The sequence below is a fragment of the Sitophilus oryzae genome, unplaced genomic scaffold (assembly GCF_002938485.1).
Source record: "Sitophilus oryzae breed Bouriz unplaced genomic scaffold, Soryzae_2.0 scaffold_1184_pilon_pilon, whole genome shotgun sequence".
NCBI lineage: Eukaryota > Metazoa > Arthropoda > Insecta > Coleoptera > Curculionidae > Sitophilus > Sitophilus oryzae.
Window position 1 is genome coordinate 2588016 of NW_022145820.1, and position 254236 is coordinate 2842251.

The 254236-nt window shown below is 31.3% G+C and overlaps 17 protein-coding genes and 2 long non-coding RNA genes across 27 annotated transcripts; 11 read left to right on the forward strand and 8 right to left on the reverse strand.

Annotated features, from left to right (window-relative positions):
- Positions 1-12939: 12939 nt before the first annotated feature.
- LOC115891531 (E3 ubiquitin-protein ligase PPP1R11-like) lies at positions 12940-22177 on the forward strand. Of its 2 annotated transcripts, XM_030912014.1 has the most exons (4): positions 12940-13198; positions 16034-16148; positions 16236-16457; positions 22042-22177. In XM_030912014.1, the coding sequence occupies exons 1-3, from the start codon at positions 13118-13120 to the stop codon at positions 16445-16447; spliced, it is 408 nt and encodes a 135-aa protein (XP_030767874.1). In that variant the 5' UTR covers positions 12940-13117; the 3' UTR covers positions 16448-16457; positions 22042-22177. The 2 variants fall into 2 exon arrangements, with proteins under 2 accessions (XP_030767874.1, XP_030767873.1); XM_030912013.1 differs by lacking the exon at positions 22042-22177 and having other exon boundaries at positions 16236-16588.
- Positions 13205-14819, forward strand: LOC115891529 (succinate--hydroxymethylglutarate CoA-transferase). Its single transcript, XM_030912012.1, has 2 exons — positions 13205-13901; positions 13959-14819. Exons 1-2 carry the CDS (start codon positions 13277-13279, stop codon positions 14633-14635), a joined length of 1302 nt encoding a protein of 433 aa, XP_030767872.1. The 5' UTR covers positions 13205-13276; the 3' UTR covers positions 14636-14819.
- On the reverse strand, positions 21368-26128 carry LOC115891528 (F-box/WD repeat-containing protein 5). Its single transcript, XM_030912011.1, has 9 exons — positions 25805-26128; positions 25596-25750; positions 25270-25444; positions 25039-25205; positions 24770-24983; positions 24440-24709; positions 24156-24381; positions 23721-23933; positions 21368-22202 (listed from the first exon to the last, which is right to left on the reverse strand). The coding sequence occupies exons 1-9, from the start codon at positions 26004-26006 to the stop codon at positions 21908-21910; spliced, it is 1917 nt and encodes a 638-aa protein (XP_030767871.1). The 5' UTR covers positions 26007-26128; the 3' UTR covers positions 21368-21907.
- A 297-nt stretch (positions 26129-26425) lies between these two features.
- LOC115891532 (major facilitator superfamily domain-containing protein 1-like) lies at positions 26426-29236 on the forward strand. Its single transcript, XM_030912015.1, has 7 exons — positions 26426-26847; positions 27101-27251; positions 27312-27437; positions 27493-27701; positions 27765-27975; positions 28871-29084; positions 29135-29236. Exons 1-7 carry the CDS (start codon positions 26709-26711, stop codon positions 29234-29236), a joined length of 1152 nt encoding a protein of 383 aa, XP_030767875.1. The 5' UTR covers positions 26426-26708.
- Positions 29237-31550: 2314 nt separating this feature from the next.
- Positions 31551-32735, forward strand: LOC115891537. The gene is made up of 2 exons (XR_004051874.1): positions 31551-32303; positions 32358-32735. It is a non-coding gene; the product is annotated as an uncharacterized LOC115891537 (long non-coding RNA).
- Positions 32736-32738: 3 nt separating this feature from the next.
- On the reverse strand, positions 32739-34174 carry LOC115891534 (peptide chain release factor 1-like, mitochondrial). The gene is made up of 3 exons (XM_030912018.1): positions 33323-34174; positions 33016-33274; positions 32739-32959 (listed from the first exon to the last, which is right to left on the reverse strand). The coding sequence occupies exons 1-3, from the start codon at positions 34123-34125 to the stop codon at positions 32810-32812; spliced, it is 1212 nt and encodes a 403-aa protein (XP_030767878.1). The 5' UTR covers positions 34126-34174; the 3' UTR covers positions 32739-32809.
- A 374-nt stretch (positions 34175-34548) lies between these two features.
- Positions 34549-37546, reverse strand: LOC115891533 (regulator of chromosome condensation). The gene is made up of 2 exons (XM_030912017.1): positions 37312-37546; positions 34549-37235 (listed from the first exon to the last, which is right to left on the reverse strand). The coding sequence occupies exon 2, from the start codon at positions 37204-37206 to the stop codon at positions 35902-35904; it is 1305 nt and encodes a 434-aa protein (XP_030767877.1). The 5' UTR covers positions 37207-37235; positions 37312-37546; the 3' UTR covers positions 34549-35901.
- A 182-nt stretch (positions 37547-37728) lies between these two features.
- LOC115891535 (beta-1,3-galactosyltransferase brn) lies at positions 37729-39236 on the forward strand. 2 transcript variants are annotated; one of them, XM_030912020.1, is made up of 3 exons: positions 37729-38809; positions 38866-38958; positions 39021-39159. In XM_030912020.1, the coding sequence occupies exons 1-3, from the start codon at positions 38028-38030 to the stop codon at positions 39025-39027; spliced, it is 882 nt and encodes a 293-aa protein (XP_030767880.1). In that variant the 5' UTR covers positions 37729-38027; the 3' UTR covers positions 39028-39159. The 2 variants fall into 2 exon arrangements, with proteins under 2 accessions (XP_030767880.1, XP_030767879.1); XM_030912019.1 differs by having other exon boundaries at positions 38866-39236.
- LOC115891536 (13 kDa deflagellation-inducible protein-like) lies at positions 39175-40025 on the reverse strand. The gene is made up of 3 exons (XM_030912021.1): positions 39888-40025; positions 39615-39814; positions 39175-39553 (listed from the first exon to the last, which is right to left on the reverse strand). Exons 1-3 carry the CDS (start codon positions 39967-39969, stop codon positions 39440-39442), a joined length of 396 nt encoding a protein of 131 aa, XP_030767881.1. The 5' UTR covers positions 39970-40025; the 3' UTR covers positions 39175-39439.
- Positions 40026-41701: 1676 nt separating this feature from the next.
- On the reverse strand, positions 41702-48380 carry LOC115891539 (serine/threonine-protein phosphatase 6 regulatory ankyrin repeat subunit B-like). Of its 2 annotated transcripts, none has more exons than XM_030912023.1 (4): positions 48183-48380; positions 45392-45639; positions 43547-43756; positions 41702-42508 (listed from the first exon to the last, which is right to left on the reverse strand). In XM_030912023.1, the coding sequence occupies exons 1-4, from the start codon at positions 48227-48229 to the stop codon at positions 41859-41861; spliced, it is 1155 nt and encodes a 384-aa protein (XP_030767883.1). In that variant the 5' UTR covers positions 48230-48380; the 3' UTR covers positions 41702-41858. The 2 variants fall into 2 exon arrangements, with proteins under 2 accessions (XP_030767883.1, XP_030767885.1); XM_030912025.1 differs by having other exon boundaries at positions 45392-45636; positions 48183-48378.
- Positions 48381-60106: 11726 nt separating this feature from the next.
- Positions 60107-86607, forward strand: LOC115891538 (transforming growth factor-beta-induced protein ig-h3). The gene is made up of 13 exons (XM_030912022.1): positions 60107-60264; positions 66079-66269; positions 66336-66585; positions 75160-75330; positions 79587-79683; positions 79756-79923; positions 80042-80169; positions 81473-81684; positions 81745-81882; positions 81944-82159; positions 84042-84352; positions 84408-84753; positions 86110-86607. The coding sequence occupies exons 1-13, from the start codon at positions 60200-60202 to the stop codon at positions 86352-86354; spliced, it is 2538 nt and encodes an 845-aa protein (XP_030767882.1). The 5' UTR covers positions 60107-60199; the 3' UTR covers positions 86355-86607.
- Positions 86608-88142: 1535 nt separating this feature from the next.
- LOC115891541 (amino acid transporter AVT1I) lies at positions 88143-91575 on the forward strand. The gene is made up of 6 exons (XM_030912026.1): positions 88143-88287; positions 88346-88579; positions 88633-88765; positions 88822-89072; positions 89128-89334; positions 91058-91575. The coding sequence occupies exons 1-6, from the start codon at positions 88143-88145 to the stop codon at positions 91573-91575; spliced, it is 1488 nt and encodes a 495-aa protein (XP_030767886.1).
- Positions 91576-93273: 1698 nt separating this feature from the next.
- On the reverse strand, positions 93274-113481 carry LOC115891542 (mitochondrial glutamate carrier 1-like). 3 transcript variants are annotated; one of them, XM_030912027.1, is made up of 11 exons: positions 113369-113481; positions 112983-113048; positions 110231-110488; positions 103864-104358; positions 103736-103777; positions 100692-100826; positions 99765-99914; positions 99570-99706; positions 97773-97970; positions 96321-96480; positions 93274-93450 (listed from the first exon to the last, which is right to left on the reverse strand). In XM_030912027.1, the coding sequence occupies exons 5-11, from the start codon at positions 103759-103761 to the stop codon at positions 93288-93290; spliced, it is 969 nt and encodes a 322-aa protein (XP_030767887.1). In that variant the 5' UTR covers positions 103762-103777; positions 103864-104358; positions 110231-110488; positions 112983-113048; positions 113369-113481; the 3' UTR covers positions 93274-93287. The 3 variants fall into 3 exon arrangements, with proteins under 3 accessions (XP_030767887.1, XP_030767888.1, XP_030767890.1); XM_030912028.1 differs by lacking the exon at positions 113369-113481 and adding an exon at positions 113176-113194; XM_030912030.1 differs by lacking the exons at positions 103864-104358; positions 110231-110488; positions 112983-113048; positions 113369-113481 and having other exon boundaries at positions 103671-103745.
- Positions 113482-120490: 7009 nt separating this feature from the next.
- LOC115891543 (sodium-coupled monocarboxylate transporter 1-like) lies at positions 120491-126317 on the forward strand. The gene is made up of 12 exons (XM_030912031.1): positions 120491-120647; positions 121247-121312; positions 121378-121429; positions 121482-121549; positions 123135-123289; positions 123346-123486; positions 123540-123648; positions 125257-125366; positions 125465-125648; positions 125715-125801; positions 125860-126072; positions 126244-126317. Exons 1-11 carry the CDS (start codon positions 120579-120581, stop codon positions 126070-126072), a joined length of 1254 nt encoding a protein of 417 aa, XP_030767891.1. The 5' UTR covers positions 120491-120578; the 3' UTR covers positions 126244-126317.
- A 3833-nt stretch (positions 126318-130150) lies between these two features.
- Positions 130151-151263, forward strand: LOC115891544 (mitochondrial glutamate carrier 1-like). 3 transcript variants are annotated; one of them, XM_030912033.1, is made up of 8 exons: positions 130151-130334; positions 131205-131243; positions 137402-137536; positions 139085-139234; positions 139288-139421; positions 143833-144018; positions 146193-146349; positions 150798-151263. In XM_030912033.1, exons 2-8 carry the CDS (start codon positions 131218-131220, stop codon positions 150940-150942), a joined length of 933 nt encoding a protein of 310 aa, XP_030767893.1. In that variant the 5' UTR covers positions 130151-130334; positions 131205-131217; the 3' UTR covers positions 150943-151263. The 3 variants fall into 3 exon arrangements, with proteins under 3 accessions (XP_030767893.1, XP_030767894.1, XP_030767892.1); XM_030912034.1 differs by lacking the exon at positions 130151-130334 and adding an exon at positions 130340-130449; XM_030912032.1 differs by lacking the exon at positions 130151-130334 and adding an exon at positions 130344-130508.
- A 2195-nt stretch (positions 151264-153458) lies between these two features.
- On the forward strand, positions 153459-158060 carry LOC115891545. The gene is made up of 4 exons (XM_030912035.1): positions 153459-153612; positions 153673-153735; positions 156253-156519; positions 157598-158060. Exons 1-4 carry the CDS (start codon positions 153607-153609, stop codon positions 157673-157675), a joined length of 414 nt encoding a protein of 137 aa, XP_030767895.1. The 5' UTR covers positions 153459-153606; the 3' UTR covers positions 157676-158060.
- A 1141-nt stretch (positions 158061-159201) lies between these two features.
- Positions 159202-159726, forward strand: LOC115891546. Its single transcript, XR_004051875.1, has 2 exons — positions 159202-159575; positions 159627-159726. It is a non-coding gene; the product is annotated as an uncharacterized LOC115891546 (long non-coding RNA).
- Positions 159727-161576: 1850 nt separating this feature from the next.
- LOC115891547 lies at positions 161577-233058 on the reverse strand. Of its 2 annotated transcripts, none has more exons than XM_030912037.1 (16): positions 232893-233058; positions 217725-217832; positions 193098-193330; positions 190635-190988; positions 179475-179715; positions 176143-176360; positions 175813-175927; positions 170855-171088; positions 170586-170784; positions 168829-169012; positions 168558-168775; positions 167736-167870; positions 167411-167676; positions 167171-167339; positions 165306-165505; positions 161577-165083 (listed from the first exon to the last, which is right to left on the reverse strand). In XM_030912037.1, exons 1-16 carry the CDS (start codon positions 232975-232977, stop codon positions 164980-164982), a joined length of 3063 nt encoding a protein of 1020 aa, XP_030767897.1. In that variant the 5' UTR covers positions 232978-233058; the 3' UTR covers positions 161577-164979. The 2 variants fall into 2 exon arrangements, with proteins under 2 accessions (XP_030767897.1, XP_030767896.1); XM_030912036.1 differs by having other exon boundaries at positions 167736-167903.
- Positions 233059-244829: 11771 nt separating this feature from the next.
- LOC115891558 lies at positions 244830-245297 on the reverse strand. Its single transcript, XM_030912046.1, has one exon. It carries the CDS (start codon positions 245295-245297, stop codon positions 244830-244832), a length of 468 nt encoding a protein of 155 aa, XP_030767906.1.
- Positions 245298-254236: the final 8939 nt, after the last annotated feature.

A 254236-nucleotide genomic window follows, 5' to 3' on the forward strand; every position in this document is an offset into this window, starting at 1 on the left:
GTTTTCCGAAAAGACTAACCGTTTTTTAAATAACAAATATTGTAATATTTGAGGGGCGTTTTCACCCTCTTGGAATTTGAGATCCGAGAAACCCCTCCTTATCGAACCTCTACACCCCACAGTCAATCCGTTTGCCAAAAATCAGCTTTAAACGCTAAGCAGTTTAAGCAGAATCGTGAATGGTCATATTTTATGAAACACCCTGTATAAATTCATAAAAAATCTTAAAATATGTAAAACAACAAAATAAAATATACGTGTTTAAGAGTTTTTCCGAAAAACTCACCGGTTTTTAAATAAAAAATATTTTAATATTTGAGGGATAGTTTCACTCCCTTAGAATTCGAGTTTCGAAAAAGTCCCTTCTTATCGAACCTCTACACCCTAAAGTCAATCTGTTTTCCAAAATCAGCTTTTTACGTCAAGCGCTTTTGAGCAGGATCGTGATTAATCAATGACCAGATTTTTCGAAACACCCTGTATACATTTTTAAAAAATCTTAAATTATGTAAAAAAACAAAATAAAATATACGTGTTTATGCGTTTTTTTGGAAACTTGACCGTTTTTTAAATAAAAAAATATTGTAATATTTGAGGGGTGGTTTCGCCCTCTTGGAACTGGAATTTCGAAAAATCCCTTCTTATCGAACCTCTACACCCTAGAATCAAAATTGTATTCTGTATGCCAAAATTGAGCTTCTTACGTTGAGTGGTTTGAGCAGGATCGTGATTAATTAGTATGTCAGTCACTTAAGGATTTTATACATATATTAGTATAGAATAAAAACAGAATATAATGAATAACACAATATATTATAAAATTATTATAAAATACGAAAACTCGAAACATTTTAACACAACCAAAATACAAATGTAAGATATCTTATAAGATTTTAATCACCTAGTAGTAATCTTTGTCAAGACATTGTATAAAGTCTTTTTCAATCTGATTTATAATATTCTCTGTAATATGATCATCGCAGTTTAATAATTTTTTGCTTTGTATGAGAGGTGTAAATAATATGATGTAAATGGGGTTATATTTAAAGCCATATTTCTTCTGCTTTCTCAAATGCATTATGTGTTTTCTAGAGGTTCAACTTATTATAACTTCACCTCAAACATGCCTCAAACCTTTGATATTTCGGATATTTGAAAGTTACGTACATAGGTTGCATAAACTACACCCTCTACATAAACTATATTAACTACATGTAAAGTAGTTTATGTAGTTTTTAAGAGTAACATATCGTTTTCCGAACCATGAGAATAATGGAGCGCACTGAATCGACTCGGCCCGTTCGACTCCACTAAAAGATATCGGCAAGTTTCGGTATACATAGAAATAAATGTAATCATCACATCAAAATTCTGTGCATGTCGCAGGTCCTTCTTAACTCTGAAGTTTTTGTGTACCATTTTCAAGTCAATCACTAATCGTTTGTCAAACAAATAGAATTAATGACAGAATGATAAAACTTAAATTAGTTATCTTCTCAAAAATAGATTTTAAATTTGATGAGTTACGTGCACATGTGCATTAATGGAGGTACCGCCACTGCCACATTTTTGCTGTAAAATTCCAAATTGAAAACGCAAATATTGTGAAAAATGCAGTGTTATTTAACGGACTAATGAGCCAGCTTACGTTTTTCCAATTGACTATGCATATTTTCGTTTAGAGCACCACTCACGCCATTTAAAATATTTTCCATCTGTACGCTGCTCTCCTCTCCTAACAAATATAAAATCGGGATAATGTTTCTGGATGGCGTAGAGAACGACTGGAATAAAGTCCATTGAAGTACGCGATTAAACGTGAATTTAAATCTCTCCGGCCGATATTGTTCGGCAAAATGTTCAGCCGCTCTGCGCACACGGACTTTATTTCAGCATTTTACATTCGGATTAACGTTGGCTCTATTATTATCATAGAGAACTGATGCGTTTCACTTAAAAGTAATTATCGTAATATACAGGCTGGTCAGAACTGCATTCCGGACACTTCGGCAGGATATTCTGCAGAAAAAAATAAGTAAAAAAGTTCGTATAAATGTATGTCCTAACATACTTAGTTTCGGAGATAGAGGGTTCAGGAGTTTTATTTTTATTTGGATTTTTTCCAAATAATTTCTGAAGTAACGTGAATATTTGGATGAAAATTGGTGTCAGGGAGTTTTTTGATATGAGAAATTTGATTTTGATGTCAATATAACTCCTATTTGTAGGAGGCGTCACCTACATGTGTTTTAACTGTTTTGAAGAGTAATAACTTTTTGTCCGTACCTATATAAAACTATTGAGTTAAAAAATATACATTTTCGTGATTTTTTACGTAAGAAATGTCTCTTTGTAAAAATGTCTCTTTGTAAAAATTGACAAAAAATAAATATGTCGAGTAGGTAGTTATTTGACTGAAATGATAAATTTGGGAACTTTTTATTGTTTTTAGACGATAAAGCAGTTTCTGTTGAACATTTGGCACAAAAACATTTCAAATTTATGTTTTCAGTCTAATAACTATTTAGTCAACATATTTAATTTATGTCAATAATGAAGGAGGAGGTATTGATAATTTCGACTCCAAATAATATCTCGAGAAGTATTACTCGTAGAGATTTTTATAAAGAGACCTTTTCTACGTAGAAAATGTCGCAAATGTATATTTTTTTACTCAGTAGTTTTATACATGTACGAACGAAAAGTTATTACTATTCAATCCAATTAAAAAATATGTAATAATATCTAGGTGACGCCCTCTACGAGTAGGAGTCATATTGACATCTAATTCAAATTTTTCATGTCAATAAACTACCAGACGCCAATTTTCATTCAAATATCAACGTTACTTCAGAAATTATTTGGAAAAAATCGAAATAAAAATGAAACATCTACAATCTGTATCTCCGAAGCTAAGCATTTTAGGACATATTTATACGAACTTTTTACTTATTTTTATCTGCAGAATATGCTGCTGAAGTTTCCGGAATACAGTTTGGACCACTCTGTATAAAGGATGATTCAATAACCGAGGATGTCGGCTGTAGCTCGAAAACTGTTAATAATAGTACTTGAAGCAAAATAAAACATAGGTAACCACAAGACACCAAAACACTATATTTTTAACACCAGACGTGCGGTTCGTTAGCCATTTTAGCACATTGGTGGAACTATGCAGACCTCTGATGTTATACCAGGGCAAAATAAATCAAAATAACTAACTAAATTTTCTAGAAAATACGAAAAATCTTCAAAATATGTGTATACAGATATGTCATTCTTGAGACTAGTTCGTATTGTCTGTCAAGAGATATATGACAGTAGCAATTATATCTGTCATTTTAATTGAGAAATACATTCTATTCTCTGTCATTTCTGGACATTATCTGTAGAAATCTTTCCCGATTCACTGGACAGACTTTAAGCTCAATAATCTCAGAAAGTATCATAGATAGTACAGTTTAAGGACTGATTATAAATGAATAAAAATAAAAATGTTTAAAATGGAGTAACTAAAAATAAAAATTATAAAAATAAAGTAATTATCTACTAAACAACAAAAAATAATCTAAAATACAGAAAGAATATAGAAATTTGGTTTATTCGTTCTTGACACCCTCGTACTTAAAATTTAAAATACTCTTGCGAGCAACAAGTGACAAGACGACAGGAAAAAGAAACATAAGATCATGGGGAGAGTCTCTTCTGACTGGAATTCCCAGGGTATGCGTCTATATGATCGGAGCGTTTAGGTTTATATTATTTACTGGATATAAGTATGCGTGTAAACTTCGCCAAAAGAGTGACAGCTATAGGTACTTAAATCCCTCTTTTGTTGATATTCGCCTCCTTCTGTATTATTTTTGCAGGAATACAAAAACCCAGAAATTATTCATATTTTTTAAATCGTTTTATATTATTTGCAATGTTTGAAATTGTTTAAAAATTTATTTGTGACGTTCGAAAAAAATAGCATGTTCTATTCGGAGGTCAAATGACATTTTGTGCTTCGCCTGTAATGCCAAACGTACAGCTTCGCCACAAAAAGTATCATTTTTAAATAATTTAATAAAATAATACCGGGTGCGCCTCAAAAGTGGCTCACCTCCTATAATGTTTTTATATTTTCAGATAGAAAATCGTGAGACGACATAACTTCAGTTAGGCCGAAAAACCGATCTCGTTTTTCTTGAAAGGTTTCTAACAGGAATCACATATCGTGATTTAATTCTTGAGCCTGTCGTTTTACCATATGCCAATGATTTTGGGAGAAACAGCCAGAGTGGTAAGTGAGTTTATTAATGCTCATCAATTAAACATCTTACCCTGGCCGGCACAATCTCCTGACCTCAACCCCATCGAGCACGTATGGGACGCGGTCCAAAGAAGAATTTTGAGAATGGGTATGCCTCGTGAAACTCGTAGGGATCTGGTTCGGGCTGTGAATGCAGCGTGGCATGCTGAGACCAAGAAGAGATCGACAACCTGATCAGTTTCATGGAGAGACGATGTAGGGCTGTAACGAACAGTAGAGGAGGCCATACCCTTTATTAAGTAAAAATGGTTTTATCTTTTTTTTTTAATTCACAGTTTAGAATAAAAAAAATGTGTGTATTTTTTTGAGTTCAATAAAAATAAGGTAAATTTGAAAAATTCGGTAATTTAGTAAACTATTTGTTTATTTTAATTTTATTATATCAGAAATGCAAATAATAAAATTACTGACGATGGCTGGATAAAATTGTAATATCCCTAGACTTTTCCGATGTGTGTAGTTATAAAGGTGAGCCACTTTTGAGACGCACCCGATATACTATTTTATTTTTTAGATTTTTGTCTTAATGGCCAAATATCGACTCTTTTTTGCATCTATCAATACATTCATTCCTATTAATATTATTTTTAACTTGTATTAGTTTTAACATGCACGTTCACATTCTATTTACTATATTGTGAAAAAAACCTTGATATAAATTAAGAGTAGGTAACTAAAAAAGATCCAATTATACTAAAATTGCACAAAAAATATTAAGGCAAACAATTATATAGAACTTCAATTATTTCCATCCGGGCTCTTGATATTTGTTCTGCTATTTTCAATTTACGAGCAAAAATATACGCGGCACATAAATTTCATAAATTTTAAATTAATATGTTTAATTTAATAATTAAAAATATAGCAATAATGAAATTAACATGCTGTGGGGCAGTCGAGATGTTTGTTCATTGGCCGAAGTTTGCCTACGCATATATTTTTAACCGGTCCTACTAATTTAATAAATAATAAAAATACTGTAAAATATGAGTTATACATTTTAAAATGGGATCATATATAATTACTGAAATAACATTAAAACGTTGCGTTAATGTAATTATACTAGATTTTATATTTAAACATTTTTTTCTATCAATTTTAATATATCGAAATATAGAGTAATTGAAAACATTAGTTTATAAAGATTTAGAAACATGGTTTAAAATTTAAAGAAGTGGTTTTACCAGAAAACGTAGTCCCGACAAAAAGGGTACCACGTAAAGTGCTAAAAAAATAAGTATTCTGGAATTTTATTAAAGTACCATTGTTAATCTTTCTAAATAGATTCAAAAGTAAGTAAAAGTGCTTTACTTTTATGCTTTTTCAATCATACATTTTTATTAAAAAATGTTTTTTTTATTTATTCAATATTAGTTAGTCTTTTTTTAAATTTTTACTACTCCAAAATGGTGTTACGTCAGCCGCATTGGCTGCCGACGAGTCTCAATAAACTATCTTTCTCGCGCTTATAGATACTCATAAGACTTTCTTATCGCGCTCATTTAAAATCTTTATTCGCGTCACGCAAGTATTAAATCCCATTGAATTCGTCTGGCAATTAACACATATTTTTTAGTATCATCTAATAAACACGCTGTAAGAATTTTAGAATGCCTAAAGTATGTTTTCCAGGTATAATAATTAAACATATTTGGAATGGTCGGGTTACACTTTAAACCCGAAAAAAAAGTCTGTCATACTTATTTCTAGGTTAAATAGATGCTAAAATTTAAGAATAAACAAATTTCAAGTTGCCTAAAGAATGTTTTTTGGATTTATTTTTTTGCAAATGTTATGGGTTGCGCAGTAGCGAAATACCCCTAACTCCCCAGCCAGACTTAGGATTCTGGGTTCATCAGTTAATAAACTATACACTTTTAGTTATTCTAGCTAGCCTAAAATATGTTCTCTAAATATGTCGTCAGCTCTTAGGCTATTACATGATACTGTTTATAGTATTTTACATAATTATATAGAAAATGCGTATCGTGAACACATATGTTATGTCGAGTGCAAATACATCCCAAGTAGCATTTTTGGACACATTTTAAGTAACGTTTCTGGTGTTTTTAGACATTGTGAACGATTGTAATCTAAAAAGTATAAAGTGTAATGGAAACCAGTGATTTATTCCATTAATTGCGAGGTTCTGCATGAAGCTTTAATCACAATGTCTCTTGACGGATGATAATCAAAAGCCAAAATGACATTCCTCGCAAATTTTGAAGTATAGTTAGTGGAAAAGTTAAAAGTTTGTTAACTTTTTCTACTAATTGAAAATGACTACCACTAATTTTGACGTTCTGAATGCTTACATTGAAATTAAAGGAACACACTTCTACGCTAATTGAAACCACTAATTTATTCCACCAATTGCAACGTTCTGAATTAACCTTAATTGGCATCAATAATTTATTTTATTAATATCAAGATACCCCTGATTGCTCTTTCTACAAATAGAATTATTCTTTAATTATATAAAAAGCTTATGCATTACACGTTTCTATCAAAATTAACATTTTTATTTATAGGATGTTTTTTTTATCATAATATCAATACGTAGTTTATTAACGTAGTTTTCATGTAGTTAATGAACGGAAAAAGACGTAGTTTTTAACATCCCACTGATATTCAATGTATAAAGCTGGCCAGTGTCCAACATGTAATCCGTGCACTTGCGACTCGCTATTGGAATAGGTATTGGAATTATCAGCGTTGTATTGCGCCTTTTGATTTTACGAACTGTAATAATGACATTAGAGTGCAATACTTAAAGACATCGCTAATCGCATCGAAGCGTTTGATTTGTGGACTCTCCGCAGTCTATTATTTAAGATCTCATATATCGATCACATTTCAAGCGAAGAGACAACCTCTTAATATAGTAAAGACCCGGAAAATGTCATATTTGGGGCATCCAATAATTTACACACAACACAAAAATACACTGAAAAATGCCAGTATACTTTTAGTTGAGTTTACAGTTTTGGTAAGTAGCTTTCTACTTCATCTCAAATAAAATAAACATAAAAAAATTGTTTATAACATGATCCTCTTTATAGTTCAATATGATTGCTTTGAATACTCAAGACAATTAAAAACCACTATCTATAAGACTCTAGTAATAGCATTAAAAATTTACTGTTCATCAGTCTTTGGTTTTAAATTTTAGCTATAAAATGGTTGTTCGTATGAAGTTCTAGTAGGTATTATAATAATAAACAGCAGTAGTGATACCCTGTATCTATAATTCTTAAGGCTTTAACAGGCTATAGATTATGAACTGTGAACATAAATTTGCAGTTAGTAACATCAATATTTTCCAAAAACAGTGAATCTTTATTAGTTTTTTTAACTCAACAGATAACTAAAAAATTAAACTAGAACTCTAAAGAAACTCGAAAAACGCCAGTGTTCAATTAATGGACATAAACGTTGAAAACCCTGATAATCTTTGCTATATCTACTCGAACTTGTTAATATAAAGTTTGTTGAAATAAATCTCTAAATGCAAAACACCCGAAAAATCCTCTTCTATAAGCACAGCATTCCAAATCTCCAACAAACAATGCCAGCGGAGATTTAAATTGGCATTTAACAACGGGCGCAGTCCGATAGGTTTTGTTCCCGCCATTCCCAACGCAATTCAGAAATATTATCCGGGCTTTATTCCCGTTGCATAATAAAATATTTTAAATATTATAAGTGCCACTTGGAACGAAAATATGTATGTTTGTTTCGGAAAATCGAAACTTGCCGTGTTTAGTCGAAAATTCCGCGCTTTTTGCGCTAACCAGTTTCGAGATTTCGGTTTCGGATTTGTTGGCGTTATTGTGAAGAGGATTTAAAATAAATTTTTGCTTTGTCCAGTTCAACAGAACGTAGTGTTTCAAATATATAAATTTGCAAAACGAAACTAAATATAACAAATACGTTCCCCGATGCCTGTTGTCTATTCTGTGGCGACCAGACCGTCCGATCCGTGTAAAATAACACTAAATATTTATCAGAAAACTTACTGTATAAATGTTATGTCGTTTAATATATGTCCTAATAGCAGTAGCGCGAATATATAAGTACTCGACGGTTAACTAAAACCGAATAGCGCTCATTCGAAAGCCGCTTAGACCCAGCTGACAGTTTCCCTGTCAACAATTCATCGTTTTCAATAGCTCCCGACGTAATCCTGTTTGTCGTACATCTTTTATCAGGACTCTAGTCTTCCGTTCGCCGCAAATTCCATATTTCTCTTAAATCAACCTCGAACGCGGCATCGCTCGAGTGGAAATTAAATATAACGTAATTTTCCTTAATATATAATTCAGTGGTATGTCTTCGACGAAATGTTTGCCTTTAGTTGGGAAATGAAGCGAAAAGCATTTAAAAACACCGGGAAATGTCGAAGAAAAATCAGCTGGGATAATAAGTGAGATAGAAAAAGGAAGTGAGAATTACAAGTAAATATTAAATATCTACCGTATGATCGAAAAAAAACGGCGTCCCGTATCCCGTTGGCTTGGAGATGAACGCCGATAACATCAGTGGCGGATTAAGACATATTTGCGCCCTAGGCTAATAAAAATTTGGCGCCTATATTTTTATTCTTAAACAATTTATTATTATTGAGGAGTAGCTACAAAAAGAATATTTCATTTTTCACTAATAAGTAGTGAAAATTTAAATATTATATTTGCTACTGTAAATGTCCGAAATGCGGTAAAACCTAGGATAAGCGCGCTAAACCTAGGATTTACCAAACGCATTAACTAATTAGGTTAGCCTGGTTATTTGGAGGGTGTTAATGCATTGGTTAGCCTGGTTATTTGAGGGGTGTTAATGCATTGGTTAGGTGGTTATTTGGTGGGGTTGGTTGGTTTTTACTACCACTTGCTTTTGGTAAATCCTAGGTTTTACCGCATTTCAGACATTTACAGTAACATATCGAATAAATATCGCTATAAGCTACCCCTATAGAAATGATAATTATTTTTTTATATTTTAGAAGTTGATAAATAACCTAACCGGTCTCGCCAGGGCCAAAACTTTAAATGTGAGGTTGCACGGAGCTCCACATAAAGTCCGCGAGGAGTTTTGCCAAACCGACTGCACAAAGACGCCGCACCGGCGCCGGCGGTCTTTTTCGTTTGCGGCACTTTGTCGATAAATATCAAAGGATTATCGCGACAATGGCAATTTTTGATCCAATTATTTATGTGTTTTGTTTGTAAAGAAATATCCGCCAAAAATTTTGAATGTCCAGTTTGGTGTAGCAAAGCACCTACAAACCAGGGATAATTATGCCGTCACCGTGGCGCCTATTTTTCTTCGGCGCCCTAGGTTATAGCCTAGTTAGCCTATTGGGTAATCCGCCTCTAGATATCATTCCCCATATAATTTTACATATAAAATTCCAACAACGATTTTTATTTCGTAGCCATCGCTGACGCCGTTTTTTTTTTCATCATATTGCACTTTGGAGTAAATGTTCAATATGATGAAAAAAAAACAAAAACCAAACCAAACTGAACACGACAAAGATTCTCACCACTAGCACAGAATATCTTTGGTGTAGCTAGATGAGGGAGTAGACTTTCTAGATGCATTTTGTCCAATTTTTTTCGAAGTTTGGCAAACAAAGAATAACTGCCACGCTCTTTTCAAGAAACTTACGAAAAAACTAGTATACTTGAAAAATGGATAAAAAATCATAAAAATATACGAGATGTGAAAAATCTCGATTTGATAATCTCTGAAAAAAATTAAAAAAAAACTGTTGACTTGACAGTCCTTTAGACGTGAAATTTCTTTTTATTTTTCTGCTACCATGGTCCGCATCCCCAACTACGTCGTAGTTCCGTTCATTATTTTAAGTAGTATTATTCAAAAGAATTTAGTACTACAAAAAAATTGAATTTACTACAATCAATTGCATCGTTTGTAGTTTGTATACAACTAAAGACATTAGGTCAAACTATGTTAATTTCCAAATTTTACTATAATTCACTAATTCCAAGAAACTTTCGTTGATTTTTTTGCTACTATATAATACTACAAACGATTTTGAAAATTTTTAGACATTATTTGTTAATTTTTTTTTCTTTATTACATTGCGCTCCATTGTTTACTTTTTCTGTTAGTAGTTTTTCTAGTTAGTTCAGTTTTATTGCTACTACATAAAACTACAAACGATTTTGAAGATTTTTAAACATTTGTTAAATCAATATTTTTTCTCTTTATTACATTGCGCTCAATTGTTTACTTTTTCTGACTAATTATTCTTACTACAAAAATTTACTACAATCAATTGCATCGTTTGTAGGTTGTATACAACTAAAGAACATTATGTCAAACTATGTTAATTTCCAAATTTTACTATAATTCACCAATTCCAAGAAACTTTCGTTGATTTTTTTGCTACTATATAATACTACAAACGATTTTGAAGATTTTTAGACATTCATTGTTAATTTTTTTTTCTTTACATTGCGCTCAATTGTTTACTTTTTCTGACTAATTATTAATACTAAAAAATATTGAATTTACTACAATCAATTGCATCGTTTGTAGTTGATAATAAGCCAAAAAACGAAATGTTTACTTTACAGCGCTTTCAGATGGAACGGACCGTCCGCGACTTCTAGCAAGTGGTACCATGAGTTTATATGAACAATTTCACATGAGCGCGTATAAGGAATGCAATCCCGCAAATGCTGGAACCCGCAAATGCGGGATCCCTCTGAGATTCCGCGGGATCAAAGTTACTGGATTTACCGTGCGGGATTGTGCGGGATCTGCGGGAATCCCTACATTACTACTGGGTAACCGAATCGATCTCGATCAAGGTCAAACCGCTTCGTTCTGGGCCGATGCGTCGACGCTCGGAACCCCGGGGATTCCCCTTACGGCTTCCCAAACAGGTTAGTTGTTAGATTTCTTTCTGGCGTATGTGCGTAAGTGAAGCAAAGCGTTTAACTAGTATTTGTAGACAATTTCTTCAAATAAACTGCCGGACATAATCATTGGGACAAGCAAAATTTTAGTGCAAATTTAAAGAATATCTCTTGAACTAAAAAATATTTTGGGATGCGGTTTGGACCAGGAATTCCCGTATACGAGAATTCGCTAAATATATTTTAGAAAACCACATAGCATCTTAATCACAATAGATGCGTCTAAAACCTGGTCCAAACCGCATCCCAAAATCTTTTTTAGTTCAAGAGATATTCAACTTTAAATTTACCCTAAAATTTTGCTTGTCCCGATAATTATGTCCGGCAGTTTAGTTAAATAGATTACTTGTATTACGTCGAATGTAAACTAAACCACTTAATTACTAAAATGAGTGTCAGTGTAGTTTACAAAGAGAATAAAGGCTCAAGATTAGTTTGGGATTATTCTTTACAATCCCGCAATTTTGCGGATCCGCGGGATTGATTGCTTTAATCCCTCATGTTTGTGGGATTAAGATTTTGGTGCGGGATTGCACTCCCTAAGCGCGTATGCTCCGCCCGACGCGACGGAGTGCGTCCGACGGTTATCTTGAAAAAACTCGACGGACCGGACGGTCCGCTCCTTTGGTCCCTGTATTTGGTCCGCTCCATCTGTAAGCGCTGTTAAAGCGGGTTCCAACGTGACTGAGCTAAAATTTAACTCTATACAAAAGTGCTTCGTTTGACCGTTAGAGGGCATCAATCAAAAATAAATCCAATAAATCCTAAAATCCAAACGTTAATTAAATTAAAATTTATTTATTTTTTAAGCTTTTTATGAACCTTATTCTCAAATATAATTTGTGATACTAACATAAAATTCCATATTTTCAGCGACTAGATTATTAGCGCATAATAGATTTTGTGCGCCTGCATATAGCTTGATGTGTCAGGAAACATTTTTTGGAAGTCAGCTTCGGATTTTTTTTTTCTCAAAAATTATGCGCGGAGGCGTTGTTTTACAAGAGAGAAAAAATGTAGTAAACACTACAAGGACCGTTTTACAAAAAAAAAGAGTCGTCGGTAGGGAGTTTAAAAATAATTCTACTAAAAATTATTTGGAGGTAGAGGTAATTTTCACCCTTCACGCGTATACATATTTTCTTGATTTTTGTAAAAGTCAAATGTTATTACCGTACTTAGCAAAACATAGACACCCAAAATCTCATTGAAATCGGAATAAGGGTTTTTAAAATATCTTAAATTAATAATGTGTATGTGTATATTTATTTAAAGTTGTTATTAGATGTCATCTAATGCACAAACAAAGCACTTTTATATAGGGGTAAATTTAAATTGTGTCCAATGAACTTCTTCTGATTCCAAAAATACGTAGTAGTTCTGTCCACGGAATATTGGGACACCCTGTAGGTATATGAATTTATCCCTCAAAATACCATATTTATTACGTTACCGTATTTACTTAAGGTTACGAGAACTCTCTATAACCGTACGTTTTATTTGCGTTTTTATGAAGCGTAAAAAACATGTAAAATACTATGTTTTGAAATTTAAAAAATAGTTTTTTTCTGCAGTTTTTTACACGCCCATTCCTGAACCTAGGGTATAGAAAACTAACAATACAGGATATAAGTAAGTGTGTCTATGCCTACACCAAACGTAAAAGAAGAATTGGATCATATGTTTTGTGTCAGTGTCACTTTCTTAAATGTCAATAAACGTTTGTTTTGAACGTTTTGAACCTAAAAATCAGTATTAAAAATTACATATCTAATATAACTAGGAAGATAAATAAATTACTTAAAATCTAAATTATTAATTTTATATAAGCTAAAAAAATACTTTAAACATTATGTCTGACTCAGTACCATCTCCACAACACCCAGAAACTTCTACTTCGACTGTGACCTTGGTTGAAACCGCTGATGAACAGGTAAACTTGTTATCGTTAATTTATTTTTGTTATCTAATATTTAATTTTAAATTTCTTTACTATATCTAAGCGTTAACAATGTTTTGTCGTACTTTATTAACTTGTTTTTATCCAAAAGGTGGATATAATATTAACAAAAATACTTCTTTTAAACTCTTACATAAAAGTAACAAATGTACAACAAAATCTCCATTAGAAGGAATTAGAGTATTAGATCTAACAAGAATTGTAGCAGGTCCCTATTGCACTATGGTGTTGGGTGATTTAGGTGCAGAAGTTATAAAGATTGAAAAACCTGGCACTGGAGATGAATCAAGATTATGGGGTCCACCTTTCATTGGTGAAACGAAAGAGTCCTGTTACTTTGTTTGTTTTAACCGCAATAAGAAAAGCGTTTGTGTTAATATACAGACAGAAAAAGGCAGAGATATAATTTATTCTCTTGCTAAAGTATCAGATGTTCTAGTTGAAAATTATGTTCCCGGAAAACTGGATTCATTAAAATTAGGGTACGAGCATATTAAAAATATAGCTCCACATTTGATATATTGTTCAATAACTGGTTTTGGACCAGATGGTCCATATAGCAAGAGGCCTGGTTATGATGTAATAGCTGCTTCATTGGGTGGATTGTTACATATAACCGGACCAAGGGATGGGGAACCGTGTAAAGTTGGGGTAGCTTTGGTTGATGTTGCCACAGGTATATTATATAAAAAAATACCAAATTTAAAATATATTTAATAATATTATTTGATAGGATTGTATGCTCATGGAGCTATATTGGCTGCTCTTCTGAAGAGGCTAAAAACGGGTCAAGGACAGAAAATTGATTGTGATCTGCTCTCCACGCAGTTGTCAACTTTGATTAACATAGGCTCTAATTATCTTAATGCAGGGAAAGAGGCATCGAGATGGGGTACAGCTCATCAAAGTATTGTTCCTTACCAGGCTTTTTCTACTAAAGATGGATATTATACCATTGGCACTGGCTCAGACAAACAATTTGTAGAATTGTGCAATTTATTAGGATTAGATAATTTATCTAAAAATCCAAAATTCGAAACAAATAAAACAAGAGTTGAAAATCGAGACGAACTGATAAATATTTTAAGTCAAAAATTATCATCAAAAACCAATGATAAATGGAAAGAAATATTTAGTCAATCTTCGTTCCCTAACGGCCCTGTAAATAATCTGACAGCTGTATTTAATGATCCCCATGTAAAATATACTGACATAGTGAAAACTTTAGACCATCCTGTGGCAGGTAAAGTTAAGGTTGTAGGGCCTCCTGTTAGGTACAGTGATGGTGGAAATGAAATTCGTAGTGCGCCACCTATACTGGGACAACATACTGCAGACATACTAAGAGATATATTAGAGTATGGTGAACAAGAAATTAATGACCTCAAAAATAGCAATATAATTTCTTAAAAAAATCGTTTATGGTGTTCTTGTTATTGTATTTTACTCTTTTTTTACTATTTTATATATTTTATCCCTTGTTAGGTACTTATACTAATACCTAACATGATAAAGGTGTTTAGCTTTTATTCTACTTATTTGTGTAATTTAATGAATTGTGTAAATATAATTTGTGATAAATTGTTATACATAATACCTGTTGTTTAATTTGTACAACCTTAAACAATAAGAACTAACCAAAAACTACAAAATAAACACCACATAAACCAAAATCAGTGGTCTATATTTCAAACCTTTGACAAGGAAAAAGAGGTCTCTTTCCCTCTCAAGTTTCAAACGGTAAGGCAATGGTAGAGATACCCTATATACAGGGTGTCAATGACAAATTAGGATTGATTAATGCATTCAATTGTTTTTGGTCACTTCCTGTTTTACCGGAAATGACTACAACTTTTGATTTTTAAATGGCACCCTCGGTATTTTTTTACCTTATTCGATAAAAAATAACATTCTGAATAGAATGACAGATCATATGTCAAATTTTGACATTCTCGCTTAATTAAAAATGGTATTTTAAAATTCAATCTAGAGTGTCATGGCTATGTTAAAAACAGTAATTCTTAATCAAGGAGCCTTGGAAAAATAGATTTGATCCTCTAATGTTTTTAGTGTCTTGTCCTGACCAGTTAGAAAATGCACAAATCGTATTTTTGCTTTGGCTTGTGGCTCAATAGCATATTCCGAAAAAGCATTTTTTTACGAATAATTTGATACCACACACTTGGTATTTCGAGTCAAATTTTCGTTACGAACCGCAAGTTATAATTTCAAATAAACCATATGCGAAAATGTCAAAAATTGACATATGATATGTCATTCTATTCAGATAATCTAGCTAATAAAGTAAAAAAATACCGAAGGTGCCATTTAAAAATCAAAAGTTGTGGTTATTTCCGGTGAAACAGGAAGTAACCGAAAATAATTGAACACCTCAATCAATCCTAATTTATGTCATATATTAAAATACGAAATCTCGTTTTTTTAACTGGAAAAATAAAAAAGTTACAGGTTTGAGTCACATTTGAGACGCACCCTGTATATATTTACAATGTTCTTAAAAATAAACAAAATATATTATTTTTATTTACGTTTTCGAGAGCTGTAACTTCTTAGGAAAGCATTTTAGGGCACATGTTCATAGGAACTTTTTGTTTTATTTTTACCTGTAGAATAACTCAACGAATACACGATTATATGACACCCTGTATACTATTTAAAACTTAAGAATGATTATCTTTGTCTTACTAATAAAAATATAGATCTGATTTAGAATGACCAAATTTTCAATAGTGACATTTGACATTCATAAATGACTGATCTACACTTTTAAAAAATATTATTTTTCAGGATCATTCTGTTCCACGAGTTACAGTGAAATTAAAAAAACCCAAAGTAAATAGAAAAGTACAGTGGAGTACAGAAACAGTAGATAATGAAAATTTAGGAAAGAAAAAATCGAAATGTAAGTAAAATTCAGCTACTACTAATATATTTTAATATATCAGGATGATTGAGTAAATTTTTACATATAAGATCGGTTTGTTTTCAGGTTGTTGCATTTACAAGAAACCGCTGAAATTTGGTGAAAGCTCATCTTCGGACTCCTCAGATGACGAGTGTGAACATTGTCAAGGCCACGTCGAAAAGAAAAAAAGTGACAGTACAACAACCAAGCATGAAGATTCCAGTGTGACAGAAACTGTTAGTAGGGATTTACCAGTTCCATGTTCAGGAGAGCCAGGACAGGCTTCAATAGAGTAGATATCACAAGGTGTTTAAATATACTATTTTGTTTTAAGATATTTTCATTAAATCATTCCTTTTACGGTTCTTTAAATGTAATTTTGTTGCTAATGTTCAATTTCATATTTTATCGATATTAACTAAAATGACTGAAATTACCACGACTCTTTAATTTTTCCTTCTTTTCCACTTATTTGTTATACAAATGATTTTAGATTACAGTTGCATACAAGAGTAAACTACCTATCAGTAGGTACTTTGAGATTCATTAAATGAAGCTGACGTGATTTTATCAGTTAAGTAAAGATAAAAGAAGTGCGACAGAAGAACTTTGAATGCAAATAAATATTACAAATGAGTGGGGCGCACACTATATTGTAAGTTCTGATAAATTCATAAGAATTTGTACAATTTTTAATTAATTGGTTATTACCTATTAATATACAGGGTCCGGCAATAGTGCGTCGGGCATCTGTAGCTGCTAGAATAAAAAACTTGAGAATATTGTTTAAGTGTAAGCCTGAAGTATAGGTTGTTAACTGGACAGTTACTTATAGGGGAACAGAATGGCAACACTGCCTATTGAGAACGCATGCACTTATAGGGTTTTCTGCCGACTCGTCCCGTCGCGCGTCGCGTCGTCTATCGAAGAGCGGGCCGAGGTTGCCATATTTCAACCATAAAGCTCTTGCCGCGAGTAATAAACCAATTAACAACCTGTATACTAGGATGTATTTCAGGAAAATATTTTAACTTCTACAGAGTAGCTCAAAAAAGTGTGAGTGGATCAGGATGATTTATTTAAATGGAACACCCTGTATATAATTGCATTTTTGGCTTCTAAGATGTGAGTAAATATATTTCAGTACTTTCAGATATATTAATAAATAAATAAAAATATATATTTTTCAGCCTTTCTTAAAAAAACATATTAAAAATACAAGAATAACTGTCCTGAAATCAAAACTATATTAAGTATTTATTTTAGATGGACTGTACTTACTTTACTATAAATGGCATAATCTTAAATTATACAGAGTGTTCAAAATTCTACGCCAAATTTTCTAAAATATAAAATAATTTTTCTTTTTTTTAAATGGAACACCCTGTAGATTATTTTCTATTAGATGGGGAATTAAAAAATGAACATTTTTTGTATTTATAGTATTTCAAAAATTTGAACAGTTTCGCAGATACTCGCGATTCGCGATATTATTTCATATGGCTCTTTCAACGGTAAAATCCTGAGAGAAAAATCTTCAGGAAAAATCATTGGGTGGCTTTGATAAACATTTCCTGTGTTAATGTTTTTTAATTCTCCGTCTATTAACCAAATCATATACATTTAAAAAGAAATGAAGAAAAGTTATTTTGTATTTTAGAAAGTTTGGAGTAGAATTTTGAACGCCCTGTATGATTTAAGATTTTGATGTTTACAGCGAAGTTAAGTGCAGACCATCTAAAATAAATACCTAATATAGTGTTGATTTTTAACTTTTTAAGAAATACTGCAAAATAATATATTTTTTATTTTTATTTATTAATATCTCTGAAGCTACTGAAATATATTTACTAATATCTTAGGATTATGTAAAGTGGTCAGAAAGGAAGCCAAAAATGCCCTAAAATAATACACCTACAGGGTGTTCCATTTAAAAAAAAAATCATCCCGATCCACTCACACTTTTTTGAGCCACCCTATAGAAATTAAAATATTTCCCTGAAATACATCCTGGTACATACTTTGGGTTTGCACTTAAACAAAATTCTTAAGTTTTTTATTCTAGGAGCTACAGGCTACAGATACCCGACGCACTATTGCCGGACCCTGTATTGCTACTCTTCTGCCAATAATATGTTGTGAATTACACACTAACGGAGTAATGGATTTGTGATAAGATGTGATAAGAAATAACCAAAAAAACATTACCTTACTAGTTTCTCAAAAAAGGGTATTCCAAAAATCAAATTAAAACCACACTAAAATTTATTTACGAAAATTGCTTACAATAGTTCAGAATACACAAGTCAAGAACATACAAGTAACTTGAAATTCATATGATTTAATATTTTATACTATTTCTGTAAATACTTTATTTTAAAAAGTTGTGTCTTTGTAAAATATTCAAATAAATATACAGATATGATAGATATTGTTAGCAAATAAATTAATCCTTCATTATGTATAAAAAACAAAATATAAGAGAAATATTACAGTATAGGTCTACCAATCAAAAAGTTTTAGAAACAAGTGATCTTTGTCTTTGACAGTTAAAGAAATTGTAATGTATAATTTTTCACACAATGTTTATCTGTCATTATCTACTGCATGCTTGATCATAAAACTTCTTGAACACGTTTTGTACCCTGTGATATTAAATACACAGAGAGATTCAAATCGATATCCAATAAGTCTAACCAAAATTCAATATTTGTTTATCATCTATTAAAAATCAATATAAAACCTACTAATGTTTTAATGCATTATGAGTAGGGCTTCCAAACCTGGATCCTGGTGTATGTTTATCCCCGAAATCCCGATATTAAATCCCGGGATCCCTAAAATCTAAAATGCTTCGATTTTATGCACTTTAGTCTTTCAAAGACCATACTTTATTTATACTAAGCAGAACATCAATATCTAAAAGTTACATTTCCGTGTTTGCTATATTTCATTTTTTATTGCAACAAGAATAGTATTTTTTTACTTACTAAATATGAATGTTACTTTGACTTATCTATTTTAATAAAGCCCTTTTCTCATTTTCTTTTTGATAATATTATGTAGCTGCATTTTTGTTACGTATTTCTTTAGATTTAAAAAAATATAATTCTGATAATCAATCCCTGTGGATCCCGGGATTATAAGTTCTTATCACGGGATTTCAAAATGGGATCCCGATCCCGAAAATTGGAAACCCTAAATTCACAATTTTGCTTGTCTCTGGATTATTTTTAAAATAATGTTGATATTTATGTTGAAACAATATCATTTAATAGATATCTCACTCAATGATTGTTATACTAAACTTAATTTAGAAACTCCATCTCAAATATGCACAGCATTATTTATAAAGTTGATATTATAAAGTATAAAGAATATATTATAAATGTATAAATCTAGTATAAATTATTCTGATATAATTTCCAAAATCTAGTAAGTATAAGTAATTGCACAGGTGTTTTGGAAACAATAACTCCTCAACACTGTTGAGTTTATACTTAGAGTCTATATTAAAAATTAATTTTATACAGGGTGCGCCATAAAGTTCCCAACAAAGGGTAAAAATTATTTTACTGAAAAAAGTTTACATGACATTATTTCAGTGTGTCCAAAAATAAAATTTTCTAGCATATGTCATGAAACAAGTGTTATGGTGCCAAATTACAAAAATTTCCAATAAAATTCTAGTTAAAAACATATGATTTTTTGAAAATCTTCCGAAAAATATCCAAAATTGATAATTTTTAAAAAGGCAGTATATTTATAAAACTGCATATAATTAATCGTCTAATCAAACACATAAAAACCCTTTATCTTTAACTTTCACCATGACAGTTGCTGAGATAGTGAAATAATTCCGCCCTAAACTTTTTTCAATAACTCAAATAATAAAAATGTCCCTATTCGTTGCATATTTTAGGGCACACCCTGTAGAATAAGCAAAAAATAAATTAACGTTTTTAAATACACAAACTTTATACCGGCATAGCTAAAGCAATATTGTGAATGAATAGAAATAAATAATAGCCTGCTGAATTCCAAAAAATATATACAAATATTAGACATTAAGAAATGTCAAAATGACACCATTTTACTTGGGGCTTCTTATTCATTTTCAAATGTACAACGAATTTTAATTCATAACAATATTGTACACATTATTTGATTGCAACCAATATAACATGATAAACTACTAAAATTAAATAACAAATTTTCATAAGGTTTCGTTCATATTAGCCATCAATAAAAATCGGTATCAATAAATAAAAAAATGGCGTAAGGGTTTGCTCGGAAATGAAGATGACTAGTCATTTTATGTTAAATTATATGGTGAATGTCCTCGATCATAATTTTCTAGACAATTTGACGCCGTTTTTTCGATTATTCGGTAAATAACTTTTTTAATAAAATCCTAAAAAAACTAGATACTTATATACACAAAAATAAACATAAATTTCTTTAACATTGAGATAGTAAATTTACTAGGTTGCGGAGCTTCAATATTAAGTGACATGTATGTTTCCTTAACCAAGATTTATGTTATTTTATGAAAGAAAAAAATAATAGATATTTAATAACTAGATTCAGTATTTTTTATAATTTGTACAGAGCGCAGGATTGAAAAAATTGTTGCCAACAAACTTACTATCAACATATTAACATAAAGGTTATGCAATAAAATTGAAAAACTTTTATGTCTATAGATTTCAAAAATCTTCTTTGCACATGCAAAAAGTAAGGTAGGTGATAAAATAGCGAAAAAAAAGTCAATAAAAAAATGCTCAAAACTTTATTTTACGTTCATGTACCCAATTCCATAGATTCATAGGGACTTAAGCTTCATTCAGAACCTCCCAATTAGTGGAACAAATTAGTGGTTTTAATTACACTTTATACTTTTTAGTTTACGATCATTCACAATTTTTACAAAACACAATTAAAATTAATAGAATATCCTAGCAACAGCTTGCGTTAGTCAGTTGTATCTACAGAGAAAGCCTAATATTTAGCTTATAAAACAATCAACTTTTGATTTCTAACCATAATTTCTCATGACGGAAGATAATCAAAGACCAAAATGACATTTCTCGCAAATTTTGAATTATAATTAGTGGAAAAGTTAAAATTTTGATAACTACTCGTATTTCTACTAATTGAAAATGTCTACCACTAATTTTGACGTTCTGAATTCTTACATTGAAATTAAAGGAACAAACTTCTACGCTAATTGAAACCACTAATTTATTCTACTAATTGCGAGGTTCAGAATGAAGCTTTAAGAATATTAATTTGTCAATAATTTTTCGTAAAATAAATAAAAACCAGTATTTTTTCTTACCAAGGGAGTAAGAACGCTCGCACACACACCGGCAAAATCGGTGCACATTAACACCCCACTATTTTTTTACACCTAAACCCATTATTTGCATATGCAAAGAATATTTTGAACATAAATATACCAAAATTATTTTTTGTTAATGGACACTGTGAAGTAACTCCGCTCACCCTGTATATCTATTATTACATTGCATGACAGATATGGATTCACTTCGACGTGGTTGTAAAACGTTAATATGGACAGAGCTACAGATTTTAAATAATTTTACTCTCTAAGCACTGGATATTTTTCTAATTAATTTTAAACGGATAAAAATGATTGCTAAAGCGTCCAAAAAATTGGTGTCATTTTTTTATATATTAGATTATCTACTTAAATTGTATATATGTCTATATAAAGCTTTATAGCGAACCTATTACCTAGATCTGTGCTGTGAAAACGGTACGACTTCACTCTTATAACTTTTCCTCTTTTTAGCTTCCTTCCTTAGTTCAACTCCGACCTCAAAATTGTTAATATCTAAACCTAATTCTTTAACTTTGAACCTAGATCGCCAAATTTTTATGTGAAAATCGTCAGATGTGGTGACCAGCATTTCCGGATCTTTGGGATTGAACGCGACGGAATTTACGACGTCTTGATGGGGGAACTTGGCTAAACAAACTCCATAATGGCGGTCCCAGAGATAGCCGTGATTGTCTTCGGCACCACTGAAAATCGTAACAGTTTTCGGTTAAGGATATACAGGATTCTGTAACACTGCGTTGGGTATATCCCACTTCTATATTACTAATTGTAAGAGATGTTTCAGGAAAATATAAAACAAAAAACATTAGATGGCTATGATACAAACTAACTGTTAAAACGGCCATATAATGTAATAATACCTCTCGAATATTCCATTAAAAAATCACCGTTTTTCACTCACATTTTTGCAAATAACGTTCAAATATATTATTTAAACGTATTTGCTTTTCTGAGACACGATATGACATTTCATTCAGTAAAGTAGGACATAGACCCACGCCCGACGTACTGTTTCAGGACCCTGTAACCCAAGCAGGCAAAAGTTATATATAATAATGTATATCATTGACAGATACGTTTATGTAAAATAGGAATAATTGAACTCGTTTGGGACACTTAATTTGTTTATACAGACGAGACGATGCCAGTATAATTAAGACAGTATCGGGGTATATAACAGCCCCAAACCAGTCCAGTGGACTTACACATAGACAATGGAACAAAATATAGTTTATCTGAAGTCAGTTGGAATGGATTGGAACATTTAATTTCTTAATTATTTCGCTGTATGAACCCACTACTAATGTGGTGAATTGCTCCTTCTTATTTTTAATGATATTTTTCATTGATTTTGTATTGATTTTGATGGCAAGAGGTAATAATAATATTCTTTGAAGCACTTATGGTTTTTGTTAGAAAAAAATATGTTTATAATTGCTGTCCTCCATTCACGCAGTTGTGCAGCTCTGAACTGTTCGAGAACGCGATACTCTCACTCCATTCATAAACTCAAGTTCAGAGTTCAGAACTGTTCCGCGCCATATGAAGGCACCAGGCTATCGCGCACAGCTCCTTTTAGAACCGTTCTCGAGTAACCCAGGGCGTAAAGCACTGGAACTTGAAGTTCGCGACGCGAATGGAGGAAATGAGATATTGGTCTCTTTACAATTTTAACCCAGAGGTGCAACTGATATTGGCTATATGTATAATATAATTCTTTAAAATAAATAAAATCCAACCAGATGCAAGGAAAATGTATTTTTACTACTTAATTTACTATTATAAAATTAGCAGGTTCAAAAAATATGTTTATGGCCTGCATTTTGTAAATTTAAATAAAAATTTCAAATATCTTCTTTGAAAAAACGTAAAAAACGTTAGTTAATTTTACTGTTTATAAATGGAACTAAATTTTAACTCCGATCTAGCTTTACTGATAGTACTTATAATAACACATACTTGAATCACTCTTTACTAAAAATTGATTTCTAAGAATTGCTGGACACCATGTATAAGAAAATCTGCTATAAAATGTTCTCTTTTTTCACCAAATGTAAATGCATGCATATAAAACGTGTTGTATCTGTGATTCATCATAAAATTAAAATATTATGAAAACTATATTGGTAGTCTTATTGAATATACTGTATTTAATATCTCATATGGCCTAGTATTTACTGTTTTAATAACGTGTTACATACCTGGCTACATATTCATTGCACACATCCAAAAAGATAAAAAAGCACTCATTGTTTGGTGTATAAGCTTTATGAGCCCTTAGCATTGTACCAACTTGTTTGAACGTCACCAAATCGATGACATGAATGTCAATTTCTTGAGCTATTGGTGGGGGGTCTAAGGGATTGGTGATGACATAATTTTCCGGCCAGGATCTACTGTTTACATATAGATATCTAAAAAATATTTATTTTTTCTTATACCTCTTTGTGACATGACTTTGAAATTCAATAAAACTTAAAAATGCATGTAAACATACAAATTGAAATAAAATATAAACAACCATTATCTTTCAAAAATAATAAATTAAATAATTTCTTAATAAAGTTACAATGTTACACTTTTCTCTGAACAGCCAGTGTTTGTAAACTTCTGTAAATTACTTAGTTTTGACTTGCCTATGGTCTGGACTAAGTCCCATTCCAACAATATGTCCATGCAAATCAATAAGATGATCAGGTTTATCAAATTTTTCAGCAAATTTCTCAAACCAGGCAGAATCTTGTGGAGGACTTCCTGACCTCTTTTGTTCCTTACGCTGCTCCAATAACACCAATCTTTCTTTTAGAGATGGACCTGGATCCATTTTCTTAGGAAATACAAATGGTTTTATCCTCTTAAATCCTGGAAAGTGTTTTATAGTTACCAACACTTAAAATTACTAAAAATAATAAAAAACTACCTATTTGATGAGGGGTATATGTTTTGTTTCCTGTAGTAAATATCAAATATTTATCATTCAAAGAATCAGTTTCATCACTGGACGTAGAATGGTCATCATCATCAAAGCCTTCATCTTTATTATCATCTTGATCCATTTCATAATCACTATCATCACAAGCTTGTTCGCTTTGTTCAAATTCAACTTTACGATACTCTGAGTTATACCAAATTGGATTGGCAAAGTCATTGTTGGCTCTCATTGCATTTACAATTGGGATTTCATCAAAAACTGCAAAATGGTATTTTAGTTGTAAATATCTATGTAATAAAATCCATCTTTATATTTTACCTGATTTGCTGCATGTTGGAACATTGTTCATATCTCTATGACTCACTGGGTTTCCATGTTCGAATATAACCCCCTGGTCCACAGGAACTCCAGCATATTCATTTTCATCTAAACTTACATTTTCTGCATTTGATAAACAATTGGCTACCATAATTGCTCTTATAGAACTTGCATTTCTATTGTAAAATCGAAACAAGCAATGTGTTATAGGCGTCTAAAAATTATTTTTTTATTTAATAAACAACAAATAACAGAAAATATGCATATACCAGCTCAGAATCTGTCTCTTGAGATGCTCTAGTTAGCCATAAGTGGGATGTGCTAACTAAATGAGCCAACCAGTGTAAATCTCCCGACAAAAGGTATTGGTCACTGTACCAGGTACCAAAAATGTCGTAAGGCTTATTAACAACTCTACATTGAAGCTCAAAGCCATCTAGAAACAAAAATTTTAGAATTGCCATTAGTACCAAGTAGCATTTTAAATTAAGTATTTTTACCTAAACTAAAAACTGCAATTTCTCCAGATGTACTATGTGTTGTGCCAAAATGAACTCCTGATACAAGAAGCAAAGTATCAGTTTCATTAAATTGAGAGTACTGAGTATATTTCCATTTAAAATGTTTCATATTTTTGCTATATTTTACAGTAGCTGGATAATTTGAATGCCAGACCTACAATCATACAGTTTTGTCAATGCATTGTATTAATTTGGTACAATCCTTGTTTGTAAATTGAGAATATACAACAGAATCATTAACCAACTATTTTCTTTTGTTTAAAGCAGTTTAAAGTGAATAAAACCTTGACTACATAATTACTTACAGTCACGTAACCATCTTTGGAACAAGTAGCAAAATACCGTCCATTATGAGAAAAACTAACATGTAACACTTGATGACTATGTTCTGTTAACGTTTCTGTCTGAACAACTGGTACTTTATAACAAAGGCGTTTAAATTCTTCGTACCAACTTTTCCCTAGATAAAATAAATTATGTTATACAATAATTAATAAAAATATTAAATTCGTACCTGCAACGACTGGAACTGATCTATCCACCAAAAAATTTTTGTAGAATAAATCTCTCCATAGCAGATCATTTCTACTTGCTTCGAACCAAAGTTTACAAACTTCACCAGCAGACAGCAAGTCCTTGTATGTAAGATGCTGGAATATTTTATATAAAGCAGGATATGGTAGATAACACCACAAACTCCCTTCCAGTTCGTTCATTTTTCAGTTAGTCTTAAAATGGTCTTAAATTAATTCTTTTTATATCCATTAACTGGCTATTCCATAATAACAATAACAATTGTCAAGATCAAAACAGAAATCAGCTGAAAATGACAAATTATGAAATGAAGTTAGCAATGAAAATGATAAAAGTGTAGATATCAAGGATGGGCGTGTAAAAAACCTTATTTTTAATAAAAAAAATGAAAACGAAAAAGTAAGTAAATCAAAACCACCCAAAATTCTATATTTCTAAAATACTACGTTTACACTGTTTACAGGATAGTACAGCATCTTTAACTACGTATATTGTCGACAATCTACAAAGCTTATCGATACCCTTGATCGCTACCTATGAAATTCCCAGCCCTATTTGACAGAAAGGGAAATCACCAGTCGGAATGTCACTGTCACTAGTGTCGGTTGTCATTTGTCACTGTATTTTCAAACGTGTTTTCGAAACATTAGGAGTGATTTATTAAAAACAAAAGCTTTGTATTATCAATTCTATTATTAAAGTTCATTTTTTATATTATTGCTGTGGTTTATATCTTAAATATTTAAATGTTTAAATCAAAGCTACATAACCGTGTTAGTCATAACCTTTGTTGTGTAAACTAGGTTATCAGATAATTTTATTGTAAATTGTCCAATTAAAGTTCAGTATCTTGGAGACAGTCATTGGATTTGATTTAATTTACAATGGAGGGTGGACCAAACATTCAAGTATCTGTAAGGGACGATGAAACAATATGTGATAAATGTTACTTTACATGTTGCCATCCAAATGGCAAGGGCCATCGATTTATTGCACTTGTATTCATGTGCTTCCTAGGATTTGGTAAGTTATGTTTGAAATCCATTTTCAAATTTAATAAATGTTTATATACGAAAACTTCTATTTACACCCTTATATTATTGACTCTTGATGTCCCAGAATATTATTGCTTGTGAATAAGGATTCTTTTATGCCACATTTTAGGTATACAGTTGTTACCGTTACTTAACAGTACCTAATTATATTAGTTTTGCATGAACACATAAAGGAATGAATATCTAATGTCTACTTAGTAAATAAATAAATCATATTTTAGGATCGTATTTTTGTTATGACAATCCAAGTGCTCTTCAGGGACATGTTAAATCAGATCTCAATATAACAGAAAAAGAATATACAGCTCTTTACTCTGTTTATTCATGGCCAAATGTTATAATGTGTTTTATCGGAGGATTTCTTTTAGACAGGTTTAATAATATACAGCGTAATTTATTACTTTTTTATTATAAGTATTATATCAATTCCAGAATTTTTGGAATAAGAGCTGGAACAAACATATTCATGGGCTTGACATTTTTGGGCCAAATTATGTTTGCATTTGGAACCCTTTGGAAGCAATTATGGTTTATGTTAATAGGAAGATTTGTTTTTGGGTATAATTTATATGCATTAATATATTATTTAAATATATCTATTTGTCCTTTATAGCATTGGAGCAGAATCTTTAGCTGTGGCTCAAAATAATTATGCAGTGTTATGGTTTAAAGGGAAAGAATTAAACATGGTTTTTGGTCTACAGTTGAGTTTTGCTAGAGTGGGAAGTACGGTAAACTTTTGGGTTATGGAGCCTATTTACAAATGGATAAATCAAGGAGTTAGCGATATAGTACATGTATTAGGATATGCTTTATTTATAGGTTGTCTATAACTGCAACAATACAGCCAAGGGATTATTAATATCTTTTATATTTTTATTTTAGCTTCAGCAACATGTTTACTTTCAATGTTGTGTTCATTAATACTAGGTGTAATGGACAAACGAGCAGAGAGATTAACAAGAAGGGCTGAAGTTCAGAATAGTGAAATAGTGAAAATAACAGATGTAAAGGACTTCAAACTGACCTTTTGGCTAGTTACCTTAGTATGTGTAACTTATTATGTTGCCATTTTTCCATTTATAACAGTAGGACAGTAAGTATTATGAAAATAGGTATAAATATAGCATTACTATATTTTGGGTACATCTAGATTGACTATTTTACATAAATAAATTTATCCAAAAATCTCTAAAGATATACATATAGAGAAGGAAGGATTTTGTATAAGCCGTATCAGCTGCTAAACTATTTAGCAGCATAGATATATAAAGAAATTTCCTACTAATAAATAGATATTAAAAATCTTTAGTACAGTATTGGGGCAAGATTTTTTTGAGTCCGGTATCCACTTTTATATTAAATTTACAATTCTGTCCCTGTTCTAACAGATCTTTAATTAAAAAGGATTGCGAATACTGTTCAAATTTATTAAAGATCTGTTAGAACAGGGACAGAATTGTAAATTTAATATAAAAGGGGATACTGGACTCTATGCTAAACATTTCTGAAAAAATCTTGCCCCAATACTGTACTAAAGATTTTCAATATCTATTAGTAGGAAATTTGAAATTTCTTTATATATCTATGCTGCTAAATAGTTTAGCAGCTGATATGGCTTATATCTTTATACACAACTTCTGTCCCTCTCCCATCAATTTTAAGATTTTTAAGAATAAACCACCTTCTATTATCAATACAATTTCTGTCCCTCATCCAACAGATTTTTAAGAAATTGTGGAACAGTTCACAGTCCTTTTTAATTATCTTTAATACATATATAACTTCTGTCCCTTCTCCCAACGAAAAAAAGAAGTGACACAGTTCACGACCTACCTATTTTGATTATTTACTTCTATTAAACTTCTATCCGTGTTCCAACAAATTTTTAAGAGATTTACTACCCTTTCTTTATTAAGATTGTATAAGAAACGAGTATAGCATTAATCAAAATTGAGTTACTCTTAAATCTGATAAGGAAATATTTTCAGAGAGTTTTTTAAAGACCGTTTTAACATGAACGACGAGAATGCCGATCGGATAAGCAGCTTAATATACTTAATATCTGGAGTTGGTTCACCTCTTACAGGCTTATTGATTGATAAAACTGGTTTAAATGTTTTTTGGATCCTTGTCTCTGTAGTCCTTACTGTTATATCACATGTTCTGTTGGGTTTTACATATGTAAATCCTTTTGTTGGAGTAGTAAGTTTAATTTGTTGTCTTTTTTAACAATTTATTTAGAAAAAAAATAGTCTCTTTTAGGTATTGCATACTCCGGCTTAGCAAGCGGACTGTGGCCATTGGTAGCTTTAATCATACCAGAGTATCAACTTGGAACTGCCTATGGAGTGTAAGAATTATAATTTAGCTTATATATTTACCTTTTTTCTAGATTTCTCAAACCTGTTAGGTTTTAAATTTAAACACAAATGTTTCAAAAAAATTTGTAGATGATTTTATGTGTTGTTTGAGTAGTTTAATAATTTACTTGCCAATAGATCTTTAGCCCATTTTCAAGATATATGTAGGTACTTTATTAGCTTTCTATGATTTCTAAGTTTACTTTTAATGAATAATTTATAATCTACCTCCTTATTTTCATATTCTGAGTTTATCATTTATTAAAAAAAAATGGAGATGGGAACGCCCGTTACGACAGAGACAACCTATCTATCGCTCGTGTCGCACTCGTTATAACCTAAAACAATAACACAACAATAACAAGATATTGTCTGACCGCATGTTCCAGCTATTTATGAATGAGATGCTCAGTCTATATTTTATTTTAAGTCTATGGGAAGACCATATACTAACGTATGAAATATCGTTTCCTTATCTGGAAAAATAAAAAATTTAAAGGGGTGAGCCACTTTTAAGAAACACCCGGTATATTAAGAGCAGTTTTTTATTAATTCCTTTGTTATCTGGTATGTTGAATTTATTCCCTAGGAACTTTTTTTTTCTCCCAACAGTATTTTTCCCTGTTGTTTCAAAGTTTTTATCCACACCCCACACCCTGTATTCGTTCTATAATATATGGATACCGCTCAAAGTATAAATCAGCTGCCATTTGCTTCTGTTTGTTAGATTCAATATAACATTCTAACATATTTCTCAAAATTTTCAAATTTACTAATTTTTTTTCATCAAAGGTATGTCCCGATCACCATGACAACCGTTTATTTTGTTACTCGGCGCGGCCTACTATCTACTTAATGGATATTTTAAGAAAATTTTGAAATGTTGAGGTTAATAGTGAAAATAAATATAGAGTGTGATATATTTTCGAGAAGCTTATGCCAATCTGAATAAGAAAATTTAAAAATATACAGGGGGTTCTATTTAAAAAAACAAAAGTATAGTTAATATCTCAAAAAATATTTTTTTTTGAAAAAAGTCTGACTACGCCACTGCATTCTACACAGAAAAGTGCCTTTAGAATGTATAATTCATTTTTCCGTGGTTGCCGAAATAAACGAACTATCGAACATCTTTAAAAAGGACTAAATTTGAGAATCCCCCTGTAGCTTCGAAACCGATCAAGATAGCCACGATCCGTTTGCGCCATTGTAATTTTTTCAAAAAAAGAACCCGAGACTGCAGTATCAAAATTTGAGTATTTCTCACGGTTTCCTAGATACCCTATAGAAACAACCAAAATGGTCCACCCTGTACAGTTCTAATATACTTTCTGTTTCGATTCTAATCTAGTTATATAAAAAAAGAAACAAAACATAATAAATATCCTTATTTTCAAACAGAAATTTAATTTTAAATTATTTTGCTGCTAAATTAATTTAATGATTTTACGATGATAGATAATTTTACGATGATAGACAATTTTCTGTCAGTTGCTACATCATTAACGATTTTTTTCTCTTAAGTAGGTTGTTATACCTCAATTACTTCTAAGTATAATTTTGCAACAGCATGTTTTATTGTTCAGGTAATAAGTTTATCTGTGTTTGAATCTGTCTATTAAAATTTCGAAATGATACACTACAATTAATTAGATTGGAAGCAAATTTCAAGATAATTTGATAATAAAATTAGAAACAAAGTAAAGACGTTCTTAGCCAATTAGTTCTTGACTGCGGCAAGTTTAGGGTCAATATTAATACTTAATTTATTTATAAAATAATTATCCGTTTTTCATTATGTCGTCAGTAGTTGTATTGATTATTTATTTTTATTTATATTTTATATATTTGTGGCTGTGTTATATTGACTGGTGAACAATAATTAATATTTTATGTGGTTTCCAATGTTCGTTGCATATGTGTATTTGTCATATTTGTTATAGGGATACAGGATGGTCCAAATAGTAATCGGGAAACTTCGGCATCATATTCTGCAGATAAAAATAAGTAAAAAAGTTCGTATAAAATCATGTCTTAAAATGTTTCGTTTAAGAGATACAGGGTGGAGAAGTTTTATTTCTTTTTTTTTCAAGTAATTTCTGAACTAACTTCCATATTTCGATAAAAATAGGTGTCTGAGCGTTTTTTGACATGAAAAATTCGATTTCGATGCCAGTATGACTCCTACTTGTAAGGGACCCCACCTGCATATTTTTTCACTGTTTTGAGAAGTAATAACTTTTCGTCGTTACCTGTATAAAACTGAACTTTTTTACTTATTTTCATCTGCAGTATATGCTGCCGAAGGTTCCCGAATACAATTCGGGCTACCCTGTATAAAAAAATTTGGCGTCCAAGGTTAAATTGGCTATCCCAAATAGTTGTTTAATTTATGTTATATGTTTTGTGCATGGATATAATTTCCTAAAAATATATTTGTGTGGTGTCTTCTTTCAATAATTCATCAACTAACTGAATGTGCATTAAATTCGTTTACAGCGCTATAGTAGCACATGCTCATGAAGAACCTACTGTCAAATCTGACTGAAGGATAGATGGAGATATTAAATTAATATGAACAAAAGGCGACGCTAATATAAGCCAAAATAAAAATTATTTATTTTCTGTGTTTTATTCTTCTTCAACAATGGCAAAAAGCCATCAAATATGTTTAATATATGATTATCCCTATTTAAAAAAAAATCTCAAGTGGTCCTTTATATCAGTATAAATTCGCTCTACAATTACATTTTTATTAATTTGTTAAAATGATTGAGATAATTACAAGTCATATAATTCTAATTATTTTCGACGTTTCCAAAAAATTATCTTAAGTATTTTAGGAATATTAATGTAAATTGAATTTCTTACCATTTAATTAATTTTTATCAATTATTTTAAAAGGGCTCAGTTAATCGAAAGACAAAGACTTCTTGCTGCAGAAGAAGCCCAGTCAGTGAGCGAAATCAGCTCTTTAGAAGGGAGTTTAAATGCCTCAGAGTCAATTAATGCTGAAGATATGCGATATAGAAATAGATATTTAAATAAAATTGGAGCCGAGGTATGGTAAATTACGGTTTGACTTGAAAAAATTGTTCAGTACTTTTTATTTTAGTTACCTCCTTCATAACAACAATGGAAGTTAAGGTTTCAGACTATACACATAGCATGAATTGTGATATTTTAGGAAAATTTGATCTTTGTTTATGTAAGATACAAATTTGTATATCTCAAATAATGAAAAGTTAATTTTGTCAATTATGTATCCTATATATTTGTTGATCGATCTTTAGGACCAATATGCATACAAGTATGCAATTTGTTATGATCTTTCGAGAGACAATAACACATTTTTGACAAATATAAAATGTAAGATTTGATGACAATTTAGTTTTAAAATTTATTTTTATAAGCAATAATTATACATATAGGTGTGCTATATTTATGTTAAGTTGTAAATATATTTATAAGTTAATAAAAATCAAATCATGTATGTCTTTGTTTTTCTTTAATAATTATTAGTTAATGTTAGTTTATAATTTTTTGCCTAATTCTTAAATAACTCGATTATCTATTTCTAATTAATTTTAATAAACTATCTATTTTTGACTGTCTATTTACTTGTTGAATCATATCTTCTAAATCATTACCACCTTGCAAAAAAACTTTTAAATTATGAAAATGGACTCCTTCTAATCTGTGATCTGTTATTCTATCCTAAAAAGTAATGCAGGTATTATTAAATAATTACATATCAAAAACTTCTCCCAAACCTGACTGTAATTATAGGTACGGATTTTTTCATTACGATTACTTGATCTAACTTGACTTTTTCTCGTTGCTTCGGTTTGAGCCAATTGTTCATCCAGTTCTTTTTGGTAAAGAAGTACTCTCAACTTTGCCATTGCAAGTTTCCTATTCTTTATTTGCGAGCGATCTACTTGACATTCTACCACAAGGTTTGTTGGCAAATGAGTAATTCTTACTGCACTATCTGTTGTGTTAACATGTTGACCACCTGCACCTGATGATCTAGAAATACAGAGTGCCTAATCTCTTTTAAAAGTATTCTGATATTACCTTTTTGTTTCAATTCTTAAATCTTTCTGTTCTATAGTAATATCTATTTCGCTCGGTTGGGGTAGAGCTACTACAGATACAGTGCTGGTATGAACTCTCCCAGCTTTTTCTGTGGCTGGTATACGTTGTACTCTATGAACACCAGCCTCATATTTGAAATATTGAAAAGCCATAGGGCCATCGACCAAAACTGAAGCATGACGTAGACCTCCTATATCAGTTTTCAAATAATCTATGATTTCATAGTGCCAACCCTTATATTCAATAAATCCCAAATACATATCATACATTTCTTGTGCAAAAAGCATAGCTTCTTGTCCACCGACACCAGCTTGAACTTCCAACAAAATTGAATCAAACAGATCTTCCTTGTTATGTGGTAAGATTGCTTCAATTAAATTATTTTCCAATTCTTCTAATTTATCTCCAAGTTGCCTTTTTTCGTCTTTTGCCATGTTAGAAACATCTTGATCACCTGACTCTATAAGTTCTCTTAAACTTGAAATATTACCTAACACTGTATGTCTCTCTTCAAGTATAGTAATTATTGGTTTCAGTTCGTGATATCTGGATGCTGTAAGATAACTGTCGCTTTTTGATATCTCAACATACTCTTGTTGAATTCGTGAAATGTACTCATCTAAGCTAACATCATTTATACATAAAGAAGTTTTTGAGTTACATGCTGTTGAATGAGACAACCACACATTTCTATAAACGGAGTGAAATAAGTTACGCGTCTTTTTTATCTCCGAATATCTAATTTTATGTAGCCTTCTTAAATAAATTAACACTGGAAACATTTTTTACAAAACTAAAATCTTTGGCTATAGAAAATAACCTACCTTTGGCCTTTCTTTGGGGGGGGGGTATTGCAAAAAAAAAAAAAAGAATAGTCGTCTTTTTATTTTAAAGGCCTAGACTGCTAGGACTCTCCGGCCTTTTGACAAGAGCTTTTTTCGGATCCTTGTTATTACCGATTCTGAACCGTCCTAGAACTCTGCAGCGCATACGCAAATGAAATAATATCCACACCATTACCGAAAAAATAATATACTGGGTGTTTCATTTAAAAAAATACGAAGAAAAATTATATAGCCATCGCTGACGCCGTTTTTTTTTCGATCATACGGTATCCGTGTACGGTATGTATCAAACACAGTATCAAAGGCTATTCTCTGATCAAAGGGTAAATAGGTATGTACCTATATAAAAAAAAGTTAAAATGTTAATTAACTTTTATTTTCAAATCCAATAATATAGCTTAGCAGGAAATTACAAATCTCAAATAACAAGTAAGGTACCACATAACTCAGTTCATAACAGACTTCATAAAGTTACGTCTAATAAAATTAATACTAAATACAATACAAAGGAGATGACAGTGAGTGATATTAAACATTTAACGATTAAAATCTAAAAAATATGTAATGATTAAGAAGTTATTAATATATCAAATTTACTTGAAAAAATATGTTACTATATAGTCTGTCCAACAAGAACATTATGTGATAGTTGCATTTGTCATTTTAATGCACACATACATATATTTCCTGTTGTCTATCGAAATCTTCCCTGACTTGTTGGACATACTTTACATCAGATATAACAGGTAATTTTTTTTATAAAGAATTAGCCAATATAAAAATATTTCAAATCTAATTTTACTTCTCACATAATTATCCAAGAATGTACAATATTTACCATTGCAGGTATTAAAGTCCAACAAAAATATCAACAAAAACAAATTGATTTATTTCTGTTATTTACATATAAGCGCACATTTTAAGGTGGTAATGATAATAAAGTAATTCTTGGATAACATTTTCATTTTTTAATATATATAAACTTTGACATTTCACAAATATGGACATTATATCTGGTAACCAGAAAAATGTGTCTAGACAAAATTGATACAAATGTGTTTTGTAACGATGCACCTAAAATGATGGTTTGTATGAAGAATATTTTGATTTTAAGATTCATTAATATTTTATTATTTAATCTACTTCAAACTTTATTTAACTCTCCTGCTGTACCACTATATTTTAGTAAATACACTTTAGCAGCATTTAAAAGATCAACAGAAATATGCAATAATCAAATAATTTTAATTAATTTTCTATTAATTGTACCTATTACAATTAATTATACTATTACAATAAGAAAGTATCTTAGTAAATTGGTTAGGCTACTAGTACACTATCAAATTTCTTTGTCAAAGATTTTATTTAAGAGATATTTTATGAATAATTTGACAGTGTAATATGTGTGATTTTATAAAGTATTATATATTAACATTGTCAAATTTTTCATCAATATCTTTTATAAAAGATCTTTGACAAAGAAATTTGATAGTGTAATAGTGGCCTTACATACCGTAATGGTTTAGAAGAAACAAAATGATGAACATAAAAACAATTATATTCTGTGCGTTCCTTGTTATAAAGCTTGTAAAATTTAAGTAAATTAAATAAACCATCCTTTTATATACCTACTTATGAGAATACATACTACTCTTACATGAAAATGATAGTATTGTACTGCATTGTCAGCTTAAACTAGAACTGGAAAAGCCATTATTTCCCATTTGTTAGTCCGTTTTTGTTGTTACTGTCAGACTCACAAAGAATCACTGTGTGCTGCCCACCACTAGACACTCTAATCACTTTCCTATCTTTTAATTGTTTGCTTTGAATGAGAGTAGGTTCAAAACAGTCTTCTTCTTCTCCAAGACCAAGTTGGCCATTTGAACCCATGCCCCAACCAAACAACTGACCTTCCTCTGTAACGGCAAAGGAAGTACAAGATCCACATGCAATATTTGTGACCTTCTTGTCTGATAAACCTTTTACTTCTGTTAACACCTTTGCATCTTCACAATCTTTCCCTAATCCGAGACGCCCATATTCCTTTCTCCCTAATGTAAAAACTTTACCAGCGTTAGTCAAGCCTATAGTATGATGTTGACCACTGGAAATAACTTGCCATGTATATTTAGAAAACTCCAATGATTTCTTTGGAAAAAATTCTGGTGCTTGTATATCCAAACCAATTTGATTAAAATTATTTAAGCCAAATACATAAATATCATTGCCATCAGCAACTTTTACAAACGTACAATATATTCCTGCCCATATGTTGTCAAAATGAAGTTTTAAGCTGAGTTTTACATTTATAGGAGCTGGTTTAACTAACTTTGCTATGTTTCCTTTATCAATACCATTCCTAGCATTTCGACTGCTACCTCTAACAGAAGTGCGCCCTAGCTGACCCTGCTCTGCGCATCCACATGTCCACACTTCACCTTGAATGGTCAAAAATACGATATGATCAGCACCAGATGCTATTTTAACTATGTGCTGATTTTTTATTATCTCATATGGTAATGGTTCGTTGCCATTTACCGTCATACCCATATTACCATGAGAATCTCTGAAAGTGCCCCAAGCAAATACTCGCCCATCATCTAACAAGGCGACAGTATGGGAGTCTCCTGTAGAAATTTGAACAACTTTTCCTGGTAGTGCTACTTCACCAGGTATAAACTCTGCATCTTCTTGTCCATCGGTAATTCTACCCAGTGCACCTTCGTCATTACATCCAAAAGTCAAAACCTTTCCATCTTTTGTCAAACATGCAGTATGCATTCCTCCAGCACATATATCTGTGATTTCAGAAGTCAGGTTAACTAGTGCAGGTCTTGATTTTTCTAAGACGTCAGGACCTAAGCCCAACTGTCCTACATCACCTGCCCCTGTTACTAAAATTACACCTTTGATAGTGTTTCTTGGAAATTTTGTTTGATCTAGTGTAAATTTGGTTCTTTTTGGTTTGGCAACTTCATTTAAATGGGATTCTATATTTTTTCTTTTAGGTGCCATTATGTTTGTAATCAATCCACCCAATCAAACTTAAATAGATAAATATATTGAAGAAATAAGACCACAAGACTATCGAAAAAGTGTGAGAACTTAAAATGAACTTACTTAAAGCAACAAATCACAAGCAAAAACCGCTTATGAGCTGTCAAAAATTAAGGTTAAGATGTGGTTAAGATTATGGAGATTAGTACAGATTAAGTAATATTGACAGGCAATGTCGCCAACAGTTATTGTCAGCAAACCGCCAAATACCTAGTTAAAATCCTTAAATTTAAAATGAAAAACTTATTAATTAATGTTTATTTGTGTACAGGCAGCTTTTATAGACAAATACAATCTTTTTATTCAGGCCAAAATGTGAATAAGCCAACGGGTAGATCCACAAGGATGTAACTACGCAGCCCTGATTTTGTTGCCATCTTCATGATATGGATTACATAATCTTTAGCAAATATGAATCTATACCTATTTTATATTTTAATTATTCTGTGGTTATATCTTGACATCTGTATGCATTTGTGTCATTTGTCATTATCATTAACCTAGTTTTAGTTTTTTTTTCTATAAAAACTAAAAATTTGTATTTTTCCCTTTTTGGTTTTGTCAAAAGGATTAAAATTTAATTCATAGATATGATTTTGAGAAAAGGATCATGAAAACATTCAAAAATAGAAATGGTTATAATTTACTCATATAAATGTATTATATTCATAAATGCATCTTGTGTAATTTAGTTTATATGTATTCCCATCTTATCTATTTTTGAATACATATAACTGCAGGGCAGACAGCTTATTTAATTAAGTCTAAAATATGAAGCCATGTGTCTAAGGCGTCGATCTAAATTGAAGAAGTTATACATAGTTTTTGGCTTTGTTTTGTGTTTTAGTGTACTGTCAATTTTTGGGGTTTTTCATCATGCATTTGAAATTGATTTTTATTCTGGGTTTCATTACCCCTATGACGGGGATATTGAACCATTAATTAACCAATTAAGACATAATGAAACTCCCAGTGTTCCACCAATTAATGAATATAATTTTATTTATTATAAGAACTGTGATAGAAAATGTAAAGATATTACAGACCTACGACTGATATACATTGTTAAATCAGCTGCAAGTAATTTCCAACAGAGACTGGCTATAAGAAGTTCCTGGGGGTTCGAGAGAAGATTTTCTGATGTTGGAATCCGTACTGTGTTTCTTATTGGCAACATAAAAGATGTTCACTTACAAAAATTTATTACAGAAGAATCTCATAAATTTAATGATATAGTTCAGGCAAATTTTACAGATGTATATTTCAATAATACTTATAAGTTAATGTCTGGTCTGTATTGGGCTTTTAAATATTGTGAAAAAGCTAAATTCTACATGTTTGTTGATGATGATTATTATGTATCAACTAAAAATGTGTTGAGATTCATAAAATTTCCAACCAAATATCCAGAGTATCTGAAAGAACCCTTTGCAAATATACAAGCACATTTAGGCCAAAGAAAAGCATTAGATTTGCTAGATTTTGAGTTAGATAATGACGTTAGATTATATGCTGGCTATGGTTTTCATTCTGTCCCTTTTAGGCATTATTTCAGTAAATGGTAAGTTTTCAGAAATGCATATTATAATGGTAAACAATATTTTTGTTGTTTTTTAGGTATGTACCATTGAGCGAATATCCATACCATAAATGGCCTCCTTATATATCGGGTGGAGCAATCATTTTATCTAATTCGGCTCTGAGAGATATGTATTATGCCAGTTTTTATACTAAACATTTTAGATTTGATGACATTTATGTTGCAATTTTAGCTTATAAAGTTGATATTGAACCATTTCATTCAGATGATTTTCATTTTTATAAAAATCCATATTATAGAGTGAACTATCAGTATACAATTGCTTCACATGGTTATAATGATCCACAAGAACTTCTTAAAGTGTGGAACGAACAAAAGATATTAGGAAATGCTTGAATATTTTATTTAGTATGACATTCTCTCGAATATTAACAAAAGTTTTTGTTATATTAAACACTCTTGTGATATATTTATAAACAACCTTGTAAACCTTTTATTAAATAAATATTCTCATTATGTTTAATTTTAATTTAATAAAAAGCCGTCCAATTTAAAGTAGGTATCATTTTTAAAAATAGTTATGAATAATTAATTGTACTTATAGCGAATACTTAAAAATAAAATACTTAAAATTACAAATACTGTAAAAAATTAATAATCTTCTTTTACGTGCTGTAGAAAACCAGTGACAGTATCGTACCCTGTTACTAATTTACTAGTTTCATTTTGTGCCGATCGTAAAAGGGCTAGACTACTTTCTAATATCTATAAGCGAAACAAATCAAACACCCAATAGGTAAATTGCTATTTTACATTTTATATGTACCTTCTTATATCCCATGTCTGTCTCACTAATTGTTTTATCATAATTATCACACATTTTTTTATGATGCTGCAATCTGTCTTGGAGGTTACAAAGTTTGTCTTCTAAAATGCGAATATTTTTTTCTAGAACCATTTTTTCTGCCTCTTCTCGACGAATTACTTCTACTAACTCATTTCTTTCTAACTTTAAGTGTTCGAGGCCTAAAATAAAATTTTGCTTAATGGGAATATCACCAATTATTTTATTAGTAGGAAAGACAATCAATTAACTCACATTTAACTAATTCTTGATTATAAGTTTGCAAAGCTGATCCATGTTCCGACATCTTTGCATTTCTTAAAATGTTTTTGTACATAAAAAATAAACATATTAATTTTAAATTACCATCATAAACCGCTTTTTTACTTTATCTCAGTGTTGCCGGTTGCCATACATTTTCTAGCCGAATTTCTTCAAGGGAACCTTAAAAAACCCAGAAAAAACCTTATTCATATTCCTTACTTCACAAAATTCCATGCCAACAAATTCTTGTGAAAAATCACCACTTTTCATGTACAATATGATCGAAAAAAAACGGCGTCAGCGATGGCTATGAAATAAATATTGCTGTCATTTTATAATATGTAAAATTATAATTATATCTCATATAAATTATATGAGGAGTGTCATCGATATTCATTTCCAAGCCAACTGGACGCCGTTTTATTGGATTATACGGTATATTTTCACAGGTATTTTGCCTATCTACATATGTAAAATGATAATGTTTATCTGTGCCGTCTCTACTGAAGTAACGATTTGCTCTAGAAAGTTGCTTTTTTTACTAAAAGATAGCTAATTGGCTCTTCTAATAACTCGTCGCCTGATTTTTTGTTTTTCGTTTAATTAAAAATAAAAATAAAAAGTACTTTTTTTCTTGATGTCGTGGCGGATGCGCCAGGCTTCAACATAGTATTTTATAATAATTGTAAAAGCTTTTAAAAGCTTTTATCTTTCTGGTAATTTTTGGACACCAATAATGTATTTATATAAACTTTCTATTAAAAAAATATCATGGTCAAAAATTCTGTGATATTATGCAAAAATACTTTTAATTTATTTTTTAAAAATAATTATACCGTATGATCGCAAAAAAACGGCGTCAGCGATGGCTATATGAAACGAAGATCGCTGTCATATGTAAAATTATATGAGAAATGTCATCGATCGTCATTTCCAAGCTATCTGGACACCATTTTTTTTTGATCATACGGTATATTTAAAAAAATAACGGACTTGTGATGTGTTTTGATTGTAAAGAATTTAGAGAGATTGTAAAGAATTTAGAGAAGGAGATATAAGGTTCTTTCCAACCGGACCGAAAACCGATCCTGGGACGGTAATTTCTATTATAGTTGCCCACTTATTGTTATAAATTTGATCGTTTGTGAAGAGGCAACAAAGCAATGAGATTTTTGAATGTCCGGAGTGCGGTAGGCAGATAACATCACGTATCGGGCTTTTCAGTCACAGAAAAGCTCATGAAAGAAAACGCCTTGCGTGACCATTTTCTTTATGTGTGTCGAATACTCGTCAGCGAGTAACGGCTGTATGTATGTATGTATGTATGTTCTAGGACGGTTCATCTCGATATCTCGTCTGGTTGGAACAAACATATATTTATGTCTATAGGATTCACCATTCATGTTCAAGAACCTTATTCATTTTGCTATAGGTATATAGTATACCGGCTATGTCTCAAAAGTGTCTCTAAAAAGTATAAACAAACATTCTTAAAAATGACCACAGTTGTATTTTGAGTTATTTTAGTTTGCAATTATACAATTTAAAATATAACTGTAATAAATTAAAGCATTTTGTGTCAAGTCTTCTTCTCTAGCTTGTTTTATTTTAATTAAGTAACATTAAAAAACTGTAACTCCCATTTTCTCCATAATTATCTTCTAGGACTTGATCCAGTTCACTTCTGAACCCCTGATATGTCTATAGGATTCACCATTCACGTTCAAGAACCTTCATATTGGTATAGGTAAAATAATAGATCAGGCTACATTCGTTAATTTTTCAACACAAAAAAACACATATAATAAAATGTTAAGAAATTTATAATTGTCATAATAAAGGATAATATATTTATCAGAGAAAAAATAGTCAGCATAATTACAATAAACAATATAAAAGCAACAAATACATAAACATAGGTTCACATTCTCATCAAAAGTTAACAAAATAAAATATCGAAAATTACATTCTTGGTGACAAAAAACTGAAAACCGTCGGCGAGTAAATCATTCCCGTCGAAGAATTAATTCTAGAATTTAACAAATCATTATTAAAAACGTCCACAGACGATCCTTGGTAGGCTATTCCGCATGGCGAAAACTCAGGTGGAAAAAATACCTGTCTTGTTGGAAAAGCAAACGTCATCGGAGTTATCGGAGTGACAGGAGGAGGTGGAGGTACGTCCATAGGACTTACGTTCGAAGACTTCCTCATTGCCATAGGTAAATTCGGTGAGGCTACGTATGTCATCGGGCTATTAAACATTTCAGGAGTAAGCATAATAACAGGCACTTGATTTACCGAAGCCGAGGGTTGTAACATGACCTGCTTCTTCAATCCCTTTCCTTGCAACATGTCTTTGAGGTTCTGGTTTTGAGTTTCGGTCTGTTGCTGCTGTCTGCTCTGTTGTTGTTGCTGTTGTTCGATTTGCGCAGCGCTCATCACAAATTTGTGGTCGGGATTGATGAACTTTAACTGTTGTCGAATAATTGCGATGTCAACGGCTGTGTGGCCTAGGTAGTTCTTGGTTTTTGTGTCCGCCTTGTTCTGGAGGAGGAGGGAGATTGCGGGCGAGTTGTCTATTGCTTGAGCGAACATCAGCGGCGTAATCTCTAAAAATTGAATCAAATTTTAATACGACCTTTGCAACCTTTGGTTGTAAACTAATAATAATTATTGTTATGATTCTTATACAGGATGAGTCTTAAATAAGTGCAAATATTTTTAGGGGTAGTATATATTAATTCCGACTCTAGTAACAGGATTGATTTTTCTTAACGAAATTTTTTTTTGGAAAATTGGAATTTTTTGAAAAAAATTTTAGATTTCTTTTTAGTTAAAAAAACATAATTTCTTAATGCTAGTAGATTAAATTTACATGAAAGAAAACTCAGAAAAGATCCAGTGGTTCTAAAAATTTAAGCAACTTATTTCAAAAACGGTAGAGAGAAAATATGTTTCTTTTATCGAGATCTGCTACCACCAAAAACATTTGTATTTATTTATGACTCATCCTGTATAGTGTCCAGTGTTCGCAAATATGTTTTTATTATAGGTGGATTATCGTAAAACTGTAGGTAGTACAAAATTATAAAATATATGATAAAAAATATGAAAATGGTCACTTCTCGACATAATATTTGTAAAAGGAAAAGTCTATTCGATCTATTCGAGCAATAATTATGCTAGAAGCACTATACAGGGTGTCCTAGAAATAAGTGCAAGTATTTTAAGGGGTGGTAGCTCTCGATAAAAGAAACATATTTTCTCTTTAACGTTTTTCACGTTTTACTTGAAAAAAAAAATTTTTAATTTCCAAAAAAAAATATTTTTTGCTAAAATTTTCAGAACCACTCGATCTTTTCTGGATTATCTTTCTTGTCAATTTAATTTACTACCTATGTTGCCATATTATCAAGAAATTATTTTTTTAAAATAAAAACTAAAATAATTTCCAAAAAAATTTTCAAAAATTCCGAATTTTCAATTCGCGAAAAAACCTCATGCGTGTTTCTGGGGTTGAACTATACTATCAGTTAAAATACTTATTTTATTCTTTTATTTCTGGGACACCCTGTATATTTGTAATAATTTAAATAATTTTGTTCACACTGTTTTAATTTTTTTATTACGAACAGTATTTTCCTTACTTGTAATTTCTGTGGGAAGATCGATCACAAATTCTTTCTTCATTAAAAATTCTAAAATGCTATGATGCTGAAATAATATTGCCAATGAAATCGTTGAAAAATTTCGTTCCAAAATTCTTCTAGATATTCCTCCAGTTAGAAGATGTTCCAGCATCAACTCGACAAGTTTCAAATTTCCACTGGCTATGCAGAGATGTAGCACGTTCATGTCTGAATAAAGAGAGACAATAAAAATATTTAAAATTTATACATTACTTTTAACACTAGAATCGCATTTCGCTAACCATATATTATACCGTATGATAAAAAAAACGGTGTCAGCGATGACTATGAAATGAAGATCGCTGTCATTTTATATGTAAAATTATATGGGGAATGTCATCGATGTTCACTTCCAAGCCAACCGGACGCCATTTTTTTTCGATAATACGGTAGTACCTAAGGGAGCACAAGATTAGTAGGATTATAAAAGACTTATTATATTGTATTAAATAAGTGTAAATATTTTCAGGGCTGGTAGATCTCGATAAAACAAACACATTTTCTCTTTGCCATTTTTCAAATATGTCCAAAATAAACGAGTTATTTTACTTTCAAAATTTCCAAAAAAAAATTTTTGCTTAAATTTTGAGAAAGAAAAGATCCATCCAGTGGTTTTTTCTGGGTTTTATTTCTTCTAAATTTAATCTACTTCTTGTAAATTTAATCTATTCCCTATGTTGCCATATTATCAAGAAATTATGTTTTTTAACTAAAAAAAATTCCAAATTTTCTAAAAATTTTTTTCGCGAAAAAAAACTCATAATCGTGTTTCTGAAGTCGAATTATACTACCCCTAAAAATATTTGCACTTATTTAAGACTCACCCTGTAAAAGGCCTACTTTTAATGCTCTTATATTGCAGTAAATTAACTGTCCGCTCCAAAAGCAAATATCTCCAATAAAAATAAATCTGTACGATAGGGTACGATAGAGTAAAGTCCATTATCTGATTTGTTTGGAGATGTACAAAAAATGTTAAACAGAAAAGTTATAGGGAAGGTTAATGTGCACATTTTAAAATTATTGCAGAGTATACAGGGTGCTTTAAAACAGCGTGGCGGATATAACATAATGTTTTTTTAAATGGAACATCCTATTTTTTATTTTCACTTCCTGTTTCATCGGAAATTAGTACAACTTTTGATTTTTAAATGGCCTCCTCGGTATATTTCTACTTTATTCGATAGAAAATGACACTCTGAACATGTCATATGTCAACTTTTGACATTTTTACATATGGTTTATTTGAAATTGTAACATGCAGTTCATAACGACCATTTGACTCGAAATACCAAGCGTGTGGTGCCAAATTATTCTTAAAAAAATGCTTTTTTCAAATATGGTATTGAGCCACCGCATTGTTCCATTTGAAAAAATTGAGACATGATTACAAATACGATTTGGGCATCTTTTAACCGGCCAGGATAAGATACTAAAAACATTAGACGATAAAATCTATTTTTCCAAGGCTGCTTTATTAAAAATTAGTGTTTATAGCAGAGCCATTTTAGATTGAAATTTAAAATATAATTTTTTTAAACGAGAATGTCAAAAGTTGACATATGTTATGTCATTCTATTCAGAGTGTCATTTTCTCTCGAATAAAGTACAAAAATACCAAAGGTGCCGTTTAAAAATTACAAGTTGTAATAATTTTTACCAACATACCACATACCAAATCTGGTTTTTTATCTAAAAAAAAATAAAAAAGTTATAGGGATGAACCATTTTTGAGACGCACCCGGTATATAAAAATTAATATAAAACTAGTCTAAATGGATACTTAAACAAAACAACGTTTACCATATTTATTATATAAAGTTGCGTTGGCTCTGTAATCAAGAAGAATTTTGACGGTGGATAGATGTCCCCTTCTGCAGGCCATCATTAGCGGAGTCCATCCCAGGTAATTTTCTGGGTCGACAGTTGTAGAGTTTTTCTCCAGGTATTCAACCACCGATTCGTCATCTCCCCTGGCTGCTGCGTAGTGAAGTGCGGTATTTCTGTCATTGTCCAATATCTTTGGATGGAAGAAAGTGGGTTTTGGTCTGCTAGTAAAGTAAAACATTGCTTTAAATAGTATTTTTAAGGTTGCGTACAATAAGTTTGTTCCAACATAGCAGAAAACTGTTCTTGGTTACACTTAGGCGCACTAAAAAAAATGTGTTCCATCAAGCACAGACTGACCTGCGTAATAAGACCGGGTGTCAACTGATTATTGTTTTTCTTTTATTTCTTTGGCTATTTTCTGGCTTCAATTTGCTGATTCCTCAAGTTTTATTTGATATTTATCGTTTTTATAGACTCAAATGCAAAAAAAGGCAACAGAGAAATTTTTGGTCAAGTTTAAAATGTTATATACAGGGTGGCCCGAACTGTATTTCGGAAACTTCGGCAGCATATTCTGCAGATAAAAATAAGTAAAAAAGTTCGTATAAATGTATGTCCTAAAATGCTTAGTTTTTGAGATACAGGGTGTAGAAGTTTCATTTTTATTTCGATTTTTTCCAAATAATTTTTGAAGTAAGGTCATTATTTGGATGAAAATTGGTGCCTGGGAGTTTTTTGACATGAGAAATTTGATTTTGATGTCAATATGACTCCTACTTGAAGAGTAGGCCACCTACATATTTTTTAACTCGGTTGAAGTGTAATAACTTTTTGTCTGTACCTGTATAAAACTACCGAGTACCATAAATTTACAACGTTTTTTACGCAAAAAAGTCTCTTGGTAAAAATCGCTAAGAGTTCTCGAGATATTTAGAATCGAAATTATCAATACCCGTCATCTTTGACATAAATTAAACATGTTGACTAAATAGTTATTACGCTGAAATCATAAATTTGAAATGTTTTTGTACCAAAAGTTCAACAGAAACTGTTTTATCATCATTTTTTCGAAGGAAAATAAAAAGTTCCCAAATATACCACTTCAGTCAAATAACTATATCTACTCAACATGTTTATTTTTAGTCAATAATGACATGTATTGACTATTTCCATTCTAAATATCTTTAGAACGGTTGCTCGTAGCGATTTTTATCAAGAGACGTTTTTTACATAAAAAATCACGAAATGTATATTTTTTCACTTAGTAGTTTTATACAGGTACGGACGAAAAGTTATCACTCTCCATAACAGTTCAAATACATGTAAGTGGCGCCCCCTACAAATTAGAGTCATGATGACATCAAAATCAAATTTATCATATCAAGAACTTCCAGACACCAATTTTCATCCAAATATTGACGTTACTTTAGAAATTATTCGAAAAAATCGAATTAAAAATGAAACTTCTACAACCTGTATCTCCAAAACTAAGCATTTTCGGGCATACATTTATACGAAATGATTTACTTATTTTTATCTGCAGAATATGTTGCCGAAGTTTCCGGAAAACAGTTCGGACCACCCTGTATACAGGGTGTCCCAGAAATAAGTGCAAGTATTTTAATTGGGAGTATAGTTCAACCCCAGAAACACGCCTATGAGGTTTTTTCCGCGAAAAACAAAATTTTTGAAAATTCGGGATATTTTGAAAAAAAAATTGAATTTTTTTTTTAGTTTTTAGTTGAAAAACATAATTTCTTGACAATATGGCAACATAGGTAGTAGATTAAATTTACAAGAAAGAAAATCCAGAAAAGATCCAGTGGCTCTCAACATTTCAGCAAAAACTATATATTATCTTTGAAATTTTCAATGCAGAATAACTCCGTTATTTTTGACTTATTTGGAAAACGACAAAGAAAATATATGTTTCTTTTATCGAGATCTACCACCCCTTAAAATACTTGCACTTATTTCTGGGACACCCTGTATATATTTTTATTTTTAGCCCTATTTCCTTGATTTTTTTAACAAACTGTATATAAATGTATCAACTTTAAATTCGTAAACTCAATTTATTATAAATTTTAGTATTTGACTTATTATATAGGGTTAATCGAAGAATTGTTTTTTACTGTATCTTTAAAACACCCTGTACAATAATTTCATGAGCAAATTTTTCTAAAACATCAGGTTCGTTCCAACCGGACCGAGAACCGATCCTGGGACGGTAATTTCTATTCGCCCACTTATTGTTTGAAAAGTTTGATCGTTTGTCAAGATTAACAAATGAATTGACTGATAGGAAATTACCGTTCTAGGACGGTTCTCTCGTCCGGTTGGAACAAACATATTATTTTCGGTCAGAACCATGTCTCCTGAATATTTTATTTTTTGACTCATGTCAACAAATGCCTTGGCTAATTTTTAAGAGCAAAATAAACTTGCCACAAACATTTAACATTTTTTTCGATTATCGTTAATTTTAGGGTTCCGTACCCAAAGGGTAAAAACCTATTACTAAGACTTCGCTATCCGTCCGTCTGTCACAAAGGTCTATCTTATGAACCGTTATAGCTAGACAGTTGAAATTTTCACTCCTTTACGAAAAAAACTTGAAATTTTGTTTTACTTACTTTGTTTTAAAGTATTATAAATTAATTTAAACAAAAAAATGTGTTCAACATTATGAAATTCCAAAAGAAAAAATACTTGGACTTAACAACTTATCTGAAACCAAATAAAACTATCAAAATTATGTAACCTGAACTCCAGACAGGGACTGTCTTTTCCAGAATCACTTTCACTCATTTTTCTTCCTAATTTTTTAACAAAACACTTTTGATTTTACATGTATGAATATAACGGCTTTACACGTTTCAACACTATTCTACGAAATGTGATCGATTTTGTGCGTATATAGTCATTTTTTTGATGAACGTTTTTTGTGCGTTCACTTCTTTTAGCACACCGAAGTAAAATCTATAAAAATTTATTAAGCATAGCCAAAATTCTGACTAGTTTTTTTCTATTTGATGATGTTAGTTTGGAATAAAGTTTAATATTTATAGCCAAAATTAGAACGTATGTACCGGGTGAGGTAATTTTTAGGGCTGGTATATTTCAAAAAGGAAAATGTTGAAAATTTTTATTTATTTTTTATTTTTGAGTTAAAAAATATAGGTATTGATAATATGGCAACACAGGTAGTAGATTAAAAAAGTCAAATTCAATATTTCTCTCACAAAAAAATTCAATATTTCTCACAAATTTAAGCACAAAATATTGTTTCTTTAATTCCCAATGTAAAATAACTTAGCTATTTTGGACTTATTTAAAAAATGGTAAAGAGAAAATGTTCCTTTAATCGAGATATACCAGCCCTGAAAATATTGTCCCGTACTTAAGACTCACCCTGTATAATTTGACAAGGTGTCTCAATAATCCGTGGACATAAAACTATTCTGTAGAAACGTATTTTTGGAAACAAAATACGCTTTTAAGTTTAAGAGGCTCAGGATGCTGTTCCATTTTACTTGACTTGGTGATCTCTTACTATATCCGAGAAAATTAGTAGAAGATGCATGACATTCTTGACAAAAGTTGTTGACTGAATGTTGATGCATCATAGACCCATTGACACATCTTTGTAGTTTATATTAACAATAATTATTCAAAATTAATGAGATTTCTAATAATATTAAGTTTAATGTCATATAAGAACAAAATTAATAAAAACTTAGGCTTAACTGGGAAAAGCTATTTAAAATTACACATTAAAAAATTATTTTTAAATTTGAATACCCTGTATATCGAAAATTAAATTGAATAAGAAAAAAATATATTACCAGTTTTCTTTCTAATAATAATAATATATAGTAATAGCTCCCGTATATAGCGTTTAACGCCTTTTGCGTAGCAAGGTACAGCTTGCCATGCTAGAGCCGTTCGGTATACAACGAAGGTAATGAAACTAGAATTGTCATGAGGGAAAACAGTTTAAAACATTGTATTTTTTCAGAGTACCATCAGTTTTTAGCTAATTTATCACCAACGTTAAATGCACTAATTTTATTTAATCAAAATTCAATCAAAATAGTTTAGCTTCAGCTAATAATTTTATATGCTCGAACATTTCTTATCAGGGATTAATAACGGCCCCGTTTTTATTCAAAAATCTTCACGATTCTGAAAATATGGACTATTAGAAAGTATATGAGTGAAATTATAATTAAAAAAATACTTCTGATATTTTGATTTTTTGCCGCTATTGGGAACTTCTGCATCAATGTGCGGCGTCATCGATGGCTGTCAAATGAATATTGCTGTCATTTTCTATGGGAAATGACATTGATTGTAATTTCTCAGTTAGATTGTCATATCCCAGCTAACTGGGTGCCGTTTTTTTCGTTCATACGGTATTAGTTTATTAAAACGTACTCAGTATCAGAGTCAGTATGTAAGGAATATAGATATGCTAAGCCATCATATTATAATCATGTGTTTGAAGAGTTCTTGAGATTACTGTTAAATATTTACATTTTTTTCTTTAAATTACATGTTACTATTTACTAAAAGATTCGTTATTTTTTTAGATATGAATTTTTTCAAGTAATTTTCTTAAGTAATTAAATACTTATTTATAATTTTTATAAAAATGTGCATTATTGTTCATTCAATATTGCATTATTCTCTGCTTTATCTCTCTTTGCTGTCTCTATATTTTTGAACTGTTTTATTATATTGAGAAGATTATTATAAAAGATGATATTGATAAAAGATCTATCTCTCAACACGGTTTGGCCGAATTTTTAATGGTTTATTCCATAGTACCTTCTATTGGCTTTAATTTCTTTTATTCCCATAAAATTTGATTTTCTATGTACAAAAATAAGGAATTAATTAATATTCGCGATAACAGCAGCAATGGAAAGATCTATTTTTAAAGAACAACAAAAGCTGGCTTCACGGTCACCACACTATTTCTAGAATATCCCCCTACTTATCGCAGCACCAACAAACTGTGATAAATGTTTTAAATTAAATAATAACAACGCATTTGTTGTTTTATTTTAATGGACGATTACTTCTGGACTGTATAATGTGTAATCGCCTTCTAGAAATTCTATTCTAAAATTTTTATAGTCAGCCCTGTTGTTGTGCATTTAATTTTCTTATTTGTCATGAAAAATACCGCAAAACGAATTAACGGCTTTCTTATCGCATCTGTGGACGACGCGACGACGGTGAAAATATGGAAAATATCCGATAAAGGAAAATAAGCTATTTAAAAATTATTGTTCATTGAAAGTGCCTGAGTCAAAATAATGGATGACAAATTCTGCTTGCAGTGCTGACCTTGAATATCATTGTTTTGCATTATTTTTTTCTAGAATTATAAGGACTAATATAAATTATCGGCAATTTTATTAGGGTAGCTTAAAATACAAATCTCTATATCCTGTATGAAACAACCATCACCCATGGCTCTACTGTTCAACAGTTCTCCTTCCCTCGTCCTGAGCGGTCTTTTCCCAATTGATCCCCAGAGTTCAGGCAAATGTCGTCACGTCATCGAAGTTGTGGGTGCCAAAGTGGTCATAACTCATCATACAATCTAAGTGCGTTGACAAAAGCCAGTTGAGACGGTTTTACTCCCGGTTAGTTCTCTATCTCTGATATCAGTCATACCTAGTGATGTAAAAGGTAATATTACCGGAAATTTTGATAATATTACGTAATATTACCGCAAGATCGGTAACATTGGAAATATTGTTCTTTTCCCGCTCTACTCTTTTCTTTTTTTTACTGCTTTGTTTATTGTCTAAACAGCTTTTTGGACACTAAACACTCATTAAAAAGCTTATGAACTGATAATAGCCCATGTATTTCTGATGTTCTTACACCATACACAGTAAGCCTTCTGAAACGAATTTTGGCTACAAACACAAGCAGTTTATGATTTGTTTAAGCCAATCTCTAAGTGGTTAACAATTTTTGAAGCTAACGGGTCAACAATCTCAACAATTTTTACCTGCTTTTTTGAAATAAGGTCTATATTATGTAGGAAAGTATCAGATTTATCCGTTGCTAGGTCGGAAAATGTTTAAGATCTGCTCATTTTTCTGCCTACCTATTATAACCAAACATACGCGGCGAAAATTTAACTTAAGCTGAAAATTTAATTGCAACGGAGTTCATCTATGAAACTGCAAAGGCATCATCCAAAGTATTTTTCACTAGTAGATCTCATTATTGTAGCACCAACTGGTACAATACAAAATTAGAGGTAATATTTTTGCTAAAGAAATCGCTTGAACTTGTCTGGTTGGTAGGAATTTGCTTCAGCTTTAAAATGAATATGTTGGCTGTAAACGTTTTAAATTTACCATCGTCAACAGCCGCAACCGAAAGAATCTTTAGTACTACCTAATGGATTTGTTCATCGGCCAAGAAGAAACAGAGCCGGAAAACTTACTTACATTGCCTATAATTATAATTTACTAAATGGAAGAACATCCAAGAATGGGAGAGGCTGCTGAGAAAGAAATGGAAGAAGTTATCAATTTCGAAGTAATAGACTTGACTGAATTAACGAAAGAGAAAGAAGAACCATATGACCAGATTGCGGATGATTTAGCATTATTCACTTTATTATGCACTATAACATAAACCACTCTGACTAGCTTAAAAAACATTCTTGTCTTTTTTTGTAATGTTTTACAGTTTTGAAATAACGAAATAATATAATTTAAAAAGCTGTTTTTTATAAATTACCAATGTTACTCAATTTTGTTGCTCAATACTACAGTGAGTTGTGTCTCAAACATAGATACCAAGAATGTTTGAGACACAACTCACAAGTATTGAGTCAACTCACAACTTGAGAGGAGTGGAGTTTTCCTTTTGAGGGTGTTCCAAGCTTGTTAGGGGCTTTTTCTCAGACCATTTTGACTAATATTAAGTCATGTACCAGCTATCTTATTTTGTTTGATTTGATTTCTTGAACTATACTTGGTTTATTATAATATCATTCGTTGTTCGTGCATACCCTGGACTTCAATACTTGTTTGTGCCAGAATACAAGTATTTCATAAGGATCTTCCTTTCAAATCGATGGAGTAGTAGTCTTGTGCCGCCATGGTCCATATTTCGCTATCATATGTTTCAACTGGTCTTTTTATTTATGTTTATTTTTGTTTGCCTCCAATTAAACTGACTCAGACATTTCTAAATTATTTTTCTAAGGATCTAGTATCTGTGTATTCTACATATATAATCAACCAGTAATTAAACAGTAAATGTACCATTAGTTGTCACAGTTTAAAATTAACATCTAATTTCTGTAACTGTAAAATAATTGGTGATATAAACAGTTATTAAAGAACATTTAGCATACTAGGGTTAAACATATTTGTTTTGTGGACATTTTTAAACAAATTAAAATTTTAACTCGAATAGAAAAGCATGCATGTTTGTTGGTATTTATTTCTGTCATTATCATATTAAAACTAAATAGTCTACTTGTAAGTAATTGATGATAATAAGAGTAGGTTTCAAAAATACAGTTTACGTTTGTGTCACTTAACCAAAATATTACAGTACGTAACTCCTACTATATATGCAGCTGTGAATAATAGGTAACTATCCTACGTTTCTTTTTTATTTTGACATAAGGATATAATACTCAAATTGAACAAATGAGTTTTTATTGCTTACTTGAAAGCTTCATGACAATGTTAGGTCTTAAAAACGTTTTATACAGGCTCCCCCCTCAAAAATAAAATGGTATTTTTTATTAATCATCTTTAAAATACATTTTTTTATGCCTAGATCGGCGATGCAACACTCCACATGATATGTATACTTATTAATTTATAATATCACGTTGTACATTTTACATTTTGTATATAAACCATCATGAAATATATAAATAAATAAAATCTACACCACGAGTTTCTCCTTTTCGCAAATTCGATCATCGATGGAAGAAACCCTGCAATCGTAGTTTTCTCCAAATCCATCTTGATACCATAATCTAAATATACAGTGTCGGCAAAAAAGTTTGCATCAAATGAGAAAATATGTTATTATTGAGTTATTGAATTTTGAATGTGGAGATTGTGGAATTAATTTGAAATGTGCCATAAAAGTACGTTGATACGTTATAGTAATGGTAATGTGGTAATTTACAAAGATTATTACTTTAGTTTCTTTAAAATTATTTTACAAGACATGTGGAAAATTATCTTAGAGAAAAATTTAAGTACAATCGAATTCTGAGCAAATGGAATACGATTTTACAGGAATTTTTCAAGAACTACATAAGAAATTTTAAAGAACATAATTTTTTCAAATATATAAAAAAAATCTTCGCGGTATATGTAAGAACTCATATACTTTCTCTAAAACTATGTTTTTATAGAATATTTTTTCTATAGGTACTGTACCAGTTCCGTAACTATTCGCAAAAAGTAAACATTTTATTTTTTATAAGATTTTCCCAGTGCCCGGTGGCGTAGAAGTACAGCTCTCGTCTACCAATCGAAAGGTTGTGGGTTCGAGTCCCACAGCCGGCATTTCATCAGCGGACTATTTTTAATAAATAAAAATAGTTTGGGTACCTAGGTCGACACAGCCTTAAATGAGTACTTGGGATTCACAATCCTGAGGTAATAATAGGCGGTTGAAGCGTAATGCTAGCCATATTACCTTCCTTGTATACCGAACGGCTCTAGCATGGCAAGCTGTACCTTGCCTACTCCCAAGGCGTTAAACGCTATATACAGGAGCTATTATTATATTTTATAAGATTTTCAATTTGCTGCAATGTCACATAGAAAAGAAAACTTTATTTATAAAGATTTTAAATCAATTTGATTGTGCTAGTATATATTTTGGTTCTCTAAAATGCCTTTTGAGCCAAAGTTGGGATACTGATAATATTTAAATTTATTGCGAGACAATGAGTGAAAATCTTAGCGTTACGAAAAATGCATATAACTATCAGTAAAGATTTTTTTCTCGTTATTGACACGGCGCTAACCGTCCAGTCTAGTCTACGACCTAACCGTCCAGAGCCCCCAAAAAATTGATAATGAAGTCTGTCTAAAATAGTTTCTATTACTAAACAAGAACTTTGTTTACAGCTGGACTAGTCGATCAGTTGAGTAATCTCTTGACAGTATCTATCGAACTAGGCCACACAATTGGGCTCTGTAAATTTCACGGTGCTGCGCATCAGTCTTAAGCCCGCTACTGAAAATTCGTTCGATTTGATGCGTTGATGTACGAATCTTTGCGCAGTGCGTCGGTGCTATGCGGTGTGCGGCTATTCTGCTCGAAATCGGTACTTATTTGGACGGATCATCAAAGGAAAAATTAAACCGACGCCGACGAATCGATCTCGGACCACATTTACAAAAAAAACAATATTGTTCTTACATTAGTGTATGTCTGTGTCAAAAATACAATTAGATACATGTTTATGGAACTCGGAGTGACAAAAAGAAAAAAAAATAATCAAGGCGCATGATGCGTTCAAAAGTATTGCTGAAGAAATGGGGATTGATAACATCGGCGATCTAAAAAAAGAAATCTCTTCCATACTTATCGAAACTACAGGAGAATGGTATTTTGTAGTCAAAAGCAAAAGTAGGTCTTCTGAATCCATTTAGTACTGACTGAGGTTTTGTGTGAGTACCTAGTGAGGCAAGGGGATTCCATATCTCCCAAGTAATTTACCCTGGCACTGGAAAATGCTTTTAAGAAACTAGAATGGGAAAATAGAGGTCAACATTGATGGAGTACAGGAGTACACCTTAGCCATCATATATTCGCAGTCGATATAGTCTTGCTGAACATTGACATTCAAGAACTGATCACCATGCTAGAGGAGCTAAATGATTATCCCGAAAAATAGGCATTTATAGGCATTATTAAAATGAACTTGAAAGACCAAGATAATGAGCAACAATAGCTACAACATTACCATAGACAATGTTTTCATTGAAAACGTAGACTATTATACAGGGTGAAATTACAGCTCTCGAAAGGTAAAAAATATATTTTGTTTATTCTTAAGAACATTGGTAACCGATCTTTTTGAAATTTGGTACTCTTACACAAATTTTAGTGCCAAAGACGATCGTGTAAAATTCCGTAACAGCCCTGAAAATGTACTTTCTATTAGGGTAGAGAGTACTACTAGTGCTACTTCTTTTATCCTTATAGATACAGTAATACAAGCCAAACGGCGGCCATCTTGGATTTTGGTTGCCTAGTTTTTCTACTACAATATCTATTATTATTGAAAATTCTGGTATAATGAGAGGAAAACCACCACCAATGGACATTTTGTATTGATGCTGCATAAACTTTCTTTAAAAAACTCCATAATTTTTCTTTCCTATTTGTTGGGAACTTTTTGACGGTCACTGTACAATACAAGGAAGCTCCTAAAAATACTCGTGCGATCTCTCGCTCGAAGAGATGGTACGCGGTGCCGTAGAACGGGTACTTTCACGATGCGATGCTGTGCTACTAACCGGACAGGTGTGACGTGGTGGCGAGCGAGCGCACCACGGCCTGGTACCATCGATGAACTTAAGATTGTTACTCTGGAGGTGATAAAAGCAAAAGATAAGTGTAAACAAAACGAAAAAGTCCGGTTAACGGTGACCATTGATGGCGGCCAGTGGTGTGGTACAGAGAGGAAATCGTATACAATCGTTTACGGCACGTTTGACATATATATTGAGAGGAAAATATAAAGAAGAATGAAAAAAATATTCCACTAATTATTTAATTCAACAAGAAAATAAGTATAAAACTGTATACTTACTCTATTCTAATAGAGAATGATATTAGGAAATTAGCAGGGATAACTTGGGCCCGCATAGCCAACAATAGACAACAATGATCTCAACTACAAATAGAGTATCTAGATATGTGAGGAAGGCTAAATCATAATTGGAAATGGTTGAATAAGCCGAAAATGATGATGCTGATGTTGAGATAGCGTGAAAAGTTAGAGAAGAGTATTCTAAACCTTACTACGTTACACAAAAGCTAAAATAAATATCAAATTTTTTGGACTGGGTGTTTGGGATTATTGCAAATATTTAGTTTGATCTCTTGTTCTTCTTTCTCAACCTTGTTCCATTCATTGTTGGATATAGACCTCTTCTAGATGTCTCCATGTTATGCGATCTCTAGCCAATTTCATCCATTGTTTTCCTGCCATTATTCTAACTTCATCGACCCATCTCTTTTTTGGTCGACGTACACTTCTTGTAGTTCCTCTTGGTCTCCATAGTATGACTTTTTGTTTTGGTTTGGTTTGATTTCGATCCATTACCACTTCAGGCCTTCTTTTAACTTCTCTTTTAAAAGATGTTGTTAAAAGAAATGTCTTCTACATCTTATATATTTTTTCAGATTTTTATTATTTTAACATCTACCTTTGATAGCTCTATCATAAGATTCCTTTATTAAACCTGCTACTTTCCTTAATCGTACTAGTACAAATTAAGCAACTATAGAGAGGTACGGTTTAAGCAAAATAACAATATAAATTATTTAGGTATTTTTTAAGAATTAAGATGGTATTGAACCTGTTGAACTATGTGAAACGTAAGGTAATATTTTCTAGCTTGAGAAAAAATACACTTCTTTAGTTACATTCCCAGTCATTCAAAATCACTTAGTATAAATCATAGAGCACAGATACAAAGAATGTTTTATTTCTATTATTGCTTCAAGCGCTCTTTCTACTTGAAAAATATATTAGATATTGCTGGACGTGTTGTTGGGCTTACTAAATATACTACAAGGTGTCTCGCCAATGTAATTATAAACCAGATATAAAGAGGTACAATTTAAGAGCCGGTACAGTAGAGGCGACTTTTCTCTACTTAATGCAGAGCCATGCAACAGATGCAACTAGATGCAACAGCTACAAGGTATACCTAGCTGTAACAACAAATTTAACATAACCATACTAGGAATAGAAGATTGAAGAAATGATGTACCCAATCAAGCTGAGGCAACCTGGTATATAAACGTTGAACGTTGGAAGGCGTAGGAGCTGGAATAGTAGGGCCGAAACAAGGAATATATTTCTATGTAAACCTATCTGAGGTTGTCCCAATTTTCCAGGCAGAAATAATGACAGTGTAATAGAAGAAATAATTAGGCAGCAGAACACATCGTTTAGTGGCCATCTTCACCGACAGCCAAGCAGCGTTAAAAGCACTCGGTTCCACGGAGGTTAATTCTATATTTCTGAGATTGTGTGCGTGTTCTAAATACTTTGGTGAGCTTAGCAATGTCCCGTTAGTCTGGGTACCAGGCACGAGGGTCACAGGGGTAACGAAAAGGCAGATGAAATGGCCAAGAAAGGCATAGCAATGTCATTCGTAGACTCAGAACTCTTCTGCGGCATTGCAAAGGCAATCACGAGAATGACCACGGAACGATGGGTGGCCAACAAATCTCTAGATCGGTGGAGAAACTAACCAGGGCAGAGACAGGCGAAGCCATAGTAGAACATTCGCTAAAATCCACGGCAGACCTGATAAGTAAAGAAAGAAAGACAGTCAAAGCTGTAGTGGGTTTACTAACCGGGCATTGTAAGCTGAATAAGCATTTAAAGCTAATAGGATTGACGGAGGCAGCCATGTGCAGGTTCTGTCAATCTGAAGAAAAACGACAGAACACTTTTTTATGTCTGTGTGACAGCTTGTCAAATGTGCGGTTCTCGGTAATAGGTAATGGTAGGCCATGGCCAGCGAGCTACATGGATGGTTCAGTCTCCAAGTTACTAGACTGCGTGAAAGGATAGGACTGCGGAATGTAATCTAAGTATCAGAGGACTACAATAGATCAGGAAAGGTCGCAGTGGATCAGGCTGATAGCCTTGCTCACAAACTTGAAGAATCTAATTTAATCCAATCTACTGCACAACCAGAATACACTGGGTGGTCTATATATAAATCACTAGAATAACGAGGAAGCAAAACAATTCTTAGGAGAATACTCACCAAAATTTATGTCAGACCAAAGGAAGATGGGTAGTGTCAATAATACCAAATATGTATTTCATCTTAAAATAAATTAATAAATAACGTGAATTTATTTGTATGGAGTAACATTAAATACTTATTGTATAATCCAATAAAAACGTCATAGCAGGCAGAAAATACCAGTAATTTGCATACCTGTCTAAATTAACTTTGAAATCGAAATATGCTGTACTAAAAATAGTAGTTATATACTAGTAGGACAAAAAGGTATATAAAAACTTACAAAAATATAATTATTGTATTGTTTACATCTGCATCATATTGTATTGCATACATAAGTATACAAATTCAAATTTAAGAACCGCAAAATATAGTGGATGTAATAAATAATGTTTATTGTAAATATTTGGAAGCACCTACTCCTATGATACATTTTCAGATCTGTAAATATATATGTGTTATACCTGGAAATTGAGGGTTACATAAATTGAGGTTATACATAAATAAATTATATACGGGACATTATGAACCATAATATTCTTTAGCAAGGGTGCTGCCAAGTGGAGGCACTGAGGGGCAGTTGCCCCTCTCTAAAGATTCAAAAATTGAGTCAAAGTCCAAATATTCGAGAAATTTACAAAAAATTCAAGAAAATATTTTTTTTCTGAACCTATATTAGATATTTATTCTATTTTTTAATAGGTATCAATAATTTAAGTAAATTATTTTATTGTATTAATTTAATTTAATTACATTTACAAATTGTGTTTGTCATATCCTCAATTTATACTTTCTCCACCTATCAATTATATCAACTTGCTCCCTCTAGGCCATCAGCTGGCGGCGATTAAAAATTACCCAAAAGTACTTAAAAAATAATATTTTGTATGCATTACAGGCACTAGTATAATAATATAATGCCCATATACTATTGGTCTACAATAATGTAAGAGATATTGTAGATATGGATTATGATTTTACTTATACATACCTGGTGCAGCAATAACTACAAGAAAATAAATGTCGAAATGTAAGGAAATAATGGTAAATAAATGAATAAGTAAATTTTAAAGAAGCTGTAAGTAATATTATAAAATGCTCGAGAATTTAATTTAGGAAAATGTTCCCCGATAACAAACGAGAATGGACGTATAAAAACGAGCAAATCTCGAGAACTGTTTATTAGCGAAAAAAGAAAATGGTTTGGAAAATCAGTTAGAAAAAGATTTTTTGTATAAATAACTATTTTTCTGACAAAGAGGTAAGCAAATCATTGAAAGATGCGTCTGGCTTCGCAAAGAAATATAAAAAAGAATTTTCCAATAAATGCTTTGTATCATTGTGCGGTCGAAAACTTTTTAGAGTACCCTCGTATAACTAAGTAGATTGACTTACTTTTAAAAAGAACACTTTGTCTAGTGATTGGTATCTTCTTAGAATATATTACACTGAGTGTATCTTTGTATGAGTAATAAAACTATCGCATATATTTTCTTATACAGTGATAAAACTAAGTGCAACAAATACACATAAATCTTTCTACATAGTCGTAAATCTTGTTTTGTTATTTATAGGCTTTACACTTCTAGTAATAGACTCCGCACGGCACTGATTAAACGCCCCTACTCGGCGCCCAGTGCCGTGCATTTATAAATAGGGGACCGGCACAGAAACGCTTCTAGAACAGATTCAACCAACCGTGCGTGAATTGTGTCGATAAACGAAGAAGCTATTTTTCATCAAGTTACAGTCGGAAATGTTTCGACAAACATTTTTGCTGGGGATTCTCGTCGTTTGGGGTGTCCATGGAGACTTTTTCAAGTAAGTTTGTGAAAAGTTTTATTTATACCGTGTGTTTTTTTTGGTACTGTCGGCCTGGGCATAGGGAATCACCCTTAAAATTTAAACCATGGTGAAGAAAAAACTGTTAACTAAAAGAAGAATTGCTGGAAACTATTGAAAATAAACAATTTGTGAATAGTGTTGAAGTGTAAAAAATGATTAATAACTTTTATTCATCATTTTTTACAACTTACATAAAGCTTTTCTATGTTAAGGTCCGCGATGTTACACACGGTATATTTTTCACTAAAAGGCTTCTCATTCATTTATCACTTTTAGACTTAGAATATTTGCATGATATAAGAATTTTCTAGAATTCATTTTAGCCTTTATTATTTTTCATAATATATGTTTTCAAAACATTATTTTTACTACAAATAGTTGATTCTACGAAACTTTTTTTTGAAATTTTTCTGTTTCTCCGTTAATTCAATTATTTTGTTTAAATTTTGTGCATAGTTTGTGTTATAAAATATAATATTTTAGATTATATCCGAATTATACTTATATCGAAATAGATTCTTTATTTTAAACGAATATAGTATTGAAAGATTAGTATTTTGAAGCAACAATTCTCCATTGGATATCAGAATAATATACTGGGTGTTCCATTTAAAATAAAAGAGTAATTTGGTTTTAAATGTGACCAGTGCCAGTTCAATATTCTTTTTATCTCGCCCTGTATAACTACTAGGGTTAAATTTTATTTTGGTTTAACTACATATCAGGCTACATGGTAAATTACATTTTAGATAGGTTTTACTGAAATTTAAAAATCTTAATTTCTAAGAAATGTTAAATATGTGGAAAACCCTACATTTTAGTCATGTTTCTACAAGAAAAGTCACCCCTATTTTATTTTTCTAGAATCTAAAAATCAATTAATATATAGGGTGTTACAGACACAACTTTAATGTGTAATTTTTTGGGGGGACACCCTGTATAACTCTATATATTTTTAAAAATACTAAAATTAACCTATACATATGCTCCCAAAAAAATGTTGTTCCTCTTGGAGCTTCCGTGGTGTACGGAGACGCTACTCTGTATACTCTATACAGGGTGAGTCTTAAATAAGTGCAAATATTTTTGAGGATAGTAGTAGTAATTCTTTAAGTTTTTAAGTTTCACTTTAATTGGTTTTCTTTTTAAATAACTATATATTTGAAGACATGCATATGAGATTTTTTTCGGGAATGTTTGTTTTGCAAATTTGGAATTTTTTGAAAAAACGTAATTAATAAAGTAAAGTAGTAAATAAAAGATTAAGACTCACCCTGTATATCAATATAAACACCCTCAACAAAAAGTGTACCTTTTTCATCATTGAATATTTTAATTTTATTATAAAAGCTCTTTTTTCATTTTAAAACCTGCTATTTTACATATATAATAAGAATAAGTGTTTTATGAAAGAATCCAGTTTGAAAGTTTAAAGTCTTTTAAAAATACTTCTGTTAAACCAATTAATATGAAACTTTATTTTGAAGTTTTATCTGTGGAGGCTCCAGGTCTGTTGTTAATTCAACCTTTTCTATCATTTAAAATCCGCCCCAGAAGTTTTTTTTTCTTTTATTGGATATACGTTATCAGAGCACCAAAATGTGTTAGATCTTGATTTTTTGTTCATATGTTTTAGAGGCTTGTTCTTACAAAATTGGTTTTATTTTTAAACAACTATATATTTGCGAAGTATCTGTTTTTACTCACTTAATGCCAAAGGAAATTAATATCCGTTATTTACAAATTCAATTCTTTTTAAAAGAAGCAAACTGTCAAAGCATGTAGATTTTACGCTAGAATAAAAAAAGTATCTACTAGATTGGTGTCAAAGACAAGCTTCCCTCAACGTCACACTCCAATAAAAATCGGTTGAATGACAACCTTAATTGTTTTACCAATAAAAAATCGGAATTATCTGTAAGACCGTCCTTCAACTCTGGATAGAAAAATATAAATAAACAAATGACAGAATTTGTATAAATTGAAAGAATCGAACTTGAACTGCGGTCCAGCATTCCGTTGATGACTGCACCAGGCTGATGGAAAATAAAAGCAATTTTACAAACCACTGGCTGCATAATCAGTTTTTTTATAATAATAAACCGTGCCTTATTTGAGTTTGTTGGATTTTTATGTAAATTTATTATTAAATACTATTGTTTTGTTATAAACGTCGAAGTATTATTTGAGGCGTAATCTACCGGGTGTTTTTCAAAAGTTTGCATCTACAGAGTCTTAAATAAGCGCAAATATTTTCAGGGGTGATATATTTCGACCCCAGGAACACGTCTATGAGGTTTTTTTCGCAAAAAAAAGATGTTGAAAACCGTGCATTTTCTTTTAAATTTCCCTGTATATTCTTCGAAAACTTTTTAGAACTGCCTGTTCACCGCAAATACAGAAAAAACTTAAATAACTCGGTTATTTTGGATTTATTTGAAAAATGGTAAAGAGAAAAACGAAAAGAGATCTACCAGCCCTGAAAATATTTGCACTTATTTAAGACTCATAGCCCGCTATAACTATTTTATTTTTTCAGATAAAAAACTAGATTTGGTATTAGCTATGACATACAACTGGAAATATAACTATAATGTGACCGAAACTAATTGAATATATATACTGACATATTCAATTAGTTTCGGTCACTTCCTGTTTCACCCCACCTTTTTTATAATTAATTTGATAGAAAATAACGTTGGCTGATATATCATATGTCAACTTTGAGATTTTAAAACATTACATTAAACATTAAAAACTACTAATTTTTAATCAATGAGCCTTCGAAAAATATATTTGATCCTCTAATGTTTTTCGTGACTTAAGTCCGTGCCGGTTAAAAGATGCCCAAATCGGTATGATCTTAACTGATATACAGGGTGAGTCTTAAATAAGTGCAAATATTTTAGGGGTAGTATAGTTGATCCCAGATACACGTCCATGGGGTTTATTTCGCGAAAAAAGAATTGAAAATTTGGAATTTTTTGAAAAACTTTTTTGAAATGTTTTTAATTTTTAGTTAAAAAAACATAATATCTTCATAATATGGCAACATATATAGTAGATTAAAATTACAAGAAAGAAATCCCAGAAAAGATCCAGTGGTCCTCAAATTTAGGGGAAAAAATATTTTTTTAAATTTTCAAAAAAATTTTCTGAAAATATTTGCACTTATTTAAGACTTACCCTGTATAAATATAATTAAATCATAACTCATTTTTATCAAATGGAACAAGGTTGGCTCGTTAGCATATTTGGATAGAGCATTTTCTTCGGACTAATTTAGTCCACATACTTGGTGTTTTGAGTCAAATTGTCGTTATGAATGCAGCTCGGCACTCATGGCACTCTAGATTGAAATTTAAAATACTTTTTTTAAGCGAAAATATCAAAAATCGATATGAGATGTCATTCTATTCAGAATTTTATTCAGATTCTCTATCCAATAAATTGTAAAAAATACCGAGGGTATCATTTTAAAATCAAAAGTTGTTATAATTTCCGGTGATACAGGAAGTGACCGGAAATAACTGAAAACGTCAGTCAATCCTGATTTATGTCATATACTAACATACCAAATCTCGTTTTTTGTCTGAATATCAAAGTTTTGAAAAACACCCGGTATACAAGTCGAAAAAGTAGATTTTTGTCGTAAAAAATCTCTTGAAATTATTTCGTGATCTTGAATTAAATGTAAGTAGGAAGAATAATTGAAAGATATCTACTTGTATAAAAGTCTTCATTATCTAAATTTTTTGACAATATTGTAACTGAAATCGACATTGCAAAAACCCGTTTTGCATATTTATTTTTTACGCAAAAAGCTCGACAAAGAGCATTTTTTTTTTGTTAAAAGTCTATGAGGTCCTTTCTCCATTGCCAATCTCAATTTGCACAAACATGTTCACCAAGCAATGAATGTAATGCTATACCGTATGATCGAGGATAATGCACGCTTTTTGATGATACAAAATATGTGTGGTAATATATGTTGATCTAATTGGATACTGAATTTTACTCTTTCTTTTTGTAAACTGCTCTGATTATGAAAAATATAAGTTGAGACAAAAAAGTTTCTAAATTGACTGTAATACGCTAAGAAATATTTTTTTAACATATTCTATCTATATGCTATATGACACACTCAGTTACGTATACTACTGCTGCAATACAATAATAATAAGATCGAAAAAAAATGGTCTCAGAGGTGGCTTGAAAGTAAAGATCGCGGTTATTATTTTGATTTTGATACGTCTAAATATTTATAACATTCAAATAAAAGTTTCTACATGTTAAATTCAAGGTCACAGTGACAAAAAGTGACCGAATAATCCTTGACCTCCGAAATCCTCATCATCATAACTATCTCGTTATTCTGTATATTTCGATCAGAGTAAGATCAAGATCAAGAACGTACCTGTTTAGCATACAAAACAAGTATATTTTATATGCTGAAAGGAAGGACAAAGTGACAGAGTGTTCTGTTTTTTAATCGTTTGAATTTGAAATTGAATGACTAAAATATATTTATTAGAATCATCAAATATACTGTATATTAATTTCGTTTCAAGAAGTGATGATTAAAGTTGTTTGATAGCTTCAATCATCAGTAGATATTTATTTATGTTTTTTAGTTCTTTTTAATTTCATAAATAAAGAATACCAATACATTCAGGGGGTTAATTTTTTAAAAGTCTTTCCTAATTTATTTATAATAAGTTTCTACATTCTATTGTATCTGTACTGTTCTATTGTATCTGTATTGTGAATGTAAATATGAAGATACTTTTAAGTTACAAATTATTATTGAATTACATACAAAGGACTCTGTTAATTAGTTTAACTATACAGGGTGACTCTTAAATAAGTACAAAGTACAAATATTTTTAGGGGTACTATATTATTTCGACCCCAGAAATACGTCTCCGATGTTTTTTTCGGGAAAAAAGTTAAAAAACATAATATCCTCATAATATGGCATCATAGATAGTAGATTAAATTTACAAGAAAGAAAACCCAAAAAAGATCCAGTGGTTCTCAAAATTTAAGCGAACAATGTATTTTTTTGAAATTTTTAAAGTAAAATATCTCGGTTATTTTGATTTTATTTGAAAAACGGTAAAGATAAAATATTACTACGTGCCAGACTACGTGTATATTGGCTAGATTCAATCCGATTGAGCAGATCGGACTCACTTCAATCCATCAAAAATAATGATATGCCCGTGGATGCAAAGATTATATCATTTGATATACAGAGGATAGGATCGACTTAGAATGACATTTAGAAACCATTCTAACCTTAATTTCATTGTAGTTTGTTTTGATTTATATGTTGACCACAAATCTAGTTTTATTTTGTCATTTTCTTATTTACAATGGACCACAGTCACACTCATACCTATATCAAAAAATACTAAAAATCTCCTTATCTGATCCTTATCTGATATTTAAAAATTGAAAGAACAAACCTTAAGATGTACTAGAAAAATGGCGATAGACACGGAATTGAACAAAAAGTGTTTCAAGCCAATCGACTGAATCGGATTACAAGCCACATTACAGCCCAAATATTTGCACTAATTTAAGACATTCTGTATAATCTAAAATTCTAAATTCCTTGCATACTACATAAAAGTAATATTAAATAAAGAGGAAATACTATTTTAGATCATACAAACAGGGAATTATATTTTTGATTATTTAAAGTATAATTTGATCTATTAAATATCAATAAATCAGAGTTATCAATAAATCAGAGTTATGAGCCATTTCTTTTTCTTTTCTCAGCGACTTAACTCTATTCCATAATTTGGAACCTCCACTGCAACCATTCCCCTGGGAAAGACCTGCAGTAGGAATAGTGGTTGGAAAACAACGCAGCGTAGAATCATCACCCCTTGAAAAAGATCGTGAACCTCTTGGTCCAGATTACAGAGATCCTGTCGCAGCCGGTTCAGAAGATAAACCTGTTGTCACAGGTAAAATAATTCAACTTTTCTTTTTTTTCTTCCAAGGTCGCTGTTTAAACGTTCTTCACGTTACAGATGGATCAAAGACCAACAAAGACACACCGGTCTTGAATCCCAAGAAAGAAAATCAAGGTCCAAAACATCCAATAAACCCAATACTTCCTGGCGGAGTTATTGATGTCCAGGCTGGAAGCTTCCCATCGTTTTCCAGTCCATTCGGGCCTGAGTTTGATTTTCCCGCTTTGCCAGGTTTGGAAAAACCCGGTAGCGGATTTGGTTTTGGAGGATTGTTTGGAATCGGTGATGGACAAAGATGGTGGAAAGGGTAAGACTACATTTTACTACTTTTTTCTCTACTTTTTAAGCCGGGTTGTCACTGCGCGAAACTGTTTCGCGAAAAAATGTTTCGCGGGTGTGTTTCGGACAACGAATATACGTTTCATGCTCCAAGCAGAAACAAGTGGTGAGCCGCCAGTTTGCGCGAGACAATGATACTTGGTCCATTTCTGGCGCGAAACACACGATGCACGTTTACACTCTGAGCAACACGGAAGACGAATCTCTTTTGATGCGAAAACGAAAACCGACTGACGCTAGCTCGCTTCGAAACATATTCGCGAAACGAGTTTCGGGGTGAGCACGAAGTATACACGAATCGAGGCTAGTTTCGCGAAACCGTTTCGCGAAACAGTTTCGCGCAGTGACAACCCGGCTTTAGGCTCGTAAAATAGAGAAAGATATTCAATAGTTTGTACCATTTATATTATTAGCTATGACAAGTTACGTCAAAATAAGATTAAACTTATCAAAAAGCAAAAGCCGATTCTTATACATTTAATGCGGGTTCGGTTGAAGTTAGTTTTTTCTAAATATTTTATTTTTGAAATATTGGCAAATTTTAAGTTCTTTTTTAAATGGGACGTCCTGTATATTTGCCAAGATATTAGTTTGTCTTCTTACAAGGTTCTCAAAAATACCGTATGATCGAAAAAAACGTTCGTTGACATTCCCCATATAATTTTACATATAAAAAATGCCAGCGATCTTCATTTCATAGCCACCGCTGACGCTGTTTTTTTTTTGATCATACGGTATACCGGGTGCGTCTCAAAAGTGGCTCACCCCTATAGCTTTTTATACTTTTTCAGATAAAAATAGGAGATTTGGTATGTTAGTATATGACATAAATTAGGATTGATTGACGTATTCAATCGGAAATGGCAACTTTTTCATCGAAAATGGCAACGTTATTTTTTTACTTTATTGGATAGAAAATGACACTCTGAATATAATGGTGTATTATATGTCAAGTTTTGACATTTTCGCATATGGTTTATATTTAAAATTATAATATACTGTCCATAACTACAAATTATTCGTAATTTTTTTTTTACTAAATATGCTAATGAGACACCCTTGTTTCATTTGAAAAAATTGAGATATCATTAAGAATACGATTTGGGCATCTTTTAACCGACCAGGAAAAGACAGTAAAAACATTAGACGATCAAATATATTTTTTCAAGGCTTCTGGATTAAAAATTGGTGTTTTAAATACAGCCATGGCACACTAGATTGAAATTTAAAATATTAGTTTTTTAAGCGAAAATGTCAAAAGTTGACATTTGATATGTCATTCTATTCAGAGAGTGTCGTTTTCTATCGAATAAAGTAAAAAAATATCGAGAGTGCCATTTAAAAATCAAAAGTTGTAGTCATTTCAACAGGAAGAGACCGAAAACAATTGAATACGTCAATCAATCCTAATTTATGTCATGCACTAACATACAAAATCTCGTTTTTTTATCTAAAAAAATAAGAAAGTTATAGGGGTGAGCCACTTTTGAGACGCACTCGGTATAACAGTATGGATCTATTTTAATAAAAACGACAAAAACATAATTTTCATATTACACCTCTAAAATTATTCAGTATTCCATAAAAAAAATATTTTTTTCGAAAAAGTTCTACCTAGGAATCTACTATTGCCTCTTAGATAAGTTGTTAGACTACTAAGACACGAGAATGAATTATTAACAGGCAGCTGAGATACGAACTGAAATTAACATGAATTAAACGTTTTTACCAAAAATAAGCATGTTTCATGGAAAGTAAAGAAACTATAACAATTTTAAAAAGTTTCCTATTAGATTCCTGAAAATTGCAATGGTCTATCTTTATGAATAAGCGAGATTATCCTCATTGGTAACTAAAATCCAAAATGGGACACTCTGTAATATCTGCACCCTCTATAATTGCCGTTCCACTATTATTGATCATCGAATATAATATTATATTTATTTAGCCAAAGGCAAAATTAAACAGACTCTCCTTTTTCAAAATTATATAGGAAACTTCCCACGTGCAAAAGTCAAACTTTCACCAGTTTCTAAAAAGAAAAACGACATTTTGCTCGTCCTGTTATAATAAACAATTAGAGAAATAAACAATAATAAATGGAAAAGTAGGTCCCTTGGGTCTTTGAACTTGAATTTCACAAACCTGATTAATATGTAGACTGAACTTTGGTCTTGAATGGTTTCTGTGGTTTGCGATTAATTCTTATGCAGTTCCATTGAATGGAAAAACTCATTGAGATTATATGGAAGTTTTTTTTTGATTTTATTACGTTCCAATAGGCTTAAGGTTGTTTAGTTAGGTTAGGTTAGGTATTTGTTTAGAATTAGAATATTTTTTTAGAAAAAAAATGGTTATTATTTTGGAACACCCTGTATAAAGTAACATAAAATTAATTTTACATTAATGCTAGGAATTATGAACAATGCTTGTTGACTTTCGTAAAGAAAATTTAATGTCAACAATTTTTAATTTTTTATTTTGATGCACGAATTTCCTTCTTATTTGATTAATTCTAATGTTTAAAAATAGCTATTAAATATTTTTTTACCGCCAATTTCGATTTCTATCTCATTTACTTCCAAAATAAATGCTAGTGTCTTAATATTTTAATTAATCAGTTAATTTGCTTCTCAAGCTAGTTAACGAAAAGTGTTATGTTAAAATTAAAGACAATTAAGAAATAATATTACACTATTTAGGCTTTGTTCCACAAAACGTGAAACTTACAAAAACATTGATTTTGAATTTTTTGTTCCTATCGTTTCATACCATTCTAGCCTCGGAATTTCGGTAGGCTTTACATAATTGGATGAATTGAGGCATGAAGTATTCTTTTACACATGCATTTTTTATAGAAAATCATTTTTATTGAAATTTTTGAAAAAAAATTGTAACTATTAACATTATCTAATAAGACAAATATTATATTGAAAAGTATTGTAGATTCCCTGTAATATGGATCATATATTTAATGTATATGGGGCATAGCCAATAATACCGAAATAATAATGAAATAAAAAATAAAATTGTTAGTATAGTAGACTTTCCTGGTATATCATTTTTAAATGTATGTTGTAAATTATTTTTCAAACAAAGAAGAACCTTTAACTAAGAATGGAATATTTTGGTTGATATTTACCTGGAACTGACCTTCGCCAATATAAATTTAGAACTCACTAATGGGATTAGAAATATATATGAAAAAAACTTTCTATACATATCTAATTTTGTGCTATAATACCTTAACGTCTAAAAATACCATTTCCTATAATGGTATTTTAGAAATTGATTTTTCTCTATGACGTACATTTTTATACATCCAAATATAGGTGCAAAATATAGGTAACCAATATAATATAGGTACTCAATGTATTAGAGACAATAAATGTAGGTGACTTCAAAAATACAGAAACCCCAGAGGAGAACTGTAAATAGTGCTTTTTCTAAGTTCATTAACCGGAAACATTGTCGTTCGTCACTTCTAACTGTGCTAATCGTGTTTCACACATTTCGAATTGACTGCAAATCATTGTGTGACACCAATAAACGGACGCTTCTTGCACATTCATGTTTGTTTATATACTTTATACATTGCCTATAATTATATAGTGTAGTTAAATATTGTCTTTAGATTATCTAAACAATTGGAAATCCTCGAACGTAGTATATACAGTGTGATAATTATGTTAAGATAAGTAGACAAAAAAGTTTATATGAAATAGCCAAAAATTAAAATCAAGGGGTACCTACTTCATGATATATCTAAACTAAACATTAATGTAATATCCTAAAAAGCACACCCTATATATAATTCATAATTCCAGTTAAAATTCTAAATAAACTTTTTATGAGTATTTTATTGTATACCGAGTGCGTCTCAAAAGTGGTTCACCCCTATAACTTTTTTATTTTTTTAGATAATAAAACGAGATTTGGTATGTTAGTATATGTCAAAAATTAGAATTGATTGACGTATTAAATTGTTTTTGGTCACTTCCTGTTTCACCGGAAATGACTAGAACTTATTCCTATTTTTAAATGGCAACCGGTATTTTGTTACTTTATTCGTTAGAAAATGACACTCTGAATAGAATGACATATCATATGTCAAGTTTTGATCTCTCCAAAAAAAGGTATAGACATTTTTTTTCAAGTTTTGATATTTTCGCAAATGGTATATTTGAAATTGTAACATGCGGTTCATAACGACAATTTGAATTGAAATACCAAGTGTGTGGTACCGACTTATTCGTAAAAAAATGTTTTTTCAAATATGCTAATGAGTCACCCTTGTTCCATTTGAAAAAATTAAATATGATTAAAAATACGATTTGGGCATCTTTTAACCGGCCAGAACAAGAGAAGAAAACCATTAGACGATCAAATATATTTTTTCCAAGGCTCCTTAATTAAAAATTAGTGTTTTTAACACAGCCATGGCACTCTGTATTGGAATTTAAAAAACGATTTTTTTAAGCAAAAATGTCAAAAGTTGACATATGATGTTGTTCTATTCAGTATGTCATTTTCTATCGAATAAAGTAAAAATATACCGAGCGTGCCATTTAAAAATCAAAAGTTGTAGTCATTTAGGCCGGTAAAACCGGACGTGACCGAAAACAAATTAATGCGCCAATCAATCCTAATTTATGTCATATACTAACATACCAAATTTCGATTTTTTATCTCGAAAAATAAAAAGTTATAGGGGTGAGCTATTTTTGAGATGCACCCGGTATAGGGAATGGTTATAAAAGTGGTCAGTAGAAAACTAAGACATATTTAGAATCATTTTATTTTTTAAAAGTTATGTTTTTCTGTTCTACTAAAACAAAATATTTGTTTGTGCAACATTTTGTTTTCTATGCGTTAAAACAATATTTGTTACTGGTAATTAACATATGTATTTCATTATTTATAATTTGTAGGAGAACAATAAACATTATTGCATTTTTTGTTAGGATCGCTTTGTTTTTTGTTTTATTATTAATTAATTATTATATTTTTATTAAATCTTCTCGTTAATAGGACAAAAAAAACGGTTTCTAAAAAATCCGCATTCAAAACACAGGAAATTTGCAGTAGTGCTGCGATTTGTGCTCTGTGCGTCTTGCAAAAGAAAGTTGTGAGCTAAACAGGACTCCCAGACCCTTCAGGCTGTTAGAAGGTTAGGTATTTTTATAATGAACTTTTTGGTTGTTTTAAGTTAAAGAAAATAACATTTAAAGAAAGTTTATCGAATACTTAAATAATTATTACAGTTAAGGGTTGCAACCTTTGGTGTTACAACAGCAAAATCGAACACTAATCCACCACTACCAGTGCAAAGGTTAAGTGTTTTGGTGTTTTGTGATGGAATACTGTTTTATTTTGCTTCTCTTGTATAATTTTCTTGTAATATCTATTTATTTTAATCCGTTGTTATTCATATACGATTAAGTTTACGTTGTTGATATAAATAGACGGAATTATTAAATCGTTAAGGAAAATCTTCCAATTATAAATGCGGTTTCTTAATCATTAAATACGGCTGATGTTTGCAATTTACAATTATAATGTTACGAAGTAAAAATACATAAAGAATAAATAATTATTAACACCATCAGATGTCCTACTACTAACAAGTGGCCAGCGATTATCAGGCTTTATAATTAAGGTCGTAGGTAATAAGGTGTAATTAGTATTGTTAATTCGAAACATTTTATAGCAATGTAAAATAAATTGGATTAAATTGTGGATGGAACAATGGTCACCTGACAAAGAACATTTTATTGACATTAGTTTTGAATACGATATATCTGTAATTTTTTAGCTCTGTACTGGAAAATCTGGGTATGTCGCTGTGACAAACCTTTCAAGATTTGCCCCTTATAAGAATAGCATTATCTTTTTATAAATTTAATTTATAGAAAATGTCTAGAGGGACCGGCAATAGTGCGTCGGACATCTGTAGCTCCTAGAATAAAAAATTGGGAATTTTGTTTAAGTACAAACCTAAAGTATGTACTAGGATGTATTGCAGGAAAATATTTTAACTTCTTTAGGATGGCCCAAAAAAGTGTGAGTGAATGTGGATGATTTTTTTAAATGAAACACCCTGTATATTATTGCATTTTTGGCTTCCTTTCAGATCTCTTTACATAATCCTAAGATATGAGTTCATCTATTTCGGTAGTTTCAGAGATATTAAAAAATAAATCAAAAATATATATTTTTCAACCCTTCTTAAAAGAAATATTAAAAATACAAGAACTGTTCTGAAACCTAAACATACATTTTATATTTTTTTTGTTGTCGAGTGTTATTCTATTTTTTTCCTTATTTAAGTGTATTTATGTGTGTTTTATATTAAGTCTTAAGTTTTGTTTTTTTGCTATTTTTACAATGTTCCATGCCTGCGGGCACTTATTGTAACTTTTGTTAATCGGAACAAATAAATGAATATCTATCTATCTATCTATCTATAAATATGGTAATCGTAAATCATACAGGATGTTCAATATTTTACGCCAAACTTTCAAAAATATAAAATAATTTTTCTTCGTTTTTTTTAAATAGAACACTCTGTATATTATTATTTTATTAGATGAAGAATTAAAAAATGAACATTTTTTGTATTTAAAATTATTTATTTTTGAATTAAAAAATGTTAATTTTTTAATTCTCCATCTATTGAAAAAATAATATGCAGGGTGTTCCATTTAAAAAAACGAAGAAAAATTATTTTATATTTTAGAAAGTTTGGCGTAGAATTTTGAACATCCTGTATGATTTACGATTTCCATATTTATAGCAAAGTAAGTACATATCATCTAAAGTAAATATCTAATATAGTTTTGACTTCAGGACAGTTCTTGTATTATTAATATTTTTTAAGAAAGGCTGGAAAATATACAGGGTGGCCCATCGAAAACGTTCCGCAAGGCATAACGGCCAGGATATTTTTTTTTTCAAAAAATCCAGAAACACGTCAATTTTGTTTGTGAGGGGGACAACTTTTGCCCCAAAAATGATTGCAGAATCTTCAACCCTCTAAGCGGGGGTGTCATCCCCCAACTTTTTTCAAATGGGAAGGGTGTCATGTGGTACCGCAATGAAAAGGGCTTTTTATTCTCTATACTTTCCCGCTTTGTTTTTGAAAATCGGTCGAGTCATTGAGAAAATATGAAGGATTGAAATTTGAAAAGTTTATTTAAACATTTATCAGAGTAAATAATAAGGATAAATTCCTTCGACCAATTTGCTGTTTTTTCTTATTATTTCTAGATGTTTACGCATTTTTTCACTTGCCACAAGGTTGAACGATCAGGTTCAAAACCTAACACTACGTTCAAAACCTTATTATTATTATTTTTATGGTGAAATATAGAGTAAGAAACGCTCTTTTAAACGAGCCCTCGTTTGTTGGATTCTGATCATCCAGTCCGGAGTTATTAACATTTATATAAAGATAGATCTAACCTTCCCCCACCACTTTTTTTAGCAGATAGGGGAAAATGGTTCTAAAAAAGAAAATCCAAAATTTACTGAAGATTATGAAGCTATTATTTATAGTACCCATCATCTAGGCAAAATTCTGTAAAAATTCTATTTTCTTATTTTCCATCGCAGTTGCGTCCCCTAGCGGCCGTTTTACAAACTCTCATAGCCCCTTTAGTTATAAATATTTTTTTCCGTAAGCCCTACGGCTAATACTTTCCGAGATACAGCCGATAGCTATTCTTAGTGGGACACCCGGTACATAATTTAGGTTTGCACTTAAACAAAATTTCCAAGTTTGTTATTCTAGGAGTTACAGATGCCCGACGCACTATTGCCACTATTGCTACATTTTCTATAACTACATATATAACTACTATAAAATAATCTAAAAATAATGTCAAATAAGGATCACAGTCTTAGGAGTACTTAGAGGAGATAATTTGAGTCAATTGCCCACGTATTCTTTAAAATTAAGTATGATAATTGAATGTATTCATTCTTTTCTACGAGTATAGCATGCTGATTTAACTAAGAAATTAGACCTATAGATAGATATTTGATTATCCTCTCCCACACAGCTTGTAATAGATATGGATCAATATTATACCAAGATTATACCTATACATTGAATTTTTATTTTTAAAATTTATGCGAAATGTAGATTTTTAATACATAATCATCAATTATTATATTTATGTAATTTTTTATTAAGATAAAATTTTATCGAGGAACAAATGACGCAAATAGCTTTAAGTCAGGTATAAATAATTTTCAGTTTGTTGTTGAAATCTTACACTAATTAGCAAATGAATAGTAATCATGATCTCATCTTTATGCATATAGGTGTAATTTACGCTCTTCTCATATTTATTCAAATATACAATGGAAGATTTTTTAATTGATATCTTTATATTCCAGAAACGTAGTCATTATTATAATATCGTTAAAATAAAAACAATTAGCATTAAAACTTGATCATCAATTAAATGATTCGATCTTTGTTTACTTAGGTTTATCACAGTAATAAATACTTAGATTAAATCTTATTTTTTTACAGAAAAAATGTATGCATTGAACGCGAGGAGAGTACCGACGATGACGATGACCAAGAGGACGACTTAGAAAAGAAGAATAAAACAGAAAAAGTTGAAGAACCGAACATTTTCTCTACTTCGATTCGTTTGTCCAACTGTTTCGAGACAGAGAATAAATACGAATGCATCACCAAGTAAGCAAAAACATTTTTGAATAAAGTAGGAATAGTATTTATTTTTTCCGAAAACATGAATACATTAACAGAAAAATGTGAAATTTCTGACAGTATTCAATATTAGAAATTGCCGTTTCTTTGGTATTATTTAAGTCATTTCATTATCCTCAATAATACTTGAATTATTTCAACCTTCAGAGAAGAATAAGACTGTTTAGTTTATATATAGACTATAGAAGATCGTGCATGTTATTTCCCATAGTTACCTATTAAAAAGTCTCGTTTCAATTGAGCGATAAAAAGGGCTTCAATTTCTGTTAGAAATGACTATATAGATGACAAATATATCTATTTTCCTATAAAATATCATAGATTGCCATTAGATTATAGATCTACTGTGGCCCTCTTCTGATCTGTATAGGTTACATTTTTAAAAACTTGTAGTTCTTAACATCTAAATCAAGTTTAGCCACTTACTTACTTACTTACTGCCATTACTCGCTGACGAGTATTTGACACGCATCAGAAGATGGTTACGCAAGGCATTTCCTGTCATGAGCTTTTCTGTGACTGAAAAGCCCGATACGTAATGTTATCTCTCTTCCGCACTCCGAACATTCAAAAATCTCATTACTTTTGTTGCCTCTTTACTTTTTGGTTATCGTTATTAACAGAATTTACAATTCTCCTCCATTTCATTCTATTGTGCGCTGCTTCCTCCCACTTATGCTGCATACTTATCCCCTTTAAGGTTTCATGAAAAACATCGTTGTATCTTATGAGTTGTCCAAGTTTAACCAGAAACTTCCTGTATATGATATTTTTTATCCAGTCGCTTATCATCATCATCATTATCATTATTTTCAGCTTAACAACCATTTCGAATTACGATGTAACATCTCTCTTTGTAGTTGGGCCCATTGTTGTCTATTGTTGGCTATGCGGGCCCAAGGGTTCGGTCCCATCTCAGGTTCGGTCTTCTTCTAGGTCTCTTAATTCCTCGTGGGTACCATGTTGTGATTTTTGTTGCCCATGTCTGTTCTTCTTGCCAGGTGTCCTGCCCATTGCTATTTGAGGGGTTTGACTCTGTAGATGACCTGTATTACCTGGGTCATTTGTCGTATCCACTCTATTCTTTTACGGTCTCTCTTGGTTATTCCCAGCATATTTCGTTCCATTGAGCGTTGTGCGATCTGCAGTTTCCTTATGATCTCCGTTTTAAGTGCTGCCAATTGCCAGTTTTGCCAGTCGCTTATACAGATTAACAAATAACTTAAAACAATTATCATAACGATAACATCTTAAAAAATGAAATGCTTTAAAATATTCGAACTTCAAATTATTTTCTTCTTCTTCTTCTTATCACGCCCTCTCCTGCCGAAGGTTGGCGATCCAAATGGCATTTGTGGCTCTGGAAACTGCAGCCCGGAAGATTTCCGCAGACGAGCGTTCAAACCATCTCCTCAAATCTTTTAGCCATGAGTTCTGGCGTCTTCCTACTGATCTTTTTCCTTGCACTTTGCCCTCTATTATGAGGGCGCAGTATTTCGTATCTACCACCTCTCATCACATGACCCAGGTATTGCATTTTTCTTTCCTTGATGGTGTTCAGTATCTCTTTTTGTTTCTGCATGCGCTGGAGTACTTCATTGTTGGTGATCCTTTGTACCCATGAGATTCGCAGCATCCGTCTGTATATATACATTTCGAAGGCTTCTATTCTCTTCTCGGTCTGTGAATCCAGTGTCCAGCTCTCACATCCATAGAGTAACACAGAGAAGACGTAGCATCTGGCCATTCGAGTTCTGAGATCCGCACTGAGGTCTCTTCTTGTAAAAAATTATTTCATTCTCACGAAGATTTTTCTCGCTTGCTCAATTCTTGAAAATATTTCTCTTTTCGGGTCGCACTGACTATTGACTAAATACTTTATTGAGGTCACTTGTTCGATTGTTTGTCCCTTGACACGCAGGTGTGCATTTATTGGAGTCTTAGAAAAGACCAATAGTTTGGTCTTGGAGACATTGAGATGCAGTTCAAACATCTCACTATAGTGGACTACGGAATCTATAATGCTTTGCAGTTCTTGTATATCGTTGGCTATTATAACCGTATCATCGGCATATCTGATATTGTTTATTGGAATTCCATTGAACTTGATTCCGCCCTGAATTCGATCCAGTGCTTCTCTAAATATAGTCTCCGAGTACAGGTTAAACAGGAGCGGAGACAAGACGCAACCCTGCCGAACACCCCGTCTAATTTGTATATCTTTCGATGTTGACTGCTTCATCTCAACTACCGCCGTTTGATGCCAATAAAGTTCTGATATGAAACGTAGGTCTTGTTCGACAACTCCGATTGTTCTTAGAATTTTGATCATCTTCTGATGATTAACACAGTCGAACGCCTTACGATAGTCTATGAAGCATGCAAATACATTCACATTCATGTCTCTACACCTCTGTGTCATTACATTTAGGGAGAAGAGTGCTTCACGCGTTCCGAGTCCTTTTCTGAAGCCAAACTGGGTGTTATCCATCTGATTTTCGCACTTCTTGTCAAATTATTTAAGCCTGCATAATTATTTAATAAAATATTTGCGTATTATTCTTATTTGTCAAGCAACTTTTTTGACTTTAAATCAAATTTTTACACTTACTTTTTATTTGGCTTTGGCAAAACGAGATTTATAACAAATTTTAAATTACATTATCGATGAAAGCAAAAAAGAAAAGTATTAGTCAATGTAATCACAAAAAATTGCTTGTAATAATTCGCAAATAAAAATGGATAAATAGACACAATAATTTAGGTCATCACAAAGGCTATCCGTTAATCTACTTAAAAATAGTAAATTATAAATTATTAATGTCAATTTTCTAAAAATAATAGCTGATTTGATAAAATTTCTAATTCAAGAATATTTTATTTTCTACTTGATGGCATGGCCTACTTGAATAGTTTTTGTTAACTTGCAGTTTTGTTTGTACAATAGTATTAAAAAAATGATGACGAGTTTAATTGCCCAATACAGTTATTCTGTACCTACTTTTCTAGTTTCAAAATATTATTAATTACACATTCTCTTTGTTGTTATATGAAATAAAAATGACTTTATGAATACAGGATGTTCTATATACAGGGTGGTCCGAACTGTATTCCGGAAACATCGGCAGCATATTCTGCAGATAAAAATAAGTAAAAAAGTTCGTATAAATAATGTCCTAAAATGCATTGTTTCGGAGATAGAAGGTGTAGAATTTTCATTTTTATTTCGATTTTTTCCAAATAACTTCTGAAGTAACGTCAATATTTGGATGCAAATTTGTGTCTGGAAGTTTTTTGACATGAGAAATTTGATTTTTATGTCAATATGACTCTTATTTGTAGAGGGCGCCACCTACATGTGTTTTAACTGTTTTTAAGAGTAAAAACTTTTCGTCCGTACCTGTATAAAACTACTGGGTGAAAAGATATACATTTCCGTAATTTTTTACGTAAAAAATATATCTTGGTAAAAATGGCTACGAGCAACCGTTCTCGAGATATTTAGAATGGAAATAGTTAACACATGTCATTATTGACAAAAAATAAACATATGTGCGTTGAGCAGATAGCTATTTGACTGAAAGAGTAAGTTTGGAACTTTTTATTTTTTTAAATTAATCATAAATTTTTCTTTGAAAAAGTGATGATAAAAAAGTTTCTGTTGAACTTTTGACACAAAACCATTTCAAATTTATGATTTCAGTTTAATAACTATTTAGTCAGATGTTTAATTTATGTCAATGACGACAGGTATTGATAATTTCGATTCAAAATATCTCGAGAACCATTACTCGTATAGATTTTTACCAAGAGATCTTTTTTACGTAAAAAACGTCGTAATTGTATATTTTTTACTCAGAATATGCTGCCAACGTTTCCGGAATACAGTTTGGACCACCCTGTAGATACACGACATACCTACATACATCTGATGACTCTATTGTCCAGTGGTTAATAAAGTCTCTGTGTTTGGTTCATCTAATGTATGAATAATTGCACAAAATAAATTGAAAAAAAAATGATTTTAATGCAAATAAAATATTAGAATTTTTGAAACTAATTAATCAAATACTGTACCAATGCGCTAGTTTTCTACCTTATCATCGTGTTATACCGAAAACAACATTATTGTCCGCAGTAATTTTAGTAATTAGAAAATTATTAAAGCAATTAAATGCATTTTATAGCGTAGCCTCAGCATTTTAACCTCTCTTATCTTGCAGGATCAACAACCACGGCGTGGTGAAGACCTTCACGGTACGCTACAAGTGCTGCTACGGCTACAAAAGGACACCACAATCTGGCGGATGCGTAAAACAAGTAAAAATAACGTTCAAACTAACTAAGAGAATTAATTAATTTAACCTTTCTTTTTTTAAATATCTCCTTCAGGGTGAACTAAAACCCATTTTGCAAACCTTAGATGACCTTAAATTGGGCGAGTTTAGGACTCTGATCAAGTCCAGTGGATTGGATGATACTGTTAAGGATGGAAACTATACCTTGTTTGTACCTTCGGATGATGCTATTCATGATTACAACGATAAAATCAATGATATGGTAAGAAAAGAATATTTAATAACTGTGATATATAATGAAGGTTTTCTGGTATTGAAATATTTCATAGTTTTAACTAAATATAATATCTATATGTACTTATTTTTCTATTTTTTGATAGAATAAAGTGGACCTGGCGAGAAGAAGACGTGCTGTCAGTCCATTAAGCTCAAAAGATTTTGTTTTAAGTCATTTAACAGATGGCTTTGTTGAATTGGGAGATCTTCAGAATGAAGCAAAGTTGCCTAGGTTAGTAGTTTGACTATTAAATCTTGAAATCCACTATTTTTGTTTAGAATTGTATATTTAGTATACTGAAGCGTAAAAAGGTCCTAACCTCTACAAGTGTGCTAATTTACGTTTACGCTAATTACGTAGGTGAAGCAAGCTTGGATTATACAGGGTTGCTGACATGTACGGGAACGGTTGATTATTTGGTAAAACCTATGAGGTACCGCAAATAAGTTAAATATAAAAGTTATAGGGTTTTGATATATCTATTAGTAAGTAATAAATTTAAATATACAAGGTTAGTCATAAAGTCGTAGCACATCAAAGTTTCATTTTTTAAATGGAACCCCCTGTATATTATTGCATATTTCAATTCTCCTCTCAATTCTAAGCTGAAATTGAAATACACACAATGTACCTCAAACCAACTATTTCCGAGTTATTGACTTTTGAAAATATCATTTAAACAATTTGATTTAATTCATTTTGATGTGATCGGTTTCATTTAACGATGCCATTCTGCAGAAACTGTGATGCTTAATCATATTTGACATTAGTTTTCAGGTTAGCATTTATAGATGTATAAAATAAGATTATATCAGGTCTGGAAATTGCAAAATTTTTGTATAACATTTCAAAATCATAACTTCATAATTCAGAAATGGTTGAATTTAGGTACATTATGTGTATTACCATTAATGCTTAAAATTTAAGAAAGAATTTAAATATGCAATAATATACAGGGGGTTGCATATAATAAAAATAAATTTTAATGTGCCGCAAGTTTATGGCGACTCTGTATACTTAAATTTACTACTAGCTAATAGACATTTAAAAACTACTAACTAATAGACATTTTTTTCCGGTGAAACAGGAAGTGACCAAAAACAATTGAATACACCAATCAATCCTAATTTATGTCATATACTAACATACCAAATCTCGTTTTTTTATCTGAAAAAATAAAAAAGTTATAGGGATGAGCCACTTTTGAGACGCACCCGGTATATCATCGACCCTGTATATTTGATTACTAAAATATTAATAAGTTTAAATCTGATTAATGAGAACCAATGTCAAACCACTATAAATTGTTTATTAGTGACCGGTTTCGGCTATTCAGCCACCATCACTAATAAACAATTTATAGTGATTTGAGATTGGTTTTCATTAATCACATTTAATTTTTGATCACGAGCCACCACTTTGAGAAAATGAAGAGACTCTATATCTTATTAATAGCCTTGTTCATATGATTATGGCATTCTCTTAACATTTTTTTAAATTTCTATTATGTTTTAATATTAAAAATTATTTTTAGTGAGGATGACAAGAAATCACCAATTAGGATCAACATCTATCCAACTCACACTTATGAAAAGATGCTCACGGCCAATTGCGCCAGAGTTAAGAAAGGCAATATTCTAGCAGATAACGGCATAGTCCATATCTTGGACAAAGTGGTAACTCCAGCTACCGACTCCATTCAACAAATTATTGACAATCATCCCAAACTAACCACATTTAAAAGAGGTTTGTTTATTGTTAATTTAAAACATTATTATCTAAATTAATATAAATATTACATTTTAGTGGTAGGAAATACGGATATTCCTAAACATTTCAAACCTGAAGGCCACTACACCATTTTTGCTCCTACCGATGAGGCTTTCAATAAACTTGACGAAATCCAAAGACAGAAACTTTTAAATGGTGGAGGATGTGCATCAAGTAAGATGTTGAATACAGAATAATGCAAATTAGTTTTTCTATAAATGTTTGTTTAATATAGATATCCTGAAGCACCATATTGTGGCTCACACCGTATGCTCATCAGCGATTATCGGAAATGCTACTACACATAATGTTGAAGGAATCAATCTGAATATGGAAAGAACATTGGATGATGAACTGATCTTTGAAGAAAAAGCTAAGATTGTTGAATCCGATGTTATTGGAACTAACGGCGTTATCCATTTGATCGACACTTTGATTATTCCTGATTCAGGTAAAAGAATATATTGAATATATTATTTTTTAGATATATATTGTTATTCACCACATACTATGCGATACGGAGTAGTGTAGCTAAACGATTAAAAAATACATTATTATTAAATAAACACTTTTTTACAAATTATAAGTTTTGGATTCGTTGAAGGACTATTAGAGCTACAATTTAAAAACATGTTTACAAGATACAGTTGCAGTGTCCCAAATAAATAAAAAATAATAAAGTTGTATTTTTTTAAACGGAACACACTGTATATTATTACATTTTGTTTCTAAGATTTAAAAAAGATACATTTTTTAAGGTTTACCGCATTTTAATCTTACTGTTTTTGAAATATTTACGTTTTTGTCAAAATACAGCAACAATTTTAATGCTTCATTTCTCTAGGCGTATTTACGTTTATAAAACCAAATATTGTACTGAGGTTTTTCTATTTACTAAATTTTGTATTGCAGTAATAAAAATAATACTACCTTATACAGAGTGTCTAAAAAGTTATATTAAATATTAATTACTAGCTTGAAACGGCAATTACTGGTTTAATTAAAATGGAACACCCTGTATATTTTACGAGGATCAGATGCACAATTTAATTGTGTATCAAATTGTATCATACCATTTTTTACCTATCTCTTCAAGTTTTCGTACAAAATGCATTTTCTTATAATTTAGACTTCATTTATGAATATACCCATGGAATATTGACATTTTAGATTATTTTTAAAGATGTAACAAATTGTTAAAGAGTACAGATATTAATATTGTCGATATAATTCGCTTTTTTATTAAAAAATAAAAAAAAACTGTTTTAATATTTGTTAACGAGGAATTAATATGATTCGAGTATTCAAACAACATTAATTTTGACTGTTTGCGTTGATTAATAATAATTTCTCCAAATACTAAATACCTGAATTTTGTATATGTATTAGACAGTGTGGTAAAAAGTAACACCTTATAAATTTTTTGAAATAAAATGCTTATTATTTATAAAAACAGAGACGTTCATTTTCATAACTTATTATTATATTGATTTCTGGTTCAAATCCACATTTATTCAGAATATTAAATATATTTTTTTTGTAAACAAATGGGCTTGAATTATTATCGTTTTTAGCACCTGTACATTTTTTACGTTTGTTGGTTTAAAAAAATCTAAAATGTTAATATTCCATGGGTATATTGATAAATGAGATCTAAGTTTCGTAGAAAATGCATTTTCTTATGAAAACTTGAAGAGATTGGTAAAAAATGTTTTGGATACAATTTGATAGACAATTAAATTGTGTATCTGATTCTCGTAAAATATACAGGATGTTCCATTTAAATTAAATAAGTAATTGCTGTTTAAAGCTAGTCATTTATATATTTAAAGTGTTATTTTTAGACTCTCTTTATAAAGTTGTATTATTTTTATTATTGCAACACAATATCCGATCAAAAAAACTTCAGAAAATATTTAGCATCAAACACCATTTTATACCATTGGAGAAATGAAGTATTAAAATTTTTATTACAATTTCACAAAATGGAATATACTTCAAAAACGGTAGGGTTTAAGCTGTGGTTTAAGTGTGATAAACCAAATAATCAAATTTATCTTTATTTCAATCGTAGAATCTAAAAATAACATAAAATACAGGGTGTTCTATTTAAAAAATTACAACTATAACATTTATTATTTAGATACATACTTTGTTTTGTAGCTCTAATAGTCCTTCAACGAATCCAAAACTTAAAGCTACAATACTCCGTGTCGTATGTGGTGAATAATTCTGTAAATGTGATGTCATTGAAAACGTATATTTTTAAATAATTTTTAGAATATTAAAGCTCAAAAACTCTGTGTTATACAATGTTATATCTTAATTTCTAGGTCAATACATTGGTAATGTATTAAAATCACACCACTTCGACAAATTTCAAGAACTGGTTGAGAAAGCTGGAATGACCAGCGAATTGAACAACTTCGACAATGCTACTGTCTTTGTTCCCACTGACAAAGCATTCGAAAATCCCCACGCTCAGAAATACTTGGAAAAGATTGGAGACGACAAGGAAAAACTTAAGGAATTAATAAAATATCACATAATCGATGGAGAAATTGAATCGAACGATATGAGCAACAACATGAAAATCGCTACCAAAGATGAAGGAAAGGAACTTAGAGTTAATTTGTATTCAACTGTAAGAAAAACAATTTTGTTGTGTGTTTTGAGAATTTTAATTTATATTTTTACAGCTTCCATTATTTACCAACGTTATAAACAGAGCTACGATCAACTGCGCAAGACTAATTGGTTTTGATGAGAAGACTTGTGGATCTGTCGTACACGAAGTCAATAGACTTCTAGTACCGCCAACTAAAACGATTTTGGACCTGATTAACGAAGACGAACGTTACTCGACTTTGAAGCAACTGCTTAAAGATACCGAAGTTGAAAAGGTGTTGCAGGAAAATAACAGATCGATCACATTCCTAGCTCCTACTGACGAAACTTTTGCCACCTTGGAAGAGGTCGACAGAAAAATGCTTTTGGAAAACAAAGAAAAAGCTGAGGAAGTGTTGAAAATGCATGTCTTAACAGGTAACGAAATATGTTTCTTTTTTTTCTTTCGTTTATAGAATTTGTTGGAAAGAATATATCGAAACACTCTTTAATAATGACAGACCTTGCTTCATAGACTATCGTAAGGCGTTCGACTGTATTAATCATCAAAAGATGATCAAACTTCTAAGAACAACCGAAGTTGACGAACAAGACCTACGTTTCATATCAGAACTTTATTGGCATCATACGGCGGTAGTTGAGACGAAGCAGTGAACATCGGAAGATATACAAATCAGACGGGGTGTTCGGCAGGGTTGCGTCTTGTTTCCGCTCCTGTTTAATCTGTACTCGGAGACTATATTTAGAGAAGCACTGGATCGAATCCAGGTCGGAATCAAGTTTAATGGAATCCCAATAAACAATATCAGATATGCCGATGATACGGTTATAATAGCCAACGATACACAAGAACTGCAAAGCATTATAGATTCCGTAGTCCACTATAGTGAGATGTTTGGACTGCATCTCACTATCTCCAAGAACAAACTATTGGTCTTTTCTAAGACTCCAATAAATGCACACCTGCGTGTCAAGGGACAAACAATCGAACAAGTGACCTAAATAAAGTATTTAGGAGCTAACATCAATAGTCAGTGCGACCCGAAAAGAGAAATATTTTCAAGAATTGAGCAAGCGAGAAAAATCTTCGTGAGTATAAAATCATTTTTTACAATACGAGACCTCAGTGCGGAACTCAGAGCTCGAATGGCCAGATGCTACGTCTTCTCTGTGTTACTCTATGGATGTGAGAGCTGGACACTGGATTCACAGACCGAAAAGAGAATAGAAGCCTTTGAAATGTATGTGTACAGACGGATGCTGCGAATCTCATGGGTATAAAGGATCACCAACGATGAAGTACTCCAGCGCATGCAGAAACAAAAAGAGATATTGAACATTATCAATGAAAGAAAAATGCAATACCTGGGTCATGTGATGAGAGGTGGTAGTTACGAAATACTGCGTCTCATAATAGAGGGCAAAGTGCAAGGGAAAAGACCAGTAGAAAAAAAATCAAAAGAAGCAAAAGTTTGATACTTTATTACAGTTGGGGGTTGGAACCTTGGTTTTACAACAGCAAGATAAAACACTAATTCAACACAACATACCGAAACACTTTTTTTTTCAGCAGCCATCAGCAGATGATTAAAACTTTATCACTTTATTGTGTTTTAATCATCTGCTGATGATACTAACATAGTTATAGCAAAACGCGCGTCTAGTGCAAAAGTAAAGTGTTTTGGTGTATTGTGGTGAATTAGTGTTTTATTGTGATGATATCTTATTTTATTGAGTTTCTTCTATATTTTAAGATTTGTATTGCTTTTACAGAGGTGTTATGCTGTTCTGGAGTTGGTCCACATACATGGGGCTTCAACAGCTTCGTTCCAACCTTAGGCAGTCAGCGTGTTGAAGTTGGCAGAACCGGAAGTCAAGTCAGAGTAAACAGGGCTGTGGTGACCAGCTGCGACAATCTAGCAACCAACGGCGTTTTGCACACTATTAACAAAGTTCTAGCACCCAAGAAACCAGCCGTTGCTACCATCGGCGGTGGATTCTTCTTGTTTGATTTGTAAAAAAGTGATTTTTGAAGTATACATGTAATAATGATCGAACTAAAAGAATCTAATCAGGACTGAAAAGATGAGAATGATCATGATGGTCAGTGATATATTTTATAGCTTTCGTGACTGAATTGTTGTACTTTTTTATTGTGTTTGTTACAAATGCTAGAGGTATTTTTAATTTAAGATATTATTAATAATAATCTATAATATTTATTTTATTTTTATGAGTTTTAGGTTTTACTAAATAAATTTAATTAAGATATGTTTGTGTTTTATTTTCCACTAACAGTTATTCTAAAATTATTATGTCTGTTGTAAAAATAACCACTGCGCGGCCGCGACATACCTGTCCGAGATTTAGTATAGCTCTGCGCTGCTGCGCGTTGATAGCCGTTTACAGCGCAGCGGGTAAATAATAACGAAATAATGTACCGCAGTTCTGCTTTCAGTCGACAGAGTGGGTGGTTGCCGGAGGCAGTGTTGCTAGAACTACGGATTAATCTATAGATTTACGGATTTTCTATCATTAAACAATAATTAAATATAATATTATATGATTAAACTAAGAAAGGCGTCAGAGTTGGCTTGGAAATGAAGATCGCTGTTATTTCATACGTAAAATATTATGGCAAATGTCAATAGTCGTCATTTCCAAGCCAACTGAACGAGTTTTTTCAATTATACAGTTATTCAGTGCATATAAAAGCAATTTTATTTTTTATTGTTTATTTTGTGTTTAACACGAATAAATTTTCAATACATAAACGCGGATTTTACATCCAAAAATAGTTTCGTCAAACATATTACAGATAATTACACATTCATATGGCAACATTGTCACTTTCAGTTCCACACCGTCTTGGATATGCCTTCGCTAGCCGAATTAGAGAAAACGAGTATTTTATGTTTTGGCCTCAGAACGAGTAGAGGCTCCACCGTACAGCAATTCAGACGTAAGGGGAAATAAAATCAGCCTTGTTCACGAATTTTTCCATTAAGTTCCGTATCTTCCCAATTCTTTCAATCAACGGTAACAGAAAGGTTTCAATCAAGACGATAAAATGGTATTTATTCACGAGCGATGAAATCGCGAGTGATTTCGGGAGACGATAATGCAATTTTATCGTCGTGCATAAAATTATATTTTTTGCATAGCTATTTACGTTTTAAAAAATATACAGAAATTATTATTTCAAGGAATTTATTACGAGTAGAAAAAATATTGTGCTGGGTTGGCGTTGGTTTCTATGTAATTTGACAAATAAATAAAGCTGTCTCTTTAGTTGTCAGTTTTGAGTCAATATTTTTTAATTCTCTTTTTGTCGATTGTTGATTGAATTGGAGCCAGAAATGGCTCAAAACGAAATAAGTAAATCACCAACAGATATTTAGGCTGAGGCGACAAACGCCATATCCAAACTACTTCCATTTAAATCCCGAATAACTTATGAAAAGGAATAAACATTTTTCAAAAATGGGAGCAATTAAAAAACGTGCGAGGAGAAATAAAGTTTTTAACCTATCCTCGCGGTTAAAGTATCATTTAATCTACCCTTGCGGTTAAAGTACTATTTTATCTACTATTTTAGATAGATTTAAGGCAATTTTAACAGTTGCTATGGAAAAAAATATATTTTGTAACAAACGAGCCTTTAAACTACTTTTAACATACCCTTTGTAATGTTAAACTTGATCTGTTACTCAATATCTGAAACAAAATACCAAGAAACCATTCAACAGATTCAAATACTATGCGTCATTTACATATTATATTTTGTTTTATATTTATTCTACACAATGGAATTTAGTGAAAGAACACTTTTATTACAAAGCAATAATAATTCATCAAATAAATTGTCTGTATTTTTCGCTATAATATGTATTGTTGATATATTTGGAGTCTTTCCCATAGTCGCTTTACCTAAGGCAATTATTGACTGCGGTAAGTAAAGTCTATCTTGCATTATATCTAAATTTATATATAATCGAAAATATTTAAGGATATTATGGAATTGCAACAATTCTACTTATTTGTACTGTTCAAATTTACACAGCCTCCCTGTTAGGCCGTTCCTGGAATATAGCTCAAGAAATCAATCCAAACATAAAATTGAAAAGCCGATATCCTTATTCTGCTTTAGCAGAAATTACTTATGGAAAGTATCTATCTCGTTTTGTTAACTTTTTGGTTGACTTGACTGTTTTTAGTGGTGGAATTCCAAACCTAATTGTTGGTATGATTAACAAACTAAAATAATTCATAAATATTTATATTTAATACTTACAGCATCACAGAACTTGGAACTTTTGGGTTTGAGAATAAGCAATCAAAATACAGACATATCCTTCTGCTATTGGATAATAATTTTAGGAGTATTACTATGTCCTATGTTATGGTTGGGAAGTCCAAAAGATATGAAGTAATCATTTATTTTTTAATAAAAAGCAGTAGGTATTAAAAATATATTACTTGTAGGATCTTGTGCAGCATCTCAGTAGTTTTAGTAATTTTAGTATTTCTCTTAATATGCTGGTGTATACTGTTTGGAACTACACCAGAAAGTTCAACTGTCACAGACAATTCTACCGTTGAAATTTGGAAATATATTATGACTGCTTATGGAATAATTGCGTTTCAATTTGATGTCCATCCAGTAGTGTTAACAATACAAATGGATATGAAGAAAAAATCTAAATTACCTTTGGCAGTACTTTGTGGATTTTTTGGTATAATTCTTTAAGACTATTAAGAAAATTTGTTAAATTAAAACTTATTTTTTAGTTTCTCTGTTAATGTTTGCCGTTATAACTATTATAAGTGCATACAAATATGGAACTTTTATTCGTCCAAGCTTACTGGAAACATTGCCAACTTCAATTCCACTACATTTTGCAGCTGTTTTAGTAGCATTGCAGTTGTGTCTAACTTCAGTAGTTAGCAATAATGCTCTCTATCAGCATATGGAGAATTGTTTAAATATATCTAGAGGTATTGAAATAATGCATTTTTAGCTTATACTAATATACAACTATACACACACGGCCAAAATTATTGCCATATAATGATATTTTTATTTTATTTTAGACCTAATATGATTCTTTTTATATTTTTGGACATATTGGCTTACTACACGACTAACTAATATAAAATTAAAAATCTAAGTGCAACTAGGCTGTTATTATAATTTTATTTCATAATGAGTAGAAATCAACAAAAAGAAATTTCATTTTAAACAGAAAATATTGAAAACAATTTTAATTATTTCTCACAACTAATAGTCTGTATTGCCTCTTCGAGCCTCAATGTAAGCTGTGAGACGACGTGGCATGCTCTCAATTAAGTTGTCCAGAAGATGTTGAGGAATGGCTTCCCATGTTTCGCGCGCAGAAATTTTCAATTCATTTAAGGTCCGGGGGGGATCATTCCCTTTGGCAATATGGCGTTTTGGCATGTCCCAAGTATGCTCGATCACATTCATATCTGGAGATATCGGTGGCCACCACAGTTTTCTTATACCCTGTTCCTCACAAAATTCGCGAACCGCTAAAGTGCAATAGGGAGGAGCATTATCGTCCATGTAAACAAATTCATCCCTCACTGCCTCTCGAAATGGACGCACAATAGGCTCTAAAACGTCTCTAAGATATGAGGCACCTGTCATTGTGCCATTAATAAAAACAAAAGAAGTTCGAGCTCCGTGCCTTATACCTGCCCATACCATAATGCTTCCCCCTTGAAACGGGACACGGGGTTGAGCTGCATTCAAGCGTGCTCGTCTTCCAGATGCTTTCAGACCATAGTTATTATTCTTGTTTCATCACTAAACATGACGAAATTCCAATTAGGTCCATTTGCTCTCATATCCTCAGCCCATTGTATAGTCCCGTAATTTTGTGCTGTAAATTCAGCTTCCGAACACGTAGAGGCCTCCTTAAATGTAATCTTCTATCATGGAGTCTTCTTGCTCTGGTCTTTCTTGAAACATTTACTTCTTCAAGGCGAGCTAACTCATTTTTATTAGCAGTACTAGACAGCAAGGGATTGCGTCGTGCAATTAGGGATATTTGACGGTCTTGCACAGCAGTAGTAACTCTCTTTCTACCACTTCCAGGAGCATTATCGTCCTGGTAGCCCAATTGAGACAGTGCTATTATTCTGAATCTATTAAACTGTGAAATAATGTTCCTAGGTATTTTAAGGCCAAATCAATGGTCAAATTTCTTCTGAAACTGAAACCCAAGAGACCACAAATCGAAATGTGCAAGAATTTGTAATAATATTGGGTCTGCACGATAAACATTGTTTACCATATCCATTTTAACAAAAAAAATGTTTATTACAGATTATTAAAGTTATGTAAAAATCTTTAAATTCCTATCCGTATATTTTTAAACGATATATGCAATAATTTTGGTCATGTTGGCCATTAGTTAATATAGGAAAGTAATTTATTTATCTACAGGGTGGGTCAACAACAACAGGGTAAAGTTTATTCTCGCCAATTATGAAAAAAGTTAAACACAATAGTTTTACGAGATATTAAGGAATTTTAATATATTATTTTCTTATAATTAAACATAATTAAATAATGTTTACGTATATAAGGAGCTTAAAAATAATGTGTACTCTTTTTTATAATAATTTTAAATTCTTCTTTTATTATTAAATTTATTAATATAATATGTTTTAACGCATTTTTATATTGTTTTAGATTTTAACTGCAAAAGATGCATTTTACGAACTATTCTCACTATATTGGCGATAGTATTGGCCGAATCTGTTCCTAGATTTGATCTAGTTATGTCTCTCATAGGAGGTAGCCTCACTGCACCTCTAGTGTTTATATTACCACCCCTTTTTTACATGAAACTACAGTCCTTGCAAAAAAAGCACATTGAGCAACTGCAAGAAGAATCAATTACAAATATCCTAATGCCCAGGGCCGGGCCATCGAGTGAATTTTCCGAAGAGTACTCGGCAGATCTGTCAAAATATTACGAGACGAAATTTAAGGAAGAATTCAAAGCTTATGCCGGAAAATGCGACAAGTTTTTTGAATGTGTTTTTAACAGAAAGCTTGAAATTGTAATATGCTGTATTATAATAATAGCATCCGTGTGTGCCACTTGCGTAACCTCATATTTAAACATACGAAGTTCTGCTTTGTCGTACGTTAATTTCAGTAAACCTTGTATTTATAATATATCTCGAACATTGTTATATTTATAAGTTTAATTTTTTAATAAAAGTAAAACATTATTAAGTAAAATTTAGTTTTTAATAAAATAAACTTCTTGAGTAATAATATTACTTTATTTTACATGTTTTTTTTTATTTATTGCAATCTATCCGATCTAATAGGATTATTCCCACTAAGAAACATTGTCAATTGAATACAAATACCTTCTTTTTCTTCTTGTAATAGGACGAGGTCCCGCCAATTCTATCAACATGCAACTGCCTTTTTGTGACGCTGATGCCCAGCTGTCATACCAGTGTTTCAGGGCCTACCAACTACATCTTTACCAACGATAGTAGGAAATGTGCGGCCGCCTTTAAGGTCTACGTTTGATAAACACACGTGCCGAATTTGAACCACAAGCCGATTTTGAGTAATTTAAAAAAAATTGAAACGATTTTTAAATTACAACTGAATCGGTAACAATCAAATACCAGTCAAAAACCGACATACCTTAAGTTCTCAACATCATTTTCAAACGTATCTTAATTTTAATAAAATTTTTAATATTCAGTACTAGTAATAATTTATTGTTATACACATAAAGAAAAAGTGAGCATGATAAAATGATACTACGCAGGAAATAGCTTAGTCTGCGTCGTGTTTCGGTTTGTTTCTCCCGAATATTAAATTACTTTTGACAATAACAAAATCATAGTTTGCAAACCTAAGGTATGTCAGATTTTGACTGGTGTTTTTTACCTGTTGGATTTTAATTTAAAAATAGATGCGATCTTTTTTAAATTACTCAAAATCATAAACCTTTAAAAAATGTATTTACGACTTTGCTGTAAAATCAATAGGGGAGCCAATATTTGAACAGTTCAAAATTTGCATGGGATTTCTTATGTTTCCACCCGGTATACAAAGAAGCCAAAGCAAGAGTAATGATATACAAAACAACCCCAGAGTTCCCAACTGGCAAAGGAGTGCGACAGGAAGACGCGATATCCCCAAAGCTGTTTAGAGCAACTGGATTGGACCAACAAAGGATTAAAAATAGATCAGGATCTATACTACCAGAAATCAACAGAAGAATTAAGTTGGCATGGAGTACTTATGGAAGACACTCAATCATATTCAAATCTAGAATACCACTTTCTCTAAAGAAGAGAACATTCGACCAATGTGTACTACCTGTCATCACCTATGCATGCGAAACCTGGACACTTAAAACGGACATCACAACGAAACTGCAAGTCGCACAACGCTCAATGGAACAAAATATGCTGGGAATAACCAAGAGAGACCGTAAAAGAATAGAGTGTAATAAATGTCAAATCCCTCAAGTGCCAATGGACAGGACACCTGGCAAGAAGGACGGACAATAGATGGACCACAAACGTTACATTGGCACCCACGAGAAATTAAGAGGCATAGAAGAAGACAGAACCTGAGATGGGACCATGATATTAGTAAACAGGCAGGGATATCTTGGGCCCACATAGCCAACAATAGACAACAATGGGCCCAACTACAAAGAGAGTATCTAATTATGTGAGGGAGACTACACCATAATTCGAAATGGTTGAATAAGCTGGAAATGATGATGATGATGATGATGATTTATTAAATCTTGTTCCGTCGCCATAAGCAAAAACATGAAAAGAAAAAAAACACACCATAATTTAAATGTTAAACATAAATATTTTGAGCACACTTAACATTTTCGAAAAAAAAACTACAAAATAATTTAATATCTTTATTTTTTTATGTGTTTTACATCCTTTTCGATGCCGAGTAATTTTTCTGCAACACCCAAGTAGTATACCCCTTGGACAATGGCATAAAGTGGTGCTATAACGGTCATTCTACATATGCCTCCTTTAAAGAATGCCGTTGGTCCCTCTGTTTGCAGGATATCTCTAGACAAATAAGAATACTTAAATAATATCAACAACATAATAAGAATACTTAAATAATACCAATAATATAATGGTATCGTTTCCAGTAATTAATAGAAAAATTCGTGGGTATTGGGGAAAAGGCTCAAAATAAACAATTATTATAGTCCAGTAAATAAGGACACGAAAAGTCTCGGCGAAATACGTCAATCTTAACTTTTTAGGCGGATTGTGTACTTTTTGAAATTGTACCACCGTGATCGATCCGCTTAAATATTAGAATTAAAAAACATAAAGATTATTTATGAAAGGGAGGTTTTGACAAATCTAAGATTTGTCAGCATTCATGGGACGCAGGGTACAGAATAAATTTTAATGACGCCAAAATTATAATGAAAGAAGCGATAGCCTCTAAAAGGAAAATAAAAGAGGTTTTTTTAATACAATCTAATAAAAATAAATGTATTGCTCATGCATCTGTAGATGTTAGTAATGTATGGCAATCGCTTCTTTGATTTGGTGTATTTTATTACTCCTTTTCCCCAGAAGATGGTAGGTCTGAGGGTTGTATAAGGTTATACCGCCTATACTCGGACGTCAGAGCCTCGTTTGTGTAAACAGGGTGCACCACGTGAAGGTGAGGTTGACTTTTGGGTAAGCTAGGCTATATGTATCGCTTCAATACCCCTTGCACCCCTTAACTTGATATAATGTCATTTCAACAGAACGTGAAAGGTTCTTGCAGACGTATATGTTTTAAAAAAGTAAAGTGTTCTCGAATAGTTGAATTTAAATATTTTAAATAGTTTTTTTCTTTATTCTTTGTATTTTTTTTGCTTCCGACGACGGAAAGAGGTAAACTTTCCGAAACGTTAAGCATTTTTTTTTCTTTGTTAGGCAAATTTGTATAACTGTAAACCAACTTCTGACAAGTAGTTTCCGTTTGGGTTTAACGCAGAAGTGTTTACAAAAAATAACTGTATTATTTTGTAGATTTTCTTGCAGTGGCGAAATACCCATATAAGGATTTTTTGGAGAGATAAATCCGCCACATAGGTATAGACATTTTCTTCATTTACTGGACTATTATACATCTTTGTGCGACTTTATTGTCGCTTTTACAGGCACTAAATATAAAACTAACTGTTTTTTTTTATTTTTTAATTAAATGTTTAGTGTCTGGAGAAGCAGCAATAAAGTCGAGAAACGTCGCACAAAATATAATTGTTTCTTTTGAGCCTTCCTAATACCCACGAATTTTTCTAAATATCAATAACTTTGTGGCAAGGTAATTACTAAAAATATCAAGGTATTAATCAAAAATTCATAAAATAAATATTTAATAATAAAAATATACACTTAGATGCAAAAAAAACGCAAGATATTTTCCGTCAAATTTAGTGTTAATTTTTTTTATTTTTAGTCCCATTTTCATAAATTTTATAGCAAACTGTATGCAGGTTGTTAACTGGACAGTTACTTATAGGGGAACAGAATGGCAACATTGCCTATTGAGAACGCATGCACTTATAGGGTTTTCTGCCGACTCGTCCCGTCGCCGCGCCGTCGCGTCGGCGTCGTCTATCGACGAGCGGGCCGAGGTTGCCATATTTCAACCATAAAGCTCTTGCCGCAAGTAATAAACAAATTAACAACCTGTATAAATCTATCAACTTTAATTCGTAAACTCAGCTTTTTTATAAACTCTAGTATTTGGCTTATTCTATAAGGTTAATTGAGGTTGTATTTTACGCTAACTTTAAAACACCCTGTGCAATAATTTCGTTGGAAAATTTTCCTAAAACATTATTTTTCGGTCAGAATATCTCTGAAAGATTGCTGAAAGTCTCCTGAATATTTTGTTTTTCGACTCATGTCAACACATGCTTTGGTTAGTTTTTAAGAGAAAAATGAACTTGCCACAAACATTTTGCAACATTTTCAATTATCGTTACTTTTTGATGTTATTCTTCATAATGACGAGGTGGTTTTTGGTGATTATTTTTATGTACAATTGAATATGGCTCTTAGTGTTGAAGATTGTGCAAAAGTCATTCATCTTGTTGAAGATGGTCGAAGTTGTGAATATTCGTAAAAAAACAAGTCTTCGATTAACCCTGTATAATAAGTCAAATATTTAAATTTATAATAAACTAAGTTTAGGAATTAAAGTTGATATATTAATATGCAGTTTGGTAAAAGTTGGTAAAAAATTCAAGGAAATAGGGCTAAAAATAAAAAATATAACATTTTAAACTAGACCAAAAATCCAAAAATTCCTCCGTTGTGTTTTTTTTGCATCTAAAAACGTCCAAAAACAATTTATGAATTTAATCACCCTGTATTTGAAAAACAAGGGATAAACGATATACCGGGTGTGTCTCAAAAGTGGCTCACCCCTGTAACTTTTTTTATTCTTCCAGATAAAGATTTGGTATGTTAGTATATGACATAAATAAGGATTAATTGACATATTCAATTGTTTGTGGTCACTTCCTGTTTCACCGGAAATGGCTACAACTTTTGATTTTTAAATGGCACCCTCGGAATTTTTTTACTTTATTCGATAGAAAATGACATTCTGAGTAGAATATGACATATCATATGTCAACTTTTGACATTCTCGTTTAATAAAAAATAGTATTTTAAAATTCAATCTAGAGTGCCACGGCTATGTTAAAAACACTAATTCTTAATCAAGGAGCCTTGGAAAAATAGATTTGATCATCTAATGTTTTTAGTGTCTTGTCTTGGCCAGTTAGACAATGCTCAAATCGTTTTTTAATCATATCTCAAGAGGGGGGATCCCTGCTTATTCAGATTATCTCCCCCTCTTATTCATTATATCTGTGTACCATCAGTATTAAAAATATAATATATGTACGACTTACAAAAATGCAGATTTGATGCTTGTATAACTTTTATCTCCTGCGGCTGATTTTGTAACCGTCTGTATCCTAGTTTTCATGACGTCAAAAGGAGTAACTACTAAAGCGCTAAACGATCCCGACATGAGGCCACAAATGAACGACCAATAAAATACAGCGTCACCTGAAAGAAAATACAAGAAATGTTTACACCAGCGTTGTTGCAAGTTTAGTGGAGTGAAATCAAATACGTTTAAATTACCTATACGGAGGGTACCGCTTAAATTCCTGTCCCGATGTTAAAGGATGGCTATAGAATTTCAATGCATTTCCTACATAAGTCTATCCTTGTGCGGTAGGAGGTTTGACTAAACAAGGATGAACCTATGTCTTGAAACCATTCGACTCGATTTTCTGTCCTCCTTCAATACTGGGACATAAATTCTCTCATTGCTCTTATGGGGAGGCCGCGGTATAGGTAATTTAAACGTATTTGAGTGAAATCATAGTAGAAGGAAAACAGTAGTTGCACTCTCCCAAATATTTTCTGCCAGTATTTACCATCTGTCGAATATCGGCAGATTGCAGAGCGTTTCAGTTGAGTTCCGTCCGTCGACCTGCGAGGTTCGAGCGTTGCGTCCCAGCACAGAAACGGATTGACAAAAAATAAGTGCCAAACTGCGGCTGCTATTGGTTGTAGTAATAATTCAAAAAATTGTGCTTTGAGTTTTTTGTGATCATGTTTGTGGATCATGATCAAGCTATGGAGCCACAGGTGCTCTTGCAAAATGCTTATAGCCAGGCATTACTTTCCGCCGACATGAACGACGTCACAATATCTATTAACGGCATTTTAGTAGGCTACCGTTTAACGGCTGTTTAAGTACACCGATTAAAATATCTAGAAACATTTTTATCTGAGCGGTAAGCAACCTTGATATTATTTTGAAGATATATGAACAACGGAATAATATACTGGGTGTTCCATTTAAAATAAAGGAGTAACTTCCTTTTAAAGGTGACGAATATTTCATATTAATTTGGTCTCACCGTTGTATAACTTTTCTGGCCAAATTTAATTTGGTTTAACATACAATACTTATTGCAATTAAATATCAGACTATAGAGGGTAAATTAAAATATAAGCAGCTATTATTGAAATTTAAAATTTTCTCTTCATTTTCGCAAAATCTGAAATATGTCAAAATCCTTACAATTTCGGCATATGCTTCTTTAATAAAACACACGTGTATTTTTTTTCCTATAATCCGAAAATCATTTAATATATTGGGTGTTCCATTACAAAAAACACAACTTTGATGTGTAACTTTTTTGGGGACGCCCTGTATAACTCCATATATTTTTGTAAAATGCTTTCAATTAACCTACATATGCTCTCAAACTTCATTTCGATATAAACTACCGTGCTCCTTGGAGCCTCCGCGTCGTATGAGGGGCGCCACCCTGTATACCTACCTGATCCGTCTAATTTTCTTGGTCCAAACTTATCCAAATATGCAAAAAGAGGAAAGTAAACTACGCAAAAGGGGACATCTCTTGCCATTGTTGCAAATAGTCCTTTGTATAATCCAAGAAACCCCCTGTCCTGAACAAGATCTTTGGCTACGGCTCTGGCTGAAATTTTGGGTAGTATTGATTTACCCGTTACAGGATCTAAAATAAATAGTGAAAATCATTAATAAGTACAAGATAAAAGAAAATAATTATGAGGGATATCCCATATAACACAACACAATCCTATATATTATATTTTGAGGATATCCACCAAGGATATAGTAAATATCTTAGAGATATCCTTGTATAGGTTAGTATATATTAGAAAAATTTTGAGATATGGACGTAGTTTAGAAAAATATAATAATATACCGGGTGTTCCATTTAAAATAACAAAGATGCTACCGCTTTTAGTATGAAGCGGCAAAACTGTAAAGCTGAAAGTAATTTAGACAGATGGAGCAGGTACCTTTATGCAAAAATCCAAATTTTCCAAAAAATCCTATTACCGGTTCTCCATAAACGTCTAACGTGCCATGGCCGTGAATCACCCTGTATAGTAATGATTTGCCAAAAAATCTTACTTCGAGTATGTTTATAAAAAAAACTACCGTGTACCCGCGACTTCGTTCGCGTCGAATTAATCATTTGTATTGGTGATGATAAAGCAAAGCAAGAATTTCCATTAACATACAAACTGGATAAAATTTCCTCATATTTATGTCAGCATGAGAAAAAACAATATGGCGATATTATTAGATAACTTGGTAACATTTGAGGGGTAGTTTCATCTCGTTAGAATTTGACTTTCGAAAAATCCGTTTGCCAAAAATAAGCTTTTACGTCAAGCAGTATAAGCAGAATCGGGGTTAATCAATTACAAAACTTTTTGGAACACCATGTATGATTTTTTAAAAAATTTCAAAATATGTAAAAAAAGTAAATAAATTATGCGTGTCCAAGCGTTTTCCCGAAAAACTAACCGTTTTTTAAATAACAAATATTGTAATATTTGAGGGGCGTTTTCACCCTCTCGGAATTTGAGATTCGAGAAACCCCTCCTTAGTCAATCCGTTTGCCAAAAATCAGCTTCAAATGTCAAGCAGTTTAAGCAGAATCGTGATTACTCAATGGTCATATTTTATGAAACACCCCATATTAAAAAATCTTAAAATATGTAAAACAACAAAATAAAATATACGTGTTTCCGAGTTTTTCCAAACCGGTTTTTAAATAAAAAATATTCTAATATTTGAGGGGTGGTTTCACCCCCTTAGAATTCGAGTTTCAAAAAATCCCTTCTTATCGTAATCTATCCTCTACACCCTAAAGTCAATCCGTTTTCCAAAAATCAGCTTTTTACGTCAAGCGCATTAAAGCAGGATCGTGATTAATCAATGACCAGATTTTTCGAAACACCCTGTATACATTTTAAAAAAATCTTAAAATATGTAAAAAAAAAACAAAATGAAATATACGTGTTTAAGCGTTTTTTTGAAAATTTGACCGTTTTTTAAATAAAAAATATTGTAATATTTGAGGGGTGGTTTCACCCCCTTGGAACTGGAATTTCGAAAAATCCCTTCTTATCGAATCTCTACACCCTAGAATCAACCTGTATACCAAAATTGAGCTTCTTACGTTTACGCAGGATCATGATTAATCAGTGAGTCACTTAAGGATTTTATATATTAGTATAGATATCTTTTAAATATACGGGATTTATAAATATTTGTGGCTAGATTGTTAGATATTTACCAATCTTGGCGTCCATTGCTGCCACTCGCCCTGCGTCTTGTAACTGAATCTTGAGTAATTCCATAGGTGTGGTTACAATAAGTTGTACGACTCCAGTAAGAGCTCCCGCTAAAGCTTGACGACTTGGCGAAATTTTGCTGAAATATTTATGCAAATAAAACATTTATATCGCCAAATGTGACAAAAAATATATACTTATTTTTGTCTTTTAAGTGATATCTAAAGAAGTCATTTGCGGACAGTTTAATAGCCTTCTCTGGAGTAACCAAACAAATGAGTATAGCTGATCCGCGGTACATTCCTCTGAGACCTTCTGCACGGTAAATTTTCCTAAATGCATCGAATCTAAAAAATTAAACATAACTATTCAGTACTTAGTTCCAACTTAGTATGACAATGTTATTATTATTTGGTCAATTACGTCTTTATTTCCCTAAAATAAGTGCAGGCACACTCTTGGTGGGAGCAGTGCGGTGCATGACATGTGGTTTTTGCAAGTCAGGCTAAATTGTTCAGCGTTTCCAGCGCTATTCAGCTGGGATTCAGTGGGAATTTGGCGTACTGAAAAAGCTGTATACTAATCAATTCGAATCTGGCTAATAGCTGAACAGGTAGATAATAATCTCATGGAGCTGGTGGAGCTTAGAATTTGACTTCTTACATATCATTAAGGAAATGTTTAGGCAAAATAGGTCGCAAACTTGACGGTAAAAGGCAATACCTTGAACAAAACAAGTTTGCCTTAACGGATCTTCCAAACATATCGCCCTCGTATATGTATAACCACTAATAACAAGAGGTTGGTTTTGGGGAATAAATTGTATAACTAAGATATAATAGATCTTTGCGGTCCCATTAGATGTCATCATGATATTCATTCTATTAAGTCAAATACAAAAATACACATGATGAATATGAAATTAATGGTCAATTTTTGTATAGATTAATGTGTGCTCATTTTCTAAGTATGCTAATATTATTATTAATATTAATGTACTATCATCATATTATGTATTTAGAGATCTAGTGGAAAAAACTGGTGGTGGTATTATGATGTGCAACCAAAGTTATTATATGTTTTTGACTATGAATACTAACTATATGAATATAACATTTTCTTACATACTATTATACATCTTCTTTCCATCCGGTCCAGGACTCTGTTTTTGAAGCCTTGTTTTAACCAAATCCAAGGGAAAGGTACATGATACTCCAATCATGCCAGCTATACCTCCATTGAGAACTTTTGGTAATAAACTTAAAAGAAAATATTTGATATAGTCAAATCAAGTCTTTAATTATAGCGAATAAGTTGTTAAGTCGAAAGTTTTTAATAAATATTTATCAAAGAAGAAATTTTAGTAAAGCGAGCTGAACCCTATAGTCTAAGAGCTAGCAACGTTTTCGAGACAGTATTTTAAGACGTCTGGCTCTTTGATATATCTTTTACTATGCTCTCTGGAACAGCATGCGACCCGTCTGGCTGCCGATACCCGTTGCGTTCACTATTGCGCATCGAAAGATGATCCTATATGTTTTATTAATTTAGTCCTATAAATTCTAGTATTGAATATAAAGCGAACATGTCTCCATAGAGCAGTGCGTAGAGTTTCCGACCACGAACCGATGATTCAGAGTTCGAATCCGGGTCAGGTCAAAGAGTTTTTTATTTTATTTTCGTTTATATTCTGATAGTAAAGTATTAAATAATTCTATAATAATTAATATTTTATTTGTTTTTTGATATTTGAACACAATTTATTTATACTAATTTCAAGTCCGGCTCTGTTTTTTTTTAATATTTAATCTATTCATCGTTACAGTATTGATAAGCTGTCAAACTTAACAATGTGGACTAAAACATTGTATACGGAAAATCAAATGCAATAAAGTAATATAAAATAATTAATATAAATATAATATAATATAAAAAATCACATCATTTTCCCGGAAGATGGATTGGAAATGGTGGAGCACTCTAATGACCAGCGAGGTTCCTGGGTCTATCGCCAAGGGGTCACATTACTTGACGTCATTTGTAAAAGTGAGATCAATTCATCTCAACATTTACGATAAAGAGTAGGTACAAAATGCATTCGGAACTATAAGAAGAAAGTTCAAAGAGCTATAAATAAAATTGAACGAAAAATAAGTTTGTGCAATAGGGAGGGTGATAACCCTTTCGAGCACGTAGAACATTAGAAACTAGTTTGTAGAAGTTGATTAATTTATAATAACTACGTTTAATATTATGCATATTATTAGATCGCACACTGAGATTTCAAATTCACAATAAAAAAAGTTAAAAATAATATCTTTATATTTCTGACCTTGATATTATTTATTTCAATCTTCCAATTGGCTCGATATTCCTTATTCAATGTTAATTAGCGCTGATCAATATTGTTGCAATGAATATAATCAGACTAAATAATTTTAGAAACCAGAGTCGGACTTGAAATTATCTTAAATACAATGTAATAGGTAATTAAATAGTTTTGTTGCTGTTAAGGTACCCAAAACAAAAAAAGTATAAAGTGTAGCATATCATTGTATTCAGGAGACCGAGTTCTTTCAAAACTTAAAATAAAAAATGCAGGTCCGTATTTAAACAAATTAAGTTGGCCTCTGTATCTCACAAATTATCAGCTAATTTAAAAATCTAAAAATACTATCAGATATCCCTAATAAAGTGGCTATGAGAATGTGTAATTAGTTTTTTGATTTTTTAAAAACTAACGACAGGACAAAATAAAATAAATTTTCAAAAAAATCAGTTTTTTCCAAAAAACTCAGCAATCCTTGAAATGTTTAAAACTTTTTTGATGGCATCTTGGTGAATATCCCAATACGCAACTTTGCCCCCAATTTAACCATGTTTGTATCTATTACGGTTACCGAGATACCAATGCTCGTACCTCGTATTTGTAGCACCCTGTATAATCATTATTAGGTACTTAATTTTTTTACAGTCTAATTTATTTTTTTTTAATTTGTAGTACAAAGTTCAATGTTTTGCAAACTGGTAATTTTATTGGAACATTTTCAAAACCATCGTGAATCGAAATCCGTTATAGACATCTATGAATTACTCTAATATCTTTGATTCTATGGTAGTTTCTAAATTTTTTCATCATTAATTCATATTTATTACACTATATTGCGTTATATATATATTTTGTTTTCACTTTTTAAATATATAACATGTTCCAATTGTTATATGTATTTTATTTTTGTTGTTCTTTATTAATAAATATACAGCAATAAATTATCATCTACGCCAAAAATAATTAGCTTCATCCATTATACAAAAAAAACTTATAAAAATGACGACGACAAATTGGAGACAAAACATTTTCGACATGTGTTTAAAACCACAAATATCCTTAGAATTCATTGCGAATTTCGTTATTATATGAACTACGTAAATAAAAGACGCTCTTATTTTGCGATATTCGCATTTCGCAATTCGTTTGTATATGAACATATCTTTAGTGTGAAGAAAAAGGGATGCAAATTTTTCCCTTTAGTAATCTAAGTAATTGTCTTCTCTGAATTTAACTCATTTTATTGCAGCATTATTGTTTTGGTATTATTTTTACATTTTATGTGTTAATGTAATGAAAATGAAAGAAAAACATCTATTTAGTTTTTTATTTCCATCGCTTTTATAATTTCCAATCCGTACTAATATCTTTTCAATTGAACAGAATCACAATAGACATGTGAAATAGGCCTATTGGGGAAACCCTTATTCTAAAACTACACTTTCACAACCTTATAGGTGGCGTGGAAACGTGTGCATATTATGACGATTACAACTCTTTGTTACAACTCGTTATATCTCAGAAACAGTGGCTCTAAGGAACAACAGTATTGATACATTTTTTATAGAGAATTTTATGGTCTATAATTTCGGTCTGAAGCGATTTTATGATAAAGCTTACCGTTCTGCTGAAAATAGCGAAAAAAACAATTTTTTTCCAGATTTTTCACGTTTGACCTCAAATAATGTTTTTTCCAGGCACCGGAATGATTCGGAATTTTAAAATGTCATTTTTAATTATGTTTTAAACAATTTCAGCTTGTAAATTTATGTACCTTCGAATTTCTAGATTGACCGGACTATATCTACATAAATCTTATTAAAAAAGGAAGCATCTTACTTAAATCTGGATTGATTTTCAGCCATTATCTCCCGAATTTATCTAAAAACATATTTGGAAAATTGTTAACAATACAGATATACAAAACTTGACTTTAAATCAAACATAAACAATGATATAGTACTTACCTAACCTAACTATACAATTTTGCGCTTACATTAGTACAGTTCAGCCGGTGATATTCACTATTATAAGTTCCAAGGTTCACATAAAAAAATAAAATTTTGCATTTCCGTGACACTGACATTGATCGTATTAAAATAGAAAGTGTCGACTTTGCACGGTGTTACCTCTGTATATACCGGATAATTAAGAATATTATCATTGTCAATATACTGCACTCAGTCATAACTATCACACTCATAATATAAAACGCGTATTTTTTACATATAAAAAACGTTTATTTAACTGATAAAACTCAGAATCACATAGTGTCAATAAATTACTTTCGAGATAGACTTAATAATTAGAATAACAAGAATACAGTGTGCATATGTTTTACTTTAAGTTAATTCTGGCATATTGGGAACGGTCCAGACGATTCTTGACCTAGGAGTTCGGGCAAGGTTAAATTTCTCGATGGCGTCCAGAACGTAAACACTCAGTGTTATGTATCCTAATATCTAAAATTAAAAAAGAATAATTATTCATTGCTTGGTTATCAGTTTTTATATACAGGGTTATGTAAAGTGATCTGAAAGAAAGCCAAAAATGTAATAATATACAGGGTGTTCCATTTAAAAAAATATCATCCTGGTCCACTCACACTTTTTTGAGCCACCCTATAGAAGTTAAAATATTTTCCTGAAATATATCCTGGTACATACTTTAGGTTTGCACTTAAACAAAATTCTCAAGTTTTTTATTGACCCTGTATGTATAACTCCTTTTAGTAGATTATAGTTATTATTATTATTAGAGCGATAATGATCATGATCATTACAGGATGTCCAATATTCTACGCCAAACGTTCTAAAATATAAAATATTTTTTCTTTGTATACCGGGTGTTGCATCGTCGAGCGGGACATAGGAAATCCCAAGTAACTTTTAATGGGGTCAACTATTGACTTCCCTAATTATTTTAGAGAATAATTCTATTTAGGTTTATTGAAGAGCACTAAAACCCACATTCAAAAGAATAACTTTAGATATTTTTGATTAGCCCGTTTACGAGTTATTGCCGATTTCTTTTTAAATATTTCACCTTTCTTATGGCCCTGTATTTACTTATTAGCACCAGTCAAAGTGTGTCAAGGTAAAAGATAACTGTCAAATGAAGTTGTCATTTAATAGTACCTAAATTAATAAGTTATTGAATATTGTAATAATACTATAATTAACCTAGTAATTGATTACTTTATTTTACTTTAATTCATATTAATTTGTAGGGGAAAGTGGGGTAAGTTGACGAAGCGGGTAAAATGACGAATGTCGATAAAATCATTATAACGTAATATATTTCCATTCGCATAGGAAGCGCCATCTCGTTAGTGTACCCTGAAGTAACTCAAATAGTTTGGAAAGGCTTGGACGGCGTGCTTTTCTGTTAGAACTGATTTGTGGCCATAAAAAGGAGAAATATTTAAAAAGAAATCGGCGATAACTCGTAAACGAGCTAATCAAAAATATCTAAAGTTATTCTTTTGAAATGTGGGTTTTTGTGCTCTTCAATAAACCTAAATAGAATTATTCTCTAAAATATTTAGGGAAGCCAATAATTGACCCCCCATTAAAATTTACATGGGATTTCCTATGTCCCGTCCGACGATGCAACACCCGGTATATAAATATATAATAATATATTTTTTTTAATGTATATTATTTTTTAACCGTTAAAAATTTTGAAATACTCTAAATACAAAAAAATTTCATTTTTTAATATTCTCCGTCATTAAATAATAATACGAGGCATGTTTTTTAAGTAAGTACCGTTTTGCGATTCCGCCGCTGCAGCGCTACGGTCGGCGTTCTGCGCATGCGCACTGGTTACCTACATTTCTTGTCTATGCACAGACGCCAGTACAGTCTGATTCTTCATTGTATACGTTGTTTATTGAGTGTTTAAGATGCCTCCGACAATCGTGAGCCCCGCCGATTATGAAGTACGGGCTGTCATACGATTTCTTAGTGCTAAAGGCGTATAACCGATCGATATTCATCGTGAGATCTGTGAAGTTTACGGACAAAACATTATGAGTGATGGAATGGTAAGGAAATGGGTGAGAGCATTTAAAGATGGCCGCACAAATGTGCATGATGAAGAACGGAGTGGGCGTCCTTCGGTCGTTAATGAAGATTTGAAAGTGCGAAAGTGGACGAAAGTGAAAGAAAACAGACGCTTTACAATTTCATCATTGTGCGACTACTTTCCTCAATGTTCTCGTAGTGTTTTTGTATCGCATTGTGACCGAGAACTTGAATTACCGGAAATTGTGTTCACGTTGGGTTCCGAAAATGTTGACGGATTTGCACAAAACCCAACGTTTAGGGTGGCAGTGCATTGACTTTCCTTTGAGCAGTACCACAATGAAGGTGAAGATTTTTAGACAAAATTGTTACTGGTGACGAAACATGGGTGGCCTACGTCACACAAGAATCGAAACAACAGTCCATGGAATGGCGACATTCATCATCACCCAAAACAGGGGAAGTTTAAGCAAACAATTTCTGCCCGAAAATCATGTGCACAGTTTTTGGGGACAGAAAAGGTATTGCTAGTGAAGTTTCTGCCTCGTAATGAGACAATCAATGCAGCATCTTATTGTGAGACATTGAACAATCTGCGCCGATGCAATCCAAAACAAAGACGTGGCAAGTTGACTAAGGATATTGTTTTGCTGCATGACAATGCCCGTCCACATGTGGCTAATCGGACCAAAGATCTCATCAAATCTTTTAAATGGGAAACTCTAGATCATCCTCTCCATACAGCTCTGATCTGCCGCCCAGTGACTACCATTTATTCCTGCACTTGAAGAAACACCTGGGCGGTCAGCGTCTTCAAGACGATAACAGCTGATCTGCCGCCCAGTGACTACCATTTCATTCCTGCACTTGAAGAAACACTCATGGGTCAGCGTCTTCAGACGATAACGAAGTCAAAACAGTTGTGATACAGTGGTTAACCAGTCAGGCGGCAGAATTTTATGAGGAGGGTATTGAAAACTGGTGCCACATTATGACAAGTGCCTCAATATTCACGGAAATTATGTAGAAAAGTAGATTAAGGTACAGGCTTTCATGTAAAAATAAAATTATTGCGATATCTTTGCATGTTTTTTTTTAATTCCAAAACGGTACTTACTTAAAAAACATGCCTCGTATATTTTAGAAAGTTTGGCGTAGAATTTTGAACATCCTGTATGATTTATGATTTCCATATTTATAGCAAAGTAAGTACAGACCATCTAAAGTAAATACCTAATATAGTTTGATTTCAGGACAGTTGGTTAGGTTAAGTAGACTAATATTAAAGCAAACACCCAGTATACTTTTGATTTCAGCACATTTCTTGTATGTTTGATATTTTTTTTTAACAAAGGCTGAAAAATTTATATTTTTTATTTATTAATATCTCTGAAACGATCAAAAAACTTATTTACTCATATATTTATTACCTATCAGGATTATGTAAAATGATATAAAAAGGAAACCAAAAATGCAATAAATTTGAGCTAGCTATAAATTTGTGCTGTGTTCCATTAAAACTGAAACGATCAAAACCCCATTTACTCATATATTTATTACCTATCAGGATTATGCAAAATGATATAAAAGGAAACCAAAAATGCAATAAATTTGAGCTAGCTTATAAATTTGTGCTGTGTTCCATTTGAAAAATCATCCCGATCCACTCTCGCACAGAAGTTAAAATATTTTCCTGAAATGCATCCTAGTACATACACTTTGGGCACAGAATATCTAGCTACGCAACAGAAAAATACTCGGAAATGAAAGAGCTAAACTTGCACAAAATAGAATACTAGATGGCGCGACAATATCATAATCAGAATATAATTAGAAATTTTGAACTTTCGGTTTTGGATCGACGGCTCGTCGACAGCCTTATAGCTCGGCTAAATATGCACAGTTGCCAGATTCAAAAAGACTTGAATTGGCATCCCATTCTTTTTATTGTGTATAATGCAGTACGTGTTTCTTTCTATTCTTCTTTTCTTGTCAGATACACTTATATTAATTATTCCTTTGGCTATTAAAATAGTTTTAAGTATATTATTACAAAACATATACATTTTTAATATACACTATACCTTATAATGTTAACTAAGAAAATACCTTTAATTACCTTTAAAATTAATAATATACAGGGCGATTGATAGTGATATTTATTAATGCTGGAACGTTAGTAATGAAATATAAGTTTAATAATAATGGAAATAATTTATTAAAATGCAGTACAAAAATGTTAACTGACTAAAAAATACTATAATAAAATGCTGGAACGTTAGCAATGAAATATAAGTTTAATAATAATGGAAATAATTTATTAAAAATGCAATTTACAAAAAATGTTAACTGACTAAAAAAATACTATAATAACAAATTTCTTCTGTTTGCCACGTTATTTATATAGACCTAGGTAGATTTTAAAAGTGACACAGGTACAATTATTAATATATTAGTTCGGCATAAAAGTTGCTGTCACGACATCGAACAATAAATTAAAATTCGTAAAATAAATTAAAATTATTATTAATTAAACAAATCTTTATAAAGAAACGCAAGTATACCAAAATTTGGGCCCAATCGAACTCTAGGAAATGATATCATAATAGTGTACTATATTATGGTACCACTCGATATATACTTTAAGGTACCATAATATTGCAATGTCACCGAAGATCCGTAGTATACCAAATTTAAGAACAATCGAACAGCCATGAAATGGTATCGTAATATGGTACTATATTAAGGTACCACTTTATATACATCATAGTTCAATCATATTACAATGTAACCGAAGATACGTAGTATACCAAGTTTGAGCCCAATCGAACGCCAGGAAATGGTATCGTAATATGGTACTATATTAAGGTACCACTTTATATATCATAGTACCATCATATTACAATGTCACCGAAAATACAGTAGCATCTCATCATAGTACCATCATATTACAATGTCACCGAAAATACGTAGCATCTCAAGTTTAAGCCCAATCGAACGCCATGTACGTAATATAGTACTATATTATGGTACCAGTTGGTATGTTTCATGGTACCATAATGCATGTCATCAAAAATACGCAAGTATATATCAAATATGAGCTCAATCGAACGCCACGAAATGGTATTGAAATATGGTACTATATTAAGGTACCACTTTATATGCATCATAGTACCATCATATTACAATGTAACCGAAGATACGTAGTATAACAAGTTTAAGTCCAATCGAACGCCAGGAAATGGTATCGTAATATGGTACCTCTTTTATGCTCCATGGTACCATAATATTACAATATCACCGAAGATACGTAGTATCCCAAATTTAAGCCCAATCGAACGCCATGTACATAATATGGTACTATATTATGGTACCAGATGATATGCATCATAGTACCATCATATTACAATGTCACCGAAAATACGTAGTATACCAAGTTTAAGCCCTATTGCCGCCATGTACCTAATATTGCTATGTCATCAAATATAGTACTATAGAAGGTACCACTTTATATGCTCCATGGTACCATGATATTACAATGTCACTGAAGATATAGTATACCAAGTTTAAGCCCAATCGAACGCCATGTATCGTAATATAGTACTATATTATGGTATCACTTGATATGCTTCTAAAAAAAACGTGACATTTCCCATATAAATTTACATATAAAATGACAGTGATATTCATTTCATAGCTATCGCTAACGCCGTTTTTTCCCGATTATACAATATGAACCTGGTATGAACACAATCGAACGTCAGGAAGTGGTATCATAATAGTAGAACAATACTTACCATATTTATAGCAATGTAATTACAATGACCACCTAATTCAATTATACCTAATAAACGTCAGGATTTCAGATTGTTGGTTAGCTTAAGTAAGATTTATATTCCAACTAACATGGCATACTTTTGAAAAACAGCACATTTCTTGTATTTTAATATGTTTTAATGATGGCTGCAAATTAGATATATTTTTTATCAGGGGAGTATCTCGAAATGAATCAAAATGGCAACACTGCATAAATTCTTTTAAATTTTGTTTATGTAGAAAACTGTTTTAAAAGGAAATTTAAATTGCCCTCTATTATGTAGCTAGCTACCACATCAAAATGTCTGATTTGGGAAACAGACTTTTAAAGCCTGTCTCCTTTTACACAGATTTTATACATGTAACGAGGCTTCTGAAATGCGTAGCTAGATATTCTGTACTTTAGGTTTGCATTATTCTAGGAGCTGCAGATGCCCGACGCACACCTTGTATTAATACACGAATTTAAGAATATAATTTATTGTCTTACCCCAGTAATAATAGATCCTTTAGTTAGTTGAATAATAACTAGCGTCGAACTGATCGAGTACAACAGAACCAAATTTACGGCACAAAAGAACTGAATCCAGAACCATGGAACGTCAGATTTGGCGGGAACTCCAGTTATATTGACACCCAGTAACACTATAACTGACAGTACTGCGAATATGGCAATTCCACAAAGAAAGTTGGCTCTGAACGATGCATCGATAACGGTGGATGACACTATTAATATAATATTGAGCAACTAAAAAATAAATAAAAGTAAAAATTAGGTATGAAAGAACACAAAATATCGCCGACCTGAATATAAGATCTCAATTAAATTTTAAAAAGCATTAGTAAAACTTTTTTATTTCATATATTAATAGTTTTCATAAAAATAGGTGTTTTACATTTTCATTAAAGTTTGATTTTTTAATAATATATTTTCGTACTTTTATGCTTGCTTGTAAAGTGCTTTATTTTTAGGCTTAGGCGTTAAAATGACTTTTTTATGTTGTCAATCATTACGCAAAAATCAATACTTTTGTGACGTTTCAAAAATAACAAAAAACAATGAAATTAAACTGCTGAATTTATCGACGATTTTTTTAAGTAACTAAGTTTATTAAAACTAATATATTATTTTGCAATATTACGATATTTCTTAATGGAGCATTAAAATCCGGACGCTTATGAAAAATCCGCCCGGACACAATCCGGATTAATCCGGACGTCTGGTAACCCTATTTATGTGGGACTCGCTAAACGTACAACATCGCCACAAAAAGTGTCATTTTTACTCCTAATAAAACAATATACTATTTTGATTTATTTTCGGGAAAACAACGGACAATTAATGGCCATTTCCACTCGTATCCCATCAATATGTCCCATAACTGACACTGAAGTCGAATATTTTATACCCCATGTTAATTTGATACTTTTAATTCGGCCGGACAGTGGTACTACATTTTCAAATCCAGGATAATTTGGTACAATAATGATTTCCCACGCGCACCGAAAATGAATAGATATTTAATAATTATTGTCGTTGATATTGCATTAAACGCGCTTACCGATACCATTCGGAGATAATCCGCATTAATTAACGACGTATTATAAACGTTGTAATGTCCATAGCGTTGCCTATATTAAATAACCCAAAGAAAAAACTTGAAAATTTACTTTTTCTAACATGCTTCTATATTTGCGTTTTTTTTTAATAAAATTTAAGTTTTCCAAGTATTGTGTGTAGTATTAGAATTACTTAGATTTCTTCAACCTATACATACTTATAATTGGGTTTTCTGAATTTCTATTTCATGTTTTTCGTCTCGATTTGTGTCTTTCTCCAGGAAGTTTTTTATGTAGAAATTTATGAAGAAATTCACAGCGACCAAACCGGTTAAAGTCATTTGCAGATGTATTTTGTTGTGCTTTAAAAAATTGTACCAAAGTGGTACATTTTTAGTTTATAATGTGGCGCTAAAAGTTGGGTGCGGCTAGAAAACAGTCGCTATAGGCCCGTAGACGAACGAAGTATTTAGCCCGGGCGACTCATTTATGTTTGCCGCAACGGGGCCGGACCGTAGCGGATCCGAGGAAAAATGTACACCGACATTTCTCGGACGGGGCACGGACGCGTTCCGGCGAAGTTCGGCCCGTGCTCGGCTTAGCATGAATGCATAAGTATAAATAACATTTGACAATGTTTGGCCGTGCCTTCACCGTCGCACGGCCCCGGCCCGTCACAGTGTACCATGAATCAGCCTTTAATCCGGACGTCTGGTAACCCTATTTATGTGGGACTCGCTAAACGTACAACCTCACCACAAAAAGTGTCATTTTTACTCCTAATAAAACAATATACTATTTGATTTATTTTCGGAAAACAACGGACAATTAATGGCCATTTCCACTCGTATCCTGCAATATGTCCTATAACTGACACTGAAGTCGAATATTTTTATACCCTATGTTAATTTAATTCCTAACAAAAACAGAAAATAAAAATAATGTGAATTATATCTGTTTTGTCAAATAAACATAGCAATAATAACAAATATCCATAAAAAATGCAAAATATCACATGTCAAATTAGAAAAACAAACTTATTTTCATGCCTTGGGAAGTTGGCCTGTCAACACTTAGAAGAAATTGCAGCCTCCCAGCTGTGCTCCAAGTCAAATATAGAAAGATATTGAAATGTATAGAAAATGCTTGAATCAAAGTGTAAACAAAAATATAAAGAACAAATGATAACAACTGTTTAATCGACTTGATCATTTCAGAACATTTGGCCAAACAGTTATTCGTACCCCAAGATTAACAAAAAGACTCCTAATTCAAGAAGTAAGAAGTTAGTAGGGTCAGGCAGTTTTGAAATAATACAATCCTGCTTATATCAGTTAATTCCGAAACTTTTGTGTTTCTGAAGCAGTTAACAAGAAAACATAGTCTAATTAGTATCAGTAGAATTGCAAATTAAACATCTCTTAAAAATTTAACTTAAAAAAAACACAGGTTGTCAATATTTTGAAATACAATAGACCTGTATATTAATGCACCATTGTACTTTTTGCTAGGTGAATGAATCAATTGTGCAAATTGATAGGTATGTTTCTTTTGATTTTGGTTTGCCCTGTATGAGCAATTAACGTTGTAGGAAAACGCAAAATGGAAAAAAAATTACACTAAAAGCCAACGTATTTTTAAAAAGAAATCATCTGAATTATTAGCACTTTTTTAATACTTACCCCTTCAGCTATTTGAAGTATTCCTGGGGTTGACCAAATATAGTTGACACCAGTGTGATAAGTATTCTAAAAATACACAAACATATTTGATTACTTTTAACATATTGATATTTTTTTACAATAATATCAATATGTTAAAAGTAATGAAATAATTCACGGTTTAGTTAGAGTCAAAAGAAAAATTTGTAATAACAGTAATGTTTACAGTACTCGAGAAAGAATAATATTAGAAATATAACACATTTTACGTCGTATAACCAGTTATCCTACTGATAATATAATTAATGTAATAAATAAACAATGGCGTGTTTGACATTGAATGTGGATATTTTTATATGGAAATAAACTGTATTTTACATTGTACAGAACTTAAATGCGAGACTTACGCTCATTTTGTTAACCAACTTTGCACAACAATACTTGGCCGAACGCTAAAATTCGCTGCCATACCGCAGTTAAAACCATATTGACGAGTTTCATTCAATTTAATCTTATCTTCGGTTAAGATAGTGCTTATACAAAATATTAACTAGATATTTAGTAGGAGTGAGCGATAACACATTTTTTAATAAGAGCGATTAGCCATATCCGAAACGAACATTTAATTTTTCTTACTAATTAGTAGATTTTCATTTAGGTAATAAATGCCTTGTTTTATATGGTTTAGGATCAAGAAATGTGGTTTAAGAGTCCATTTTATTAGTCCGAAAAAGTAGCAAAATAATTGTTCGGCATTTAACGTTTTATGTAAAACTGGCTAGGTATTTTTACACGAATGAAGAAGGAAATTAAATATAAAGGACTAGCGTGTACCCGCGCTATTTTATGTGTTTTTATTGTAAACATTGGAAATAAATAAAGAAATATCTATCTATCTATCTAAAGCAAAGCAAGAATTTGCATTAACATACAAACTGGATAAAATTTTCTCACATTTATGTCAGCATGAGGAAAAACAATATGGCGATATTATTATATAACTTGGTAATATTTGAGGGGTAGTTTCATCTCGTTGGAATTTGACTTTCGAAAAATCCGTTTGCCAAAAATAAGCTTTTTAAGTCAAGCAGTTTAAGCAGAATCGTGGTTAAGAAATTACCAAACTTTTTGGAACACCCTGTATGATTTTTTAAAAAATTTCAAAATATGTAAAAAAACCAAATAAATTATGCTTGTCGAAGCGTTTTCCCGAAAGACTGACCGTTTTTTAAATAACAAATATTGTAATATTTGAGGGGCGTTTTCACCCTCTTGGAATTTGAGATTCGAGAAACCCCTCCTGATCGAACCTCTACACCCCACAGTCAATCCGTTTGCCAAAAATCAGCTTTAAACGTCAAGCATTTTAAGCAGAATCATGATTACTCAATGGTCATATTTTATGAAACACCCTGTATAAATTTATAAAAAATCTTAAAATATGTAAAACAACAAAACAAAACATACGTGTTTAAGAGTTTTTCCGAAAAACTCACCGGTTTTTAAATAAAAAATATTTTAATATTTGAGGGATAATTTCACCCCCTTAGAATTCGAGTTTCGAAAAATCCCTTCTTACCGAACTTCTACACCCTAAAGTCAATCTGTTTTCCAAAAATCAGCTTTTTACGTCAAGCGCTTTAAGCAGGATCGTGATTAATCAATGGCCAGATTTTTCGAAACACCCTGTATACATTTTTAAAAAATCTTAAAATATGTAAAAGAACAAAATAAAATATACGTGTTTAAGCGTTTTTTCGGAAACTTGACCGTTTTTTAAATAAAATTATTGTAATATTTGAGGGGTGGTTTCACCCTCTTGGAACTGGAATTTCGAAAAATTCCTTCTTATCGAACCTCTACACCATAGAATCAACCTGTATGCCAAAATTGAGCTTCTTACGTTGAGTAGTTTGAGCAGGATCGTGATTAATCAGTATGTCAGTCACTTAAGGATTTTATATATTAGTATAGATTGCAAAATAATACCTGCATATATGACAACAATATTTGTCCAGATTAACATGTATCATGGATCCGAATATTCTGATAACGTATTTAATTAACATTTTACTTAGTTATATTTTAATCAGACATATCTAGAATACGTCAAGTATGAATATTTCTATTATTTTTTATCTATTTTTATGCATTTTCTGTTGTACACTACTGTGATGAAAAAAGGCGTCAAAGAGGGATGGGGTATGACAATCGATGATAATTTTGGCGAGGTCTATCTCTAGACGTCATTTACTAAACATTGACATAAGACTTGTCAAAAATAAACACTAATTATTGGAAGATTAAAGAAGAATAGAACGTTTTCAGACATACAAATCTATTTTCAATTTTTTTTTCGAGTTTTAAACTACGCCATTTAAAAAAAAATATTTTGCCATAGATAGCTTACATTATTCAAGAAATTATGTTTTTTAACTAAAAACTAAAAAAAATCCAAAAAAAATCAAATTTATAATAAATAAACTTCTTATCGTGTTTCTGGTCTCGAGACTCACCCTGTATAACCAAAAACTTTGTGGGGAAACGTTAAATCGAGAAATTTTATCTGAAAAATATTCTCTTATTATTTCGCACATATTTTTTATTTACATTTTGTATATTAAAATTCACCATTAGATTTTACCATTTTTATCTACTTTATTTAAAAATTTAGGATAAATGAAATAAATAAATAAACCAAAAAAATATGTACATTAAATAAACGAAATTCAAAAAAATTACATATTAAATAATAATTCATACTTGCCTTGAATTGGCTTAAATTAAATCTGCTAGAACGAAGTAACCATTTAAATTAGCGAAAAACGTTTTCATAGTATTTTTAAGGAAATGTTTGTTCTACAATATCTTTTTTGAGAGCCCACAAACGTAATTGGAGCCCCTATTTAAAGTTAAATTGGATAATGTCTCCCTTTTCTATTTCTATTAAGGATCATTTTAACAGTGCCGTGGAAAACTTTTTGATGATATTTGCCGAATAAAAAAGGAAATATATCAAATGTGTTTTAGCGTTGACTTAAAAATAATTTCTGTTGGAAATCAAGCATTGTTTCTGCAAATTTACGTTATTCAATTAAAATCAGAAAAATCAATCCATGGAGAATTTTATTTTATAAATTGACATAAAAAACTATCAATATCTCATCTGTCTATCATATTCTGTAGTTGCTCTGTAAGTATTTTTAACACATAAAAATATTAAGCAATATCGAGCTCATCTTCTAGGCTTGGTTGTTCTTTAGTCAAATTTCTTATCCATTATAATACTACAAAAGATAAAAGACCATAACGTAGTATACTGATACTTCCAAAACCAAAGCAGAAACAGAGATAGGAAAGAGGCATACAACTTATCTTAGATAGAAACTACCGGAAACAAGAAATAGCCGTTTTATGCAATATCCAAGCAGCCTTAAAAGCGATCAACTAAGCAACCACCAATTCGAAATTGGCCAAAGAATGCCTAGAGAAACTGAACAAATTAGGCAAAGAAAATAACATCTCCCTACTCAGAGTGCCAGCCCACCAAGGGATAGAAGGTAATGAAAAAGCAAACGATCTAGCTACAAAAGGAGCAAACACTCTACTAACTGGACCAGAATAACTGTTCTGCTTCCCAAGTGGAAGCCAACTTAAAGCAGAACTGAAGAAGCTGAAAGACTCCATCCGTAACCTGAAATGGGAAGAAGACCATACACAAGAAATTTCTCAGGACTTACGACCGAGAAAAATTAAATATTATCCTTGAATTTATTAAGGACAATCTTCGGATTGCCCAGGAGCTTTTTAACAAGACACTGTCTCCTCAATGAAAAGCTCAGTAGATTGAAGCTAATAATCAATGGTGAATGCAGATTCCGTGGGGAAAATGGAGAAACACTAGACGACAACACCGTGCCCACGAGACGACAACCATTCGTGCGATAAACTTTAGTACGAATAATATAAAAGATGGAGGACTAACCAAGGTAAAGCCTTCTCAGATACTTACTTTTGTTAAAGACCTGGATCTTTTTTTTGTCAAATTCAGTCAGGATTGTATGATGAGTGAGAATAACTCAAAAAAGGAAGCAGGCTGAAAATTAGATCTACCCTCGGATCTGACGATTGAATTTTTTGTCATGTCGTGGACCCCTGGGGTCCGACATTGAGGGATGTACAAGGCCCTTTGAGCAGCCATAAGCTGGTTCTTAGTGCTTTTCTCATTGCAATCTAAAAGTTATATCAGCAAATTACAATATTATATTATGATCCTAGTTTGTTTATGTGATAATCTGATATACAATAATAATACTAGAATTAAATTTGGAATGCAACCCAAATATAAAAGGTGCCATACAAGTAAAAAGTGTGTTAAGTTTCATTTAGAACCTCACAATTAGTGGAATAAATTAGTGGTTTCAATTACACTTTATACTTTTTAGTTTACGATCAATCACAATGTTTAAAAACCACAATTAAAATGAATAGAATATCCTAGTAACAGCTTGCGGTAGTCAGTTGTATCCATAGAGAAAACCTAATTTTCATTCAGAATCTCGCAATTAGTGGAATAAATTAGTGGTTTCAATTACCGTAGAAGTTTGTTCCTTTAATTTCTCTCTTCCTTTAATTTTCAATTGGTAGAAAAAGTTATCACTTTTAACTTTTCCACTAATTATACTTCAAAATTTACGAGAAATGTCATTTTGGCCTTTGATTATCTTCCGTCAAGAGAAATTGTGGTTAGAAATCAAAAGTTGATTGTTTTACAAGCTAAATATTAGGCTTTCTCTATGGATATAACTGACTAACGCAAGCTCTTTGCTAGGATATTCTATTAATTTTAATTGTGTTTTTTAAATATTGTGAATGATCGTAAACTAAAAAGTATAAAGTGTAATTGAAAACATTAATTTATTTCACTCATTGCGAGGTTCTGAATGAAGCTTCATATTGACAAATTAATATTCAGATAGACTTAAACAACAATGACTTAAACAACAAAATCTATATTCTCGGATTTTCAGTACACATGGGTCTATTTTAAGCTTATGTTTGTAAAATCTATACAACATTAATAATTACATCGTAACTTAAATGGTAAATTGCATCTTCTCAACACAACTGCTACTCGTAAGGAATATTGTCCATACTTTTTTAAATAATTATTTTTTTTTCGGTCACGTCAAGGAAACACGGTTGAATAACAACAATTTTACTATCATAATTATGCATAACTATTGCGATTACATTTATCTAATATAATACAGTGTATTTTTCTAGGAAAACTGCACAAAACAATAGTAGTTTTTATAACATCAAGGAAAAAATATTTGTAAATAGATAGGGTGGTACATCTCCATGAGTGATCTCCATGCACTGAGATATTTATGGGAGTACCTTTAATATGAATTGAAGATGGAAAGTAAAACTATTTCTTTGCTGGTTTAATTATTTTTGTAATTTTGTGTTGCAAATAAAGTCATCAACATAACATACAAGTTGATTAAAACAATATTTGTTTGCTATTTTAATTATTTTCTCAGCTGGTGTTAATAACGATACAACAAGAAAATTGTTACATACCGCAACAATATTGACATGACATTTGCTAAAACAAGTTTTCAACAACTCATTTTATTTTTCAACACCAACTCCGCTTATGATGATCATCTGTGACAATTACCTCTATTTTAACACTGTCCCTAAACGGGTTACCTCAATTCATAGTTGAGTTCTTTCATAAATAAACGTAGTTAAGCTTTTTCTATTTTTGAGTTTCAATTAGAATGAAATGAATGTATTAATGAAGGAAGTTATTAATAGTTTTTGTTTTTAGGTAAAATACATAATATGTATTTTTGACTGAACAAGTGTAGCTTTATTGAATATAATTTTATAAGGTGAGTAAAAGAATATTTTATGAAAGAAAAATTAAACTAATATAAATAACTACTATTTTGCTATTTTTCAATAAACATATTAAATTTTGTTGCTATTATGTTTCATTTGATAATTTTTTTTGTACTTCCGTTGTTTTTATAATAATCCACACATTACTTATAGTGTATTTTACTTTATCTCCATTGTCTTTATGGAATTATTCGTCATAAAAACAGAAAAATATAAAATAAAAGTATTTATAATTAGCGTTATTAGACTTGTCATTAGACGATAAGTATTGACTGTACTACAAAAGTATAGCGCCAATATTATTTATTGTGTTTTATGTTTTTACACAATTGAAAAACTATGCTACTTCTCTTCTAGTTTGAGCATCTTCAGACATTATTAAGTAGACACTGAGCTTATGGTACCTTCAAATCTAATCAAATTTAATTTCTTTTAAAAAAGTTAGTAAGAATCAATTTTGGTTTTTTGTTTATATAAATAGAAGCTACTTTAGCTCTTTTTTTCCTGACAAAAATTATTTACGAAGTTGTTTTAGGAAACAACTACAGCTCATGAAAAGTTCCTATATAGAAATATATCTACCATTGTAAATAAACCCAAGATATAAATAAGTCACAAAGCGTATTATTGAATAATTGCTATATTTTTATGAAGGTGATAGAGTTGACAATAAATCCAATTATATCATTAAATTGCTATAGAACATTCTCGAAAAAAGTTTACATTGATAAATAATCGAAATACCTCTTGTGATAAGTCTAAAGTTTTTAGATTTAGGATCTGATTTGATAATTTTATTGAAGGAAATTCAAAAATATTACCGCATACATGCTCCATTGGACCTCTTATAATATACCTCAGTCATCTGTCCAAATTCTTTTATTATTTGTAAAGTATAATTCATTGATCATTAGCCTTATTATCTGCTATTATATTATGATGGTAGATGTGTCCAAGTGCACAAGTTTTTTAATCTCCATTTTCATTTCCTTTATGTCATGTTTGGCAGAGGAGCCTTTTACATTCAAAATGGGAGGTTGAAAAAGGGAGCAGACTATTATCTTCCTTATCCTGAATCTGCTGATGATGATATCCCCATGTCAAATTTAAGTAAGCAATAGAGATGAGCAAAACTGCGATTTTCCAATCGCAGTTGAAACTGCGATTGTGATTTGTAAATCGCTGCGACTGTTTATGTTGATAACTCTTAAATTATTAATTTTAAAAAAATTATACTTAAACCATTAAATTCTACGTAAAAAGGTGCTTTGGAAATGTTTTCATAGAAATACAAAATGTTCCATAGCAAAAAAGTTACAGCGATTTGTTAAAAATGCACATTTTTGAAAAACACCCCCTAACTCGGAAACAGTAACAGATATTGATGTGCGGTTTTCACCATCACGTTTTTGATGAAAATTGAGCTCCAGACACCGATATTAGTTTTCGTCTATCTCCTATAGAAAAGGGTGTTTCCATTTAAAAGCGTCGAATTTGACCCACCCTGTACATAATGAAAAAACATATTAACAACAGAACAAACATATTCTCTCATCTACAGGCATTATGTTTTTTCTATTGTTAATAATACATTGTTTAATTTTGAATAGCTACATAAGTGGAATATCACTTTTGGGTATACCTACAGAAGTTTATGTTTATGGCATTCAATATGGATATATAATCGGAGGATTCTTCATTATGACTATTGTGATGTCAAGCGTTTATCTGCCTGTCTTCCATGGACTAGAACTGACATCAACATATGAGGTAAAATGAAATGATAACAAAAAAAAAACAACAGAAGTTACTACGAAAAAGTTAATTAATATTAATATAAATAATGTAATCATTAATAATAAAGTAACAAACGTATGTATGTAGTTAATTTCATGGTTAGTTTTACTGCTGAAACTATCTATTTTAGTAAATTTAATGGGCTCTGACAGACACATCATGTATGTTATTTTCGTGCACATTTTATTAACAACATATTATTTTAAAATTTGTTACGTTTGCTCATACCTACTGTGACAAAATGGTGTAAAATATTCCGTGTAGAATTAATATATTTATAGCAGATAGAATTGAAAATTTTTGTATTTCGGTGTGATAAATTCAAAAGGCTCATTCAGGAAAGTCTAATAAAACTATTCTGATTTTATTTGATATTAAGTTTTTTTATAATTATAATTAAATTTTAATTAGCATTATCGCATAAGGTGACTTATTTGATAGTAACAGAATAATTGCTATTTATTAACTACTTTAAAATAACAAATATACCTACGCAAAACTTTTATTCGTTGTTTGGTATAGCAACAATTTTTAACTTAATATATTAATATATATTATTTTATTCTTTTTAGTATCACGAACGAAGATTTGATTCCAAGGTTCGTTTCTTTGCTTCAGTACTTTTCGCAATTAGTTCAGTAAGCATCATTATCATTATCTTTAATAAAATGTATTTGATATCAGTTTTTCTTGCTTTGTATAGATTACATGGTTGCCTTTAGTAATATACGTACCTGCTTTGGCATTTAATCAAGGTATAAAATTATATTATAAATTATCTAAGTACTAACTTGAAATTATTTTTAGTAACTGAAATCAATGTTCATCTAATAACACCTGTCGTATGTCTTATATGCATAATTTATACCTCAATGGTTAGTATTATAGTTATATGTATAATGTTTTCAAGATATTTGGACATTAGAATACAAGCTTATTTCAAGTTTCTTAGACATGCTTATTATTGTCAGCAATCTGTGTGTGGAAAAGTCTCATAAACCGTACCGCCTCACACAAAAGTTTAAATTATAACATTTTTAGGGCTAATATTCCACAACATATATAGCAACTAAATAAACTAATTGAACATATTTTTCTCTATCAAAGAATACTTAACGAATGGCGAACAAATACCATTACCTATCCTTACGTTTAAGAAGCACAACATTAAAACTAACAACAAAAATAATACCAAACAAGTTTAATAACATTATATCTCTATCAGATGAGCAACAAGGATTTAGAACGGGTAGATCACGCACTGATGCGGTCTTTGTTATAAGAGAAATTGCAGAGAAATTGATTGAGTACAACAGACCAGCTTAGATGTGTTTCATAGATCTGCAGAAAGCATTTGATCGGGTTCAGTTAGAAGATGTTGTACTTTTACTTTCTGACAGACAAATACCCCATAATTTAATTAAAGTCATAGAAAATATATACAGGGCTAAGAAAACCCAGGCTAAGATCCACGGGAATCTCACTGACTCAATACCTGTAGAGAAAGGCATGCCGACAACGCTGATGTGCTAGTCACAGAAAACGAGGACGACATCCAAAGACTAGTATATCGCTTCAATCTAGTAGCAAAATACTATAATATTATAATCTCTGTATCCAAAACAAAGAGGCAAGATCCATCAGATGCAAGATTGTTGTAGATAAACACAATAATACAGCAAGAAATGAAATTTAAATATCTGGATATAGAGTTATCCGGATATGGCGATATTGAAACAAGGTAAGACAATAAACAATAAAAGCAATGGGAGCAGCTGGATGCCTGAACGACACTATATGGAAAAATAAATACATAGGTGTCGAGGTCAAGTCGAGAATATACAAGGCTGTCGTCAGACCCATAATGACCTACACAGCAGAAAGCAGACCGGATACAGCAAAAACAAAACGGTTCTTGGAAACCGATGAGATGGAAATTCTTGCGTAAAATCACAGGTGGAACGCTTAGATAGAGAACGAAGCGACAACATAAGGCAAACACGCAAGATGGATAACATTAATGAATGGGTATTGAGCAGAAGGCGCGAATAGAATGAAAATATAAGGTGAATGGACGAGGGAAGAATAGTAGGGACAGCTCGAGACAAATCACCACTGGGAAAGAAAAGCACGGGAAGGCCAAGAAAAAGATGGAGCTATAACCTTACCATCGATTGAGACTGTAGGTATGATGTGAAGAATGAACAGGCAATCTGCCTAATATAGAGCAGGAAGAACAAGAAGAAGTTTCTCGCTACTTAAAAAAGATCTTAGATATTACTGAATGTTTTGTTGAGTTTACTAAAAATATATCTACTGGAAGATAAATAATGTCTTGAAAATAGTCCCCCAAAGAATATGTTTTTAAAATTTTTCCCATGTGTCCAAATATCATGAAAACACTGTATATTTATTTACATATAAATATAATTCAAATAATGTTTTAAATGAAAATTTCAGGGTGGAATCAAAGCAGTGGTATGGACTGATGTAATTCAAATTACTTTAATGATATGTGCCCTTCTTCTGGTTGCTATTAAAGGAACATTAGATATAGGTGGAATTACTAATGTAATACAGAGAAATTTACAGACTGGAAGAATTGAGGGTCCTAAGTAAATTTTATTCCATATTGCAGAGTTCAGTGAAACCAATTTTAATTTATTTTTAGTTTCGACATTGACCCTTTAGCAAGACATACCCTGTGGTCTTTAATGATCGGTGGCTTTGCTTACGTAATGCAAGCTGGAGCAGTAAACCAAAATATGGTTCAGAGGTATTTGGCATTACCTACTTTAACGTCAGCAAGAAGGTAATTATAATAACAATGAAGAATTAGGTATCTTTTAATTCACATGGTTTTAGAGCATTATGGTGTTTCTTTGGTGGCATTGTGTTAATAATATTAGTGTGTTGTTATATGGGTTTACTAATATATGCAACTTTTTATAAATGTGATCCTTTAACTACAATGGTAAATATGGTTTTAATAAAGACAATAGTGTATACAAGTTTATTTGTTGTGAAAAATAGCTTTAATCAAAATTAACCCTTTCTCTGCGTTATATAAAATTAAAATTAGTTTAATTTTATATTATTTTTCTTGCCGTATATTCTATTCTAATTTTATCATAAAAGGAAACATATTTTTTACATAGTACAAGTATACTTCAAAGAAGTAACTCAATATTGTATAATAAATTTCAATTAAACGTTAAATTAATGTTTTTACATGAAATACACACAGCCGAACTTAATATGGAACCACTCTTTATTTCTGATTAAACTTTTCGCAAGGAAAAAATTAAGGTTTCTTGTGAGTTTTGTGTTCAGCAGTAAAAGCGACTGTCCGATAATTTTCATTCGATCCAAAAAAAAAATCCTTATGTTTGATTAACAGATGAACAAAGAAGAATGAACAGAATAGAATAATTGCTCTCATTGAACAAGGAATGCTCCAAAAAGACGTACCAGAGATAGTATAGGCGTTACCCAGGGTGTTGTATCGAAAACATCTGCAAGGTACTTGGAATTAGGAACTTTCAAGAACAGGCCCAGATGGTCAAAGAGCCACTGAACAACAAGACCGCTTTGTGTGCTAAATTGCTACAAGAAATCCCAATGTTTCTCATTCAGAGCCACAAAGACAACTTCTGGCAGTTACAGGTGTGAACGTTTCAGTTTAAACCATAAGAAAAAGGCTTCGTGCTCGAGAGTTGTAAGCAGGAGAAAGTTACGAGTCCCACAGTTATCTCGGAAAAATAAAATTGACCGGCTAAATTGGTGCCTTCAACATCAAAACTGGACAATTGAGAATTGGCAAAACATTCTGTTTTCGGATGAGATCAGAATTGGCTTAAGATCAGATGAACATCGAATTCGGATTCTCAGAGCTCCAAGAAGACGAGCGAGAAAGCCTGGGCGAGAGCTCCAGGCCAAATCTGTACCAACATATAAAGAAGGAACTGTTCTGGAATGTTCTTTAGGGTTCTCTTTCCTTGGGGAGTTATTATGATTATGCTGGGAGCAAAAACTCCATTGTTACCACTTCAACAAACTTTAACGAGTCGGAGGTTTAATGATTTAGTGCTAGCATCAATCGTTATAGGCTTTGGAGAGCTGCAATTGGGGATAATTTTACTTAATAAGGACTGAGTTTTATTCATAAACACAAAATGTTCATACGTCTAAAAAATTATAACAAATAGTAAATGATTCCATATAAGTTTGGTTGCGTGACTCGTCTTGGGTACTCTTATATTGATTTTTCGTTTGTACAAGAAGTAGGTAATCTAGAATATACAGTGTTTTTAAGGAATACACTTCAAGCTTTTTTTAATATTTTGATTTTTTGACCACTAATTAGTTTGACACCTTTGATTCTAATAGATAACAAAAATTGTTTAACTTTACTATTTTAATTTATTATTAGTTTGATCTTTGATATTCCTGAAAAATTATTTGAAGCAATTTGTTATAGATTTTTAATTTCAATTTTGGCAGAACTGAGAGGTTCTCATATTAAATAATTACACAATTTTTTAATTGAAATGTATGTTATTCTATAGGCATTATTTTGTAGTTGGTACGTGAAAAGGACCAACTTCTTCCACTACTTGTAATGACAGTTTTTGGAAGTATACCTGGACTTCCTGGAATATGTTTGGCTGGAAATTTTAGTGCTGCTCTAAGGTAATACATGCATTTACAAAAAGTTAACATTATATATAGCTCTTGCATACCTACTTGGAATAGATATTCTGTTTTTTTATCCAAAATATTTTTTCTAGTTCTTTATCTACTGGTTTAAATTCAATGGCTGCAGTAGTACTAGAAGACTTTTACCGTCCATTTTTTCATAAAGATATCAACGAAAAGCACTACAACTTTGTCTTGAAACTTACAGTAATTATTTTCGGAGCAATTTGCGTAGGCTTGGTGTTTGTAGTTGAAAAATTGGGATCGGTATTACAAGTAAGTTTTAAAGTTGGTTTCTTACGGAGAATCCATAAGGTGATCTATTTTTTTTTATTGTTTTAGTTAACAATGAGTATTGGCGCAATTGCCAGTGGACCATCACTGGCATTATTTACAATGGGAATGCTAATTCCATGGATCAATTCAAGAGTACTGTATTTTTTCATGGCATCTTAAAAAAATCAGTTGTTATATAAGTAATTTTTAGGGTGCTCTCTATGGTGGAATATCGTCACTAGTTTTTATGGGATGGTTTTGTTTGCGGACTCAAACGCTGATCGCGTCTGGTGATCTCACCTTTCCAGAAAAACCTGTCACAACTGAAGGTTGTCACTATAGCTTTACTCCGAAGCAATCTTCTTCGGTTAATATGCAGTTTGACCCCTCAGTTAATGTTACCGATGTTTTACACACAGAGTAGGTAAAGCAGCTGGTTTATGAACTATAAAAGAGTTTGAAAACAAAGTCAACATATTTAATTTTGATATTTAGGCATTAAGATTCAGTTTCAGTAATCTATCAAAAGATATATTTATAATAAAAAATAAAATCTCAACCATACTCATATTTCTTATGGTATATTTGTTTTTAGCGAACAATATATGATATACCGTTTGTCTTATTTATGGTACACCCTAATGGGTGGTTTTGTGGCGATATTCGTAGCAATGCTAATTAGCTTTTTGACAAAGCCAAACGACCCGAGAGATGTTGACCCCAAGTTATTGGCGCCGTTTATAAGGAAATGGATAAAACCAAGAGAATACCAAAATGAGCTTGCGGCCAATGAAATTATTTATGCCTATGAACCAACAAGAGTAAGCACTATTTTAGAATATAAAAAACATTATATAAAATATTAAAAAAATGAGTTTAAAGATCAATTCATTAGGCCGTATTCCGATTTTACCTTAATTACGAAACAGTTTCTGAAAAACATTTGTCATTATTGTTATCCTATTGACCAGCGCAGAAAGCAGGTTTTTCTGGTTTACTTATCAACTATATGTGATTCAATCTCTTTTTTGCTGAGATAATTAATTTGAGCTGTGTTGCAATTTTATGGAGAGAGCGCCTACCAAAGTGACGTAGACGTAGCATATGACGCTGCACATACATACATGACAATTATATGGCAATAGCGTTGCATGATTTTTCAGGAAGCGCACATATAAGTGATGTGGCAGTGGCACTGACTTAATTAATATGAACTAAAATTATCCAAAGCGTCGCTATTGGATACACCTCTTTTGCAAAAAGAGACAAAGGAACAGTGGATTTAGTGTTTTTAAGGAACTAAATATCTATTGAATATCCTGAAAGATTTCAAGCATTTTATAGAATGAAAAAAAAACCTTTGATGTGCTAGATATAAAACCCATAATCAGTGATACAAACGTATATTGAAGTCCACATCGTCCTTCATTTTTGTCAAATTTAAGTAACGTGTTGATAGCATGTGGCGAAAAGTGGAACCAGTTCTATTTCTGAAGCAGTGTGATGGCATGTTACAACGACAAATGACAAGTTTCTGACAGTGTTACTTCAGTGTGCGCTGACACACTTCGACGTAACTTGCTAGATGCATGTTACTTGCCAGATCACGTGCCACGTCACATGCTACGTCACTTTGATGGGAGCTCTCACTTAAGAGCTCATTTTGTACATTACCTAATATCCATTGAGAACATAGATCAATAATAAATCATAAAATAAAAATTATATACCTACAGATAATATCGAAATTTAATAAACGTCTATAATTTTGTAAAACTGTTCCGTATTTTACCGGATTTACCTCATATTTATGTACCTTGTTTTACAACAAAACGGAATAGTTCCATTCTTATTTATGTAAAAATGACACAAACTGTTTTCCAGGATCTAATGTATCTATAGTCTGTCAAACCAGCCAAAATTTCGACAGATAACATCCAAAAAATTACAGCAAATACTACTACCACGGCCATATATCCTCTCACAGGACAGACTATACTTACCTACATTAGATTCTAAAATACGTTTTTACCTATAATTTACCCTTGTTTTTACCTATAGAATAAGAAAAAAATTATCTGTTTTAGGGCCAAACAGAAAATAGAAGAAATCTAGAACGGATTAGTAATAATATCGCTTTAGAGAATCAAAATGGTTTAAAATAAATTTTTTGGTATTATTTAGACAATAGTTTTACAATATTATAAAATATATTTTCAGAATATTTTACAATAAATTATTATTTGACTGTTTATGATTAGAATTCCTTTTTGAATGTTCACTGATAACAGAACACATACAGGGTGTCGTTGTTATAATTTTTTATATAGATATGCATATCCTAAAAATATTTTTGTGTACAGGGTGTCCCAAAAAAAGTTATGATAAAGTTTTATTTTTTTTTTAAATTGAACCTCTTTTCTGTAGAGAGTGTCACATTTTGGTTGAAATCATACGGTATCTGCGTTATTAGTAAAGTTAGGAGGATGCAGTTTGCATAAAGCTATCCCACTTTTTTGTCAAACGGAAGATGTTGTAAAAACATTCATAGCCCTCTTCGTTTCTGAGCAATTTGAGACAATCCCCGTATCTCCATTACTGTGTAAGGTATCGAGAAGATGAAAACTGATTCTTGTATAACTTTTTACGTAGAATACAATGCGTAAAAAAATATTTTGAAAATATAAAGTTATGTTGTTTTAAATGGCATACCCTGTATAAATAATATGATCCAGCTTGCTATGAGCTTCTGAAAAATATATACCACTTTACATATTTATTTTCATTATTTACTCCAATAATTAAAGATTTCATTAAAAGATCGATCATTTCTTATTAGTAAAGGCCGTCATTGTTAATGATAAAAGAAACAAAAGAATTATTAAAAGTATACTGCCATTATGTGTTTTGTTTTATTTTGGAAGCCATTAAATATCAAGAGATTAACTTTTAATTGTCATTGAACCACCTACACAATTTTGATATCAAAAAAGAAAAAGTCAATGGCGCACATGTTATATTTTTTAAAAATTTTCCAGTGATAACCCATATTTCCTGATGAATTTATCGACATTTTTTTAGCATTAAAATATGTAGCACTTATGGTAACAGTTACCCTGAAAATTTCCTTCGAATCATTAAAAGTACTTGGAAGAAAATAATAATAAATCGAAAGATTATTACGACCTAAGTTGATATGAAAAATAAATCTTATCTTATTACATACATATGTTTTTTGAAACACCCTGTATATCAGGGAAACTTAACACACCAGTGGCGGCTCGTCAGGTGCAGTAGGTGAAGGGGCACTTCGCCGAAAAAAATACTCAAATTAAAGAAAAAAACTTTACTGCTTAAAATATCAATTTAGTTTAATATATTTACATGTATCTAAATAATAAAATGGTAATTTTTTATAAGTTATTTATTTTTTTCCGGGCGGACCTCTACATAATAGGTCCACCGCATCGTTAATTCCGGCCGAAAAAGTAGCATTATAGGCCCATTACAAGCCAGAAGTGCAAGTGAAAATGTTTGTATTTTGGAGTCAAGCGGCTGCACGGTTTCCATGGTAACGTGACGTCAGCCTAGCGGCAGATGTAAATCCCCCCGCCCCGAAATTTATTATCGGAGACCGATGTGAATGAGTTTTTGGGCAGTTCTCTTCGTCTTCCTTTTGTTCAGAAAATACGTGACGGGCGGCGGGTGACGTTGGCGCTTAATCCATTTATGCTAATATTCGACTACTTCGACGAGTAATTAACCATGTAAAGAGTGTAAAGTTGTTGTTGATTATTTATTGTTGTTTGTTATTGGTTTTTGTTGATTTAACTTGTTAATTTTTGCTGTTTGTTTTGTTGTTGTGTTTTAAAACTGTTTTGTGTATGTGTATGTGTTAAAAAATGAACCCAATTAAAAAATGAACCCCATATATTCTGGCATCTACAACAATGTCGAAGAATGCTTCGGAAAATGAAATGCTTCGGAAATCAGGCAAGGTTTAGATATTTGCAAAGCAATCCCCATATATTAAGTCCCATTGTAAAAAAAAGAAAAATATTCAGGGTATCAATGGATCAATGGTAACATTTTTAGAGCGTCCGCAAACGGGTCGTCTGGCTTTTGAAGCGGAAACGTCTCGAACTCCAAGCGATTCTCCCCCCCCCCCTGTCCATTTCTGTAATAAAATAGTGTGCCTAGTTAATGTGAACCGGTTTTTAAAAATCGATAATTTTATATTTTTTTTTAAATTCTATAGAACTTAATAAAATACAAAAAAAACATATAATATAATAAAAATTCTCTAATTTATAAAATAGGAAATTGTAGTTTGTGGAGTTATCTGAATTTGTCTATTTATTCACTTACCCCCGTATATTGACGATCTGTCTGCCATCTGTTACTGAGTAGTTCAACCAAACTATTTTGAATGCTTTCCAGACAGTCCCCTTTTTACGACGGTCCAATGTCAAACCGACGTACTTAAAATTCAGTTAAATGTTAAATGTCAGTAGCTCAGATTTGCAGCCGTATTTCGTTCCCTTTTTGTGTTATTGGACTTTAGGGGGATTGTTAAAGCATGCACGTTGTAATCTTAAATCGATAAGTGAACTGGGAGCAGTACAAAACTGAAACGAACACACGTAAAATCCTATCGAGCGAATGTTTCTCACAATCAGCTGGCAGGTATGCAAAATTCATTACTGGGAATATGAGTGGAATTCCGATTGAATTCAGTTTATGAATTCAGTGACGCTAAAACAACGGAGTGAAGCTCGTTTGTCCGGTCAGGCTTTTTAAAGTAGGCAGTAGAATATTGTTTTTTTTTCATAATAAAGTGTTGGGTTAATTTAAGACAAGGTAAATAGATTTTTTTCATTCTAAAACAGAATCCTGGAGGTCATTTGTTTGATCAATAAAGCTATGAAAAAAAATTATTTAGGGCTTTTGATCAATTACGTTAATCCTTATTTAATAATTTTTAGTTATTTGCAAATTATTTTAATAATTAGGTATTGTTTTATACATAAAATATCTATATTTAAATTGATATTGATTTTGTTACAATTTATTTTTTTCTTAAATTTACCTAATTAAAAATCTTTTGGGGATTTTCTCACTAAATCTTTTAATTGGATTATCAAATTTTTACTGTTTAATTTAATCTTGTGATTTAGATAAGCTTAGATTAATAAAAATGTCATGGGGATTTTATATCTATTTTAAAATTGTTAATCATTCTAAAATTAAATTTTTATGTATTATTTTTATGGAATAAATAGAACTATTGATGTTGAAAGGGTGAGAAAAATAACTTACATATTTAAATTTTCATAAATATTATCTTTAAATCGGTTGTGCCACACTCTTCTTATTGATAACCCTTTGGCAGTTAATTGTTAATGTTTATCTAACAGTATTATGATAATGTCTACATTTTGTCCACACTTTTGATATAAGGCTAATTTTAATTTTTATATTCGTTTATTAATGAAACAAGTAATTTATTTTTGACCTACATGAATTAACGCTAAAATTAATTTGTTTTTTTTACAGGGAAATTATACATATGGCAGAAAAACAATCTTCATTTTCGTAAGTAGAATTATTATAAGTACGTATAACTTATTTTCTGTTTTTTTATTAAGCGATTTTGAGTCATCACACAACTTATTAGATATCTGTACAGGTACATAATATAGTTGGAAATAAGCTTGGAAATTGGCCAAAATTACCGCGAATTATATTTATACGTCACTTAGGATTATTTTAATTGCCAGTCATTTTGAGTCGGACATACGATTATTATGTTTTGAAAACAATTAGGACGTACATGCTTCCAATGTTTACAATTTATTTATAGAATTGTATTACTTAATAATAATTGAAAACGTATCAGTTATTTGCTTCGATTTTTTAAAATTTTAAATCCTTAAAAAAAATAAAGAATTATGGAATATTAAAATAAAATGTAGATATTTATTGAATGCATTTTTAATCTCATTAAAAATAAGTTTTAAAATACAATTAATCCTGAGAGTGTTTTAGAGAGAATTAATTTATCTTATAAACAATCCGACTGAGATGTGAGAATATAATGCAACTAAATGCACAAAAGATAAAGCTATCTAGTTATCAGACACTTCATTGAGTAACTATTGTTACCAAAAAAATATCCTTTCATAGGTACTCATAGATAAGGAGATATGTTTAGAGTATGATTTATCTACACTTTGTTTACAGTGGCACACACGGGATAGTTTTTCGGGTTATTTCACTGTTATTGATTTATTATGTAGGATATGATCGTAAGCAATCAACTTTTTAACTATATGTACCATACGATCGAAAAAAAAACTGCGTCGGAATCGGCTAGGGAATGACAATTGATGAAAATTTTGGCGAGGTCAAGCTTAGAGTACATAGTGAGGCATTTCGATGCGATGCATCGTGGCGAGCATTGCATCGAGATGCCCCACTATGTTTGTACGCTTAGACGTTATTTACTTGACCCCGTCCCCGTACTCTTCTTTATTTTTAAATACAGGGTGAAATATTTTCAGGGCTGGTAGATCTCGATAAAAGAAACATATTTTCTCTTTACCATTTTTTAGATAAGTCCAAAATAACCGAGTTATTTCAGTTTGAAAATTTAAAAAATTATTCTTATCACCGTTTCTGTATTTGCATCCTTTTGGTATTACTTCAGTAGAGACAACAAATAAACATTAGCATTTTATACAGGGTGTCCGGAAATTAATACAACAAAATTTGGTCATAGATTCTTGAAAACACAATAGGTGACGTATTTTTTATTTTTGGCGAGTGGCCTCCCTTTTTACAGCCCCCTGAATTTCACTCGTAAAAAGAGTTTTTTTTTAATATCTCAGGGCCCTGTTGGTCGAAAATCACTAAATTTATTACACGTTGTTTTACGTGTAATGACATTTTTTGATGCTATTAACTTTTTTTATTTTCATCATTGGCGTCCATACGGTATTTAAACTAAACATTATTGAAGAAAAAAATGGTGCGCCACTGTCTTTTTTTTAATAAAAATTATTTTTAAAATCTACATTAAATTTGGAACAAATTTGATGTCTTGACTTTTTTTGGTACGTAAAAAAAAACAGTGGCGTACCATTTTTTTCTTCAATAATATTTAGTTGTATTTAAACTAAATATAGTAGAGACGCCACTGATGAAAGTAAAAAAAAGTTAATAGCATATCAAAAAATGTCATTTTATGGTAAAACAACGTGTGAATTAAAACAACGACTGTGTATTAAAAAATCTTATATCATGTCAGGTATCTATATACGGGTTCTGTAGTTAGTACACTTATGTACCTACATTTATGTGTGGTATTCTTCCAATAAGAATTTAAGAGTAACTGTAGACTATGGAGTATGTTAGTAGTTGTTAATTGTAACAATAAGCAAGTTCATACTTTTAAAAGAATATACACGTATTTTAAGTATACCAAGGTTCTTGATTTTTTATTATTATTTCATTTTAAAATTATATCTAAGTTTTAAATATTAATATTGCATTAAAGGTTCTTTTATTATAAAAAGATATAATTAATATTGCATGAAAAACAACAAAATTAAAATATTTTTATAAAAATTATGTTAACAGGTCATTTTCCTGGTGAAAAAGTAAAAAAGTATTTTTATTGTGTTGGAATATCTCCCAATCCTCTTGCCCTAAGTACCTATCAAAGTATTTTTATACGCCGACTCCAAAAAATGCTTTGTAATAACATGGGATAGTTTTAAGTACTATGTTTAAAAAACTGTAATTTTATCCTCTGTATTATCTGAATTCGAAATCTGTCTGAGAATGAGATAATTAATAATAATAACCAGGGAGCGCCATTTTACCAAATTTTGCTAGTCAAACCAGACAGCTCTAAGCCCGTTTCTTGCTGCAAACTGAAGGCAAGGTAGCTCCAATAACGTTGTCATATACCTATATATTTTATATGGAAACACTTGATTATTGCAGGGTAGGAGAGACCAATTTTTTTTAGGGTAACTTAGTAAAAATAACATTTTCGTAAAAAAATATGGTGGTGGCTGTCTCACCTGCCTGGTTATTGCAGCCACCCCCTCAATTGTTTACTTTTTATCATAAGATGCCCGCTTAATCATAAAACTCGATAATAATTATTATATTGTATATTGGCTACTTCTTTGAAAATTAATTCAGGAAATATAAAAAAGTATATTATAAAAAAAGTATTTCGTAAATTAGACTTTTTTTTACATCGAGGGGCAAACCGCTGACAAAAATGGTATACAACAAATACCAATTTTGGGAAAAAAGTACCAAAAATACCAAATTATTTCCAAAAAAATACCAAATTAGAACCAAAAATACCAAAATAGTATTATTCTTTTTAGTATCTAAAGAATTTAAAATATTTGGAGCTTTAGGGCCTATTCATGTTAAACTAAGATAATTTGGTCAGAAAAACATATAAAAAGTCATTTTATCGGATCCATTAACATCGATACTTCAAAAATTTATAAAATAAAAACTAGACATAAAAAGTAATTGAATTTTTTGTTATTTGCGCTATTTGTTACTTATAAACTCAAAAATGTAATTATATGCACAAGAAAAATAAGAAATTCTAACGAGATCTATATTATGTTTCCATGATGCGAGTTCTTTAATTTCTTGACATTTTTTCGTATAAAAAAACCATTTTTATGCATTGAAAAATTGCAAGCTGGGCAATTAATATCGGGTAAAAATAACCTATTTTTCAAACAGGCCAGCAACCTAACCTCGAAACACAAGTAATTATTCTTAAGTATGTATATTACGAGGTAATATTTTATTGTTAAGTAGGTACTTACCTTAGACACTAAATATAAAAACTTTAAAATACATCATATAAAATAGGTCAACACCAAGAATTTTTGATTGTGTAAAAAGCGCGAAGGCGGCTCATTTTCAATGTAAATGGGCAAGAACATAGGGCCGGAAATGATGCAATCAGCTTCCCGGCCCGGCCGTCGCCACGTGCGTCTAATCCACATCCACCGTTGCCAGATGTCCAACAAAATACCTGTTTAATACCAGTTTAATACCAGATAAAACCAGCTTATTACCAAATAATACCAGTTTATTACCAAATAATATCCAATTAGTACCAAAAATACCAAATTAGTACCAAAAAAATACAAGTATTACCAAGTGCTTGTACAATAAATACCACCAGCGCCAGCGGTTTGTCCCTCGTTTTACAATAAACAATGCAACTGATTATATCATTAATAAAATACTGCTATGTCAGATGAGATATATATTTTTATTCATTTTGACTGAATAATGTATCAATTTTGGATAAAATTTAGATATTTACAAAACACGGCGGACCGGTTATTCGAATTTGGATTGAAATGTTTAAACATCACAGATTCTTTCTAGTAGAATGTATTAAAATTAATGGTATTGGTATTTAATATTTCAACCTCGATTTCAACAGTTTTGAGTATTGTTTTTCTCTTATTTAACTACAATATGCGTAATTATACAGATATTGTCTAATTACAATATTCTACCCCGATTAAGTTTATAATTTTTCGTTTTTGTATTAATTTATCCCGGGGAGTTACCTACCTATAATTGTAGCTTATTGGTGTTATTTGTAATTATGCCGCTTATTTGTGTTATTGTTATTTTTTTCTTATTTGTGTCTTTCTTTTCTATATTTAGGTTTTTGTTTCTTTTTGTTCTATAAATACTTATTAAGGATTGAAATGGAAGAACAGGGCCTCTCATCCTAAACTTGTCCTTTTCCAAATGGAGTTATTGGTATTAATTTACGTTATTTTTTCGGAATTATATAATTTACTCCATTTCTATACCGTTTAAACGTTTTTTTATATGTGTCAGTATGTTTCGATGCTCTTTTTTGGGCAGATGAAATAATTTAAAAAATCAAATAAATATCTAATATCTCGATATAATTAAATTTATTTATTAAGCATATTTGTTTTCTGATATCTATAACATATTACTGTACCGTCTGAATAAACGGAACGGGCATTACAGAAATTGCATGACATATGAGTGGCTACTATGTGGTTGTTATTCGATTATTCGGCATATATCTGTACAAAATAGTACGAGTATTAAATTAAACTCATAAAGGATACCTTTAGACAAATATTTATTATACAGGGTGCTACAAATTCGAGGTACGAGCATTGGTATCTCGGAAACCGTAAGAGATACGAAGATGGTTAAATTGGGGCAAAGTTGCGCTTTAGGATGTTCACCAAGATGCCATCAAAAAAGTTTTAAAAATTTCAAGGATTGCTGAGTTTTTCGGAAAAAAACGGATTTTTCTGAAAATCAATTTTATTTTCTCCTGCCGTTACTTTTTAGAAAATCAAAAAACGAATTGCACATTCTCATGGCTACTTTATCAGGGCTATCTGATAGTGTTTTTAGATTTTCAAATTAGCTGATAATTTGTGAGATACAGAGGCCAACTTATTTTTTTTAAATACGGACCTGCATTTTTTATTTGAATTTTTGAAAGAACTCGATCTCCTGAGTACAATGATATGGCACACTTGATACTTTTCTTTGTTTTAGGTACCTTAACAATAACAAAACTATTTAATTATTATTTAAAATAATTTCAAGTCCCACTCTTGTTTTTTAAATTATTTAATCTGATTATATTCATCGCAACAATATGGATCAGCGCTAATTAACATTGAATCGAGCCAATTGAAAGATTCAAACAAATAATACCCAGGTCAGCAATTTAAAAATATTATGTATAACTTTTTTTATTTTGATTTTGAAATCTCAGTGTACGATCTAATAATATGCATAATATTAATCGTAGTTATTATAAATAAATCAACTTCTGCAAACTAGTAATGCTCTACATGTTCGAAAGGGTTACCACCGTCCCTAATGCACAAATTAATGTATTTTTCGTTCAATCTTATTTATAGCTCTTAGAACATATCTTCTTCTTATACTTCCGAATGCATTCTCTACTCTTTATTGTAATGTTGAAATGTATTGTCACTTTTAAAAATTACGTCAAGGAATGCCCAATAATTTTATATTATTTTTTATGATTCAGTTGCATTTGATTATCTGTATTCAATGTTTTACTCCACGTCATTGCTAAGTTTGAAAGCTTACCAATATTGTAACGATGAATAGATTAAATATTTAAAAAAAACAGAGCCGGACTTGAAATAAGTTTAATTAAATTGTGTTCAAATGTTCGAAACAAAAAAATATTAAGTGTGGCATATCATTGTACTCAGGAGACCGAGTTCTTTCAAAATCTGAAATAAAAAATGCAGGTCCGTATTTAAATAAATTAAGTTGACCTCTGTATCTCACAAATTATGAGCTAATTTGAAAATCTAAAAACACTATCAGATAGCCCTAATAAAGTAGCCGTGATAATGTGCAATTAGTTTTTTGGATTTTCTAAAAAGTAACGCCAGGAAAAAATAAAATTGATTTTCAAAAAAATCCGTCTTTTCCAAAAAACTCAGCAATCCTTGAAATTAAATTTTTTTTTGATGGTATCTTGGTGAACATTCTAAAGCGCAACTTTGTCCCAATTTAACCATCTTCTTATCTCTTACGGTTTCCGAGATACCAATGCTCGTACCTCGAATTTGTAGTACCCTGTATACTTACCATAGCGCTTTTTAGTGATTGCATTTCATTCATCCAAAACCGGTCATTTACAGGCTCCTTCCAAAAATTGTCAACGGTGGTATAGCAGGCATTATAGGCGTCACATGTGTATTTCCCCTAGATTTGGTCAAAACCCGGTTACAGAATCAACAAATCGGTCCAAATGGCGAGAAAATGTATGATAGCATGTAAGTAATGTTTATGTATTTTATAAGGCAGGTTCACTTCTAATAAATCTGTGTATATCGCCACTGCAAAGGATACTAAGTGAATTTAAGTGATATTTTCAAAAGTCCATAACTCGGAAACAGTTGGTTTTTGTGTATCTCTATTTTTGTGTCTATTTTTTTGTTATATATATAGTTTTGTCTCTATTTTGTGTATCTCTATTTTTGCTTAGAATTGAAGGAGGATTTGAGATATGCAATAATATACAGAGGGTTCCATTTAAAAAAAAATGATTTGCCACGACTTTATGACCGACCCTGTATACTTAAATTTATTACTCGCAAATAGACATTTAAAAACCCTATAACTTTTATACTTACTAAATTTTTGCCTTATCGTATATTTTACCCAATAATCGACCGTTTCCATACATATCAGCGACCCTGTATTTGTTAAAAACTAAACCCAATGGTATTTTACCGAAATTAAATTATTTCTATACCGAGTGCGTCTCACCCCTATAACTTTTTTATTTTTTCAGATAAGAAAACGAGATTTTGTATGTTAGTATATTATGACATAAATTGGGATTGATTGACGCATTCAATTGTTTTTGGTCACTTCCCGTTTCACCGGAAATGACTACAACTTTTGATTTTTAAATGGTACTCCCAGTATATTTTTACTTTATTCGATAGAAAATGATATTCTGAATAGAATAACGTATCATATGTCAACTTGTGACATTCTCGCTTAATAAAAAATTGTATTCTAAATTGCAATCTAGAGTGCCATGGCTATGTTAAAAACACTAATTCTTAATCAAGGAGCCTTGGAAAAATAGATTTGATCGTCTAATGTTTTTAGTCTCTTGTCACACACTTGATATTTCGAGTCAAAATTTCGTTACGAACCGCAAGTTATAATTTCAAATAAACCATATGCGAAAATGTCAAAAGTTGACATATTGTTATGGATTCCGTGGGTCCACTAATTTAAACTCACGATAAAATACTTAACGAATTTATTTTTTTCTCACTCTGTACTCACAACTTATACTATTTACAACACAATTTACGCAACTACTATTACTCTAACAGTACTGGCACCTTCGCCAATTAATTCACAATTTAAATCGCGGTATTATCAAACTTCAAACTGTCAACTGCCAAAGCGCGGGCCTTTATATACCCCCTGGCGAGTGTTTCTCGAACGTTCTAAAGAATTCTGTAATTTTCTTTTATACTCTGGCGTTTCCTCAACGTTGCGGTTATGTAGCAGTAATGCAGTTATGCAATCAGTAATACAGTTTTGCGCTACATACACCTTGACAATATGATATATCATTCTATTCAGAGTGACATTTTCTATCGAATAAAGTAAAAAAATACCGAGGGTGCCATTTAAAAATCAAAAGTTGTAGTCATTTCCGGGAAGCAGGAAGTGCCCAAAAACAATTGAATACGTCAATCAACCCTAATTTATGTCATACACCAAATCTTGTTTTTTTTAAACTGAAAATACTGATACTCAAATATTTTGCAGTTAATTTTTCTTATTATATACAGGGTGGATGCATTTCGAAAGGTATACAAACAAGAGGGATTTCTCGGAATGTACAGGGGATCGGCCGTCAACATTCTACTAATCACTCCAGAAAAAGCCATTAAATTAGCCGCGAACGATTTCTTCAGATACCATTTGCAAACCAGAGATAAGTAAGTAGCGATAACTACAACTGCAGTGGCGTTTTATAGTGGGTTTATTTTAGAACGTTGCCTATTTTTCGTCAGATGGTGGCGGGTGGTTTGGCGGGACTATGCCAAATTATTATAACTACGCCAATGGAATTGCTAAAAATCCAGATGCAGGACGCTGGTAGGGTTGCAGCCCAAGCTCTCTTAGGTAGGAATTTTTTTTTCTTTGTTATGAAATCTGTATAGGAAACAGCTAACGACTATTTTCGTTGTATATCTTCTTTTGGAACTGTTCTTCGAATGAATTACGACCCAGCGAAAATAATCAAATTTGGTATTTTTTACATAAATAAAAGTAGCCAAATTAAACAACAGGACTGGGCTTACTTAAAATTAATTTAAAAATATTTTCCCTCTATTTTATTTCAATTTTTATATAAATTGTTTCTTTTAAATACTGTTAAAAAAAACAGGGTGTCCCAGAAATAAGTGCAAGTATTTTAACTGGTAGTATATTTCGGCCTCAGAAACACGCCTATGAGTTTTTTTGCAAAAAAAAAAATAAATTTGGAATTTTTTGAAAAAAAATTTGGAAATTCTTAAAATGAAATCCAGAAGATGAAAGAAAATCCAGAAAAGTTCCAGTGGGTCTCAAAATTTAAGCAAAAAAGCATTTTTTGTTTAAATTTTCAAAGTAAAATAACTCGGTTATTTTGAACTTATGGTAATTTGGACTTATGGAAAAATGGTAAAGAAAAAAAAAATGTTTCTTTTGACCAGATCTACCACTTGCACTTATTTCTGGGTAGAGATTTAACGATTGGGAAAAAACGGGAAAAATTGGGAAAAAACACGGTTTTTACCGTTTTTTTCACATTGGCAAAAAACGGAAAAATTGAAAAACCACAAATTATATTTATAGAAGAACAAATAAACGTAAATTAACACATTCTTGTAGGGTCAATAGTCAAAATCAAATAAAATTTTTCTTCTTATAATATAAAAATAACTTTGGTTTCAAGTTTTTAAACAAAATAAATGTAAAAAAATATTAAAAATCAAACTTAAATTATCATTTCAAAAAACAGAAACATTATTTAGCAAAAAAACTAAGTGGAAGATCTTCCTCCGTGTCCGATCCTGAGTCTTCGGCTTCTGAGTAAGCATCGGCATCTGAATCTGCCTCCACATTACCCTCTTCTTCATCTTGAATTAAATCCACAACGTTTTCAGACTGTTCTAAAAGCGGAAATGGTCTGGGATTATACATATATTTGCCAGTTTCATATAGATTTAAGCACATTAAACTAGATTGAATAGCAACCATTTTGAAATTTATCCTGTGTCAATCTATTTCTTGTGTTAGTATGTATAAAAACATATAAGGACCAATTTCTTTCTGAAGAGGTAGAGGATGGAGGCCCATTTAAAATCCGGGAGGCAATTTTCATAAGCGGCTGTGATGTACACAAACCTTTCCACCATATAACTGGATTAGTACTGGTGGCACTTTTCCATAATGAATCTCGACTGAAAAATCCTGTTTCTGTCCTGAAGTGGAGCAGATTAGCCACAACTTCTCCTACATCTATATTTGACAGACCTGCCATTTGGGAAATGAAATCTATTGCTATCATATCACTTCGTCATCATTTAATTGTTTTCCTTTAAAACGAGGATCAAGAAGATTTGCAGCATAATGAATTGGCTTACAACAAAATTTGAAACGGTTTTCTAAATATTCCAATAATTTTTCCTTAAAATTACCTTTCTCCGATTCCACTATTGTATTCTTAATGTAGTTAAATATATACACCACATCTCTGATAACAGAGAACTATCTGATGTTTGAGAGGCGTTCTGTGATGTTCAGTTCTTGGATTATGGATTATTTGGTTCGCCGGGCAGTCCAGGGATTTCTGAGCATTCGTCGCCAACAGTACATCTCAGTTGCGTCAATTTTTTTTTAATTTCTGACTGTCTCATCGTCCAGGACTCGGAGCCATACATTAATATAGGAAATATTAGGCAGTGTTTATTGCAAAAAACGATGTACCATAATCATACAAATCGGATTACAAATTCAAAAGTTATGAAACATCAAACTTAATCAAAATTTTAGGGTGGAGGAATTTTGTGCCGGTGAGATTATTTACTAAAGAGCAATACTATAGTAGAAATAATTGTTTTTCATATATTAATCATAATCACATATTATTGCTAAATTTGTTAGATATGTAAGTCATGTGACCGATTTTACAAGCAATTTTTTGTATATTTAAAGCAAGTCCTAAAAACTATAAATATAAATAAGCTTTGTGGGTGGTCTGTACAAAACAGTTTTTTTAAATCTAAAATCGTTAATTGTATTTTTCCATCTCTATATCAAATACTATTTATTAATTGTGTCAACTAATTTATCAACGGCCAATGATATTGCATATTCCTCAAATCTTTTCAACATTATAAGATATCTAGTTCGGTTGGCCAATCACCTTTTTAGTTACTTAATACTATTTAGTATCTTTATAACAATTTTTAATACTATTAACTTTGCTCTCGATAAGAAAAAATCTTCTGAACTCGATTGTGTTTTTGATTTGCAAAATTATTAACATCTGGCTAAATAATATAACGTTTTTTTCTCAAATAACGGAGATTTTAAAATAGCTGTAACTTTATTTCAAAAAATACTTCTTGTTATTTTTTAATTATTTTTTATTAGGTATTTAATAAAACTGTTATTTAAATTTCTGCTTGCCCTGAAACTATTTTTAATGAATTGCAGAAGAATTTTATTATTTTTTCCAAGCCAACTCTGACACCGTTTTTATTTCGATCGTAAGGTACCCTTTGACTACTTTTTTTCTCAGCCACTCACTAGTCACTTACGTCTATGTATTATTTACTAGTTGAAACCTGGCGCACCCGCCACGACATCAGGAAAAAATACTTTTTATTTTTTTTTAATTAAATGAAAAACAAAAAATCCGGCGACGGCAGTTTTTAGAAGAGCCAATTAGCTAGCTTTTAATAAAAAAGCAACTTTCTAGAGCAAGTCGTTACTTCAGTAGAGACGACACAGATAAACATTAGCATTTTATATATGTAGATACGTAAGCCTTCATATTGTTACGTTATTTATACGTAAGCCTTCATAATGTTACTCATTTTAATTTTTTTAATATTTTTTTACACAAGAAAGTCTATTTTAAATTATACTAAAATTTAATTACAAAGATAATTTTGTGTCCCACATTTCTAAAATTAAAATGAGTGACATGTCGTGTGTCAATGATATTAAATGAAAAAATAGTCTAATTGGGTCTAATTAGTGTAAACACGCTGATGCCAAAAATAAATATTGTTTTATTACATAACGTAATTGGTTATGTACATAAAAACTTAGGATATTGAACTTCAGTATAAAACTATATTATAATTTACTAATTAGTGTAATTTTTAATGAAACTATATTTTTTTGTAATTAAAACATTTAAAAAATTTCTCAGTTTTGAAAAATACATAGTGAAAACCGTAAATATTATACTTATATCTAACTTATATTAGACAAGGTAAAAATCTAGTACAGATCAAAAATAAATTGTATTAAAATTCTTATAAACCATAAAGTTCGGCGGCAAGTTTTGGGAAACATTAGTTGCTATTTTTAGGTCAGCCACTAAAAAAGTTAAAATACATTTGTCCTACATTAAAACAATAATTTAAAAATAACAAAGGAAACGTAAAATAAATTATTATTACAGAAGAAAAAAAAATTGAGAAAACATCATATAATCGGTTGACAGGCGTTACAGTGGCGTTTGAAATGACTGTCGATGAATTGATAGAAATATAATATATTGATATTGATGATGAATTTCTATCAGGTCTATCAGCTACATGTAACTTACAAGTCTAAATTCATTTAAAACTTATTTAAAACTATTTTTAAAAAACAAATTTGTATCGGACAACTTTTTACTTTTTTTAATTAAATCGAATTAAATATTGATTTGTGGCAAATCATGTCAGTTGTGATATACACTTATACAGAGTCATTCAAATTATCACACTGTGTGTAATGTGTGTACCGGGTGGGCAACTAAGAATGGACGCCGGCTGTATCTCAGAAACAGATCGTATAATTTTGGGAAAAAAAATTGTAATAAGTAAATCGGCCAAGAGAAATAGCTGTAAATTATTTTCAAGTCCTAACCTTCCTCCACCACTTATATTTAATGAGATGAGCTAGCAAAACACGCTATATAAAAAAATTACAGATTTCTCGATGATTTTAATAGCAATATTTAAAATACCTGCATATTTTTGATAAAAATCCTGTTTTCTGAATGGCTATCAGAGATGCGCCCCCTAGCGGACATTTTTCGAACTTAAAAATAATTTCCAGCGATTTCTCGTGGCCGGTTTACTTATTAGAATTTTTTTCCAAACTTATACGATAAATAGTTTCTGAGATACAGCCGGCGTCCATTCTTAGTTGGCCACCCGGTACATAGAAAGACGAACAAAAATAACGGTAATAAATAAATCTTCACGAATACCATATTTATAAAAGTGGTAACAGTAAGTTATTATATATTTTTTTTAAATTCTAGTTGGAAAGACTGTTCAAAAGACATCAGCCACCGAACTGGCCATAGGCCTCTTCAGACTGCATGGCATCTTGGGCTTGTACAAAGGCATTGGTGCTACCATGTTACGGGACGTTTCGTTTTCTGTGATATACTTCCCTTTGTTTGCAACTCTTAATGATCTGGGGCCTAGGAAGAGTGACGGATCAGGTAAATAATTAATTATATAATAGGGTAGAAAATACAGGGTGAGTCTTAAATAAGTGCAAATATTTTCATTGCTGGTAGATCTCGTAGATTTTTCAGATAAGTCCAAAATAACCGAGTTATTTAAGTTTGAAAATTTGAAAAAAATAGCTATTATATATTATATAGAAAGTATTTGCATCCTTTTTATTGCCGTAACCATAGAGTAAAGCCGTAACTATGGTAATATCCAATGACAAATAACACCCGAGAGCAAATTGCATATACATATCAAATATATACTGATTATCGCCTATCCCTGCAATGTGTTGGAGTTGAAGCCGAGTTAGAGACAACTAGATAACCGGTTCATGTATATTTCACATAAGTTAATCTGTTAGGCAGATACTGGCGCAACAGCGCAACTCCAAAATTCCGAATATCGATTAGCCCTTACTCTGAGGATTAGCCAATTGTCGAACGGGAACGCAAACGAAAGCCGTACGAAGTTGGACGGAGACGTACGACTGAACTGGTGCTAGCGTCTAGTCTCTTATTGGTGTGGTGATCCGATCGATAATTCAAAATCCAGTCTTGCGCACTACGCTTGAGCACCGCTAACTGAGCGACTTATGCAAATTCCTTCAGAAGATTTATATACCCATTTCACCGGCTTGCTTTACAGAATGCAGTTTGGAGTCGATATACTTTAGTTAATATATATATATATATATATATATATATATATAGCAAATTGTGACGATGTCACCAAACAGTGCCGTGGCACATATTTTTCTTAACCTAGCTGTTTGCCTAGAGATATTTATATTTTTTGAGAATCTGGACTAGCTTCAAGTAAAAATACGAGAGGCTTTCCAAACTATTAGCCCTAACATGTTAGCCAATGTCAGACGGGGATTTTACGACAGCCTAGGCTTCTGTCTAGCACAAGAAGATGGTCTTTTTGAACACTTGTTATAACTTTTTTTATTTATTTACGTCGTAAATATAAAATTTTTTACTCAATAGTTTTATACAGGTACGGACGAAAAGTTGTTACTCTTCAAACCAGGGTGGCGGCCCCTATAAGTAGGAGTCATATTGACATCAAAATCACATTTCTCAGGTGAAAAAACTCTCAGATACCAATTTTCATCCAAATATTGACGCTACTTCGGAAATTATTAGGAAAAAATCTCGAAATAAAAATGAAACTTCTACACCCGGTATCTCCGAAACTAAGCGTTTTAGGACTTACATTTCTACGAACTTTTTCACTTATTTTTATCTGCAGAATATGTTGCCGAAGTTTCCGGAATACAGTTCGGACCACTCTATATTTTGTTACTACCCTATGTTTTGTTATATAGTTTAGTTTGTTTTAATGTTATGTAATTATAGATCATCCTCACTGAAGTCAGAGTCATCAGAATTTCCAACTGAAATTAGCAGAAATTCTGATGCCTTCTCCAAGAGATTTTCAACATTCCACATTTTTACTCCTGTTTTATGACGTAGTTTATGACATTATCGACATATTCATAACTTCTCCCACATCTTTTAACTTAAACGTTGTGTCATTCCAAGCTACAAATCCTTTCATTTCTGCCCATGTACCTTCGATGGGATTTAATTTACAATGACAACAGATGCTGTAGTTGGCAACAGAAGCGCATTTATTCCACGTACTTTAACTGTCATTGTACTATTTGTACCAGCTCCTTTTTCAACATTCCGTTTTCAAATGAAATAGGCTGCGTCCTTTCCTGGAAGGGATTTTCAAACCAGTCGGTAATCCTTCTAAAAACTCTTCACGAGAACTCTGTCTTGCCAGATATTCTTAACAAAATGTCCTTCATCTAGGCAGAAGATTTGGTTAGGTTTTCCTTCTATGCGATATTTACGAATGTCTCTTAGATATAATGCCTTCTCCAAAAAATATCTTGTTTGTCAGTGAGTACAAACGAACAATTTTTTTTTCTGCAATCTATTGTGGGCTTAAGGACAAAACAATTTATTTTATTATATAAAAAAGTCGGCTGATGGAATTTGTAAAAGTTTTAGCCCCTATGGTTTATGAAGTTTTATGGCCCCAGCCCTTCTCGCTGCGCTCTCGGGCATTTTGAAAGTGATTAGATTCGTAAATAATTATTAAATTTTGAATATACCATGGATTGATTAATGATATTTCATTTTAGGGGAAGCAGTTTTTTGGTGCTCTTTTCTGGCAGGATGTGCGGCAGGATCGACAGCAGCACTCGCAGTTAATCCTTTCGACGTCGTGAAAACAAGACTTCAAGCCCTTAAAAAGGCCGAAGGGGAAAGATCTTATACGGGTATCGGAAACGCTTTTGTGTAAGTATCGCCCTTTGAAACATCATAACACCTTATCACTGAGTGTGCCTCAACTATTCGTGCCATCACTTGTCCTATTTTGGGGTAAATGTAAACATATTTTTTAAATAAGGTAATAATGAACCAAGAAACTATACAAGTTCGTTTTTAGTTGGGTTATAAGTTTATCAATGTGTTTAATTGTTTACAATTTTTCCCATGGAGAACAAAATAAAACATTTTGTTATAAAGACAAATTATTTATTACTGTTTCATCAAAAGTGTACAAAAAATATTAAAGTTTTTCAAAAACATCTATATCGAAAACGAATATATTATCTTCCTTCCTACAAACCTAACCAATGCATTTTTAACGTTTCTCTTTTTTTGGGTCTTTTTCATATCTGTCTTGGAGCTTATCAGTGTTAACACGTGTTTACTATTACCCCAAAATCAAGTTTACAATTGCCCCGCAATCCTATTTTACTGAGGCATTTGTAAACACCTCTATACTTCATTTCCCGTAAAAGTTAATCTCAAATTGTAACATGCATTTTACTAATACAGCACTAAATGAAATCACTAAGTATATAAATTACCTATATTAACTTATTCACAAATTGAAATTTTTAAACAAAATTTCGCTAAGGTATAAAACGTTTTACAAGTTTTAAAGCAGCTCTCCAACAAATGTTTTTGTACCATAAACAAATAGTACTAGAAACTCTTAATCGAGTCAATACACATCATAGATGTGGGCGCCACTGTAGCCAGTCGACTTATTCCCTACCCGCCAAATTCAAAAGTTATTGGACCTGTTTACAATTGCCCCTGTTTACCATTACCCCAACTAGCCTTACTTCAAAATATTGTGGAAAAAAATATATAAAACTGAAAAAATCTAATAGAGTTATTTTATTAAAAACGATTCCAGTATGTGTTAATATAAAACAAGCAAGGATGTATTTAAAAAAAACACCGCATTGGTACAGTGAATATCGCTTATAACGATATCGGATTTTACGACATATCGGTTATATACTGTCCTCCATTCGCGAACTTCGAGTTCCGGGCTTTACGCCCTGGGGCTACTCGAGAACGGTTCTGAAAGGAGCGGTGCGCGATAGCCTGGTGCCTCCATATGGCGCGGAACAGTTCTGGAACTTTATGACTCAATTGAATGGAGTGAGAGTATCGCGTTCTTGAACAGTTCAGAGCTGCTCAACGGCGTGAAAGGAGGACAGCGATAGCGACGACATATTAAGGTCCCGACTGAGTTCTATGCTAAATGCATTGAAGGCGTGTTGCCTATAACGACTGCGCATATAACGACGCACTTATATAGCGACCAATAATTTAACTTAAATTGGTCCAAGTAATCGGTTATAACAACGAGCTATACTCATATATAATAGAGTATAACTAGTTGTTAAAGTTGGACTTAATAGACAGCTATGTTGTGTGAAGTAACGTCAGACGTATCACAGCCACCTAAAAAAATATATTAAATTTTAACAAATAATAAAGATCTACTGACACCAAATCATAAAAATGAAAATATCTGGGAAAATCTTTGTTTGTGGGTTGTGGGGTAGGCAACAGTATTTTGAAGAGAGGTGAATTGCCCGTTCAATATCGGAATAATATACTGGGTGTTGCATTTAAAATAAAAGGGTAACTTGCTTTTAAACGTGACTAATGTTCAATATTAATTTTCTCTCATCCTGTATAATTTTTTGGTCAAGTTTTAATTTGATTTAAAGTACACTAGTTATTTTAACTACATATTAAGCTATACCGGCTAAATTCCAATTTAGGTAACTTTAAAGGTTGTCGCCCACTAGACCGCGGCGCGACGCGGCGGCGCCATGTGGAAATTTCTTTTGTCTGCTTGCCATGTATTTAAATGGACCAACGCACATTAGAGCGCGCAGCGCAGAAGCGCGCCGCAGGATTTCCGTCAAGAAATCGGAAGACTTCTCTAGCAACTTTTTTCCGTCTCCGCGTTTCGGCGCGTTGCAGTGTGCGTACTCACAAGGGAAATAATTTTGCATTCGAGTCTTTTCAGTTGGCTTTTTGACTAGGAACTAGTGATATGTATCAATGGCAGAATTGTATTTTTAAAGGTAAATTAGGCAAATCGATTTTCATAAAGGAATATGATATTTTTTTAGTCTTCCCTCACTAGAGACAGATGGACGAAATGCCTTTCTATCAAAGATTTAATATAATTGAGGGGTGTCGAGGCAAAACTCGCAATCTCCACTTTTTAACAAAGTGACAATCTCCAATTTTTAAATTCTAATTACCTAAATATATAAAAAAGATCAGGGTTTTTTTGACCACATAACTAATACACATCAGAATAAATAAGAATTATCAAAAATACCCTGATCGCATTGTCTCTTCTGAAAAAATATGATGAGTAGATATACCCGGTGTTTTTTCTTCTAAAACCCTCAATTGAGGAGTGCGTAAAATGTTTCCTTTATATTTTGTAATACTGAAAAAATGATTTTGTCTTTTTATTAAATCTGGAAAAGATGGTAAAATTCTCCAAACTTCTTTCTTTTTTGTTAATCGTATGAGTCCAAACTTTTTTCCTCGCCCCCTCTTCCTCTTCCTCTGTTGGAAGAGCACAAAAAATACGCTTTCGTCCGTACTTGAACTCATTGCTTTAAAAACTAAACTACAGTAAGTAAAAACACTTCGACTATAACTAAATAGCGTTGCCGCGTTTCAAAAAGCGCGCTATAGTGGGCGCAGTCCCTTCGCAGCCGGAAAAATTCTCTTCCCAGTGCCGCGCCGCCTCAGCGGTCTAGTGGGCGACAACCTTTATTGTAATTTAAAAATTGTTCTTTATTTTTAGAAAATGTCAAATATCTCAAAAACCTTACATTTTAGTCATACAGGGTCCGGCAATAGTGCGTCGGGCATCTGTAGCTCCCAGAATAAAAAACTTGAGAATTTTGTTTAGGTGCAAACCTAAAGTATGTACCAGGATGTATTTCAGGAAAATATTTTAACTTCTATAGGGTGGCTCAAAAAAGTGTGAGTGGACCTGAATTATTTTTTTAAATGGAACACCCTGTATATTATTGTATTTTTGGCTTCCTTTCAGATCACTTTACATAACCATAAGATATGAATAAATATATTTCGATAGTATCAGAGATATTAAAAAATAAATCAAAAATGTATATTTTTCAGCCCTTCTAAAAAAAATTATTAAAAATACAAGAACTGTTTTGAAATCAAAACTATATTAGGTATTTGCTTTAGATGGTCTGTTCTTACTTTTGCTATATTATATGGTAATCGTAAAATCATACAGGATGTTCAATATTCTACGCCAAACTTTCTAAAATATAAATATTTTCTTTGTTTTTTAAATGGAACACCCTGTATATTATTTTTTATTAGACGGAGAATTAAAAAATGAACATTTTTTAATTTTAGAGTATTTCAAAATTTTAATGGTTTCGCAGATACACGCAGTACTATTTCATATGGCGCTTTCAATGATAAAATACGAGAGAAAAATCATTGGGTGGCTTTGATAAAAATTTACTGTGGAAAATGCCATATGAAATATAAAACTGCAAATATCTGCGAAACCGTTAAAAATTTTGAAATACTCTAAATACAAAAAATGTTCATTTTTTAATTCTCCGTCTATTGATAAAATAATATACAGGGTGTTCCATTGAAAAAAACGAAGAAAAATTGTTTTATATTTTAGAAAGTTTGGTGTAGAATTTTGAACATCCTGTATAATTTACGATTTACATATTTATAGCAAAAATAAGTGCAGACTATCTAAAGTAATACCTAATATAGTTTTGATTTCAGAACAGTTCCTGTATTTTTAATAATTTTTAAGAAGGGCTGAAAAATTTTTGATTTATTTTTAATATCTCTGAAACTATCGAAATATATTTATTCATATCTTAGGGTTATGTAAAGTGATCTGAAGGAAGCCAAAATGCAATAATATACAGGGTGTTCATTTAAAAAAATCATCCGTTCACACTTTTTGAGCCACCCTATAGAAGTTAAAATATTTTCCTGAAATACATCCTGGTACATACTTTAGGTTTGCACTTAAACAAAATTCTCAAGTTTTTTATTCTAGGAGCTACAGATGCCCGACGCACTATTGCCGGACCCTGTATATTTCTCTAATAAAACTTACCTTTATTTTTCTCCCAGAATCCGAAAATCAATTAATATATTAGGTGTTCCATTACAAATCTGAAGTTGTCTCTGAAACTGAAATCTGTCAATTCTAAACTGTGAAGTTAGACAATAGTTAGACAAAAACAATGCTGTCCTTGTCTAGGCGGCCATACTTGTCGTGAGGAGAATGACAGGAATGACACTAATGACTGTTTCCAATTTTCCTATTTCACTGTCACCCCCCTGTATATATCTACTTTAGTTTTGACTTGTCTCTTTTTTTAATGTAGAAACATTTTGAAGTATGAAGGGCCAACTGCATTCTTCAAAGGAGGAGCATGTCGTATGATCGTCATCGCCCCATTGTTTGGAATAGCACAAACCGTTTACTATCTAGGCGTAGCAGAACGACTACTTGGTATTCAAAGAGGTTAAAAATTAAAATAGTACAAAATAAAAAAAAATCATTTTACGTTGTGTTTTAAATTAGAATACTTGTTTTTCTATTATTTTAGTTCGTTCTAGAACTACTTAGGCTACCACGCTCCTATCAAAAATCGAATAAACATAATGTATTACAAGTTTAAATATTAGTTTTAACAATTTTTGTTTACATTTACATGACATTTGAGCTAGATTTTTATATTCATATTTTGTGTTAATGGAAACACACCCAAAAGTTATAGCGTAAAAAACTTTTTGTGATATTTTATGTTTAAAAAGACAATTTTAATAATTAATTATGGTTAGTTCCAGTATTATAATTTTTTTTTTATTTTTTAAAAAATCGTATACTATGTTGTGAACTTTAAGTATTCTTTTTTGTCGTTTTATATTATTGTGTTTTTTTACAAAATCATTAAAACTAAACAAGAAAAATATTTATCATAGATGTTATAAATGTATTTAAATACTTGCAGTATTTCAAATACTTAATTAAATATGGCTTAAACTGTGTTAGACTAGAATGTGATTGCGAATGAACTATTGTGAGACAATAATTTATTTGTTTCCTATTTAACAAATATTTTCACGGTTAATCTGTACAACGTCAGACAAAAATGTTGATTATTATATAAAGAATATTAAATAACTATCTTTATTTTTGAGTAATTTAAATAAGTTTAGTTCTTTAATTCCTATATAAACGTTTTTACATCTTTGATAAATCTTGGAGCATCTTAATAGACAAGTTACAAGCACTTTTTGTAATTTGTAAGTGATTTAATAGCTTACTTCGGGTTTCTCTTATTACCGATTCTGAACCGTCCTAGAACTGTGATGCGTATGCGCAGAAGGAAATATGAAGACATTATTTCATTTGCGCATGCGCTGAAGAGTTCTAGAACGGTTTAGAATCGGTAATAACAAGAACCCGAACAAAGCTATTATAACAAATCAAAGTTGGTGTATCTATTTTGTCTGATGTTTGTATATGATTCTTATCCTTAAATCTACTGAACACTAGGTAAGTCTAATAAATTTATTGCGTTACTCATTGTCTTAAGAATTATGATTCATGACAGCAATTGATATTAAAACGGAATCGTCAGAAATAATAAGATTTTTATAGTTAATAATGAAAGGGTAGGTTGTCAATTATATACGTATTTTCAGGTAAACAAATTATTTAAAAAAAAAGTTGAACATTTTTTGTTAATCTTCATGTTAAAAATTTAGATGCTGAATAAAATAAAATATGATTCAATTATGTGTTTCTTTTCTTGTTCAATTCTACATAATATGAAAAATATAAAAACACAATCAAGATATAGATATCAAGTGTACAGGTGATAAAAAGTAGCTACCTCAATACGCTATTTCAGTTTCTAATAAAATTATGAATAGGAAAACCTTTTCTAAGATAATGTGGATAATATGAAGACATTGGAGCTTTACCGCGCTTTTGTGGCCCATTGATAGCAGCGTAAACGTCACATTTCTTGCACCAAGCCCTTTGCAGTTCACCCAATAGAACTGTTCTCGCAGTTTGCCAAGTGTCTTTGTAACACCAAGATGTCCACCGCTGGTTCCATTGTGAACTTCCTCCAAGACTTCCGAGATCCTCTTCTTTAGAATGACGATCTGTCTTCTCTCTTCTTGTCCCTCTGGTCTCTCGATCACACGGCGAAGCAATCCGTTATCTATTACCAAGGAATTCCACAGGGCCCAGTACAACTTCACGTTTGGCGAATATCTACAAACATCCTCCCACACGTTGGTCTTTGGTCTGCGTTTTTCCAGTTAATTGCTAAACCTAATTCTGGGTCACTGGTTTGGTCATTTGCAAGATCTTCGGGTTGCCAAATATCATTAATTGCAGTTGTTCTTAGGAGTTTCGCTTCTTTTGTCTTCTGCTCGGGAACAATGCTTACAGTCCTTAGCGCAAGGTATTCTGGAAGGTGCGTCGGCATTTCGATGGATTGCCCCAGCTCGATGTTCTGTATCGAAGTCAAATTCTTGTAATCGTTCGATCCATCTAGCTACCTGCCCTTCAGGATTCTTAAATTGCAACAGCCATTTTAAAGCGGCATGGTCTGTTCTTAACAAGAACTTTCTTCCATAGAGATACTTGTAGAAGTGTTCCACTGCTTTAACTACGGCTAGTAATTGTCGTCTGGTCACGCAGTAGTTCCTTTCCAGTTTTGACAAGGTCTTACTAAAATAACCAATTATTTTTCTTGGCCATCCTGGATTTCAGACAGAACAGCGCCTAATCCAACATTGCTAGCGTCGGTATCTAATATAAAGTTTCCGTTGCCAAGAGGATAGCTAAGTATGGGCTGAATTTCTTACATATTACCATTACTTATATGTATGTAGTATGTAGGAGTAAGACTTATATGCATATTACATACATTAGTATTTCGTAGAATTTTAAAGCATTTATTAAATTGAAAAACATTTTGTGAGTCATTTACATCACCTGTTCCGAAAATGTTTATATACTAATATGATTTTTGAGAAACAATTCCAATTTAGTCGATAGATTAGACACCTTATCATGAAAAGGTAGATAACTTTTATCAAATTACAGACCTATAATCTTTATGTTACAAACTAATAATACATTTCGTTGATTATTGTTAATACGTAAACATGGTGGTAAGTACTAATATCTAAATAATCATGATATAATATATTTTTATTATATTATTATTTCAGGAAGTAGTATACGGCTCGTCCCATTTCAGATCTCTATTAGGAATACTAAAATTAGGCGAAATAGTAAGTAAAAACTATTTGTATAGAATAGTGTATGATGTGATTAAAAAAAGAGTGAATTTGTAGTTCTTAGAATTTGTTTTTGCTTAATCTAATAATAAGTTCTCGAAGTACTGTAAATTTACAAGTGTTTGTAATCAGGCATTGTTTTGATATTTAGGTAGATGTAAAGTAATTATGATTGGTACCTACTGGAGGGTATTGGAAAACAATATATACTTTTAGGAGGATATATTATTGATTAGGTTGTAACTATGTTGCATTTGGCTAACTGTTTATACATCCTGATTGTATCTGAATTGTCTTAGAGCCAATAATATTTTTTTTTCTAAGAACATATTTGGAGCTTTGAGGGAAGGAGTTGCTATATTATATTAATTTAAAAAATACTACACCACACATATTTCCAATTTATACAGGGTGTTTTAAAAAACATGTGTCATCAATCGTGTTGAGATTCCTCACGTAAAAATAATATTTATTTTTATATCTACATAGATATCCAATTCTGCTTCAGCTACAGAGGGTTAAAGTTTTAAATTGTTTTTTCGATTTATTATAATTTCCTTCCAAATACATTTAGAGATTTGAGCAAAATTTTCAGGGTAAAAATTACTATCAGTACTACATATTTTATTAGTGCTAAAAAAGTATCGACAGATTCACCAGGGACGTGCATATGGGTTATCACGGGAATATTTTTCTGTGGAATTTTTGAAATGCACTATAGAAATTTAAAATAAATAATAACAATAAATAATATCGCTTTATTACAGGATAAATATAGCTTGGTACAAGAAAAATACATTAGTTAATTTATTGCGAGTCAACGAATATGTACTATCTGTAGATTAAACATGACTAAAATTTTCTTAGAATGAACTTAGGGATACTTATAATGTAGTTGTAAGAAAAGGGGGCTCAACTTGAAATGATTTATAAGTTATCAGGATATCTCAGGGCATGTGACATTAATATCATTAAAATCCAATTTTCCATTAAAAAATTATATATATTAATCTATATTATTCTGTATATTATTTTGAGCATTTACAAAGTTCTCTTTTGACTTTATTAAAATAAAATCTAAATGAATTTAATAGAATGGTCTTTATGTTAACGAAGCAAACTTGATAGTATTACCCTTGTTTATTACACTCACCTGTACGTAAAACGGGCACAACGGGGAAATCAAAATGTTGATATTTTGGCGAAAGTTTGAAACATTATTTTTTATATAGTAATCGCAAAACAATTTTCTATGCACGTGATCAGCTTTGAGTGACAAGCGATGGCGACAGCGCTGCCAGATTGTGATGGATCTTTGAGATGAATCTTAATTTAAGAGTGACAAACAATATATTTATTATATCATTTTTTAAAGATTTTTACGTTTTATTTTTAATTTAATAACTAATATTTTACTAATAATTTTTATAGCTTATTTTACTTATTACATATTGACAAAACTATAGTCCATTATGAAGATTATTCTAAGCGTTATTATGGGTTATTTAGTTATTTATTGATGTACACCTTAGAATGCCCTAAGTGTTAATAACAAGTAAGAGGGTGCTCTTAATGCACAAACTAATAATCACAGAATTTAATAAAACTAACGTAGATATAACTTTGAAAGTGGTGCAATGTGCTTATCAATCAAACTTACTTCTCTGACTGCACTCAAGAGTAATAAAGGACCTTTATTGTCACGTCCTTGTTCAAAATAGCTTATCAGAGAAGCTACAAGCTCTTTGCTTCGACTATTTAAATGCTTCGGTATATTTTCAACACACAATTTCAAGAAATGCAATACAAAAAATCGAAAATTTAATTCTTAAAAGAATGATTTGTCCTTAAAAGTACAATTTAAAAAAAAATACTATGAAGATAGGCAAAAAAACGAGAATTACTCCAAAGATTCAACAACACGATATTATACAAAATAATGACTGACATTAGGATAATTGTCAAATAATAAACGACAACCTTGCTGAAAACGGCGCAATGTGACCAACATGGCGATAATAAAATTCGGTATAAACTAATTTTTGCAGCTTTAATCTAAATAAAGTATCTGTTACAATAATTTGCTCTATAAAGTAGAAATGAAGAGCTGCTCGGTATCTTAAATTATACAGCAAATTTAAACATTTTTGCCAAAATTTCATTTAATCAAGTTTATAGACTTTAGTGTCAGTGTAGATATGATTGATGACCTGCATCGGAAAATGTTTTGCGATACAATATTATAACTTTAATATAACTTTCACCAAAATAGGAAAATTTCGGTTTCCCTCGTATAATTGGCAGAGATGGGAACTTTATGGCAACTCATTTTTAATTTAGAAATAGATACTAAAAATTCAAATAATTTAGCTACAAATTGCTTAAAAGGTCATCAAAATCGGCCTACTAGATCAAAATATATTAAACTTTAAAATATAACAAGAATTTCAATTGCCCGTTTTTCGTGCCGGTTTTTTAAGCTTTCTAATAATTCAATTTTCTTTATTTTAGCTATCATGCTTAATAGCAGTTTGTATAGTTGCATCAAAATTTCATTATAATTATGATATTGTAAAAGCATTCTATGCAGGAACCGTTATAGGAATTATACTATCTGCAGTCATATTCGGACTAAGTTCAACGGAATCTGCACATTCACTAAACAACAGTCTCAAACTGCAATGTTTTGTTCTTGCGATCCTTTTCCTTTATAACATTATAGTTAGTTCGATCTTCTTGTCTGATTTTAGAGGATGGTCTGCGATTGAAGCTGCTGGGGTAAGTTACAATACTTAACCTTTTATAAAATATCACCACATACTTAGTTTTATCGTATACGTATGGGTATTTAAAATGTGCCATACTTTTTCGCTATATTTTATAAAAATAATGAAGTTTTTTTCAGAGTATAAAAAAGTTATTAAAAGATACTAACAAACAGATAATATATATTTTAATTAAATCTAATTTAATTTTTTTATTATAGTTTAGCTATACGGCTATACTTATACCGGGTGCATCTCAAAAGTGGCTCACCCCTATAAATTTTGGTATGTCAATATATGACATAAATTAGGATTGATTGACGTATTCAGTTGACGTGGTCACTTTCTGTTTCACCGGAAATAACTACAACTTTTTTCTTTAAATCACACCTCGGTATTTTTTTACTTTATTTGATAAGCTTCATTCAGAACCTCGAAATCAGTGGAATAAATTAGTAGTTTCAATTAGTCGTAGAAGATTGTTCATCTAATTATAATGTAAGCATTCAGAACGTCATAATTAGTGGTAGTAATTTTTAATTAGTGGAAAAAGTTAACAAACTTTTGACTTTTTCACTAATTATACTTCAAAATTTGCGGGGAATGTCATTTTGACTTTAATTTTAATTGTGTTTTTTAGACATTGTGAATGATAGTAAACTAAAAAGTTTAAAGTGTAATTGAAACTATTATTCCACTGATCGGGAGGTTCTGAATGAAGCTATAGAATACGACACTCTAAATAGAATGACATATCATATATCAACCTTTGACATATTCGCATATGGTTTATTTGAAATAATTGTAATATGTGATTCATAACGAAAAATTGACTCGAAATATCAAGTGTGTGGTACCAAATTATTCGTAAAAAATGCCTTTTCCAAATATGCTAATGCGCCACCCATTTAAAAAAAAATTGAGATACGATTAAAAATACGATTTGGGCATCTTTTAACAGACACAAAAAACAATAGACCATCAAATCTATTTTTCCAAAGCTCCTTGAATAAAAATTAGTGTTTTTAACATAGCTAATAAAATAGTGATTTTGTTTTTTTAATTCATTATTAATATTTTTTTATTTTTAGGCATTTGGACTCATAGCTTCTTTTCTGTATTTGGTGGATTCCATTCTTACGTTTAAAGCATATGGACTTAGATTTTAATATGCTGTGGACTATCAACAGACCTCATTACACTGCCAGACGAGATGAATATACTTATTAGTATATTAATATAATAATTTAACTACATCTATTTGAATTCTTGTTAATATATTATTTTTTATTTTTTGTAAACTTTTATAATTATATCTGATAACTGTTACATTTTGTGTAAGTTAACTTTTTCAAAGAAAATAGTATTTTAAACATTTTTTTAATCTCCATTTTTGTTCTTCTATAAACTTATCGATAGCACTGAAATTAACCGTCATTTCCAAGCCAAGTTGACGTGATTTTTTCGAGCATACGGCATTAATATACTTTGTTTCTGGTGTGTCTATAAAATTATATAGTTCTCTAATATACTAAAAACATACTAAAAATCACAGCACTGTCGTTTGTTCTTACATTATAAAAGAAGAATATACAGGGTGGCGCATCATACAGGGTGGCGCATTCATTCGCCTCGGTTGATTATACGAAATCGGAAAGATGTAGAAACAAAATATTTTGTGGGTATACGTGGGGAGGCAATACGTGTGTAAATATCTTTAAATATCTCAAAAACCAAAGCTTGTGAACATATTTAACCCTTATAATAAATGCCTTATTTTGTGTTTAAGGATCCAAATAGGAAATAAAGTACCGGGGTTTCCATAAGAAAAAATATAACTTCGGGGTGGATCTTAGTTGTGACATATCCATTACATTTCAAAATAATTTTAAATTATGCAGATTGCCTTCCATTAGCATAACTAGCAACTTATGCTGGGGTGGGCCTGGAGGGGGGGGGCTGGGGTTGAGCCCAGGGGGGGGAGCCTAGCACTTTTGTTTTTTTAAAAATGAGAAATAATTTTAAAAGCACATTTTCTAAATAAAACGTTTACATGAATTTCTCTATCAATAAATTTCATAGACTTGGTTATCAAACCGTGTTCCCGTAGATTACTTAAATACCTACAAATTTTCTAAGAAAATAAAAATTAACACATTTTTTGAACACAACAAAATAAAATTAACTAAACAAAACTAGAAAACGTCAGTTTACTGCATCACAAGCAAATAAAAATTAATACTTAGCCAAGAGTCATAATTCAGGATTTCTCTGGGGGGTGCCCAGCAGTAACGGGGGGGGGGCGGCTCCCCGGCACCCCTGTAGTTACGCCAATGTTGCCTTCCTATATATACCCATAAAATATTTTGTTTCTACATCTTTTCGTTTTCGCATCGAGGCGAATGCGGTGCGCCATCCTGTATAAAATATGATCAAAAAAGGCGCTACGGAAAAATATGTTTTTTTATATAATTGTTAAAAAGAAAAAGTTAATATTGTTAATACTGTTAATATTAATGTAAAAATTAGATTCTTTCAATATCTCTACTTAACTTTTCTATAATATATAATATTTATATATATTTACGTCATAGATGGGTATTTATTCTCAAATATTTGATAATAATACATTTTGGTGATTCAAATTAAATATAAAATTACTACATAAATATCACGATGTAAGATGTCAACAAAACACTGACAACTATTAGATAAGATACGAATCCAGTTCAGATATAAGATTATCAATCAGTTGTTTACCTGATAAAAACCAACACGCTCGTGATAAATTGTTTACCTAAACAGAAGTTAATTTTTCACGACATGAAGCAAAACACCCCTTATTAACAAAAATCTAAAATGAACTTTTCGATTGAGAAATTGCTGCTACTAAGCAATATTGGATTATTCATAATATTAGGAAGTTACTACCTATGCTACTCGGAGTTTTACCATGTTTGTAACGCAACCATGAGTTTTACCATGGAACTAGCCTTGATAGGCACATTAGCAAATATTTCCATGCTTCTAGTGATCAAAAGTGGTCTTCAACTTTCCAGTTTTGAGAAGGTAAATTCAAAAATATTATACTTTTCTTGATTTTGTAACAATTTATTTTAGATTGCGGAATCCACGCTGGCAGTTGTATATATGTCAGTTGCAATCTTAGTATTTAAACGAGTAGATTGGAACTAATAAAGAAATAGACCTACTTAATATATTTCGGTTTTTCATTCATCTGCTTTACTAAAATATTTACTAAATAAACTACTAAATATTAGATATACAGAAAATGCAAGAATATTTTTATATTTCTTCATTAGCAGCTGAAGTAAGAAGCAATAACATACTAGCCCTGATCACTTTATTTGGTCTTGTTGTGGTCTGTACTTTAATGCATACGACAGAGATAAATATATACGACCAGTTGACAGACAGAGAAACAAAATAAAAAGCGGTATACACTGTTGCCGGTTCGTCCGAGAAATCAAATAATAGATAAACCAGAGAATAGGTACATTAAAGAAATGCTAACTTCATGTTAAAAAATGGAAACAGACGCCACCTGGTGCAGCCTGGCAGTACTAGCTAAATTGAGGGGAATTGGACGGGCGGGGCTTAAAAGAGGGGAAATTTTTAAAAAAATATTTTTATAACTGATTTACTGTTTAAAGTTAATAAACATATTTTTTATTACTTTAATATAATTTAAAGTATTAAAAAATATCTCTATTAACTTTACACAGCAAATCAATGATATTATAAAAGACTTATTATTTTCAGAGAAAATTCATAGTAAATAAATTACACATTTAGTAAACAATATCATTTATTTTTTAGAGCTGCGATTTATATTACAATAATATTGAAATATATATATTTTTTAACAATGAAAAAGAATATCCCGGAACCTGAAAAATAAAGATGATCAATTAATGACTTAAATTAGTTCAAAATACATTTTGCAAATAACTAGGAAATTGGAAAGATAAACATACTATTAAAAATACATTTTAGTAGTATGTTATCATCTATTTACTGATAATACATAAGTATATAATAACATGCATAAGGCACTATGAAAATAACACACTAATATCACAAAAAATATGTGCTAATTTAAATTCCTTTATGATCTAATGAAACACTATCTATAGCCTCAATACATGCCATTCCAAAGACAAAAAACTATTATACCAAATAAATATAAGCTGAATAAAACATAAACCAAGCCAACGTGCATAAAAAACCAAAAAATGCATCAAAAAATACTTTTATCAGATCATACCCTTGGATATATTATGTATTTTATATATCGCACATCCCGTTCAAAAGTTTACTAACTCAAAATAGAGAATATAGAGAACATTGTCAAGAGAAGTAAAAGAAAATTTAAGTTAAGGCAATATGCTCCTTTTTGGATATTAATGGCCAAATAATATAATGTTGATTTAATAAAATTTTACTGGCATCCTTCTGAGGTATAAATCAGATTAAAAGGACATTGTTTTTGTAATAATTGTTTGTTTTGTAAACATTTTTTGAAGACAATACAGTTTTGAACGGGCTGTGCGATATAAACAAGGATCTTACTATTATTTGAGGTTAGAAAGTATTTAAATAACATAAAACATAATCAAAATCATTTGTCATCATAAATTATAGAGGTACTTACGTGTTTTGATATTATTATCAGGAAATAATACGTTTAGTTAAACAGGTACGCTGCCAGGCAAGTTCTATCGGCGGGTCTTTGCAAAAGTTGAAATCTAAAAATACAAAACTACGTTTACATCTTAGTTGTATTTACGAATAAAGTATTTGTGTGTAATTTCTGACTTACCAGTTAATTGAATAATCGCATTAAATACATCCAAATGGTAATTTAATATTGTAAAAAGCAAAATTGTTTTAAATCACTTGCCAGGACAGCCGGCCAGCTTCTTTGTTGACAAAATGGCTGCGGTATCATGATTTAAGCAATGTGAGTGACAAAGAAAGCCAATGCCTGGCAAATGTTGCTTTCTTTGTCGTTTATCCTGGCACGTTTAAATTTGACTGTTGCCTATTTTCCCATACAAGTGACACCCCCGTGAGATAAACAAAGATAATATATCTAAAGTATTCCATAATGCCCATTTCTGTTAGACAGTTGTTTAAGTATCTATTACAGCTGTAGTAAAATCAGTAACTATTTGTGGAAAATAAAGTTCCAACCCTAGACTCAACATTTTTCTTAAACTCCTACTTGTGCGACTTGAAATTTTGATGCAAAATCCGGCAATACCGCATTTTTTATCTCTTTTTAATACATTTCTTTGTTCATTCAAGCTGTCTATATCACTGTCTTACACGTTAAAATCTCGGTATAAGTTATATGGGTAATTATGATCGAGTATTTTAAAAATAAAAGTTACATTATTTATTTATACAATTATTTTATTAATATCATTCAAGGGCTTTACAAATAATGTATCAGTAGTAGTTACGTTTTACTAACAGTATAAAATATAAAGAAATTCTCACAATAAACTTAAGAAAATTAACAGAAAAAAAACGGTACCTTACAAAATACAAAAGAACCAATTCCTCACTTCAATGAGCAACAGTAATAATAATTCTAGTTCTACAGTTTGAGTCTAGATATACAAAAATTATATTAGACCGTTTATCTTTATCTTCTTTTTTAATTATTTCCTCTAGATTCTCACTTGGTAAATATTAAATATTAATAAATAAATATTTTTCTTTTCTTTTACAAAGTAATTACTCTTTCAACTATTGTTAAAATAAATACTTAAACTTAACACATTTAATTTCTTTTTATTACTACAATTAATACTTTTTAGTAATATAACCTAAAGCAACTTTGTCACTTTTGCAATCACAATCTTGGTAAAAAGTTTTTTTTAATTACTCTTCTTGAAGACAATAACAGAAAAAAATGCAACAATTACCATTATAAATTTGCTATATAAAATGTTAGAAACTTTAAAGTAAAGCTAGTAATAGTGTTATTTTATTATTGTTTTATTTTGGCATGTTTTTAATGGAGTATCATAATTGTTACATTTTTTTGAAAACACAACTTTTTTCAAATATAATATTTTTCTCTTATTTGGTCAATATAACACCTAACTAACTAGTAATACTTTGGTATTGGAATCTCATTTTTTTGGCAACAAGAACTAGTCTACACATTTCGTCTTTTAACATTAAAAAACTTATAGTTGTCTAGTAAGTACCATGCCACAAAATGGAAATTTCTTTGTTATGATCTTGTCATTTGAGCCTTTAATATCTCCTTGTTTTTCATACACTTTTTTGTCTATTTAAAGTAATAAACAAGGAAATAAAAAACAGCAATGACAAGATCTTATAATATTAAGTTCCCTATAAACTATGAAAATAAGACTACGTTAAATATATAAATATTTTTGGTCAGGGTATTCTTTTTGGTTTTACTAACGAAAAAAGAATCAACAGAATCTTAAGCATTCTTGCAGACAAAATGAATTAATTTTGTAGAGTTGTTTAAAATAGTCTCACAGACGACTTAGAATGTGCTGATTAAGTTATAATAGCTTTATGTTTGAATGGTTCGATCACAGCAGCCTATTCATTTGATAGCCAGTCCACTTACGATCACATATATGGAACTCTGCGTACTTGCCTAGAAGGCGGGATGACACAGTCAAAGTGTACTTGGACCAAGTACATTTGGAAGCAACTTACTTGGATGCTACGAAGCCTTCCAATTCGACTTTGATAAAACAGTCGATACCATACAAGTAACGTAAAAGTGAGCCGCGTGCAACATCTATATAGGTATATTTATATGGTAGCATCTGGTTGACTTGGTCCAAGTACACTTTGACCGCGTCAACGAGGCTTTAAGGCGAAGATTGACTTGGGCCCAGTAAAGATGCGTCCAGACCTACCGCTACGAGAGCGAGACGACCGCGAGACATTCCAATTTTGTTAAGTGTGAACGACAACCTACGGAGCCTAGTTGCTAACTGGGCTCTGTCGGTTTTTTGACGGCCGATCAAAGAAATCTTGCAGCATAGTCTGGACGTGTTTGTGGGTTTAATGTAAAAATTACGAAAAAATATTAGTAATGTCTTCTTCAAATTCGAATATCTCCAAAAATAAAAGTCCGTTTTTCCGGTGAGTGTATATGCAAAAAACTGAAACAAATTGATATTTCCCCACACATCAACAAATGTAAAGAAAGAGCATGAGTATTTCCTGAACCCTTAGATTTTTTCTACTAATTTAGAAACTCAAAAACTACTCAAACTTTTATAATCTAAATTTTTCCCTCAAAAGTTTTTCTCTCAAACTGGTTTGACATAGTTTTTTATTATTATTTTTATTCAAATTATCTATTTATAGACATGCATTTATTGAAACTGTGGAATTACACATCGTGTCGCCTGTGAGACTTAAATAATATAATAATTACTAATTTTAACCGAGAAAATATATTCCTATTTCATATAAATGATGGTTAATAATATTATTAACTCTTGTACATACGAAATGGTTAAAAATTATGTAATTTTCCTTAAAAATATAATAAAATGCTTTTGAAACCCGCATATAACTGAATATCCTTTAGTACCTTCAATAAAAAAAGATGCAATACATATATTTTCAAAAGATTATTTACAATCAAGTTCATTTCGATCTGTCAACGTTCAAAATTAGCTTGATCATAAATCCTTTAGATCATATACGGTATTAGCTGAGTATAGAGATTTGATAAGTAAAGAAAAAACTAACTCTATAATAATACACGAACAAATCAACAAGTATTTAGAAATAACAAGCACATGTATAATACGTAAGTATACTTTAGTTAGTATAATATTTATTACTTAATTAATAAACATCCAGTTGCTTGTAAAGCAACATTTGTTCTGCCTGATATAATATACGGTTATTATAACCTACAAAAACTTTTTCTTATACGTTCCATTTGATGCTTTGCCTTAATAAAAACAATTGGGCACGTTTAGTTTTTTTTTAGTTTGGTTAATTCGGACACTGATATATTCACCTACGAGTAACTAAGATAAATTAACTATTTTATTTCAAAAAATACAGTGGCGCACCTGTTTTTATTAAGAAAAGTCAAACTATTCAACTACTATTATACATCAATTTAAATATTTAGAAAAGTCAATCGAAACTACCTTATCGCGTGCTTTTCTACTAATTATTATACAAAAGCACGTAAAAATTCCAAAACATACAATCTGAATAGTATATCTTACAATAATCTAAATCTAGATATACGGTTACTTGTGAAAGTCATATGTAGAGGAGGAGGTATTCAATTTATCAATTCGAGCTCGTCAGATTCAAACAATTTCTTAAAATTACGCAGTCAGTATCTCCTTTAAGCTTGCCACTGTAGCTCTCCCAATATTTTTTCTCCAGTAGAAAAATAGTTCAGATCATCTGTTCAGACGTTCATGGCATAAAACAATGGCTTTTGATTGGTTGGCACTGGCGGATTTTGAGGTGAAGTCGGTGACGTCATAGTACTGCTAGAACTTTGACTCACCCCTGAAATAGAGTGTAGAAAATTAGTTCTCCAGATGATTGGTCGTTTAAAATTAGTTTTAATCTTAAATAAATATTGTCTTATAATTGAGCTGAGAACTGCCAAAAGACGTGAGGCAAAAGCCGGTGTTTAATTGCGCTACATCTTGGCTCCATCTTGGCTCCATCAACATTTTTTTTGTCACGGCATACACATTAATTGGTAAAAAAATTATGATACAATACCTGAAATATCTTGAGGAGATACGCTCGCTGCCCCTTCCGGAACACCCCTCTCAATAAATCTGGATTTTGTAGGAGAATTAGGAATGGAGTCTTTTGAAACGTACGCTGACATATCTGCAGACTGTCTGTATCCATTCGGTAATGAGCCGCTGTGCTGACTATCACTGTCAGTCAGAGATAAACTGTCAGATGGTGGGTACCTTTTAAAATATTATTTAATGAATTTTATTTAGATAAGCCAAGAAGGTATTCTGAAAAGAAGCTAAAGCGGGGTTTCCACATGCAAGAATTACTGGCGCCAGTGTTCGCCAGTTTATTGGGGCCACAATTAAATGGCGCTATTACCCGTTTCCACAAGTCTATAGAAAATTAAAAATTCTATAGAAAATTAAAAATTCAAAAATTGGCATGTTATTACGGTCAGTTTTATGAGATTTAAACACCTTGTTGTGCTCTAGGGTGTAAGCATTCATAATACTTCGAATTTTAGCCTTTGCGGAATTTACATCAAAGTTGCTGAGAAAATCAGACATAACTCAACTGACAATTCTTCTTAACGCTTCATCCCTTTTACTTCGGTCCTTATAATCACTTATTTTATTGTTCCATAAGCAAGGATGTTGTTCGTAGGCTGCCAAAAACTTTATTATTAATTCAGTAGACCACTTTTTTGAAAAAAAAAACGACATTTTTACAACTAGAGATGCTCGCTGTATTGTTTACACACAAAACTGGCGCCAAAAAGTACAGGAGCGTTGAACTTTACTGGCACATGAATTAGTGGCGCCACTAAACTTGCGCCAGTCGATTTTACAGGTTTCCACATACAATAAAACTGGCGCCAGTTGAATGGCGCCAGTAATACTTGCATGTGGAAACCCCGCTTAAGCTAAGGTTAAGGTAGGTATTCTGAAAAGTTTACGATATGTGACATTCATGCAACAAAACCTGACAAATTTGTTAGTTGTTGATTTTACTTTTTAAAACCACCCTTGCTTGCTGATTGACAAACTGCACCATTATTGAACAAAAATTAGCCAATACAGAAAGTACCGGAAAAAAACGGAAAATCTCGGATGCTTAGAGGTATGGTACCGAAATTCCCGGTTCCGTAAACCCTAGTCATTATTGTCCTAAACAGCTAGTTGTTAAGATAGAACTGGATAACTGGAAAAATAATGCGGTTTCCTAAAGAGATTATGAAGAAAAAAAAAACATTTTTTCCATAGCAACTGTTAAAATTACCTTATATCTATGAAAAATAGTACTTTAACCGCAAGGGTAGATTAAATGATACTTTAACAGCGAGGATAGGTTAAAAACTTTATTTCTTCTCGAACGTTTCTTAATTGCCTCCATTTTTGAAAATTTTTGTATTTCTTTTCATAAGTTATTCGGGATTTAAATGGAAGTAGTTTGGATATGGCGTTTGTCGCCTCAGTCTGAATATCTGTTGGTAATTTACTTATTTCGTTTTGAGCCATTTCTGGCTCCAATTCAATCAGCAATCGACAAGAAAGAAAATAATTAAAAAATATTGACTCAAAACTGACAACTAAAGAGACAGCTTTATTTATTTGTCAAATTACCTAGAAACCAACGCCAACCCAGCACAATATTTTTCTACTCGTAATAAATTCCTTGAAATAATAATTTCTGAATATTTTTTAAAACGTAACTCGCTATGGAAAACAAATATTGTTTTATACACGACGATAAAATTGCATTATCGTCTCCCGAAATCATTCACTCGCGATTTCACCGCTCGTAAATTAATCTTTTCCGGTAGACGTCTTGTATAATGTACATTGTAAGATCGGAAACTTCACAGACTACTCCTTTTTTCGTATTTAAATCAAAAATACCTTGGTCCGACTGTAGGAAAACTGTGTCGATTTACTTTAGTTGCATAGTTTCCTTCGCCTTGCCAGACCGGTCCAACCATGGGACGATATCTAGGATTTGAGTTGTAGTATCCACAAACAGACATAGTAGGAGCTGGTGTTTGAGTTGACCGAGCGGTTGAAAATTGCCCTATAACAATAAAAAAATTGTTTTTATATTATGTTCAACAAGTTAGAGCTCTGCTTCCAGTAGTTTAGTACCTGGCAACGGAGATTCACTTCGGTTCGATAATAAATGAGGAGGAGGGGGCTGCCCATTTGGATAAGGTGGCATACCCCTCATACCGATAGCCTTTGGCGGTATTGGTGGCATCATATTTGGATTATAGTGGTGTTCTTCCATGTGGTGGTGAATCCGAGATTGGTAAATAGGCTCAATGTATCGTTTATTGATCTGGTTTTGACTAGATACTCTGGAAACATAATCGGGCGATCCAGCGTGCTGATAATATTGCACAGGTTGGTACCTACAAATAGTAAATACTACTTATTTTTACAGGACAAACATTCAAGATAAATAAATTACCCTTCAATGTGATTGTATGGTATATAAACCATTGTTTGATGATACTGTTTTGACATATCCATGGGTGGAGGAGATTGAGGTCTTCCATTTCTCTGCCTGCTTACCGGTACTGACTGGTAACAGTCATTGGAAACTCTAACCACAGAAGAATAAACGTTCATGTTACTCCTATAATTTAATAGAAAGCGGCCCGTCACCATATAAACAAAAATATAACCTAAAGTCAAAGATAAAGGAAATAAATTTAGATTGGAAAGCCCGTCAAAATATATAATTGTTTTGGGTCGCGACCGTCGTACGCGATCTGGCGCTGCTATAGCGGTTGTTAAAGACAACCGCCAAACAATAACAGTAATAATTTTCTCTTGTCAAAGTCAGAATCTTCAAAAATTATAAAATCTTTTAAAATTTAAACCGCCCTCGTTTAAAAAATACCGAAAAGCGTTTAAAGCGTCCATTCTGAAAGTTATTATTGCTATCTTGTGAGTTTAATTTAAATTTTACTTAGTCAAACCCGTGATAATTGTGAAAAAGTGGCATTAAAAACTAAAAAAACTGTGTCACATACATGTCCTTATATAAAATAAGGTTTTTTGTATGCAACACACTGTATTGTATAAAAATAAAAGAAAATAATAATAAATTTGAATAAATAATATTTGGCGATATAATTCCGGAAAAGCCGAACCGATCCGAAATTATCAAAAGCTTTGGGTCGCGACCGTTGCAAGAATAGCGCCAAATAGTGTTTACATTGTTCTTATGGGCACTTTCCAATCCCCTAAACCTGTTTCATTTTTCTATGCCTAAAGTGTAAAATACCTTTGATATAAGTCTTGTCTGGAAGAACACCGCTGATTGGCACAATTCTGGTAAGGATTCTCGTCTTGCAATGATGTAGGTCTATATTGGGGAGGATAGACTCTAGGTTTACCGTCTTCCGACGTGTTGACGTACTGGTAGTTTGGCAAGTTCTGATTGGCATTCTTCTGTTTCGAGTTGTCAGTCAAACCACTTTCTGAGTAATATGGCCATGCCACCTATAAAAGACAAATATTAAGATGATTAAAAACATAATATTACATCAATTTACTCTGGCTGGTGGTGGAGCAGGTGGTTGTAACTGATTTTGAATTTGTTGTAAGATTTCCGTGGTTGTACCGAACCGTGGTTTGATACCCCGAACGCTAGGCCTTCTATTGAATCCGTAATCGTCATTCTCGTCATCTTCATCGTTCTTGCTTTCTTTTGAAGAGTGTTGATCATTGGGGTGATACCTAAAGTAAATAAAATTATTAGGTAAACCTTCATTAAAATATTGCAGTTATTCTACTATTAATTTTTACTTAAGGTTCATAGCTGAAGAGAAATGCTATAATAATACACCCACAGAGGCACGAAAAACGGGCACATTTTTGGATATATTTTGTTCTAGTAGGCCGATTTTGATGATCTTTTAAAGAGTTTGTAGGTAAATTATTTGACTTTTTAATCTCTCTTTTTTAAATTAAAAATGAAGGATCCCATCTGTCAAATATACAAGGGAAAACAAAATGTTGATATTTTGGTGAAAATTTGAAACACCCTTTGGAATATGGTCACAAAGCAACCAATTTAAAAATCATTTTATCATCTAAATACATATTTATTTTTTGGTTCATCTCAATAGCTTTATTTTTGTTGGAGATATTCGCTTTTGAAAAAGACACTGTTTTGAATGAACATTTTTTCGTAATTTTTATTCAAATAATAAAATGCTACAGAGTTACTCCCCATTAAATGAAGGAAATGAATATAAAATATGTCAGAAAATTATTACTAATACTGAGCAGAGTTGGAAAAATACCCGGTATATTGAAATTTGGGTAAATACCCGATGTTTTACATTCGGTATATACAAATGGGTAAATACAGGGTACACTGAATCTGGGTAAATACTATATACCCGGTATATACCCAAGTACGTTTATTTTGTTAATCTAGCGTACTATAACAAATTTTAACAACAATTTGTTGTTACCTTACTTAGATAAGTAATAATAAGATTATACCACAAACGCTGCACAATAGCACAATAGCGCCTTAATTGTACCGAAAATACAGCACAACGCAGACAGTTCAATAATTTAGGTTAGGTGAATAATCGAATTTTACAAGAAGGTTCCTCGACAAAATATACTCTCAATGCAACCTACACAACCTGCAATCTGGGTATACAGGGTGACAATTTGAAAACGAACAGTATTTAATATTGCCTCTACCGATGGTAGTATGAAAATTTGGCGAAACACGTCAATTTACATATCAAGGGGGACAATTTTTGAGGCATTTGTTGTCGTGTTACTTTCAACCCCTTGACCCTAGGGCACCTACCCCTAAAATTTTAAATAGCAACCCCTATTTCTTTTACCATTTTTGTGTTTCTTATTTAAATCTACATAAACTGCATTATTTTTTTGAGAATCTTATAAGAAACACAAAAATGGTAAAAGAAATAGGGGTTGCCATATTTCCAAAAATATTAAGCTATCGAGATGAACCAAAAAACAAACTATTGATAAAAAATGTACCTAGATGACAAAATGATTTTTAAATTCCTTGTTTTGTTAATATATTCCACAGAGTGTTTCAAACTTTTACCAAATATCAGGATTTTGTTTTCCCTCGTATAATAGACTCCAGGAACTTTCATTTTTAAGTTAGAAATAAACATAAAAAGTAAAATAATCTAGCTACAAATTGCTTAAGAAATTATCAAAATCGGTGCACTAAAACACAATATAATATAAAACTTTGAAATACATGAACTTTTAGGGTGCCCATTTTTCGTGCAAACCAAACCAAACTAACTTTTTCTTGATCCTTTCAATTCTGCCAGCATCTTGTTGTACAAACATCGCCAGTTCGTCTCCTGACTCCGAAGCAGATGGTGTTCCTGCCAATACATCAGGAGCGATCCTTTTATGTTCTTCATCTTCATTCTTCAAACCTTCATCAATGTCTTCTAGGCTGTATTCTGTGCCGGAGCTAGCTACAGATAGCCTTTCACCTACAGGAATTATTATTACGTAAACAAATATGATGACGTTACCAAGTTATTAAAAAAAAACAATCCTTACCTGGTTGAACATGGGGATGGTTGGTTAAATGATAGTAATAATCTTCATTTTGGTTCATGCCTAAAGTAACGCAAGCGGTTAGAGGTGCAAGGGTAGAGAGGAACTGTCTTCGAGACTCGCTTGTTGTAGAGGAGGAACTCATTTTGTTCGTAATGGCACTGTGGCTTAAATCAGGTGGGTTGGCGACAGCGCGAGGTATATCCGGCAAGTCGTGGTTGTGAGGACCACCTAAACCTTAATAATAAATAACAGTTAAAAAGAAGGAGAAAAAAGACTCAAAGTCTCGGTCTCAACGTTTATATTAAGTTAAACAGTGACACGTGTTTCGCTCATACGAAGTCTACAATCCACACACACCGTTTGAATTTTACATATTAAAATAACAATGAAATAGTTCAAAACAACACTGTTAGTGTTGTTTTAATACGTAAAATGTGAAAGTGTGTGACGGTGTGTGTGGATTGACTTTAATTGATAATTCACTGTTTAACTTAATATAAACGTTGAGACCGAGACTCTGAGTCTATTTTCTACTTCTTGTTAATTTAAACCAGGTCTCTTTGAGAAGAATGGACGCCTTCTTTCAATAATAGATAGTTATCAAAATAAACGTTTTAATATGTTTTCACATAATAATACTGCTTGTGACTTCTGTCAAATTTATCTACAATCAGATCATACTCAGATGAAAAAAAAATCACAACGGAAAATGTTTTGATAAAGTTTTTAATATGTTACATTTTGTATTTTTAGCCTTATTTCCTTGAGTTTTTTTAACAAACTGTATATCAACTTTAATTCGTAAACTCAGTTTATTATAAACTTTAGTATTTTACTTATTATACAAGGTTAATCGAAGAGTTGTTTTTTACCCTACGCTTTTTTAATTTTCATGAAACATTATTTTGCCGTCAGAACCATGTTCCCTGAATATTTTGTTTTTTGACTTATGTCAACACATGCCTTGGTTAATTTTAAGAGCAAAATGAACTGGCCACAAATATTTTGCAATTTCTTCAATTATTATCGTAACTTTTTGATGTTATTTTTCATAATGACGAGGTGACTTTGGTGATTATTGTTCACAATAAAATATTAGTATCGTAGATTTTGCAAAAGTCATTGATCTTGTTGAAGCTGGCCGAATTTGTAAATATTCGCTTGGTCCTTGAAGAAGAATAGGAAAACATAACACAATATATTTGAAGCCTCATTAACAGTATGAACCTACGTCCACAGACAGTTATAGCAGCCGAGGTAGATAATATCAAGTATTAGAGTATTTTTTACAACAAGTAAAAACACAAAACTGTGCGTATATTCTTTAAATATAGCGAGTAATGTTTAAACCATAGATTAAGAATAAGTTTAAACGGATAGTTGGGTCTGGCCTTTATAATCCTAGTTAAACCACCATTGTTAAATCCAGACAATTTATTTCATTAAACTGAATCTATCCTAAGTACTTCTAAAATAAATATATCTACTTCCTTACTGTACTATTGGCTAAATTCCGATTTGTGAAAGAAGGAAATTCAAAAATATTGTTCTTCAGTTTAAAATAAAAGAAAATTTATGTAATGCAAATATTGTTAAAAGTTTAAAAGAAGATCTCGTTTTGTTTGATTTTGTAATAAAATTTATAAGCAATTCATATTTCTTTGTTTTAGTTTACTAATGTTATTTACATTTTATATTTTTTTCCGAACGAAGATATTCGAACAAAATATATTTTTTATATACAGAGTGATCCCCATTGTATTCGGGAAATATATTCTACCGATAAAATAAGTAAAAAAGTTCGTATAAATGTATGTCCTAAAATGCTTCGTTTTGGAGATAGAGGGTATAGAAGTTTCATTTTTATTTCGATTTTCTTTTCAAATAATTTCTTAACTAATATATATATTTGGATGAAAATTGGTGTCTGTGTGTTATTTACATGAGCAATTTGATTTCAATGTCAATATGACTCCCACTCGAAAGAAAATAAACCATTAGTGGTCAAACGCACTGACGACCAGGGCGCTGCTAGGTAGCATGACAGGTGTAATACCAAATACCATTAAATCTAATGATACTACGCGCAGCAACCTGGCCGTTGGCTGGTCGCTGCGACCAGTAGAGTGCACTAAAATATTATTATTTTCTGCCGCTTGTTGCCGCTTTTCTTTCAAATTAATAATTTTTCAGATATATATATATATATATATATATATATATATATATATCCCATCCCTCAAATTCAACTCAAAATTTTCAATAAGATATAGTGTTTTAGTGTTGTTTTTGCACAAGTGCAGAAAAAACAAAAAAATAGTATATAGACTGGATCAAAGGGAAATTTAAATCTAGTCTTTTTTATGAAGCGATTCTAGTAAAAATTCAAAACATTTTTATATGATACACTCTATTTATGGTTGGTATGATACCTGTTATTATACTTTCGAGTTTCAATGGGTAAAAAATAAAAAAAAACATATTTAAAGTTTCTTTTTGATCTGCTCTGTATAATCTTTTTCCTTCCTCTATAATGTGTGAAAACTAAACTAATTACCCTACTGGTATATATCATTAAGTGGTATATACCATTAAGTTAGATTTTAGTTAACATTTCTGAAAACCATATTTTCTAATTGGTAAAACGTAAAAAATCGTTAGATCTGACAGCCCTGCTGAAACTAGTCGTTCATCTGCACGCACCTATGTACGCGCACCTATGTACTCTTAAACTCTTAACCAAGAGCTCTTAAACTAATACTCCAAGAGGCAATTTGATTGCCAAAGCCTATTTTACGAAGAGTTTGCAGAATAAAGCATAACTCAGACACAGGAGGCAATAAACTTTATTAGACAGAAGAGCCCGTAGATCGTTTCAGGCCGAACACGGTTTTTTACCGACTCATTTTGCGATATTGTCATCTCATATTTCTATCCTAAGACGTACACCCAGGCCTTTATTGTTCAAACGAGGGGGGTTATTGGAGAAAATGGAAGAAAAACAGAACGCCGAGAATTTGGGATATTAGGTTCTTATTCGCATTCGAGAAAAAATACCGGCGTAAAAAATAACATTCGTTGAATCTTATGTCTCCCTTCGTCTGTTTATTGTCTATATAAATTGGTCGAAATAGGCGTCATCAATGTTTAATGTAATGGGGGAAGATTCTTTAATAAAAATATTCTATAATATTTTATATACATGGTGATACTATTGGTATAACGAATATTCGCATTTGCGAATATACAGGGTGGTCCAAACTGTATTCAGGAAACTTCAACAGCATATTCTTCTTCTGTTAAGAATAAGTATAATAGTTCGTATAAATTTATGTCTTAAAATACTTCGTTTCGGAAAAACAGGGGTGTAGAAATTTCATTTTTATTTCGACTTTTTCCAAATAAGTTTGAACTAATATAAATATTTGAATGAAAATTGGTGTCTGGGTATTTTTTTACATGAGAAATTTGATTTCAATGTAAATATGACTCCTATACTTGTAGGGGGCGCCACCTACAAGTTTTTTTAACTGGTTTGAAGAGTAATAACTTTTCGTCCGTACCTGTATAAAACTACTAAGTGAAAAAATATACATTTTTATCGTTTTCCACGTAAAAAAGGTCTCTTGGGAAAAATCGCTACGACTAACCATTCTCAAGATATTTGAAATGTAAATGATCAATACATGTCTGCGACTAAATAGTTATTTGATATTTGACTGAAATAATAAATATGTGAAATTTTTATGTTTTTTAATTAATCTTACTTATTTTCTAGAGAAACATATGATAAAATAGTTTCTATTGAGCCTCTGCTATACCTGGTGCGTCTCAATAGTGGATCACCTCTAATATCTTTTTATTTTTTTAGATTTGGTATGTTAGTATATGACATAAATTAGGATTGATTGATGTATTCAGTTGTTTTGAAATGACTACAACCTTTGATTTTTAAATGGCACCCTCGGTATTTTTGTATTTTTTTCGATAAAAAATGTCACTCTGAATAGAATGACATATCATATGTCAACTTTTGACATTCCCGCTTAATAAAAAATCGTATTTTAAAATTCAATCTAGAGTGCCATGGCTATGTTAAAAACACTAATTATTAATCAAGAAGCCTCGGAAAAATAGATTTGATCGTCTAATGTTTTTAGTGCCTTGTCCTGGCCAGTTAGAAAATGCCCAAACCGTATTTTTAGGTGTTCATATGCCAATTTTTTCAAATGGAACTATGGTGGCTTGTTAGCATACTTGGAAAAAACATTTTTTGACGAATAATTTGATACCACACACTTGGTATTTCGAGTCAAATTTTCATTACGAACCGCAAGTTATAATTTCAAATCAACCATATATTATGCAAAAATGTCAAAATTTATATCATATGATATGTCATTCTATTCAGAGTGACATATTCTATCGAATAAAGTAAAAAATGCCGAGGGTGTCATTTAAAAATCAAAGGTTGTAGTCATTTCCGGTGAAACAGGAAGTGGCCGAAAACAATAATTGAATACATCAATGAATCCTAATTTATGTCATATACTAACATACCAAATTTCGTTTTTTATCTAAAAAAATAAATAAAATTATAGAGGTGAGCCACTTTTGGGACGCACCCGGTATATAACTATCTAGTCAATTTTTGCTAATGATGGCATGGTTTGATTACTTCGATTCCAAATATCTCGAGAACCCACTTCTCGACAACATTCATGCGAATTTAATTCAAGTGAATTGATCAATTATTATTCACTTGACTCGTTTAAACGCACCTTTAGTTGATGATATATATAGCTACTGTTTTCTTTACTACTAATACAGTTATGCTATTGCTTATCTCAATTAAACTTTGGTAATACGAAAGTATCCCTACTTATTATTTATACTGCTATGACGCTTTCTAATTACTTTTTAAATTAGACATGGAAATTTAGTAAAAGTATACATACCGATATCAGGCAAGGGCTTAGCATCTCTTCTAAAATTATTCTGTATGTCAGGCACATTATCAACACGGTTTAGATTAATAATTAGAGTTGGCTCTCCTGTATTTGACTTTCTCATCTAGAATAAACATTAACTGTATTACTTACAATGCAACTTTAATTTTACTATTTTTTTGTGTCTCTAAATAATAATACTGAAAATGAAACTGGCTTTCAAATAGGAACATGACTGAACATTTAAAGAAAATTACACATTATAGATTTTGAGTGTTCTGTATATTGTTAACAATATTAAACTAGATTAATATGAATATAATTATTGTATCTGTGTACCTGATGGTAATTTGAATTCATCGACATAGAACTGGAATTAGAAGATGCTGTTGATGATGATGATGGAGAAAAACTCTTGTCATGGGTTTTGTTTGCTGATAACGTATTCACATCCGGTGAATTTCTTGATTCTTCTCCTGGTGGACTTGATCTACTGTCTAAAACATCTTGTGAAGGTTCATAGGATACATCTGAAGGTTGCTCTTGGTTAGAATCATCTGAAAATCAAAATAATTAAACATCAAATTACTTTAAACCTCTAAAATACTTAAAAATATAAAAAATATACCTTAGGTTTTATAAAATATTAAATATTTTATAAATAAATCAATTAAATAAACTACAATAACACACACTGCGTCGTACTGACGCACACCTAAGACTGAATGTTTAATATTCAAAAATGCGAAGGAGTAAGTATTGTACAATGATTGGCATGCCATCATGCCCACATGTAAAGCTCATTAATATGAAAATGAGAGAACCTTTTAAAGAAATTAAAATCTATTTAGAAATAAGTGTTTAGCTAAAGAAAACTCGTTTTAACAAAATTGAATATTAATATTCTTAAGAAAATTCAAGGAATGTAATGGGTAAAGATTTGTTTTTTAACTCGGAATAGTATTATTTTAATTACAATTCCAGATCCAGTTGTTTATCGAAATTATCACGTCTTCATTTACATTTAAATTGAGAAAACAGAAAGAAAATAATACTCAAAAATAAATAGGTAATCTCAATAATAATAAAACATTAATAAAAACATTTTACAGTCATAAAGGATATTAAAAAAAAGTAAGCTGTAAAGGCAGTTTTTTCTTTCCTGTCAAATAACGTTTTAGATTACAAAAATTGATGGCAACGAACCTGTTTTATCAAAAAGTTTTTTAATATTCACCAGATTAAATTGAAATTGATTTTTGGAGCTTTTTGAATATCAAGTACTAAGCATACTTCATTAGTCAAAAATTTCGGCTTATATATTTGAATATATTTTCTCCGACAAATAGTTCTATCAGCCTTATCATAAATTTGAAAAATACTCTGCTGTATTAAGAAAGATGAATAGATAACAAAATGGAGTAACCCATCTTTTACAGCTACCCATAAAAGGCATTAAGGTCTTTGTCCTTCCAGCAGTAGTTTTATCTAGATTAAGCATCCAGATAAAAGCCCACATTTTCCACAGAAAATTATCTGCTTAGTTTAGAAACGTCAGTATTTCAGTAATGAATAATTCTGGGCTTGACAAATTTAACCCTACTCATGACAAAATTAGAAACGATTTAAGGCTGGTATTCAAATAAAGAAATACATAATTTGATTGTTAAAACATACTTATATAAAGCCATTCTATAATATATTTCTTTATTAATTAAAATTAGTTTGTTAAATTAATTGTTTCAGAAAATTCTATTTTAAAAAGCTTTAGTTTAAATCTCTTGTCATTTTTGTCAAATTTCTCGTCATTTTGAAACATTGCATTATACGAACAAATTGATTGGTTAATATGGGTATATCTATTTTCTGTAGCGGCACTTTGGTTCAATGCTGTGAGGGGAAAGTTAATCACCGCGACCTTAGAGATCTATTGTGTCCCCCTTTCTTCAGTTATACGTCATATAGTCTCAGGCGTTTGACAAAAGCCATTACCTGAGACGATTTTACAGAGGTTATTTCTCCATCTCCGATATCATCATAAAAAAGTATTGGCATGAGTATTTTGTTGGCACGGTTGTCGTCTCGGCGCGCTCGGCGATGAGGTGTTCTGGTGTTTCCCCATTTTCCCCAGAGACTCTGTATTTGCCGTTGTTTCTTAGCTTCAATCTACTGATGTGCTTATTGAGGAGACGGTGTGCCAAGATTGTTCTTCGGACTTTTAACAGGACACTTCGGTTATAAGTCCTGATATATTTTTACGAGTACCTTAGACCGTTGGAGGATTCCCATTCCAGGTTACGGATGAGTCTTCCAGGTTTTTCATTTCCGCTTTAAGTTGGTTTCCACTTGGGAAGCACAGCGGTTCTGGTCCAGTTAGTGGAGTACTCGTTCCTTATCTAGCTAGATCGTTTTATTTTTCATTACCTTCTATCCAGTAGTGGGCTGGTACACAGAGTAGGAGGACTATTACTTGTTTATTTTATTACTTTTTTTATTACTTATTTCTTTGCCTAATTTGTTCAGCCCTCTAGGCATTCTTTGACCAACTCCAAATTGATGGTTACTGATTTAATCGCTCTTAAGGCTGCTTGACTATCGGTTAAGATGGCTATTTCTAGTTTCCGATAGTTTCCTATCTCAGATAAGTTGTATGCATCTTTTGATTCTAGTAGATTATTTATTATTAGATAGTAGATTTAAGTAAAGGATGCTAGTAAAGGATGCTAGAAAGTGCTCAGATAAAAAATATTATTAAACAAACGTTATAGTGTATAAAAGTAAGATAAATAACATATGGTAATCGCAAAACAACTTCCGATGCAGTGATCAATTTTGAGTGACAAACGGTGGCGACAGCGCTGCCAGATTGTGATGGATTTTTGAGATGAATCTTAATAAAAGTGACAAACAATATATTTATTATATAATTTTTTTAAAATTACGTTATAGTTTTAATTTAATAACTAATATTTTAGTAATTAATTGATTTAACTTTTATTAATTTAATTTAAACTAACGTAGAAATAATTTTGAAAATGGTGTAATGTGGCTTTTCAATCAAACTTACTTCTCTGACTGCAGTCAAGGATAATAAAGGACCTTTACTGCCACGTTCTCGTTCAAAATAGTTTATCAGGGAAACTACAAGATCTTTGCTTAGACTGTTTAAATGCTTCGGCATATTTTCAAAACACATTTTCAAGAAATGCAATACAAACATTTTTAAAAAAAGACTATGAAAATAGGCAAAAAACGAGAATTACTCACAAAGATTCAACATACAACACGATACAAAATAATGGCTGACATTAGGATAATTGTCAAATAAACCTTGCTGAAAACGGCGCAATGTGACCAACATAGCGATAATAAAATTCGGTTTAAACTAATTTTGCAGCTTTAATCTAAATAAAATATCTGTTACAATCATTTGCTCTATAAAGTAAAATGAAGAGCTGCTCGGTATCTTAAATTATACAACAAATTTAAACATTTTTGCCAAAATTTTATTTAGTCAGTATACAATATACAAACAAGACGTAAGAAGATATACGTCTTTTTCGAGTATATCGTAAGCTATATCCGAAATAAAACATAGTTTACCACCTTCAAACAAGATTTTTTGTGTTTTGATTTGAAAAAAAAACACTCCAAAAATTCGTGTATCTTACCTTTTGGCGTATTGTCGTCCACATTACAAGTCAACTGCTTGATCCTCTCCACCAAAGAATTGTCAGTCTTGTACGGTTGCTTCTTGCTCCTGGGCTCGTAGCGGATAAGAGATCGGCGAAGCGTGTTCCTCTCGATGGCCCTTTTGATCGTCTCGTCCGTTTCGCCGCTCTGAATTATTTGCGGCAGCTTGGAACGCTTCGCCTCCTCGAAGGCTCTCAGGGATTCCGCCGTTACCAGGTACTAAAAAATATAAAGTAAAGTATTTAATAAGGTATATTTGCAGAAAAAGTTGGAATTACTAAAACATGAAATTAGTAAACCATGGACGATATAAAGGTCTATAATTAATTAATGTGATTAGCAAATGCAAGACCAAGACTTCCTTGGTCTAGACACTACTAGACCTCGGACTAACGTACCAATTCTAAGGCAGCTGAAAGTTAAAACAAGACTTTCAACCAAAGTAAACCAGTCATTACCTTAGGTACTTCGGGCACATTTCGAGAAGAACAGATGGACTGGAAAAAATCATAATCGAAGAGAAGATAATCATCAAACGACCAAGAAGAAGATCTCCGACGCGCTGGGGGACCAAACCAAAGAAATTATTGGTCACGGCCTGCAAGAGGCTTCTATAGACGCTCAAGATAGAGAGGGATGGAGAACAACGATCCGAGCAATTGAGACATGATGTCACCATACTCTTTCGAGAGTTAACGGACGAGAAGAAGAAGAAGAAATCAGGAAAGACATTGTAATAGATTGGATTTCAATTAAAATGAGATTATTGTGAATATAATGGTGCGTTTAGACTTGAGCACGCACGAGCTGAGCGTACGCGCATGGCATTCGTTCGCGCTCTCATTTATGCGCGAACAGCAGAGTTGTGTTGGTGAAGGGACGCACGCAGACAAAACAAATTGCCGGTGCAAACTGAGCGTTCGCGCACACATAAAATCCCTTTGAGCACGGACCAAAAACCGACACCAGAGGGCTCACGTTCGCGGCTGCTCGCGCACAGACAGATTCAGAGTGAGCGTGCGTGCACAGCCGTTTACACTTGAGCATTCGCGAAGGATCAGTGCGTGCGTGCTCAAGTCTAAACGCACCATTAGAAAGACGATTTAAAAATAGTTGCACTTTATCAAAAAAATATAAAATAATGGAACATTTCACTGATAAGTAAAACAGAATTTACGACTCTCCAAGAGCTTTGCCTCTCGAAAGCTCTCAGGAATTCCACCGTTACCAGATACTAAAAAAAGCATATAGTATGGTTTAAGCGCAAGAAGAGTTTAAAAGGGTACTATAATATTATATGTTATACAGGGTAGTTTAACAACATTTTGGAAATATGTTTAAGGACGGAAGCAGAATTTACAATAGAAGCAAAAATCTCTATAATATTGTTCATATCGTTAAAAGTATGTAAACAATATTAAACAAATTTTCGTGTGTACGAAGAGTATACAATAGTCAATGTGTTCTTTACGACAGTAACATGTACTGAACAAAGAGATAAATCAACTATGTCCATGTAATAAACACTTTACATTTTACTCTCTCCATAATGTAACTACGAAATGGGTATATGCATTTCTATATGTAATTTAAACCTTGTAAAATATAGTAATAATATATCGAAAAAGTCCTATATCAGATGTTCTATTTCAGATTTAACACTCTCAATATTTTATATACATTGTAAGATATTTCGGTAATAGTAAGGAACAATCTAAAAATATTTTTACTGGTGTAGGTACAAGCTTTTCAGAGATATTTAATGCGATATCTGCAGGCTTACTTATTGAAGATAGTAAAAAACTTTAAATGTGACGAGAGAGTGAAATAAAAATAACCATAAAACGATAAGAAAGTTAAGAAAAAATTATAAAATACGAATAATTAACTTCACTTTTAGCCTGTATAAAGAGAGTTTAAGTATATTTTAAAAATGTTTTCTTCCAATTTAAAACATATAATTTGTCTATTTTTGCCTAAACCATTTTGGAATTATATTGGTTTAATTAATACAACCGCTACCGCACAAAATGCACAGTTATAACTTGGAAACCATATAAAAATAATACTCTATCTAGCTTGCATCCTCTTTTCTACTTATGTTTCGTTAAATACTTCCTATAATTAAAATTGATATTTCCTTAGTAACTTTTACTTTATTGAAAATAAGTTTATGCTTTGCCTTTTATTTCTTGTATTATTATGCGTTTGTAAATTTAACTATTGAAATAAAAATTCAGTCTGGCTTGAAACCGGCTTTATCTTAATTAATTTTACAATTATTTATTGTATTGAGGTAGCTAAAATAATCATAGTAAAATAGAAAATTAGTGAATAACCAACAATTTTAGATATAGGCTTGGCGCATTGTTCGGTGTTGCTGCCACCATCGGATAATATCATAAACAATCGCTTTATACATATACAAATACACCGGTTTATATAGAGAGTATACGAAAAAAAGTTTATATATTTATTCTAAAAGTGTTAGGAAGTCTAATATGTGAACATTCTAAAGAAAATAAAACAGTAAATATTTTGTTTATCATGCCGTTCTAATTTTATTTAAAATGTAACTATGATGTAGGGTAGACGTGAGGTAGACTCAATAATTTGTTGTTTTATTTTACGTTGTGAATAAATGTTGGTAGTTATTAAAATTGTTATAAAAATATATAATTCTAATAAAAATAGATAAGTTATAATAAGTATTTATTAACACACACATCCGATACGCTACTGAAGCAGGTAAGTCAAATTAACGTATTTAAATTCTTTGACATCTATTCTTTGACATCTAGTCTTTGACAAGTAATAAACAAAGAATATACCTAGCTAGAAAGAGAATGGACTCTGCCATACTGAAAAATGGTCCTACAGAAGTGGCGCCATCTATTGAGTAGGGCTTGTTTTAAATGGATCGAAGCGCGGGCTTTTTAAATGAGCGTATTTATTGAATTTTACTCTGAAATAATTAAGTTTGATGATTAAATCTTATTTTTTACACAAATTCAACAATACTAATAACAAGTATCGTTGCGATGTGTAAAAAATAAGATTTAACAGTATAATTTATACAATTATTAAATAAAATTAAAAAAACATGTGAAATATTATTTATTATTTAAAGATTTTAATTATAAGTCAAATATTTAAAGATCGTTTATTATAATAAAACAAGACCAACGTAATACGCCCAAAATTTTGTAAATGGAGTAAATATAAATAGGTAATTAAATGATAGCAAAAATAAATGACTTACATTATATTTTTAGGGCCACAAACAAAATAAATTATCTAATAAAAACACATATAACAAATTAGTTTGAAAAACGTTTTGATGGTTTTGATAATTATTTTTGATAATATTATGATATTATGATTGGCGCTATGACAACGACAATATTTTTTGAGAATTTGACAATAATATGACAATGGCCGTTGGAAACTATGGAAACTACAAAAAAAATATGATTGAACGCCATCTGGCAATAACTAGTAGCAACTTTTTAACCTAAAAATTAATTGCACTACCACCTAGCGCCCGAGGCTGGAACTATTTGATTTGAAATTTCCGTGGAAACGATGGAACCGCTTTTGCTATTTCACTTTCCGGCCCCTGGTATTAAATAAAAGCTAAAATGCAAGAAAAATATATAATTTAGTTAATTTAAGTGAATTTCATAAATGATCGGTTTACTTACTGTTAATTTACGTTCTGCCACAATTTCCATCTAGATTTACTACCTTTATACAACTATCAGTAGTAGAATAAATAATAAATAACATAAAATAAGCTCGGTAAAGACTGACAAATCCATAAAATTTAAAATCAAATTCAAATGTGTCAAATGAATCGTCAAACAGAACTGTCAAGGATCCCCACCCTAGAGTGCTTTTTCCGCCCACCATGCATGAATACATGGATAGCATTATGCTCCTTCCTTAGTCTTCTTATTCAAAGACATATACAAATACACCGGTTTATATAGAGAGTATACGAAAAAAAGTTTATATATTTATTCTAAAAGTGCTAGGAAGTCTAATATGTGAACATTCTAAAAAAATAAAACAGTAAATATTTTTGATATCTTCAGAAGGTCTTAACTTTGTATATAATTTATTACTGAAGCCAATAAAACTTAGATGAGTTCAACTACAGTAGCAAGCATAGATTTACGCACCGGTTTTGCTAGTGGGGACATAACTGGGCTATTTCGGCTATAACGAAATTTTGTGAAGATACACAATTATAATTTTTAGAAGATATTCATGAAAATGTAAGCACTAGTTAATTAAAAAAGGTATACCACTAATATGCAAATTATATTTTATCCTCTCATAGCATATGTAGAGAGAGTCTAAAAAGCATGAATCTAATTTGAATTGACGAACCAAAAAATAAACGATTCAAGAATCGGAATAATCGAATAAAAAACAATTTAGCTTTTACTGTAATCATTTCTTATTCAAGTCTGGGTTGCTCAATTAAGCTTGCGTTTTCCTCTAAAAAAACAGCGATAACTTGATTTTCCTCCAGAGCGCTCCGCATAGGCCGGAATCGTTGCCTCGAGCAAATCTATTCGCAAATCCCGGGAAAAGGCTCTAGCAACTTTGTCGACGACGTTATAAATCTGAAAGCCGCCTAGATGGCATTTTCATTTATCGCAGTGTTTTCTTGAGAGCGTGCTTTTACTGAATCTTTTTGAGAAACGGCCATAAACTTTCGATGCAAGTTCGTGTCGCTGTGTCCCTTTATTTCAGTGTTACTGAGGTCGGTTCTGTTTTATGCGACTATCTTTTGCAACTTTCTATTTATACATTCGGTCTTGAATATTCAAAACTTTGTTATTATAAACTTATATCGTCTTAGTATTATACAGCTCTGAACTGCATTCCGAAAACTTCGGCAGCATATTCTGCAGATAAAAATAAGTAAAAAAATTCGTATAAATGTATGTCCTAAAATGCTTAGTTTCAGAGATACAGGGTGTAGAAGTTTCATTTTTATTTCGATTTTTTCCAAATAATTTCTGAAGTAACTTCAATATTTAGATGAAAATTGGTATCTAGGAGTTTTTTGACATGAGAAATTTGATTTTGACGTCTGTTTGACACCTACTGGTAGAGGGCGGCGCTATCACAATTTATTTAAACACTATTTATTTAACACTAATTAACAAAAACAATAACGATAAAAGACTTAAAGAACTATTTACAAACGATTTATAACTAAGAATTTATTTTTGAATTTTAGCGCGTCAACTGTACTTGTCTATTTATAACTGCCCTCTCTAGGCCACAGCCGCCGGCTTTTATACCTAAAGTTAAAGTTTACTAGAATAGTCCATAGATCGTTAGGTGCATAGAGAAGGTTTTGATTGTTCTCGTATGTACTACTTCATTCCAGTAGAACTCGATGCTTCTCGAATCTTCGAATGAATCATTACGGTGTCTATTCTTTAATGCGATGTTAAGGACATCCGAGAGCGGGCCATATAGTTAGGTTAGGTCGAGTTCACACGGGTCCGCAACAATATTTAGAATGGAAATAGTCAATACATCTCATTATTGACGAAAAATAACCACGTTGAGTAGATAGTTATTTCACTGAAATAATAAATTTGGAAAATTTTTATTTTTTTAAATCAGTCATAAATTTTTCTGCATAAAAATGACGATAAAACAATTTCTGTTGAACTTTTGGCACAAAAACTTTGAAATTTATGATATCAGTCTAATAACTATTTAGTCAACATGTTTAATTTATGTTAATGATAACATGTATTGATAATTTCGATTCCAAATATCTCGAAAACCAATACTCGTAGCGATTTTTACCAAGAGACATTTTTTACGTAAAAAACGTCGTAAATGTATATTTTTTTATACAGGTACGGACGAAAAGTTATTACCCTTCAAACCAGTTAAAAATATGTAGGTGGCGCCCTCTACTAGTAGGAGCCATATTAACATCAAAATCAAATTTCTCATGTCAAAAAACTCCCAGACACCAATTTTCATCCAAATATTGACGTTACTGCAGAAATTATTTGGAAAAAATCGAAATAAAAATGAAACTTCTGCACCCTATATCTCCGAAACTATATAAACATTTTAGGACAATAACGATTGACGGACAATAACGATAACATTTATACGAACTTTTTTACTTATTTTTATCTGCAGAATATGCTGCCGAAGTTTCCGTAGTACAGTTCGGATCACCCTATATAATAAGACGATATATAACTTTTAAATTTTGTAGATTTTCTTCTAGTTGCGAAAAATCTAGAAGTCTTTCCAAGAAAGGTGTAGTTGGCATAGAAACCGTAGTATATATATACGGTAAGTACGTCATTTGTGAATGACATAATTGGCACATATACTGTTCCTAAAAACATGACAAGTACATAAAACCTGCTCTGCAAAAGAGTAATGGCAAAATTACGTTTATAGAATGGACTGACACTCTCGGAATATGACCATGTTAAGATAATTTATTTAATCACTTAATAAAATGCTGAAGCTTCATTCACAGAACCTCGCAATTAGTGGAATAAATTAGTGGTTTTAATTACACTTGATGATCAAAAATACTTTTGATCATCCACAATACTTAAAAATCACAATTAAAATTAATTATTAACAGCTTGCGTTACTAAGTTGTATCCATAAAGACAGCCTAATATTTGGCTTATAAAACAATGAACTTTTAATTTCTAACCACAATTCTCTCCACTGAAGATAATCAAAGGTCAAAATTACATTTCTCGCAAATTTTGAAGTATAATTAGTAGAAAACTTAAAAATTTCATAACTTTTTCTACTAATTTAAAATGTGTACCACTAATTTTGACGTTCTGAATGCTTACATTGAAATTAAATGAACAAACTTGTACGCTAATTGTAACCACTAATTTATTCCACTAATTGCAAGGTTCTGAGTTAAGCTTTAAGATTCATTCAAAATTAGTGGAATAAATTAAAGGTTTCATTTAATGTAGAAATTTGTTCCTTTAATTTCATTGTCAAAATTAGTGGTAGTAATTATCAATTAGCAGAGAAAGTTAACAAACATTTAACTTTCTCCACTAATTATACTTCAAAATTTGTGAGTAATGTCATTTTGGCCTTTGATTATCATCCGTCGAGAGAAATTGCGGCAAGAAATAAAAAGTTTACCTACCCTATGACTTTCACCAAAAAGAAAAATATATACATTATTTTTCTTTCTTTTAATTATTCTTTGGCTATATCTAACGAGACAACATGCACTTCATATCTTCCTATTTTGACTGGTTTCCGGCTATTCAATATTTCAGTTTTAATGACGAGTCTCTTTATTATTCTGTGTTTTGTGGTTTCCTTTCCTATTTATATAGTCAATATTGATTATAAAACTTGAAAACATTTTCGAATTTTCGAAACTTCGCCAACGAAAATAGACCCTTTGTTTTCGCATCGATTCTCGGAACCGAACAAGTCGTTTCAAAGTCTTAGTTAATTAAGATTCTCCCGATTCTATGTTCCTGTCATTTCTTTGTGTAACCATTCTTTATGCGGCGTATTGTTTCGGTACAAAGCTTTATATTCTGTGTACATAAAAGCTTATGCATTATTAATCAATTTTGTACCTATTAAAATTTGCTTTGTTGAATCTGCTCAGGATTCATAAAGTGTAACGCTTATATAGCCAATGTTGCCGAAAATTATAAAAATACCTTCTTTAATATTACTCGATTAGTACTCGATTATTGAAATTAATCGGTTTTTCCCATCACTATTTACAAGCCAACTAGAAGCCGTTTTTCTCGATCATACGGTATAAAACATTTATCTTTTTTGTGTAAAAAGCTAAGGATTATCGGATGATATAGGCTCTATTGAAGCACATACGGAGTGTTTCTCAAAATTGACTTACCTCTATAACTCTAATTATTTTTTCAGATAGAAAAACGAGACTTGGTATGTTAGTACATGACATGATTGACGTATTCGATTGTTTTTGGTCACTTCCTATTTCACCGGAAATTACTCCAACTTTTGATTTTTAAACGGGATCCTCGGTTTTTTTTATATTTTTTTATGTCAACTTTGACATAAAAAAATAACAACTTTTGACATTTTCTTTTGAAAAAATCATACTTTAAATTTCAATCTAGAGTGTCATGGCTGTGTTAAAAACACTAATTTTTAATCAAGGAGTCTTGGAAAAATTGATTTCGTCTAATACTTTTTCGTCTCTTGTCCTGGTTGGTTAAAAGATGCCCAAATCGTATTGGCTCATTAGCATATTTCAAAAAGCATTTTTTTACAAATAATTTAGTACCACACACTTGGTATTTCGAGTCGAATTATCGTTATGAACCGCATGTTATAATTTCAAATAAACCATATGCGAAAATGTCAAAAGTTGACATATCATATGCCATTCTATTCAGAGTGTCATTTTCTATAGAATAAAGTAAAAAAATACCAAGGGTGTCATGAAAAAGTCAAAAGTTGTAGCTATTTCTGGTGAAACAGAAAGTGACCAAATAAAATTGAATACGTCCAAATATTCCTGATTTATGTCATATACAACCTAACCTAACCTAACGAAATCTAGTTTTTTATACGAAAAAATAAAATAATTATAGGGGTGAGCCAAAGTGAGAAACACCCGGTATAGATGTATAAACATACATTTGACTAACATTGATATTTTATTGATATGTATCCATGTATTATAAAAATTTCAAGGTTCTGTGTCAAAAATATTGCTTCTCAAGTTCCTTCCTCAATCAAGTGACAAGAACATTCGATAAACACTCAACCATCTTTAATAATACAGTGAAAAAAACAACCCTTATCCGAAATATCTGTATAGTGGCAAAAAACTCTCACCGATATATAACTTTTTTTTCGACAAAGAACAAAAGGTTTTCGTAAATAAAATGTACTACTCAAGCATAAAGACCGTTCTGAATTGGAATTGCTTCCGAACCTATCAAATTGAATAAAACCCTGGACAATTTTTACCGGCTCAAATCCAACCTATTTAACCAGCGAACCGGAATGATACATAATATACAAGATGAAGAATTTTTTTGTTGATTTATGTTTGAACTCATATCGGCATTTCTGGCTATCATTAACGATTAATAACTGCCAATGGATGAAAAATAAAAAAGTATACGTTCAATATTCAATAATGTCAATGCATAAAACAGAATGATAAATAGAGAGCGATTTCAATAAAGCCTGTAAAGAGCTCTCTTTTGATAAAACACAGTATATTAGAATATTTTCGAATTGTATTTGCGATAATTTTGATATGGTATAAAATAAATTTAATATTAAATTGCTAATTAAACATGTTGATTTAATCATGTTATTTATCGATGCTGTTGCTAATTTTGTTTTTGATTTGTGTTGTTTAATTTAGAATAAAGCGTAAATTTCATATCATGTGGATAGTTGCATGCACAACGTTAAAAATGTTACGTTAAGATAAGAGCAAAATGGAAAATTATAATATTTAAATATATAATATTTAAAATAAGCACTTTTTGTAACATATATTATGTTTTAATCTCTTTTTCGGTTGGTGTAGGCTTTCAGCTCTGTATTTAACACAGTTCTGATGTTGAGCGCGTTGAGATAATATTAAAATCGTGGTTTTGTCATAATATTTAAGTATTTTAGTTTTTAATGGTGCAGTTATTGAAACAATAAAACACTCAGGTACGATGTTTGTCTGATGTAACGCTGTTTTGAGTAGTAAAAATTAAGTGAAAACTAACCCGAACTGAGCGCCACTTTGTGTTGTGAGAATTTCAAATGTTAATAAAATTTTCGAAAAAATGTAAAGTACAAAGTACGAAACACGTAAAGGAGGGCGTAATTACGTGGTTGTTGGGTTCAATAACATTCAAAAACTCAACTTTCCCGGATATTCAACTCTCCACTAAACAATATTTTATTGCTTCACAACTTCTCACACTGATTTGATCAAAAGAAAAAATTGATTCAAGCAGCTCGACGAAACAAGTGAGTAAACAAAATGCCCATTACATAATCAAAAAATTACATTTACAAACATTGGAGTGAATCACTATGGCAATCTAGTAAAGCGGAGAAAGCAAAAATACGAAGGATTTATTACATAACGACTTAATCTGACACTAAGTTCCATGCACTTGGGAAAATACTTGCCTTCTGTCTCTATTCAGTACATCTTATTTTAATAAGCGTGTTTACCGTACTCTTTGTACACACGAAAATCGGCACCCAAGACAAGAAATGCCGACCCTAGTATACTATGAGAGGATAAATTATAATTTGCAATATTAATGGTATACTTGTTTTAACCAACTAAATTAACTACTGTTTGTCAAGGCTAAAACACAAATTTGAATATTAAAGAAGGATATATTGCCGGTTTACTGAGAAAACTCAAAAATTAAATATTTATCAACGTATCCCCAATAGTCTCAGTACATAAAAGTATAAAATATATACATATTGCCAGTAATCCGCTATTATAATTAATTATACTACCTTTGCTATCGAGAAATTATTTAAAGAAAGTATAGCAATTTATAACAGCATAATTTTCGAATGTATGGGACACATTTCTTAAATTTAAAAATCTGATTTAATTTTTTTGTTGATAGCAGAGGTGGGATTCTGTAAGTTCATAACATGAAATTTCTTGCTAGTGGCAGTTATTCTTATAATATTTTTAGGATGTATAATTTTCCTCAATTTACAAAATTAGCCGACTAATATTTTCATCCCAACCAATCAAAAAATTTCGAGACATTTATTGATTGGTTATTCGGAAACTATCATGACCCGAACGCGATGTTCGGCTAGACTCGACAAGACAGATGTTAAAAGGTCTTGTTATAGTGATGGTAAAATATAAAACTATGATATTTTTGGAAGCTGTAGTATGATTGTTGTATAATGGACTAAATATTTTCGATAAAAAAGCCGAGTAAGTGTGAGTCACTAGCAAGAAAGTTCCTTGGAATCCCACCGCAGTTTGATAAGTCATCTGATAATATACTAACAAATCAAAAATACGCGATGTACTACCGAGCGTTTGTTAGATATAAATTTAATCTGTGATAGGTCAATAATATTACCTGCTGTGAATTTTCTTCTTCTCCCGCTTCTGTCATCCCCAAAGTCTTCGTACAAGGAAACAACTGCCTGACGGCCGAATTGGGCTTCAGACTATTGTTGGAGATGAGCACGTGGTTGCCGAGCTTAAACGTCAACATCATCTCCGTCGCATCCGGAGACGTGGTGTTCCCAATGTACGTTTCTTGCTTGGCGTTAACCTGGGTATCGGGTACGTCATCCTTGTGGGCTTCTTCTTCGGTCGAACTGGCTGGGGCACCGTCGCAACTGTCCCTTTTCTCTTTTTCTTCTGTTTCGAAGAAGCGGACTGATCTTCTATTGGCGGTCTCGTCGTCTGAAGTAATTGTTTCTGGAACCTAAGCACGAGAAATTAAAATTAATTGAAACATCCTGTTTAATAAAAATGTAATCTTGTGGGTATCAAACTACAAGGAGACGAAGTATTCCAACAAAAATATGAGGTTTCCTATTTGAGATTTTCAATCTAGTCATCTACAAAAAATGTGAATATGGATATACCTATAAGGTAATGCAATTAATTGTTTACATTAAAATGGTAATTTTAAATGAAACGCCATATATTTTTTAAAATCCATAGATTTGTCATAAAATTTCCATTCCAAAAACGTAATGTCACAATTTATCTCTACCGAGTATTTTTTGAAATATGACCGTTGTTAGATTAAATATTCAATATATTTTAAATCATGCGGATTTTATTAACTGGAAGTATTTTATGATAGTGCTTTTTCAAAATTAATCATACACAATGAATCAAAACTAGATAATATATTTTTCCACTATTTCAAAGAAACATCTTGAATTTTATATCATAAGTTTTCCTACTTTACAATGTGTTAAGCACCCATACTAACAATCAATATTTATTGACAAATATAAAGCACACTCTTTATTGTTTCTTTCTTTTAATAAGATTTATCAGTGAAATGTCATTCCTATCAGCATCAAGACTTATGGGAAGACGTCTAATTTAATTTCAGATTATTTTACAAGTTATTAAATATCATAATTGTGTTGATGCATCATTATAAAACAGGAAATGTGTATTATTTATATTATGTAATTTTGTTTAAAAATTATTCATTACAATGCAAAGACTGAAAATGAAATATGAAATATTTATCAAGGTATCACCAATATTCTCAATACCTAAAAGTATAAAATGTATAACCTGTAATGGATATAACCAGCTATTATAATTAATTATACTACGTTTTCTATCAAGAAATTATGTAAAAAGGACCAATTGACCAACAGCATAATTTTCGAATAAATGATTCACCATTTCTTAAATATAAAAAATTCCGAAATTAGTGAACAGCATTTGGTTTAAAAGTTATTTACTACAATACAAAGTTGAATAAAAATTAATTTCTACAGGGTGAGTCTTAAATAAGTGCAAATATTTTCAGGGCTGATCAATCTCGATAAAAGAAACGTATTTTCTTATTACCGTTTTTCAAGTAAGTCCAAAATAACCGAGTTATTTTACTAATTTACCAAAAAAATAATTTTTTGCTTAAATTTTGCAAGCCACTGAACCTTTTCTGGGTTTTCTTTCTTGTAAATATAATCTACTACCAACACTGTCATATTATCAAGAAATTATGTTTTTTAACTAAAAATTAAAAAAAATCCAAATTTTTTCAAAAAATTCGAAATTTTCAAATTTTTGCGCTAAAAAAACTCATAGTCTTGTTTCTGGAGTCGAAATATACTACTCCTAAAAATATTTGCACTTATTTAAGACTCACCGTGTATAAAACACGTCGCCGTCGTATAAAAATATATTTCAATCAACCTGTAAATTTTAAAAAATTGCCCTATATTGTCAGCGTATTTTACAAAATATTTTACTAAAAATATGAAATAAGAAACCTGATATTAGATCTTAGGAGAAGTAATGGTAAATATAAGTTAAATATTTTAACATATGTTTTAGAATTTCTTGAAAAAGCCTCTAAAAAAGTCTAATATAAACAAAAAACTACTGAGAAACATGTTTTTATTTATAAAATTATAAAAATTATGTCCGGATAGAAATGAATACATTTGCCAGGTTATCGGCATACATAAAATTCTTTTTTGTATTTTTTTTTAGTTTACAAAATTTTGAATATTAAACACAAATTTGAATATTACAAAAATATGCATTGTCAGATAAACACTAAGAAAACTTAAAAATTAATATTTAGTCAAAAATGTTATCAGGGAGATGATGATTAAAATATATATTTTTAATATTTTAGTATATAAAAGTATAAAATGTATAGGTACATATTGCCAGTAACCAACTGTTATAAAGAAATACACTAACGAGAAATTATGTAGAAACTATGGTAGTTATAATTTCCTAAAGCATGATACACATTTCTTTTATTAGAAAACCAAATATTTAAAAATTAAAATGATTACTAATTAACAAGAAAAGAGAGAAATCTTACAGTTACTGGCGCCATGTCGTTTCCCCGTGAGCTAATATCCATGCTTTGCTGACTCTGTTGCTTCCATAACTTTCCTCCTTTTAAAATACCGCTAATCGGAGAACCGCCAGGCTGATAATTTTGGCTGGACTGGTGAGAGTATCTGTCATTCTCGGCATCCCGAAGAATCTGCTGCTGAGTTACCGTCGACATAGTGATCGTCTCTAAAATATAGTTTTGATCGTTAGGGCTATCTGCAAAAAAACAAAAATAAAAATTAGTACGCAATAACATAAATCTTGATTTATACAGAGTTATCCATTAGTGCAAGGAAGTCCAATAATATCAAAAAATAAAACAAAAAATATATTATTTATGTTAACTGCCAGTTCTACGAGTTTATTATTTAATAATATATGGTATGAATGCGTGTAATTGAAGAACAATACAGAAATATTCCGAAACCTATTCTGTTCTACATTCATTCAGTAATACATCCCTCAGTTATTGCCATAATAACTGCATTAAAACCAAACATAATAATGCTTGCAATAACGGCAGTTAAACATGCATATTTCATGGAATTTATAAACCGCACCCATTATTTTCGGATGACTTCTGATAACGTATATATACACACATTCGATAACAGAGTTATGTTCTGCATTAATGCAAAATTAAATATTACATATGCTTCATTATTGTTACCATTAATTATACCTCGCAATATTTACAATATACTCGGAAACTCCATTTAGTTTACAATTTTTATGTAAAAGTATGAAAATATTATGGCATTAGATTGTTTATGTATATTAAAGTTATATTTTTCATGCTTTAGCATAGTTTTATGAAAAAAATTATCTCAATTTTCTGTTTTAAAAATGTCTAAAATATAATGTGAAACTTAGTCATTATAATATATAGTTTTCCTCTATTCTCTTGTTTTTTTTTGTTTCTGAGACCGGGGGAGATATACCTCCTAAAATATTTGGACCGAAAACTAAATATTCCGAACCAATACACACATTTCTAGTTCATCAGACGAATTTTAAGAAGAAATTGAAGAATATGCTGCGGCTGTTTGTTCTACGTTAATAAGGAAGAAAAGAGAAAATTGTGGATACACAAAATAAACGAAAAGAGGTTCATAGTTTCATAGTTTCTAACGCTCTCAATTAATAAAATTTCGTCCATTTTAAAGAAATCAAATGTCACTGTGTGCAGCTAAGCGGTTGAAAACTTTCTGAAGGTTCTGATGGCTTCCGACGAAAATCTGGACTAGCCGCATTTTATTGCGACCCAACGCGTTATAACACGTCAGATAGCTTAGCGTCAGATGAGTGTGCAGTTCATTTAAACGCAAAGGAAATAGGCTGTATGATGTACAGTATCGGACAAAATTAGAGCAACTATAGAAAAATGTTAATTTAACTGCCATCATTTATTTGAATCGGTTTATTTATTTTTGCAATGGAATGTTTCTTTCAACCAAAACATTTCGATTATTTGTTGACTTAAATGTATTCCTTATCGGTTATTTTTTGCATTTTTTCAAATATGTTAATAAAATTCTTAGACAAAATTAGAGCAACTTGATCTTTACGCAGTGTTAGTTTTCTGGGAGTGTTGATACAAGTAACCATTTTGCTCTGTAGAATGCCTCGGGGTATACATATTCAATTGACTTGAAACAACGCATCGTTGACGCCTACAAAGGTGGCATGTCGCAGGCAGACATATCAACAAGGTTTTTGGTCAAAAAAGATATTGTTTCATTTATGATTAGGTGCTAGATGGGTACGTCGTCCAGAAAGCAAAAGGCTACACCCAAAATACGTAAATCCCTCAGTTAAACATGGAGGAGGAAATATAATGGTTTGGGGTTGTTTCTCTTCCTACGGTATGGGCCCATTATACAAAATATGTGGAAAAATGGACCGATTTGTGAACCGCAATATTCTTGAAAATTTTATGTGGCCTTATGCAGAATGGGAAATGCCACTTAAATTCATATACCAACATACCACAATGATCCAAAACACGCAGCGAAAATTGTTAAACAGTGGTTTAATGATAATAATGTTCGAGTTTTAAAGTGGCCCCCACAATCACCTGACCTCAACCCCACTGAAAATTTGTGGGAAATAGTAGAAAAGAAGGTTCGTTCAAAAAATATTTCAAATTGTGATAGTTTGTATCAAGAAATTGAAAATGCTTGGATGTCAATGGATGCTGACGTCATTGCGTCAAAAGCTGTGATAGCAAATAAAGGGTACTGGACAAAATATTGATAATGCGGCCTTTTTATACTTAAATTTAGTTTGTATTCTTAATAGCATGGAAAAAAATAAAAGTTGATTCAATTTTGTCGCAGTAAAAAATAGGATTATTGGAATTTATTATTTTTTTTAAAGAAACAATAGGAAATAAAGATTTGTTAGTATTTTCTTGTTTCATTTGTAACTCGTGTTTTAGGGTAGTAGTTTCAAATTCATATTACAAAATAATTTGCCTTAAGTGGAAAAAATCATAAAGTTGCTCTAATTTTGTCCGATACTGTATGCAAAGTTGCGTAGCGGTACAAGACATGGCATTCCTGGCTTAAGACATTCCAAAAAAATTGTCAAAGCTTACCATCAAGGATGCTTAAAGATTTTGTAAGAACAATCTTTGGATTATCACGGGGTTTTTAACAGGACACTGTCACCTCAATGAACACCTCAGTAGATTGAAGCTAAGAAACAATGGCAAATTCAGATTCTGTGGGGAATATCGGAAAATACCAACACACCTCAACACTGAAAGCACCGAGACGGCAACCATTCATGCCATGAACTCTGGTACGACTGATCGGAGATGGAGAACTAATCTCTGTAAAACCGACTCTCAAAATACTGGCTTTCTTTAAAGCTTTGAGATTGTATGATAAGTTATAGCTCAAGAAAGGGGAACACAATAGATTTATAAGGTGGCGATAATAAGTTACCCCCTTCGATATAACTTACAATCTACAGTCTAAACTTATAAATACCTTTTGTTGACTACCTAAACAACTTTGTTTTCTATCAGAAGCTTGATAAGTGTACAAAGTTTCAATTTAAACATATACGTGCAGAAGAAGCTAAAAGTATCATGTAAATTTGTGTGTAAATGCAAACTTCTTCAAACTTATGTTAATCACCCTGTATAATCGACTCTTATAAAGTTTTAATATAGTAATCCATAAATCATACTTCCATTAGGATCGTCTACTAATACATTAATGATTGTATTCAAAGCCACTTAACGCTGCATAACCATTTCCATTACTTGCATTAGCGGGATCATTTGAATGGCTTTGGTGGTTAAAGTACCTGAATTCGCTGGATGGCGTATTTCGAAATACCTGCTTCTGTGATTAATTACTATAAAATCTACCTACTAACGATCAATAAGTTATAAACTTTTAAAGTCTTTTCAATTTTCAAGAATTGTATTTAAATGTTTTGCATAAAAAAACTTTCGTTACACAGGCCGTTATTTCGTTTGTCATGAAGTAAATTTGATATTTGGATATCATAATTTCCGCGGACTTGGCCACCGATAGGCTTAGTCCGCCAAAGGTTTTGCCTGCCAAATACTTAGTTTTGCCCACAAACGCAAAGCTTTCATCCTGATAGCTAATCATTGTCCGAACGACAGTAGCTTTCAATTATTTTAATAAATTGCTTGTCATTCAAAAACAGGTTTAAATATTTGTTTTGTGTAGCTTAAAGCCGACTTTAAGTTGGCTTAATTAGCCAACACCCTACGCCACGCCACGCTATCCCAAGTGTTGCGACGTGGGAATGGGTGTACACATTTTGTAATACGTGTTAACACGCCTGAAATTTTTATTAGAGTTAAAAAAGTTATCAGTAAGATTACGAAAATACTAGAAGAAACCAAACCCATACCGATATTAGATTATAATCATAATACCAGTACACCAATATATTCAGAATCGAATATCGATATTTAATAAGATGAATCTTTTGTTGACGATATTTTTTGGATCTATCTTGTTATAACCGATGTTTGAATCGATTCAAAATATCGATTTTTTTCATTTTTGGGACATCCTTACATCAACTACAAAAGATGATAGCCGGGGGACTAGAGAGGCAAGCGGGGAAGAACACGCTGTAACATACGTCGCCGTCGTGAGATCTGGGACAGACGAATCGCCCATCACACGTGTGATAGCGTGTTATAGCGTCGGATGGCGTGGCGTGTTGACTAGTGTGTACGCAATACATGTAATTAAACGGAAAAATATACGCACAAATCTTCATGACGTGGGGTAGCATGGCGTCGCGTTGTCGTGGCGTGTTGGCCAATGGGGTCCCGGCATAGATCGAATTGCATTTAATGACATGTTACAATAGAATTTCAATCAACAGAGAATTACTCTAAATAATATGGTAAATAAACCTTATACTAATTAATCAGTTTCTTCCTTTTATTTCTCTAGTCAAAAACTTGCTTTGTCTTTGTTTTTAATTTCCTTAGAGTGGCTTGGGAATTGCATAACTTAACGGAGATATCGATTAAAGAGATGCCTAGATTAACATTGGGTGGAGGCTTTAAGGTTATTGGTTTGTTCAATTAAGTTTAAGACCGAGAAATGCAAATTAGGTAGAAGGATAGTATATAGCAAATTGGAAGGTGTTATAGCGAAAATAAAATTAGCATTTTTATACAAAAGCAACTTCCCCTTTAAAAAGAACGTATTAAAGTCCAAATGTATTCGATCGTGAAAACAACGTTTTTAGGGATTATTTCTTGTTTTAGCCAAACTAAAAAAAATAAATTTGTTCATTGTGGTGTTTTCTTTTTAAACAAGTTTTTATTAACATATGCTTGCGTTCTTCTTACTTAATAATTGGAAGAGCTTAAAAGTTAAGCAAATAATTTTTATGTTTTGTAAATAACAGTATATTATGTATGTATTATTGGCGATATTTTTATTTAATATATTTGCGATACTTTTATATAATACACAGCTCTGGATCTCTAGTACCAAAAAAACAAAAGAAGAATTAAGTTAGCATGGAGTACTTACAGAAGAAACTAAAACGGATAAGATTGGAGAATGCCACCTAGAGATCAGAAGAAGACCACAAAAGATCTGAAAAGTTAACATTATTATTTAGGCATTATTTAATTATTAATTCTTCCATTTGCTTCATAAAACTAAAATAAGGACTGCTAAACTACTTTGTACTTTGTACAGTAATATTAATCATTCCAAAACGCAAACTCTTTAAAACCTATCAATTATTTTAACAAATTGTCTGTCATTAATAAAATGTAATTAAACGCCCATTCAGTTCACTATATCGATACCATTTTTGAACGAAAATATATTTTTGCTATCCGTTATAAATTAAGCTTTCGGGAAAGAAAAATTCTGTAAAAAATCGTTTAAATACACCACAAACCATTATTCACCATAGTTGTTTTAGGTGAACATTTTTCTCTATTTAGTTACACTTTTTTAGATGAGTACAAAAATTATAACTGGCTAGGACAAAATTTATTGTAAAACAAACAAAAAGCCTTATATCTTTTCATGTATCAAAAATATGGTTAATTTAAGTTAAATATTTTCAAAATTGAATTAATAATGTTATTTAGTTTAAATAAAAATATTAATTTAAACTAAAAAACGTATGTACCTTTCTGACGGGTTCATTTTTTTAAAAAAATGTTCTAGCCATTGAAAGAAAATCTACAAAATAAAAAAGTAATTTTTTAACACCACTGCGTTGATCCAATAGAAATTAATTTGTTAGTGGTATTTTACTAATAAAACAAATTTGCCTAACTGACAAAAAAAAATGTTTCAAAAGGTATAATAATAACGTTTAAAATAGACGTATCTGTTAAAAAAACTAAAATGTTCTTGAATAAGCAGCAGTATTTAGATATTTTAAATAGTTTCCTTTGTTTTTTTTGTGTTTTTTGCCTCTGACTATGGGAGGAGATATACCTCCTAAAACTGACAGGAGACTAACGGATTTTGCTGTCTGCTTTACTGTTTTTATTGTCTATTTTACTGTTTTTACTATTTGTTTTACTGTTTTTATGCTCTTAGCTTTTATACCTCTACAGGGTCCGACAATAGTGCGCCGCCGGGCAACTGAAGCTCCTAGAATAAAAAACTTTGGAAATTTTTTCAATAGATGGAAAATTAAAATATATACATTTTTTGTATTTAGAGTATTATTTTTATTATTTTATTATGGCATTTTCCACAATATTTTTTATCAAAGCCACCAATGATTTTTCTCTCGTATTTTACCGTTGAAAGAATCATATGAAATAACACTGCGTGTATCTGCAAAATCATTAAAAATTTAATTAAGGAATTTTGAACACTCCGTATGATTTAAGATTACGACATTTATGCAAAATAAGTACAAACTATCAAAAGTAAATACCCAATATTCATTATTAATATTCATTTCAGGACAGTTTTTGTATTTTTAATAATTTTTGAAGAAAGACTAAAAAAAAATATATTTTTTATTTATTTATTAATACCTCTGAAACTATCGAAATATATTTACTCATATCTTAGGAGGGTGTTCTATTTAATAAAAATCATCCCGATCCAATTACACTTTTTTGAGCCACTCTATAAAAGCTAAAATATTTTCCTGAAATACATCCTCGTACATACTTTAGGTTTGCACTTAATTCCCAGCTTTTTTATTCTACGCACTAGAGCCAGACCCTGTATAAATAGAGAGACAAAACAGTAAAACAGATACCAAAAACAGCAAATAAGACAGTAAAAACAGTAAAACAAAAACAGTAAAGCAGACAGCAAAATCAGTAAACGTCTGCTGCTTGTCCAAAGTGTCCTAATACTTACAGTTAGGCAAATTTCGCTCAGTTTTGAAGAAATTAATTAGACTGTTAGTTAGTTTTAAATCTTTTTTTATTTATTATATTTTTATATTATTTTAAATATTAGTTTCGAATACCCATATTGTTTGGTACAATAAAGATTCTTTATCATGGCGTACAAACCAACAAAAAAGTGTACTTTTTTAAAAAGAAATCGCTGGAAGAGGTTCTTTTTAATTATACCGTTTTAACTCGTTACTTTTTTGTGCTCTTTCAACTGGCTGTCTTTTGTTTTGCATTTTCTGGGCAAGAGAGGAAAATTATAGATAATTAACGTGGAAAATTCAATGAAAGCCCGCCTAAAATTAACCGTGGCGCTTTAAGATCGTTAGTTGGCCAAATTGAGTTTAAAGTGAAGAGTTGAAATTGAGTTAGGATCGAGATAACTTGTTCCTAACTACGTCTTGCGGATTGGAAGTTTATTTATTTGATTGCTGTAATTCTGTGTATACGTATACATTATGCATACAGTGGCGCCTGATTATGTCTTTAAAAAAGGAAAAACTTTTTTATTACTGACATTTTGAGAAAAATGCATTCTTCATAAAAAAATTTGCTTGTTCTAGAATGGTTAATCCCGTTTATATTTTTAAAGCGGGGTGGAAATTTGGAAAATTATAAACGGGATTCAATAATAAAAGCTAAATAAATCTTAAAAAAAGTTCCTCTTGCAAAGACAATCCGGAAACATACTGTATATAAGCGAAGATAAAAATGCTAGTGAGTTTAAAAATAAAATTTAAAATAATACAGTGTCCAGTAAAATTACACATTCACTATTCATTCATTATCAAAAAATCGATACATCGACTTACTGCGCTTTTCATCATGACGCGACGACAGAATTAGTCTATGCTTGTTTAAAAAACACAAATTAAGTGTCCTATTATAGTTATGCGACTAGGTTTTCTTTCGGCGTGTTATATTTCTTGAAAAAATGTTTCACATTTTGTGTTGTTTCACATTTTTTACCTACTTGTTCAATTTTGACACACATTCTACGATAATTTTTATTTTTGTCAATTTGTTGTATATTTTAATCACTCCTGTATATTAAACGAAGCACGAATAGTTTAAATCACAATTAATTTGACAGGTTTACATATATTCTTTGCAAATATTATGAACATAACTACTTATTTTGCTTCAAAGTCTGATATTCTTTGTCAAGGGGGCTTTGTAGCGCGGGTGTATTTATTTTACTACTGGTAAACAAATCTATAAAATAAAAAAAGTTATTTGTTGTAAACATCACTGTGTTGAATATTTTTAAAATTATCAAAATATATTTACTCATATATGAAGTGATCTGAAAGGAAGCTAAAAATGCAATGTACAGGGTGTACCATTTAAAAAAAATATCCAGATCCACTCACACTTTTTTGAGCCACCCTGTAGAAGTTAAAATATTTTCCTGAAACTATAAAAAACGTAGAATGCTTCTATTCATAGTTTACATTAACAGAATGGATAATTAAAAAAAGTTCATAAAGAAGTTAATTTAAGTGCTCCATAAAATGCAAATTATCTCAACAATTTATTTTCCATCTTTCCTATTTACCGAATATACAAGCAGAGCGCTTTATTTTATTCTTGTATAATAAATCTCAGAAACATTAAACCTAGAACTCTGGTTTGGTGAATAAAATTTAAATTAATTTCTTCAAGAAGGTCCCTTTCTTAACGAAAGTTATAAAGTTTATGATAATTCAATTCTATCCAATTACAGAGACCAGTTTTAGGTTTTACAGAATTAGATACAAGAAGCAGATTAAAAATCATTATAAACGATATTCTTTCAAAATTCTATTTATTAAAACTACTATTTTTACTTGAAAAGTAACGTATTATACAAGTAAGAAACGGTTATCGCAGATTCTTGAGTTATGAAATCTAATATAAAAAACATTTAAACTAAAATCACAAAATATTTTCTCATTTGAGAAACAAAAAATGTTAGCATTTGTTTGTAGTATGATATTTAAATATATTCGTACATACAAACAATATTGCTCATTTCAATATAGTAAATGTGTATCATGGATTGTTAAGTTATGAAATTTAACATGAAAAAAGTATATTTCGTTGGCTTAGTAGTAATTATACAGGGTGAGTCCTAAATAAGTGCAAATATTTTTAGGGGTAGTATTAGCTAAATTCCGACCCCAGAAATATGATTATGAGATTTTTTTAGCGATTTTTTTTAAAGTTATACATATTTTATAGGAATTTTCTTTAGATTTTTGTTAAAGAACATAATGTCTTGATAATATGGCAACATAGACAGTAGATTAAATTTATAAGAAAGAAAACCCAGAAAAGGTCCAATGATTCTCAAAATTTAAGCAATCAATTTTTTAAAATTTCCAAAGTAAAAAAAATCTCAGTTATTTTGGACTTATTTGAAAAACGGTAAAGAAAAAATATGTTTCTTTTATTGATATTTACCAGCACTGAAAATATTCGCATTTATTTGAGACTCTCCCAGTATAGTTGCTTGAACCTGGTATTATTAAATGCAACTCTGTAATTCTAAGCTAACCATTTGTAGATGTACTTTGTTTAAAAATTATATTCACACATTAACACATTTGAGAAATTTACTAAATAAATTTCTAAAGAATGGGTTTAGACTTATTAGCTCCACATTTCTAACGTAAGACCGTAAAAATAAATTACTAACAATTTTTATTAGCGTAACCTTCATTACCGTTAGTATTATTGCACAGGAAATACAAAGGGCTCAATCTAACTTTTGCTTTTAGGAAGGCTAATAAAGAAAAGCTGTGCCACATTTAAGTGAATTAGGACTGTTTGCAAATAAAATTGGCCTTGGTACTCAATTAGTGTCACGAACTTTAATGCTCAATTTAAAAGCTCTCTAATGTGTCCTAAATTTGATTATAGGCTTTCAAACTCTGTTCCGTGCTCAATAAATATAGACGTACTCGCAAAATTAAAGGCAAAGTATAATAATATTATTATTGATTTTACTTTAAAGGAAAAATGTTAAATATAAAGATTAGTTGTTTAAACGAAGAATACTTTTATGTATACCGGGTGCGTAACTGCTATAACTTTTTTAACTTTTCAGATCAAAAAACGATATTGGGTATGTTAGTATATGACATAAATTAGAATTGTTTTGGTCACTTCCTGTTTCGCCGGAAATGACTACAGCTTTTGATTTTTAAATAATACCCTCGGTATATTTCTACTTTATCGATAGAAAATGACACTCTGAGTAGAATGATATATCATATGTAAACTTTTGACATTTTCGCTTTAGAAAAAATCGTATTTTAAATTTTAACGTAGAGTGCCATGGCTGTGTTAAAAACACTAATTTTTAATCAAGGAGTCTTGGAAAAATAGATTTGATCATCTAATGCTTTTCGTGTGTTGTCCTGGCCGTTAAAACATACTCAAACCGTATTTTTAATCATATCTCAATTTTTTCAAACAGAACAAGGGTGGCTCATTAGCATATTTAGAAAAAGCATTTTTTTACGAACAATTTGGTACCACACATTTGGTATCTCGAGTCAAATTGTCGTTATTAACCGCATCTTAAAATTTCAAATAAACCATATGCGAAAATGTCAAAGTTATCATATGATATGTCATTCAATTCAGAGTGTCATTCTTTATCCAATAAAGTAGAAATATGCCAAGGGGCCATTTAAAAATCAAAAGATCAATCATTTTCGATAAAAAAGAAAGTGACTAAAAACAATACGTCAATTAATCCTAATTTATGTCATATACTAACATACCAAATCTCGTTTTTTTTTCTGGTAAAATAAAAAATTATAGAGGTGAGTCACCTTAGAGGCGCATCCGGTATAAAAAATAATATATGTCCATACCACAAGATTGGTAAATAAACTTTCAATTCATTCCACTCACTGTTAGGCGGTAGAACATTCAGGGCCAACTAGTAATAAACATGTAATAAATATATAAAATTAAAATAAATTATTTTATTACCTTTTCTTTGTTACTTAAATTACTTTGTTTTATATTTCCTTCCTGGCTACTAAACTGTTATAAGAGCGATCCATTTTCTACAATTTATAGTGGAGGTTTACGCAAACTAAAATATTTATACAAACGATAGAGTTTCCTCTGGAAAGCTTAATTTGATTTCCTACCCCCTTAGAGTATAAAATTTGCACATGGTGCAAAAGGTTTTAATTCAATTACTCGACGATTTTCCTTGGTAATGCTGTTGTTGCGACTGCTAGATTGCTCTTTCTGTTTACTGTTAAATGCGTAACCGTAAACTCCGCAAATGCCAAGATTTTACATAAAGAGAGAGTTATTTTTAAAGAAAATAAAACCTTTGAGTACGTAGAGAGAAATTTAATTAGTAAAAAGATACAATTAGTGTCTTTTATTTTAATTCATGTAGGTGTAGATTGTAGAGGAAGCGGAGATCACCAAGTTAATCACCGCGACCTTATATAGATCTATTGTGTCACCATTTCTTGAGTTATAATTCATCATACAGTCTCAGGGCTTTGTCTCAAGCCAGTATATGAGACGGTTTTACAGAGGTTAGTTCTCCATCTCCGATTAGTCGTACCAAAGTTTATGGCACAAATGGTTGTCGTCTCGGCGAACTCAATAATGAAGTGTTCTAGTGTTTCCCCATTTTCCCCATAGAGTCTGCATTCGCTGTTGTTTCTTAGCTTCAATCTAATGAGGTGTTTACCTATTGAGTGTCCTGTTTAAAACTCCATGACAATCCGAAGATAGTAACAATCTTGATAATAGTAAGAATCAATGAGTCCTAAGAAATTTCTTCGAGTGTTTTAGACTGTTGGAGGATTGCCATTCCAAGTTACGGATGGAGTCTTCCAGGTTCTTGAGTTCTGCTTTAAGTTGGTTTCCAATTGAAAAGTATAACGGTTCTGGTCCAGTTAGTAGAGTGTTCACTCCTTTTTCTAGCTAGAGCGTTTTCTTTTTGATTATCTTCTGTCCCTTGGTGGGCTGGCAACCAGAGTAGGAGGACTTTATTTTATTTGCCTAATTTGTTAAGCTTCTCTAGGCAATCTTTGACCAACTTCAGAACAACTGGTCTCTTTTAAGTCTGATTAACTATAGGATAAGATTTATTAAGTCTGCTTAATTATAGGATAAGTCATTTCTTGTTTCCAATACACCGTAAGATAAGTTGTACGTATCATTCAATAGCGTAGATTTCTGCCTGGGAGATGCTTGGTATTGGATCAAATATTGGATTTTGGGCCAAATATTCCTATCTCCGTCCTTGCTTTACCTAAGTAGGTAAAGCAAGGACGTAATTGACAATAACGTAAGTACGTTATGGTATGACTTTTTAACTACTGAGCAAACGTTTCTTTCTTAGTATTAATCTACTAATATTAGTGCTTTTATTTTAACTCTTTGGTGACACATGACCCGCAACATTAATGTCAAATAATATGATAATTGTCTATTGGTATAAGGCAATTTCATGCCTTATACTAGTTATGAAAGTTCACCTTCCTGTTGCTATTAAATACCCCATTTCTATAAAAACTCTGAAATTTAAATTTTTCACGACAATAAACAGATCTATTTAACATTATATAGTATATATATAGATTTAATAGTATAATGTTTTTCGTGGCTTGTTCTGGCCGGGTAAAAGATGCTAATAATCGTATTTTTAATCATATCTCAATTTTTTCAAATGGAACAAGGATGGCTCATTAGCATGTTTGGAAAAAGAATTTTTTGAGAATAATTTGGTACCACACACTTGCTACTTCGAGTCGTTAATTATTAGTTATTAGTCATATTAAATTGTCGTTATGAACCACATAATTATTTCTAATAAACCATATGCGAATATGTCAAAGGTTGATATATGATATGTCATTCTATACAGAGTGTCATTTTCTATCGAACAAATTAAAAAATACTAAGGGTGTCATTTCCGGTGAAACAGGAAGTGACCAAAAACAATTGAATACGTCAATCAATCCTAATTTATGTCATATATTAATATACCAAATCTCGTTTTTTTTATCTGAAAAAATAGAAATGTTTTATAGGGGTGAGCCACTTTTGAGACGCTCACCCAAATAATAGAATACTTTAAATCTACACTTACTGGTACAAAAACAGACACCTTAAAATTTTGATGTATTTTAAAGTTTAATATATTTTGTTCTAGTTGGCCGATTTTCATGTTTTTTTAAGCAATTTGTAGCTAAATTATTTGGCTTTTTAGTATTTGTTTCTAAATTAAAAATAAAAGTTTCCATCTGTCAATTATACGAGGGAAAACAAAATGTTAATATATTGGTGAAACTTTGAAACACCCTGTAACGTTACAAAAATTGGCAATACTATTGTAAAAATAAATCAAGGATTGGATTTGATTCAATGGTCGTTTCCTTAGTTAAACTTAGAAAAAATTCAACTATATTTTCATGTTTTTAACACATTCTACATTTTCTCTAAAACGGTATAGAAATTTGGAAAAGAATAAACAGGATTAACCATTTTAGAAAATTCTCAAAATGTCAATAATAAAAAAGTGTGTTCCTTTGTAAAGACAATCCCGGGGATATACCGTATAACACCGGACTAATTAAATTTATTATAAACAAATATCCAAACTGGGTATTATAAGATACACCCTTTATCCTAGCCATAACTTAAGAATATATGATTAGCATTTGTTGACAATAATAGTTCAAATGGTACTGTCAGCACTTAAAATCAAAAAATAATTTTAAATTAAATTAAGTAAATACTTGTACTCAAAAAAATTCTTCGTTTTACAAGTTAGTATACTAAATAAGATTTCCTAAACAAGTCATTGAAATATTTTAATTTATATAATGTAATTTTTAATAAAGTGTACCTCTATCTGTCAAAAAATTAATTAATCTATTTGTTGTATAGCACAGAATGCATCTTTTCGTATTTGACATTTAAAGGAAAATAGCAAGAAAAATAATGGTAAAAGAGAAAATAAAATAAGTGAAGAAAATAAATTGCTATGCCGATACGTACTTGCTTTTGATCGTACAGTAATATTGAAAATGTTTACTAGTGCGTACAGTTCGAATAAAATAGATACGAAGTAAAATCCATCTTAACTTCTTAAATAGCTACTTTGGCGCACAGCACCTGATAACGATTTGGAAGATTAAATTGCCGTTCCCTTAGAAGCAATACTCCACTTAATCGTATCAACTGGTACAAAACTAGATTTATAGCGTGTGTTCAATTTTATTTTTAAGTGAAATTCAGAACTGCAATGAAAAAAATCGTGCTTTAAAATTTTGGCGATCGTACGTCTTATTGGATAGTTTACAGTTATTGATTATGCATGGGTGCACAATGCTACACATTTTTATGGTCCAGTGCTGCACAATCAAAAAATTATCTGGTGGCAATACTGCATGTTTGTGTGATAATGACTGCTTGCTGCTGATATGTACAAGAACAGACACGGCAGGTGAAACTCTAACAAATAGGGTAAATTATAATTTATATATATTTTTTTCCATAGTAACTGTTAAAATTGCTTTATATCTATCAAAAATAGTAGATAAAATAGTACTTTAAGCGCAACGGTAGATTAAATGATACTTTAACAGCGAGGATAGGTTAAAAACTTCATATTTTCTCGCACGTTTTATATATTGCTTCTATTTTTGAAAATTTTTGTATTCCTTTTCATAAGTTATTCGGGATTTAAATGGAAGTAGTTTGGATATGGCGTTTGTCGCCTGAGCCTGAATATCTGTTGGTAATTTACTTATTTCGTTTTGAGCCATTTCTGGCTCCAATTTAATCAGCAATCGACACGAAAGAGAATATATTGAAAAAAATATTGACTAAAAATTGACAACTAAAGAGACAGCTTTATTTATTTGTCAAATTACATAGAAACCAACGCCAACTCAGCACAATATTTTTTCTACTCGTAATACATTCTGTGTGGTCAATATATTGTTATAAAAAATATCTTACAACAATATTTTATCGAATCTAAAGTTGTGGACATTGAATATAATGTACAATTTAATCCTGCTTAATTTTAAGCTTCAATATTAGCATAATGTACCACTAAAGGTCGTCCGACGAGGCCTTATGTTAATAAATATTCCTAAATATATCACTCAAGTATAAATCATTTCCTATGTTAGTCATGTTTTAAAAATGGACCAAACTGGTAATTTGGCTTTTATAAAATCCTAAATAAAGTTCATTTTATCTTATTTCCACTTTTATGGATATTGGGAAAATCTACCGTTAATATAAACTTTAGAAATATGGCTTCCGAAAAATTTCTTTAGCCCTCCACCATTTTTATAGCGTCACTGTAATTTTCAAGCAGCTCTGGCTTATAGAACTTGTAGCGTGTTATATTAATTGAAATAAAATCCTTTTAAAATACGGCAATATTTTTTAGAAATTCTCGAGAACTATAATCCTGCAATTTTCCGCTAGGAAAATTTAAAAATTCGCATTTTCGTTGTTCGGGAATTTTATTTTCTGTTAAACCTCGAATAAAAGTGATTTAGAGAGGGATAGAATATGTCACAGTTTGCTCTCTTTTAAATTTTTTATTCCCTGAAAATGTCGGGATTTTTAAAAATAAATGCTATGCTTTTTTAACAATATTACTATATGACATATCACAAAACTTATAAGAAAAAAACTATCTGGTTATATTGTTCATAATTAGTTAACAAGTTGTTAATAATGATAGTATGAAAACTTGAAATAAATAAATAATAACAAAATTGAAGGCAACAATAGTCATAATAACATATTAATTAATAATGTTAACGAAAATTTGCGTATTTCTTTAAACATTTCCTTAACAAAAAATTAATAATAGCATTCGAATGCGCGAATTTTTAAAATTAATATTAAATTAGCATTAAATTAAAAAATATATAAAATTACTATTTGATGACTCTTATATCTTGACTAATATTCTATAAATTTAACTAAATGCAACAAAAGATCTAATAAATGAGTAGTATAAAAATTTTTAAATTTTACAGTAAACAGTATGTCCCCTGATCGTCTTTACAAGAGAAAAAACTTTTTTGGTATAAACATTTTGGAAATGCATTCTTCATAAAAAAAATTGCAATTATTAATCCTGTTTTTACTTTTTCAAATTTGCATACTGTTTTATAGAAACACCAAATCAAAGAATTATTCAACCGTATTCTTTTATTTTTTTTTTTAAACTGTATGGAATTTTGGAAATGTAAAAACTGAATTAACCATTTTTAGACAAGTAATTTTTTTATAAATAATGCGTTTATCTCAAAATAATAATATTAAAAAGCTTATCCTTTTGTAAAGAGAATTCGTGGACATACTGTATAACAGTTTTAACATTATAACACTCATTTGGTTAAAAATATGAAAAAATTACACTGTCCTAATTAAATTAATTAAATACTAACCAAACTGGCTATTACCATAAGAAACGCAATCTATGCTAATCATAACTTAAGAAAATATGATAAACATTTCTTTGTTAAAAATAATAGTTTGAAAAAATAGAAATTTTTAGTATCTCATAATTTTATAATCAAAAAAGAAATTTTAAGTAGTGATGTTAGGAACTAAAAAGTGACCAGATTTTTTAACAATTGCGAATAACAATTACGAATATATATTATATATATTCGATACCAATTAAACTTTTAGTTACGTAATCGAGGGCGCAATTTTGAAATTCATTGTTGCCAACCATGGACATATTCGGCGCAGTGCTGACTAACCGGAATTTAAATTTGCCGCTGATTCAGGTGGTAGCTCTGCTGTAAAAAGTCAAATTACCACATTTTTTTTATTTCCTGGCATTGTCATTCGTTTTGACACTTTAGTTTTGTATTATGAGTTTTTCGTTTAAATGAATTGTGTGGTGATATTTTAAACATAAAATTTTTTACTAACAGATCTCGCAGTCGAAGATTGTACTTTTTAGAACCTCTGTTAGTGCGAAGTGGGTACAATATAGCGTAATAGCTGTTGCAAAAAACTCATCGCAACCTTATTAGAATATTTTGAACGGGAAAGCGGTAGTAATGGCCCTTTATGTCTCTTCAGTGCTGTTAAGAAGGGGGGTTTTGTTGATGTAAATAATAACTGTTTATACCGGTTGGTCCGAATTGTATTTCGGAAACTTTGCAGCATATTCTGTAGATAAAAATAAGAAAAAAAGTTCGTATAGATGTATGTTCTAAAATGCTTAGTATCGGAGATACAAGCTGTAGAAGTTTCATTTTCATTTCGATTTTTTCCAAATAATTTATGAAATAACGCAAATATTGGATGAAAATTGGTGTCTGGAAGTTTTTTGACATGAGAAATTTGATGTCATTATGACTCCTACTTGTAGAGGGCGCCACCTACATATTTTTTAACTGGTTTGAAAAGTAATAACTTTTCGTCCGTCCCTGTATAAAACTACTGAGTAAAAAAATATTCGTTAGCGACGTTTTTTACGTAAAAAAAGACTCTTGGTAAAAATCGCTACAAGTCATGGTTATCGAGATATTTGGAATCGAAATTATCAATACATGTCATCATTGACATAGATTCAACATGTTGACTAAATAGTTATTAGACTGAAATCATAAATTTTTTTTGGTGTTAAAAGTTCAACAGAAACTGATTTATCATTTTTTCGAAGAAAAATTTATTATTATTTATATATTATAAAAAAAAAATAAAAAGTTCCAAAATTTATCATTTTAGTCAAATAACTATCTACGCAACATGTTTTTTTTGTCAATAATGACATGTATTGACTGTTCCCATTCTAAATATCTTGAGAACGGTTGCTCAAACCGATTTTTACCAATAGACATTTTTTGCGTAAAAAATTACGGAAATGTATATTTTTTCACTCAGTAGTTTTATACAGGTACGGACGAAAAGTTATTAATCTTCAAAACAGTTAAAATACACGTAGGTGGCGCCTCCTACAAAGAGGAGTCATATCGACATCAACATCAAATTTCTCATGTCAAAAAACTCCTAGACACCAATTTTCATCCAAATATTGACGTTACTTCAGAAATTGTTTGGAAAAAATCGAAATAAAAATAAAACTTCTACACCCTGTATTTCCGAAATGAAGCATTTTAGGACATACATTTATACGAACTTTTTTACTTATTTTTATCTGCAGAATATACCACCGAAGTTTCCGGAAAACAGTTCGGGCTACCATGTATATTTATAATTAATTTACCCTAAAATATTTTGATAAAATAATACATGTAAAAGCGTGCAACGTTGTGCGAGTCAAACTTAATCACGTCACTAAAAATTTATTTGATATATACTATATGTTTATAGCTTGCTAGAATTCAGAGATATTTATCAAGAATAACAATTTCAGAGAAACTTAATATAAACTTTATCCAATATGTCTCCAAAATTCTTGAAAGTGCTGTATAAAATTCGTAACAATAAAGTTGGAATTTTAGCTCAGTTTTGATACAAATATCACGACCTGTTATCGATGTAATTTTGGCAAAAATAGAACAAAGCACATAAAAAGTCGTTCGAAGCTAGTTCCCATTATATAAAATTCTACGTGTGTTTGGTGCACTTTTCTAGACAGTTTTATTATTTTGTTTGTCGTCGAAGGAATTGACAAGTTTTACAACTCGGAAAAGATTTTACGTAAAAGATTTCTACTAAACTTTTACTTTCGCAGCGCTGCGCTGGAACGTTGAGTAGTTGAAACAGTATTCAATCTAAATTGTTTCCTGCAACTTTTGACACCATTGCCGCTTAAAGCTGCTGGAAAAGTAATTTTATTGTTTCCTAGTGGCTGCGAAACCATTATTCAATTGGAAAACAGAAAATTTCGCTGACACAATAATAACGCAGAAAAAATAGATGACTTATTGGTAAATGTGCAGTTTCGTGTTATTTTCTGTAGAAAATATTCACTTATAATATCACAAGAGTTTAAATTATTTTCGGAAATTTTTTTGAGAGCACGAATATTTTGAAAATTATCCCGAGTCGAAGACGAGGGATAATTTTCCTAAAATATTCGTGCCCGAAAGAAAATTTTCAGGAATAATTTAAGCTTGCGTGGTATTCGGTAAGAAAATTTCACACCTAAATTTGAAACAAAAAATATTAATCCAACATGACATTTTAAAATAATTTCAATTTGTTAAGTTGGCCAAGGTATTGATGTTTTTGACATATTATGTGTTTTGTCATTTTTGTTTGCAAGTCTGTCATTAAGCTATTACTAGTTTTAAAACATCTGTACGTAGAGTAAGAAGTGTATAGCGAAATGTCGCGATTTGGAAAAGTAAACCAACAAGTCATTAAAGAAGAAATTGAAAATATAAAACCAGATAACACCCGAAAATCAAAATCAAGTGTATGGAAACAGTTTGTTGAATTTTGTGATGAAAAGTCGTATAATATTCATGAGTGTATGAGTGTAGTACAGCTGGCTACTATACTGGAGGACTACGCATTTAATATGAAAAAGAAAAATTTTGAAGATTATAAGGAAAGTGTGGTCAAAGTGATGTGGAACTCTACTGCTAAGCAGTTGCAAGAAATTTATTACGAAAAATATAAAATAAAATTTAATCCGTTTTCTGATGTGGAATTTGTGACCGCCAGAGCTGCACGCGATGCTAAGCGCAAAATACTACAGAGAGATTCAGCAAAAAGAAAAGTGAGTGCTTCAGCCTTAACCAGTGACGAATACAAAAAAATTATTGAAATGTGGGATGAAAATACTCCAGATGGGTTGCAGCGTAAATTTTTTCACATAGTTTCACATGAGCTGGCATGGAGAGGAGGGGAAGGACATTCTGCTTGTATCCAATACTTCAAAGAAGAAACTGATAATTTCGGAAACCCAAAAGGTCGGATAGAATATAATCCAATTTTCTCTAAAACCACACAAGGTGGTTCTAAAAAACTGTCGGATAGTAAATGGTTGATTAGAAATTTCGAAAATCCACAAATGTGTCCGGTTCGCTTGTTTAGAAAGTTGATGGAAAAAAGGGGAAATCTTATTCAAACCGACAGACTATTCTTAACACCAAACCCATACTGGAATCAACCCAATTCGAAAGGATGGTACAAGAATAGCCCAGTTGGTAAGAACATTGTATCTTCATGGTTTAAATCAGCAGCTTCAGATATAGGAATTGACACTAAAAAAGTTAAAATAACCAATCATTCTGCAAGAGCAACAGCTGTTTCGAATTTGGCCAAGAAAGGAGTTGGTGAACAACAGCTCATTAAAATTACTGGACATAGTAATAGTCAGTCGATCAAACCTTACTTACAGTTGGACGCTGAACATCATCAACAGATGATTGAATCCATGAGGAGCATTTCATCAAGTACTAGCCAGTTCAATCATGATCAGAGCACAATGCAAAATAAAACAGAAAATACCCAGATTCAAACCACCAATTCAAGCCAGCCTACAAACATTTACAATAATTGTGTTTTTAATATTAATAAAACCTATAATTACTAAATGTGTTTCGTTATTATTTTGCTATATTAGTCGATATCATTAAAGATTTGGCATTGAAGATAATTCAACATGAAATAAATTCTAAAAAAATCATATAGATATATCCATCATATTTCGTTAAATAGAAAAATACCAGCTTTAGTTAAATAAAGGCGGCAGAACTATATTTTTTAGAACATGGCAATTTCGAAGAAATTCATATGTAGGTATATCTAACATATTTCCTTAAATAAAAAATATTACCAACCTTAGTTACATCAAATGCTAAAACTCAAATGGGTAATATTTCAATATATAGACATTGTAGTTCATTCACATTATGATTGTAGATCTTATGTTTACCTTTTCAACTGTCAAAAAATTTCCACTAAAGTTTCGTGGCGCCTCGAAAAAATTTCCGGAAATTTTTTCAGTTGCCATGGTAACTAGTCAACATTAAAGCATGTTATTGGTTGAAAAGTAGAGGTGTGAAATTTTCAGCAAAGTAAGTTGAAGTTAAACTGAGTTTAATATTTGGTTATAGACTTGGTGCATTCTCCGCCGGTGCTGCCACCATTGGAGAATATCTTAAACAACTGGTATACACAAATAGACGGGTTTAAACAACGAATATACGAAAAAATTATTATATAATTATTCTAAAAGTGCTAGGAAGTATAATTTGGGAAAATTCTAAAAATGAAAACAAAGAAGTAAATATTTTGATATTTTCAGAAGGTCTAAATTGTACAATAAGTTATTATTCCAGCTAAAAAACCTTCTTTAACATTTCAGATGAGTTCAACTACGGTAGCGCGGAAAGTTTTACGCACCGGTTTTGCTAGTGGGGTCATAATTGGGGCTATTTCGGCTATAACGAAATTTTTTAAAGACACATAATTATAATTTTAGAAAATTTTCATAAAACGTTTAACCACTAGTTGATTAAAAAAGTATACAATTAATATTGCAAATTATATTTTATATGTAGGTATATGTCTATTTAATTTTTTAACTATGTAACGAGCTTTTTGTTTACTCAATTTGTTTCATCGAACTACTTGAATCCATTTTTGCTTTTGACGAAATCGGTGCGAGAAACTATGAAGCTATAAAATGTTGTTTCGGGAGAGTTGAATATCCATAAAGTTAAGCTATTGAATGTTATTGCACCCAACGACGTCCTAATTACTCTCTCCTTTACGCGTTAACATTTTTTCGACAATTTTATTAACATTTTAAATGTCACAACACACAACACGATGCCTAGCTCGGATTCTTTTTCATTTATTTTTTACTACCCGAAACAGCGACACATCACACAAACCTCGTACCTGAATGTTTTATCGTCTCAATAACTGCACTAGCAAAAAAATAAAATACTTAAATATTATAGTCTAATAGTCTAGCAACGTTTTCGAGAAAGTATTTTAAGACGTCTGGCTCTTTGATATATCTTTTACTGTGCTCTCTGGAATAGCATGCGGCCCGTCTGGCTGCCGATACCCGTTGCATTCACTACTGCGCATCGGAAGAAGATTCTATATATATATATATATTTTTTTAATTTAGTCCTATAAATTCTAGTATTGAATATAAATCGAACATGTCTCAATAGTGCAGTGCGTAGAGTTTCCGACTACGAACCCAGGATTCAGAGTTCGAATCCGGGTCAGGTCAAAGACTTTTTATTTTATTTTCCTTTATATTCTGATAGTAAAGTATTAAATAATTCTGGTGATTCAAAAAAAAACGAATATTTAATACTTTACAATCAGAATATAAACGAAAATAAAATAAAAAAGGTTTTGTCCTGACCCGGATTCGAACTCTGACTCCTCGCTTGAGAGGCGGAAGCTCTATGAACTGAGCTATGGAGACTCGGTCGGTTTATATTCAATACTGGAATTTAAACGACTAATAAAAATATAGGATCTTCTTTTAATGCGCAGTAGGAAACGCAACGTTTACCGGCATGCTGTTCTAGAGAGCATAGTAAAAAAAGTCTTAAAATACTTGTTTCTCCGACGTTGCTAACTCTCGTACTATTATGACAAAGGCACGATTTCAATATTATTTTAATGCGATCAACATGAATTGTAACCGAGACTGAAACCGTGAAATACATAGCAAAAATTTCTGATTTATGCCGTATACAGCGCTGCGCTCGGAATTTTTAATAAATGAAAGTACCATTTTCTATCCTGCTTTATTTTTAGTATAAATCTTAAATGTCCAATGTTATAACTCGTTTGATTATATATATAGCTTCCTAATAATGAATTTAATACCTAACAAATTTTACGCGCTGAATCAACAAGTTGTATAATAGGATAACCACAAAGAAACTCTACATAAAAGAACTATAAGAACAGGATAAATAAATATGAATGAAATATGTTGAATATGCTCCATTTTGCTTAATATGCTCTGCTTTATGATTTATTATATGACAGGGACATGGTCTTTTCATAAATTGCTTTATAAATTCCTGTGAATGGGGAGTTGGGGACAGAAAGCTTTAGGGTAGCTATTGTTAAGCATAGAATTTAGATCAAACTTTTTACGGCCTTTTTATTTATTTAGAATTCGGCCATACTTCCGTCATAAATATTTAACAGAAATTCTTGGCCTAGTTCCCCAATAAGGTAAATGCCAAAATGCAGAGTTTGTGAAATATATATGTTTATGCTTGGAAATTCTAAATGAAAGGAATTTAGATCCAGCTTTTATCAAAAATTACAAAATACATTTTTTATTTTCATTTAATTTGTTTTTATATGCCACTATAATAAAAAATATTTGAGCTTAAGAAAATTACATTTATAGATTCAAATGTCTAGCAGGTTACACAAGATTAATGTATGTATATTAGGGTGTCCGTTATTTCCCAAGTTGATTTTTTTGCTGCCATCCTCTGAAATTTTAGTCCTTCTGCATTTAATTTTTTTACATTTATATCCAAAGTAAATAACACCCCCCCCCCTTCAGCTTCGACAAAGACAAGTACACTTTATACAGTGTATTGAAAAATTTAAGTAATTTTAAAATACGGAAATAAACGTATAGAGGGTGTTTCAAAAAATCTCTCGTGAGGAGATTCCTCACGTAAAAATAAGATTTATTTTTCATATCAACATAGGTCCGATTCATACTTTCTTTCATAGCTACAAGGTGTTAAAGTTTTAATAATCTTTCGATTTATTATAATTTTCTTCCAAGTACTTTTAGTGATTCGAATGAGATTTTGAGGGTGAAAGTTATTATAAGTGCTACATATTTTAATGCTAAAAAAGTGTCGATAAATTCATCAGGGACGTGCATATGGGCTCTCACTGGAATATTAAAAAAAAAACATGTGCGCCATTATTAATCAAAATAAATAAAAATAAAATTAATAAATTATAATATATTTTACCTAATTTATAATTAAATATTATTACTGTTAGTTACTATTACTATTGGTCCATCGTACAGCAATTTCAAATAAAGAAATAATGGTATTTAAGATAATTACAAAATACCTAATTTTGAAAAGTTTTAACATCGTGTAACTCTAAAACTATGGATTTTCATACCCATGTTTATAGGAACTTTTTTTCATATTGTTTGATAAGGAATCAATGAATACTAATTTAAAACTTTTCCAAGTTAATGATATTTTATTTTTGATTTGGATCAAGGCAAATTAATAAAATTGCGTTTATCTCACAAAGGAGGCCGAAGTCGACAAAATATCAAGAGGCAGCTTTTAATCGGCATTAAACTGCTTACACTATTTCGCTAACAAAAGAAAATAGTCAGTGGCATACATTTTTTTTAAAATAATATTCCAGTGATAACCCATATGCACGTCACTGGTGAATATGTCAAAAGTGTTGTGACTATGTCAACACTTTTTTAGCTTTAAAATATGTCGCACTTATAGTAACTTTTACCCTCAAAATTTCATCCGAAACGCTAAAAGTTCTTGGAAGAAAATTATAATAAATCGAAAAAATATTAAGACATTAACACCCTGTAGCTATGAAACAAAGCAGAATCGGACCTATGTTGAAAAATCAATCTTATTTTTACGTGAGAAATCGCCCCACGAGAGATGGCACATGTTTTTTGAAACAACCTGTATATACTCTATAGAAAAACAGGAAACCAAGAAAGAAGAAAAAATAAATCATATCAGTATTTACCAGAGTTGGGAGGCGTCGTGGGTGTCGTCTGTTGACTTTGGTCAGTCTTTTCCTTCTCCTCATTTTCTCTTAATTGCCCGTCCATGTCGCTGTCGGACTGAGATCCATCTGGAAAGGAAAACAAACAGTTTGAAAAAGCTGCGGCGTCGTGCGATTTATTGGGCGGGTCGGGACGTAGCCCCGCTGCGCTGTCAAATAGCTTGTCGTTAAATTAATGTTTTTTCGGGACTGTTTCTTTAGGAGAGTCTCGTGAAAGGACGCGATATGAAAACAAAATTAGGATTTCATTTGTTCGGAAAATTGGTTGTGTAAAAAGTTTAATCTGATGTTTCTTTTTATTGGCGTTAGTAAAACCCTATGATCGATCGAAAAAAGGCTATAAAGATGGCTGGGCAATGATAATCGATGATTTTTTTCTGTCAAATTTTGACTAGTAATCAAAAACATTTTTATGCCCACTTGCACCGTTTGTATAAACTTTGTTTAAAGGCTAAACAGTGATTAACTATAATAAAATATGTAGTAGCAAAAAATCATTTTTTTAAAATTTCAAAGTAAAATAACTCGGTTATTTTGGTCTTATTTGGAAAACGTTAAAGAGAAAATACAGTATGTCCCCGGATTGTCTTTACAAGAAGAAAAACTTTTTTATTATTGACATTTCGAGAAAAATGCATTCTTCATAAAAAAATTCGCTTGTTCTAAAATGGTTAATACCGTTTATACTTTTCTAAATTTCCATACCGTTTTAGAAAAAATTCCTAAAAATTAAAAGGCGTTTCTATGGTAATATGATTTCGATTTCATTCTATCATAGATGGTTATAATTAATTTTGATTAACGTCATATTTTTTGATGTTGTAAAGTACCAAATTTTCCGATAACTATTACCACCCTTTCCGCAGCATTGAACTAAACAAATTTTGGGCTTCTTTAACATTTTAAAATAGCAAATATATTACGGTAATTAAAATTCTGTTAATAATAATCCATCAAATAATGAAATCGAAATTATATTACCATAGAAACGCGTTTTAATTTATGGGAGAAAAAATTCAACAATATTTTCTTTCTAAAACGGTACGGAAATTTGAAAAATTATAAATGGGATTAACGAAGCAATTTTTTTTATGAATGAATTTTTCTCAAAATGTCAATAATAAAAAAGTTTTTCCTCTTGTAAAGACAATCCGGAGACATACTGTATGTTTCTTTTATCGAGATCTACCAGCCCTGAAAATATTTGCACTTATTTAAGACACACCTTGAATTTCTCTACAACCATTAAATAAAATATCAATATAAGTACCTTATACCGTATGATCGAATAAAAACGGCGTCAGCGATTGCTATGAAATGAAGATCGCTGTCATTTTATATGTAAATTTATATGGGAAATGTTATCGATTGTCATTTCCAATCCAACTGGACGCCGTTTTTTTTCGATCATACTGTACTTCTCAAATTAGTTTAGACATTTGTTTTGTTAATTTGAAAGATAGAAAATCACAGAGACAATGATGATTTGGATTGGTGAGATGAATTGTTAATCAAGGAGCCTGGGAAAAATAGATTTGATCGTCTAATGTTTTTCGTGTCGTCTCCTGGCCGCGCCGGTTAAAAGATGCCCAAATTCTATTTTTTAATCGTATCACAATTTTTTTCAAATGGAAAGAGGATGGCTCATTAGCATATTTGGAAAAGGATTTTTTTATAAATAATTTGCTACCACACGCTTGGTATTTCGAGTCAAATTTTCGTTACATTTATGGCATGACACTCTAAATTAAAATTTAAAATGCTATTTTTTCAACTGAAAATGTTAAAAGTTCACATATGCTATGCCATTCTATTCAGAATGTCATTTTCTATCAAATGAAATAAAAAACAAGGGCGTCATTTAAAAATCAAAAGTTGTAGTCATTTCCGGTGAAACAGGAAGTGACCCAAAACAATTGAAAACTTCAATCAATTCTAATTTATGTCATATAATAACATACCAAATCTCGTTTTATTATCTAAAAAAATACAAGATTTATAGGGGTAAGCTACTTTTGAGTCACACCCAGTAGAATACATTGAATGTACCAGTATAGTTTCTCTTTTTGTAATAAAATAAATTAATTCCGATAAAATCTTCAGATCATTTATAAAAACGACGAATAAAAATAAACGCCAATCTCTTTTCACACTACAAACTTCCAATAAAAGCTGAACTCGTAAAGTTTCTCAATACCCAAACTTGAGTTTTTCCCATTTCCCGTTTATCAATAAAACTTTATTTTATTACACAACACAAAAATCAAATCCATAATAAAGGCAGATAAATATTTATGAATGAACATACAACTAAAGCAAATTGCCAATTGTTATTCTTTTGAAAGATCCATTTGAAAGAACCGACTGCCCCGTTAGTGTCTATTCTCTGCAGTTATGATTTCAGCATGCAATTAATTTATGTATACTGCGACTAGGAGAAAAACTAGATTTGTGCCAGAATGGTTCTAACAAGACTTAACTTATCCCATTCCCGGTACTGTTATTGCATTCTTCGAATATATCTTTTTAAATGAACCTTCTTTACGCGCGCTGGAAGTAAAAATTCAAGGCCGTGACACACACGATCGCGACCAAATTTGGTGGGTAGGCTATGTGAGCGACGTTGCACACGGTGCCACCCTGCAAAGTTGGATAGGATGTTTCGTTTACATCTTTATCAGAGTGGAATTAAGAATTTGATATTGAAGAAAAATGTGGGTAGATATCGGCATAATTGTGGACGAGTTACAGGATGGACGCCCTCGGTGTTTCAAACGGATGCTTCTAAATGGAGGAACCTATCAGGATTTTTCTTAATTATGGGTCGATTGAACCAAACTCGGTACGTGGATAGAGGTACCCGAATGGAGTACGGCCATCCCTATATGGTTCCTTCCATTTAATATAAAAGGGGAAAACTAAATTATAACCGAACCTAATTTTTTTGAAATGAAACTTATTTACGCACGCTGGGAGTAAAAATTCAAGGCCGTGACACACGAGCTAGCGAAACGAAAACTGGTGGTAAGGACGCGGGCTGGGAGTAAAACACCACCTACGGCTTAGAAATACGTCGTGCGACGTGTTTTAATTCACGCGTATAAAACTATTTTTATTAATTAAATACTATAGACTATGCATAATAATTACTATACAACAAGATAGACAGACGGTCATTTTATAAGTCCTGACTAAATGAAATTTTGGCAAAAATGTTTAAATTTGTTGTATAATTTAAGATACCGAGCAGCTCTTCATTTTACTTTATAGAGCACATGATTGTAACAGATATTTTATTTACATTAAAGCTGCAAAAATTAGTTTAAACCGAATTTTATTATCGCTATATTGGTCACATTGCCCCGTGTTCAGCAATGTTGTCCTTTATTATTTGACAATTATTATCCTAGTGTCAGTCATTATTTTGTATAATATCGTATTGTTGTTGAATCTTTGCGAGTAATTCTCGTTTTTTGCCTATTTTCGTAGTCTTTTTTTTAAAAATTGCACTTTTAAGCACAAACAGTTCTTTTAAGAACTAAATTTTCGAGTTTTTGTATTGCATTTCTTGTAATTGTGTGTTGAAAATATGCCGAAAGCAAAGAGCTTGTAGCTCCCCTGTTTTTTTAACTATTTTGAACGAGAACGTGACAATTAAGGTCCTTTATTACTCTTTACTGCAGTCACAAAAGTAAGTTTGATTGATAAGCACTTTCAAAGTTAGTTTATATTAAATTTTGTGATTATTAGTTGGTGCATTAATAGCACCCTACTACTTGTTATTACCACTTATGACGTTATAAGATGTTCATCAATAAAAAAATAAACCATAATAACGCTTATAATAATCTTCATAATGGACTAGTTTTTGCCAATATGTAATAAGTAAAATAAGCTATAAAACAAATAAATCAATTAATCACTAAAATATTAGTTATTAAATTAAAAATAAAACGTAAAACTCTTTAAAAAATGATATAATAAATATGTTGTTAGTCAATTTTAAATTAAGATTCATCACGTGCATCGGAAAAAATTATAATAAATGTGTAATGATTTACTAATTAGCAAAGTTTTTTTTGCACCTCAACAAAACGTAAATAAATAAACAAGCCACGTTTCAACGAGATATCAACAAAACCGAGTCGACAAGACGAATTATTTTGTTGCCCCACGGCTACAATGGGGGACGATTTTTCCAACAAGATAAACGTCGGAAAATTCCTTACCGGAAAAACATTCGCCGAAGTTGAACGAAGTTTCCCAGATGAATATCGAGATAGCTCACAGGAGGAGCGCCAGAAATATGATTACACTTTATTTCTTTTTGGAGTTTATCTTACGTACAGAAAATAATAAAAGTTGGTAGAAAGTTTGGCATTTTGCAACGCGTCTGCACCTTCTTCTAAATCTATTCAAAAAAGAAACTGTGAGAAATGTCATTAATTATAAAATTCAAAAATGGCAGAAGTTATTGCAGTAAAACTTTTTTACATGCGATCGGAGTAAAGCAAGAAGTGACACACGAGCTAGGGAGATGAAAAGTGGTAAGGATCGCACGATCGCGCAAACGGAAAAATACATTTGATTTAAAGCTAAGAAAGTCATTATAACAAACCTGATACTGTACAGTACGTCTGTCCGTTCTGTAGCTACGGGGTATCCGTGAGAGGGGAAACGATATTCTCCTGATATTTTTCGTAAAAAATTAGACGACGCGTCCCATCAATAAAAATTCGACAAATTTGCAAGTAGCCAATAAAATGAGTGGGCGGAGCGATTTGCGGTAACGTACTCATCAAGTCGACGTATAAAATATATTGCTGTTTATTTAAATGTTTTTGTCCGCATTCCTTTCATAGACACAGATCCAGCAGACGTACTGTACATGGTGGACAATTTTGGTTGTTTCTATAGGGTATCTAAGAAACCGTGAGAAATATTCAAATTTTGATACTGCAGTCTCGGGTTCTTTTTTTGAAAAAATCACAATGGAGCAAACTATCTTGATCGTGGCTATATTCGAGAAGCCCATGCAAAGCTGAATCAGAAAATTTAAAAATATACTGGGGGCGAGATTTAGATACATACTTTAAACAGAAAGTATGTATCTAAATCAACATCATCATCATTTATCAGCTTATTCAACCATTTCAAGTTATCATTAGCCCCCTCACATATTTTTATAGATACTCTCCTCGCAGTTAGGCCCATTATTATCTATTGTTAGCTATGCAGGATTATTATTAGCAAGTGATCCTTGCTAATTTCCTAATATTATGGTCCCATCTCAGGTTCAGTCTTCCTCTAGGTGTCTTAATTCCTCTTGAGTACCATGCTGTAATTTTTGTCGTCCATCTGTTTTCCGTCCTTCTTGCCAGGTGTCCTGCCCATTGCCATTTGAAGAAATTGATTCTGTGGAAGGCATCTTTTACCTGGATCTTTTGGCGTATCCACTCTATTCTTTTACGGTCTTTGTTGGTTATTCCCAGCATATTTCGTTCCATTGAGCATTGTGCGACCTGCAGTTTCCTTATAATGTCCGTTTTAACTGTCTAGGTTTTGGTCGAATGTTTTCTTCTTTAGATAAAGTGGCATTCTACAAATTTTCTTCCACTATAGTATCTTAAACTAATTTTGCAATATTAATCATTTTATTTAGATACATAAGTATTACTAATAAACTACTATATGTAAAAATAAAAACGCTATTGGGAAAAGCATATTAAGTTTGACATTATGGAATACGTTGAAAAAAGGGAATAAAAATGCGGACCGAAATGAAAAATCGTTTGAAACAAGAGCCCATGAATTTTTTAAAGGACCTTTTTTTTGGTTTGGCAACAAAATAAATGTGCTTGCAACGAGTGGAATGTTGCGTAGCGTAGCGAACAAAATTCAACAATTTTTTCCCAAAAATAACGTGTAAAATGTTGAAAATAGGCTTTGGAATAAAAGGCCTGGTTTAGTATTCCATACCTAAAGTTTACATGGAATTAATTGAATCTTGTTATGAAGTAAAATAAAAAAACGGAGGCATGAATGGAACGCACATTTATACGATAGAAGCAAACTATGTTAAGTCCAAAATTGGCGTATTTGAGTGAGAGATATATATGTCAAGTTACTTAACTTTTCATGTTCCAGTCTTGGCTCATTCTCGTTTTACGCTATCTGTATCAATAAATGAAATAGTGCAAAACTAAAGCAAATAAGCAAAACTGTCTAAATCAGCTTAAGTCACGTAAACGCGGTTTAACTCAAATATCTTTGGTTATTTTAGTATGTTATGTCCACGGGTTTACAGTGACGAAAACTGATTTTGACAGTTTTGCTATTATGGGGTAGTCAATTTAAACTTAATAAAGATAGTAAATTGGTTCCAAATTGCAACATACATTCCTGTTTAATAATTTCCTGTTAGCTGTTTTTTTTATTATATCAGTAATATACTTATCACGTAGATTTAATTGGAAGTGTAAGTTGTAAAGTAAAAGAAAGACGAATTTAAGAATCTGGTGGTTCCAATAAAAATGACATCTTATCTCGAGATAACATTTCCAGACCTAAATTTATCTGATTTTTTTTCCTTTTAAAAGCAAGAACAAAACCAGAGTGAATAAGTTTAGTCTATTAATCCGATCGACAAAACCTAAAGAACAATTTGCAACAGCAACGCTGTCACAATTTGCATATACTCAATCTTCATAGCCCAAGCTCATTTATCAATCCGGCAAAGTTTCCAACGCCAACATATCGCCGTGCATCGACGTAGTCGTCGCTCTCATCACAACAGCCCTTTCCGAAAATTAATCCAGTAAATCGTCCATCGACAAAGCCCAACTGACCCGACAAATTCGATACCGATCGTATAGCCTAATAGCGACCATATCTGCCCCCGCAAAAAGCACCATTATCCGCCCCCGATGGCGCACTCGACCAATTTAATTCCTGAAATTATTGCTCCTGTGTCTTGGCGCTAGGACGTCGACGAATTTCTCTGGAAACGCCGGCGATTTAGTTTGTTGTTCGTATTAAGGGGAAAGATTTATCGGTTGTTTAGCGGAACCTGGTCGGTATTGATGTAGATTTAATTGGTAAGCTGTTAACTTAAAGAAAGATGAAATTAAGGATCTAATAAAAATCGAGCAAGGGACTACTAGTCATTCAAGATTTTTTCAGTGGAAGATAGATGTTCTTTTGCAAATTTGCTACATTTGTTTTTTATACGGTGTGATCAACAATGATTGAAATAGTTGGCAATACAGTTTTTAAGGGAAGCACAAAATCAGAGTGAAAACAGCATGTTACAATTTCAAATAAACCATATTCGAAAATGGCAAAAGTTGACATATGATATGTCATTTTATTCAGAGTGTCATTTTCTATCGAATATAGTAAAAATATGTCGAGGGTGCCATTCAAAAATCAAAAGTTGTAGTCATTTCCGGTGAAACAGGAAGTGACCAAAAACAACTGACTGCGTCAATCAATCCTAATTTATGTCATATACTAAGATACCAAATCTCGTTTTGTTATCTAAAAATATTAAAAAGTTATAGGGGTGGGCCACTTTTGAGACGCACTGTATTTTTTTATCATGAATGGCATTTTTTAAATTTCTACAGAACTTTAGATATGCATACATACATAGAATATATATAGATCACTTAGGAAAATGTTTAATATAACGTAAAATTTTAGGGAAACATTTTCCCTTCCGGAAACGCAGTTAACATACAAAGCTCTATTTGCCACACATGGCAAACTATGTATGTACTTAGTTTCGAAAGTGAACTATCTTGATTTCCGTCGAGCTTACATTAAACTAAACTCGTCATTAAACTTTACTTGTTCCTGGTTTACATTAAGACAACTGGGTCGGTTCCATATCTATATGTATAAAGAACGATAAAAGATTAATAAGTTTTTCAAGTAAAATTGAGGGAAACTATAAAGTCGAAACTTTGTTTTATCTAACTAAGCAATAGATTTAATTTAAATTAATTGAAGAATCTTTGTGTAAAAAAAAGTAATTATATTTTTGTCAGGTTTGATTTTAGTCAAAAACTTAAATCTATAACCAATTTTTTTTTCCAAAAAATAATCGACATCGTAGCTCCAAGATAGAGTAGGAATAATTTCAGGAATCTAATACCATACAATCGAAAAAAAAACGGCGTCAGAGACGGCTGGGGAATGACAATCGATGACAGTTTTTGCAGGGTCAGGCCCGTTCCATGATTGTTAGTACATGCGACTGGATAGGTTGTGATACTACTACTACTACTACTACTACTACCACCATTACTCGCTGACGAGTATTTTGATAGGTTGTAACCTAACCATACATAAAATAGTTCAACAAGAATGAAGTATTTTAAAATACGTCTTAAAATATTCGTTACAACACAAAAAAACAAAGCAAAAGACCTACTGTTCTCTAAAAATCTAGAATTTGGAAAAATTAAACCTAGGTATATTATAATTATAGCCTCGCGGCCGCAGTGGAGGGTCCCATGAGACCTACTCTTAGTAAATACAATATTATAATTATTGATCACATCAATAAACAATACTTAAGAAAAAAAAAATTATATTTCATATTAAGAATAATACATATTTAAGCCCTTTTGTTAAAATTGAACAATATACACATTTGTTTAATTGTATTTAAAAATATATTATTTCGAATAATTAATTACTATTTTACGTTCTATAAATTAATAACTGAAGTATATATTAATAACTGAGGTGTAGAATTAATACGAGTATGTTTTATTTCGGTATTAATTATTCTGCATATTGTGTGTCAATTTTTAACTTAAAAGTAAATATAGGATAAACAATATTTGTTTTGTTTGGCGAAATTCGTAAACAATTATTTTAGTCTATAGTATTAGTAGTTATCAAATTGGTAAAATAAAATATAAAAATTAAACATTTCTAACATTACAATTTTAAATTAATAGGTTCTTGATTTTGCATGAACAAAATTATAAGATAATTAAGGCAAATTAAAAACTTAGTATTGACACATTATTTACGAACAATATACAGGGTGTTTCAAAAAACATGTGCCATTTTCCGTGGGGAAATTCTGAGAATAACCAAGAAAGACTAAAAGAATAGAGTGGATAGACAAAAGACACAGGTAATAGATGTCATCCACAAAATCAAATCCCTCAAGTGATAATAGGCAGGACACCTGGCAAGAAGGACGGACAACAAATGGGCAACAAAAATTACAGCATGGTACCCACGAGGATTTAATAGACCTAGAAGAAGACCAAATTTGAGTTGGAACCAAGATATGAAGAAATTAGCTGGGATAACTGGGGACCTGCATAGACAATAATAGACAACAATGGGCCTAACTACAAAGAGATGATCTAAATATGTGAGGGAGGCTACACCAAAATTATATCACACATACCTTTTCTTTTTAATATCTATTTTTAAATTTAATAAAAAGAAATAGTATATAAAAAGAGAGTTTAACAACTGTAGAGTCCATACCAATTACTCAGTATTCAGATAATTTCTATAAAACTATTAAACAGAATGGACCTGTGTGATATGTTTTTTTAAAATCTGATTAAAATACAGGGTGCTTAATATACAGGGTGTGCCATTTAAAATCGTTTATATCAATTTTTATAAATTTTTTTGAAAAACGTCTTAAAGTTTGTTTAGAAGCTCTATGCTTAAAATTTTAAAGATTATTCTAGTTTAAAAAATAAAATAAATAATGTAGCATTCAAATACTTTTTACAATTACTCAATATTCAAAGCAAGACTCGTTTCTAAATATCATAAATTTTATATTGTGCAACGTCTAGACTGGCCAGACGTATGTAAATGAAGAAAAAGGCGCCGGACTTTATAAAAACACACTCTCAATCTCAATTGAAAAGAAAACTCGAAATAGCAGTGGAAAATGTTTCTACGTAGTTTATGAAATTTTTCTGTTGTCATTTTTTTGTATTTGTTTCTGTTCAAATTTCCTTTATTTATCTTTTTCCATTTACCACTTAATTCACTTAAAATTGCAACTTTTTAGAACTTCTAGAACACACTTTTAACAGAATAGAAACTACAAAAATATCTACGATAAAATAACTTAAGAAAAAATAAAATAAAATTAGAAACAAAATTTCTGATTTATGTAAAATTGAGTGTGACGAAAAAATATCAGCAGCTTCTCTATTACAAAGTTTTTAAAGAAGCAAAAAATAAATAAATATGTAAAAATAACAAAAATTAACTAAAATGGGTACAATTTAATTGTAATTAAATGGACACGTCTATTTAGTTTTAGATAAACCCTAACTGTAATTAGATAAAGTTACGTTAGTGATTAACAACTGCTAACTAATTTGACTAATTTGGTAATTTTACTAACGAAGTAGATTCAAAAGGATTTAAATTATTTTCGTTTAATTTATGGACGAGATATCTCCCTAAAAATTACGGGAAAAATTAGACGACCTTCGGGGTGCAAACATTTCTACAAATTATTAATGCTGATTTTCTCAAAAAGTTAAATGGTATGTTATGATTTTTATGTCACAAAAGATTTTATAATTATTCGTGGTATCAAATAGTGAAACAAAAAATCTATAGGTCCGTATTTAAATTTAGATTGTAATTATATATCATGCCCTAGACACTCAATGGTAATTTTATAGAACTTCATTTTTAGTTTCTTCGGCATTGCCAGATGGCGCAAAAGACATTAAAGTACAGGTTTTAATTTATATTATGAAGATGACACATGCCTTATGCTAACTAATGTCTATGGTCTGCTTTTTTGTCTAGTTGGTAAAATGTTGGTGTGATCCGTCAGTTATTTTTTAAATCATTATTTAAATAATTATTAATTCAGATATTCCCAGATATTCCTGATTTGTCGGAAAGTTCAGTGATTTGTATTTATAGTTTGTGTTTTTATTAGTTTCCAGTATCTGATACTTACAGTCGTTCATCATTTTCGTGTTAGATACTAAACTTTTTTATTAAAGTCATTTGACATTTTAGAAAATAATAATTTATAAACCAAATAAAAAAATATTAACTGCTATATAAGTAAGTACATAGTTGGTAATATAGTATTTTTAGTAACAGTTAATTAGTAGCCTATAATATTTTTACTATAATATAATTTAGTTGTTAAATCAAAAAACAGGCGCTATGTGATCTATTGTTGGTATTAAATGTATGTATTTATAATTTTAATTTTGTTGTAATTATGTTACACTTCTAATGACCTAATAAAACAGTAAAATGGCAGTAAAAAGTTTATTATTTTATATTTTACATGGAATAATTTTGCGCTTGAATAACGTTACCGTTTTAATTAGCGTTAATAAGTAACGGAACGCTAAAATTATGTTATGCCAAACTCTCCATTGCTTCTCCCGGATCACCAGGTGGCTCTAAATGACGGACCCATTTGTTTTATATCGGTGTCCAATCTATCTCTAGTAGGTACATGACATTAGTCTATGTTATATATTGAGAAACTATGGTTACGACTCGTTGAATTTGACACTCTATGTCAGTTTAATAAAAATATATTAATCTACGACAATGTCATTGTGACACATTTAATATTGTCATTTGAATGTCATTATGGCTTTCATAATAGCACTATTGCTATTATATCAAGTCTGAAATTAGCGTAAATTTTCGTTTAACATTTCAAAATCAAAACTCTATAATTCGGGAATGGTTGAATTTAGGTACATTATGTGTATTACGATTATTCCTTAGAATTAAAAAAAATATGAAATATACAATGATATACGGGGGGTTGCATTTAATAAAAGTATATTTTGATGTGCCACAACTTTATGACCGACCCTGTATACTTAAATTAACTACTTTGTTTTTAACTTTTGTGGTACCTTGTATTTACCCAATACTGATACCTATATATATCAGCGACACTGTATTATACAGTTACTTTTAAATAGAAACTTATAACTGTTAAAAATACAATAGTTATCTCTGATAGCATTCCTAGTTTTAAAGGTTATTTAATATTAACAGAAATTAATATAAATAACTAAAATATGCTCAAAGAAATTTTAAGTAAAGAAAATTTATTCCTAACTTATTTGCCAGCCTGAAAATTCAAAATCGTTTGACTAAGCTCATTGTACTCGACGGACATAAATTTATAAAGAGTAATTTCGTGGAGCTGGGGGTAAATGTTTCGCGAGAAAATTTCTAATTTTCGCCGCGTTATATCCACAACCCTCTCGTAGCAAACAGAGCAAAACGACTCTGCAAAAGGCATCGTTTAATTAAATATGTTCAGCGGTTAGATATAAAGTGAAAAATAATATTCCAAAGAAAAATTATTCGTTGTAATACTCCCTAAAATTATACGCCTTTCTCTCAATATAAATTTATTTTATACTTATATTTTAGCAATTATTTTCTTTTTTTCATATTTTAGGATAAAAATTATGCTGAAGATGGGATATACAGGGTGGTCCGAATCAGGTCTAGAAACTTCGGCAGCACATTTTGCAGATAAAATAAGTAAAAAAGTCTGTATGATTTTGGGTCCTAATGTCAGTTTCGGAGGTGTAGAAATTTCATTTTATTTTCGATTTCTTCCAAATACTTTCTAAGTAACGTCAATATTTGGATAAAAATTGCTGTCTGAGAGTTTTTTGACATAAGAAATTTGATATTGATGTCAATATGACTCTTATACTTGTAGAAGGCGCCACCTAAATATATTTTAAAACAGAGTAATAACTTTTCTGTCCGTACCTGTAAAAACTACTGAGTAAAAAATATACATTACGATGTTTTTTCTGCAAAAGGTAAAATGGTAAAATCTTTGTAAAATCTTCGTAAAAATCGTTACGAGTAATGGTTCTCAGAGATATTTGGAATCGAAATTATCAATACCTGTCATCATTGACATAATATTAAACATGCATGTTGACTGTCTAATAGTTATTAGACTGAAATCATTAATTTGAAATGTTTTTGTGCCAAAGTTTAACAGAAACTGTTTAAAAAAATGAAATTCCTAAAATGTATCATTTTCAGTCAAATAACTAACTATCTACTCAACATGTTTATTTTTTGTCAATAATGACATGTATTGGACTGTTTCCATTCTAAACATCTTGAGAATGGTTGCTCGTAGCGAGAGACACTTTTACGTAAAGAATCACGAAATGTATATTTTTTCACTCAGTAGTTTTATACAGGTTCGGACGAAAATTTAATAATTTTCAGAACAGTTAAACACATGTAAATGCATGGCGCCCCCTACAAATAAGAGTTATATTGACATCAAAATCAAATTTCTCATGTCAAAAACTCCCAGACTTGCTTCCATCCAAATATTAACGTTACCCTCAAAATTATTTGAAAAAAAATTGAAATAAAAATTTCACACCCTGTATCTCCCTGAAAACTAAGCATTTTAGGGCATACATATAAACGAGCTTTTTTACCTGCAGAATATGCCGAAGTTTCCGGAATGGACCACCCTGTATACATAGAGCGTATTCTAGTACTGGAAAAATTGTTATATGTATTAGATTTTTGTTAGTTGCGTTTTGGTTTCATCTGAGTGTATAGTCAGTAGGTCTGAGAATAGGTTGTTTTTATGTGATAAGGATGGTCCACCCAATTTTTTTTATTTTTTGGACAAAATTTTTTATTTTTTTTATTTTTTGTGTGACAATAAAAAATACATACAACCCTAAATTTCCACCCGTATTTTTTAATGGCATAATAATTCAAAAATGTTCAACCCCTGTCGATAACTGATAAATTATCACTTGGTCAGATTTTTCCTTCTAAAATAATCCTAGGAATAATATATGTGGCAAAACAACGTCTGCTGGGTTAGCCGGTTAGAAATATATATTTTTAGCAACCTTGACAGCTAATAACATTAATTGACAACGTAAAACAATACCAACAAAAAAATTGAGACTAGTCTACAGTATATTTTTGGTGTACTTTATTTACTATAAATATGATCTAATATATGATCTCCACAATATTATATATCATCATATAATAGTATATTATTCAACGAGCATATAATGGTGGCTATTATTCACGCGGATGAAGTTTATTACACGAGCCGCAGGCGATTATATGCGAATAGAATACTATACTTTATCCAGGACCAGGACTTTCAAAAAATATTATTAAGGTTGCCTACCCCTCCGACAAAGATTTTCTCAGATATTTTAATTTTTATGATTTCGCGTCAGTAAGTAAATCTTTATTATTTGAAAAATCAGGTGGCTGTGTGATATACTTGTTAATTTAACAAAAGATTGTAGAGTAAAATACTCAGGGTAATAAAAGATACATGTTTAAAAACATATTTTAATTATTACAGAATTAAAACTAGACATAAACCTATAATTATGCGACAAAAAATAGCTAGATGAAATCACTCTTCAAAATGCTGCCTTTCCTGTTAACTGCATAAAATGATTATCTTATCAAAAGGATCTTTTCATTTTAAAAGGCATTTTATGTGGAGTTCTATCTCGAAAAGCAGCCACAATAATTTTTCTCATATAGTCGACACTAGTTGGTCGAGTTTTGTAAACACTGTACACTGTCTTTAACATATCTCTATTAAAAGAACCCAGACTAGATAAAATCAGGAGCCCCATTTAAGTATTCTATTAATAACTATATTCTATATAACTAATAGAATTCTATATAACTAATAGAATCATATCAATACTCTCTGATGTAGGATAAGTTTGCATTTTCGGCAAATTTCTGAGAAATTTTTTTGTTTTAACTGACACAAAATGATAACTAGTTGTTAAAGTTGGACTAATTAGACAGCTATGTTGAAGTAACTTCAGACATATCACAGCCACCTAGATTTTATCAAATAATAAAGATCTACTCAGTTCAAATCATGTAGTGTAAATGAAAATATCTAGGAAAATATTTGTTTGAGGGGTAGGCCAAACCAAACCAAACCTTAATAGTATTATAAGTCAATTTTTAATATTAACAAAGATTTTTTACTTTCAGATTTGTTATCCTCCCAAGCTTAATCCATATAAAGTTTATAATCTCTTTATCATGCACTTAAAGTCAAAACATAGGTACCTTGACAGTTATATTCCACACCATTTTCTTCTCTTGAAATCTGTGGCTTGTACTCGATCAAAATTCGCGTTGTAAACTGAGGCATTTTTCCATTCAACGGGGTTTATTATCAACAACAGTTCACTCACACGCTCGAATTGTTTACTTTTTTTGCCGTTCACAAAAACGGTAATTCCATCAGGTTTTGAGAATAAAAAAGAAAACAAACCAACATAAAAACAACAATAAATCTCATTCAAAAATCACTACTATTTCATACTTGAATATTTACCTCTACAGTTTTATAAACGATAGGTATATTTTACACATGGTAAAGTAATACGTATTTTAAAAAACTATAGTACAACGAGGTAGGCATTCTGATAAGAGCCAACGGTTATCTTTGGACGTTTTTATGTCTGATAAAAACACCGAGTACAGGTAGATAATAAATTTAAATAACAATCTTGGTATATTGGAGTGCATGAATCAACATACAATATTGTCTATGTAAATTTTGAAAGGATTTTCTATTTATATAGCAAAGGTTTTAAATAAAATTAAATATTTAAAATTAAACAAGTGATAGAGTATAATATTACGAATGTGTATGTGTTTTTTATTTGTGTATTCAAAGGCGCCTCTTTTTCGAACATTATTGTAAAGTTTCTGGGTTTCAGCCTCCTGAAGAAGTCTCTCGATAGTCAGCGTTTTATTGGTCGTGTAGAAACCAGACAACAATCAGGTTTCTATGCATTTTAACTAATGAGAAACGCGCTGACTAGTCAGGAATTCTTTGGGAACAGACCTTCTGACGACTCGTATACTTGACAAACGGCGGACTCACGACTTGTGTATTTGTACAAACATTTGTTATTGGTATATACTTGCCATGTCGTGTAAGCGGTTTACTTCTGCAATCATTTGTTACTCGACGCGCCGCGCCGCATAAGCGCCACTAAAAGCGCTTTCAAATGGAGCGGACCGTCCGCGAAGGAGCGTCCGCGCCTTCGAGCAAGTACCATGGGTTTTTAGGAGCAATTTCACATGGTCGCGTATGCTCCGCCCGACGGGGTTCGTCCGACGGCTATCTTGAAAAAACTCAACGGAGCGTACCCAACTTAGAGCAAGTACCATGAGTTTATATGAAAAATTTCACATGGGCGCGTCCGACGGAGTTCGTCTGACGGCTATCTTGAAAACACGCGGACGCTCCTCAAGACGGTTTGTTCATCTGGAAAATTCTTGACGACTCGGATCCTTGGCAAGTACGCCAATATTTTCGTACTTGGCAAGTATACTGTCTTTGTTAATAACATCGTTGAAGCTCGCGCGTGTGTGTGACATAGTGACACACACACTCACACCACATGGCAAGTATATCCCAATAAAGACGCATTCACACGACTCCTGTACTTAAAAGTATTTTTATTGACATACAGGGTCTGGCGAGAATGTGGTGTGAAAAGCTATATATTCTGCAGATAATGATGTCCGACGCACCACGTATACCCTGTCTACCAATTACAAATGTTTGTCGTCATACACGAGTGGTGAAAAATGCGCCATAACAAATGTTTGTAGTTGACAAGTACGCCAATATTTGCGTACATGGCAAGTATACTATCTTTGTAAACAACATTTTTTTTTAAATTTTGAGTGACAAGTAATTGCACAAGGAACCACTCACACCACATGGGAAGTATATCCCAATACCAAGTGTTTGTACAAGTACACGAGTTGTCAGAATCCGCCTTAATTGATATACAGGGTCCGCAATAGTGTGTCAGGTATCTGCAGTTCCTAAAATAAACAACTGAGAAATTTCGTATAAGTGCAAACTTAAAATATGTAACGTATAGTATGTAATGTATAGTTTTTATTTCAGGACATTTTGTATTTTTAAGAGAGGCTGAAAAATATATTTTTGTATATTCATTAATATCTCTGAAACTATCAAAACATATATCTTAATGATACCTAGACCATATTATAAAGTGATCAGAAAGAAGCTACAAATGCAAAAATAAGTGGTGTATTCCATTTAAAAAAATCATCCCAATCCACTCACACATTTTTTAAATGTAGAAGTTACAATATTCTCCTGAAATACATCCTAATACATACTTTAGGTTTGCACTTATACAAATATCTAAATTGTTTATTATAGAAACTATAGATGCACGACGTATCATGCTGGACTTGTATAACAATAACATATGTTTGCCAAGCACACGAGTCCGGCGAAATAACTTATGACGCGTTCTCACGACTCGTGTACTTGACAAACATTCGTAATTGGTATACAGGGTATACATGGTGCGTCGGGCATTTATACAGAATTTCTAAATTATTTATTATAGGACCATATACGCCGTATTCTCGCCAGACCCTGTAGGCCAATAAAAAATTCTTGCCAAGTAGACGAGTCGTGTGAATGCACCTTTTACGAGATGAAGGTAAATACTAGTGATATTTAAATTTAGGATGTCTAAAAGATAGAGAATCAAATATCAGATCGAAATCAATGGCATGTGTAATGAATTCACGATCAAAAGGATGATGAAACTATGATCATAAATACATTTTATAGAAAAGCCTATTTTATAATTACAATAATTCTCAAATCATTAATACATTTAAATAAATTTCAATATTTCATTAAATAAGCTTTGGAGTATAGTTTGTTAATATTTACAGTTTTTAAACATAAATGAAAAATTTTACTAATCCTGTCAACAGCTACATTTTAAATTAATGTGAAACAATTTCCATTTGAAGGATGCTTGGTGTTGGTACTAAGTTGCTACATACAAATGCTATTAATTTAATGGATTTTAATCTGTAGCTGGATTATTTCATGTGGTATACACGGGAGGAGTTATAATTAGTTAAGATATGAGTACGTGAGCTTTGTTTGAATTAAGTGTTGATATTTTGATTTAGAAAGTTCAAACAGTTGAAATAAGGCGTGTTAAAATAATGTATTTGATTCCCTTTTTAATATTTTCACAATTAATTTATAATTATTAGTTATTGATTTTACCTTAACACATATTTTGATATAAAAATTACTTAAATATATTATTTATAAAACAATTTTCCCCATTTTCCCATTTTGGATAACATAACATTTATCTAAAGCTATTCAAAGCATTAAACAACATTAATCTCAAAAATAAATTATTTTGATATTGTAAATCAAGCATCTGTACATTTATAGTAGTCTGGAACCGGCTTTAGTACTTTTCTTCCCCTGCGCGAAGCGCGACGCTTGCGAAATTTTGATAAGTTGGCCGTGACTGACAGATCTCCATGACGTCTGGGAAAAAATCATTTGACAAAGAAAAACGTCGCTTTTAGTTTTTCTTGATGGTTTTTAACGATAAGTTTTTGAATTTAATTAATTTTATTTCGGGAAGTATTGCGTAAATACCTGTTATTTTAATTTGTGTTTTATTAGTGGTGTTATATTAGTGTTATGGGACTCGTGTGATGACTTTTACCACAAACGAATGTAACGAATCAAATGCATCATCTTCCAAAACGCAGGGTATTTGACAAAAGTTGACACAAAATTATAACCTATAATTTGGCAAGACTTTGACGAGCGTCAAAATCTAAAGGCGAGTTCATATACGCATCGGTATCCGTTTGTCGTTCGTCGTTCCGTCAAACCAATAAATTGAAATACGCTCTGTCATTTTTGAAATAAACCAATAAAACTGGTTAAAAACAACAAGAGACGATGCATGACGGATTTATATTTAAACCCATCCATAGTTATCAAAAATCATTTTTTTATTTTCAAAGTCAACAACTCTAACATAACTTTGAAATAAGCACTTGGACTTATTTGAAAAACTCGGATCTACTAGCCCTGGAAATAGTTGCAAGATTATTTAATTTCTACATCCTGTATAATATTAAAATAATATTGAAAAGTTACTCTCAAAAATGCCCATCCTTTTCTATTAAACTACACATTCCTCATCACCTGCATTTTGCTAAATATTTTCTATCAAACATTTTTATATTAAAAACCCTGCTTATTATATATATTTTCGTGATATATTGCCTCGATTTGACGCTAAGGCTTTCTTCCGGTAGCAGGCTGCATCGTCAGACCCTTTCCACAAACAATTTTCCATATTTCATCCCTCGGGCCCTTTTATATTCGTTAGGTTGGCCGTCGTGACGGCTCCGCTACGTATTCGTGATTGATATATTTATCGATAAATAGCAGACACTATCGCCATCTAGCCATTGATTAAACGTAGGGGATATATTATCGATATAACTTGATTGACAGAATAATATCTCAATTACCATATTATCTGAAAACTTAAATAGAACCTTTATGCATTTTAGTGTGTTTAATATTAACAAGTTGTTAAAGTAATTTGTGTTTTTGTAGAGATTTATGACAATAGTGATGGACAAATTGTTATTAAATGAGCGACAGTTGGTTGTCATATATTAATCTGTTTTTTTATATAAAAAATTAAGACTAACGCCAGAAGCACTAATTAATTTTTATGAAGTACGGTGCAGTTTGTCAATCAGGGGGCAAGAAAGGCATGGCTTTAAAAGTAAAATCCATATAAAGAGTTTTATTATGAAACTAATATTAAATTATTAAGTAAACAGTCAACAGAAAATTAACATGAACCAAGCGAAGAAAAAACTATGTAGCAAGTTAAGCAAAAAAGTAACTTAAAACTCACATCAAACAGCATAAACCAAATTAAATAAATTGAGAAAAGCCTTACATTTTTGAATTAAAAACGCAAATGCCCTTATAAAAACATAACATGAAATATAACTAATACATTGAGTTTAATGAAATTTGAGAATAATGTTGTACTAAATATAAAAATATGATATTTAAATTTCAATAATCGTTAATAATCATTATAGCAACTTTAAAAGAGAAGTAACATTACTTATTTAGAAGAGTTTAATTTCGACCGCTATAAAGCATCATAAGTATAACAAATTTTTTTAATTATTATTACTGAGTCCCGAAAATACTAGGAATTTGAATATATTATCCCAGTACTTTCGAGACCGGCATTTCCCGGTTCTGGAACCCTATTAGCCACAGTCAAACCACGCAGTTAGCCACAGGGCATTACCATGTGTTCCTAAACTAACTTAATTATAATTCATTATATATATTTTTAACGTTAACGTAATTAGATAAAATTTACTGATTAATTACAATTATCTAATCATTCAGTCTTAGCCAACAAGATTATATTATTTCGATAATAAATTATTTTAGTTTTTAAAATTGTAGAGTAAGAAAATTGCTAGACTTTTTTAGACTTAATCTTAAGTGCGATAGTAATCTATCAGACCATCAATGTTAAAAAATAAATAATCCATACTACTTATAGCCTAACACATTCCTCTTTTGTAAATATAAAACCATGACAACTTCATAAAATTAAAATAATCAAAGTGACAGGAACAACAGGTCTTTAACAACTGTTTTACTAATAACAAATATATCAACTCTATTTACTTATACATTAACAAAGAGTAATAATTATAATTTATTAGATAATAAAATAATACTATAAAATTGGAATATGAAACATAAAACAACGCCAGTTACGATTACTGCAATATTTCACCCCCAAACTGAATCGGTACGTTTCATTTGACAGTAAAATATTACTTAATAAAGCTTTTTTAAATTCAGTTCTGCATTGAAGTGGACTAGTATCCCAACTAACATTTTCTTTATTTATTTTAAATCAAAATGAAACATTTTATTAGAATATATTTAGCTTTTTGTTACTGCAGGATGAAATACAGATTGTGTTCATCTGACAATGAAATACAGGTTTATGACAACTTTTCGTTAAATAAAAATATATGCATCTCCAAATTTATAGCGTATTCCTATACATATAATTTATAATATATATGAGTTTCTGAACTGTTACGCAGAAGACTTCACGTTGTAAGCTCGGTCGGATTAATCGCTTCATTACCGGTTTCGGAGCTCTACACCATCATCAGGTGAGCTTGGGTATTTCCACAAAACGAAGAGCACAGCGCAGAGTATATAAATACGACTTGTCGTAAAGTAGCGGTAAGATATTAAGTCCGCATCGCGAGATAGCGGCCTGTGTGCAATAGTAGTATTTTCGTACCACCGAAGCACAACTATCGATAGTAAGTAGTCTTACCGCTACTTTACGACAAGCCGTGTATATATACTCTGCGCTGTGCTCGTCGTTTTGTGGAAATACCCAAGCTCACCTTGATGATGGGGTAGGCCCCGAAACCGGTAGTGAGAGCAGGTTGATCCACATTATGACGAACACAGCGTGGAATTAATTTCTATATTAGCACTTCAAGGCAAGAAACTCTATATAATTTTATTATATACCTAAAACTGCAAGAAATTTATTTTCCATTATATAATTTATAATATATAGATATATATTCAAATTATGCGCGCATATACATATCACAAAATTATGTCACTGCAATATTGCTGTAGGTATTATACTATATATGTCGTATATTTGTTAACATTTGGTGCATATTGGCATTGAATAATGTATAGAATTAAAAAGAAATGATGAATGATTTCAATTAATTTTAATAGTATCACTTAGAGCTTTCACAGACACAAGAGCTCCGAACCTACCCTTTCTAAATTTAACGTGTAATTGATTTAGGGGTTGCCACTGTAATTTTGACAACTTCCGAACGATGTTGATTGGGGATTAATGGAAATTTGTTCGGATGACGGCACCCCAGACACAACCGCATTAATAGTTATTCCCATCGAAGAGTAGTAGTATAAATCAGATAATAGAAAAAGACCTGGTAACCTAATAACTATTATTCGCTCTGTTAATATCACGAAGTAGTACGCAGTACGTACTACAGATGGATCTGTCATTTTGACATTGTAAAATAACAAGAGTAGATGGGTATTTCGCTACTTGCGCTGACAAAAACGACTATCCACTATCTTTTATTGACCAAACCAAGCCAAACCAGTACACAATATATACAACTTACAATTCCATACATACGAGGCATCTAGGAAAAAATAAGGAGGATAGGAAAACAATGTAACACTCAAAACATATAACATCCTTAAAAACACAAAATACGCTTAAATTGTGTCATAATTAAAGTCATGTTGGAACCACTCTATTAATGCGCGAGTATCTAAATTTAACTGTCCTACTATGCTCAAACTTGTCCTACTAATGTTATACACTTAAAAAAGGGAAATTTTCTCGAATCCAAAAATATCCCAAACTAATTCATTTAAAGCACAAAATTAAAAAACCACTCCAAGCTAAAGTTCACCAAACTCCGTGGGCAGCGCAGAGGTTTTTATTCATTAGAGAGAGAAAAAAGTTTGCTCCATTCCAATTTACCTTCATATTTCCTACATTTTCTTTTAAAACACACGTCGGCTCTCTTAATTAAAATCGAAACGAACTGAGTTTTCTATTACCCCTCTTTCAATTTCGAAATCCAATTAAAAGTTACTAAACCCTAAAAATATTGTTTTTCTTTTGGACCTAATAAAATTCAATTTCGCGCAAAAAATGCGCTGCTGGATAATGCCGTCAGATAAAAGAGACAGTTTTTTGTTGTTTTATAACTCGGGATATTTTTAGGAGTTCGTTGACACAAGTTAGGAGCAAAAATGCCTGATTGAATTTTGCGCTTAAAAGTGGACTGGAAATTATGGACGCGGATTAAATCTGATTAGTTAATTAAAAGTTGTTTTTTCTTTTACATTTTTGATTTAATTTTTTCTGTTATCCCATTGATTTAAAATTACTTTCTTTGTTTTCTCTTCTCGCTAATTACATTCAAATACAGATAAAAATAAATTAAAAAGAAGAAGAAAGAAGACTCAAAGTCTCGGTTTTCTTTCTTCTTCTTTTTAATTTAAACCAGGTCTCTTTGAGAAGAATTGATGCTTTCTTTAGATTAAAATACGTTTAGAAATAATCTTTGTTATACAGGGCAAGTCTTAAATAAGTGCAAATATTTTTAGGGCTGGTAGATTTGTATAAGACTCTCTCTTTACTGTTTCTCAAATAAGTCCAAAATAAATGAGATATTTTGAAAATTTCAAAAAAAATTTCGCTGACATTTCCAGAACCGCTCGATCTTTTCTGGGTTTCCTTTCTTCTAAATTTAATCTACTACACCTATGTTTCCATATTATAAAAATATATTATGTTTTTTAACTAATATTAAAAAAATCCCAAAAATGTTTTCAAAAAATTTCAAATTTAAAAATAAAATCGTGAAAAAGACCTCATAGACGTGTTTCTGGGGTCGAAATATACTATACCTAAAAATATAATATAAAGGATAAAAAATATTTTTATCCCTTTATATTACTAATGACGAAAAAAATAAATAAAATTACACTAAAAAGATCGAATCTATACTAATTGATATAGTTATATCAGTGATATAATTCATTTAAATTAAAATTATCTGATTAAAGACCAATAATTACTTTCATAAAAAAGAACTCTTTATTAACAGATCATAATATAACAGGATATGACTGTAAATTCTTAATTATAATTTTATATTAATCATTAAAATATGTGATACTTGTGTATCTATTATATTCTATTAAGTCCTTTTTACTTTTAAACAAATATAAAAACATTATATTTATAAAAACAAACATTTTTGGAAAATATATATAATTCCATGGAAATAGAACAGATGATATTTCAAACATGACTGTATTTTCTATTGTAATCTTCTTAAGTATACTTTGTATGATTTTCCATATAAACCTATCCAACTCCAAACGCAATATTTATAATTTATGTATCAAAATGTTGGTCCATAATTCAAGTAGATATAAGATATATTGCCGATAAAAATATAATTCTGTAAGACGTCTCGATATATCTTGCTGTGGTTTTCGGAAACCGTCCGGCAATTTTTCGTTCTATCAGCTTAATACACCAATTATGTTAAAGTAGGGTTTCGTTTGTGAAAGTTAATAAATGTACGTTTATATGAAACTAAAAGATTCTGTAAATCAAAATATAAATCACATTTAAACGACGATTCAAAATCGCTCGATTTTTCTTATTCAATGTTAATCAGCGCTGAACAATATTGTTGCGATGAATATAATCAGATTAAATAATTTAAAAAACCAGCGTGGGACTTGAAATTATTTTAAATAATAATTAAATAGTTTTGTTATTGTCAAAGTACCCACAACAAAAAAAAGTATCAAGTGTGGCATATCATTGTATTCAAAAAACCGAGTTCTTTCAAAACTACAAATAAAAAATGCAGGTTCGTATTTAAAAAAATTAAGTTGGCTTGTGTATCTCACAAATTATCAGTTAATTAGAAAATCTAAAAATACTATCAGATAGCCCTAATAAAGTGGCTATGAGAATGTTCAATTAGTTTTTTGATTTTCTAAAAAGTAACGACAGGAAAAAATAAAATTGATTTAAAAAAAAAACGATTTTTCCAAAAAACTCGGCAATCCTTGAAATTTTTAAAGTTTTTTTGATTGCATTTTGGTGAACATCCCAAGGAGAAACTTTGCCCCAATTTAACCATCTTAGTATCTATTACGGTTTCCGAGATACCAATGCTCGTACCTCGAATTTGTAGCACCCTGATACTGATATCAAGATTAATAATATGTTTAGATTTGCTCTCAGTACATTTTCTCATACAAAATAATTGTAAAACTATAGTAAATTAAATCCTATAATACCGCATTGCACCTAGATCCAGCATATTTGTGGTAAAATGCAGAAGTAACTCAATTTTCCCAGTCCGTTCGAAGCACGTTTATACATTCCGCTCGGCTATTATTCCAACTTTCTGTAAGCGATGTGGTCGTATACCGTCGCCGCCGCCGGAACATTATATCGCAAAGTTTAAATGTTTCACATTCATCAGTGAATATTATCTGACGAAATCAAGCCTTATTTGAAGCATATTTCATTATTCCCTGCGCATCTCGGTGTATATTTTGTGAAATTCTTGTTCGTGGAACGATATTTGAGCGGAATTCTTGATATTAACTGGATCCTTCTTGCATTAGTGAAAACGTAAGTTATTGTTGCTTCGGAAGATGAAATTGTAATGCATATTTTGTTTCTAAATAAATTCGATTTAATAAGATACGTTGAAATTTTATATATCAAATTTAATTACTGTATAATATTGATTATAATTATACGGGGTGGTCCGAACAGTATTCCGGAAACTTCGGAAGGGTGTAGAAGTTTCATGTTTATTTTCAATTTTTCCGTCAAAAAATGGATGCGTCAATAAATGGATGAAAAATGGTGTCTGTGAGTTTTTTGACATGATAAATTTGATTTTGATGTCACTATGACATCTACTTGTAGAGGGCGCCACCTACATATTTTTTAACTTGTTTGAAGAGTAATTCATTTTCGTCCGAACCTGTATAAAACTACTAACTACTGAGTAAAAAATATACATTTACGACGTTTTTTACGTAAAAAAGATCTCTTGGTAAAAATCGCTACGAGTAATGGTTCTCGAGATATTTGGTCAAAAATAGGGTCAAAAATAAATATTTTTAATTTGGTATTTATCTAGCAAAATACCCAGCTGTTTTCCAGATATACAATTTTTATTATACAATTTACTATGCAAAAGATCAATGCTAAATTTTAATTTAAATGATGAATAATCTCATTTTCTTTTTGGTTGCAAAAAACATTCCTTAGAAACTTAGCCCCTAAGTTCGTAATATTGCTCCGGACTAATCTTAATTAAATCCCTTAACACCGTGCCACACCTAGTTCCAGTTTATTACGGGTTAAATCCGGGAACCGCTCAAATTTCCAAGTTTATTCCAGGCAAGATTATGCACTTTGTTCCGCCATTATTCTAAAGTTGACCTCGAGAAGTTGGCATTTATCAAGGATGGAATGTTCTAAAGCAACGTTTATGTGTTGCACATACATCAGCGGAATATATTCTCGAACACTATATCCAGGAATATATTGCAGTGTGTTTTTGGATGTCAATAACTATAATAAATTAGATAAATTTAAATCAGTTATTAGATTTGCCATAATTTATTAATCTATGAGACACAATTACACATTTACAGTAGCAAAGTAAAGTAATAATTCTTATACGTATTTCAATTGATTTTTTCAATAAATATTCATATAAATCTGTAGTTTAGTTGTGGAACTAGCCTGGTATGCTTTTCATTTTGATCCAAGAAATAACTTACTAGTTTGGTTTGTGCAGACCTCGAAAAAAGTTGAAAATATGTATGTTAGTATATGACATTAAAAGTAAAGATTTCAGTTAGCGTCTCCTTTTTGCTGCCAGGGCTAACCTGGACGGGGCCTACTTTGTTTACGCGGAATTCGAACCGCGGTCCTCGGCCATATCATGGTCAATGGCCTACCGACTTGGAAAGTGTCTAAATCGACTCTTACTCACGAGATATCTGATCTCATCCGGCCTCAAACCGGCGTGAATGAGCAGTGTGTGTCAATAGATTTTACACTTTTGCCTTTTTTTTGGACAACAGCACGATACAGAGTTTCGAACCGGTCACCCGTCCATCCACTAGTATCGCCTTACGTCGCTTAACTTCGGTGTTCTAATGGGAACCGGTGTTTCGACGTAGCTAGGCCAATGCTATGACATTGAATAAGGATTGATTGACGTATTCAATTATTATTTTCATGTATTTTACGATCTAATCTATTTTTCCAAAGCTCCCCAATTAAAAATTAATGGTTTTAACACAGCCATGGCACTCTAGATTGAAATTTAAAAATTCGATTTTTATCAATCAAAATGTCAAAGGTTGACGTATAAAGTAAAAAACGTCTTCTTCTTCTTCTTCCTACTCTATATTAGGCAGATTGCCTGTTCATTTTTCACATCATGCCTACAGTTTCATTCGATGGTAAAGTTATCAGACCATCTTTTTCTTGGCCTTCCCGTACTTCTTCTTCCCAGTGGTGATTTGTGAGCTGACCTTACTATTCTTCCCTCATCCATTCGGCTTATATGTTCATTCCATTCGCGTCTTCTGCTCAATACCCATTCATTAATGCTATCCACCTTGCATGTTTGCCTTATGTTGTCTCTTCGTTCTCTATCTAGCAGCGTTTTACCTGTGATTTTGTGGATGATTTTCATCTCGCCTGTTTCCAAGAATCTTTTTGTTTTTGCTCTATCCGGTCTGGTTTCTGCTGTGTAGGTCAGTATGGCCTTGTATATTCTTGACTTGACCTCGACACCTATGTATTTATTTTTCCATATGGTGTCGTTCAGACATCCAGCTTTTGTTGTTTGTTGTCTTACCTCTGTTTCGATATCGCCATAACCGGATAGCTCTATACTGAAATATTTAAATTTCATTTATTGCTGTATTATTATGTTATCCACGACAATCTTGCATCTGAGAGGTATTTTTGATGTCGTCAAGCTCTTTGTTTTGGATGCAGAGATTATCATGTTATAAGATTTTGCCACTAGAATAAAACGATATACTAGTCTTTGGAGGTCGTCTTCATTTTCTGCGAATAGCACAGCGTGCGTCGTCGGCATAACATAGAATTAATTAATATTATCATATTGCAATCTCCCATTTTGTGTCCATTTAAATGGCGCACTTGTTTGATTATTTCGTCAAATAGTATTATTAATTATTTATGTAGTCATATTCAGTGAAACATGAAGAGACCGAAACTATCTGAATACGTCCTTAAATCCCGACTGATTTCATATACTAATATACCAAATTTTGTTTTGGGGCCACTTTTGAAAAACACCCGGTACAGTAGTTTTTCCACATGCAAATTTATAAAAAACAATATTTCATTTTTAAAACAAAAAAGTCATGTTACAATATGTTAAACAGACGTCAAGCACTCTGGTGTTTTAAATTATTAGTCTGAATAAAAGAACCAAAACTAGAGCACGAACAAAAATTGCGAACAATTAAAAAAGCGAGCTATTCAATTGGCGAATAAAAACAAACATTACATCCTCATAATGAACATTTTACGTTGAAATTTTGACGTCAACGTACTAATTAAAACCATCCAAAGCTGAAAATACGGTAACTATTTCTGTTCGGATCGTAGTTCTAAGGATATATTGCAAATTATGATTACATTTGTACTGTGTCCAAAGAATAAATTAAAAACAAAATATTTAATATATTAAATTTAATAATAACAAAACCAATTTTATTAATGTTATTTTATTTTTGTGCTAAAATGTATTAAAATATTTCAACAACCGTACTTCAATATAAATTCGCGAAATCACTGATAGCTATTATTAAATTTTTGTTCAGTGACTGAGTACATCAGATTTTAATAAATATTTAATATATATTATTTTCGTCGGCCAAATAAGTATGAAAATAATCGTTCTTTCCATTTTATTTAACATATTTCAGTTCAGTTTTATTTAACATTATGAATTTGTTAAGCAAAATTGAATTTATCTAAATTTATATCTACTCTAGAGATTAAATAAAAATATCAACATTCAAAGAACTACTCCAAATAGTGAGGATCAAAAAGATCGTAAAAATATATTTTTATTTGTGGGTGAATATGAAATATTACAATTAATTGAGTTGCACCTTTGGTGTTACAAATAGCAAAATAAAACACTAATTCACCACAATACACCAAAACACTTTACATTTTTGCACTAGACGCGCGTTTCGCTATGTGAGCATCATCAGCAGATGATTAAAACTAAACAAATATATACAAATTGGGCATTTTAATAATTAAAAGACGCTCAGTTGACATTGATTGGGTGTGGCGAAATATTGAGCATGACAATTAATTACAATTAATTTTGACACTCTCATATGCATCTAATGCCTGTAATTTGAGACTTGTTTAATTAAATTTATATGAGTATCTTTACCAAACCAAACCTTTACCAATAATATGTTGAGCAACGCAAGACTTATCCGGTCTATCATATCTTATATGAACCATAAATATGTTCTTTAAATATAGTTAATATTGTAATTATCTTCTAGTTTACCAACATTTTTCTGATTACAGTCTTTACATGAGATCTCATGTAATTATCATAAACTATAATCAAAAGCAAGTCTGGCCGATTTACGAAATTGGCAACTGAGTCTGGCAGTGTCTTGACAAATGGAAAAATTACAAATTGTTGCTTTTATTTTCCCGGTTTTTTTTTATTTTCCCGTTTTTTTTCTAAGCATTTTCCACCTCAATCCATCGGGAAAACGACCCTACATATACAGGGTGGCCCATCGAAAACGTTCCGCTTTGTTTGTGAGGGGGACAACTTTTGCCCCAAAAATGATTGCAAAATCTTCAACCCTCTAAGCGGGGGTGTCATCCCCCAACTTTTTTCAAATGGGAAGGGGGGTCAATTGGTACTGCAATGAAAAGGGCTTTTTATTCTCTATACTTGCCCGCTTTATTTTTGAGAAGACTTCAACGCGCACAAGTCACAGAACAGCTATCTAGCAACTGCCGCACCTGATCGTTCAACCTTGCGGCAAGTGAAAAAATGCGTAAACATCTAGAAATAATAAAAAAAAACCGCAAATTGGTCGAATGAATTTATCCTTATCATTTACTCTGATAAATGTTTAAATAAACTTTTCAAATTTCAATCCTTCATATTTTCTCAATGACTCGACCGATTTTCAAAAACGAAGCGGGAAAGTATAGAGAATAAAAAGCCCTTTTCATTGCGGTACCACTTGACCCCCCTTCCCATTTGAAAAAGTTGGGGATGACACCCCCGCTTAGAGGGTTGAAGATTTTGCAATCATTTTGGGGCAAAAGTTCTCCCCCTCACAATCAAAATTGACGTGTCTTTGAATTTTCTGAAAAAAAAATTACCCTGGCCGTTATGCCTTGCGGAACGTTTTCGATGGGCCATCCTGTATACGAAATTTGATTAGAATAGCATTCAAGAAAATATTCAGTGTCTTCTGGACTATATCTTATAAATATAGATTCTAACCAACATATTTAAGTATAAATTAGCCAAATGATCAGTCCGGTATTTATCAAAGGCTCAAAATACATTAATAAATGCCATTCTAATTTTATCCATAAAGATAATAAGAATTCAGTCAAATTTTGAACGTCTAAAAATACCACCGAAGACTAAAATTGAAACTGACATTTTGTGTCGCCGTTTTAGATTGAAAACCGGGTTTTTCCACGCGCTTTCCCATTCGTTAAACAAATTTTCATATCGTGTATTGACCTTCCGCTCACGGCCCATCGCCTGCCCTAATGAAAACCGCCAGTGAAAAAGCTGAAAAGCTCTGCGACGCCAATGTTTGCCAACTTTTGGCGTAAGCTGCTGTCGCTGCTAAAAAGCGGGCTTATAAAAAATATGAACAGAAAAAACACGAAAAAAATCACTAAGATCGGCAGATTATTAATAGGATTTTAAATATATATGTATGTTACGGTTAAAGTCCGATGTCCGGTTAATGTCGACATTAACACGTTAATGTTTGGGTTAGGTTATGTTTTTGGTTGTTTTGTTGTGTGTTATTCTCGAGATTAACCGGGGTAATGTCGATATTAACCGGACATCGGACCTTAACCGTAACATATACAGGGTACCCCACTCAGAATAGCTCTCGGCTGTATCTCGGAAAGTATTAGTCGTAGAGCTTGCGGAAAAAAATACTTATAACTAAAGAGGGCATGATAAATTGCTGAAAATTATTTTCAAGTTTGTAGAGTAGCCGCTAGAGGGCGCAACGGCTATTAAAAATAAGAAAAAGAAGTTTTTACACAATTTTGCCTAGATAACGGATACTATAAATAATAGATTCATAATATTCAGTAAAATTTGCATATTTTTTGTGAGAACCATTTTCCCCTATCTGCCAAAATAAAGTGGTGGGGGAAGGTTAGATATGTTTTTATTTAAACATTAATAATTCCGGACAGGAAAACGGAATCTAACAAGCGGGGGCTCGCTTAAAAGAGCGTTTCTTACTCTATATTATAGCGTATACATAATAATAATAAGCTGTTGAATGTAGACGCTAGGGGGCGCTGTCTTACAATTTAACAAAAATTGCGCGTTTTTTTCAAAAACATTAAATGCGATAGTATATATAATTTTAGCTGATAGTAAAGAGTAATAAAAGTTTAAAAAGTCAGCGAAACCCGCATCTTGATATCCTCTTTCGAACCGAAGATAGTAGCAAAATTATAATAAATACGAAAAAATAAGCCCTTAATTACCTTATTCTTTTAACACTGTTACAGTAGCCCTCTTGATTATGACCATTCTAATAAAAAATAAGATAGAAACGATTAGTTTCATTTTAAAATCGATAATATACCAGAATACGATAATACCAGATGTATTAATATCTAATAATTAAGATATCAATGACAGTGAATAAGAAACGACGCTTCAGTGAAGTCATGATGACCTTTGGATAAAAGATGCTTTTGACGTAATAGTATAAACGTCAAAGATTATTAAATCACAAGGCATTTTTAGAAAAGCAATCAATAGATAAAAAACGCTGCTGAGACTATCAAATTTTTGATATAATAATATTTTGAGTTTAAACTATCTCTTTAAAAGCAATTTTTTCCAAAGCCTACCATGAATTCACTGAGGCGTCGTTTCTTAGTCACTCTCATTGATATCTTAATTACTAGATATTAATACACTTAGTATTCTGTTTGTTTTTTTGAATGAAATAATCTTTTCTATCTTATTTCTTATTAGAAGTCTATACGGGGTATTTTCTAGAATGAAAGTTTTTTACAATACCCCAACTTTACTTATTTTCCTGAATAAATAATTTCCATTAACGTTAACTCTACTATCGTAAGTTTTTGCTCATAGAGAATGAGTGGCGTTTCTGTGAGAGCCGGGTAACAACATCGTTGTTGGGGACCCTAATTTGCAATTTGGGCGGGCCCTAGCGATATAAATTCTCCTCAGTATCCAGGACACATTTCAAACCGAAATTGTAGTGTTTTTTTTTCTTGCGCCGTGCTAGAAATTTGTCATTACGACGCTCCTAGGGTTGAAATTGAACTGATTAACATAGAACACGTACGTAGGGAAGTACATAAACAAATATGATTTGTAAATGTCTGAATTTATTCGGAAGTATCTCCATAATTCTGAATTTTAAATTGATAACTCTCTAGGGAAATAGTGGAAGTTAGTAGGTAATATATTAAAGTACCTCACAATTTGGTGTTCGTTGAAAGAATTAATTTGATCTGAAAGATTGAGTTTTCCAAAGATTCGAAATATCTTTGGAGTTTTCATATAAATTTAATTTTTAATTTAAGCAGATGAAGTGATGCTTGCATTATACAAGGTAGGTTCAGGATATTGTTTAGACGCCAATTTTGTGGCGTCTTTGTTATTTAAATATGTCCAGTATACAGGGTGTCCCAGGCTGAGCGTACATTAGAAGTTTCTAGAAAACTATAATATCTAGATCGGAGATTTTTGAACATCATTGTTTCACAACGGATCTATCGATTAAAAATATTTTCAACATGGCGGCAACTTTCTTATTTTAAACAGGTGCCCCATTTTTTTATTACATACTTAAATTATTATCTGTAAAATTCTATGAATATTGATGTTAAACATTCTATACCTTCAAGTTCAAGACAAATTAGAAAGGACGTCTACAAACTTCAGAGAAGCAATTTCTGCCGAAGGACGCTTGTGCATTACAATTTTTCTTCCATTTTTAAATCAAAACTACTTTACGCCTGGCTGAAAATATCGAACACGACTGATCCACAAGTGGCTCGCTTGGCGAGTTGCTTTGTGGCTTAAGTTGATGGGGGATTGCACTGCGGCTGGTTTGGTTAAAATCGCATGTTAAGGAAACATACCTCGCGGGTTACATGGAGGGTCGCTTTGGCGCCTCGATACCCACTACCCTTCAGGTAACTTGCTTGCACTGCGGGTCCGCTTTACAGATGGATTTTTCCAGGTTCTTGAGTTCCGTTTTAAATTAGTTTCCACTTGGAAAGTAGAACGGTTCTGGTTTGTCCAGTTAGTGGAGTGTTCGCTCTGTTTATAGCTAGATCGTTTGCTTTTTCATTGCTTTCTATCCATTGGTGAGCCGACACCCAGGGAAGGAGGACTTTATTTTATTTGCCTAATTTGTCCAGCTTCTCTAAGCATTCTTTGACCAACTTAGAATTGATGGTTACTGAGTTGATCTCTTTTAGAGCTGCTTGACTATCAGATAAGATGGTTATTTCCTGTTTTCGATAGTTTCTATCTGAGATAAATTGTACGCATCTTTCGATAGCGTAGATTCTGAAGTAGGTGCCCATTGGTTCGGAGTATTTCGTTTTCGGCCTAAATACTCCTATCCCTGTCCCTGCTGTATGGTCTTTTGATGCTGAATTAGTGTTACTTTTTGACAAGTTTTTAGTAAATGACGTCTAGAGGTTGATCTCGCCAAAATTATCATCGATTGTCATTCCCCAGTCGTCTTTCACAATATTTTTATTAGATCATACGGTATATTACTCTGTATTATATCCATAATTAATAGAACCCTATCACCTTAATATGCAAGAAAGGTCAAACATTATTCCATTTTCCGAAATTAAAATTCGAGAATGCCATTAAAGGAATTTTAATTTTTTAATAAGCTTTAAATTCTAAAGTTACCTCTCTTCTTAAGGATTTATATCCCCCGACCTAAATTAATATTGTATTTTCCTCTCACGAAAAACGATTCATCACTTTCAATATTCGAAAAATCCCTCATTTAAGGTAATTAAGGCTGATAATTAATGTTTTAATCTTCTAAATTATTTCAGGTATTTTACATTTTGTTTTGGGTTTAATATATTTTTTTGCGAAAATATATTTTCGCCGACTTTCAAAAAGAAACCGTAAATTAGAAATAAACTTTGGGAATTTGTTTGGATATTAAACGTTTGAAATTAATTAATAAAATTTCTTTGCTAATGAAAAATGTGAGTTACTGAAAGTTTTTCATGATGAAGTTATATAAAAACGTTTTGCCAAATTTTGTAAATACTTTTATTTTATTTAATTATTCGTCTTTTCAAATAAAAATACGAAATAAGTAAACATATTTATTTTTTTCAAACCTTGTTTCATGTTCTATCAAATTAACCATTTATTTTTCTTTCGATTCTATCAATTTTCAGTTATAATATGCTTGGTAATTAAATTTTTATAGAATATTCAAAAATTTATTAAAAAATATATAAAATATATTTTTTTAAATATTTATACAAACTATTTTAAATATTTAATAAATAATACCGTTATGGTCCAACAGGCATTCACCCAAACAAAAAACAGAATATATAAAATCCTTAAGTGACTGACATACTGATTAATCACGATCCTGCTCAAACCACTCAACGTAAGAAGCTCAATTTTGGCATACAGGTTGATTCTAGGGTGTAGAGGTTCGATAAGAAGGGATTTTTCGAAATTCCAGTTCCAAGAGGGTGAAACCGCCCCTCAAATATTACAATATTTTTTATTTAAAAAACGGTCAAGTTTCCGAAAAAAACGCTTAAACACGTATATTTTATTTTGTTTTTTTACATATTTTAATATTTTTTAAAAATGTATACAGGGTGTTTTGAAAAATCTGGTCATTGATTAATCACGATCCTGCTTAAAGCGCTTGACGTAAAAAGCTGATTTTTGGAAAACAGATTGATTTTAGGGTGTGGAGGTTCGATAAGAAGGGATTTTTCGAAACTCGAATTCTAAGGAGGTGAAACTATCCATCAAATATAAAAATATTTTTTATTTAAAAACCGGTGAGTTTTTCGGAAAAACTCTTAAACACGTATATTTGATTTTGTTGTTTTACATATTTTAACATTTTTTATAAATTTGATACAGGGTGTTTCATAAAATATGACCATTGAGTAATCACGATTCTGCTTAAACTGCTTGACGTTTAAAGCTGATTTTTGGCAAATGGATTGACTGTGGGGTGTAGAGGTTCGATAAGGAGGGGTTTCTCGAATCTCAAATTCCAAGAGGGTGAAAACGCCCCTCAAATATTACAATATTTGTTATTTAAAAACGGTTAGTCTTTCGGGAAAACGCTTGGACAAGCATAATTTATTTGGTTTTTTTACATATTTTGAATTTTTTTTAAAAATCATACAGGGTGTTCCAAAAAATTGGGTAATTTCTTAATCACGATACTGCTTAAACTGCTTGACGTAAAAAGCTTATTTTTGCCAAACGGATTTTTCGGAAGTCAAATTCCAACGAGATGAAACTACCCCTCAAATATTACCAAGTTATATAATAATATCGTCATATTGTTTTTTCTCATGCTGACATAAATGTGAGAAAATGTTATCCAGTTTGCATGTTAATGAAAATTCTTGCTTTGCTTATCATCACCATTACAAATGATCAATTCGAGTAATAACATAAAATAAATTCCTAAAAGCCCAACGAATCCACAAAAATTCAATCCACAAGAATCCACATTAATTTCAATATTTTTTATTGTCCTAGTAATACAACAAAAATCAAGCCTCTGACTGTCTGTTTGTAATTTTCGAGGTAATTTTTATTTTAACTAGTTTAATCTTTGTTTCTTTTATACGGAGTGTCAAAAACTAAGAATCAGACAGAAACTGCCAGAATACCAAATTTCAAGAAAAATGGTTTATTAATATTCTTAAAAATAAACAAAATATATTATTTTTATTTGACTTTTCAAGGGCTATAACTTCTTTGGGAAGCATTTTAGGGCATATGTTCATACATTTTAAATCTATGGTTTATACGAACTTTTTGTTGTATTTTTATCTGTATAATCAACCACCGAAGTTAGATGCTCTATTTTTTGACACCCTGTTTATTGGATCTCAATAATATACCGGGTGCGTCTCAAAAGTGGCTCACCCCCTATAACTTTTTTATTTTTTCAGATAAAAAAACGAGACTTGGTATGCTAGTATATGACCTTAGAATTAATAATTATGAATATTAGAATTGATTGACGTATTCAATTGTTTTCGGTCACTTGCTGTTTCACCTGAAATGACTAGAACTTTTGATTTTTAAATGGTTCCCTCGGTATTTTTTTGTTTTATTCGATAGAAAATAACATAACTGCATTGTTGCTGCATTCAGCATGCAGCAACAATGCAGTATTTCGAGTCAAACGAAAATTTGACTCGAAATACCAAGTGCGTGATATCAAATTATTCGTAAAAAAATGCTTTTTCCAAATATGATAATAAGCCACCTTCGTTCCATTTGAAAAAATTCAGATATGATTAAAAATA

Excerpts from the sequence above, each read along its gene's own strand:
- LOC115891531 (XM_030912014.1), top strand. The coding sequence starts at position 13,118 with ATGTCTGACTCAGTACCATCTCCACAACACCCAGAAACTTCTACTTCG. Across the intron at positions 13,199-16,033 it reads TTGAAACCGCTGATGAACAG|GATCATTCTGTTCCACGAGT; the intron begins GTAAACTTGTTA and ends ATTATTTTTCAG. Across the intron at positions 16,149-16,235 it reads AGGAAAGAAAAAATCGAAAT|GTTGTTGCATTTACAAGAAA; the intron begins GTAAGTAAAATT and ends GTTTGTTTTCAG.
- LOC115891536 (XM_030912021.1), bottom strand. The coding sequence starts at position 39,969 with ATGTACAAAAACATTTTAAGAAATGCAAAGATGTCGGAACATGGATCA. Across the intron at positions 39,815-39,887 it reads TAATCAAGAATTAGTTAAAT|GCCTCGAACACTTAAAGTTA; the intron begins GTGAGTTAATTG and ends ATTTTATTTTAG. Across the intron at positions 39,554-39,614 it reads CAGACATGGGATATAAGAAG|ATATTAGAAAGTAGTCTAGC; the intron begins GTACATATAAAA and ends TTTCGCTTATAG.
- LOC115891532 (XM_030912015.1), top strand. The coding sequence starts at position 26,709 with ATGGAGGGTGGACCAAACATTCAAGTATCTGTAAGGGACGATGAAACA. Across the intron at positions 27,702-27,764 it reads AGGATATGCTTTATTTATAG|CTTCAGCAACATGTTTACTT; the intron begins GTTGTCTATAAC and ends TTTTTATTTTAG. Across the intron at positions 27,976-28,870 it reads CCATTTATAACAGTAGGACA|AGAGTTTTTTAAAGACCGTT; the intron begins GTAAGTATTATG and ends AAATATTTTCAG.
- LOC115891533 (XM_030912017.1), bottom strand. The coding sequence starts at position 37,206 with ATGGCACCTAAAAGAAAAAATATAGAATCCCATTTAAATGAAGTTGCC.
- LOC115891547 (XM_030912036.1), bottom strand. The coding sequence starts at position 232,977 with ATGCCTCAGTTTACAACGCGAATTTTGATCGAGTACAAGCCACAGATT. Across the intron at positions 217,833-232,892 it reads TGTGGAATATAACTGTCAAG|ATGGATCTCAGTCCGACAGC; the intron begins GTACCTATGTTT and ends TTTCCTTTCCAG. Across the intron at positions 168,776-168,828 it reads CTGCTCCACCACCAGCCAGA|GTGGCATGGCCATATTACTC; the intron begins GTAAATTGATGT and ends TGTCTTTTATAG.
- LOC115891534 (XM_030912018.1), bottom strand. The coding sequence starts at position 34,125 with ATGTTTCCAGTGTTAATTTATTTAAGAAGGCTACATAAAATTAGATAT. Across the intron at positions 33,275-33,322 it reads TTAAGAATTGAAACAAAAAG|ATCATCAGGTGCAGGTGGTC; the intron begins GTAATATCAGAA and ends CTGTATTTCTAG. Across the intron at positions 32,960-33,015 it reads GTACCTATAATTACAGTCAG|GATAGAATAACAGATCACAG; the intron begins GTTTGGGAGAAG and ends ATTACTTTTTAG.
- LOC115891538 (XM_030912022.1), top strand. The coding sequence starts at position 60,200 with ATGTTTCGACAAACATTTTTGCTGGGGATTCTCGTCGTTTGGGGTGTC. Across the intron at positions 79,684-79,755 it reads CTGGCGGATGCGTAAAACAA|GGTGAACTAAAACCCATTTT; the intron begins GTAAAAATAACG and ends TATCTCCTTCAG. Across the intron at positions 81,685-81,744 it reads ACTAACCACATTTAAAAGAG|TGGTAGGAAATACGGATATT; the intron begins GTTTGTTTATTG and ends ATTACATTTTAG.
- LOC115891539 (XM_030912023.1), bottom strand. The coding sequence starts at position 48,229 with ATGAGTGAAAGTGATTCTGGAAAAGACAGTCCCTGTCTGGAGTTCAG. Across the intron at positions 43,757-45,391 it reads AACTTTATATAATAAATATG|ACATGAACGTGCTACATCTC; the intron begins GTAAACGTTGTT and ends CTCTTTATTCAG. Across the intron at positions 42,509-43,546 it reads TCTTCCCACAGAAATTACAA|AGATTACGCCGCTGATGTTC; the intron begins GTAAGGAAAATA and ends TTCAATTTTTAG.
- LOC115891528 (XM_030912011.1), bottom strand. The coding sequence starts at position 26,006 with ATGAACGAACTGGAAGGGAGTTTGTGGTGTTATCTACCATATCCTGCT. Across the intron at positions 25,751-25,804 it reads ATCAGTTCCAGTCGTTGCAG|GGAAAAGTTGGTACGAAGAA; the intron begins GTACGAATTTAA and ends TATTTTATCTAG. Across the intron at positions 24,382-24,439 it reads ATATACCCCTCATCAAATAG|GATTTAAGAGGATAAAACCA; the intron begins GTAGTTTTTTAT and ends AACACTTTCCAG.
- LOC115891542 (XM_030912027.1), bottom strand. The coding sequence starts at position 103,761 with ATGGCTGAAAATCAATCCAGATTTAA. Across the intron at positions 97,971-99,569 it reads AGCAATGGACGCCAAGATTG|ATCCTGTAACGGGTAAATCA; the intron begins GTAAATATCTAA and ends TATTTATTTTAG. Across the intron at positions 93,451-96,320 it reads AGCATCAAATCTGCATTTTT|AGATATCCTGCAAACAGAGG; the intron begins GTAAGTCGTACA and ends TTATTTGTCTAG.
- LOC115891544 (XM_030912033.1), top strand. The coding sequence starts at position 131,218 with ATGGCAGAAAAACAATCTTCATTTTC. Across the intron at positions 137,537-139,084 it reads GAGAAAATGTATGATAGCAT|GGTGGATGCATTTCGAAAGG; the intron begins GTAAGTAATGTT and ends TATTATATACAG. Across the intron at positions 144,019-146,192 it reads TAGGAAGAGTGACGGATCAG|GGGAAGCAGTTTTTTGGTGC; the intron begins GTAAATAATTAA and ends ATTTCATTTTAG.
- LOC115891535 (XM_030912019.1), top strand. The coding sequence starts at position 38,028 with ATGTGTCTAAGGCGTCGATCTAAATTGAAGAAGTTATACATAGTTTTT. Across the intron at positions 38,810-38,865 it reads AGGCATTATTTCAGTAAATG|GTATGTACCATTGAGCGAAT; the intron begins GTAAGTTTTCAG and ends GTTGTTTTTTAG.
- LOC115891543 (XM_030912031.1), top strand. The coding sequence starts at position 120,579 with ATGACTATTGTGATGTCAAGCGTTTATCTGCCTGTCTTCCATGGACTA. Across the intron at positions 121,430-121,481 it reads TGCTTTGGCATTTAATCAAG|TAACTGAAATCAATGTTCAT; the intron begins GTATAAAATTAT and ends AATTATTTTTAG. Across the intron at positions 125,367-125,464 it reads AATTTTAGTGCTGCTCTAAG|TTCTTTATCTACTGGTTTAA; the intron begins GTAATACATGCA and ends TATTTTTTCTAG.
- LOC115891541 (XM_030912026.1), top strand. The coding sequence starts at position 88,143 with ATGGAATTTAGTGAAAGAACACTTTTATTACAAAGCAATAATAATTCA. Across the intron at positions 88,288-88,345 it reads TAAGGCAATTATTGACTGCG|GATATTATGGAATTGCAACA; the intron begins GTAAGTAAAGTC and ends AAAATATTTAAG. Across the intron at positions 88,766-88,821 it reads GGAAGTCCAAAAGATATGAA|GATCTTGTGCAGCATCTCAG; the intron begins GTAATCATTTAT and ends TATTACTTGTAG.
- LOC115891529 (XM_030912012.1), top strand. The coding sequence starts at position 13,277 with ATGTTTTGTCGTACTTTATTAACTTGTTTTTATCCAAAAGGTGGATAT. Across the intron at positions 13,902-13,958 it reads TTTGGTTGATGTTGCCACAG|GATTGTATGCTCATGGAGCT; the intron begins GTATATTATATA and ends ATTATTTGATAG.
- LOC115891545 (XM_030912035.1), top strand. Across the intron at positions 153,736-156,252 it reads TACTAAAATTAGGCGAAATA|CTATCATGCTTAATAGCAGT; the intron begins GTAAGTAAAAAC and ends TCTTTATTTTAG. Across the intron at positions 156,520-157,597 it reads CTGCGATTGAAGCTGCTGGG|GCATTTGGACTCATAGCTTC; the intron begins GTAAGTTACAAT and ends TTTTATTTTTAG.
- LOC115891558 (XM_030912046.1), bottom strand. The coding sequence starts at position 245,297 with ATGAAATTTAAATATTTCAGTATAGAGCTATCCGGTTATGGCGATATC.